Genomic DNA, 288,358 nt, shown 5'->3' on the forward strand with positions numbered 1-288,358 from the left:
TTTTTTTAGTTTCTGAAGCATGTCGTAAGGGGGGGTGGTTATCTCTTTCGCCAAAAATCAGGAGTTTTCGCTTGAACAATAAAGGCCTACAAATATTACTTAATTCACTTCCCGTGGAGGAGAAACACTTTTTAAGGCCTCAGAATGAGTAAATTGGCCATTTTCATTCACTTTTACCCATTCCTAAAATCTTGTGTTTAAGGCCCCTGGAAGCATGAAAATCACTTTAAACATCTCATTTTATCTTTAAAAGTGATTTTCCACGTACAAATGTGAATTGTAGTTCAAAGAGGCAACATTTGAAAACGGACCATTTTTTTAGTTTCTGAAGCATGTCGTAAGGGGGGGGTGGTTATCTCTTTCATCAAAAACTGGGACGTTTTTGATTGAACAATAAAGGCCTACAAATGTTATTTAATTCACTTGCTGGGGTGGAGAAAAACTTTTTAAGGCCTCAGAGTGCATAAATTGGCCATTTTCATTCACATTTACCCATTCCTCAAATCTTGTGTTTACGGCCCCTGGAAGCTTGAAAATCACTTTAAACATCTAATTTTATCTCTAAAAGTGATTATCCACGTACAAATGTGAATTGTAGTTCAAAGACGCAACATTTGAAAATGAACCATTTTTTTCGTTTCTGAAGCATGTCGTAAGGGGGGGGTGGTTATCTCTTTCACCAAAAAACTGGTGTTTTTGATTGAACAATAAAGGCCTCCAAATGTTATTTTATTCACTTCCCGTGGAGGAGAAACACTTTTTAAGGCCTCAGAGTGAGTAAATTGGCCATTTTCATTCACTTTTACCCATTTCTCAAATCTTGTGTTTAGGGCCCCTGGAAGCTTGAAAATCACTTTAAACGTCTAATTTTATCTCTAAAAGTGATTATCCACGTACAAATGTGAATTGTCGTTCAAAGACGCAACATTTGAAAATGGACCATTTTTTTCGTTTCTGAAGCATGTCGTAAGGGGGGGTGGTTATCTCTTTCACCAAAAAACAGGCGTTTTTGATTGAACTATAAATGCCTCCAAATGGTATTTTATTCACTTCCCGTGGAGGAGAAACACTTTTTAAGGCCGCAGAGTGAGTAAATTGGCCATTTTCATTCACTTTTACCCATTCCTCAAATCTCGTGTTTAAGGCCCCTGGAAGCATGAAAATCACTTTAAACATCTCATTTTATCTTTAAACGTGATTTTCCACGTACAAATGTGAATTGTCGTTCAAAGATGCAACATTTGAAAATGGACCATTTTTTTCATTTCTGAAGCATGTCGTAAGGGGCGGTGGTTATCTCTTTCACCAAAAAAACAGGTGTTTTTGATTGAACTATAAATGCCTCCAAATGGTATTTTATTCACTTCCCGTGGAGGAGAAACACTTTTTAAGGCCGCAGAGTGAGTAAATTGGCCATTTTCATTCACTTTTACCCATTCCTCAAATCTCGTGTTTAAGGCCCCTGGAAGCATGAAAATCACTTTAAACATCTCATTTTATCTTTAAAAGTGATTTTCCACGTACAAATGTGAATTGTAGTTCAAAGAGGCAACATTTGAAAACGGACCATTTTTTTAGTTTCTGAAGCATGTCGTAAGGGGGGGTGGTTATCTCTTTCGCCAAAAATCAGGAGTTTTCGCTTGAACAATAAAGGCCTACAAATATTACTTAATTCACTTCCCGTGGAGGAGAAACACTTTTTAAGGTCGCAGAGTGAGTAAATTGGCCATTTTCATTCACTTTTACCCATTCCTCAAATCTCGTGTTTAAGGCCCCTGGAAGCATGAAAATCACTTTAAACATCTCATTTTATCTTTAAACGTGATTTTCCACGTACAAATGTGAATTGTCGTTCAAAGACGCAACATTTGAAAATGGACATTTTTTTCATTTCTCAAGCATGTCGTAAGGGGGGGTGGTTATCTCTTTCACTAAAAAACAGGCGTTTTTGATTGAACTATAAATGCCTCCAAACGGTATTTTATTCACTTCCTGTGGAGGAGAAACACTTTTTAAGGCCGCAGAGTGAGTAAATTGGCCATTTTCATTCACTTTTACCCATTCCTCAAATCTCGTGTTTAAGGCCCCTGGAAGCATGAAAATCACTTTAAACATCTCATTTTATCTTTAAAAGTGATTTTCCACGTACAATTGTGAATTGTAGTTCAAAGAGGCAACATTTGAAAACGGACCATTTTTTTAGTTTCTGAAGCATGTCGTAAGGGGGGGTGGTTATCTCTTTCGCCAAAAATCAGGAGTTTTCGCTTGAACAATAAAGGCCTACAAATATTACTTAATTCACTTCCCGTGGAGGAGAAACACTTTTTAAGGCCTCAGAATGAGTAAATTGGCCATTTTCATTCACTTTTATCCATTCCTCAAATCTTGTGTTTAAGGCCCCTGGAAGCATGAAAATCACTTTAAACATCTCATTTTATCTTTAAAAGTGATTTTCCACGTACAAATGTGAATTGTAGTTCAAAGAGGCAACATTTGAAAACGGACCATTTTTTTAGTTTCTGAAGCATGTCGTAAGGGGGGGTGGTTATCTCTTTCATCAAAAACTGGGACGTTTTTGATTGAACAATAAAGGCCTACAAATGTTATTTAATTCACTTGCTGGGGTGGAGAAAAACTTTTTAAGGCCTCAGAGTGCATAAATTGGCCATTTTCATTCACATTTACCCATTCCTCAAATCTTGTGTTTACGGCCCCTGGAAGCTTGAAAATCACTTTAAACATCTAATTTTATCTCTAAAAGTGATTATCCACGTACAAATGTGAATTGTCGTTCAAAGACGCAACATTTGAAAATGGACCATTTTTTTCGTTTCTGAAGCATGTGGTTATCTTTTTCACCAAAAAACAGGCGTTTTTGATTCAACAATAAAGGCCTCCAAATGTTATTTTATTCACTTCCCGTGGAGGAGAAACACTTTTTAAGGCCTCAGAGTGAGTAAATTGGCCATTTTCATTCACTTTTACCCATTTCTCAAATCTTGTGTTTAGGGCCCCTGGAAGCTTGAAAATCACTTTAAACATCTCATTTTATCTTTAAACGTGATTTTCCACGTACAAATGTGAATTGTCGTTCAAAGACGCAACATTTGAAAATGGACCATTTTTTTCATTTCTGAAGCCTGTCGTAAGGGGGGGGTGGTTATCTCTTTCACCAAAAAAACAGGCGTTTTTGATTGAACTATAAATGCCTCCAAATGGTATTTTATTCACTTCCCGTGGAGGAGAAACACTTTTTAAGGCCGCAGAGTGAGTAAATTGGCCATTTTCATTCACTTTTACCCATTCCTCAAATCTCGTGTTTAAGGCCCCTGGAAGCATGAAAATCACTTTAAACATCTCATTTTATCTTTAAAAGTGATTTTCAACGTACAAATGTGAATTGTAGTTCAAAGAGGCAACATTTGAAAACGGACCATTTTTTTAGTTTCTGAAGCATGTCGTAAGGGGGGGTGTTTATCTCTTTCGTCAAAAATCGGGCGTTTTTGCTTTAACAATAAAGGCCTACAAATGTTATTTAATTCACTTCCCGTGGAGGAGAAACACTTTTTAAGGCCTCAGAATGAGTAAATTGGCCATTTTCATTCACTTTTACCCATTCCTCAAATCTTGTGTTTAAGGCCCCTGGAAGCATGAAAATCACTTTAAACATCTCATTTTATCTTTAAAAGTGATTTTCCACGTACAAATGTGAATTGTACTTCAAAGAGGCAACATTTGAAAACGGACCATTTTTTTAGTTTCTGAAGCATGTCGTAAGGGGGGGTGGTTATCTCTTTCGTCAAAAATCGGGCGTTTTCGCTTGAACAATAAAGGCCTCCAAATGTTATTTAATTCACTTCCTGTGGAGGAGAAACACTTTTTAAGGCAGCAGAGTGAGTAAATTGGCCATTTTCATTCACTTTTACACATTTCTCAAATCTTGTGTTTAAGGCCCCTGGAAGCATGAAAATCACTTTAAACATCTCATTTCATCTTTAAAAGTGATTTTCCACGTACAAATGTGAATTGTAGTTCAAAGAGGCAACATTTGAAAACGGACCATTTTTAAGTTTTTTAGTTTCTGAAGCATAACGTAAGGTGGGTGCTTATCTCTTTCGTCAAAAATCGGGCGTTTTCGCTTGAACAATAAAGGCCTACAAATGTTATTTAATTCACTTCCCGTGGAGGAGAAACACTTTTTAAGGCCTCAGAATGAGTAAATTGGCCATTTTCATTCACTTTTACCCATTCCTCAAATCTTGTGTTTAAGGCCCCTGGAAGCATGAAAATCACTTTAAACATCTCATTTTATCTATAAAAGTGATTTTCCACTTACAAATGTGAATTGTAGTTCAAAGAGGCAACATTTGAAAACGGACCATTTTTTTAGTCTCTGAAGCATGTCATAAGGGGGGGGTGGTTATCTCTTTCGTCAAAAATCGGGTGTTGTTGCTTGAACAATAAAGGCCTACAAATGTTATTTAATTCACTTCCCGTGGAGGAGAAACACTTTTTAAGGCCGCAGAGTGAGTAAATTGGCCATTTTCATTCACTTTTACCCATTCCTCAAAGCTCGTGTTTAAGGCCCCTGGAAGCATGAAAATCACTTTAAACATCTCATTTTATCTTTAAAAGTGATTTTCCACGTACAAATGTGAATTGTAGTTCAAAGAGGCAACATTTGAAAACGGACCATTTTTTTAGTTTCTGAAGCATGTCGTAAGGGGGGGTGGTTATCTCTTTCGTCAAAAATCGAGCGTTTTCGCTTGAACAATAAAGGCCTACAAATATTACTTAATTCACTTCCCGTGGAGGAGAAACACTTTTTAAGGCCTCAGAATGAGTAAATTGGCCATTTTCATTCACTTTTACCCATTCCTCAAATCTTGTGTTTAAGGCCCCTGGAAGCATGAAAATCACTTTAAACATCTCATTTTATCTTTAAAAGTGATTTTCCACGTACAAATGTGAATTGTATTTCAAAGAGGCAACATTTGAAAACGGACCATTTTTTTAGTTTCTGAAGCATTTCGTAAGGGGGGGTGGTTATCTCTTTCATCAAAAACTCGGGCGTTTTTGATTGACCAATAAAGGCCTACAAATGTTATTTAATTCACTTTCTGGGGTGGAGAAAAACTTTTTAAGGCATCAGAGTGAATAAATTGGCCATTTTCATTCACATTTACCCATTCCTCAATTCTTGTATTTAGGGCCCCTGGAAGCTTGAAAATCACTTTAAACATCTAATTTTATCTCTAAAAGTGATTATCCACATACAAATGTGAATTGTAGTTCAAAGACGCATCATTTAAAAATGGACCATTTTTTTCGTTTCTGAAGCATGTCGTAAGGGGGGGTTATCTCTTTCACCAAAAAACGGGCGTTTTTGATTGAACAATAAAGGCCTCCAAATGTTATTTTATTCACTTCCCATGGAGGAGAAACACTTTTTAAGGCCGCAGAGTGAGTAAATTGGCCATTTTCATTCACGTTTACCCATTCCTCAAATCTTGTGTTTAAGGCCCCTGGAAGCATGAAAATCACTTTAAACATCTCATTTTATCTTTAAAAGTGATTTTCCATGTACAAATGTGAATTGTAGTTCAAAGAGGCAACATTTGAAAACGGACCATTTTTTTAGTTTCTGAAGCATGTCGTAAGGAGGGGTGGTTATCTCTTTCATCAAAAATCGGGCGTTTTTGATTGAACAATAAAGGCCTACAAATGTTATTTAATTCACTTCCCGTGGAGGAGAAACACTTTTTAAGGCTGCAGAGTGAGTAAATTGGCCATTTTCATTCACTTTTACAAATTTATCAAATCTTGTGTTTAAGGCCCCTGGAAGCATGAAAATCACTTTAAACATCTCATTTCATCTTTAAAAGTGATTTTCCACGCACAAATGTGAATTGTAGTTCAAAGAGGCAACATTTGAAAACGGACCATTTTTAAGTTTTTTAGTTTCTGAAGTATGTCGTAAGGTGGGGTGCTTATCTCTTTCGTCAAAAATCGGGCGTTTTCGCTTGAACAATAAAGGCCTACAAATGTTATTTAACTGACTTGCTGGGGTGGAGAAAAACTTTTTAAGGGCTCGGAGTGAATAAATTGGCAATTTTCATTCACATTTACCCATTCCTCAAATCTCGTGTTTAAGGCCCCTGGAAGCATGAAAATCACTTTAAACATCTCATTTTATCTTTAAAAGTGATTTTCCACGTACAAATGTGAATTGTAGTTCAAAGAGGCAACATTTGAAAACGGACCATTTTTTTAGTTTCTGAAGCATGTCGTAAGGGGGGGTGGTTATCTCTTTCGTCAAAAATCGGGCGTTTTCGCTTGAACAATAAAGGCCTCCAAATGTTATTTAATTCACTTCCCGTGGAGAAGAAACACTTTTTAAGGCAGCAGAGTGAGTAAATTGGCCATTTTCATTCACTTTTACACATTTCTCAAATCTTGTGTTTAAGGCCCCTGGAAGCATGAAAATCACTTTAAACATCTCATTTCATCTTTAAAAGTGATTTTCCACGTACAAATGTGAATTGTAGTTCAAAGAGGCAACATTTGAAAACGGACCATTTTTAAGTTTTTTAGTTTCTGAAGCATAACGTAAGGAGGGGTGCTTATCTCTTTCGTCAAAAATCGGCCGTTTTCGCTTGAACAATAAAGGCCTACAAATGTTATTTAAATCACTTCCCGTGGAGGAGAAACACTTTTTAAGGCCTCAGAATGAGTAAATTGGCCATTTTCATTCACTTTTACCCATTCCTCAAATCTTGTGTTTAAGGCCCCTGGAAGCATGAAAATCACTTTAAACATCTCATTTTATCTATAAAAGTGATTTTCCACTTACAAATGTGAATTGTCGTTCAAAGAGGCAACATTTGAAAACGGACCATTTTTTTAGTCTCTGAAGCATGTCGTAAGGGGGGGTGGTTATCTCTTTCGTCAAAAATCGGGTGTTGTTGCTTGAACAATAAAGGCCTACAAATGTTATTTAATTCACTTCCCGTGGAGGAGAAACACTTTTTAAGGCCGCAGAGTGAGTAAATTGGCCATTTTCATTCACTTTTACCCATTCCTCAAAGCTCGTGTTTAAGGCCCCTGGAAGCATGAAAATCACTTTAAACATCTCATTTTATCTTTAAAAGTGATTTTCCACGTACAAATGTGAATTGTCGTTCAAAGACGCAACATTTGAAAATGGACCATTTTTTTCATTTCTGAAGCATGTCGTAAGGGGGGAGTGGTTATCTCTTTCACCAAAAAAACAGGCGTTTTTGATTGAACTATAAATGCCTCCAAATGGTATTTTATTCACTTCCCGTGGAGGAGAAACACTTTTTAAGGCCGCAGAGTGAGTAAATTGGCCATTTTCATTCACTTTTACCCATTCCTCAAATCTCGTGTTTAAGGCCCCTGGAAGCATGAAAATCACTTTAAACATCTCATTTTATCTTTAAAAGTGATTTTCCACGTACAAATGTGAATTGTACTTCAAAGAGGCAACATTTGAAAACGGACCATTTTGTTAGTTTCTGAAGCATGTCGTAAGGGAGGGTGGTTATCTCTTTCGTCAAAAATCGGGCGGTTTCGCTTGAACAATAAAGGCCTCCAAATGTTATTTAATTCACTTCCCGTGGAGGAGAAACACTTTTTAAGGCCGCAGAGTGAGTAAATTGGCCATTTTCATTCACTTTTACAAATTTATCAAATCTTGTGTTTAAGGCCCCTGGAAGCATGAAAATCACTTTAAACATCTCATTTCATCTTTAAAAGTGATTTTCCACGCACAAATGTGAATTGTAGTTCAAAGAGGCAACATTTGAAAACGGACCATTTTTAAGTTTTTTAGTTTCTGAAGTATGTCGTAAGGTGGGGTGCTTATCTCTTTCGTCAAAAATCGGGCGTTTTCGCTTGAACAATAAAGGCCTACAAATGTTATTTAACTGACTTGCTGGGGTGGAGAAAAACTTTTTAAGGGCTCAGAGTGAATAAATTGGCCATTTTCATTCACATTTACCCATTCCTCAAATCTCGTGTTTAAGGCCCCTGGAAGCATGAAAATCACTTTAAACATCTCATTTTATCTTTAAAAGTGATTTTCCACGTACAAATGTGAATTGTAGTTCAAAGAGGCAACATTTGAAAACGGACCATTTTTTTAGTTTCTGAAGCATGTCGTAAGGGGGGGTGGTTATCTCTTTCGTCAAAAATCGGGCGTTTTCGCTTGAACAATAAAGGCCTCCAAATGTTATTTAATTCACTTCCCGTGGAGAAGAAACACTTTTTAAGGCAGCAGAGTGAGTAAATTGGCCATTTTCATTCACTTTTACACATTTCTCAAATCTTGTGTTTAAGGCCCCTGGAAGCATGAAAATCACTTTAAACATCTCATTTCATCTTTAAAAGTGATTTTTCACGTACAAATGTGAATTGTAGTTCAAAGAGGCAACATTTGAAAACGGACCATTTTTAAGTTTTTTAGTTTCTGAAGCATAACGTAAGGTGGGGTGCTTATCTCTTTCGTCAAAAATCGGCCGTTTTCGCTTGAACAATAAAGGCCTACAAATGTTATTTAAATCACTTCCCGTGGAGGAGAAACACTTTTTAAGGCCTCAGAATGAGTAAATTGGCCATTTTCATTCACTTTTACCCATTCCTCAAATCTTGTGTTTAAGGCCCCTGGAAGCATGAAAATCACTTTAAACATCTCATTTTATCTATAAAAGTGATTTTCCACTTCCAAATTTGAATTGTCGTTCAAAGAGGCAACATTTGAAAACGGACCATTTTTTTAGTCTCTGAAGCATGTCGTAAGGGGGGGGTGGTTATCTCCTTCGTCAAAAATCGGGTGTTGTTGCTTGAACAATAAAGGCCTACAAATGTTATTTAATTCACTTCCCGTGGAGGAGAAACACTTTTTAAGGCCGCAGAGTGAGTAAATTGGCCATTTTCATTCACTTTTACCCATTCCTCAAAGCTCGTGTTTAAGGCCCCTGGAAGCATGAAAATCACTTTAAACATCTCATTTTATCTTTAAACGTGATTTTCCACGTACAAATGTGAATTGTCGTTCAAAGACGCAACATTTGAAAATGGACCATTTTTTTCATTTCTGAAGCATGTCGTAAGGGGGGGTGGTTATCTCTTTCACCAAAAAAACAGGCGTTTTTGATTGAACTATAAATGCCTCCAAATGGTATTTTATTCACTTCCCGTGGAGGAGAAACACTTTTTAAGGCCGCAGAGTGAGTAAATTGGCCATTTTCATTCACTTTTACCCATTCCTCAAATCTCGTGTTTAAGGCCCCTGGAAGCATGAAAATCACTTTAAACATCTCATTTTATCTTTAAAAGTGATTTTCCACGTACAAATGTGAATTGTAGTTCAAAGAGGCAACATTTGAAAACTGACCATTTTTTTAGTTTTTGAAGCATGTCGTAAGGGGGGGTGGTTATCTCTTTCGTCAAAAATCGGGCGTTTTCGCTTGAACAATAAAGGCCTACAAATATTACTTAATTCACTTCCCGTGGAGGAGAAACACTTTTTAAGGCCTCAGAATGAGTAAATTGGCCATTTTCATTCACTTTTACCCATTCCTCAAATCTTGTGTTTAAGGCCCCTGGAAGCATGAAAATCACTTTAAACATCTCATTTTATCTTTAAAAGTGATTTTCCACGTACAAATGTGAATTGTAGGTCAAAGAGGCAACTTTTGAAAACGGACCATTTTTTTAGTTTCTGAAGCATGTCGTAAGGGGGGGTGGTTATCTCTTTCATCAAAAACTCGGGCGTTTTTGATTGAACAATAAAGGCCTACAAATGTTATTTAATTCACTTGCTGGGGTGGAGAAAAACTTTTTAAGGCCGCAGAGTGCGTAAATTGGCCATTTTCATTCACATTTACCCATTCCTCAAATCTTGTGTTTACGGCCCCTGGAAGCTTGAAAATCACTTTAAACATCTAATTTTATCTCTAAAAGTGATTATCCACGTACAAATGTGAATTGTCGTTCAAAGACTCAACATTTGAAAATGGACCATTTTTTTTGTTTCTGAAGCATGTCGTAAGGGGGGGTGGTTATCTCTTTCACCAAAAAACAGGCGTTTTTGAATGAACTATAAATGCCTCCAAATGGTATTTAATTCATTTCCCGTGGAGGAGAAACACTTTTTAAGGCCGCAGAGTGAGTAAATTGGCCATTTTCATTCACTTTTACCCATTCCTCAAATCTCGTGTTTAAGGCCCCTGGAAGCATGAAAATCACTTTAAACATCTCATTTTATCTTTAAACATGATTTTCCACGTACAAATGTGAATTGTCGTTCAAAGACGCAACATTTGAAAATGGACATTTTTTTCATTTCTGAAGCATGTCGTAAGGGGGGTTGGTTATCTCTTTCACTAAAAAACAGGCGTTTTTGAATGAACTATAAATGCCTCCAAATGGTATTTTATTCACTTCCTGTGGAGGAGAAACACTTTTAAGGCCGCAGAGTGAGTAAATTGGCCATTTTCATTCACTTTTACCCATTCCTCAAATCTCGTGTTTAAGGCCCCTGGAAGCATGAAAATCACTTTAAACATCTCATTTTATCTTTAAAAGTGATTTTCCACGTACAATTGTGAATTGTAGTTCAAAGAGGCAACATTTGAAAACGGACCATTTTTTTAGTTTCTGAAGCATGTCGTAAGGGGGGGTGGTTATCTCTTTCGCCAAAAATCAGGAGTTTTCGCTTGAACAATAAAGGCCTACAAATATTACTTAATTCACTTCCCGTGGAGGAGAAACACTTTTTAAGGCCTCAGAATGAGTAAATTGGCCATTTTCATTCACTTTTACCCATTCCTAAAATCTTGTGTTTAAGGCCCCTGGAAGCATGAAAATCACTTTAAACATCTCATTTTATCTTTAAAAGTGATTTTCCACGTACAAATGTGAATTGTAGTTCAAAGAGGCAACATTTGAAAACGGACCATTTTTTTAGTTTCTGAAGCATGTCGTAAGGGGGGGTGGTTATCTCTTTCATCAAAAACTGGGACGTTTTTGATTGAACAATAAAGGCCTACAAATGTTATTTAATTCACTTGCTGGGGTGGAGAAAAACTTTTTAAGGCCTCAGAGTGCATAAATTGGCCATTTTCATTCACATTTACCCATTCCTCAAATCTTGTGTTTACGGCCCCTGGAAGCTTGAAAATCACTTTAAACATCTAATTTTATCTCTAAAAGTGATTATCCACGCACAAATCTGAATTGTAGTTCAAAGACGCAACATTTGAAAATGAACCATTTTTTTCGTTTCTGAAGCATGTCGTAAGGGGGGGTGGTTATCTCTTTCACCAAAAAACTGGTGTTTTTGATTGAACAATAAAGGCCTCCAAATGTTATTTTATTCACTTCCCGTGGAGGAGAAACACTTTTTAAGGCCTCAGAGTGAGTAAATTGGCCATTTTCATTCACTTTTACCCATTCCTCAAATCTCGTGTTTAAGGCCCCTGGAAGCATGAAAATCACTTTAAACATCTCATTTTATCTTTAAACGTGATTTTCCACGTACAAATGTGAATTGTCGTTCAAAGACGCAACATTTGAAAATGGACCATTTTTTTCATTTCTGAAGCATGTCGTAAGGGGGGGTGGTTATCTCTTTCACCAAAAAAACAGGCGTTTTTGATTGAACTATAAATGCCTCCAAATGGTATTTTATTCACTTCCCGTGGAGGAGAAACACTTTTTAAGGCCGCAGAGTGAGTAAATTGGCCATTTTCATTCACTTTTACCCATTCCTCAAATCTCGTGTTTAAGGCCCCTGGAAGCATGAAAATCACTTTAAACATCTCATTTTATCTTTAAAAGTGATTTTCCACGTACAAATGTGAATTGTAGTTCAAAGAGGCAACATTTGAAAACGGACCATTTTTTTAGTTTTTGAAGCATGTCGTAAGGGGGGGTGGTTATCTCTTTCGTCAAAAATCGGGCGTTTTCGCTTGAACAATAAAGGCCTACAAATATTACTTAATTCACTTCCCGTGGAGGAGAAACACTTTTTAAGGCCTCAGAATGAGTAAATTGGCCATTTTCATTCACTTTTACCCATTCCTCAAATCTTGTGTTTAAGGCCCCTGGAAGCATGAAAATCACTTTAAACATCTCATTTTATCTTTAAAAGTGATTTTCCACGTACAAATGTGAATTGTAGGTCAAAGAGGCAACTTTTGAAAACGGACCATTTTTTTAGTTTCTGAAGCATGTCGTATGGGGGGGTGGTTATCTCTTTCATCAAAAACTCGGGCGTTTTTGATTGAACAATAAAGGCCTACAAATGTTATTTAATTCACTTGCTGGGGTGGAGAAAAACTTTTTAAGGCCGCAGAGTGCGTAAATTGGCCATTTTCATTCACATTTACCCATTCCTCAAATCTTGTGTTTACGGCCCCTGGAAGCTTGAAAATCACTTTAAACATCTAATTTTATCTCTAAAAGTGATTATCCACGTACAAATGTGAATTGTCGTTCAAAGACTCAACATTTGAAAATGGACCATTTTTTTTGTTTCTGAAGCATGTCGTAAGGGGGGGTGGTTATCTCTTTCACCAAAAAACAGGCGTTTTTGATTGAACTATAAATGCCTCCAAATGGTATTTTATTCACTTCCCATGGAGGAGAAACACTTTTTAAGGCCGCAGAGTGAGTAAATTGGCCATTTTCATTCACTTTTACCCATTCCTCAAATCTCGTGTTTAAGGCCCCTGGAAGCATGAAAATCACTTTAAACATCTCATTTTATCTTTAAAAGTGATTTTCCACGTACAATTGTGAATTGTAGTTCAAAGAGGCAACATTTGAAAATGGACCATTTTTTTAGTTTCTGAAGCATGTCGTAAGGGGGGGTGGTTATCTCTTTCGCCAAAAATCAGGAGTTTTCGCTTGAACAATAAAGGCCTACAAATATTACTTAATTCACTTCCCGTGGAGGAGAAACACTTTTTAAGGCCTCAGAATGAGTAAATTGGCCATTTTCATTCACTTTTATCCATTCCTCAAATCTTGTGTTTAAGGCCCCTGGAAGCATGAAAATCACTTTAAACATCTCATTTTATCTTTAAAAGTGATTTTCCACGTACAAATGTGAATTGTAGTTCAAAGAGGCAACATTTGAAAACGGACCATTTTTTTAGTTTCTGAAGCATGTCGTAAGGGGGGGTGGTTATCTCTTTCATCAAAAACTCAGACGTTTTTGATTGAACAATAAAGGCCTACAAATGTTATTTAATTCACTTGCTGGGGTGGAGAAAAACTTTTTAAGGCCTCAGAGTGCATAAATTGGCCATTTTCATTCACATTTACCCATTCCTCAAATCTTGTGTTTACGGCCCCTGGAAGCTTGAAAATCACTTTAAACATCTAATTTTATCTCTAAAAGTGATTATCCACGTACAAATGTGAATTGTCGTTCAAAGACGCAACATTTGAAAATGGACCATTTTTTTCGTTTCTGAAGCATGTCGTAAGGGGGGGTGGTTATCTTTTTCACCAAAAAACAGGCGTTTTTGATTGAACAATAAAGGCCTCCAAATGTTATTTTATTCACTTCCCGTGGAGGAGAAACACTTTTTAAGGCCTCAGAGTGAGTAAATTGGCCATTTTCATTCACTTTTACCCATTTCTCAAATCTTGTGTTTAGGGCCCCTGGAAGCTTGAAAATCACTTTAAACATCTCATTTTATCTTTAAACGTGATTTTCCACGTACAAATGTGAATTGTCGTTCAAAGACGCAACATTTGAAAATGGACCATTTTTTTCATTTCTGAAGCCTGTCGTAAGGGGGGGGTGGTTATCTCTTTCACCAAAAAAACAGGCGTTTTTGATTGAAATATAAATGCCTCCAAATGGTATTTTATTCACTTCCCGTGGAGGAGAAACACTTTTTAAGGCCGCAGAGTGAGTAAATTGGCCATTTTCATTCACTTTTACCCATTCCTCAAATCTCGTGTTTAAGGCCCCTGGAAGCATGAAAATCACTTTAAACATCTCATTTTATCTTTAAAAGTGATTTTCAACGTACAAATGTGAATTGTAGTCCAAAGAGGCAACATTTGAAAACGGACCATTTTTTTAGTTTCTGAAGCATGTCGTAAGGGGGGGTGGTTATCTCTTTCGTCAAAAATCGGGCGTTTTTGCTTTAACAATAAAGGCCTACAAATGTTATTTAATTCACTTCCCGTGGAGGAGAAACACTTTTTAAGGCCGCAGAGTGAGTAAATTTGCCATTTTCATTCACTTTTACCCATTCCTCAAATCTCGTGTTTAAGGCCCCTGGAAGCATGAAAATCACTTTAAACATCTCATTTTATCTTTAAACGTGATTTTCCACGTACAAATGTGAATTGTCGTTCAAAGACGCAACATTTGAAAATGGACTTTTTTTTCATTTCTGAAGCATGTCGTAAGGGGGGGTGGTTATCTCTTTCACTAAAAAACAGGCGTTTTTGATTGAACTATAAATGCCTCCAAATGGTATTTTATTCACTTCCCGTGGAGGAGAAACACTTTTTAAGGCCGCAGAGTGAGTAAATTGGCCATTTTCATTCACTTTTACCCATTCCTCAAATCTCGTGTTTAAGGCCCCTGGAAGCATGAAAATCACTTTAAACATCTCATTTTATCTTTAAAAGTGATTTTCAACGTACAAATGTGAATTGTAGTTCAAAGAGGCAACATTTGAAAACGGACCATTTTTTTAGTTTCTGAAGCATGTCGTAAGGGGGGGTGGTTATCTCTTTCGTCAAAAATCGGGCGTTTTTGCTTTAACAATAAAGGCCTACAAATGTTATTTAATTCACTTCCCGTGGAGGAGAAACACTTTTTAAGGCCGCAGAGTGAGTAAATTGGCCATTTTCATTCACTTTTACCCATTCCTCAAATCTCGTGTTTAAGGCCCCTGGAAGCATGAAAATCACTTTAAACATCTCATTTTATCTTTAAACGTGATTTTCCACGTACAAATGTGAATTGTCGTTCAAAGACGCAACATTTGAAAATGGACATTTTTTTCATTTCTGAAGCATGTCGTAAGGGGGGGTGGTTATCTCTTTCACTAAAAAACAGGCGTTTTTGATTGAACTATAAATGCCTCCAAATGGTATTTTATTCACTTCCCGTGGAGGAGAAACACTTTTTAAGGCCGCAGAGTGAGTAACTTGGCCATTTTCATTCACTTTTACCCATTCCTCAAATCTCGTGTTTAAGGCCCCTGGAAGCATGAAAATCACTTTAAACATCTCATTTTATCTTTAAAAGTGATTTTCCACGTACAATTGTGAATTGTAGTTCAAAGAGGCAACATTTGAAAACGGACCATTTTTTTAGTTTCTGAAGCATGTCGTAAGGGGGGGTGGTTATCTCTTTCGCCAAAAATCAGGAGTTTTCGCTTGAACAATAAAGGCCTACAAATATTACTTAATTCACTTCCCGTGGAGGAGAAACACTTTTTAAGGCCTCAGAATGAGTAAATTGGCCATTTTCATTCACTTTTACCCATTCCTAAAATCTTGTGTTTAAGGCCCCTGGAAGCATGAAAATCACTTTAAACATCTCATTTTATCTTTAAAAGTGATTTTCCACGTACAAATGTGAATTGTAGTTCAAAGAGGCAACATTTGAAAACGGACCATTTTTTTAGTTTCTGAAGCATGTCGTAAGGGGGGGGTGGTTATCTCTTTCATCAAAAACTGGGATGTTTTTGATTGAACAATAAAGGCCTACAAATGTTATTTAATTCACTTGCTGGGGTGGAGAAAAACTTTTTAAGGCCTCAGAGTGCATAAATTGGCCATTTTCATTCACATTTACCCATTCCTCAAATCTTGTGTTTACGGCCCCTGGAAGCTTGAAAATCACTTTAAACATCTAATTTTATCTCTAAAAGTGATTATCCACGTACAAATGTGAATTGTAGTTCAAAGACGCAACATTTGAAAATGAACCATTTTTTTCGTTTCTGAAGCATGTCGTAAGGGGGGGTGGTTATCTCTTTCACCAAAAAACTGGTGTTTTTGATTGAACAATAAAGGCCTCCAAATGTTATTTTATTCACTTCCCGCGGAGGAGAAACACTTTTTAAGGCCTCAGAGTGAGTAAATTGGCCATTTTCATTCACTTTTACCCATTTCTCAAATCTTGTGTTTAGGGCCCCTGGAAGCTTGAAAATCACTTTAAACGTCTAATTTTATCTCTAAAAGTGATTATCCACGTACAAATGTGAATTGTCGTTCAAAGACGCAACATTTGAAAATGGACCATTTTTTTCGTTTCTGAAGCATGTCGTAAGGGGGGGTGGTTATCTCTTTCACCAAAAAACAGGCGTTTTTGATTGAACTATAAATGCCTCCAAATGGTATTTTATTCACTTCCCGTGGAGGAGAAACACTTTTTAAGGCCGCAGAGTGAGTAAATTGGCCATTTTCATTCACTTTTACCCATTCCTCAAATCTCGTGTTTAAGGCCCCTGGAAGCATGAAAATCACTTTAAACATCTCATTTTATCTTTAAACGTGATTTTCCACGTACAAATGTGAATTGTCGTTCAAAGACGCAACATTTGAAAATGGACCATTTTTTTCATTTCTGAAGCATGTCGTAAGGGGCGGTGGTTATCTCTTTCACCAAAAAAACAGGTGTTTTTGATTGAACTATAAATGCCTCCAAATGGTATTTTATTCACTTCCCGTGGAGGAGAAACACTTTTTAAGGCCGCAGAGTGAGTAAATTGGCCATTTTCATTCACTTTTACCCATTCCTCAAATCTCGTGTTTAAGGCCCCTGGAAGCATGAAAATCACTTTAAACATCTCATTTTATCTTTAAAAGTGATTTTCCACGTACAAATGTGAATTGTAGTTCAAAGAGGCAACATTTGAAAACGGACCATTTTTTTAGTTTCTGAAGCATGTCGTAAGGGGGGGTGGTTATCTCTTTCGCCAAAAATCAGGAGTTTTCGCTTGAACAATAAAGGCCTACAAATATTACTTAATTCACTTCCCGTGGAGGAGAAACACTTTTTAAGGTCGCAGAGTGAGTAAATTGGCCATTTTCATTCACTTTTACCCATTCCTCAAATCTCGTGTTTAAGGCCCCTGGAAGCATGAAAATCACTTTAAACATCTCATTTTATCTTTAAACGTGATTTTCCACGTACAAATGTGAATTGTCGTTCAAAGACGCAACATTTAAAAATGGACATTTTTTTCATTTCACAAGCATGTCGTAAGGGGGGGTGGTTATCTCTTTCACTAAAAAACAGGCGTTTTTGATTGAACTATAAATGCCTCCAAACGGTATTTTATTCACTTCCTGTGGAGGAGAAACACTTTTTAAGGCCGCAGAGTGAGTAAATTGGCCATTTTCATTCACTTTTACCCATTCCTCAAATCTCGTGTTTAAGGCCCCTGGAAGCATGAAAATCACTTTAAACATCTCATTTTATCTTTAAAAGTGATTTTCCACGTACAATTGTGAATTGTAGTTCAAAGAGGCAACATTTGAAAACGGACCATTTTTTTAGTTTCTGAAGCATGTCGTAAGGGGGGGTGGTTATCTCTTTCGCCAAAAATCAGGAGTTTTCGCTTGAACAATAAAGGCCTACAAATATTACCTAATTCACTTCCCGTGGAGGAGAAACACTTTTTAAGGCCTCAGAATGAGTAAATTGGCCATTTTCATTCACTTTTATCCATTCCTCAAATCTTGTGTTTAAGGCCCCTGGAAGCATGAAAATCACTTTAAACATCTCATTTTATCTTTAAAAGTGATTTTCCACGTACAAATGTGAATTGTAGTTCAAAGAGGCAACATTTGAAAACGGACCATTTTTTTAGTTTCTGAAGCATGTCGTAAGGGGGGGTGGTTATCTCTTTCATCAAAAACTGGGACGTTTTTGATTGAACAATAAAGGCCTACAAATGTTATTTAATTCACTTGCTGGGGTGGAGAAAAACTTTTTAAGGCCTCAGAGTGCATAAATTGGCCATTTTCGTTCACATTTACCCATTCCTCAAATCTTGTGTTTACGGCCCCTGGAAGCTTGAAAATCACTTTAAACATCTAATTTTATCTCTAAAAGTGATTATCCACGTACAAATGTGAATTGTCGTTCAAAGACGCAACATTTGAAAATGGACCATTTTTTTCGTTTCTGAAGCATGTGGTTATCTTTTTCACCAAAAAACAGGCGTTTTTGATTGAACAATAAAGGCCTCCAAATGTTATTTTATTCACTTCCCGTGGAGGAGAAACACTTTTTAAGGCCTCAGAGTGAGTAAATTGGCCATTTTCATTCACTTTTACCCATTTCTCAAATCTTGTGTTTAGGGCCCCTGGAAGCTTGAAAATCACTTTAAACATCTCATTTTATCTTTAAACGTGATTTTCCACGTACAAATGTGAATTGTCGTTCAAAGACGCAACATTTGAAAATGGACCATTTTTTTCATTTCTGAAGCCTGTCGTAAGGGGGGGGTGGTTATCTCTTTCACCAAAAAAACAGGCGTTTTTGATTGAACTATAAATGCCTCCAAATGGTATTTTATTCACTTCCCGTGGAGGAGAAACACTTTTTAAGGCCGCAGAGTGAGTAAATTGGCCATTTTCATTCACTTTTACCCATTCCTCAAATCTCGTGTTTAAGGCCCCTGGAAGCATGAAAATCACTTTAAACATCTCATTTTATCTTTAAAAGTGATTTTCAACGTACAAATGTGAATTGTAGTTCAAAGAGGCAACATTTGAAAACGGACCATTTTTTTAGTTTCTGAAGCATGTCGTAAGGGGGGGTGGTTATCTCTTTCGTCAAAAATCGGGCGTTTTTGCTTTAACAATAAAGGCCTACAAATGTTATTTAATTCACTTCCCGTGGAGGAGAAACACTTTTTAAGGCCGCAGAGTGAGTAAATTGGCCATTTTCATTCACTTTTACCCATTCCTCAAATCTCGTGTTTAAGGCCCCTGGAAGCATGAAAATCACTTTAAACATCTCATTTTATCTTTAAACGTGATTTTCCACGTACAAATGTGAATTGTCGTTCAAAGACGCAACATTTGAAAATGGACATTTTTTTCATTTCTGAAGCATGTCGTAAGGGGGGGGTGGTTATCTCTTTCGTCAAAAATCGGGTGTTGTTGCTTGAACAATAAAGGCCTACAAATGTTATTTAATTCACTTCCCGTGGAGGAGAAACACTTTTTAAGGCCGCAGAGTGAGTAAATTGGCCATTTTCATTCACTTTTACCCATTCCTCAAAGCTCGTGTTTAAGGCCCCTGGAAGCATGAAAATCACTTTAAACATCTCATTTTATCTTTAAACGTGATTTTCCACGTACAAATGTGAATTGTCGTTCAAAGACGCAACATTTGAAAATGGACCATTTTTTTCATTTCTGAAGCATGTCGTAAGGGGGGGTGGTTATCTCTTTCACCAAAAAAACAGGCGTTTTTGATTGAACTATAAATGCCTCCAAATGGTATTTTATTCACTTCCCGTGGAGGAGAAACACTTTTTAAGGCCGCAGAGTGAGTAAATTGGCCATTTTCATTCACTTTTACCCATTCCTCAAATCTCGTGTTTAAGGCCCCTGGAAGCATGAAAATCACTTTAAACATCTCATTTTATCTTTAAAAGTGATTTTCCACGTACAAATGTGAATTGTAGTTCAAAGAGGCAACATTTGAAAACGGACCATTTTTTTAGTTTTTGAAGCATGTCGTAAGGGGGGGTGGTTATCTCTTTCGTCAAAAATCGGGCGTTTTCGCTTGAACAATAAAGGCCTACAAATATTACTTAATTCACTTCCCGTGGAGGAGAAACACTTTTTAAGGCCTCAGAATGAGTAAATTGGCCATTTTCATTCACTTTTACCCATTCCTCAAATCTTGTGTTTAAGGCCCCTGGAAGCATGAAAATCACTTTAAACATCTCATTTTATCTTTAAAAGTGATTTTCCACGTACAAATGTGAATTGTAGTTCAAAGAGGCAACATTTGAAAACGGACCATTTTTTTAGTTTCTGAAGCATGTCGTAAGGGGGGGTGGTTATCTCTTTCATCAAAAACTCGGGCGTTTTTGATTGAACAATAAAGGCCTACAAATGTTATTTAATTCACTTGCTGGGGTGGAGAAAAACTTTTTAAGGCCGCAGAGTGCGTAAATTGGCCATTTTCATTCACATTTACCCATTCCTCAAATCTTGTGTTTACGGCCCCTGGAAGCTTGAAAATCACTTTAAACATCTAATTTTATCTCTAAAAGTGATTATCCACGTACAAATGTGAATTGTCGTTCAAAGACTCAACATTTGAAAATGGACCATTTTTTTTGTTTCTGAAGCATGTCGTAAGGGGGGGTGGTTATCTCTTTCACCAAAAAACAGGCGTTTTTGAATGAACTATAAATGCCTCCAAATGGTATTTAATTCATTTCCCGTGGAGGAGAAACACTTTTTAAGGCCGCAGAGTGAGTAAATTGGCCATTTTCATTCACTTTTACCCATTCCTCAAATCTCGTGTTTAAGGCCCCTGGAAGCATGAAAATCACTTTAAACATCTCATTTTATCTTTAAACATGATTTTCCACGTACAAATGTGAATTGTCGTTCAAAGACGCAACATTTGAAAATGGACATTTTTTTCATTTCTGAAGCATGTCGTAAGGGGGGTTGGTTATCTCTTTCACTAAAAAACAGGCGTTTTTGAATGAACTATAAATGCCTCCAAATGGTATTTTATTCACTTCCTGTGGAGGAGAAACACTTTTAAGGCCGCAGAGTGAGTAAATTGGCCATTTTCATTCACTTTTACCCATTCCTCAAATCTCGTGTTTAAGGCCCCTGGAAGCATGAAAATCACTTTAAACATCTCATTTTATCTTTAAAAGTGATTTTCCACGTACAATTGTGAATTGTAGTTCAAAGAGGCAACATTTGAAAACGGACCATTTTTTTAGTTTCTGAAGCATGTCGTAAGGGGGGGTGGTTATCTCTTTCGCCAAAAATCTGGAGTTTTCGCTTGAACAATAAAGGCCTACAAATATTACTTAATTCACTTCCCGTGGAGGAGAAACACTTTTTAAGGCCTCAGAATGAGTAAATTGGCCATTTTCATTCACTTTTACCCATTCCTAAAATCTTGTGTTTAAGGCCCCTGGAAGCATGAAAATCACTTTAAACATCTCATTTTATCTTTAAAAGTGATTTTCCACGTACAAATGTGAATTGTAGGTCAAAGAGGCAACTTTTGAAAACGGACCATTTTTTTAGTTTCTGAAGCATGTCGTAAGGGGGGGTGGTTATCTCTTTCATCAAAAACTCGGGCGTTTTTGATTGAACAATAAAGGCCTACAAATGTTATTTAATTCACTTGCTGGGGTGGAGAAAAACTTTTTAAGGCCGCAGAGTGCGTAAATTGGCCATTTTCATTCACATTTACCCATTCCTCAAATCTTGTGTTTACGGCCCCTGGAAGCTTGAAAATCACTTTAAACATCTAATTTTATCGCTAAAAGTGATTATCCACGTACAAATGTGAATTGTCGTTCAAAGACTCAACATTTGAAAATGGACCATTTTTTTTGTTTCTGAAGCATGTCGTAAGGGGGGGTGGTTATCTCTTTCACCAAAAAACAGGCGTTTTTGATTGAACTATAAATGCCTCCAAATGGTATTTTATTCACTTCCCGTGGAGGAGAAACACTTTTTAAGGCCGCAGAGTGAGTAAATTGGCCATTTTCATTCACTTTTACCCATTCCTCAAATCTCGTGTTTAAGGCCCCTGGAAGCATGAAAATCACTTTAAACATCTCATTTTATCTTTAAAAGTGATTTTCCACGTACAATTGTGAATTGTAGTTCAAAGAGGCAACATTTGAAAATGGACCATTTTTTTAGTTTCTGAAGCATGTCGTAAGGGGGGGTGGTTATCTCTTTCGCCAAAAATCAGGAGTTTTCGCTTGAACAATAAAGGCCTACAAATATTACTTAATTCACTTCCCGTGGAGGAGAAACACTTTTTAAGGCCTCAGAATGAGTAAATTGGCCATTTTCATTCACTTTTATCCATTCCTCAAATCTTGTGTTTAAGGCCCCTGGAAGCATGAAAATCACTTTAAACATCTCATTTTATCTTTAAAAGTGATTTTCCACGTACAAATGTGAATTGTAGTTCAAAGAGGCAACATTTGAAAACGGACCATTTTTTTAGTTTCTGAAGCATGTCGTAAGGGGGGGTGGTTATCTCTTTCATCAAAAACTCAGACGTTTTTGATTGAACAATAAAGGCCTACAAATGTTATTTAATTCACTTGCTGGGGTGGAGAAAAACTTTTTAAGGCCTCAGAGTGCATAAATTGGCCATTTTCATTCACATTTACCCATTCCTCAAATCTTGTGTTTACGGCCCCTGGAAGCTTGAAAATCACTTTAAACATCTAATTTTATCTCTAAAAGTGATTATCCACGTACAAATGTGAATTGTCGTTCAAAGACGCAACATTTGAAAATGGACCATTTTTTTCGTTTCTGAAGCATGTCGTAAGGGGGGGTTATCTTTTTCACCAAAAAACAGGCGTTTTTGATTGAACAATAAAGGCCTCCAAATGTTATTTTATTCACTTCCCGTGGAGGAGAAACACTTTTTAAGGCCTCAGAGTGAGTAAATTGGCCATTTTCATTCACTTTTACCCATTTCTCAAATCTTGTGTTTAGGGCCCCTGGAAGCTTGAAAATCACTTTAAACATCTCATTTTATCTTTAAACGTGATTTTCCACGTACAATTGTGAATTGTCGTTCAAAGACGCAACATTTGAAAATGGACCATTTTTTTCATTTCTGAAGCCTGTCGTAAGGGGGGGGTGGTTATCTCTTTCACCAAAAAAACAGGCGTTTTTGATTGAAATATAAATGCCTCCAAATGGTATTTTATTCACTTCCCGTGGAGGAGAAACACTTTTTAAGGCCGCAGAGTGAGTAAATTGGCCATTTTCATTCACTTTTACCCATTCCTCAAATCTCGTGTTTAAGGCCCCTGGAAGCATGAAAATCACTTTAAACATCTCATTTTATCTTTAAAAGTGATTTTCAACGTACAAATGTGAATTGTAGTCCAAAGAGGCAACATTTGAAAACGGACCATTTTTTTAGTTTCTGAAGCATGTCGTAAGGGGGGGTGGTTATCTCTTTCGTCAAAAATCGGGCGTTTTTGCTTTAACAATAAAGGCCTACAAATGTTATTTAATTCACTTCCCGTGGAGGAGAAACACTTTTTAAGGCCGCAGAGTGAGTAAATTGGCCATTTTCATTCACTTTTACCCATTCCTCAAATCTCGTGTTTAAGGCCCCTGGAAGCATGAAAATCACTTTAAACATCTCATTTTATCTTTAAACGTGATTTTCCACGTACAAATGTGAATTGTCGTTCAAAGACGCAACATTTGAAAATGGTCTTTTTTTTCATTTCTGAAGCATGTCGTAAGGGGGGGTGGTTATCTCTTTCACTAAAAAACAGGCGTTTTTGATTGAACTATAAATGCCTCCAAATGGTATTTTATTCACTTCCCGTGGAGGAGAAACACTTTTTAAGGCCGCAGAGTGAGTAAATTGGCCATTTTCATTCACTTTTACCCATTCCTCAAATCTCGTGTTTAAGGCCCCTGGAAGCATGAAAATCACTTTAAACATCTCATTTTATCTTTAAAAGTGATTTTCAACGTACAAATGTGAATTGTAGTTCAAAGAGGCAACATTTGAAAACGGACCATTTTTTTAGTTTCTGAAGCATGTCGTAAGGGGGGGTGGTTATCTCTTTCATCAAAAATCGGGCGTTTTTGCTTTAACAATAAAGGCCTACAAATGTTATTTAATTCACTTCCCGTGGAGGAGAAACACTTTTTAAGGCCGCAGAGTGAGTAAATTGGCCATTTTCATTCACTTTTACCCATTCCTCAAATCTCGTGTTTAAGGCCCCTGGAAGCATGAAAATCACTTTAAACATCTCATTTTATCTTTAAACGTGATTTTCCACGTACAAATGTGAATTGTCGTTCAAAGACGCAACATTTGAAAATGGACATTTTTTTCATTTCTGAAGCATGTCGTAAGGGGGGGTGGTTATCTCTTTCACTAAAAAACAGGCGTTTTTGATTGAACTATAAATGCCTCCAAATGGTATTTTATTCACTTCCCGTGGAGGAGAAACACTTTTTAAGGCCGCAGAGTGAGTAACTTGGCCATTTTCATTCACTTTTACCCATTCCTCAAATCTCGTGTTTAAGGCCCCTGGAAGCATGAAAATCACTTTAAACATCTCATTTTATCTTTAAAAGTGATTTTCCACGTACAATTGTGAATTGTAGTTCAAAGAGGCAACATTTGAAAACGGACCATTTTTTTAGTTTCTGAAGCATGTCGTAAGGGGGGTGGTTATCTCTTTCGCCAAAAATCAGGAGTTTTCGCTTGAACAATAAAGGCCTACAAATATTACTTAATTCACTTCCCGTGGAGGAGAAACACTTTTTAAGGCCTCAGAATGAGTAAATTGGCCATTTTCATTCACTTTTACCCATTCCTAAAATCTTGTGTTTAAGGCCCCTGGAAGCATGAAAATCACTTTAAACATCTCATTTTATCTTTAAAAGTGATTTTCCACGTACAAATGTGAATTGTAGTTCAAAGAGGCAACATTTGAAAACGGACCATTTTTTTAGTTTCTGAAGCATGTCGTAAGGGGGGGGTGGTTATCTCTTTCATCAAAAACTGGGACGTTTTTGATTGAACAATAAAGGCCTACAAATGTTATTTAATTCACTTGCTGGGGTGGAGAAAAACTTTTTAAGGCCTCAGAGTGCATAAATTGGCCATTTTCATTCACATTTACCCATTCCTCAAATCTTGTGTTTACGGCCCCTGGAAGCTTGAAAATCACTTTAAACATCTAATTTTATCTCTAAAAGTGATTATCCACGTACAAATGTGAATTGTAGTTCAAAGACGCAACATTTGAAAATGAACCATTTTTTTCGTTTCTGAAGCATGTCGTAAGGGGGGGTGGTTATCTCTTTCACCAAAAAACTGGTGTTTTTGATTGAACAATAAAGGCCTCCAAATGTTATTTTATTCACTTCCCGCGGAGGAGAAACACTTTTTAAGGCCTCAGAGTGAGTAAATTGGCCATTTTCATTCACTTTTACCCATTTCTCAAATCTTGTGTTTAGGGCCCCTGGAAGCTTGAAAATCACTTTAAACGTCTAATTTTATCTCTAAAAGTGATTATCCACGTACAAATGTGAATTGTCGTTCAAAGACGCAACATTTGAAAATGGACCATTTTTTTCGTTTCTGAAGCATGTCGTAAGGGGGGGTGGTTATCTCTTTCACCAAAAAACAGGCGTTTTTGATTGAACTATAAATGCCTCCAAATGGTATTTTATTCACTTCCCGTGGAGGAGAAACACTTTTTAAGGCCGCAGAGTGAGTAAATTGGCCATTTTCATTCACTTTTACCCATTCCTCAAATCTCGTGTTTAAGGCCCCTGGAAGCATGAAAATCACTTTAAACATCTCATTTTATCTTTAAACGTGATTTTCCACGTACAAATGTGAATTGTCGTTCAAAGACGCAACATTTGAAAATAGACCATTTTTTTCATTTCTGAAGCATGTCGTAAGGGGCGGTGGTTATCTCTTTCACCAAAAAAACAGGTGTTTTTGATTGAACTATAAATGCCTCCAAATGGTATTTTATTCACTTCCCGTGGAGGAGAAACACTTTTTAAGGCCGCAGAGTGAGTAAATTGGCCATTTTCATTCACTTTTACCCATTCCTCAAATCTCGTGTTTAAGGCCCCTGGAAGCATGAAAATCACTTTAAACATCTCATTTTATCTTTAAAAGTGATTTTCCACGTACAAATGTGAATTGTAGTTCAAAGAGGCAACATTTGAAAACGGACCATTTTTTTAGTTTCTGAAGCATGTCGTAAGGGGGGGTGGTTATCTCTTTCGCCAAAAATCAGGAGTTTTCGCTTGAACAATAAAGGCCTACAAATATTACTTAATTCACTTCCCGTGGAGGAGAAACACTTTTTAAGGTCGCAGAGTGAGTAAATTGGCCATTTTCATTCACTTTTACCCATTCCTCAAATCTCGTGTTTAAGGCCCCTGGAAGCATGAAAATCACTTTAAACATCTCATTTTATCTTTAAACGTGATTTTCCACGTACAAATGTGAATTGTCGTTCAAAGACGCAACATTTGAAAATGGACATTTTTTTCATTTCTCAAGCATGTCGTAAGGGGGGGTGGTTATCTCTTTCACTAAAAAACAGGCGTTTTTGATTGAACTATAAATGCCTCCAAACGGTATTTTATTCACTTCCTGTGGAGGAGAAACACTTTTTAAGGCCGCAGAGTGAGTAAATTGGCCATTTTCATTCACTTTTACCCATTCCTCAAATCTCGTGTTTAAGGCCCCTGGAAGCATGAAAATCACTTTAAACATCTCATTTTATCTTTAAAAGTGATTTTCCACGTACAAATGTGAATTGTAGTTCAAAGAGGCAACATTTGAAAACGGACCATTTTTTTAGTTTTTGAAGCATGTCGTAAGGGGGGGTGGTTATCTCTTTCGTCAAAAATCGGGCGTTTTCGCTTGAACAATAAAGGCCTACAAATATTACTTAATTCACTTCCCGTGGAGGAGAAACACTTTTTAAGGCCTCAGAATGAGTAAATTGGCCATTTTCATTCACTTTTACCCATTCCTCAAATCTTGTGTTTAAGGCCCCTGGAAGCATGAAAATCACTTTAAACATCTCATTTTATCTTTAAAAGTGATTTTCCACGTACAAATGTGAATTGTAGGTCAAAGAGGCAACTTTTGAAAACGGACCATTTTTTTAGTTTCTGAAGCATGTCGTAAGGGGGGGTGGTTATCTCTTTCATCAAAAACTCGGGCGTTTTTGATTGAACAATAAAGGCCTACAAATGTTATTTAATTCACTTGCTGGGGTGGAGAAAAACTTTTTAAGGCCGCAGAGTGCGTAAATTGGCCATTTTCATTCACATTTACCCATTCCTCAAATCTTGTGTTTACGGCCCCTGGAAGCTTGAAAATCACTTTAAACATCTAATTTTATCTCTAAAAGTGATTATCCACGTACAAATGTGAATTGTCGTTCAAAGACTCAACATTTGAAAATGGACCATTTTTTTTGTTTCTGAAGCATGTCGTAAGGGGGGGTGGTTATCTCTTTCACCAAAAAACAGGCGTTTTTGATTGAACTATAAATGCCTCCAAATGGTATTTTATTCACTTCCCGTGGAGGAGAAACACTTTTTAAGGCCGCAGAGTGAGTAAATTGGCCATTTTCATTCACTTTTACCCATTCCTCAAATCTCGTGTTTAAGGCCCCTGGAAGCATGAAAATCACTTTAAACATCTCATTTTATCTTTAAAAGTGATTTTCCACGTACAATTGTGAATTGTAGTTCAAAGAGGCAACATTTGAAAATGGACCATTTTTTTAGTTTCTGAAGCATGTCGTAAGGGGGGGTGGTTATCTCTTTCGCCAAAAATCAGGAGTTTTCGCTTGAACAATAAAGGCCTACAAATATTACTTAATTCACTTCCCGTGGAGGAGAAACACTTTTTAAGGCCTCAGAATGAGTAAATTGGCCATTTTCATTCACTTTTATCCATTCCTCAAATCTTGTGTTTAAGGCCCCTGGAAGCATGAAAATCACTTTAAACATCTCATTTTATCTTTAAAAGTGATTTTCCACGTACAAATGTGAATTGTAGTTCAAAGAGGCAACATTTGAAAACGGACCATTTTTTTAGTTTCTGAAGCATGTCGTAAGGGGGGGTGGTTATCTCTTTCATCAAAAACTCAGACGTTTTTGATTGAACAATAAAGGCCTACAAATGTTATTTAATTCACTTGCTGGGGTGGAGAAAAACTTTTTAAGGCCTCAGAGTGCATAAATTGGCCATTTTCATTCACATTTACCCATTCCTCAAATCTTGTGTTTACGGCCCCTGGAAGCTTGAAAATCACTTTAAACATCTAATTTTATCTCTAAAAGTGATTATCCACGTACAAATGTGAATTGTCGTTCAAAGACGCAACATTTGAAAATTGACCATTTTTTTCGTTTCTGAAGCATGTCGTAAGGGGGGGTGGTTATCTTTTTCACCAAAAAACAGGCGTTTTTGATTGAACAATAAAGGCCTCCAAATGTTATTTTATTCACTTCCCGTGGAGGAGAAACACTTTTTAAGGCCTCAGAGTGAGTAAATTGGCCATTTTCATTCACTTTTACCCATTTCTCAAATCTTGTGTTTAGGGCCCCTGGAAGCTTGAAAATCACTTTAAACATCTCATTTTATCTTTAAACGTGATTTTCCACGTACAAATGTGAATTGTCGTTCAAAGACGCAACATTTGAAAATGGACCATTTTTTTCATTTCTGAAGCCTGTCGTAAGGGGGGGGTGGTTATCTCTTTCACCAAAAAAACAGGCGTTTTTGATTGAAATATAAATGCCTCCAAATGGTATTTTATTCACTTCCCGTGGAGGAGAAACACTTTTTAAGGCCGCAGAGTGAGTAAATTGGCCATTTTCATTCACTTTTACCCATTCCTCAAATCTCGTGTTTAAGGCCCCTGGAAGCATGAAAATCACTTTAAACATCTCATTTTATCTTTAAAAGTGATTTTCAACGTACAAATGTGAATTGTAGTCCAAAGAGGCAACATTTGAAAACGGACCATTTTTTTAGTTTCTGAAGCATGTCGTAAGGGGGGGTGGTTATCTCTTTCGTCAAAAATCGGGCGTTTTTGCTTTAACAATAAAGGCCTACAAATGTTATTTAATTCACTTCCCGTGGAGGAGAAACACTTTTTAAGGCCGCAGAGTGAGTAAATTGGCCATTTTCATTCACTTTTACCCATTCCTCAAATCTCGTGTTTAAGGCCCCTGGAAGCATGAAAATCACTTTAAACATCTCATTTTATCTTTAAACGTGATTTTCCACGTACAAATGTGAATTGTCGTTCAAAGACGCAACATTTGAAAATGGACTTTTTTTTCATTTCTGAAGCATGTCGTAAGGGGGGGTGGTTATCTCTTTCACTAAAAAACAGGCGTTTTTGATTGAACTATAAATGCCTCCAAATGGTATTTTATTCACTTCCCGTGGAGGAGAAACACTTTTTAAGGCCGCAGAGTGAGTAAATTGGCCATTTTCATTCACTTTTACCCATTCCTCAAATCTCGTGTTTAAGGCCCCTGGAAGCATGAAAATCACTTTAAACATCTCATTTTATCTTTAAAAGTGATTTTCAACGTACAAATGTGAATTGTAGTTCAAAGAGGCAACATTTGAAAACGGACCATTTTTTTAGTTTCTGAAGCATGTCGTAAGGGGGGGTGGTTATCTCTTTCGTCAAAAATCGGGCGTTTTTGCTTTAACAATAAAGGCCTACAAATGTTATTTAATTCACTTCCCGTGGAGGAGAAACACTTTTTAAGGCCGCAGAGTGAGTAAATTGGCCATTTTCATTCACTTTTACCCATTCCTCAAATCTCGTGTTTAAGGCCCCTGGAAGCATGAAAATCACTTTAAACATCTCATTTTATCTTTAAACGTGATTTTCCACGTACAAATGTGAATTGTCGTTCAAAGACGCAACATTTGAAAATGGACATTTTTTTCATTTCTGAAGCATGTCGTAAGGGGGGGTGGTTATCTCTTTCACTAAAAAACAGGCGTTTTTGATTGAACTATAAATGCCTCCAAATGGTATTTTATTCACTTCCCGTGGAGGAGAAACACTTTTTAAGGCCGCAGAGTGAGTAACTTGGCCATTTTCATTCACTTTTACCCATTCCTCAAATCTCGTGTTTAAGGCCCCTGGAAGCATGAAAATCACTTTAAACATCTCATTTTATCTTTAAAAGTGATTTTCCACGTACAATTGTGAATTGTAGTTCAAAGAGGCAACATTTGAAAACGGACCATTTTTTTAGTTTCTGAAGCATGTCGTAAGGGGGGTGGTTATCTCTTTCGCCAAAAATCAGGAGTTTTCGCTTGAACAATAAAGGCCTACAAATATTACTTAATTCACTTCCCGTGGAGGAGAAACACTTTTTAAGGCCTCAGAGTGAGTAAATTGGCCATTTTCATTCACTTTTACCCATTCCTCAAATCTCGTGTTTAAGGCCCCTGGAAGCATGAAAATCACTTTAAACATCTCATTTTATCTTTAAAAGTGATTTTCCACGTACAATTGTGAATTGTAGTTCAAAGAGGCAACATTTGAAAATGGACCATTTTTTTAGTTTCTGAAGCATGTCGTAAGGGGGGGTGGTTATCTCTTTCGCCAAAAATCAGGAGTTTTCGCTTGAACAATAAAGGCCTACAAATATTACTTAATTCACTTCCCGTGGAGGAGAAACACTTTTTAAGGCCTCAGAATGAGTAAATTGGCCATTTTCATTCACTTTTATCCATTCCTCAAATCTTGTGTTTAAGGCCCCTGGAAGCATGAAAATCACTTTAAACATCTCATTTTATCTTTAAAAGTGATTTTCCACGTACAAATGTGAATTGTAGTTCAAAGAGGCAACATTTGAAAACGGACCATTTTTTTAGTTTCTGAAGCATGTCGTAAGGGGGGGTGGTTATCTCTTTCATCAAAAACTCAGACGTTTTTGATTGAACAATAAAGGCCTACAAATGTTATTTAATTCACTTGCTGGGGTGGAGAAAAACTTTTTAAGGCCTCAGAGTGCATAAATTGGCCATTTTCATTCACATTTACCCATTCCTCAAATCTTGTGTTTACGGCCCCTGGAAGCTTGAAAATCACTTTAAACATCTAATTTTATCTCTAAAAGTGATTATCCACGTACAAATGTGAATTGTCGTTCAAAGACGCAACATTTGAAAATTGACCATTTTTTTCGTTTCTGAAGCATGTCGTAAGGGGGGGTGGTTATCTTTTTCACCAAAAAACAGGCGTTTTTGATTGAACAATAAAGGCCTCCAAATGTTATTTTATTCACTTCCCGTGGAGGAGAAACACTTTTTAAGGCCTCAGAGTGAGTAAATTGGCCATTTTCATTCACTTTTACCCATTTCTCAAATCTTGTGTTTAGGGCCCCTGGAAGCTTGAAAATCACTTTAAACATCTCATTTTATCTTTAAACGTGATTTTCCACGTACAAATGTGAATTGTCGTTCAAAGACGCAACATTTGAAAATGGACCATTTTTTTCATTTCTGAAGCCTGTCGTAAGGGGGGGGTGGTTATCTCTTTCACCAAAAAAACAGGCGTTTTTGATTGAAATATAAATGCCTCCAAATGGTATTTTATTCACTTCCCGTGGAGGAGAAACACTTTTTAAGGCCGCAGAGTGAGTAAATTGGCCATTTTCATTCACTTTTACCCATTCCTCAAATCTCGTGTTTAAGGCCCCTGGAAGCATGAAAATCACTTTAAACATCTCATTTTATCTTTAAAAGTGATTTTCAACGTACAAATGTGAATTGTAGTCCAAAGAGGCAACATTTGAAAACGGACCATTTTTTTAGTTTCTGAAGCATGTCGTAAGGGGGGGTGGTTATCTCTTTCGTCAAAAATCGGGCGTTTTTGCTTTAACAATAAAGGCCTACAAATGTTATTTAATTCACTTCCCGTGGAGGAGAAACACTTTTTAAGGCCGCAGAGTGAGTAAATTGGCCATTTTCATTCACTTTTACCCATTCCTCAAATCTCGTGTTTAAGGCCCCTGGAAGCATGAAAATCACTTTAAACATCTCATTTTATCTTTAAACGTGATTTTCCACGTACAAATGTGAATTGTCGTTCAAAGACGCAACATTTGAAAATGGACTTTTTTTTCATTTCTGAAGCATGTCGTAAGGGGGGGTGGTTATCTCTTTCACTAAAAAACAGGCGTTTTTGATTGAACTATAAATGCCTCCAAATGGTATTTTATTCACTTCCCGTGGAGGAGAAACACTTTTTAAGGCCGCAGAGTGAGTAAATTGGCCATTTTCATTCACTTTTACCCATTCCTCAAATCTCGTGTTTAAGGCCCCTGGAAGCATGAAAATCACTTTAAACATCTCATTTTATCTTTAAAAGTGATTTTCAACGTACAAATGTGAATTGTAGTTCAAAGAGGCAACATTTGAAAACGGACCATTTTTTTAGTTTCTGAAGCATGTCGTAAGGGGGGGTGGTTATCTCTTTCGTCAAAAATCGGGCGTTTTTGCTTTAACAATAAAGGCCTACAAATGTTATTTAATTCACTTCCCGTGGAGGAGAAACACTTTTTAAGGCCGCAGAGTGAGTAAATTGGCCATTTTCATTCACTTTTACCCATTCCTCAAATCTCGTGTTTAAGGCCCCTGGAAGCATGAAAATCACTTTAAACATCTCATTTTATCTTTAAACGTGATTTTCCACGTACAAATGTGAATTGTCGTTCAAAGACGCAACATTTGAAAATGGACATTTTTTTCATTTCTGAAGCATGTCGTAAGGGGGGGTGGTTATCTCTTTCACTAAAAAACAGGCGTTTTTGATTGAACTATAAATGCCTCCAAATGGTATTTTATTCACTTCCCGTGGAGGAGAAACACTTTTTAAGGCCGCAGAGTGAGTAACTTGGCCATTTTCATTCACTTTTACCCATTCCTCAAATCTCGTGTTTAAGGCCCCTGGAAGCATGAAAATCACTTTAAACATCTCATTTTATCTTTAAAAGTGATTTTCCACGTACAATTGTGAATTGTAGTTCAAAGAGGCAACATTTGAAAACGGACCATTTTTTTAGTTTCTGAAGCATGTCGTAAGGGGGGTGGTTATCTCTTTCGCCAAAAATCAGGAGTTTTCGCTTGAACAATAAAGGCCTACAAATATTACTTAATTCACTTCCCGTGGAGGAGAAACACTTTTTAAGGCCTCAGAATGAGTAAATTGGCCATTTTCATTCACTTTTACCCATTCCTAAAATCTTGTGTTTAAGGCCCCTGGAAGCATGAAAATCACTTTAAACATCTCATTTTATCTTTAAAAGTGATTTTCCACGTACAAATGTGAATTGTAGTTCAAAGAGGCAACATTTGAAAACGGACCATTTTTTTAGTTTCTGAAGCATGTCGTAAGGGGGGGGTGGTTATCTCTTTCATCAAAAACTGGGACGTTTTTGATTGAACAATAAAGGCCTACAAATGTTATTTAATTCACTTGCTGGGGTGGAGAAAAACTTTTTAAGGCCTCAGAGTGCATAAATTGGCCATTTTCATTCACATTTACCCATTCCTCAAATCTTGTGTTTACGGCCCCTGGAAGCTTGAAAATCACTTTAAACATCTAATTTTATCTCTAAAAGTGATTATCCACGTACAAATGTGAATTGTAGTTCAAAGACGCAACATTTGAAAATGAACCATTTTTTTCGTTTCTGAAGCATGTCGTAAGGGGGGGTGGTTATCTCTTTCACCAAAAAACTGGTGTTTTTGATTGAACAATAAAGGCCTCCAAATGTTATTTTATTCACTTCCCGCGGAGGAGAAACACTTTTTAAGGCCTCAGAGTGAGTAAATTGGCCATTTTCATTCACTTTTACCCATTTCTCAAATCTTGTGTTTAGGGCCCCTGGAAGCTTGAAAATCACTTTAAACGTCTAATTTTATCTCTAAAAGTGATTATCCACGTACAAATGTGAATTGTCGTTCAAAGACGCAACATTTGAAAATGGACCATTTTTTTCGTTTCTGAAGCATGTCGTAAGGGGGGGTGGTTATCTCTTTCACCAAAAAACAGGCGTTTTTGATTGAACTATAAATGCCTCCAAATGGTATTTTATTCACTTCCCGTGGAGGAGAAACACTTTTTAAGGCCGCAGAGTGAGTAAATTGGCCATTTTCATTCACTTTTACCCATTCCTCAAATCTCGTGTTTAAGGCCCCTGGAAGCATGAAAATCACTTTAAACATCTCATTTTATCTTTAAACGTGATTTTCCACGTACAAATGTGAATTGTCGTTCAAAGACGCAACATTTGAAAATGGACCATTTTTTTCATTTCTGAAGCATGTCGTAAGGGGCGGTGGTTATCTCTTTCACCAAAAAAACAGGTGTTTTTGATTGAACTATAAATGCCTCCAAATGGTATTTTATTCACTTCCCGTGGAGGAGAAACACTTTTTAAGGCCGCAGAGTGAGTAAATTGGCCATTTTCATTCACTTTTACCCATTCCTCAAATCTCGTGTTTAAGGCCCCTGGAAGCATGAAAATCACTTTAAACATCTCATTTTATCTTTAAAAGTGATTTTCCACGTACAAATGTGAATTGTAGTTCAAAGAGGCAACATTTGAAAACGGACCATTTTTTTAGTTTCTGAAGCATGTCGTAAGGGGGGGTGGTTATCTCTTTCGCCAAAAATCAGGAGTTTTCGCTTGAACAATAAAGGCCTACAAATATTACTTAATTCACTTCCCGTGGAGGAGAAACACTTTTTAAGGTCGCAGAGTGAGTAAATTGGCCATTTTCATTCACTTTTACCCATTCCTCAAATCTCGTGTTTAAGGCCCCTGGAAGCATGAAAATCACTTTAAACATCTCATTTTATCTTTAAACGTGATTTTCCACGTACAAATGTGAATTGTCGTTCAAAGACGCAACATTTGAAAATGGACATTTTTTTCATTTCTCAAGCATGTCGTAAGGGGGGGTGGTTATCTCTTTCACTAAAAAACAGGCGTTTTTGATTGAACTATAAATGCCTCCAAACGGTATTTTATTCACTTCCTGTGGAGGAGAAACACTTTTTAAGGCCGCAGAGTGAGTAAATTGGCCATTTTCATTCACTTTTACCCATTCCTCAAATCTCGTGTTTAAGGCCCCTGGAAGCATGAAAATCACTTTAAACATCTCATTTTATCTTTAAAAGTGATTTTCCACGTACAATTGTGAATTGTAGTTCAAAGAGGCAACATTTGAAAACGGACCATTTTTTTAGTTTCTGAAGCATGTCGTAAGGGGGGGTGGTTATCTCTTTCGCCAAAAATCAGGAGTTTTCGCTTGAACAATAAAGGCCTACAAATATTACTTAATTCACTTCCCGTGGAGGAGAAACACTTTTTAAGGCCTCAGAATGAGTAAATTGGCCATTTTCATTCACTTTTATCCATTCCTCAAATCTTGTGTTTAAGGCCCCTGGAAGCATGAAAATCACTTTAAACATCTCATTTTATCTTTAAAAGTGATTTTCCACGTACAAATGTGAATTGTAGTTCAAAGAGGCAACATTTGAAAACGGACCATTTTTTTAGTTTCTGAAGCATGTCGTAAGGGGGGGTGGTTATCTCTTTCATCAAAAACTGGGACGTTTTTGATTGAACAATAAAGGCCTACAAATGTTATTTAATTCACTTGCTGGGGTGGAGAAAAACTTTTTAAGGCCTCAGAGTGCATAAATTGGCCATTTTCATTCACATTTACCCATTCCTCAAATCTTGTGTTTACGGCCCCTGGAAGCTTGAAAATCATTTTAAACATCTAATTTTATCTCTAAAAGTGATTATCCACGTACAAATGTGAATTGTCGTTCAAAGACGCAACATTTGAAAATGGACCATTTTTTTCGTTTCTGAAGCATGTGGTTATCTTTTTCACCAAAAAACAGGCGTTTTTGATTGAACAATAAAGGCCTCCAAATGTTATTTTATTCACTTCCCGTGGAGGAGAAACACTTTTTAAGGCCTCAGAGTGAGTAAATTGGCCATTTTCATTCACTTTTACCCATTTCTCAAATCTTGTGTTTAGGGCCCCTGGAAGCTTGAAAATCACTTTAAACATCTCATTTTATCTTTAAACGTGATTTTCCACGTACAAATGTGAATTGTCGTTCAAAGACGCAACATTTGAAAATGGACCATTTTTTTCATTTCTGAAGCCTGTCGTAAGGGGGGGTGGTTATCTCTTTCACCAAAAAAACAGGCGTTTTTGATTGAACTATAAATGCCTCCAAATGGTATTTTATTCACTTCCCGTGGAGGAGAAACACTTTTTAAGGCCGCAGAGTGAGTAAATTGGCCATTTTCATTCACTTTTACCCATTCCTCAAATCTCGTGTTTAAGGCCCCTGGAAGCATGAAAATCACATTAAACATCTCATTTTATCTTTAAAAGTGATTTTCAACGTACAAATGTGAATTGTAGTTCAAAGAGGCAACATTTGAAAACGGACCATTTTTTTAGTTTCTGAAGCATGTCGTAAGGGGGGGTGGTTATCTCTTTCGTCAAAAATCGGGCGTTTTTGCTTTAACAATAAAGGCCTACAAATGTTATTTAATTCACTTCCCGTGGAGGAGAAACACTTTTTAAGGCCGCAGAGTGAGTAAATTGGCCATTTTCATTCACTTTTACCCATTCCTCAAATCTCGTGTTTAAGGCCCCTGGAAGCATGAAAATCACTTTAAACATCTCATTTTATCTTTAAACGTGATTTTCCACGTACAAATGTGAATTGTCGTTCAAAGACGCAACATTTGAAAATGGACATTTTTTTCATTTCTGAAGCATGTCGTAAGGGGGGGTGGTTATCTCTTTCACTAAAAAACAGGCATTTTTGATTGAACTATAAATGCCTCCAAATGGTATTTTATTCACTTCCCGTGGAGGAGAAACACTTTTTAAGGCCGCAGAGTGAGTAACTTGGCCATTTTCATTCACTTTTACCCATTCCTCAAATCTCGTGTTTAAGGCCCCTGGAAGCATGAAAATCACTTTAAACATCTCATTTTATCATTAAAAGTGATTTTCCACGTAAAAATGTGAATTGTAGTGCAAAGAGGCAACATTTGAAAACGGACCATTTTTTTAGTTTCTGAAGCATGTCGTAAGGGGGGGTGGTTATCTCTTTCGTCAAAAATCGGGCGTTTTCGCTTGAACAATAAAGGCCTACAAATATTACTTAATTCACTTCCCGTGGAGGAGAAACACTTTTTAAGGCCTCAGAATGAGTAAATTGGCCATTTTCATTCACTTTTACCCATTCCTCAAATCTTGTGTTTAAGGCCCCTGGAAGCATGAAAATCACTTTAAACATCTCATTTTATCTTTAAAAGTGATTTTCCACGTACAAATGTGAATTGTACTTCAAAGAGGCAACATTTGAAAACGGACCATTTTTTTAGTTTCTGAAGCATGTCGTAAGGGGGGGTGGTTATCTCTTTCGTCAAAAATCGGGCGTTTTCGCTTGAACAATAAAGGCCTCCAAATGTTATTTAATTCCCTTCCTGTGGAGGAGAAACACTTTTTAAGGCAGCAGAGTGAGTAAATTGGCCATTTTCATTCACTTTTACACATTTCTCAAATCTTGTGTTTAAGGCCCCTGGAAGCATGAAAATCACTTTAAACATCTCATTTCATCTTTAAAAGTGATTTTCCACGTACAAATGTGAATTGTAGTTCAAAGAGGCAACATTTGAAAACGGACCATTTTTAAGTTTTTTAGTTTCTGAAGCATAAAGTAAGGTGGGGTGCTTATCTCTTTCGTCAAAAATCGGGCGTTTTCGCTTGAACAATAAAGGCCTACAAATGTTATTTAATTCACTTCCCGTGGAGGAGAAACACTTTTTAAGGCCTCAGAATGAGTAAATTGGCCATTTTCATTCACTTTTACCCATTCCTCAAATCTTGTGTTTAAGGCCCCTGGAAGCATGAAAATCACTTTAAACATCTCATTTTATCTATAAAAGTGATTTTCCACTTACAAATGTGAATTGTAGTTCAAAGAGGCAACATTTGAAAACGGACCATTTTTTTAGTCTCTGAAGCATGTCATAAGGGGGGGGTGGTTATCTCTTTCGTCAAAAATCGGGTGTTGTTGCTTGAACAATAAAGGCCTACAAATGTTATTTAATTCACTTCCCGTGGAGTAGAAACACTTTTTAAGGCCGCAGAGTGAGTAAATTGGCCATTTTCATTCACTTTTACCCATTCCTCAAAGCTCGTGTTTAAGGCCCCTGGAAGCATGAAAATCACTTTAAACATCTCATTTTATCTTTAAAAGTGATTTTCCACGTACAAATGTGAATTGTAGTTCAAAGAGGCAACATTTGAAAACGGACCATTTTTTTAGTTTCTGAAGCATGTCGTAAGGGGGGGTGGTTATCTCTTTCGTCAAAAATCGAGCGTTTTCGCTTGAACAATAAAGGCCTACAAATATTACTTAATTCACTTCCCGTGGAGGAGAAACACTTTTTAAGGCCTCAGAATGAGTAAATTGGCCATTTTCATTCACTTTTACCCATTCCTCAAATCTTGTGTTTAAGGCCCCTGGAAGCATGAAAATCACTTTAAACATCTCATTTTATCTTTAAAAGTGATTTTCCACGTACAAATGTGAATTGTATTTAAAAGAGGCATCATTTGAAAACGGACCATTTTTTTAGTTTCTGAAGCATTTCGTAAGGGGGGGTGGTTATCTCTTTCATCAAAAACTCGGGCGTTTTTGATTGACCAATAAAGGCCTACAAATGTTATTTAATTCACTTTCTGGGGTGGAGAAAAACTTTTTAAGGCCTCAGAGTGAATAAATTGGCCATTTTCATTCACATTTACCCATTCCTCAATTCTTGTATTTAGGGCCCCTGGAAGCTTGAAAATCACTTTAAACATCTAATTTTATCTCTAAAAGTGATTATCCACATACAAATGTGAATTGTAGTTCAAAGACGCATCATTTAAAAATGGACCATTTTTTTCGTTTCTGAAGCATGTCTAAGGGGGGGTTATCTCTTTCACCAAAAAACGGGCGTTTTTGATTGAACAATAAAGGCCTCCAAATGTTATTTTATTCACTTCCCATGGAGGAGAAACACTTTTTAAGGCCGCAGAGTGAGTAAATTGGCCATTTTCATTCACGTTTACCCATTCCTCAAATCTTGTGTTTAAGGCCCCTGGAAGCATGAAAATCACTTTAAACATCTCATTTTATCTTTAAAAGTGATTTTCCATGTACAAATGTGAATTGTAGTTCAAAGAGGCAACATTTGAAAACGGACCATTTTTTTAGTTTCTGAAGCATGTCGTAAGGAGGGGTGGTTATCTCTTTCATCAAAAATCGGGCGTTTTTGATTGAACAATAAAGGCCTACAAATGTTATTTAATTCACTTCCCGTGGAGGAGAAACACTTTTTAAGGCTGCAGAGTGATTAAATTGGCCATTTTCATTAACTTTTACCCATTCCTCAAATCTTGTGTTTAAGGCCCCTGGAAGCATGAAAATCACTTTAAACATCTCATTTTATCTTTAAAAGTGATTTTCCACATACAAATGTGAATTGTACTTCAAAGAGGCAACATTTGAAAACGGACCATTTTGTTAGTTTCTGAAGCATGTCGTAAGGGAGGGTGGTTATCTCTTTCGTCAAAAATCGGGCGGTTTCGCTTGAACAATAAAGGCCTCCAAATGTTATTTAATTCACTTCCCGTGGAGGAGAAACACTTTTTAAGGCCGCAGAGTGAGTAAATTGGCCATTTTCATTCACTTTTACAAATTTATCAAATCTTGTGTTTAAGGCCCCTGGAAGCATGAAAATCACTTTAAACATCTCATTTCATCTTTAAAAGTGATTTTCCATGCACAAATGTGAATTGTAGTTCAAAGAGGCAACATTTGAAAACGGACCATTTTTAAGTTTTTTAGTTTCTGAAGTATGTCGTAAGGTGGGGTGCTTATCTCTTTCATCAAAAACTCGGGCGTTTTTGATTGAACAAAAAAGGCCTACAAATGTTATTTAATTCACTTGCTGGGGTGGAGAAAAACTTTTTAAGGCCGCAGAGTGCGTAAATTGGCCATTTTCATTCACATTTACCCATTCCTCAAATCTTGTGTTTACGGCCCCTGGAAGCTTGAAAATCACTTTAAACATCTAATTTTATCTCTAAAAGTGATTATCCACGTACAAATGTGAATTGTCGTTCAAAGACTCAACATTTGAAAATGGACCATTTTTTTTGTTTCTGAAGCATGTCGTAAGGGGGGGTGGTTATCTCTTTCACCAAAAAACAGGCGTTTTTGATTGAACTATAAATGCCTCCAAATGGTATTTTATTCACTTCCCGTGGGGGAGAAACACTTTTTAAGGCCGCAGAGTGAGTAAATTGGCCATTTTCATTCACTTTTACCCATTCCTCAAATCTCGTGTTTAAGGCCCCTGGAAGCATGAAAATCACTTTAAACATCTCATTTTATCTTTAAAAGTGATTTTCCACGTACAATTGTGAATTGTAGTTCAAAGAGGCAACATTTGAAAATGGACCATTTTTTTAGTTTCTGAAGCATGTCGTAAGGGGGGGTGGTTATCTCTTTCGCCAAAAATCAGGAGTTTTCGCTTGAACAATAAAGGCCTACAAATATTACTTAATTCACTTCCCGTGGAGGAGAAACACTTTTTAAGGCCTCAGAATGAGTAAATTGGCCATTTTCATTCACTTTTATCCATTCCTCAAATCTTGTGTTTAAGGCCCCTGGAAGCATGAAAATCACTTTAAACATCTCATTTTATCTTTAAAAGTGATTTTCCACGTACAAATGTGAATTGTAGTTCAAAGAGGCAACATTTGAAAACGGACCATTTTTTTAGTTTCTGAAGCATGTCGTAAGGGGGGGTGGTTATCTCTTTCATCAAAAACTCAGACGTTTTTGATTGAACAATAAAGGCCTACAAATGTTATTTAATTCACTTGCTGGGGTGGAGAAAAACTTTTTAAGGCCTCAGAGTGCATAAATTGGCCATTTTCATTCACATTTACCCATTACTCAAATCTTGTGTTTACGGCCCCTGGAAGCTTGAAAATCACTTTAAACATCTAATTTTATCTCTAAAAGTGATTATCCACGTACAAATGTGAATTGTCGTTCAAAGACGCAACATTTGAAAATGGACCATTTTTTTCGTTTCTGAAGCATGTCGTAAGGGGGGGTGGTTATCTTTTTCACCAAAAAACAGGCGTTTTTGATTGAACAATAAAGGCCTCCAAATGTTATTTTATTCACTTCCCGTGGAGGAGAAACACTTTTTAAGGCCGCAGAGTGAGTAAATTGGCCATTTTCATTCACTTTTACCCATTCCTCAAATCTCGTGTTTAAGGCCCCTGGAAGCATGAAAATCACTTTAAACATCTCATTTTATCTTTAAAAGTGATTTTCAACGTACAAATGTGAATTGTAGTTCAAAGAGGCAACATTTGAAAACGGACCATTTTTTTAGTTTCTGAAGCATGTCGTAAGGGGGGGTGGTTATCTCTTTCGTCAAAAATCGGGCGTTTTTGCTTTAACAATAAAGGCCTACAAATGTTATTTAATTCACTTCCCGTGGAGGAGAAACACTTTTTAAGGCCGCAGAGTGAGTAAATTGGCCATTTTCATTCACTTTTACCCATTCCTCAAATCTCGTGTTTAAGGCCCCTGGAAGCATGAAAATCACTTTAAACATCTCATTTTATCTTTAAACGTGATTTTCCACGTACAAATGTGAATTGTCGTTCAAAGACGCAACATTTGAAAATGGACATTTTTTTCATTTCTGAAGCATGTCGTAAGGGGGGGTGGTTATCTCTTTCACTAAAAAACAGGCGTTTTTGATTGAACTATAAATGCCTCCAAATGGTATTTTATTCACTTCCCGTGGAGGAGAAACACTTTTTAAGGCCGCAGAGTGAGTAACTTGGCCATTTTCATTCACTTTTACCCATTCCTCAAATCTCGTGTTTAAGGCCCCTGGAAGCATGAAAATCACTTTAAACATCTCATTTTATCTTTAAAAGTGATTTTCCACGTACAATTGTGAATTGTAGTTCAAAGAGGCAACATTTGAAAACGGACCATTTTTTTAGTTTCTGAAGCATGTCGTAAGGGGGGGTGGTTATCTCTTTCGCCAAAAATCAGGAGTTTTCGCTTGAACAATAAAGGCCTACAAATATTACTTAATTCACTTCCCGTGGAGGAGAAACACTTTTTAAGGCCTCAGAATGAGTAAATTGGCCATTTTCATTCACTTTTACCCATTCCTAAAATCTTGTGTTTAAGGCCCCTGGAAGCATGAAAATCACTTTAAACATCTCATTTTATCTTTAAAAGTGATTTTCCACGTACAAATGTGAATTGTAGTTCAAAGAGGCAACATTTGAAAACGGACCATTTTTTTAGTTTCTGAAGCATGTCGTAAGGGGGGGTGGTTATCTCTTTCATCAAAAACTGGGACGTTTTTGATTGAACAATAAAGGCCTACAAATGTTATTTAATTCACTTGCTGGGGTGGAGAAAAACTTTTTAAGGCCTCAGAGTGCATAAATTGGCCATTTTCATTCACATTTACCCATTCCTCAAATCTTGTGTTTAGGGCCCCTGGAAGCTTGAAAATCACTTTAAACATCTAATTTTATCTCTAAAAGTGATTATCCACGTACAAATGTGAATTGTCGTTCAAAGACGCAACATTTGAAAATGGACCATTTTTTTCGTTTCTGAAGCATGTCGTAAGGGGGGGTGGTTATCTCTTTCACCAAAAAACAGGCGTTTTTGATTGAACTATAAATGCCTCCAAATGGTATTTTATTCACTTCCCGTGGAGGAGAAACACTTTTTAAGGCCGCAGAGTGAGTAAATTGGCCATTTTCATTCACTTTTACCCATTCCTCAAATCTCGTGTTTAAGGCCCCTGGAAGCATGAAAATCACTTTAAACATCTCATTTTATCTTTAAACGTGATTTTCCACGTACAAATGTGAATTGTCGTTCAAAGACGCAACATTTGAAAATGGACCATTTTTTTCATTTCTGAAGCATGTCGTAAGGGGCGGTGGTTATCTCTTTCACCAAAAAAACAGGTGTTTTTGATTGAACTATAAATGCCTCCAAATGGTATTTTATTCACTTCCCGTGGAGGAGAAACACTTTTTAAGGCCGCAGAGTGAGTAAATTGGCCATTTTCATTCACTTTTACCCATTCCTCAAATCTCGTGTTTAAGGCCCCTGGAAGCATGAAAATCACTTTAAACATCTCATTTTATCTTTAAAAGTGATTTTCCACGTACAAATGTGAATTGTAGTTCAAAGAGGCAACATTTGAAAACGGACCATTTTTTTAGTTTCTGAAGCATGTCGTAAGGGGGGGTGGTTATCTCTTTCGCCAAAAATCAGGAGTTTTCGCTTGAACAATAAAGGCCTACAAATATTACTTAATTCACTTCCCGTGGAGGAGAAACACTTTTTAAGGTCGCAGAGTGAGTAAATTGGCCATTTTCATTCACTTTTACCCATTCCTCAAATCTCGTGTTTAAGGCCCCTGGAAGCATGAAAATCACTTTAAACATCTCATTTTATCTTTAAACGTGATTTTCCACGTACAAATGTGAATTGTCGTTCAAAGACGCAACATTTGAAAATGGACATTTTTTTCATTTCTCAAGCATGTCGTAAGGGGGGGTGGTTATCTCTTTCACTAAAAAACAGGCGTTTTTGATTGAACTATAAATGCCTCCAAACGGTATTTTATTCACTTCCTGTGGAGGAGAAACACTTTTTAAGGCCGCAGAGTGAGTAAATTGGCCATTTTCATTCACTTTTACCCATTCCTCAAATCTCGTGTTTAAGGCCCCTGGAAGCATGAAAATCACTTTAAACATCTCATTTTATCTTTAAAAGTGATTTTCCACGTACAATTGTGAATTGTAGTTCAAAGAGGCAACATTTGAAAACGGACCATTTTTTTAGTTTCTGAAGCATGTCGTAAGGGGGGGTGGTTATCTCTTTCGCCAAAAATCAGGAGTTTTCGCTTGAACAATAAAGGCCTACAAATATTACTTAATTCACTTCCCGTGGAGGAGAAACACTTTTTAAGGCCTCAGAATGAGTAAATTGGCCATTTTCATTCACTTTTATCCATTCCTCAAATCTTGTGTTTAAGGCCCCTGGAAGCATGAAAATCACTTTAAACATCTCATTTTATCTTTAAAAGTGATTTTCCACGTACAAATGTGAATTGTAGTTCAAAGAGGCAACATTTGAAAACGGACCATTTTTTTAGTTTCTGAAGCATGTCGTAAGGGGGGGTGGTTATCTCTTTCATCAAAAACTGGGACGTTTTTGATTGAACAATAAAGGCCTACAAATGTTATTTAATTCACTTGCTGGGGTGGAGAAAAACTTTTTAAGGCCTCAGAGTGCATAAATTGGCCATTTTCATTCACATTTACCCATTCCTCAAATCTTGTGTTTACGGCCCCTGGAAGCTTGAAAATCACTTTAAACATCTAATTTTATCTCTAAAAGTAATTATCCACGTACAAATGTGAATTGTCGTTCAAAGACGCAACATTTGAAAATGGACCATTTTTTTCGTTTCTGAAGCATGTGGTTATCTTTTTCACCAAAAAACAGGCGTTTTTGATTGAACAATAAAGGCCTCCAAATGTTATTTTATTCACTTCCCGTGGAGGAGAAACACTTTTTAAGGCCTCAGAGTGAGTAAATTGGCCATTTTCATTCACTTTTACCCATTTCTCAAATCTTGTGTTTAGGGCCCCTGGAAGCTTGAAAATCACTTTAAACATCTCATTTTATCTTTAAACGTGATTTTCCACGTACAAATGTGAATTGTCGTTCAAAGACGCAACATTTGAAAATGGACCATTTTTTTCATTTCTGAAGCCTGTCGTAAGGGGGGGGGTGGTTATCTCTTTCACCAAAAAAACAGGCGTTTTTGATTGAACTATAAATGCCTCCAAATGGTATTTTATTCACTTCCCGTGGAGGAGAAACACTTTTTAAGGCCGCAGAGTGAGTAAATTGGCCATTTTCATTCACTTTTACCCATTCCTCAAATCTCGTGTTTAAGGCCCCTGGAAGCATGAAAATCACTTTAAACATCTCATTTTATCTTTAAAAGTGAATTTCAACGTACAAATGTGAATTGTAGTTCAAAGAGGCAACATTTGAAAACGGACCATTTTTTTAGTTTCTGAAGCATGTCGTAAGGGGGGGTGGTTATCTCTTTCGTCAAAAATCGGGCGTTTTTGCTTTAACAATAAAGGCCTACAAATGTTATTTAATTCACTTCCCGTGGAGGAGAAACACTTTTTAAGGCCTCAGAATGAGTAAATTGGCCATTTTCATTCACTTTTACCCATTCCTCAAATCTTGTGTTTAAGGCCCCTGGAAGCATGAAAATCACTTTAAACATCTCATTTTATCTTTAAAAGTGATTTTCCACGTACAAATGTGAATTGTACTTCAAAGAGGCAACATTTGAAAACGGACCATTTTTTTAGTTTCTGAAGCATGTCGTAAGGGGGGGTGGTTATCTCTTTCGTCAAAAATCGGGCGTTTTCGCTTGAACAATAAAGGCCTCCAAATGTTATTTAATTCACTTCCTGTGGAGGAGAAACACTTTTTAAGGCAGCAGAGTGAGTAAATTGGCCATTTTCATTCACTTTTACACATTTCTCAAATCTTGTGTTTAAGGCCCCTGGAAACATGAAAATCACTTTAAACATCTCATTTCATCTTTAAAAGTGATTTTCCACGTACAAATGTGAATTGTAGTTCAAAGAGGCAACATTTGAAAACGGACCATTTTTAAGTTTTTTAGTTTCTGAAGCATAACGTAAGGTGGGTGCTTATCTCTTTCGTCAAAAATCGGGCGTTTTCGCTTGAACAATAAAGGCCTACAAATGTTATTTAATTCACTTCCCGTGGAGGAGAAACACTTTTTAAGGCCTCAGAATGAGTAAATTGGCCATTTTCATTCACTTTTACCCATTCCTCAAATCTTGTGTTTAAGGCCCCTGGAAGCATGAAAATCACTTTAAACATCTCATTTTATCTATAAAAGTGATTTTCCACTTACAAATGTGAATTGTAGTTCAAAGAGGCAACATTTGAAAATGGACCATTTTTTTAGTCTCTGAAGCATGTCATAAGGGGGGGTGGTTATCTCTTTCGTCAAAAATCGGGTGTTGTTGCTTGAACAATAAAGGCCTACAAATGTTATTTAATTCACTTCCCGTGGAGGAGAAACACTTTTTAAGGCCGCAGAGTGAGTAAATTGGCCATTTTCATTCACTTTTACCCATTCCTCAAAGCTCGTGTTTAAGGCCCCTGGAAGCATGAAAATCACTTTAAACATCTCATTTTATCTTTAAAAGTGATTTTCCACGTACAAATGTGAATTGTAGTTCAAAGAGGCAACATTTGAAAATGGACCATTTTTTTAGTTTCTGAAGCATGTCGTAAGGGGGGGTGGTTATCTCTTTCGTCAAAAATCGAGCGTTTTCGCTTGAACAATAAAGGCCTACAAATATTACTTAATTCACTTCCCGTGGAGGAGAAACACTTTTTAAGGCCTCAGAATGAGTAAATTGGCCATTTTCATTCACTTTTACCCATTCCTCAAATCTTGTGTTTAAGGCCCCTGGAAGCATGAAAATCACTTTAAACATCTCATTTTATCTTTAAAAGTGATTTTCCACGTACAAATGTGAATTGTATTTCAAAGAGGCAACATTTGAAAACGGACCATTTTTTTAGTTTCTGAAGCATTTCGTAAGGGGGGGTGGTTATCTCTTTCATCAAAAACTCGGGCGTTTTTGATTGACCAATAAAGGCCTACAAATGTTATTTAATTCACTTTCTGGGGTGGAGAAAAACTTTTTAAGGCCTCAGAGTGAATAAATTGGCCATTTTCATTCACATTTACCCATTCCTCAATTCTTGTATTTAGGGCCCCTGGAAGCTTGAAAATCACTTTAAACATCTAATTTTATCTCTAAAAGTGATTATCCACATACAAATGTGAATTGTAGTTCAAAGACGCATCATTTAAAAATGGACCATTTTTTTCGTTTCTGAAGCATGTCGTAAGGGGGGGTTATCTCTTTCACCAAAAAACGGGCGTTTTTGATTGAACAATAAAGGCCTCCAAATGTTATTTTATTCACTTCCCATGGAGGAGAAACACTTTTTAAGGCCGCAGAGTGAGTAAATTGGCCATTTTCATTCACTTTTACCCATTCCTCAAAGCTCGTGTTTAAGGCCCCTGGAAGCATGAAAATCACTTTAAACATCTCATTTTATCTTTAAAAGTGATTTTCCACGTACAAATGTGAATTGTAGTTCAAAGAGGCAACATTTGAAAACGGACCATTTTTTTAGTTTCTGAAGCATGTCGTAAGGAGGGGTGGTTATCTCTTTCATCAAAAATCGGGCGTTTTTGATTGAACAATAAAGGCCTACAAATGTTATTTAATTCACTTCCCGTGGAGGAGAAACACTTTTTAAGGCTGCAGAGTGATTAAATTGGCCATTTTCATTAACTTTTACCCATTCCTCAAATCTTGTGTTTAAGGCCCCTGGAAGCATGAAAATCACTTTAAACATCTCATTTTATCTTTAAAAGTGATTTTCCACGTACAAATGTGAATTGTACTTCAAAGAGGCAACATTTGAAAACGGACCATTTTGTTAGTTTCTGAAGCATGTCGTAAGGGAGGGTGGTTATCTCTTTCGTCAAAAATCGGGCGGTTTCGATTGAACAATAAAGGCCTCAAAATGTTATTTAATTCACTTCCCGTGGAGGAGAAACACTTTTTAAGGCCGCAGAGTGAGTAAATTGGCCATTTTCATTCACATTTACCCATTCCTCAAATCTCGTGTTTAAGGCCCCTGGAAGCATGAAAATCACTTTAAACATCTCATTTTATCTTTAAAAGTGATTTTCCACGTACAAATGTGAATTGTAGTTCAAAGAGGCAACATTTGAAAACGGACCATTTTTTTAGTTTCTGAAGCATGTCGTAAGGGGGGGTGGTTATCTCTTTCGTCAAAAATCGGGCGTTTTCGCTTGAACAATAAAGGCCTCCAAATGTTATTTAATTCACTTCCCGTGGAGAAGAAACACTTTTTAAGGCAGCAGAGTGAGTAAATTGGCCATTTTCATTCACTTTTACACATTTCTCAAATCTTGTGTTTAAGGCCCCTGGAAGCATGAAAATCACTTTAAACATCTCATTTCATCTTTAAAAGTGATTTTCCACGTACAAATGTGAATTGTAGTTCAAAGAGGCAACATTTGAAAACGGACCATTTTTAAGTTTTTTAGTTTCTGAAGCATAACGTAAGGTGGGGTGCTTATCTCTTTCGTCAAAAATCGGCCGTTTTCGCTTGAACAATAAAGGCCTACAAATGTTATTTAAATCACTTCCCGTGGAGGAGAAACACTTTTTAAGGCCTCAGAATGAGTAAATTGGCCATTTTCATTCACTTTTACCCATTCCTCAAATCTTGTGTTTAAGGCCCCTGGAAGCATGAAAATCACTTTAAACATCTCATTTTATCTATAAAAGTGATTTTCCACTTACAAATGTGAATTGTCGTTCAAAGAGGCAACATTTGAAAACGGACCATTTTTTTAGTCTCTGAAGCATGTCGTAAGGGGGGGGTGGTTATCTCTTTCGTCAAAAATCGGGTGTTGTTGCTTGAACAATAAAGGCCTACAAATGTTATTTAATTCACTTCCCGTGGAGGAGAAACACTTTTTAAGGCCGCAGAGTGAGTAAATTGGCCATTTTCATTCACTTTTACCCATTCCTCAAAGCTCGTGTTTAAGGCCCCTGGAAGCATGAAAATCACTTTAAACATCTCATTTTATCTTTAAAAGTGATTTTCCACGTACAAATGTGAATTGTCGTTCAAAGACGCAACATTTGAAAATGGACCATTTTTTTCATTTCTGAAGCATGTCGTAAGGGGGGAGTGGTTATCTCTTTCACCAAAAAAACAGGCGTTTTTGATTGAACTATAAATGCCTCCAAATGGTATTTTATTCACTTCCCGTGGAGGAGAAACACTTTTTAAGGCCGCAGAGTGAGTAAATTGGCCAATTTCATTCACTTTTACCCATTCCTCAAATCTCGTGATTAAGGCCCCTGGAAGCATGAAAATCACTTTAAACATCTCATTTCATCTTTAAAAGTGATTTTCCACGTACAAATGTGAATTGTAGTTCAAAGAGGCAACATTTGAAAACGGACCATTTTTAAGTTTTTTAGTTTCTGAAGCATAACGTAAGGTGGGGTGCTTATCTCTTTCGTAAAAAATCGGCCGTTTTCGCTTGAACAATAAAGGCCTACAAATGTTATTTAAATCACTTCCCGTGGAGGAGAAACACTTTTTAAGGCCTCAGAATGAGTAAATTGGCCATTTTCATTCACTTTTACCCATTCCTCAAATCTTGTGTTTAAGGCCCCTGGAAGCATGAAAATCACTTTAAACATCTCATTTTATCTATAAAAGTGATTTTCCACTTACAAATGTGAATTGTCGTTCAAAGAGGCAACATTTGAAAACGGACCATTTTTTTAGTCTCTGAAGCATGTCGTAAGGGGGGGTGGTTATCTCTTTCGTCAAAAATCGGGTGTTGTTGCTTGAACAATAAAGGCCTACAAATGTTATTTAATTCACTTCCCGTGGAGGAGAAACACTTTTTAAGGCCGCAGAGTGAGTAAATTGGCCATTTTCATTCACTTTTACCCATTCCTCAAAGCTCGTGTTTAAGGCCCCTGGAAGCATGAAAATCACTTTAAACATCTCATTTTATCTTTAAAAGTGATTTTCCACGTACAAATGTGAATTGTCGTTCAAAGACGCAACATTTGAAAATGGACCATTTTTTTCATTTCTGAAGCATGTCGTAAGGGGGGAGTGGTTATCTCTTTCACCAAAAAACAGGCGTTTTTGATTGAACTATAAATGCCTCCAAATGGTATTTTATTCACTTCCTGTGGAGGAGAAACACTTTTTAAGGCCGCAGAGTGAGTAAATTGGCCAATTTCATTCACTTTTACCCATTCCTCAAATCTCGTGTTTAAGGCCCCTGGAAGCATGAAAATCACTTTAAACATCTCATTTTATCTTTAAAAGTGATTTTCCACGTACAAATGTGAATTGTACTTCAAAGAGGCAACATTTGAAAACGGACCATTTTGTTAGTTTCTGAAGCATGTCGTAAGGGAGGGTGGTTATCTCTTTCGTCAAAAATCGGGCGGTTTCGCTTGAACAATAAAGGCCTCCAAATGTTATTTAATTCACTTCCCGTTGAGGAGAAACACTTTTTAAGGCCGCAGAGTGAGTAAATTGGCCATTTTCATTCACTTTTACAAATTTATCAAATCTTGTGTTTAAGGCCCCTGGAAGCATGAAAATCACTTTAAACATCTCATTTCATCTTTAAAAGTGATTTTCCACGCACAAATGTGAATTGTAGTTCAAAGAGGCAACATTTGAAAACGGACCATTTTTAAGTTTTTTAGTTTCTGAAGTATGTCGTAAGGTGGGGTGCTTATCTCTTTCGTCAAAAATCGGGCGTTTTCGCTTGAACAATAAAGGCCTACAAATATTATTTAACTGACTTGCTGGGGTGGAGAAAAACTTTTTAAGGGCTCAGAGTGAATAAATTGGCCATTTTCATTCACATTTACCCATTCCTCAAATCTCGTGTTTAAGGCCCCTGGAAGCATGAAAATTACTTTAAACATCTCATTTTATCTTTAAAAGTGATTTTCCACGTACAAATGTGAATTGTAGTTCAAAGAGGCAACATTTGAAAACGGACCATTTTTTTAGTTTCTGAAGCATGTCGTAAGGGGGGGTGGTTATCTCTTTCGTCAAAAATCGGGCGTTTTCGCTTGAACAATAAAGGCCTCCAAATGTTATTTAATTCACTTCCCGTGGAGAAGAAACACTTTTTAAGGCAGCAGAGTGAGTAAATTGGCCATTTTCATTCACTTTTACACATTTCTCAAATCTTGTGTTTAAGGCCCCTGGAAGCATGAAAATCACTTTAAACATCTCATTTCATCTTTAAAAGTGATTTTCCACGTACAAATGTGAATTGTAGTTCAAAGAGGCAACATTTGAAAACGGACCATTTTTAAGTTTTTTAGTTTCTGAAGCATAACGTAAGGTGGGGTGCTTATCTCTTTCGTCAAAAATCGGCCGTTTTCGCTTGAACAATAAAGGCCTACAAATGTTATTTAAATCACTTCCCGTGGAGGAGAAACACTTTTTAAGGCCTCAGAATGAGTAAATTGGCCATTTTCATTCACTTTTACCCATTCCTCAAATCTTGTGTTTAAGGCCCCTGGAAGCATGAAAATCACTTTAAACATCTCATTTTATCTATAAAAGTGATTTTCCACTTACAAATGTGAATTGTCGTTCAAAGAGGCAACATTTGAAAACGGACCATTTTTTTAGTCTCTGAAGCATGTCGTAAGGGGGGGGTGGTTATCTCTTTCGTCAAAAATCGGGTGTTGTTGCTTGAACAATAAAGGCCTACAAATGTTATTTAATTCACTTCCCATGGAGGAGAAACACTTTTTAAGGCCGCAGAGTGAGTAAATTGGCCATTTTCATTCACTTTTACCCATTCCTCAAAGCTCGTGTTTAAGGCCCCTGGAAGCATGAAAATCACTTTAAACATCTCATTTTATCTTTAAAAGTGATTTTCCACGTACAAATGTGAATGGTCGTTCAAAGACGCAACATTTGAAAATGGACCATTTTTTTCATTTCTGAAGCATGTCGTAAGGGGGGAGTGGTTATCTCTTTCACCAAAAAAACAGGCGTTTTTGATTGAACTATAAATGCCTCCAAATGGTATTTTATTCACTTCCCGTGGAGGAGAAACACTTTTTAAGGCCGCAGAGTGAGTAAATTGGCCATTTTCATTCACTTTTACCCATTCCTCAAATCTCGTGTTTAAGGCCCCTGGAAGCATGAAAATCACTTTAAACATCTCATTTTATCTTTAAAAGTGATTTTCAACGTACAAATGTGAATTGTAGTTCAAAGAGGCAACATTTGAAAACGGACCATTTTTTTAGTTTCTGAAGCATGTCGTAAGGGGGGGTGGTTATCTCTTTCATCAAAAACTCGGACGTTTTTGATTGAACAATAAAGGCCTACAAATGTTATTTAATTCACATCCCGTGGAGGAGAAACACTTTTTAAGGCCTCAGAGTGAGTAAATTGGCCATTTTCATTCACTTTTACCCATTTCTCAAATCTTGTGTTTAGGGCCCCTGGAAGCTTGAAAATCACTTTAAACATCTAATTTTATCTCTAAAAGTGATTATCCACGTACAAATGTGAATTGTCATTCAAAGACGCAACATTTGAAAATGGACCATTTTTTTCGTTTCTGAAGCATGTCGTAAGGGGGGGTGGTTATCTCTTTCACCAAAAAACAGGCGTTTTTGATTGAACTATAAATGCCTCCAAATGGTATTTTATTCACTTCCCGTGGAGGAGAAACACTTTTTAAGGCCGCAGAGTGAGTAAATTGGCCATTTTCATTCACTTTTACCCATTCCTCAAATCTCGTGTTTAAGGCCCCTGGAAGCATGAAAATCACTTTAAACATCTCATTTTATCTTTAAAAGTGATTTTCCACGTACAAATGTGAATTGTAGTTCAAAGAGGCAACATTTGAAAACGGACCATTTTTTTAGTTTCTGAAGCATGTCGTAAGGGGGGGTGGTTATCTCTTTCGTCAAAAATCGGGCGTTTTTGCTTTAACAATAAAGGCCTACAAATGTTATTTAATTCATTTCCCGTGGAGGAGAAACACTTTTTAAGGCCGCAGAGTGAGTAAATTGGCCATTTTCATTCACTTTTACCCATTCCTCAAATCTCGTGTTTAAGGCCCCTGGAAGCATGAAAATCACTTTAAACATCTCATTTTATCTTTAAACATGATTTTCCACGTACAAATGTGAATTGTCGTTCAAAGACGCAACATTTGAAAATGGACATTTTTTTCATTTCTGAAGCATGTCGTAAGGGGGGTTGGTTATCTCTTTCACTAAAAAACAGGCGTTTTTGAATGAACTATAAATGCCTCCAAATGGTATTTTATTCACTTCCTGTGGAGGAGAAACACTTTTAAGGCCGCAGAGTGAGTAAATTGGCCATTTTCATTCACTTTTACCCATTCCTCAAATCTCGTGTTTAAGGCCCCTGGAAGCATGAAAATCACTTTAAACATCTCATTTTATCTTTAAAAGTGATTTTCCACGTACAATTGTGAATTGTAGTTCAAAGAGGCAACATTTGAAAACAGACCATTTTTTTAGTTTCTGAAGCATGTCGTAAGGGGGGGTGGTTATCTCTTTCGCCAAAAATCAGGAGTTTTCGCTTGAACAATAAAGGCCTACAAATATTACTTAATTCACTTCCCGTGGAGGAGAAACACTTTTTAAGGCCTCAGAATGAGTAAATTGGCCATTTTCATTCACTTTTACCCATTCCTAAAATCTTGTGTTTAAGGCCCCTGGAAGCATGAAAATCACTTTAAACATCTCATTTTATCTTTAAAAGTGATTTTCCACGTACAAATGTGAATTGTAGTTCAAAGAGGCAACATTTGAAAACGGACCATTTTTTTAGTTTCTGAAGCATGTCGTAAGGGGGGGTGGTTATCTCTTTCATCAAAAACTGGGACGTTTTTGATTGAACAATAAAGGCCTACAAATGTTATTTAATTCACTTGCTGGGGTGGAGAAAAACTTTTTAAGGCCTCAGAGTGCATAAATTGGCCATTTTCATTCACATTTACCCATTCCTCAAATCTTGTGTTTACGGCCCCTGGAAGCTTGAAAATCACTTTAAACATCTAATTTTATCTCTAAAAGTGATTATCCACGCACAAATCTGAATTGTAGTTCAAAGACGCAACATTTGAAAATGAACCATTTTTTTCGTTTCTGAAGCATGTCGTAAGGGGGGGTGGTTATCTCTTTCACCAAAAAACTGGTGTTTTTGATTGAACAATAAAGGCCTCCAAATGTTATTTTATTCACTTCCCGTGGAGGAGAAACACTTTTTAAGGCCTCAGAGTGAGTAAATTGGCCATTTTCATTCACTTTTACCCATTCCTCAAATCTCGTGTTTAAGGCCCCTGGAAGCATGAAAATCACTTTAAACATCTCATTTTATCTTTAAACGTGATTTTCCACGTACAAATGTGAATTGTCGTTCAAAGACGCAACATTTGAAAATGGACCATTTTTTTCATTTCTGAAGCATGTCGTAAGGGGGGGTGGTTATCTCTTTCACCAAAAAAACAGGCGTTTTTGATTGAACTATAAATGCCTCCAAATGGTATTTTATTCACTTCCCGTGGAGGAGAAACACTTTTTAAGGCCGCAGAGTGAGTAAATTGGCCATTTTCATTCACTTTTACCCATTCCTCAAATCTCGTGTTTAAGGCCCCTGGAAGCATGAAAATCACTTTAAACATCTCATTTTATCTTTAAAAGTGATTTTCCACGTACAAATGTGAATTGTAGTTCAAAGAGGCAACATTTGAAAACGGACCATTTTTTTAGTTTTTGAAGCATGTCGTAAGGGGGGGTGGTTATCTCTTTCGTCAAAAATCGGGCGTTTTCGCTTGAACAATAAAGGCCTACAAATATTACTTAATTCACTTCCCGTGGAGGAGAAACACTTTTTAAGGCCTCAGAATGAGTAAATTGGCCATTTTCATTCACTTTTACCCATTCCTCAAATCTTGTGTTTAAGGCCCCTGGAAGCATGAAAATCACTTTAAACATCTCATTTTATCTTTAAAAGTGATTTTCCACGTACAAATGTGAATTGTAGGTCAAAGAGGCAACTTTTGAAAACGGACCATTTTTTTAGTTTCTGAAGCATGTCGTAAGGGGGGGTGGTTATCTCTTTCATCAAAAACTCGGGCGTTTTTGATTGAACAATAAAGGCCTACAAATGTTATTTAATTCACTTGCTGGGGTGGAGAAAAACTTTTTAAGGCCGCAGAGTGCGTAAATTGGCCATTTTCATTCACATTTACCCATTCCTCAAATCTTGTGTTTACGGCCCCTGGAAGCTTGAAAATCACTTTAAACATCTAATTTTATCTCTAAAAGTGATTATCCACGTACAAATGTGAATTGTCGTTCAAAGACTCAACATTTGAAAATGGACCATTTTTTTTGTTTCTGAAGCATGTCGTAAGGGGGGGTGGTTATCTCTTTCACTAAAAAACAGGCGTTTTTGATTGAACTATAAATGCCTCCAAATGGTATTTTATTCACTTCCCGTGGAGGAGAAACACTTTTTAAGGCCGCAGAGTGAGTAAATTGGCCATTTTCATTCACTTTTACCCATTCCTCAAATCTCGTGTTTAAGGCCCCTGGAAGCATGAAAATCACTTTAAACATCTCATTTTATCTTTAAAAGTGATTTTCCACGTACAATTGTGAATTGTAGTTCAAAGAGGCAACATTTGAAAATGGACCATTTTTTAAGTTTCTGAAGCATGTCGTAAGGGGGGGTGGTTATCTCTTTCGCCAAAAATCAGGAGTTTTCGCTTGAACAATAAAGGCCTACAAATATTACTTAATTCACTTCCCGTGGAGGAGAAACACTTTTTAAGGCCTCAGAATGAGTAAATTGGCCATTTTCATTCACTTTTACCCATTTCTCAAATCTTGTGTTTAGGGCCCCTGGAAGCTTGAAAATCACTTTAAACATCTCATTTTATCTTTAAACGTGATTTTCCACGTACAAATGTGAATTGTCGTTCAAAGACGCAACATTTGAAAATGGACCATTTTTTTCATTTCTGAAGCCTGTCGTAAGGGGGGGGGGGTGGTTATCTCTTTCACCAAAAAAACAGGCGTTTTTGATTGAAATATAAATGCCTCCAAATGGTATTTTATTCACTTCCCGTGGAGGAGAAACACTTTTTAAGGCCACAGAGTGAGTAAATTGGCCATTTTCATTCACTTTTACCCATTCCTCAAATCTCGTGTTTAAGGCCCCTGGAAGCATGAAAATCACTTTAAACATCTCATTTTATCTTTAAAAGTGATTTTCAACGTACAAATGTGAATTGTAGATCAAAGAGGCAACATTTGACAACAGACCATTTTTTTAGTTTCTGAAGCATGTCGTAAGGGGGGGTGGTTATCTCTTTCGTCAAAAATCGGGCGTTTTTGCTTTAACAATAAAGGCCTACAAATGTTATTTAATTCACTTCCCGTGGAGGAGAAACACTTTTTAAGGCCGCAGAGTGAGTAAATTGGCCATTTTCATTCACTTTTACCCATTCCTCAAATCTCGTGTTGAAGGCCCCTGGAAGCATGAAAATCACTTTAAACATCTCATTTTATCTTTAAACGTGATTTTCCACGTACAAATGTGAATTGTCGTTCAAAGACGCAACATTTGAAAATGGACATTTTTTTCATTTCTGAAGCATGTCGTAAGGGGGGGTGGTTATCTCTTTCACTAAAAAACAGGCGTTTTTGATTGAGCTATAAATGCCTCCAAATGGTATTTTATTCACTTCCTGTGGAGGAGAAACACTTTTTAAGGCCGCAGAGTGAGTAAATTGGCCATTTTCATTCACTTTTACCCATTCCTCAAATCTCGTGTTTAAGGCCCCTGGAAGCATGAAAATCACTTTAAACATCTCATTTTATCTTTAAAAGTGATTTTCCACGTACAATTGTGAATTGTAGTTCAAAGACGCAACATTTGAAAACGGACCATTTTTTTAGTTTCTGAAGCATGTCGTAAGGGGGGGTGGTTATCTCTTTCGCCAAAAATCAGGAGTTTTCGCTTGAACAATAAAGGCCTACAAATATTACTTAATTCACTTCCCGTGGAGGAGAAACACTTTTTAAGGCCTCAGAATGAGTAAATTGGCCATTTTCATTCACTTTTACCCATTCCTCAAATCTTGTGTTTAAGGCCCCTGGAAGCATGAAAATCACTTTAAACATCTCATTTTATCTTTAAAAGTGATTTTCCACGTACAAATGTGAATTGTAGTTCAAAGAGGCAACATTTGAAAACGGACCATTTTTTTAGTTTCTGAAGCATGTCGTAAGGGGGGGTGGTTATCTCTTTCATCAAAAACTCGGACGTTTTTGATTGAACAATAAAGGCCTACAAATGTTATTTAATTCACTTGCTGGGGTGGAGAAAAACTTTTTAAGGCCTCAGAGTGCATAAATTGGCCATTTTCATTCACATTTACCCATTCCTCAAATCTTGTGTTTACGGCCCCTGGAAGCTTGAAAATCACTTTAAACATCTAATTTTATCTCTAAAAGTGATTATCCACGTACAAATGTGAATTGTCGTTCAAAGACGCAACATTTGAAAATGGACCATTTTTTTCGTTTCTGAAGCATGTCGTAAGGGGGGTGGTTATCTCTTTCACCAAAAAACAGGCGTTTTTGATTGAACTATAAATGCCTCCAAATGGTATTTTATTCACTTCCCGTGGAGGAGAAACACTTTTTAAGGCCGCAGAGTGAGTAAATTGGCCATTTTCATTCACTTTTACCCATTCCTCAAATCTCATGTTTAAGGCCCCTGGAAGCATGAAAATCACTTTAAACATCTCATTTTATCTTTAAACGTGATTTTCCACGTACAAATATGAATTGTCGTTCAAAGACGCAACATTTGAAAATGGACCATTTTTTTCATTTCTGAAGCATGTCGTAAGGGGGGGTGGTTATCTCTTTCACCAAAAAAACAGGCGTTTTTGATTGAACTATAAATGCCTCCAAATGGTATTTTATTCACTTCCCGTGGAGGAGAAACACTTTTTAAGGCCGCAGAGTGAGTAAATTGGCCATTTTCATTCACTTTTACCCATTCCTCAAATCTCGTGTTTAAGGCCCCTGGAAGCATGAAAATCACTTTAAACATCTCATTTTATCTTTAAAAGTGATTTTCCACGTACAAATGTGAATTGTAGTTCAAAGAGGCAACATTTGAAAACGGACCATTTTTTTAGTTTTTGAAGCATGTCGTAAGGGGGGGTGGTTATCTCTTTCGTCAAAAATCGGGCGTTTTCGCTTGAACAATAAAGGCCTACAAATATTACTTAATTCACTTCCCGTGGAGGAGAAACACTTTTTAAGGCCTCAGAATGAGTAAATTGGCCATTTTCATTCACTTTTATCCATTCCTCAAATCTTGTGTTTAAGGCCCCTGGAAGCATGAAAATCACTTTAAACATCTCATTTTATCTTTAAAAGTGATTTTCCACGTACAAATGTGAATTGTAGTTCAAAGAGGCAACATTTGAAAACGGACCATTTTTTTAGTTTCTGAAGCATGTCGTAAGGGGGGGTGGTTATCTCTTTCATCAAAAACTCAGACGTTTTTGATTGAACAATAAAGGCCTACAAATGTTATTTAATTCACTTGCTGGGGTGGAGAAAAACTTTTTAAGGCCTCAGAGTGCATAAATTGGCCATTTTCATTCACATTTACCCATTCCTCAAATCTTGTGTTTACGGCCCCTGGAAGCTTGAAAATCACTTTAAACATCTAATTTTATCTCTAAAAGTGATTATCCACGTACAAATGTGAATTGTCGTTCAAAGACGCAACATTTGAAAATGGACCATTTTTTTCGTTTCTGAAGCATGTCGTAAGGGGGGGTGGTTATCTTTTTCAGCAAAAAACAGGCGTTTTTGATTGAACAATAAAGGCCTCCAAATGTTATTTTATTCACTTCCCGTGGAGGAGAAACACTTTTTAAGGCCTCAGAGTGAGTAAATTGGCCATTTTCATTCACTTTTACCCATTTCTCAAATCTTGTGTTTAGGGCCCCTGGAAGCTTGAAAATCACTTTAAACATCTCATTTTATCTTTAAACGTGATTTTCCACGTACAAATGTGAATTGTCGTTCAAAGACGCAACATTTGAAAATGGACCATTTTTTTCATTTCTGAAGCCTGTCGTAAGGGGGGGGGTGGTTATCTCTTTCACCAAAAAAACAGGCGTTTTTGATTGAACTATAAATGCCTCCAAATTGTATTTTATTCACTTCCCGTGGAGAGAAACACTTTTTAAGGCCGCAGAGTGAGTAAATTGGCCATTTTCATTCACTTTTACCCATTCCTCAAATCTCGTGTTTAAGGCCCCTGGAAGCATGAAAATCACTTTAAACATATCATTTTATCTTTAAAAGTGATTTTCAACGTACAAATGTGAATTGTAGTCCAAAGAGGCAACATTTGAAAACGGACCATTTTTTTAGTTTCTGAAGCATGTCGTAAGGGGGGGTGGTTATCTCTTTCGTCAAAAATCGGGCGTTTTTGCTTTAACAATAAAGGCCTACAAATGTTATTTAATTCACTTCCCGTGGAGGAGAAACACTTTTTAAGGCCGCAGAGTGAGTAAATTGGCCATTTTCATTCACTTTTACCCATTCCTCAAATCTCGTGTTTAAGGCCCCTGGAAGCATGAAAATCACTTTAAACATCTCATTTTATCTTTAAACGTGATTTTCCACGTACAAATGTGAATTGTCGTTCAAAGACGCAACATTTGAAAATTGACTTTTTTTTCATTTCTGAAGCATGTCGTAAGGGGGGGTGGTTATCTCTTTCACTAAAAAACAGGCGTTTTTGATTGAGCTATAAATGCCTCCAAATGGTATTTTATTCACTTCCTGTGGAGGAGAAACACTTTTTAAGGCCGCAGAGTGAGTAAATTGGCCATTTTCATTCACTTTTACCCATTCCTCAAATCTCGTGTTTAAGGCCCCTGGAAGCATGAAAATCACTTTAAACATCTCATTTTATCTTTAAAAGTGATTTTCCACGTACAAATGTGAATTGTAGTTCAAAGAGGCAACATTTGAAAACGGACCATTTTTTTAGTTTCTGAAGCATGTCGTAAGGGGGGGTGGTTATCTCTTTCGCCAAAAATCAGGAGTTTTCGCTTGAACAATAAAGGCCTACAAATATTACTTAATTCACTTCCCGTGGAGGAGAAACACTTTTTAAGGCCTCAGAATGAGTAAATTGGCCATTTTCATTCACTTTTACCCATTCCTCAAATCTTGTGTTTAAGGCCCCTGGAAGCATGAAAATCACTTTAAACATCTCATTTTATCTTTAAAAGTGATTTTCCACATACAAATGTGAATTGTAGTTCAAAGAGGCAACATTTGAAAACGGACCATTTTTTTAGTTTCTGAAGCATGTCGTAAGGGGGGGTGGTTATCTCTTTCATCAAAAACTCGGACGTTTTTGATTGAACAATAAAGGCCTACAAATGTTATTTAATTCACTTGCTGGGGTGGAGAAAAACTTTTTAAGGCCTCAGAGTGCATAAATTGGCCATTTTCATTCACATTTACCCATTCCTCAAATCTTGTGTTTACGGCCCCTGGAAGCTTGAAAATCACTTTAAACATCTAATTTTATCTCTAAAAGTGATTATCCACGTACAAATGTGAATTGTAGTTCAAAGACGCAACATTTGAAAATGAACCATTTTTTTCGTTTCTGAAGCATGTCGTAAGGGGGGGTGGTTATCTCTTTCACCAAAAAACTGGTGTTTTTGATTGAACAATAAAGGCCTCCAAATGTTATTTTATTCACTTCCCGTGGAGGAGAAACACTTTTTAAGGCCTCAGAGTGAGTAAATTGGCCATTTTCATTCACTTTTACCCATTTCTCAAATCTTGTGTTTAGGGCCCCTGGAAGCTTGAAAATCACTTTAAACATCTAATTTTATCTCTAAAAGTGATTATCCACGTACAAATGTGAATTGTCGTTCAAAGACGCAACATTTGAAAATGGACCATTTTTTTCGTTTCTGAAGCATGTTGTAAGGGGGGGTGGTTATCTCTTTCACCAAAAAACAGGCGTTTTTGATTGAACTATAAATGCCTCCAAATGGTATTTTATTCACTTCCCGTGGAGGAGAAACACTTTTTAAGGCCGCAGAGTGAGTAAATTGGCCATTTTCATTCACTTTTACCCATTCCTCAAATCTCGTGTTTAAGGCCCCTGGAAGCATGAAAATCACTTTAAACATCTCATTTTATCTTTAAACGTGATTTTCCACGTACAAATGTGAATTGTCGTTCAAAGACGCAACATTTGAAAATGGACCATTTTTTTCATTTCTGAAGCATGTCGTAAGGGGGGGTGGTTATCTCTTTCACCAAAAAAACAGGCGTTTTTGATTGAACTATAAATGCCTCCAAATGGTATTTTATTCACTTCCCGTGGAGGAGAAACACTTTTTAAGGCCGCAGAGTGAGTAAATTGGCCATTTTCATTCACTTTTACCCATTCCTCAAATCTCGTGTTTAAGGCCCCTGGAAGCATGAAAATCACTTTAAACATCTCATTTTATCTTTAAAAGTGATTTTCCACGTACAAATGTGAATTGTAGTTCAAAGAGGCAACATTTGAAAACAGACCATTTTTTTAGTTTTTGAAGCATGTCGTAAGGGGGGGTGGTTATCTCTTTCGTCAAAAATCGGGCGTTTTCGCTTGAACAATAAAGGCCTACAAATATTACTTAATTCACTTCCCGTGGAGGAGAAACACTTTTTAACCCCTTCCATGCTCATGACGGAACGGTTCCGTCATGAGCCACGGTTGAGCTGTGCTCATGACGGAACCGTTCCGTCATGAGCCCGCCCGCGCTCGAACCCTTCAGCACCGCGGCGGAATTCGCCCAGCGCTGAAGGGGTTAAGGCCTCAGAATGAGTAAATTGGCCATTTTCATTCACTTTTACCCATTCCTCAAATCTCGTGTTTAAGGCCCCTGGAAGCATGAAAATCACTTTAAACATCTCATTTTATCTTTAAAAGTGATTTTCCACGTACAATTGTGAATTGTAGTTCAAAGAGGCAACATTTGAAAATGGACCATTTTTTTAATTTCTGAAGCATGTCGTAAGGGGGGTGGTTATCTCTTTCGCCAAAAATCAGGAGTTTTCGCTTGAACAGTAAAGGCCTACAAATATTACTTAATTCACTTCCCGTGGAGGAGAAACACTTTTTAAGGCCGCAGAGTGAGTAAATTGGCCATTTTCATTCACTTTTACCCATTCCTCAAATCTCGTGTTTAAGGCCCCTGGAAGCATGAAAATCACTTTAAACATCTCATTTTATCTTTAAACGTGATTTTCCACGTACAAATGTGAATTGTCGTTCAAAGACGCAACATTTGAAAATGGACATTTTTTTCATTTCTGAAGCATGTCGTAAGGGGGGGTGGTTATCTCTTTCACTAAAAAACAGGCGTTTTTGATTGAACTATAAATGCCTCCAAACGGTATTTTATTCACTTCCTGTGGAGGAGAAACACTTTTTAAGGCCGCAGAGTGAGTAAATTGGCCATTTTCATTCACTTTTACCCATTCCTCAAATCTCGTGTTTAAGGCCCCTGGAAGCATGAAAATCACTTTAAACATCTCATTTTATCTTTAAAAGTGATTTTCCACGTACAATTGTGAATTGTAGTTCAAAGAGGCAACATTTGAAAACGGACCATTTTTTTAGTTTCTGAAGCATGTCGTAAGGGGGGGTGGTTATCTCTTTCGCCAAAAATCAGGAGTTTTCGCTTGAACAATAAAGGCCTACAAATATTACTTAATTCACTTCCCGTGGAGGAGAAACACTTTTTAAGGCCTCAGAATGAGTAAATTGGCCATTTTCATTCACTTTTATCCATTCCTCAAATCTTGTGTTTAAGGCCCCTGGAAGCATGAAAATCACTTTAAACATCTCATTTTATCTTTAAAAGTGATTTTCCACGTACAAATGTGAGTTGTAGTTCAAAGAGGCAACATTTGAAAACGGACCATTTTTTTAGTTTCTGAAGCATGTCGTAAGGGGGGGGTTATCTCTTTCATCAAAAACTCAGACGTTTTTGATTGAACAATAAAGGCCTACAAATGTTATTTAATTCACTTGCTGGGGTGGAGAAAAACGTTTTAAGGCCTCAGAGTGCATAAATTGGCCATTTTCATTCACATTTACCCATTCCTCAAATCTTGTGTTTACGGCCCCTGGAAGCTTGAAAATCACTTTAAACATCTAATTTTATCTCTAAAAGCGATTATCCACGTACAAATGTGAATTGTCGTTCAAAGACGCAACATTTGAAAATGGACCATTTTTTTCGTTTCTGAAGCATGTCGTAAGGGGGGGTGGTTATCTTTTTCAGCAAAAAACAGGCGTTTTTGATTGAACAATAAAGGCCTCCAAATGTTATTTTATTCACTTCCCGTGGAGGAGAAACACTTTTTAAGGCCGCAGAGTGAGTAAATTGGCCATTTTCATTCACTTTTACCCATTCCTCAAATCTCGTGTTTAAGGCCCCTGGAAGCATGAAAATCACTTTAAACATCTCATTTTATCTTTAAAAGTGATTTTCCACGTACAAATGTGAATTGTAGTTCAAAGAGGCAACATTTGAAAACGGACCATTTTTTTAGTTTTTGAAGCATGTCGTAAGGGGGGGTGGTTATCTCTTTCGTCAAAAATCGGGCGTTTTCGCTTGAACAATAAAGGCCTACAAATATTACTTAATTCACTTCCCGTGGAGGAGAAACACTTTTTAAGGCCTCAGAATGAGTAAATTGGCCATTTTCATTCACTTTTACCCATTCCTCAAATCTTGTGTTTAAGGCCCCTGGAAGCATGAAAATCACTTTAAACATCTCATTTTATCTTTAAAAGTGATTTTCCACGTACAAATGTGAATTGTAGGTCAAAGAGGCAACTTTTGAAAACGGACCATTTTTTTAGTTTCTGAAGCATGTCGTAAGGGGGGGTGGTTATCTCTTTCATCAAAAACTCGGGCGTTTTTGATTGAACAATAAAGGCCTACAAATGTTATTTAATTCACTTGCTGGGGTGGAGAAAAACTTTTTAAGGCCGCAGAGTGCGTAAATTGGCCATTTTCATTCACATTTACCCATTCCTCAAATCTTGTGTTTACGGCCCCTGGAAGCTTGAAAATCACTTTAAACATCTAATTTTATCTCTAAAAGTGATTATCCACGTACAAACGTGAATTGTCGTTCAAAGACGCAACATTTGAAAATGGAACATTTTTTTCGGTTCTGAAGCATGTCGTAAGGGGGGGTGGTTATCTCTTTCACCAAAAAACAGGCGTTTTTGATTGAACTATAAATGCCTCCAAATTGTATTTTATTCACTTCCCGTGGAGGAGAAACACTTTTTAAGGCCGCAGAGTGAGTAAATTGGCCATTTTCATTCACTTTTACCCATTCCTCAAATCTCGTGTTTAAGGCCCCTGGAAGCATGAAAATCACTTTAAACATCTCATTTTATCTTTAAAAGTGATTTTCCACGTACAATTGTGAATTGTAGTTCAAAGAGGCAACATTTGAAAAGGGACCATTTTTTTAATTTCTGAAGCATGTCGTAAGGGGGGGTGGTTATCTCTTTCGCCAAAAATCAGGAGTTTTCGCTTGAACAATAAAGGCCTACAAATATTACTTAATTCACTTCCCGTGGAGGAGAAACACTTTTTAAGGCCGCAGAGTGAGTAAATTGGCCATTTTCATTCACTTTTACCCATTCCTCAAATCTCGTGTTTAAGGCCCCTGGAAGCATGAAAATCACTTTAAACATCTCATTTTATCTTTAAACGTGATTTTCCACGTACAAATGCGAATTGTCGTTCAAAGACGCAACATTTGAAAATGGACCATTTTTTTCGTTTCTGAAGCATGTCGTAAGGGGGGGTGGTTATCTTTTTCAGCAAAAAACAGGCGTTTTTGATTGAACAATAAAGGCCTCCAAATGTTATTTTATTCACTTCCCGTGGAGGAGAAACACTTTTTAAGGCCGCAGAGTGAGTAAATTGGCCATTTTCATTCACTTTTACCCATTCCTCAAATCTCATGTTTAAGGGCCCTGGAAGCATGAAAATCACTTTAAACATCTCATTTTATCTTTAAAAGTGATTTTCAACGTACAAATGTGAATTGTAGTTCAAAGAGGCAACATTTGAAAACGGACCATTTTTTTAGTTTCTGAAGCATGTCGTAAGGGGGGGTGGTTATCTCTTTCGTCAAAAATCGGGCGTTTTTGATTTAACAATAAAGGCCTACAAATGTTATTTAATTCACTTCCCGTGGAGGAGAAACACTTTTTAAGGCCGCAGAGTGAGTAAATTGGCCATTTTCATTCACTTTTACCCATTCCTCAAATCTCGTGTTTAAGGCCCCTGGAAGCATGAAAATCACTTTAAACATCTCATTTTATCTTTAAACGTGATTTTCCACATACAAATGTGAATTGTCGTTCAAAGACGCAACATTTGAAAATTGACTTTTTTTTCATTTCTGAAGCATGTCGTAAGGGGGGGTGGTTATCTCTTTCACTAAAAAACAGGCGTTTTTGATTGAGCTATAAATGCCTCCAAATGGTATTTTATTCACTTCCTGTGGAGGAGAAACACTTTTTAAGGCCGCAGAGTGAGTAAATTGGCCATTTTCATTCACTTTTACCCATTCCTCAAATCTCGTGTTTAAGGCCCCTGGAAGCATGAAAATCACTTTAAACATCTCATTTTATCTTTAAAAGTGATTTTCCACGTACAATTGTGAATTGTAGTTCAAAGAGGCAACATTTGAAAATGGACCATTTTTTTAATTTCTGAAGCATGTCGTAAGGGGGGGTGGTTATCTCTTTCGCCAAAAATCAGGAGTTTTCGCTTGAACAATAAAGGCCTACAAATATTACTTAATTCACTTCCCGTGGAGGAGAAACACTTTTTAAGGCCGCAGAGTGAGTAAATTGGCCATTTTCATTCACTTTTACCCATTCCTCAAATCTCGTGTTTAAGGCCCCTGGAAGCATGAAAATCACTTTAAACATCTCATTTTATCTTTAAACGTGATTTTCCACGTACAAATGTGAATTGTCGTTCAAAGACGCAACATTTGAAAATGGACATTTTTTTCATTTCTGAAGCATGTCGTAAGGGGGGGTGGTTATCTCTTTCACTAAAAAACAGGCGTTTTTGATTGAACTATAAATGCCTCCAAACGGTATTTTATTCACTTCCTGTGGAGGAGAAACACTTTTTAAGGCCGCAGAGTGAGTAAATTGGCCATTTTCATTCACTTTTACCCATTCCTCAAATCTCGTGTTTAAGGCCCCTGGAAGCATGAAAATCACTTTAAACATCTCATTTTATCTTTAAAAGTGATTTTCCACGTACAATTGTGAATTGTAGTTCAAAGAGGCAACATTTGAAAACGGACCATTTTTTTAGTTTCTGAAGCATGTCGTAAGGGGGGGTGGTTATCTCTTTCGCCAAAAATCAGGAGTTTTCGCTTGAACAATAAAGGCCTACAAATATTACTTAATTCACTTCCCGTGGAGGAGAAACACTTTTTAAGGCCTCAGAATGAGTAAATTGGCCATTTTCATTCACTTTTATCCATTCCTCAAATCTTGTGTTTAAGGCCCCTGGAAGCATGAAAATCACTTTAAACATCTCATTTTATCTTTAAAAGTGATTTTCCACGTACAAATGTGAGTTGTAGTTCAAAGAGGCAACATTTGAAAACGGACCATTTTTTTAGTTTCTGAAGCATGTCGTAATGGGGGTGGTTATCTCTTTCATCAAAAACTCAGACGTTTTTGATTGAACAATAAAGGCCTACAAATGTTATTTAATTCACTTGCTGGGGTGGAGAAAAACTTTTTAAGGCCTCAGAGTGCATAAATTGGCCATTTTCATTCACATTTACCCATTCCTCAAATCTTGTGTTTACGGCCCCTGGAAGCTTGAAAATCACTTTAAACATCTAATTTTATCTCTAAAAGTGATTATCCACGTACAAATGTGAATTGTCGTTCAAAGACGCAACATTTGAAAATGGACCATTTTTTTCGTTTCTGAAGCATGTCGTAAGGGGGGGTGGTTATCTTTTTCAGCAAAAAACAGGCGTTTTTGATTGAACAATAAAGGCCTCCAAATGTTATTTTATTCACTTCCCGTGGAGGAGAAACACTTTTTAAGGCCGCAGAGTGAGTAAATTGGCCATTTTCATTCACTTTTACCCATTCCTCAAATCTCGTGTTTAAGGCCCCTGGAAGCATGAAAATCACTTTAAACATCTCATTTTATCTTTAAAAGTGATTTTCAACGTACAAATGTGAATTGTAGTTCAAAGAGGCAACATTTGAAAACGGACCATTTTTTTAGTTTCTGAAGCATGTCGTAAGGGGGGGTGGTTATCTCTTTCGTCAAAAATCGGGCGTTTTTGCTTTAACAATAAAGGCCTACAAATGTTATTTAATTCACTTCCCGTGGAGGAGAAACACTTTTTAAGGCCGCAGAGTGAGTAAATTGGCCATTTTCATTCACTTTTACCCATTCCTCAAATCTCGTGTTTAAGGCCCCTGGAAGCATGAAAATCACTTTAAACATCTCATTTTATCTTTAAACGTGATTTTCCACGTACAAATGTGAATTGTCGTTCAAAGACGCAACATTTGAAAATTGACTTTTTTTTCATTTCTGAAGCATGTCGTAAGGGGGGGTGGTTATCTCTTTCACTAAAAAACAGGCGTTTTTGATTGAGCTATAAATGCCTCCAAATGGTATTTTATTCACTTCCTGTGGAGGAGAAACACTTTTTAAGGCTGCAGAGTGAGTAAATTGGCCATTTTCATTCACTTTTACCCATTCCTCAAATCTCGTGTTTAAGGCCCCTGGAAGCATGAAAATCCCTTTAAACATCTCATTTTATCTTTAAAAGTGATTTTCCACGTACAATTGTGAATTGTAGTTCAAAGAGGCAACATTTGAAAACGGACCATTTTTTTAGTTTCTGAAGCATGTCGTAAGGGGGGGGTGGTTATCTCTTTCGCCAAAAATCAGGAGTTTTCACTTGAACAATAAAGGCCTACAAATATTACTTAATTCACTTCCCGTGGAGGAGAAACACTTTTTAAGGCCTCAGAATGAGTAAATTGGCCATTTTCATTCACTTTTACCCATTCCTCAAATCTTGTGTTTAAGGCCCCTGGAAGCATGAAAATCACTTTAAACATCTCATTTTATCTTGAAAAGTGATTTTCCACGTACAAATGTGAATTGTAGTTCAAAGAGGCAACATTTGAAAACGGACCATTTTTTTAGTTTCTGAAGCATGTCGTATGGGGGGGTGGTTATCTCTTTCATCAAAAACTCGGACGTTTTTGATTGAACAATAAAGGCCTACAAATGTTATTTAATTCACTTGCTGGGGTGGAGAAAAACTTTTTAAGGCCTCAGAGTGCATAAATTGGCCATTTTCATTCACATTTACCCATTCCTCAAATCTTGTGTTTACGGCCCCTGGAAGCTTGAAAATCACTTTAAACATCTAATTTTATCTCTAAAAGTGATTATCCACGTACAAATGTGAATTGTAGTTCAAAGACGCAACATTTGAAAATGAACCATTTTTTTCGTTTCTGAAGCATGTCGTAAGGGGGGGTGGTTATCTCTTTCACCAAAAAACTGGTGTTTTTGATTGAAAAATAAAGGCCTCCAAATGTTATTTTATTCACTTCCCGTGGAGGAGAAACACTTTTTAAGGCCTCAGAGTGAGTAAATTGGCCATTTTCATTCACTTTTACCCATTTCTCAAATCTTGTGTTTAGGGCCCCTGGAAGCTTGAAAATCACTTTAAACATCTAATTTTATCTCTAAAAGTGATTATCCACGTACAAATGTGAATTGTCATTCAAAGACGCAACATTTGAAAATGGACCATTTTTTTCGTTTCTGAAGCATGTCGTAAGGGGGGGTGTTTATCTCTTTCACCAAAAAACAGGCGTTTTTGATTGAACTATAAATGCCTCCAAATGGTATTTTATTCACTTCCCGTGGAGGAGAAACACTTTTTAAGGCCGCAGAGTGAGTAAATTGGCCATTTTCATTCACTTTTACCCATTCCTCAAATCTCGTGTTTAAGGCCCCTGGAAGCATGAAAATCACTTTAAACATCTCATTTTATCTTTAAAAGTGATTTTCCACGTACAATTGTGAATTGTAGTTCAAAGAGGCAACATTTGAAAATGGACCATTTTTTAAATTTCTGAAGCATGTCGTAAGGGGGGGTGGTTATCTCTTTCGCCAAAAATCAGGAGTTTTCGCTTGAACAATAAAGGCCTACAAATATTACTTAATTCACTTCCCGTGGAGGAGAAACACTTTTTAAGGCCGCAGAGTGAGTAAATTGGCCATTTTCATTCACTTTTACCCATTCCTCAAATCTCGTGTTTAAGGCCCCTGGAAGCATGAAAATCACTTTAAACATCTCATTTTATCTTTAAACGTGATTTTCCACGTACAAATGTGAATTGTCGTTCAAAGACGCAACATTTGAAAATGGACATTTTTTTCATTTCTGAAGCATGTCGTAAGGGGGGGTGGTTATCTCTTTCACTAAAAAACAGGCGTTTTTGATTGAACTATAAATGCCTCCAAACGGTATTTTATTCACTTCCTGTTGAGGAGAAACACTTTTTAAGGCCGCAGAGTGAGTAAATTGGCCATTTTCATTCACTTTTACCCATTCCTCAAATCTCGTGTTTAAGGCCCCTGGAAGCATGAAAATCACTTTAAACATCTCATTTTATCTTTAAAAGTGATTTTCCACGTACAATTGTGAATTGTAGTTCAAAGAGGCAACATTTGAAAACGGACCATTTTTTTAGTTTCTGAAGCATGTCGTAAGGGGGGGTGGTTATCTCTTTCGCCAAAAATCAGGAGTTTTCGCTTGAACAATAAAGGCCTACAAATATTACTTAATTCACTTCCCGTGGAGGAGAAACACTTTTTAAGGCCTCAGAATGAGTAAATTGGCCATTTTCATTCACTTTTATCCATTCCTCAAATCTTGTGTTTAAGGCCCCTGGAAGCATGAAAATCACTTTAAACATCTCATTTTATCTTTAAAAGTGATTTTCCACGTACAAATGTGAGTTGTAGTTCAAAGAGGCAACATTTGAAAACGGACCATTTTTTTAGTTTCTGAAGCATGTCGTAATGGGGGTGGTTATCTCTTTCATCAAAAACTCAGACGTTTTTGATTGAACAATAAAGGCCTACAAATGTTATTTAATTCACTTGCTGGGGTGGAGAAAAACTTTTTAAGGCCTCAGAGTGCATAAATTGGCCATTTTCATTCACATTTACCCATTCCTCAAATCTTGTGTTTACGGCCCCTGGAAGCATGAAAATCACTTTAAACATCTCATTTTATCTTTAAAAGTGATTTTCCACGTACAAATGTGAATTGTAGTTCAAAGAGGCAACATTTGAAAACGGACCATTTTTTTAGTTTCTGAAGCATGTCGTAAGGGGGGGTTGTTATCTCTTTCATCAGAAACTCGGACGTTTTTGATTGAACAATAAAGGCCTACAAATGTTATTTAATTCACTTGCTGGGGTGGAGAAAAACTTTTTAAGGCCTCAGAGTGCATAAATTGGCCATTTTCATTCACATTTACCCATTCCTCAAATCTTGTGTTTACGGCCCCTGGAAGCTTGAAAATCACTTTAAACATCTAATTTTATCTCTAAAAGTGATTATCCACGTACAAATGTGAATTGTAGTTCAAAGACGCAACATTTGAAAATGAACCATTTTTTTCGTTTCTGAAGCATGTCGTAAGGGGGGGTGGTTATCTCTTTCACCAAAAAACTGGTGTTTTTGATTGAAAAATAAAGGCCTCCAAATGTTATTTTATTCACTTCCCGTGGAGGAGAAACACTTTTTAAGGCCTCAGAGTGAGTAAATTGGCCATTTTCATTCACTTTTACCCATTTCTCAAATCTTGTGTTTAGGGCCCCTGGAAGCTTGAAAATCACTTTAAACATCTAATTTTATCTCTAAAAGTGATTATCCACGTACAAATGTGAATTGTCATTCAAAGACGCAACATTTGAAAATGGACCATTTTTTTCGTTTCTGAAGCATGTCGTAAGGGGGGGTGGTTATCTCTTTCACCAAAAAACAGGCGTTTTTGATTGAACTATAAATGCCTCCAAATGGTATTTTATTCACTTCCCGTGGAGGAGAAACACTTTTTAAGGCCGCAGAGTGAGTAAATTGGCCATTTTCATTCACTTTTACCCATTCCTCAAATCTCGTGTTTAAGGCCCCTGGAAGCATGAAAATCACTTTAAACATCTCATTTTATCTTTAAACGTGATTTTCCACGTACAAATGTGAATTGTCGTTCAAAGACGCAACATTTGAAAATGGACCATTTTTTTCATTTCTGAAGCATGTCGTAAGGGGGGGTGGTTATCTCTTTCGTCAAAAATCGGGCGTTTTCGCTTGAACAATAAAGGCCTACAAATATTACTTAATTCACTTCCCGTGGAGGAGAAACACTTTTTAAGGCCTCAGAATGAGTAAATTGGCCATTTTCATTCACTTTTACCCATTCCTCAAATCTTGTGTTTAAGGCCCCTGGAAGCATGAAAATCTTTAAAAGTGATTTTCCACGTACAAATGTGAATTGTACTTCAAAGAGGCAACATTTGAAAACGGACCATTTTTTTAGTTTCTGAAGCATGTCGTAAGGGGGGGTGGTTATCTCTTTCGTCAAAAATCGGTCGTTTTCGCTTGAACAATAAAGGCCTCCAAATGTTATTTAATTCACTTCCCGTGGAGGAGAAACACTTTTTAAGGCAGCAGAGTGAGTAAATTGGCCATTTTCATTCACTTTTACACATTTCTCAAATCTTGTGTTTAATGCCCCTGGAAGCATGAAAATCACTTTAAACATCTCATTTCATCTTTAAAAGTGATTTTCCACGTACAAATGTGAATTGTAGTTCAAAGAGGCAACATTTGAAAACGGACCATTTTTAAGTTTTTTAGTTTCTGAAGCATAACGTAAGGTGGGGTGCTTATCTCTTTCGTCAAAAATCGGGCGTTTTCGCTTGAACAATAAAGGCCTACAAATGTTATTTAATTCACTTCCCGTGGAGGAGAAACACTTTTTAAGGCCTCAGAATGAGTAAATTGGCCATTTTCATTCACTTTTACCCATTCCTCAAATCTTGTGTTTAACCCCTTCAGTGCCCATGACGAGCTGGACTCGTCATGGGCCGCGGTGGCGCTGTGCCCATGACGAGTCCAGCTCGTCATAGAGACCGCCCGCTAATGCAACGGCCGGCACTGGGCGGGGAAAGGGGCGGGCACTGAAGGGGTTAAGGCCCCTGGAAGCATGAAAATCACTTTAAACATCTCATTTTATCTTTAAAAGTGATTTTCCACGTACAAATGTGAATTGTAGTTCAAAGAGGCAACATTTGAAAACGGACCATTTTTTTAGTTTCTGAAGCATTTCGTAAGGCGGGGTGGTTATCTCTTTCATCAAAAACTCGGGCGTTTTTGATTGAACAATAAAGGCCTACAAATGTTATTTAATTCACTTTCTGGGGTGGAGAAAAACTTTTTAAGGCCTCAGAGTGAATAAATTGGCCATTTTCATTCACATTTACCCATTCCTCAATTCTTGTATTTAGGGCCCCTGGAAGCTTGAAAATCACTTTAAACATCTAATTTTATCTCTAAAAGTGATTATCCACATACAAATGTGAATTGTAGTTCAAAGACGCAACATTTGAAAATGGACCATTTTTTTCGTTTCTGAAGCATGTCGTAAGGGGTGGTTATCTCTTTCACCAAAAAACAGGCATTTTTGATGGACAATAAAGGCCTCCAAAAGTTATTTTATTCACTTCCCATGGAGGAGAAACACTTTTTAAGGCCGCAGAGTGAGTAAATTGGCCATTTTCATTCACGTTTACCCATTCCTCAAATCTTGGGTTTAAGGCCCCTGGAAGCATGAAAATCACTATAAACAGCTCATTTTATCTTTAAAAGTGATTTTCCATGTACAAATGTGAATTGTAGTTCAAAGAGGCAACATTTGAAAACGGACCATTTTTTTAGTTTCTGAAGCATGTCGTAAGGAGGGGTGGTTATCTCTTTCATCAAAAATCGGGCGTTTTTGATTGAACAATAAAGGCCTACAAATGTTATTTAATTCACTTCCCGTGGAGGAGAAACACTTTTTAAGGCAGCAGAGTGAGTAAATTGGCTATTTTCATTCACTTTTACACATTTCTCAAATCTTGTGTTTAAGGCCCCTGGAAGCATGAAAATCACTTTAAACATCTCATTTCATCTTTAAAAGTGATTTTCCACGTACAAATGTGAATTGTAGTTCAAAGAGGCAACATTTGAAAACGGACCATTTTTAAGTTTTTTAGTTTCTGAAGCATAACGTAAGGTGGGGTGCTTATCTCTTTCGTCAAAAATCGGGGGTTTTCGCTTGAACAATAAAGGCCTACAAATGTTATTTAATTCACTTCCCGTGGAGGAGAAACAGTTTTTAAGGCCTCAGAATGAGTAAATTGGCCATTTTCATTCACTTTTACCCATTCCTCAAAGCTCGTGTTTAAGGCCCCTGGAAGCATGAAAATCACTTTAAACATCTCATTTTATCTTTAAAAGTGATTTTCCACGTACAAATGTGAATTGTAGTTCAAAGAGGCAACATTTGAAAACGGACCATTTTTTTAGTTTCTTAAGCATGTCGTAAGGGGGGGTGGTTATCTCTTTCGTCAAAAATCGAGCGTTTTCGCTTGAACAATAAAGGCCTACAAATATTACTTAATTCACTTCCCGTGGAGGAGAAACACTTTTTAAGGCCTCAGAATGAGTAAATTGGCCATTTTCATTCACTTTTACCCATTCCTCAAATCTTGTGTTTAAGGCCCCTGGAAGCATGAAAATCACTTTAAACATCTCATTTTATCTTTAAAAGTGATTTTCCACGTACAAATGTGAATTGTATTTCAAAGAGGCAACATTTGAAAACGGACCATTTTTTTAGTTTCTGAAGCATTTCGTAAGGGGGGGTGGTTATCTCTTTCATCAAAAACTCGGGCGTTTTTGATTGACCAATAAAGGCCGACAAATGTTATTTAATTCACTTTCTGGGGTGGAGAAAAACTTTTTAAGGCCTCAGAGTGAATAAATTGGCCATTTTAATTCACATTTACCCATTCCTCAATTCTTGTATTTAGGGCCCCTGGAAGCTTGAAAATCACTTTAAACATCTAATTTTATCTCTAAAAGTGATTATCCACATACAAATGTGAATTGTAGTTCAAAGACGCAACATTTGAAAATGGACCATTTTTTTCGTTTCTGAAGCATGTCGTAAGGGGGGGTTATCTCTTTCACCAAAAAACGGGCGTTTTTGATTGAACAATAAAGGCCTCCAAATGTTATTTTATTCACTTCCCATGGAGGAGAAACACTTTTTAAGGCCGCAGAGTGAGTAAATTGGCCATTTTCATTCACGTTTACCCATTCCTCAAATCTTGTGTTTAAGGCCCCTGGAAGCATGAAAATCACTATAAACATCTCATTTTATCTTTAAAAGTGATTTTCCATGTACAAATGTGAATTGTAGTTCAAAGAGGCAACATTTGAAAACGGACCATTTTTTTAGTTTCTGAAGCATGTCGTAAGGAGGGGTGGTTATCTCTTTCATCAAAAATCGGGCGTTTTTGATTGAACAATAAAGGCCTCCAAATGTTATTTAATTCACTTCCCGTGGAGGAGAAACACTTTTTAAGGCCGCAGAGTGAGTAAATTGGCCATTTTCATTCACTTTTACAAATTTATCAAATCTTGTGTTTAAGGCCCCTGGAAGCATGAAAATCACTTTAAACATCTCATTTCATCTTTAAAAGTGATTTTCCACGCACAAATGTGAATTGTAGTTCAAAGAGGCAACATTTGAAAACGGACCATTTTTAAGTTTTTTAGTTTCTGAAGTATGTCGTAAGGTGGGGTGCTTATCTCTTTCGTCAAAAATTGGGCGTTTTCGCTTGAACAATAAAGGCCTACAAATGTTATTTAACTGACTTGCTCGGGTGGAGAAAAACTTTTTAAGGGCTCAGAGTGAATAAATTGGCCATTTTCATTCACATTTACCCATTCCTCAAATCTCGTGTTTAAGGCCCCTGGAAGCATGAAAATCACTTTAAACATCTCATTTTATCTTTAAAAGTGATTTTCCACGTACAAATGTGAATTGTAGTTCAAAGAGGCAACATTTGTAAACGGACCATTTTTAAGTTTTTAATTTCTGAAGCATGTCGTAAGGTGGGGTGCTTATCTCTTTCGTCAAAAATCGGGCGTTTTCGCTTGAACAATAAAGGCCTACAAATGTTATTTAATTCACTTCCCGTGGAGGAGAAACACTTTTTAAGGCCTCAGAATGAGTATATTGGCCATTTTCATTCACTTTTACCCATTCCTCAAATCTTGTGTTTAAGGCCCCTGGAAGCATGAAAATCACTTTAAACATCTCATTTTATCTTTAAAAGTGATTTTCCACGTACAAATGTGAATTGTAGTTCAAAGAGGCAACATTTGAAAACGGACCATTTTTTTAGTTTCTGAAGCATGTCGTAAGGGGGGGTGGTTATCTCTTTCGTCAAAAATCGGGCGTTTTCGCTTGAACAATAAAGGCCTCCAAATGTTATTTAATTCACTTCCCGTGGAGAAGAAACACTTTTTAAGGCAGCAGAGTGAGTAAATTGGCCATTTTCATTCACTTTTACACATTTCTCAAATCTTGTGTTTAAGGCCCCTGGAAGCATGAAAATCACTTTAAACATCTCATTTCATCTTTAAAAGTGATTTTCCACGTACAAATGTGAATTGTAGTTCAAAGAGGCAACATTTGAAAATGGACCATTTTTAAGTTTTTTAGTTTCTGAAGCATAACGTAAGGTGGGGTGCTTATCTCTTTCGTCAAAAATCGGCCGTTTTCGCTTGAACAATAAAGGCCTACAAATGTTATTTAATTCACTTCCCGTGGAGGAGAAACACTTTTTAAGGCCTCAGAATGAGTAAATTGGCCATTTTCATTCACTTTTACCCATTCCTCAAATCTTGTGTTTAAGGCCCCTGGAAGCATGAAAATCACTTTAAACATCTCATTTTATCTATAAAAGTGATTTTCCACTTACAAATGTGAATTGTCGTTCAAAGAGGCAACATTTGAAAACGGACCATTTTTTTAGTCTCTAAAGCATGTCGTAAGGGGGGGGTGGTTATCTCTTTCGTCAAAAATCGGGTGTTGTTGCTTGAACAATAAAGGCCTACAAATGTTATTTAATTCACTTCCCGTGGAGGAGAAACACTTTTTAAGGCCGCAGAGTGAGTAAATTGGCCATTTTCATTCACTTTTACCCATTCCTCAAAGCTCGTGTTTAAGGCCCCTGGAAGCATGAAAATCACTTTAAACATCTCATTTTATCTTTAAAAGTGATTTTCCACGTACAAATGTGAATTGTAGTTCAAAGAGGCAACATTTAAAAACGGACCATTTTTTTAGTTTCTGAAGCATTTCGTAAGGGGGGGTGGTTATCTCTTTCATCAAAAACTCGGGCGTTTTTGATTGAACAATAAAGGCCTACAAATGTTATTTAATTCACTTTCTGGGTCGGAGAAAATTTTTTAAGGCCTCAGAGTGAATAAATTGGCCATTTTCATTCACATTTACCCATTCCTCAATTCTTGTGTTTAGGGCCCCTGGAAGCTTGAAAATCACTTTAAACATCTAATTTTATCTCTAAAAGTGATTATCCACATACAAATGTGAATTGTAGTTCAAAGACGCAACATTTGAAAATGGACCATTTTTTTCATTTCTGAAGCATGTCGTAAGGGGGGGTTATCTCTTTCACCAAAAAACGGGCGTTTTTGATTGAACAATAAAGGCCTCCAAATGTTATTTTATTCACTTCCCATGGAGGAGAAACACTTTTTAAGGCCGCAGAGTAAGTAAATTGGCCATTTTCATTCACGTTTACCCATTCCTCAAATCTTGTGTTTAAGGCCCCTGAAAGCATGAAAATCACTATAAACATCTCATTTTATCTTTAAAAGTGATTTTCCATGTACAAATGTGAATTGTAGTTCACAGAGGCAACATTTGAAAACGGACCATTTTTTTAGTTTCTGAAGCATGTCGTAAGGAGGGGTGGTTATCTCTTTCATCAAAAATCGGGCGTTTTTGATTGAACAATAAAGGCCTACAAATGTTATTTAATTCACTTCCCGTGGAGGAGAAACACTTTTTAAGGCCGCAGAGTGATTAAATTGGCCCTTTTCGTTAACTTTTACCCATTCCTCAAATCTTGTGTTTAAGGCCCCTGGAAGCATGAAAATCACTTTAAACATCTCATTTTATCTTTAAAAGTGATTTTCCACGTACAAATGTGAATTGTACTTCAAAGAGGCAACATTTGAAAACGGACCATTTTTTTAGTTTCTGAAGCATGTCGTAAGGGAGGGTGGTTATCTCTTTCGTCAAAAATCGGGCGTTTTCGCTTGAACAATAGAGGCCTCCAAATGTTATTTCATTCACTTCCCGTGGAGGAGAAACACTTTTTAAGGCCGCAGAGTGAGTAAATTGGCCATTTTCATTCACTTTTACACATTTCTCAAATCTTGTGTTTAAGGCCCCTGGAAGCATGAAAATCACTTTAAACATCTCATTTCATCTTTAAAAGTGATTTTCCACGTACAAATGTGAATTGTAGTTCAAAGAGGCAACATTTGAAAACGGACCATTTTTAAGTTTTTTAGTTTCTGAAGTATGTCGTAGGGTGGGGTGCTTATCTCTTTCGTCAAAAATCGGGCGTTTTCGCTTGAACAATAAAGGCCTACAAATGTTATTTAATTCACTTGCTGGGGTGGAGAAAAACTTTTTAAGGGCTCAGAGTGAATAAATTGGCCATTTTCATTCACATTTACCCATTCCTCAAATCTCGTGTTTAAGGCCCCTGGAAGCATGAAAATCACTTTAAACATCTCATTTTATCTTTAAAAGTGATTTTCCACGTACAAATGTGAATTGTAGTTCAAAGAGGCAACATTTGAAAACGGACCATTTTTAAGTTTTTAATTTCTGAAGCATGTCGTAAGGTGGGGTGCTTATCTCTTTCGTCAAAAATCGGGCGTTTTCGCTTGAACAATAAATGCCTACAAATGTTATTTAATTCACTTCCCGTGGAGGAGAAACACTTTTTAAGGCCTCAGAATGAGTATATTGGCCATTTTCATTCACTTTTACCCATTCCTCAAATCTTGTGTTTAAGGCCCCTGGAAGCATGAAAATCACTTTAAACATCTCATTTTATCTATAAAAGTGATTTTCCACTTACAAATGTGAATTGTAGTTCAAAGAGGCAACATTTGAAAACGGACCATTTTTTTCATTTCTGAAGCATGTCGTAAGGAGGGGTGGTTATCTCTTTCATCAAATATCGGGCGTTTTTGATTGAACAATAAAGGCCTACAAATGTTATTTAATTCACTTCCCGTGGAGGAGAAACACTTTTTAAGGCCGCAGAGTGATTAAATTGGCCATTTTCATTAACTTTTACCCATTCCTCAAATCTTGTGTTTAAGGCCCCTGGAAGCATGAAAATCACTTTAAACATCTCATTTCATCTTTAAAAGTGATTTTCCACGTACAAATGTGAATTGTAGTTCAAAGAGGCAACATTTGAAAACGGACCATTTTTAAGTTTTTTAGTTTCTGAAGTATGTCGTAAGGTGGGGTGCTTATCTCTTTCGTCAAAAATCAGGCGTTTTCGCTTGAACAATAAAGGCCTACAAATGTTATTTAATTGACTTGCTGGGGTGGAGAAAAACTTTTTAAGGGCTCAGAGTGAATAAATTGGCCATTTTCATTCACATTTACCCATTCCTCAAATCTCGTGTTTAAGGCCCCTGGAAGCATGAAAATCACTTTAAACATCTCATTTTATCTATAAAAGTGATTTTCCACTTACAAATGTGAATTGTAGTTCAAAGAGGCAACATTTGAAAACGGACCATTTTTTTCATTTCTGAAGCATGTCGTAAGGGAGGGGTGGTTATCTCTTTCACCAAAAAACAGGCGTTTTTGATTGAACTATAAATGCCTCCAAATGGTATTTTATTCACTTCCCGTGGAGGAGAAACACTTTTTAAGGCCGCAGAGTGAGTAAATTGGCCATTTTCATTCACTTTTACCCATTCCTCAAATCTCGTGTTTAAGGCCCCTGGAAGCATGAAAATCACTTTAAACATCTCATTTTATCTTTAAAAGTGATTTTCCACGTACAAATGTGAATTGTAGTTCAAAGAGGCAACATTTGAAAACGGATCATTTTTTAAGTTTCTGAAGCATGTCGTAAGGGGGGTGGTTATCTCTTTCGTCAAAAATCGGGCGGTTTCGCTTGAACAATAAAGGCCTACAAATGTTATTTAATTCACTTCCCATGGAGGAGAAACACTTTTTAAGTCCTCAGAATGAGTAAATTGGCCATTTTCATTCACTTTTACCCATTCCTCAAATCTTGTGTTTAAGGCCCCTGGAAGCATGAAAATCACTTTAAACATCTCATTTTATCTATAAAAGTGATTTTCCACGTACAAATGTGAATTGCAGTTCAAAGAGGCAACATTTGAAAACAGACCATTTTTTTAGTCTCTGAAGCATGTCGTAAGGGGGGGTGGTTATCTCTTTTGTCAAAAATCGGGCGTTTTTGCTTTAACAATAAAGGCCTACAAATGTTATTTAATTCACTTCCCGTGGAGGAGAAACACTTTTTAAGGCCGCAGAGTGAGTAAATTGGCCATTTTCATTCACTTTTACCCATTCCTCAAATCTCGTGTTTAAGGCCCCTGGAAGCATGAAAATCACTTTAAACATCTCATTTTGGGCCTCATGTAGGTAGCCAAATACCGGTCGGTAACGGCCGATTTTCGGTAAATATGCCGTTACCGACCGGTATTCAGACAAGTGAGATGTAGGAGTCCAAAAACGACTTTTCGGTAAATATGAGGCGGTAAATACCGAATCATATTCACCGAATTCTAAAATACCGAATCAGATTTACCGAATACATACTTAACGAATCGGTAAATATGAAGTGGTAAATATGAAGTGGTAAAAATTAAAATGACATGTAGGAGCACTCGGTAATTAAGAAATCCAAGAAAATCGGTAAATAAGAGTCGGTAATTAACACGGATTGAAAGCAGGTGGTAACCATCAACAGTGCATATAAGCAATCCCAAAATGCAACAGCGTGGACAACATGGCCGCTATGTATGTCATTGCAAGGCGCCTACGTCTACAGGCAGCAGGACTGAGGGTTTGGCGACGGGAGGAACGCATCTACAGACAGCGCATCACACTATTCCACCTGACTGATGCAGAGATACATGAGAGGTACAGGCTACACCCCGAAACCATCATGGACTTAATCAGGGACCTTCACCCACTCCTGGACCAGCCAATAAGAAGGGCGCATGCCATACCCCCACATGTGCAGGTGCTCTGCAGCCTACATCTGCTGGCATCCGGCAGTTATCAGGTGGTGATAGCTGCGGTGGGTGGTGTATCCCAGAGTTGCCTGTCACGTTTCTTCAGGAAGTTCCTGGATGCCATGATGCAGAGAATGCACCACTACATCAGCTTCCCCAACACACAGGCTGCACTGCAGAAAACAAAAACAGACTTTTATCACATGGCACAGTTCCCCCATGTCATCGGCTGTATTGATGGTACACACATCCCAATCTGTCCACCAGCTGACACAGAGCACATCTACAGGAACAGGAAGTCCACCCACTCCATCAATGTGCAGGTGATCTGTGATGCAGGGAACATCATCACAGATATTGTTGCAAAGTTTCCTGGGAGCACCCACGACTCGTACATCTTCCAGAATAGTGGGATCTACACACGACTGAGTGCCGGAGAATTTGGAGAGGGATACCTGCTAGGTGAGTAACAGTGACGCCCCTTGCAACCTGCAAATCATAGTGTAAAGAGGCATGTGACTGATGTTTCCCTTTAACTCATCTAGGCGACAGTGCATATGCATGCCGGTCATTCATCCTCACTCCCTACCTACACCCAGCAACCCAGAGTGAGAGACGATACAACGTGGCACACAAAACAACATGCAATGTGGTGGAGCGCACGTTTGGACTACTGAAGAGCAGGTTCCGCTGCCTCCACAAGAGCGGAGGCGCACGCCAGTACACACCCATCACCTGCTGCAAGATTATTGCCACTTGTGCAATGCTGCACAACCTTGCCACGAAAAAAGGTACAGATGTGGAACTAACATATTTTGAGGACAACGAGGATGAGTCAGGCCAGCCACAGGGCAACGCAGCTAGAGTGCCAACTGCAATCGATGGGAGAGAGAGACGGACAGAGATCACATGCAACTATTTCTGAGTAAGTAAGGGGACACAGCCAGTTGTGATTAGTCGTGACGTAGTTTTAATGTGGCACCACGCCATGAACACATGAACAAGCCAATCTGGCAATATACCATCTATACAAGGAGTATGTCCAGGGTTACGTCACCCATTGGGAAGTGGCTAAGCAGGGCCACATCAATGTTTGCGCATACGCGCTGCAGTGGTGGATGGCACGGCCTGTGCATCCTCACTAGAGCCAACCCCAAGCCGCCTGCTGCTCCTGCGTCCTTCTGGGACGGGGGGTGTGATGCTGCTCCTGCTGCTGGTGTCGATGCTCTCCGCAGCATCCCCTGCAGCAGTTGTCGACGCCTGACTAGTAAATAGCACCCCTAGTGCACTTGTCACCTGCACCATCCCCCGAGACAGGTCGCTGCAGCAGTGTGTTAGGCCCTCCTGCATCGTCACAGAGCGCCGGCACAGTAGAGAAGTCGCAGTTGCCAGACGGTTGAGTGCCCTGTTGGTAGTGTCCCTTCTCTGCCGTTCCCGGCGCCGTGCCTCGATGTCAGCATCTAATTTGCTGCACAACTGCTGGATTGACTGGGACATGTCCCGAATGCCCGCAGCCATGCCGCTGATGTTATTGTCCATGTTGACTAATGTAGTTTTCATCACCCGCATGTGCCTCTGGACTGTCATGACTGCCTTTGTTTGCAGGCGCTGTGGTTTCAACATTTGGCCCTCGAGACCCAAGAAGACACCATGGCCGTCAATGGGTGCTGGTGGACTCTGGACACGCGACCTGCGGCGCCCTCTTGCTCCCGTCTGTGCTGCCTGTGAGGTGTGGGGCACAGTGGCATGGCTCCCTTCCTGGGGCCTGGTGAGTTCTTCAGGGCCCATGCTGTCGTCTGACGAGGTGTCTAAGGCTCGTAGCCTGGCTGCTGGACGCCTCCTCATTCCCACACCTGCAAGCGGAGATGTGGCCGGTGATTCAAACATGAGTGGCGATGCTGGCTCTGGGTGAGGTGATGCTGGCTCTGGGTGAGGTGATGCTGGCTCTGGGTGAGGTGATGCTGGCTCTGGCTGCGGCGAGGCTGCCTGTGTTGGTGGTGCGGCTGCCAGTGGGCCTGCTCCCTGGTCTGAACTTGTGCTGGCTAGAGGTGATATTTGTGGCCGGTGTGCCGTCTCTCCTGCAGCATGCCCTGTCCTGCATGATGTCACATCTGTGGACAGAAAAACAACATTGGCTCAGTGTCCCCGAAGGGCTGCATTGAAAGCGTCACAATAAATTATTTCACATTCCAAAATGTCCTCTGTCTCCTTGTGCCTCGAGTGCGTGACATGCCTTGTTGCCCTGTAACATTTACGTCATGGTTGGTGTTTCCCTGACTACATCTCCCGGACTGCATTGCCTGTCTGCACTGACACGTGTGGACTGCAGTGTGATTCTCGTTTCACAATGGGGGATGTGGGATAGGGATAGGGGGTGCTACATTGCTGTGCTTTCGTCTTACCTTGTTGTGTGGCGGCTCTGGCAGAGCTGTCGGCGTCCCCAAGACCCACGACGCTCTCTTGCTCGATTGTGGCCCCCACCAGCTCCTCCAGTTCGGTGAGGGCAGGTGCCCTGTTGGTTCCACCACCAGTCTGGCTGGCCTCCTTCTGGATGTCGCCCATCTTCCTCTTGGTTACAATCCTCAGGTCATACCAGCGCTTCTTTAGGACCTCTATGTCCCTGTGGGTCACTCCCACAGCATTCACATGGGCCTGGATGGCCAGCCATATATTGCGCTTTTCAGCCTCAGGCACTTGCAGGGATTGCCTTCCAAACAGCTTCTGGTGCTGCTTCACCACCTCCTCCACCAGCACCTGGAGTTCCTTGGGGCTAAATTTCAGCTTCCTCCTCCTTTCCCCTCCGTCTCTCTGTGTTCTCTGGCTGGACATGATGTTCGTTTTCCCGCTCGCACAGGCACCGGCTCCCTGCCTCTCCTCTGCACTCCAAGCCTCTCCAGGGTCAACTAATTATGTACACCTGCCTGGGTGTGGCCACTTCCTGGTTGGGTGGGCTGTGGTTGCACAGGATTAGCTGTTTCGTCAAGTCATGTGATTTTATTTACCGATTCCGTACATACCGATTCGGTATTTTCCGATTCGGTAAATACCACCTCGGTATTTTCCGATTCGGTAAATACCACCTCGGTATTTTCCGATTCGGTAAATACCACCTCGGTATTTACCGATTCGGTGAATTCCGATTCGTGATTACCGAATGTTACCGAATCGGTAACTGTTACCGAATTGTTACCTACATATAACTTACCGATTCTAATTTACCGATTCGGTACGGCTCGGTATTTAAGAAACGGTAAAATTTATTTACCTACATGAGGCCCTTTATCTTTAAAAGTGATTTTCCACGTACAAATGTGAATTGTAGTTCAAGGAGGCAACATTTGAAAACGGATCATTTTTTAAGTTTCTGAAGCATGTCGTAAGGGGGGGTGGTTATCTCTTTCGTCAAAAATCGGGCGGTTTCGCTTGAACAATAAAGGCCTACAAATGTTATTTAATTCACTTCCCGTGGAGGAGAAACACTTTTTAAGTCCTCAGAATGAGTAAATTGGCCATTTTCATTCACTTTTACCCATTCCTCAAATCTTGTGTTTAAGGCCCCTGGAAGCATGAAAATCACTTTAAACATCTCATTTTATCTATAAAAGTGATTTTCCACGTACTAATGTGAATTGTAGTTCAAAGAGGCAACATTTGAAAACAGACCATTTTTTTAGTCTCTGAAGCATGTCGTAAGGGGGGGTGGTTATCTCTTTCGTCAAAAATCGGGCGTTTTTGCTTTAACAATAAAGGCCTACAAATGTTATTTAATTCACTTCCCGTGGAGGAGAAACACTTTTTAAGGCCGCAGAGTGAGTAAATTGGCCATTTTCATTCAATTTTACCCATTCCTCAAATCTCGTGTTTAAGGCCCCTGGAAGCATGAAAATCACTTTAAACATCTCATTTTATCTTTAAACGTGATTTTCCACGTACAAATGTGAATTGTCGTTCAAAGACGCAACATTTGAAAATGGACATTTTTTTCATTTCTGAAGCATGTCGTAAGGGGGGGTGGTTATCTCTTTCACTAAAAAAACAGGCGTTTTTGATTGAACTATAAATGCCTCCAAATGGTATTTTATTCAACTTCCTGTGGAGGAGAAACACTTTTTAAGGCCGCAGAGTGAGTAAATTGGCCATTTTCATTCACTTTTACCCATTCCTCAAATCTCGTGTTTAAGGCCCCTGGAAGCATGAAAATCACTTTAAACATCTCATTTTACCTTTAAAAGTGATTTTTCACGTACAATTGTGAATTGTAGTTCAAAGAGGCAACATTTGAAAACGGACCATTTTTTTTGTTTCTGAAGCATGTCGTAAGGGGGGGTGGTTATCTCTTTCGCCAAAAATCAGGAGATTTCGCTTGAACAATAAAGGTCTACAAATATTACTTAATTCACTTCCCGTGGAGGAGAAACACTTTTTAAGGCCTCAGAATGAGTAAATTTGCCATTTTCATTCACTTTTACCCATTCCTCAAATCTCGTGTTTAAGGCCCCTGGAAGCATGAAAATCACTTTAAACATCTAATTTGATCTTTAAACGTGATTTTCCACGTACAAATGTGAATTGTCGTTCAAAGACGCAACATTTGAAAATGGACATTTTTTTCATTTCTGAAGCATGTCGTAAGGGGGGGTGGTTATCTCTATCACTAAAAAACAGGCGTTTTTGATCGAACTATAAATGCCTCCAAATGGTATTTTATTCACTTCCTGTGGAGGAGAAACACTTTTTAAGGCCGCAGAGTGAGTAAATTGGCCATTTTCATTCACTTTTACCCATTCCTCAAATCTCGTGTTTAAGGCCCCTGGAAGCATGAAAATCACTTTAAACATCTCATTTTATCTTTAAAAGTGATTTTCCACGTACAATTGTGAATTGTAGTTCAAAGAGGCAACATTTGAAAACGGACCATTTTTTTAGTTTCTGAAGCATGTCGTAAGGGGGGGTGGTTATCTCTTTCGCCAAAAATCAGGAGTTTTCGCTTGAACAATAAAGGCCTACAAATATTACTTAATTCACTTCCCGTGGAGGAGAAACACTTTTTAAGGCCTCAGAATGAGTAAATTGGCCATTTTCATTCACTTTTATCCATTCCTCAAATCTTGTGTTTAAGGCCCCTGGAAGCATGAAAATCGCTTTAAACATCTCATTTTATCTTTAAAAGTGATTTTCCACGTACAAATATGAATTGTAGTTCAAAGAGGCAACATTTGAAAATGGACCATTTTTTTAGTTTCTGAAGCATGTCGTAAGGGGGGGTGGTTATCTCTTTCATCAAAAACTCGGACGTTTTTGATTGAACAATAAAGGCCTACAAATGGTATTTAATTCACTTGCTGGGGTGGAGAAAAACTTTTTAAGGCCTCAGAGTGCATAAATTGGCCATTTTCATTCACATTTACCCATTCCTCAAATCTTGTTTTTACGGCCCCTGGAAGCTTGAAAATCACTTTAAACATCTAATTTTATCTCTAAAAGTGATTATCCACGTACAAATGTGAATTGTCGTTCAAAGACGCAACATTTGAAAATGGACCATTTTTTTCGTTTCTGAAGCATGTCGTAAGGGGGGGTGGTTATCTCTTTCACCAAAAAACAGGCGTTTTTGATTGAACTATAAATGCCTCCAAATGGTATTTTATTCACTTCCCGTGGAGGAGAAACACTTTTTAAGGCCGCAGAGTGAGTAAATTGGCCATTTTCATTCACTTTTACCCATTCCTCAAATCTCGTGTTTAAGGCCCCTGGAAGCATGAAAATCACTTTAAATATCTCATTTTATCTTTAAACGTGATTTTCCACGTACAAATGTGAATTGTCGTTCAAAGACGCAACATTTGAAAATGGACATTTTTTTCATTTCTGAAGCATGTCGTAAGGGGGGGTGGTTATCTCTTTCACTAAAAATCAGGAGTTTTCGCTTGAACAATAAAGGCCTACAAATATTACTTAATTCACTTCCCGTGGAGGAGAAACACTTTTTAAGGCCTCAGAATGAGTAAATTGGCCATTTTCATTCACTTTTACCCATTCCTCAAATCTTGTGTTTAAGGCCCCTGGAAGCATGAAAATCACTTTAAACATCTCATTTTATCTTTTAAAGTGATTTTCCACGTACAAATGTGAATTGTAGTTCAAAGAGGCAACATTTGAAAACGGACCATTTTTTTAGTTTCTGAAGCATGTCGTAAGGAGGGGTGGTTATCTCTTTCGTCAAAAATCGGGCGTTTTTGATTGAACAATAAAGGCCTACAAATGTTATTTAATTCACTTCCCGTGGAGGAGAAACACTTTTTAAGGCCGCAGAGTGAGTAAATTGGCCATTTTCATTCACTTTTACCCATTCCTCAAATCTCGTGTTTAAGGCCCCTGGAAGCATGAAAATCACTTTAAACATCTCATTTTATCTTTAAAAGTGATTTTCCACGTACAATTGTGAATTGTAGTTCAAAGAGGCAACATTTGAAAACGGACCATTTTTTTAGTTTCTGAAGCATGTCGTAAGGGGGGGTGGTTATCTCTTTCGCCAAAAATAAGGAGTTTTCGCTTGAACAATAAAGGCCTACAAATATTACTTAATTCACTTCCTGTGGAGGAGAAACACTTTTTAAGGCCTCAGAATGAGTAAATTGGCCATTTTCATTCACTTTTACCCATTCCTCAAATCTTGTGTTTAAGGCCCCTGGAAGCATGAAAATCACTTTAAACATCTCATTTTATCTATAAAAGTGATTTTCCACGTACAAATGTGAATTGTAGTTCAAAGAGGCAACATTTGAAAACAGACCATTTTTTTAGTCTCTGAAGCATGTCGTAAGGGGGGGTGGTTATCTCTTTCGTCAAAAATCGGGCGTTTTTGCTTTAACAATAAAGGCCTACAAATGTTATTTAATTCACTTCCCGTGGAGGAGAAACACTTTTTAAGGCCGCAGAGTGAGTAAATTGGCCATTTTCATTCACTTTTACCCATTCCTCAAATCTCGTGTTTAAGGCCCCTGGAAGCATGAAAATCACTTTAAACATCTCATTTTATCTTTAAACGTGATTTTCCACGTACAAATGTGAATTGTCGTTCAAAGACGCAACATTTGAAAATGGACATTTTTTTCATTTCTGAAGCATGTCGTAAGGGGGGGTGGTTATCTCTTTCACTAAAAAACAGGCGTTTTTGATTGAACTATAAATGCCTCCAAATGGTATTTTATTCACTTCCTGTGGAGGAGAAACACTTTTTAAGGCCGCAGAGTGAGTAAATTGGCCATTTTCATTCACTTTTACCCATTCCTCAAATCTCGTGTTTAAGGCCCCTGGAAGCATGAAAATCACTTTAAACATCTCATTTTATCTTTAAAAGTGATTTTCCACGTACAATTGTGAATTGTAGTTCAAAGAGGCAACATTTGAAAACGGACCATTTTTTTAGTTTCTGAAGCATGTCGTAAGGGGGGGTGGTTATCTCCTTCGCCAAAAATCAGGAGTTTTCGCTTGAACAATAAAGGCCTACAAATATTACTTAATTCACTTCCCGTGGAGGAGAAACACTTTTTAAGGCCTCAGAATGAGTAAATTGGCCATTTTCATTCACTTTTATCCATTCCTCAAATCTTGTGTTTAAGGCCCCTGGAAGCATGAAAATCACTTTAAACATCTCATTTTATCTTTAAAAGTGATTTTCCACGTACAAATGTGAATTGTAGTTCAAAGAGGCAACATTTGAAAACGGACCATTTTTTTAGTTTCTGAAGCATGTCGTAAGGGGGGGTGGTTATCTCTTTCATCAAAAACTCGGACGTTTTTGATTGAACAATAAAGGCCTACAAATGTTATTTAATTCACTTGCTGGGGTGGAGAAAAACTTTTTAAGGCCTCAGAGTGCATAAATTGGCCATTTTCATTCACATTTACCCATTCCTCAAATCTTGTGTTTACGGCCCCTGGAAGCTTGAAAATCACTTTAAACATCTAATTTTATCTCTAAAAGTGATTATCCACGTACAAATGTGAATTGTCGTTCAAAGACCCAACATTTGAAAATGGACCATTTTTTTCGTTTCTGAAGCATGTCGTAAGGGGGGTGGTTATCTCTTTCACCAAACAACAGGCGTTTTTGATTGAACAATAAAGGCCTCCAAATGTTATTTTATTCACTTCCCGTGGAGGAGAAACACTTTTTAAGGCCTCAGAGTGAGTAAATTGGCCATTTTCATTCACTTTTACCCATTTCTCAAATCTTGTGTTTAGGGCCCCTGGAAGCTTGAAAATCACTTTAAACATCTAATTTTATCTCTAAAAGTGATTATCCACGTACAAATGTGAATTGTCGTTCAAAGACGCAACATTTGAAAATGGACCATTTTTTTCGTTTCTGAAGCATGTCGTAAGGGGGGGTGGTTATCTCTTTCACCAAAAAAACAGGCGTTTTTGATTGAACTATAAATGCCTCCAAATGGTATTTTATTCACTTCCCGTGGAGGAGAAACACTTTTTAAGGCCGCAGAGTGAGTAAATTGGCCATTTTCATTCACTTTTACCCATTCCTCAAATCTCGTGTTTAAGGCCCCTGGAAGCATGAAAATCACTTTAAACATCTCATTTTATCTTTAAAAGTGATTTTCAACGTACAAATGTGAATTGTAGTTCAAAGAGGCAACATTTGAAAACGGACCATTTTTTTAGTTTCTGAAGCATGTCGTAAGGGGGGGTGGTTATCTCTTTCGTCAAAAATCGGGCGTTTTTGCTTTAACAATAAAGGCCTACAAATGTTATTTCATTCACTTCCCGTGGAGGAGAAACACTTTTTAAGGCCGCAGAGTGAGTAAATTGGCCATTTTCATTCAATTTTACCCATTCCTCAAATCTCGAGTTTAAGGCCCCTGGAAGCATGAAAATCACTTTAAACATCTCATTTTATCTTTAAACGTGATTTTCCACGTACAAATGTGAATTGTCGTTCAAAGACGCAACATTTGAAAATGGACATTTTTTTCATTTCTGAAGCATGTCGTAAGGGGGGGTGGTTATCTCTTTCACTAAAAAAACAGGCGTTTTTGATTGAACTATAAATGCCTCCAAATGGTATTTTATTCAACTTCCTGTGGAGGAGAAACACTTTTTAAGGCCGCAGAGTGAGTAAATTGGCCATTTTCATTCACTTTTACCCATTCCTCAAATCTCGTGTTTAAGGCCCCTGGAAGCATGAAAATCACTTTAAACATCTCATTTTACCTTTAAAAGTGATTTTTCACGTACAATTGTGAATTGTAGTTCAAAGAGGCAACATTTGAAAACGGACCATTTTTTTAGTTTCTGAAGCATGTCGTAAGGGGGGGTGGTTATCTCTTTCGCCAAAAATCAGGAGATTTCGCTTGAACAATAAAGGTCTACAAATATTACTTAATTCACTTCCCGTGGAGGAGAAACACTTTTTAAGGCCGCAGAGTGAGTAAATTGGCCATTTTCATTCACTTTTACCCATTCCTCAAATCTCGTGTTTAAGGCCCCTGGAAGCATGAAAATCACTTTAAACATCTAATTTGATCTTTAAACGTGATTTTCCACGTACAAATGTGAATTGTCGTTCAAAGACGCAACATTTGAAAATGGACATTTTTTTCATTTCTGAAGCATGTCGTAAGGGGGGGTGGTTATCTCTTTCACTAAAAAACAGGCGTTTTTGATCGAACTATAAATGCCTCCAAATGGTATTTTATTCACTTCCTGTGGAGGAGAAACACTTTTTAAGGCCGCAGAGTGAGTAAATTGGCCATTTTCATTCACTTTTACCCATTCCTCAAATCTCGTGTTTAAGGCCCCTGGAAGCATGAAAATCACTTTAAACATCTCATTTTATCTTTAAAAGTGATTTTCCACGTACAAATATGAATTGTAGTTCAAAGAGGCAACATTTGAAAATGGACCATTTTTTTAGTTTCTGAAGCATGTCGTAAGGGGGGGTGGTTATCTCTTTCATCAAAAACTCGGACGTTTTTGATTGAACAATAAAGGCCTACAAATGGTATTTAATTCACTTGCTGGGGTGGAGAAAAACTTTTTAAGGCCTCAGAGTGCATAAATTGGCCATTTTCATTCACATTTACCCATTCCTCAAATCTTGTGTTTACGGCCCCTGGAAGCTTGAAAATCACTTTAAACATCTAATTTTATCTCTAAAAGTGATTATCCACGTACAAATGTGAATTGTCGTTCAAAGACGCAACATTTGAAAATGGACCATTTTTTTCGTTTCTGAAGCATGTCGTAAGGGGGGGTGGTTATCTCTTTCACCAAACAACAGGCGTTTTTGATTGAACAATAAAGGCCTCCAAATGTTATTTTATTCACTTCCCGTGGAGGAGAAACACTTTTTAAGGCCTCAGAGTGAGTAAATTGGCCATTTTCATTCACTTTTACCCATTTCTCAAATCTTGTGTTTAGGGCCCCTGGAAGCTTGAAAATCACTTTAAACATCTAATTTTATCTCTAAAAGTGATTATCCACGTACAAATGTGAATTGTCGTTCAAAGACGCAACATTTGAAAATGGACCATTTTTTTCGTTTCTGAAGCATGTCGTAAGGGGGGGTGGTTATCTCTTTCACCAAAAAACAGGCGTTTTTGATTGAACTATAAATGCCTCCAAATGGTATTTTATTCACTTCCCGTGGAGGAGAAACACTTTTTAAGGCCGCAGAGTGAGTAAATTGGCCATTTTCATTCACTTTTACCCATTCCTCAAATCTCGTGTTTAAGGCCCCTGGAAGCATGAAAATCACTTTAAACATCTCATTTTATCTTTAAACGTGATTTTCCACGTACAAATGTGAATTGTCGTTCAAAGACGCAACATTTGAAAATGGACATTTTTTTCATTTCTGAAGCATGTCGTAAGGGGGGGTGGTTATCTCTTTCCCTAAAAATCAGGAGTTTTCGCTTGAACAATAAAGGCCTACAAATATTACTTAATTCACTTCCCGTGGAGGAGAAACACTTTTTAAGGCCTCAGAATGAGTAAATTGGCCATTTTCATTCACTTTTACCCATTCCTCAAATCTTGTGTTTAAGGCCCCTGGAAGCACGAAAATCACTTTAAACATCTCATTTTATCTTTTAAAGTGATTTTCCACGTACAAATGTGAATTGTAGTTCAAAGAGGCAACATTTGAAAACGGACCATTTTTTTAGTTTCTGAAGCATGTCGTAAGGAGGGGTGGTTATCTCTTTCGTCAAAAATCGGGCGTTTTTGATTGAACAATAAAGGCCTACAAATGTTATTTAATTCACTTCCCGTGGAGGAGAAACACTTTTTAAGGCCGCAGAGTGAGTAAATTGGCCATTTTCATTCACTTTTACCCATTCCTCAAATCTCGTGTTTAAGGCCCCTGGAAGCATGAAAATCACTTTAAACATCTCATTTTATCTTTAAAAGTGATTTTCCACGTACAATTGTGAATTGTAGTTCAAAGAGGCAACATTTGAAAACGGACCATTTTTTTAGTTTCTGAAGCATGTCGTAAGGGGGGGTGGTTATCTCTTTCGCCAAAAATAAGGAGTTTTCGCTTGAACAATAAAGGCCTACAAATATTACTTAATTCACTTCCTGTGGAGGAGAAACACTTTTTAAGGCCTCAGAATGAGTAAATTGGCCATTTTCATTCACTTTTACCCATTCCTCAAATCTTGTGTTTAAGGCCCCTGGAAGCATGAAAATCACTTTAAACATCTCATTTTATCTATAAAAGTGATTTTCCACGTACAAATGTGAATTGTAGTTCAAAGAGGCAACATTTGAAAACAGACCATTTTTTTAGTCTCTGAAGCATGTCGTAAGGGGGGGTGGTTATCTCTTTCGTCAAAAATCGGGCGTTTTTGCTTTAACAATAAAGGCCTACAAATGTTATTTAATTCACTTCCCGTGGAGGAGAAACACTTTTTAAGGCCGCAGAGTGAGTAAATTGGCCATTTTCATTCACTTTTACCCATTCCTCAAATCTCGTGTTTAAGGCCCCTGGAAGCATGAAAATCACTTTAAACATCTCATTTTATCTTTAAACGTGATTTTCCACGTACAAATGTGAATTGTCGTTCAAAGACGCAACATTTGAAAATGGACATTTTTTTCATTTCTGAAGCATGTCGTAAGGGGAGGTGGTTATCTCTTTCACTAAAAAACAGGCGTTTTTGATTGAACTATAAATGCCTCCAAATGGTATTTTATTCACTTCCTGTGGAGGAGAAACACTTTTTAAGGCCGCAGAGTGAGTAAATTGGCCATTTTCATTCACTTTTACCCATTCCTCAAATCTCGTGTTTAAGGCCCCTGGAAGCATGAAAATCACTTTAAACATCTCATTTTATCTTTAAAAGTGATTTTCCACGTACAATTGTGAATTGTAGTTCAAAGAGGCAACATTTGAAAACGGACCATTTTTTTAGTTTCTGAAGCATGTCGTAAGGGGGGGTGGTTATCTCCTTCGCCAAAAATCAGGAGTTTTCGCTTGAACAATAAAGGCCTACAAATATTACTTAATTCACTTCCCGTGGAGGAGAAACACTTTTTAAGGCCTCAGAATGAGTAAATTGGCCATTTTCATTCACTTTTATCCATTCCTCAAATCTTGTGTTTAAGGCCCCTGGAAGCATGAAAATCACTTTAAACATCTCATTTTATCTTTAAAAGTGATTTTCCACGTACAAATGTGAATTGTAGTTCAAAGAGGCAACATTTGAAAACGGACCATTTTTTTAGTTTCTGAAGCATGTCGTAAGGGGGGGTGGTTATCTCTTTCATCAAAAACTCGGACGTTTTTGATTGAACAATAAAGGCCTACAAATGTTATTTAATTCACTTGCTGGGGTGGAGAAAAACTTTTTAAGGCCTCAGAGTGCATAAATTGGCCATTTTCATTCACATTTACCCATTCCTCAAATCTTGTGTTTACGGCCCCTGGAAGCTTGAAAATCACTTTAAACATCTAATTTTATCTCTAAAAGTGATTATCCACGTACAAATGTGAATTGTCGTTCAAAGACGCAACATTTGAAAATGGACCATTTTTTTCGTTTCTGAAGCATGTCGTAAGGGGGGGTGGTTATCTCTTTCACCAAAAAAACAGGCGTTTTTGATTGAACTATAAATGCCTCCAAATGGTATTTTATTCACTTCCCGTGGAGGAGAAACACTTTTTAAGGCCGCAGAGTGAGTAAATTGGCCATTTTCATTCACTTTTACCCATTCCTCAAATCTCGTGTTTAAGGCCCCTGGAAGCATGAAAATCACTTTAAACATCTCATTTTATCTTTAAAAGTGATTTTCAACGTACAAATGTGAATTGTAGTTCAAAGAGGCAACATTTGAAAACGGACCATTTTTTTAGTTTCTGAAGCATGTCGTAAGGGGGGGTGGTTATCTCTTTCGTCAAAAATCGGGCGTTTTTGCTTTAACAATAAAGGCCTACAAATGTTATTTCATTCACTTCCCGTGGAGGAGAAACACTTTTTAAGGCCGCAGAGTGAGTAAATTGGCCATTTTCATTCACTTTTACCCATTCCTCAAATCTCGTGTTTAAGGCCCCTGGAAGCATGAAAATCACTTTAAACATCTCATTTTATCTTTAAACTTGATTTTCCACGTACAAATGTGAATTGTCGTTCAAAGACGCAACATTTGAAAATGGACATTTTTTTCATTTCTGAAGCATGTCGTAAGGGGGCGTGGTTATCTCTTTCACTAAAAAACAGGCGTTTTTGATTGAACTATAAATGCCTCCAAATGGTATTTTATTCACTTCCTGTGGAGGAGAAACACTTTTTAAGGCCACAGAGTGAGTAAATTGGCCATTTTCATTCACTTTTACCCATTCCTCAAATCTCGTGTTTAAGGCCCCTGGAAGCATGAAAATCACTTTAAACATCTCATTTTATCTTTAAAAGTGATTTTCCACGTACAATTGTGAATTGTAGTTCAAAGAGGCAACATTTGAAAACGGACCATTTTTTTAGTTTCTGAAGCATGTCGTAAGGGGGGGTGGTTATCTCTTTCGCCAAAAATCAGGAGTTTTCGCTTGAACAATAAAGGCCTACAAATATTACTTAATTCACTTCCCGTGGAGGAGAAACACTTTTTAAGGCCTCAGAATGAGTAAATTGGCCATTTTCATTCACTTTTACCCATTCCTCAAATCTTGTGTTTAAGGCCCCTGGAAGCATGAAAATCACTTTAAACATCTCATTTTATCTTTAAAAGTGATTTTCCACGTACAAATGTGAATTGTAGTTCAAAGAGGCAACATTTGAAAACGGACCATTTTTTTAGTTTCTGAAGCATGTCGTAAGGGGGGGTGGTTATCTCTTTCATCAAAAACTCGGACGTTTTTGATTGAACAATAAAGGCCTACAAATGTTATTTAATTCACTTCCCGTGGAGGAGAAACACTTTTTAAGGCCTCAGAGTGAGTAAATTGGCCATTTTCATTCACTTTTACCCATTTCTCAAATCTTGTGTTTAGGGCCCCTGGAAGCTTGAAAATCACTTTAAACATCTAATTTTATCTCTAAAAGTGATTATCCACGTACAAATGTGAATTGTCATTCAAAGACGCAACATTTGAAAATGGACCATTTTTTTCGTTTCTGAAGCATGTCGTAAGGGGGGGTGGTTATCTCTTTCACCAAAAAACAGGCGTTTTTGATTGAACTATAAATGCCTCCAAATGGTATTTTATTCACTTCCCGTGGAGGAGAAACACTTTTTAAGGCCGCAGAGTGAGTAAATTGGCCATTTTCATTCACTTTTACCCATTCCTCAAATCTCGTGTTTAAGGCCCCTGGAAGCATGAAAATCACTTTAAACATCTCATTTTATCTTTAAACGTGATTTTCCACGTACAAATGTGAATTGGCGTTCAAAGACGCAACATTTGAAAATGGACCAATTTTTTCATTTCTGAAGCATGTCGTAAGGGGGGGGGTGGTTATCTCTTTCACCAAAAAAACAGGCGTTTTTGATTGAACTATAAATGCCTCCAAATGGTATTTTATTCACTTCCCGTGGAGGAGAAACACTTTTTAAGGCCGCAGAGTGAGTAAATTGGCCATTTTCATTCACTTTTACCCATTCCTCAAATCTCGTGTTTAAGGCCCCTGGAAGCATGAAAATCACTTTAAACATCTCATTTTATCATTAAAAGTGATTTTCCACGTAAAAATGTGAATTGTAGTGCAAAGAGGCAACATTTGAAAACGGACCATTTTTTTAGTTTCTGAAGCATGTCGTCTCTCTTTCGTCAAAAATCGGGCGTTTTCGCTTGAACAATAAAGGCCTACAAATATTACTTAATTCACTTCCCGTGGAGGAGAAACACTTTTTAAGGCCTCAGAATGAGTAAATTGGCCATTTTCATTCACTTTTACCCATTCCTCAAATCTCGTGTTTAAGGCCCCTGGAAGCATGAAAATCACTTTAAACATCTCATTTTATCTTTAAAAGTGATTTTCCACGTACAAATGTGAATTGTAGTTCAAAGAGGCAACTTTTGAAAACGGACCATTTTTTTAGTTTCTGAAGCATGTCGTAAGGGGGGGTGGTTATCTCTTTCGTCAAAAATCGGGCGTTTTTGATTGAACAATAAAGGCCTACAAATGTTATTTAATTCACTTCCCGTGGAGGAGAAACACTTTTTAAGGCCGCAGAGTGAGTAAATTGGCCATTTTCATTCACTTTTACCCATTCCTCAAATCTCGTGTTTAAGGCCCCTGGAAGCATGAAAATCACTTTAAACATCTCATTTTATCTTTAAACGTGATTTTCCACGTACAAATGTGAATTGTCGTTCAAAGACGCAACATTTGAAAATGGACATTTTTTTCATTTCTGAAGCATGTCGTAAGGGGGGGTGGTTATCTCTTTCACTAAAAAACAGGCGTTTTTGATTGAACTATAAATGCCTCCAAATGGTATTTTATTCACTTCCTGTGGAGGAGAAACACTTTTTAAGGCCGCAGAGTGAGTAAATTGGCCATTTTCATTCACTTTTACCCATTCCTCAAATCTCGTGTTTAAGGCCCCTGGAAGCATGAAAATCACTTTAAACATCTCATTTTATCTTTAAAAGTGATTTTCCACGTACAATTGTGAATTGTAGTTCAAAGAGGCAACATTTGAAAACGGACCATTTTTTTAGTTTCTGAAGCATGTCGTAAGGGGGGGTGGTTATCTCCTTCGCCAAAAATCAGGAGTTTTCGCTTGAACAATAAAGGCCTACAAATATTACTTAATTCACTTCCCGTGGAGGAGAAACACTTTTTAAGGCCTCAGAATGAGTAAATTGGCCATTTTCATTCACTTTTATCCATTCCTCAAATCTTGTGTTTAAGGCCCCTGGAAGCATGAAAATCACTTTAAACATCTCATTTTATCTTTAAAAGTGATTTTCCACGTACAAATGTGAATTGTAGTTCAAAGACGCAACATTTGAAAACGGACCATTTTTTTTGTTTCTGAAGCATGTCGTAAGGGGGGGTGGTTATCTCTTTCATCAAAAACTCGGACGTTTTTGATTGAACAATAAAGGCCTACAAATGTTATTTAATTCACTTGCTGGGGTGGAGAAAAACTTTTTAAGGCCTCAGAGTGCATAAATTGGCCATTTTCATTCACATTTACCCATTCCTCAAATCTTGTGTTTACGGCCCCTGGAAGCTTGAAAATCACTTTAAACATCTAATTTTATCTCTAAAAGTGATTATCCACGTACAAATGTGAATTGTCGTTCAAAGACGCAACATTTGAAAATGGACCATTTTTTTCGTTTCTGAAGCATGTCGTAAGGGGGGGTGGTTATCTCTTTCACCAAACAACAGGCGTTTTTGATTGAACAATAAAGGCCTCCAAATGTTATTTTATTCACTTCCCGTGGAGGAGAAACACTTTTTAAGGCCTCAGAGTGAGTAAATTGGCCATTTTCATTCACTTTTACCCATTTCTCAAATCTTGTGTTTAGGGCCCCTGGAAGCTTGAAAATCACTTTAAACATCTAATTTTATCTCTAAAAGTGATGATCCACGTACAAATGTGAATTGTCGTTCAAAGACGCAACATTTGAAAATGGACCATTTTTTTCGTTTCTGAAGCATGTCGTAAGGGGGGTGGTTATCTCTTTCACCAAAAAAACAGGCGTTTTTGATTGAACTATAAATGCCTCCAAATGGTATTTTATTCACTTCCCGTGGAGGAGAAACACTTTTTAAGGCCGCAGAGTGAGTAAATTGGCCATTTTCATTCACTTTTACCCATTCCTCAAATCTCGTGTTTAAGGCCCCTGGAAGCATGAAAATCACTTTAAACATCTCATTTTATCTTTAAAAGTGATTTTCAACGTACAAATGTGAATTGTAGTTCAAAGAGGCAACATTTGAAAACGGACCATTTTTTTAGTTTCTGAAGCATGTCGTAAGGGGGGGTGGTTATCTCTTTCGTCAAAAATCGGGCGTTTTTGCTTTAACAATAAAGGCCTACAAATGTTATTTCATTCACTTCCCGTGGAGGAGAAACACTTTTTAAGGCCGCAGAGTGAGTAAATTGGCCATTTTCATTCACTTTTACCCATTCCTCAAATCTCGTGTTTAAGGCCCCTGGAAGCATGAAAATCACTTTAAAGATCTCATTTTATCTTTAAACTTGATTTTCCACGTACAAATGTGAATTGTCGTTCAAAGACGCAACATTTGAAAATGGACATTTTTTTCATTTCTGAAGCATGTCGTAAGGGGGCGTGGTTATCTCTTTCACTAAAAAACAGGCGTTTTTGATTGAACTATAAATGCCTCCAAATGGTATTTTATTCACTTCCTGTGGAGGAGAAACACTTTTTAAGGCCACAGAGTGAGTAAATTGGCCATTTTCATTCACTTTTACCCATTCCTCAAATCTCGTGTTTAAGGCCCCTGGAAGCATGAAAATCACTTTAAACATCTCATTTTATCTTTAAAAGTGATTTTCCACGTACAATTGTGAATTGTAGTTCAAAGAGGCAACATTTGAAAACGGACCATTTTTTTAGTTTCTGAAGCATGTCGTAAGGGGGGGTGGTTATCTCTTTCGCCAAAAATCAGGAGTTTTCGCTTGAACAATAAAGGCCTACAAATATTACTTAATTCACTTCCCGTGGAGGAGAAACACTTTTTAAGGCCTCAGAATGAGTAAATTGGCCATTTTCATTCACTTTTACCCATTCCTCAAATCTTGTGTTTAAGGCCCCTAGAAGCATGAAAATCACTTTAAACATCTCATTTTATCTTTAAAAGTGATTTTCCACGTACAAATGTGAATTGTAGTTCAAAGAGGCAACATTTGAAAACTGACCATTTTTTTAGTTTCTGAAGCATGTCGTAAGGGGGGGTGGTTATCTCTTTCATCAAAAACTCGGACGTTTTTGATTGAACAATAAAGGCCTACAAATGTTATTTAATTCACTTCCCGTGGAGGAGAAACACTTTTTAAGGCCTCAGAGTGAGTAAATTGGCCATTTTCATTCACTTTTACCCATTTCTCAAATCTTGTGTTTAGGGCCCCTGGAAGCTTGAAAATCACTTTAAACATCTAATTTTATCTCTAAAAGTGATTATCCACGTACAAATGTGAATTGTCATTCAAAGACGCAACATTTGAAAATGGACCATTTTTTTCGTTTCTGAAGCATGTCGTAAGGGGGGGTGGTTATCTCTTTCACCAAAAAACAGGCGTTTTTGATTGAACTATAAATGCCTCCAAATGGTATTTTATTCACTTCCCGTGGAGGAGAAACACTTTTTAAGGCCGCAGAGTGAGTAAATTGGCCATTTTCATTCACTTTTACCCATTCCTCAAATCTCGTGTTTAAGGCCCCTGGAAGCATGAAAATCACTTTAAACATCTCATTTTATCTTTAAACGTGATTTTCCACGTACAAATGTGAATTGTCGTTCAAAGACGCAACATTTGAAAATGGACCAATTTTTTCATTTCTGAAGCATGTCGTAAGGGGGGGGGTGGTTATCTCTTTCACCAAAAAAACAGGCGTTTTTGATTGAACTATAAATGCCTCCAAATGGTATTTTATTCACTTCCCGTGGAGGAGAAACACTTTTTAAGGCCGCAGAGTGAGTAAATTGGCCATTTTCATTCACTTTTACCCATTCCTCAAATCTCGTGTTTAAGGCCCCTGGAAGCATGAAAATCACTTTAAACATCTCATTTTATCATTAAAAGTGATTTTCCACGTAAAAATGTGAATTGTAGTGCAAAGAGGCAACATTTGAAAACGGACCATTTTTTTAGTTTCTGAAGCATGTCGTCTCTCTTTCGTCAAAAATCGGGCGTTTTCGCTTGAACAATAAAGGCCTACAAATATTACTTAATTCACTTCCCGTGGAGGAGAAACACTTTTTAAGGCCTCAGAATGAGTAAATTGGCCATTTTCATTCACTTTTACCCATTCCTCAAATCTCGTGTTTAAGGCCCCTGGAAGCATGAAAATCACTTTAAACATCTCATTTTATCTTTAAAAGTGATTTTCCACGTACAAATGTGAATTGTAGTTCAAAGAGGCAACTTTTGAAAACGGACCATTTTTTTAGTTTCTGAAGCATGTCGTAAGGGGGGGTGGTTATCTCTTTCATCAAAAACTCGGGCGTTTTTGATTGAACAATAAAGGCCTACAAATGTTATTTAATTCACTTGCTGGGGTGGAGAAAAACTTTTTAAGGCCTCAGAGTGCATAAATTGGCCATTTTCATTCACATTTACCCATTCCTCAAATCTTGTGTTTACGGCCCCTGGAAGCTTGAAAATCACTTTAAACATCTAATTTTATCTCTAAAAGTGATTATCCACGGACAAATCTGAATTGTAGTTCAAAGAGGCAACATTTGAAAACGGACCATTTTTTTAGTTTCTGAAGCATGTCGTAAGGGGGGGTGGTTATCTCTTTCGCCAAAAATCAGGAGTTTTCGCTTGAACAATAAAGGCCTACAAATATTACTTAATTCACTTCCCGTGGAGGAGAAACACTTTTTAAGGCCTCAGAATGAGTAAATTGGCCATTTTCATTCACTTTTACCCATTCCTCAAATCTTGTGTTTAAGGCCCCTAGAAGCATGAAAATCACTTTAAACATCTCATTTTATCTTTAAAAGTGATTTTCCACGTACAAATGTGAATTGTAGTTCAAAGAGGCAACATTTGAAAACTGACCATTTTTTTAGTTTCTGAAGCATGTCGTAAGGGGGGGTGGTTATCTCTTTCATCAAAAACTCGGACGTTTTTGATTGAACAATAAAGGCCTACAAATGTTATTTAATTCACTTCCCGTGGAGGAGAAACACTTTTTAAGGCCTCAGAGTGAGTAAATTGGCCATTTTCATTCACTTTTACCCATTTCTCAAATCTTGTGTTTAGGGCCCCTGGAAGCTTGAAAATCACTTTAAACATCTAATTTTATCTCTAAAAGTGATTATCCACGTACAAATGTGAATTGTCATTCAAAGACGCAACATTTGAAAATGGACCATTTTTTTCGTTTCTGAAGCATGTCGTAAGGGGGGGTGGTTATCTCTTTCACCAAAAAACAGGCGTTTTTGATTGAACTATAAATGCCTCCAAATGGTATTTTATTCACTTCCCGTGGAGGAGAAACACTTTTTAAGGCCGCAGAGTGAGTAAATTGGCCATTTTCATTCACTTTTACCCATTCCTCAAATCTCGTGTTTAAGGCCCCTGGAAGCATGAAAATCACTTTAAACATCTCATTTTATCTTTAAACGTGATTTTCCACGTACAAATGTGAATTGTCGTTCAAAGACGCAACATTTGAAAATGGACCAATTTTTTCATTTCTGAAGCATGTCGTAAGGGGGGGGGTGGTTATCTCTTTCACCAAAAAAACAGGCGTTTTTGATTGAACTATAAATGCCTCCAAATGGTATTTTATTCACTTCCCGTGGAGGAGAAACACTTTTTAAGGCCGCAGAGTGAGTAAATTGGCCATTTTCATTCACTTTTACCCATTCCTCAAATCTCGTGTTTAAGGCCCCTGGAAGCATGAAAATCACTTTAAACATCTCATTTTATCATTAAAAGTGATTTTCCACGTAAAAATGTGAATTGTAGTGCAAAGAGGCAACATTTGAAAACGGACCATTTTTTTAGTTTCTGAAGCATGTCGTCTCTCTTTCGTCAAAAATCGGGCGTTTTCGCTTGAACAATAAAGGCCTACAAATATTACTTAATTCACTTCCCGTGGAGGAGAAACACTTTTTAAGGCCTCAGAATGAGTAAATTGGCCATTTTCATTCACTTTTACCCATTCCTCAAATCTCGTGTTTAAGGCCCCTGGAAGCATGAAAATCACTTTAAACATCTCATTTTATCTTTAAAAGTGATTTTCCACGTACAAATGTGAATTGTAGTTCAAAGAGGCAACTTTTGAAAACGGACCATTTTTTTAGTTTCTGAAGCATGTCGTAAGGGGGGGTGGTTATCTCTTTCATCAAAAACTTGGGCGTTTTTGATTGAACAATAAAGGCCTACAAATGTTATTTAATTCACTTGCTGGGGTGGAGAAAAACTTTTTAAGGCCTCAGAGTGCATAAATTGGCCATTTTCATTCACATTTACCCATTCCTCAAATCTTGTGTTTACGGCCCCTGGAAGCTTGAAAATCACTTTAAACATCTAATTTTATCTCTAAAAGTGATTATCCACGGACAAATCTGAATTGTAGTTCAAAGACGCAACATTTGAAAATGAACCATTTTTTTCGTTTCTGAAGCATGTCGTAAGGGGGGGTGGTTAACTCTTGCACCAAAAAACTGGCGTTTTTGATTGAACAATAAAGGCCTCCAAATGTTATTTTATTCACTTCCCGTGGAGGAGAAACACATTTTAACCCCTTCGATGCTCATGACGGAACGGTTCCGTCATGAGCATCGGTTGGGCTGTGCTCATGACGGAACCGTTCTGTCATGAGGACAGCCCCCGGGGGAAGCGCTGGCGCTCCCCCCCTTGTGCCTCGATCTTGCCCCCCTTTACGGGGGTGGCAGCGGAAGAGCTTCCGCTGCCACCCCCGACCCCCCCCGAGCCCCCCCACGCTTTCTGATGACGTCAGCGCGCACAGCGCACGCCGGCGTCATCAGGAAGCGTTGGACGCGCTGGAATCCATTTCTTCCAGCGCGTCCAAGGGGAGCAGAGGTAGGTGTTTGTCGTCTGGTGGGGGCCGCGGCGGTGAAATCTGTAGTATTGAGGCATCGGGGGAGAGGAAAGAGTATTTCCTCTCCCCCGATGTCTCAATACAGGGCATTCCTGCTCCACGATCGCGCACAGCGTCGCGATCGTGGAGTAGGGATGCCCCACTAGACACCAGGGATTTTGTATTTTGAGTTTGGGAAGCGACCCCTTGGGCAAGGGTCGCTTCCTTGGGGATGAAAATTTGGCAAAGTCTTTTCTGCCCCCCCTGGGGGCAGATCGGTCCGCTTTCTGCGCGTTTCTGCCCCCAGGGGGGGCAGAAAAGCCCACTAGACACCAGGGATGTCGTTTTTACTATGTAGGAAGCGACCCCTTGGGCAAGGGTCGCTTCCTTGGGGGCAAAATTTGTGGAAGTCTTTTCTGCCCCCCTGGGGGCAGATCGGTCCGCTTTCTGCGCGTTTCTGCCCCCAGGGGGGGCAGAAAAGCCCACTAGACACCAGGGATGTCGTTTTTACTATGTAAGAAGCGACCCCTTGGGCAAGGGTCGCTTCCTTGGGGATGAAAATTTGGCAAAGTCTTTTCTGCCCCCCCTGGGGGCAGATTGGTCGTCTTTCTGTCCGTTTCTGCTCCTTGGGGGGGGGCAGAAAAGCCCACTAGACACCAGGGATATAAATATTATTGTAGGAAGCGACCCCTTGGGCAAGGGTCGCTTCCTTGGGCCCCTAAATGTTTTGAAGACTTTTCTTGCCCCTCTGTGGGCAGATCGGTTTTATTTTTTTGCCGTTTCTGCTCCCATTGGAGGCAGAAAAGCCCACTAGACACCAGGGAATTAGTTCAATTAGAAATAGAAGTGACCCCTCGCTTCCAGGGTGCAATTTGTTATATGTATTTGGCTCACCTGCCCCGGGACTGAATAGCCTTTTTTTTCCTGCTGTTTTCTGCCTGACCTGGCACACAAACCGATTGACCATTTGGGTAGTGACATGGCATGTTATAATGTTTATTGTTATATTTTTTGTGATTTCCAATTGTAATGTTTTTTTTGTTTACTTTTTTGTTCTAGGTGAAGGCTTTTCTTCTGTTCACGGTGACGTTTTGGTTCTGGTGGTTTTGCTGTTTGTGTAGTTTGGTAAGAGACTGTTTTTTTGTACAATGCAAATGTGTTTGATTTCTCTGCCTGTTTTTTTTTGCAAATGGTGTAATAATAGCAGTATGTTTGGTTTTTGAGTTTCAAAAACTTTTTGCATTGGTGCACGATGTGTATTTTGTTGTCTTGTGAGTAATTTGTTTTTTTTTCTTCTTTCTAGTTTGATATCGTTGGTCTTTGCTGTGTCACTGCAGAGTTTGTTTCTGGTGAGTGTAGCTGTCTCTTTTGATTTTGGATTGTATAGTTTTTGAGTACATTGATCTTATTGATATAAGGTACACATTTCTTTACTTACTTGGTGTGAGAAGTTGGCCTGGTATATGCTGTTCACTAGTTCTAGTGACCACCTTGTACCATGCCAAGCAACCCTTATGGTGTGGTTGTAAGTCAACCTTTTTGGACTAGCTGCCCTAGTGGTAGCGTAGGCTAAGCAGTCTTTGAGGCTAAACTCGTGATGCGTGTTAAGCAAGCTGTTTTACCAATAGTAACCCCCTTTTATACCAATGAAAGGACACCACACAGATATATATTCAAAATATATATGTATTTATTTCTCAAAGTAACCCCTAGTCTCTTTATGAGCACAGGAGCACAAATCGTCAAACAAGATTATCACAGAATACACAGAAGTTGCACTTTATATGGATAGGCCCTGGTGGCCACTCAAACCATATACTAAAATAGTGGTATAAGTACCACGAACAGAAAAGGGAAAAGGCCTAGGGCCTCTAGAATCGCTGGGCCTACAAGGAGCTAACGTCAGTTAGTGACCAGGAGGTCCACGGGTGGCGTGTGCAGAGCAAATAGTCACTCATAGGTTTCAATGGGTGCGTAAAAAGTACAAAGTTACTGCAAAAGGAATCTTCCGGATGACCTAGGAACTTAAGATTTGGAACACAGGCACTAGAGATGTAATACTACACTTGGGCACAGGAGTGCCAGCTTTACCTCACCCACAGGAAGCGGGTGCATAGGCCTCGAAGTGCGTCGGGTTTCTTCTATCGGTTCCGTGGGGCCTGTAGACAAAAGTGCTGCAGGCGATCGGTCGGGAAGAGATGCAGTGGATCCAAGAGTGGATCAGAGATGTTGAAGACCTGTAAGCAGAGGGGACAGTGTTCACAGTCACTAGCCAGTGACCAGCGTGGCACCAGGTGGGTACCAGGCGATGTCGGGTGCAAACAGGAAGGAAGGTGTAGTTTGACTCTGCAGCCACGTGGTCCCTGAAGGTCGACGACATCCAGGTGTCCAGTCACGAGCTGTCCCACGCCGGCTCTCGCTGTCGGCGGTGTCGGCGACTTGATCGAAGCAAACAAGCCTTGGCAAAAGCAATTGTTGTGGGCAAGGAGTTTAAGCTGATGGTTCTGACCAGCAAGGTCAGAGGAACTGCTCCTTTGGAGGGGAGCAAGGGCCAGTCTGGAGCAACCAGACCAGCGGTGTTTGTCGTAGATTTCGTCGCCAAGATAGCCACTAGCCAGCGGGCCAGCAACCGGTTAGGCGCATCGAGTGGCAAAATGCAGAAGGGCCCCACACAGATCGTGGAGATGCTGGAGGGCTCACCTTTGGTGCAGATGCTGCTCGAGGGTTGGGCTTCTCAGGACCCAAAGCACAACTTGGAGGGAGCCTCGGTTGTTGCACTGGTCAGCTTGTCGTAGTCGTTTCAAGATGGCTGGCTCCACGTGTCTCGGTGCCTCCACGGGTCTCCTCTTTGCAGGGACTGTGGATCGGGCGGTGAGAGGTCTGGAGGTCCAGGTCTTGTCAGTCTCTGGGCTCGGGCTCCGGCGGGAGGCGGCGGCAAAGCAGACGTTGATTCGCTGGATGGTGCTTGCGTTAGCAAGGTGGTCACTCCCTGACCACAGGGGAGATTGGCTTCAGTCCTCTGTGCAGCAGAGCGTCGAAGTTCCCGTCTTCTTCTTAGTTTTAAGTTGATTCCAGGATGTCTGAAGTCTTAGGACACAGCTCCTACCTTTAAGCGGATTCTAGGGGCCGGACTACCTGCTAGGTCCCTCCCTATGGGTGGGACCAGGAAGGGGGGTGGTTACACCCCCAATCCTTTGTCCAGCTCGCCCCAGGCCCGGGACTGGTGTGCCCCAGGACCGGTTTGAACTGGCATATGCACCGAGGCTCCTTGTGAGCCACAGGCATGTCTGGTTTCTTTCAAGCCCTACCTGACCAATACACAAAATCCTGTCTGGGGTGGTGCATGCACCTCCCCTGGCAGGAAACCCTTTGTCCACACCTCCCAAGCTGGAAGGACTCCCAGCAGCAGGAGGGCAGACTTGTGTCTGTGGTGGCAGCATCCATTTTGTGGAGCTGAGGCTATGTCTGATTTTACCCGGGTTTCAGGTACTGTACATGTCGTGTCCCTCTAGAAGGGTGGAATGCTAACCCCGTCGCCAGAATTGGCGAGGGGTTAGTATTCCAATTCGTATGACACCTTACTCGACATGTTTTGATAAAGCCAAACCAAAGATAGCATTTAACCGCGAGGTTCATAATGCACTTAAGAGTATATGGTATGACGATATCTGGAAACAGTAGAAGGAAGTTGTTCCGACCACTGCAGACAGGCTCAGCTCATGCCAGAGCACCATCTCACATGGAACCAAGCACTCTGCCTTCAGGATTGTTAAGGCCTGCCATAGGAGTGACTTATAGGTTACCAGGTGTCCCATTTAAGGTTAGGTATAGGTATACTACACCTAAGTAAGAGGTGATTACACCAACTTACCCCAGCTGAGTGATCAGCCAGTTGTGTCAAATTGTTAGGCCAAGCCTGGGGTGGCATAATACATGCTGCAGCCCTTGGCAGGCCTTGGGTACACCAATGCCCTGGGTACCTAGTGTACACTGGTACAGGGGCTGACAGGGTGATCCAATCAATTGGGTATGTACCTAGGGTACATGGAGTCCATTTTAAAGAGAGAGCAGATGGGCTGAGGTCCTGAATGGCAGGATCTCAGGCCAACTAAGTCGAAAAACCAGCTAGACACTAGGCAAAAATTTGGGGGTAACCATAGTCAGATATCCACCTTCCTACACAACCCCCCCCCAAACGAAGGGAGATAGGGCTGACCTTGACCAGGTAAGCCTATATTGCCCAAGTGGCCATATAAGGAGGAACCAGCACTGGCATGGTTACCCCCTGTCTCATGGTCCACTAAGCAATCCCTCACCCTAAGGGTATCAGAGGGTCTCCACCATAGGGAATCTCTACCTTTGGTGTGTCTTGGCAAAGTAAAAGGCTGGTGTTGAGATGGAGTACTGAAGTGAGTGTCCTCAAAGTGAGGCCTCAGCTTCCTCCAATCATCCTTCACCATGGATGCCTTTCTTTCCTTAACTGAGTTGCACTGTGCTCTCAGGGTCAGCCTCTGGCTACCTAAAGCTGGAGGCTGGGTCCCTTTTGTGGGCTTACTGGAGGGACAGGTCAGGTTTGGGGCCCTAAGGTCCCAGGTTTGCCTGTGCCCAACAGAATCCCTCTGGGGGAGGTCCCTAACTACCTGTAAAGGAGATCCCTCAGGAATGTTTTTACCCACCACCTGACTAGGGCTACTAGCCAGGCAATCCTCATTCTTTTGACGGGGGGGTTCTTGTGGACAGGGGCCCTCTGGGGGTCCACTGGCCTCCCTGACCTCTGCAGCCCTGGGCTGACTGAGGCAGGGTAGAGAGAGGCAGGCTACCTGCACCAGACTGGATCCCACCTTGGAAGGGGCCACTGACATCAGAGGCTCTGCCAGGCCAGGCCTGGCTACCTCTGGGGCAGTTCCTTCACAAGGGGTGAGGTCAGATCCCTGAGGAGGCTGACCTTTTCCTAATGTCTGGGGAGAGGGAGACTTTTCTTCCTCCCCACTACTCTCAGTTTGCGTGGAGTGATCCATTGTTTCAGGCTTCACTACACCTAAGTCAGTCTGAGTATGGGCTGAGACCATTACAGCCTTGCCAACCTTTTCAGGGGGGCACTCAGTTTGTGTTTGAGCTGTGACTGTCACAGCTCTGCCAGTCTCTACAGGGAAGTCTGTCTGTGCCTGGGCTGTGGCTACCACTGCCCTTCCAACCTTTTCAGGGAGGAAATCTATTTGGACAGGGGTTGTGAATGGCACAACCCCCCTACCCTTTTGTGACAGGCCTACCATTTTAGAATGGGTGTCTTGTTCAACTCCAGCCCAAGCTGAGAGTTCTAAGTCATTCCCCAGTAAGCAGTCTACAGGCAAGGTTGGGGACACTGCTACCCTTTTAGGGCCAGTGACCCCTCCCCAGCTGAGACATACCTCTGCCATGGGATGACTGTTCTGTTTGCCATCAATGTTAGTCACCTGGTAGGAGAAACCAGGCAAAAGCTGCTCAGAGGGAACTAGCCAATGGGCCACCATTGTGATGCTAGCTCCAGTGTCTCTGTAGGCCTCAGCTTTTGTACCATTGATGCAGGGCTCCTGTCTGTACCTACCCAAAGTGTTGGGACAGGCAGTGAAGTTGGCAAACCCCATGCCACCATCACAGACAAGAGGGGTTGCTGTAGGGGAATTGGCTAAGCCAGGGTCCCCCTGTGTTCCCCAAGTAAACCCACCCAGATTTCTGGGGGCACTCCCACCACCTGGGGGATTGCTGCTGACAGTAATAGGTGGTGTGACAGGAGTAATTGGAGGAACAGTTTTGTTTTTAGCCCTTGGGCAACCGCTGTCAGTTTTCCAATGCCCAGGAGTTTTACACTCATGGCAGTAGGGCTTTTTAGCTGTGGTAGAGGAGGGAGCTTGGGACCCACCACCCTGTGTGGAGTTTTGGGGCCCTGAGGAAGGTTTCTCTTTTTCTTTATCCCCACCCTTCTCTTGAGGCTTGGTGGTATCTTTCTTTTGGTCACCACCCTGGTTTTTAGGCCTGATCCTGGTCCTGACCCATTTATCTGCCCTCTTTCCCAATTCTTGGGGAGAGGTCAAATCTGAGTCTACCAGGTGTTGATGGAGAAGCTGGTTTTGACAATTACTTAAAATCTGCTCTCTCATCATCAAATTGTACAATCCTGTATAATCAGACACCTTACTTCCCAGCAACCAACCCTCCAAAGCCTTAGTGGCACATTCCACATATTCAGACCAGTCCTGAGTCTGTGTCTTCTGGGTGTCTCTGAACATTAACCTGTACTGTTCAGTGGTTAAGCCTAACCCATCAACTAGGACACTCTTCAGGACTCTGTAATTTCTGACATCCTCTTCTCTAACAGTGAGGAGTCTATCTCTGCCTCTCCCCTCAAAGGAGAGCCATAAGATTGCTGCCCACTGGTCTTCAGGAACCTGCTGCACTTTGCAGGCTCTCTCAAGAGCAGTCATCCATTTGTGGATGTCATCCCCACTTTTGTAGGGGGGCACAATCTTGGACAGGTTCCTATTGTCAAAGACCCTATCTTTGTCCCTAGGGACATTGCTGCCACCAGTGGGTATAGACCCACTCTCTCTATGCTGCCTAGCCTTGCTCAGTTTCTCTTCCATCAGGGCTACTTCTAGCTCCTGCTTCCTGATCCTCAGCTGGGCTTCTTGCATTCTGGCCTCATGTTCCCTCCTCTGAGGGGTGGTCATCCTTCTCCTGGAGTGACCTTGAGAGCCTCTAGAGCCATGGGAAGCATTGGAGTCACCTGAGCGATTCCTTTGCCTTCCAAGCCCTGTGTTAAGTCCACTGGGGAGATCCAGTGGGGTGAACCCACTGTCAGTCCCCAATAGCCTTGGTTTAGCTGGGCCAAGTATAACACTTGGCACTGGGCTAGTTCTCCCTTCATCCTCACCACTGTCTGTATCCCCCTCACTTTCCTCCTCTGTAGTATGGTTTTCATCTAAGGGATGGCTATTGGAAAGGGGTACCTCAGTGGCATCTTCAGAAGGGGGGCCTCCTGTTCCTGTCCCTAAGGGGGCTAACTGGGAAGCTCTCTTGAGCTCTCTTTGATTCTCATCATCTTGCAAGAGTGCTCTGAGCACAGCAGAGGTAGGGTTCTTGGGCTGTTTAAGGCCTCTAAGAGTTGCCAACTGCCTGAGCTCATTCTGATTAAGGGTAGCAAAGATGGATGGTGCCCTCGGGGGGTCACTCTCAACAGAGATGGGTACAGTGGACCCCTCTGCCCCAGCCATTGCTCTTAAGTGTGGGTGAATGTGTTACAATCTACCTACACTTGGGTTTACCTACTAAACCTATCTAGTAGTTGTAGTCAGGGTGTGCTACTCCCTTTGCTCTACAACAACTAAGTTCAGTAGAACTTAAGTATATCTAATCTTGTTTTATATGTACCTACAGGTACCTATGTGATCTTTCAATTGGTAACCAAGAGATTACAATGGTAAAACACAGCAAGCTCAAATCCCACCGCTGCCACCAATGTGAGAAGTTGGCCTGGTATATGCTGTTCACTAGTTCTAGTGACCACCTTGTACCATGCCAAGCAACCCTTATGGTGTGGTTGTAAGTCAACCTTTTTGGACTAGCTGCCCTAGTGGTAGCGTAGGCTAAGCAGTCTTTGAGGCTAAACTCGTGATGCGTGTTAAGCAAGCTGTTTTACCAATAGTAACCCCCTTTTATACCAATGAAAGGACACCACACAGATATATATTCAAAATATATATGTATTTATTTCTCAAAGTAACCCCTAGTCTCTTTATGAGCACAGGAGCACAAATCGTCAAACAAGATTATCACAGAATACACAGAAGTTGCACTTTATATGGATAGGCCCTGGTGGCCACTCAAACCATATACTAAAATAGTGGTATAAGTACCACGAACAGAAAAGGGAAAAGGCCTAGGGCCTCTAGAATCGCTGGGCCTACAAGGAGCTAACGTCAGTAAGTGACCAGGAGGTCCACGGGTGGCGTGTGCAGAGCAAATAGTCACACGCGTGCTCCCATAGGTTTCAATGGGTGCGTAAAAAGTACAAAGTTACTGCAAAAGGAATCTTCCGGATGACCTAGGAACTTAAGATTTGGAACACAGGCACTAGAGATGTAATACTACACGTGGGCACAGGAGTGCCAGCTTTACCTCACCCACAGGAAGCGGGTGCATAGGCCTCGAAGTGCGTCGGGTTTCTTCTATCGGTTCCGTGGGGCCTGTAGACAAAAGTGCTGCAGGCGATCGGTCGGGAAGAGATGCAGTGGATCCAAGAGTGGATCGGAGATGTTGAAGACCTGTAAGCAGAGGGGACAGTGTTCACAGTCACTAGCCAGTGACCAGCGTGGCACCAGGTGGGTACCAGGCGATGTCGGGTGCAAACAGGAAGGAAGGTGTAGCTTGACTCTGCAGCCACGTGGTCCCTGAAGGTCGACGACGTCCAGGAGTCGAGTCACAAGCTGTACCACGCCGGTTCTCGCTGTCGGCGGTGTCGGCGACTTGATCGAAGCAAACAAGCCTTGGCAAAAGCAATTGTTGTGGGCAAGGAGTTTAAGCTGATGGTTCTGACCAGCAAGGTCAGAGGAACTGCTCCTTTGGAGGGGAGCAAGGGCCAGTCTGGAGCAACCAGACCAGCGGTGTTTGTCGTAGATTTCGTCGCCAAGATGGCCACTAGCCAGCGGGCCAGCAACCGGTTAGGCGCGTCGAGTGGCAAAATGCAGAAGGGCCCCACGCAGATCGTGGAGATGCTGGAGGGCTCACCTTTGGTGCAGATGCTGCTCGAGGGTTGGGCTTCTCAGGACCCAAAGCACAACTTGGAGGAAGCCTCGGTTGTTGCACTGGTCAGCTTGTCGTAGTCGTTTCAAGATGGCTGGCTCCACGTGTCTCGGTGCCTCCACGGGTCTCCTCTTTGCAGGGACTGTGGATCGGGCGGTGAGAGGTCTGGAGGTCCAGGTCTTGTCAGTCTCTGGGCTCGGGCTCCGGCGGGAGGCAGCGGCAAAGCAGACGTTGATTCGCTGGATGGTGCTTGCGTTAGCAAGGTGGTCACTCCCTGACCACAGGGGAGATTGGCTTCAGTCCTCTGTGCAGCAGAGCGTCGAAGTTCCCGTCTTCTTCTTAGTTTTAAGTTGATTCCAGGATGTCTGAAGTCTTAGGACACAGCTCCTACCTTTAAGCGGATTCTAGGGGCCGGACTACCTGCTAGGTCCCTCCCTATGGGTGGGACCAGGAAGGGGGGTGGTTACACCCCCAATCCTTTGTCCAGCTCGCCCCAGGCCCGGGACTGGTGTGCCCCAGGACCGGTTTGAACTGGCATATGCACCGAGGCTCCTTGTGAGCCACAGGCATGTCTGGTTTCTTTCAAGCCCTACCTGACCAATACACAAAATCCTGTCTGGGGTGGTGCATGCACCTCCCCTGGCAGGAAACCCTTTGTCCACACCTCCCAAGCTGGAAGGACTCCCAGCAGCAGGAGGGCAGACTTGTGTCTGTGGTGGCAGCATCCATTTTGTGGAGCTGAGGCTATGTCTGATTTTACCCGGGTTTCAGGTACTGTACATGTCGTGTCCCTCTAGAAGGGTGGAATGCTAACCCCGTCGCCAGAATTGGCGAGGGGTTAGTATTCCAATTCTTATGACACCTTACTCGACATGTTTTGATAAAGCCAAACCAAAGATAGCATTTAACCGCGAGGTTCATAATGCACTTAAGAGTATATGGTATGACGATATCTGGAAACAGTAGAAGGAAGTTGTTCCGACCACTGCAGACAGGCTCAGCTCATGCCAGAGCACCATCTCACATGGAACCAAGCACTCTGCCTTCAGGATTGTTAAGGCCTGCCATAGGAGTGACTTATAGGTTACCAGGTGTCCCATTTAAGGTTAGGTATAGGTATACTACACCTAAGTAAGAGGTGATTACACCAACTTACCCCAGCTGAGTGATCAGCCAGTTGTGTCAAATTGTTAGGCCAAGCCTGGGGTGGCATAATACATGCTGCAGCCCTTGGCAGGCCTTGGGTACACCAATGCCCTGGGTACCTAGTGTACACTGGTACAGGGGCTGACAGGGTGATCCAATCAATTGGGTATGTACCTAGGGTACATGGAGTCCATTTTAAAGAGAGAGCAGATGGGCTGAGGTCCTGAATGGCAGGATCTCAGGCCAACTAAGTCGAAAAACCAGCTAGACACTAGGCAAAAATTTGGGGGTAACCATAGTCAGATATCCACCTTCCTACACTTGGTTTGCACATTGTTGGTTGTTGTTGACTTGTTTGTGCAGTCTTCCATCTTAGTAGGTATAATGGCTAGCCGCAGGATGACTGCTCAGCAGGTTGTTGGTTTGCTGTTTGAGTCTTCCTCTGATATTGGGTCAGAGACTGACTCTGCTTCTGAGGGAGAGGGGGCAGGGGACGATTCTGGCAGTGAGTTTTCTCTCCGTATGGGGTCATCGGATGATGAAGATACTCTTAGTGCGGATGAAGTGCCTGTGTTAGAGGAGGAGACTGATGTGCCGATAGTGCGGCAAGAGGCATCTGGGCTGCAGCCTGCGGCTGCAAGGCTTCCCGTTGGTGTAGTGCGGCAAGAGACATCTGGGCTGCAGGCTGGGACTGCAAGGCTTCCCGTTGGTGTAGTGCGGCAAGAGGCATCTGGGCTGCAGGCTGGGGCTGCAAGCCTTTCCGTTGGTGTAGTGCGGCAAGAGACATCTGGGCTGCAGGCTGGGGCTGCAAGTCTTCCCGTTGAAAGTGATGATCTCTGGGTTGCCCCTGGCATGGTGCAGCCGGATTTTCCTGAGTTTACTGGTGTTCCAGGGTCTAGAGTGAATACCGAGAACTTTTTGCCTGTAAATTTTTTTCAGTTGTTTATGGACGATGTGTTTTTGGCAGAGATTGTTGAGCAGACTAATTTGTATGCCGAACAGTTTTTGAGGGACAACAGTGCCAGTCTTAAGCCACACTCTAGAGCTACCCGGTGGACTCCCACAAATGTTGAAGAGATGAAGAAGTTCTTGGGTTTAACTTTTTTGATGGGCTTGCTAAGGAAGCCATCATTGGCTTCATATTGGTCTAGCAGTCCCTTGATGGCAACGTCTATTTTTCCGGCAGTCATGAGTCGTGACAGGTATTTGCTTCTGCTTCGGATGATGCACTTTGTAGATAATGGTTTAGCGTTGCCACGAGATCACCCTGATTGTGACCGTCTTTTTAAGATTAGGCCTGTCCTTGATCACTTTGTTGATCGATTTTCTGAGATTTATGCCCCTGGTAGAGAAATTGCAGTGGATGAGTCTTTGGTGTTGTTCAAGGGCCGCTTGGTTTTTAGGCAATACATTCCTAGTAAGAGGGCACGCTATGGAATAAAGCTGTATATGCTGTGTGACAGTAGGACTGGATATGTCTCTAATTTCAGGGTGTACACCGGTAAGGAATCTAGGTTTAACCTCCCTGGTTGTCCGTCCACTTTTGGAGTGACTGAGAAAATTGTTTGGGAACTTGGAAGAGGATTTTTTAACAAAGGCCACCATTTATATGTAGATAACTTCTACACTGGTGTACGGTTGTTCAGGGAATTGGCCAAAGTGGACACTTTTGCTTGTGGCACAGTCCGCTGTAACCGTAAAGGTTTTCCGAAAGAACTTGTTTGTCAAAAGCTTGTGCGGGGACAGTGCAGTGCGTTGCGTTGCCAGGAGCTTCTTGCTGTGAAGTTTACAGACAGGAGAGATGTCTACATGCTGACTTCCATCCATGATGAAAGCACTGCACCTGTGACTGTTTGGGGTCAGGTCGCTGAAGCGCGCAAACCTGTATGTGTTTTAGACTATAATAGGTACATGGGTGGTGTTGACAGAGTAGATCAGAGGTTGGAACCTTACACTGCTCTTCGTAAGGCTTACATTTGGTACAAGAAGTTGGCTATCCATCTTTTCCACTTGGCAATGTTTAATGCTTTTGTTGTGTTCCAGGATTCTTGCCCTGAGTCAAAGATGACTTTTGCTAAGTTTCAGGAGTCTGTAATAGGCAGCCTTGTTGTAGTGGAACAGGCAAGTGTTCCTAGAGTTGGACTGGTGGAGGATGTTGCTAGATTGAAAGAACGCCACTTTCCAGATCACATTCCTCCCACACCCGCAAAAGATTTTCCCAGTAGGAGATGTAGAGTCTGTTGGCGAAGAGGTTTGCGGAAGGAGAGTCGTATGTACTGTCCCGATTGTCCCTCTCATCCTGCACTGTGTCTCTCTGCTTGTTTTAGAGCGTACCACACGCGAAAGAATTTTTGGGAGGATTCTTGAGTGGTAAAGTGAACTGCCTGGTCTGTCTTCTTTGGATAATTTGATTCTGTTTCAATGTTGGTGTTAGTGCAATGTATTTAGTTGCTGATTTTCTGTTAGAAGATTTGTATCTATTTGCAATTTGTTTGTGTTTTTATTTTTTTCTAAAAAAATCCAAAATGTGATGGCGGTGTGTGTAGGCTTGCGCTTGGCTGTTGGTGTGTGTGGACTGGCACTTGGTTGGTGGTGTGCGTGGAATGGTGCTTGGCTGACGGTGTGCGTGGACTGGCGGTGTGCATGGACTGGCGGTGTGCGTGGACTGGTGCGTGGCTGGTGGTGTGCGTGGAATGGTGCTTGGCTGGCGGTGTGCGTGGACTGGTGCGTGGCTGGTGGTGTGCGTGGAATGGTGCTTGGCTGGCGGTGTGCGTGGAATGGTGCTTGGCTGGTGGTGTGCGTGGAATGGTGCTTGGCTGGCGGTGTGCGTGGACTGGTGCGTGGCTGGTGGTGTGCGTGGAATGGTGCTTGGCTGGCGGTGTGCGTGGAATGGTGCTTGGCTGGTGGTGTGCGTGGAATGGTGCTTGGCTGGCGCTGTGCGTGGACTGGTACTTGGCTGGCAGTGTGTGTGGACTGGTGGTGTGTGCGGACTGGTGTTTGGCTGGTGGTGTCCGTGGACTGGAGCTTGGCTGGTGGTGTCCGTGGACTGGAGCTTGTCTGGTGGTGTGTGTGGACTGGAGCTTGGCTGGCGGTGTGCGTGGAATGGTGCTTGTCTGGTGGTGTCCGTGGACTGGAGCTTGGCTGGCGGTGTAGGTGGATTGGCGATTGGCTGCCGGTGTGCTGGACTGGCGATTGGATGGCGGTGTGCCTGGACTGGCACTTGGCTAGCGGTGTGCGTGGACTGGCGTTTGGCTAGCGGTGTGTGTCGACTGGTGCTTGGCTGGCTGTGTGTGAGTAGTGACTTTCTGCTGGTCACTACACACACTGCTAGCTGAGTGCCACTCCACGCAATCCTTCAGCCTGTGTAGTTGCTGTGTCTGGATTGTGGGCGTGTGAAAGTGATGGGCCCTTGAATGGCGCTGTGTGCTGGTGTGAGTTTTGTTATGTGATGGGCCCGCGGCTGGCGGTGTGAATGGTTTTGTATGTCTCACACGTATGAAAGGTGTATGAATGGCCTGTAAAGAGGTTGGTGCCTTGTCGTGGCTTTACAGCTCACGAGCTGTGAGTCAATGGTTCAGTTTCTTGCCCTTTCAATTATTACCAGTGCATTTCATGTTTTGTGAAATCACTTGGTAATACAATTTTATCTACTGAACCATCACTCACCCTCGTGCCAAATCCAACCAGTATGTGTGTGTGCTTGCGGGTTAGATGACTGTGCAGTAATATTTGTCTTTCTGAAGCAGGGTGTACCTTGTCCCTTTTTGGTGATTTTTGTACTGTGTTGCTTTTGTACCTGGTGGTGCGAATGGTCTTGTTTGTATCACGTATGAAAGGTGTGTGAATGGCCTGTAAAGCGGTTGGTGCCTTGACGTGGCTTTACAGCTCACGAGCTGCAAGTCATTGGTTTGGTTTTTTGTGAATTTAATTATTGACAGTGCATTTCATTTTTGTGAAATCTCTTGTTAATAAAATTTAATACACTGAACCATGACTTGCCCTCGTGCCAAATCCAACCAGTATGTGTGTGTGTTTGAGGAATAGATGGTTGTGCAGGAAACTTTGTTTTTTGTTTCTCTGCCAAGGTACACTTTCCATGTAAGAATAACCCACCAACTGTAGATATTGTCGAAAACCTTTGGGAGTTCATGGTGATGTCTCTCTAGTGATTTGAAAAATATTTTTTATCCCCATTGTCCTGTAAACCTCAAATTGTCTGCCACATTTTCTTTGCAGTATTATTCCTAAATTCTCAGCTGTAGTAACAATAGGTAATCTGGTTTTGCAAGGGGGGTTACTTTGGTTTTTTGCCCAGGGCTCGGCGGCCATCTAGGGAAACCTTTCCAACCCACGCATTTCTGAAAACTAGACACCCGGCGGCTTCCAGGGAGGTATGGCTTGCGTGGATCCCCCAACGTTTCCTTACCTAGAATCCCCTGCAAACCTCAATTTTTGCCCAAAAAATCACTTTTTTCACACATTTTGGGGTGGGAAAGTAGTGGCATCACCGGGCTCACACAAATTTACCACCACCCAGCGTTCCCCCAGGTCTCCCGGTAAAAATGGTGCCTCACTTGTGTGGGAGGCCCAAGTACCCGCGGCAGGCAAGGGCCCCAAACGTAGTGAGGCGACCTCAAGATGGCCTATCGCCAAACCACCTGGTTTTGCAAGGGGGTCACTTTGGTTTTTGGCCCGGTGCGCGGCGGCCATCTAGGGAAACCTACCAAACCCAGGCATTTTTGAAAACTAGACACCCGGCGGCTTCCAGGGAGGTATGGCTTGCGTGGATCCCCCAACGTTTCCTTACCCAGAATCCCCTGCAAACCTCAATTTTTGCTCAAAAAATCACTTTTTTCACACATTTTGGGGTGGGAAAGTAGTGGCATCACCGGGCTCACACAAATTTACCACCACCCAGCGTTCCCCCAGGTCTCCCGGTAAAAATGGTGCCTCACTTGTGTGGGAGGCCCAAGTACCCGCGGCAGGCAAGGGCCCCAAACGTAGTGAGGCGACCTCAAGATGGCCTATCGCCAAACCACCTGGTTTTGCAAGGGGGGTCACTTTGGTTTTTGGCCCGGTGCACGGCGGCCATCTAGGGAAACCTACCAAACCCAGGCATTTTTGAAAACTAGACACCCGGCGGCTTCCAGGGAGGTATGGCTTGCGTGGATCCCCCAACGTTTCCTTACCCAGAATCCCCTGCAAACCTCAATTTTTGCTCAAAAAATCACTTTTTTTACACATTTTGGGGTGGGAAAGTAGTGGCATCACCGGGCTCACACAAATTTACCACCACCCAGCGTTCCCCCAGGTCTCCCGGTAAAAATGGTGCCTCACTTGTGTGGGAGGCCCAAGTACCCGCGGCAGGCAAGGGCCCCAAACGTAGTGAGGCGACCTCAAGATGGCCTATCGCCAAACCACCTGGTTTTGCAAGGGGGGTCACTTTGGTTTTTGGCCCGGTGCGCGGCGGCCATCTAGGGAAACCTACCAAACCCAGGCATTTTTGAAAACTAGACACCCGGCGGCTTCCAGGGAGGTATGGTTTGCGTGGATCCCCCAACGTTTCCTTACCCAGAATCCCCTGCAAACCTCAAATCTTGCCCAAAAAATCACTTTTTTCACACATTTTGGGGTGGGAAAGTAGTGGCATCACCGGGCTCACACAAATTTACCACCACCCAGCGTTCCCCCAGGTCTCCCGGTAAAAATGGTGCCTCACTTGTGTGGGAGGCCCAAGTACCCGCGGCAGGCAAGGGCCCCAAACGTAGTGAGGCGACATCAAGATGGCCTATCGCCAAACCACCTGGTTTTGCAAGGGGGGTCACTTTGGTTTTTGGCCCGGTGCACGGCGGCCATCTAGGGAAACCTACCAAACCCAGGCATTTTTGAAAACTAGACACCCGGCGGCTTCCAGGGAGGTATGGCTTGCGTGGATCCCCCAACGTTTCCTTACCCAGAATCCCCTGCAAACCTCAATTTTTGCTCAAAAAATCACTTTTTTCACACATTTTGGGGTGGGAAAGTAGTGGCATCACCGGGCTCACACAAATTTACCACCACCCAGCGTTCCCCCAGGTCTCCCGGTAAAAATGGTGCCTCACTTGTGTGGGAGGCCCAAGTACCCGCGGCAGGCAAGGGCCCCAAACGTAGTGAGGCGACCTCAAGATGGCCTATCGCCAAACCACCTGGTTTTGCAAGGGGGGTCACTTTGGTTTTTGGCCCGGTGCGCGGCGGCCATCTAGGGAAACTTTCCAAACCCAGGCATTTTTGAAAACTAGACACCCGGCGGCTTCCAGGGAGGTATGGCTTGCGTGGATCCCCCAACGTTTCCTTACCCAGAATCCCCTGCAAACCTCAAATTTTGCCCAAAAAATCACTTTTTTCACACATTTTGGGGTGGGAAAGTAGTGGCATCACCGGGCTCACACAAATTTACCACCACCCAGCGTTCCCCCAGGTCTCCCGGTAAAAATGGTGCCTCACTTGTGTGGGAGGCCCAAGTACCCGCGGCAGGCAAGGGCCCCAAACGTAGTGAGGCGACATCAAGATGGCCTATCGCCAAACCACCTGGTTTTGCAAGGGGGGTCACTTTGGTTTTTGGCCCGGTGCACGGCGGCCATCTAGGGAAACCTACCAAACCCAGGCATTTTTGAAAACTAGACACCCGGCGGCTTCCAGGGAGGTATGGCTTGCGTGGATCCCCCAACGTTTCCTTACCCAGAATCCCCTGCAAACCTCAAATTTTGCTCAAAAAATCACTTTTTTCACACATTTTGGGGTGGGAAAGTAGTGGCATCACCGGGCTCACACAAATTTACCACCACCCAGCGTTCCCCCAGGTCTCCCGGTAAAAATGGTGCCTCACTTGTGTGGGAGGCCCAAGTACCCGCGGCAGGCAAGGGCCCCAAACGTAGTGAGGCGACATCAAGATGGCCTATCGCCAAACCACCTGGTTTTGCAAGGGGGGTCACTTTGGTTTTTGGCCCGGTGCACGGCGGCCATCTAGGGAAACCTACCAAACCCAGGCATTTTTGAAAACTAGACACCCGGCGGCTTCCAGGGAGGTATGGCTTGCGTGGATCCCCCAACGTTTCCTTACCCAGAATCCCCTGCAAACCTCAATTTTTGCTCAAAAAATCACTTTTTTCACACATTTTGGGGTGGGAAAGTAGTGGCATCACCGGGCTCACACAAATTTACCACCACCCAGCGTTCCCCCAGGTCTCCCGGTAAAAATGGTGCCTCACTTGTGTGGGAGGCCCAAGTACCCGCGGCAGGCAAGGACAACAAACGTAGTGAGGCAACATCAACATTGCCTATCCCAAATGTCGCCTCACTACGTTTGTTGTCCTTGCCTGCCGCGGGTACTTGGGCCTCCCACACAAGTGAGGCACCATTTTTACCGGGAGACCTGGGGGAACGCTGGGTGGTGGTAAATTTGTGTGAGCCCGGTGATGCCACTACTTTCCCACCCCAAAATGTGTGAAAAAAGTGATTTTTTGAGCAAAAATTGAGGTTTGCAGGGGATTCTGGGTAAGGAAACGTTGGGGGATCCACGCAAGCCATACCTCCCTGGAAGCCGCCGGGTGTCTAGTTTTCCAAAATGCCTGGGTTTGGTAGGTTTCCCTAGATGGCCGCCGTGCACCGGGCCAAAAACCAAAGTGACCCCCCTTGCAAAACCAGGTGGTTTGGCGATAGGCCATCTTGATGTCGCCTCACTACGTTTGGGGCCCTTGCCTGCCGCGGGTACTTGGGCCTCCCACACAAGTGAGGCACCATTTTTACCGGGAGACCTGGGGGAACGCTGGGTGGTGGTAAATTTGTGTGAGCCCGGTGATGCCACTACTTTCCCACCCCAAAATGTGTGAAAAAAGTGATTTTTTGGACAAAATTTGAGGTTTGCAGGGGATTCTGGGTAAGGAAACGTTGGGGGATCCACGCAAGCCATACCTCCCTGGAAGCCGCCGGGTGTCTAGTTTTCAAAAATGCCTGGGTTTGGTAGGTTTCCCTAGATGGCCGCCGCGCACCGGGCCAAAAACCAAAGTGACCCCCCTTGCAAAACCAGGTGGTTTGGCGATAGGCCATCTTGAGGTCGCCTCACTACGTTTGGGGCCCTTGCCTGCCGCGGGTACTTGGGCCTCCCACACAAGTGAGGCACCATTTTTACGGGGAGACCTGGGGGAACGCTGGGTGGTGGTAAATTTGTGTGAGCCCGGTGATGCCACTACTTTCCCACCCCAAAATGTGTGAAAAAAGTGATTTTTTGAGCAAAAATTGAGGTTTGCAGGGGATTCTGGGTAAGGAAACGTTGGGGGATCCACGCAAGCCATACCTCCCTGGAAGCCGCCGGGTGTCTAGTTTTCAAAAATGCCTGGGTTTGGTAGGTTTCCCTAGATGGCCGCCGCGCACCGGGCCAAAAACCAAAGTGACCCCCCTTGCAAAACCAGGTGGTTTGGCGATAGGCCATCTTGAGGTCGCCTCACTACGTTTGGGGCCCTTGCCTGCCGCAGGTACTTGGGCCTCCCACACAAGTGAGGCACCATTTTTACCGGGAGACCTGGGGGAACGCTGGGTGGTGGTAAATTTGTGTGAGCCCGGTGATGCCACTACTTTCCCACCCCAAAATGTGTGAAAAAGGTGATTTTTTTGAGCAAAAATTGAGGTTTGCAGGGGATTCTGGGTAAGGAAACGTTGGGGGATCCACGCAAGCCATACCTCCCTGGAAGCCGCCGGGTGTCTAGTTTTCAAAAATGCCTGGGTTTGGTAGGTTTCCCTAGATGGCCGCCGTGCACCGGGCCAAAAACCAAAGTGACCCCCCTTGCAAAACCAGGTGGTTTGGCGATAGGCCATCTTGATGTCGCCTCACTACGTTTGGGGCCCTTGCCTGCCGCGGGTACTTGGGCCTCCCACACAAGTGAGGCACCATTTTTACCGGGAGACCTGGGGGAACGCTGGGTGGTGGTAAATTTGTGTGAGCCCGGTGATGCCACTACTTTCCCACCCCAAAATGTGTGAAAAAAGTGATTTTTTGGGCAAAATTTGAGGTTTGCAGGGGATTCTGGGTAAGGAAACGTTGGGGGATCCACGCAAGCCATACCTCCCTGGAAGCCGCCGGGTGTCTAGTTTTCAAAAATGCCTGGGTTTGGTAGGTTTCCCTAGATGGCCGCCGCACACCGGGCCAAAAACCAAAGTGACCCCCCTTGCAAAACCAGGTGGTTTGGCGATAGGCCATCTTGAGGTCGCCTCACTACGTTTGGGGCCCTTGCCTGCCGCGGGTACTTGGGCCTCCCACACAAGTGAGGCACCATTTTTACCGGGAGACCTGGGGGAACGCTGGGTGGTGGTAAATTTGTGTGAGCCCGGTGATGCCACTACTTTCATACCCCAAAATGTGTGAAAAAAGTGATTTTTTGAGCAAAAATTGAGGTTTGCAGGGGATTCTGGGTAAGGAAACGTTGGGGGATCCACGCACGCCATACCTCCCTGGAAGCCGCTGGGTGTCTAGTTTTCAAAAATGCCTGGGTTTGGTAGGTTTCCCTAGATGGCCGCCGCGCACCGGGCCAAAAACCAAAGTGACCCCCCTTGCAAAACCAGGTGGTTTGGCGATAGGCCATCTTGAGGTCGCCTCACTACGTTTGGGGCCCTTGCCTGCCGCGGGTACTTGGGCCTCCCACACAAGTGAGGCACCATTTTTACCGGGAGACCTGGGGGAACGCTGGGTGGTGGTAAATTTGTGTGAGCCCAGTGATGCCACTACTTTCCCACCCCAAAATGTGTGAAAAAAGTGATTTTTTGGGCAAATATTGAGGTTTGCAGGGGATTCTGTGTAAGGAAACGTTGGGGGATCCACGCAAGCCATACCTCCCTGGAAACCGCCGGGTGTCTAATTTTCAGAAATGTATAGGTTTGCTAGGTTTCCCTAGGTGCCGGCAGGGCTAGGGTACAAAATCTACAGCTAGTCACTTTGCCAAAAAAAGGGTCATTTATCACTCCAAAACCACTTTGCGTTTTGCGCCATTTCCTGTCGCGGGCACTAGGCCGACCCGCACAAGTGAGGTACCATTTTTCTCATAGGACTTTGGGGAACGCGGGGTGGGTGGAAATTTGTGGATCCACGCAGATTCCAGAACTTTCCATCACAGAAATGTGGGGAAAATGTGTTTTTTTTGTCAATTTTTTACGTTTGCTAGGGATTCTGGGTAACAGACCATGGTGGGAGGCAGTCAAGTCACCCCATCCTGGATTCCCCTGGGTGTCTAGTTTTCAGAAATGTATAGGTTTGCTAGGTTTCCCTAGGTGCCGGCAGGGCTAGGGTACAAAATCTACAGCTAGTCACTTTGCCAAAAAAAGGGTCATTTTTCACTCCAAAACCACGTTGCGTTTTGCGCCGTTTCCTGTCGCGGGCACTAGGCTGACCCGCACAAGTGAGGTACCATTTTTCTCGTAGGACTTTGGGGAACGCGGGGTGGGTGGAAATTTGTGGATCCACGCAGATTCCAGAACTTTCCATCACAGAAATGTGGGGAAAATGTGTTTTTTTTGTCAATTATTTACGTTTGCAAGGGATTCTGGGTAACAGACCATGGTGGGAGGCAGTCAAGTCACCCCATCCTGGATTCCCCTGGGTGTCTAGTTTTCAAAAATGTATAGGTTTGCTAGGTTTCCCTAAGTGCCGGCAGGGCTAGGGTACAAAATCTACAGCTAGTCACTTTGCCAAAAAAAGGGTCATTTTTCACTCCAAAACCACGTTGCGTTTTGCGCCGTTTCCTGTCGCGGGCACTAGGCCGACCCGCACAAGTGAGGTACCATTTTTCTCGTAGGACTTTGGGGAACGCGGGGTGGGTGGAAATTTGTGGATCCACGCAGATTCCAGAACTTTCCATCACAGAAATGTGGGGAAAATGGGTTTTTTTTGTCAATTTTTTACGTTTGCAAGGGATTCTGGGTAACAGACCATGGTGGGAGGCAGTCAAGTCACCCCATCCTGGATTCCCCTGGGTCTCTAGTTTTCAGAAATGTATAGGTTTGCTAGGTTTCCCTAGGTGCCGGCAGGGCTAGGGTACAAAATCTACAGCTAGTCACTTTGCCAAAAAAAGGGTCATTTTTCACTCCAAAACCACGTTGCGTTTTGCGCCGTTTCCTGTCGCGGGCACTAGGCCGACCCGCACAAGTGAGGTACCATTTTTCTCGTAGGACTTTGGGGAACGCGGGGTGGGTGGAAATTTGTGGATCCACGCAGATTCCTGAACTTTCCATCACAGAAATGTGGGGAAAATGTGTTTTTTTTGTCAATTTTTTACGTTTGCAAGGGATTCTGGGTAACAGACCATGGTGGGAGGCAGTCAAGTCACCCCATCCTGGATTCCCCTGGGTGTCTAGTTTTCAAAAATGTATAGGTTTGCTAGGTTTCCCTAGGTGCCGGCAGGGCTAGGGTACAAAATCTACAGCTAGTCACTTTGCCAAAAAAAGGGTCATTTTTCACTCCAAAACCACGTTGCGTTTTGCGCCATTTCCTGTCGCGGGCACTAGGCCAACCCGCACAAGTGAGGTACCATTTTTCTCGTAGGACTTTGGGGAACGCGGGCTGGGTGGAAATTTGTGGATCCACGCAGATTCCAGAACTTTCCATCACAGAAATGTGGGGAAAATGTGTTTTTTTTGTCAATTTTTTACGTTTGCAAGGGATTCTGAGTAACAGACCATGGTGGGAGGCAGTCAAGTCACCCCATCCTGGATTCCCCTGGGTGTCTAGTTTTCAGAAATGTATAGGTTTGCTAGGTTTCCCTAGCTGCTGGCAGGGCTAGGGTACAAAATCTACAGCTAGTCACTTTGCCAAAAAAAGGGTCATTTTTCACTCCAAAACCACGTTGCGTTTTGCGCCGTTTCCTGTCGCGGGCACTAGGCCGACCCGCACAAGTGAGGTACCATTTTTCTCGTAGGACTTTGGGGAACGCGGGGTGGGTGGAAATTTGTGGATCCACGCAGATTCCAGAACTTTCCATCACAGAAATGTGGGGAAAATGTGTTTTTTTTGTCAATTTTTTACGTTTGCAAGGGATTCTGGGTAACAGACCATGGTGGGAGGCAGTCAAGTCACCCCATCCTGGATTCCCCTGGGTGTCTAGTTTTCAAAAATGTATAGGTTTGCTAGGTTTCCCTAGGTGCCGGCAGGGCTAGGGTACAAAATCTACAGCTAGTCATTTTGCCAAAAAAAGGGTCATTTTTCACTCCAAAACCACGTTGCGTTTTGCGCCGTTTCCTGTCGCGGGCACTAGGCCGACCCGCACAAGTGAGGTACCATTTTTCTCGTAGGACTTTGGGGAATGCGGGGTGGGTGGAAATTTGTGGATCCACGCAGATTCCAGAACTTTCCATCACAGAAATGTGGGGAAAATGTGTTTTTTTTGTCAATTTTTTACGTTTGCTAGGGATTCTGGGTAACAGACCATGGTGGGAGGCAGTCAAGTCACCCCATCCTGGATTCCCCTGGGTGTCTAGTTTTCAGAAATGTATAGGTTTGCTAGGTTTCCCTAGGTGCCGGCAGGGCTAGGGTACAAAATCTACAGCTAGTCACTTTGCCAAAAAAAGGGTCATTTTTCACTCCAAAACCACGTTGCGTTTTGCGCCATTTCCTGTCGCGGGCACTAGGCCAACCCGCACAAGTGAGGTACCATTTTTCTCGTAGGACTTTGGGGAACGCGGGGTGGGTGGAAATTTGTGGATCCACGCAGATTCCAGAACTTTCCATCACAGAAATGTGGGGAAAATGTGTTTTTTTTGTCAATTTTTTACGTTTGCAAGGGATTCTGAGTAACAGACCATGGTGGGAGGCAGTCAAGTCACCCCATCCTGGATTCCCCTGGGTGTCTAGTTTTCAGAAATGTATAGGTTTGCTAGGTTTCCCTAGCTGCTGGCAGGGCTAGGGTACAAAATCTACAGCTAGTCACTTTGCCAAAAAAAGGGTCATTTTTCACTCCAAAACCACGTTGCGTTTTGCGCCGTTTCCTGTCGCGGGCACTAGGCCGACCCGCACAAGTGAGGTACCATTTTTCTCGTAGGACTTTGGGGAACGCGGGGTGGGTGGAAATTTGTGGATCCACGCAGATTCCAGAACTTTCCATCACAGAAATGTGGGGAAAATGTGTTTTTTTTGTCAATTTTTTACGTTTGCAAGGGATTCTGGGTAACAGACCATGGTGGGAGGCAGTCAAGTCACCCCATCCTGGATTCCCCTGGCTGTCTAGTTTTCAAAAATGTATAGGTTTGCTAGGTTTCCCTAGTTGCCGGCAGGGCTAGGGTACAAAATCTACAGCTAGTCACTTTGCCAAAAAAAGGGTCATTTTTCACTCCAAAACCACGTTGCGTTTTGCGCCGTTTCCTGTCGCGGGCACTAGGCCGACCCGCACAAGTGAGGTACCATTTTTCTCGTAGGACTTTGGGGAACGTGGGGTGGGTGGAAATTTGTGGATCCCCGCAGATTCCAGAACTTTCCATCACAGAAATGTGGGGAAAATGTGTTTTTTTTGTAAATTTTTTACGTTTGCAAGGGATTCTGGGTAACAGACCATGGTGGGAGGCAGTCAAGTCACCCCATCCTGGATTCCCCTGGGTGTCTAGTTTTCAGAAATGTATAGGTTTGCTAGGTTTCCCTAGGTGCCGGCAGGGCTAGGGTACAAAATCTACAGCTAGTCATTTTGCCAAAAAAAGGGTAATTTTTCACTCCAAAACCACGTTGCGTTTTGCGCCGTTTCCTGTCGCGGGCACTAGGCCGACCCGCACAAGTGAGGTACCATTTTTCTCGTAGGACTTTGGGGAACGCGGGGTGGGTGGAAATTTGTGGATCCACGCAGATTCCAGAACTTTCCATCACAGAAATGTGGGGAAAATGTGTTTTTTTTGTCAATTTTTTACGTTTGCAAGGGATTCTGGGTAACAGACCATGGTGGGAGGCAGTCAAGTCACACCATCCTGGATTCCCCTGGGTGTCTAGTTTTCAGAAATGTATAGGTTTGCTAGGTTTCCCTAGGTGCCGGCAGGGCTAGGGTACAAAATCTACAGCTAGTCACTTTGCCAAAAAAAGGGTCATTTTTCACTCCAAAACCACGTTGCGTTTTGCGCCATTTCCTGTCGCGGGCACTAGGCCGACCCGCACAAGTGAGGTACCATTTTTCTCGTAGGACTTTGGGGAACGCGGGGTGGGTGGAAATTTGTGGATCCACGCAGATTCCAGAACTTTCCATCACAGAAATGTGGGGAAAATGTGTTTTTTTTGTCAATTTTTTATGTTTGCAAGGGATTCTGGGTAACAGACCATGGTGGGAGGCAGTCAAGTCACCCCATCCTGGATTCCCCTGGGTGTCTAGTTTTCAGAAATGTATAGGTTTGCTAGGTTTCCCTAGGTGCCGGCAGGGCTAGGGTACAAAATCTACAGCTAGTCACTTTGCCAAAAAAAGGGTCATTTTTCACTGCAAAACCACGTTGCGTTTTGCGCCGTTTCCTGCCGCGGGCACTAGGCCGACCCGCACAAGTGAGGTACCATTTTTCTCGTAGGACTTTGGGGAACGCGGGGTGGGTGGAAATTTGTGGATCCACGCAGATTCCAGAACTTTCCATCACAGAAATGTGGGGAAAATGTGTTTTTTTTGTCAATTTTTTATGTTTGCAAGGGATTCTGGGTAACAGACCATGGTGGGAGGCAGTCAAGTCACCCCATCCTGGATTCCCCTGGGTGTCTAGTTTTCAAAAATGTATAGGTTTGCTAGGTTTCCCTAGGTGCCGGCAGGGCTAGGGTTCAAAAACTACAGCTAGACTCTTTGCAAAAAAAGTGTAAATTTTCAGTGTGAAAATGTGGTGTGTTCACCTTAGGTTTTGAGCCACTTCCTGTCGTGGGCACTATGCCTACCCACACAAGTGAGGTACCATTTTTCTCGGGAGACTTAGGGTAGTTCAAATTTGTAAAGCAACTGTTATTACCTATTGATTTTTGATGCATTTCTCCCTTCCAAATGAAAGACATTGTGTAAAAAAAAAGTCATTTTGAAAAATGACCAATAATTGTCATGCAAATATGAGTATTCCCAATTTCGAAAATGTGCAAATATGCACTGTTTCTGAACTCTGTAATTTGTTCCCATTTCAGAAATACATAGGTGACTTTCATACCGATTTTTCCAAGTACACATTTTCCCACAATAATTGCTATATACCCGGACCAAAAAAAAAAAACATTACAAAATGCTGCTCATTTTTCTACTCTGGGTTCGTTGGGCTCTTGATGAACCTACAAGTCCTATATGTCCCCACAACCAGGAAGGTCTACCGGATGTAACGGTACATTGCTTTCAAAGAGATGTCATAATTCGAAGAAGTTACAGGTAAAAACGTTGACTCAAGAGGCTGCTTTTTTCAACAAATTTTTAATTTTTCCTATATTTGCCTGTAAATTTCTATAAAGAAACCTTGATGGATCTACGCAAATGACCCCTTGCTGAATTCAGAATTTTGTCTACTTTTCAAAAATGTATAGCTTTCCAGGATCCATTATTGTTTTGTTACCCTTTTCTACCGTTAACTGGAAGGAGGTTGAAAGCACAAAAAATAGCAAAAATAGGGTATGTCCCAGAAAAATGCCAAAACTGTGTAAAAAATGTTGGTTTTCTAACAAAAGTCCGTCATTCCCTAAAAGCTGGAGAAATTGTGATTTCAGCCCCACAAACCCTTTTTTGATACCATTTGCAGAGAAAAACCCAGAAGCTTTCATTTGCAGCCCGTTTTTCACATTTTTCACAAAAAAAAAAAAAATTGCTGTATTTTGACTAATTTCTGGGAACCCTCTAGGAGAATCCACAAACCCTGGGTACCTTTAGAATCCCCAAGATGTTGGAAGAAAAGGACGCAAATTTGGCGTGGATACCTAATGTGGTCAAAAAGTTACAGGGGCCTAAGCGCGCACTACCTCAAATAGCCCAAAAAGGGCTTAGCACAGGAGGGGAAAAGGCCTAGCAGCGAAGGGGTTAAGGCCTCAGAGTGAGTAAATTGGCCATTTTCATTCACTTTTACCCATTTCTCAAATCTTGTGTTTAGGGCCCCTGGAAGCTTGAAAATCACTTTAAACATCTAATTTTATCTCTAAAAGTGATTATCCACGTACAAATGTGAATTGTCGTTCAAAGACGCAACATTTGAAAATGGACCATTTTTTTCGTTTCTGAAGCATGTCGTAAGGGGGGGGTGGTTATCTCTTTCGTCAAAAATCGGGCGTTTTTGCTTTAACAATAAAGGCCTACAAATGTTATTTAATTCATTTCCCGTGGAGGAGAAACACTTTTTAAGGCCGCAGAGTGAGTAAATTGGCTATTTTCATTCACTTTTACCCATTCCTCGAATCTTGTGTTTAAGGCCCCTGGAAGCATGAAAATCACTTTAAACATCTCATTTTATCTATAAAAGTGATTTTCCACTTACAAATGTGAATTGTCGTTCAAAGAAGCAACATTTGAAAATGGACATTTTTTTCATTTCTGAAGCATGTCGTAAGGGGGGGTGGTTATCTCTTTCACTAAAAAACAGGCGTTTTTGATTGAACTATAAATGCCTCCAAATGGTATTTTATTCACTTCCTGTGGAGGAGAAACACTTTTTAAGGCCGCAGAGTGAGTAAATTGGCCATTTTCATTCACTTTTACCTATTCCTCAAATCTCGTGTTTAAGGCCCCTGGAAGCATGAAAATCACTTTAAACATCTCATTTTATCTTTAAAAGTGATTTTCCACGTACAATTGTGAATTGTAGTTCAAAGAGGCAACATTTGAAAATGGACCATTTTTTTAGTTTCTGAAGCATGTCGTAAGGGGGGGTGGTTATCTCTTTCGTCAAAAATCAGGAGTTTTCGCTTGAACAATAAAGGCCTACAAATATTACTTAATTCACTTCCCGTGGAGGAGAAACACTTTTTAAGGCCTCAGAATGAGTAAATTGGCCATTTTCATTCACTTTTATCCATTCCTCAAATCTTGTGTTTAAGGCCCCTGGAAGCATGAAAATCACTTTAAACATCTCATTTTATCTTTAAAAGTGATTTTCCACGTACAAATGTGAATTGTAGTTCAAAGAGGCAACATTTGAAAACGGACCATTTTTTTAGTTTCTGAAGCATGTCGTAAGGGGGGGTGGTTATCTCTTTCATCAAAAACTCGGACGTTTTTGATTGAACAATAAAGGCCTACAAATGTTATTTAATTCACTTGCTGGGGTGGAGAAAAACTTTTTAAGGCCTCAGAGTGCATAAATTGGCCATTTTCATTCACATTTACCCATTCCTCAAATCTTGTGTTTACGGCCCCTGGAAGCTTGAAAATCACTTTAAACATCTAATTTTATCTCTAAAAGTGATTATCCACGTACAAATGTGAATTGTCGTTCAAAGACGCAACATTTGAAAATGGATCATTTTTTTCGTTTCTGAAGCATGTCGTAAGGGGGGGTGATTATCTCTTTCACCAAAAAACAGGCGTTTTTGATTGAACTATAAATGCCTCCAAATGGTATTTTATTCACTTCCCGTGGAGGAGAAACACTTTTTAAGGCCGCAGAGTGAGTAAATTGGCCATTTTCATTCACTTTTACCCATTCCTCAAATCTCGTGTTTAAGGCCCCTGGAAGCATGAAAATCACTTTAAACATCTCATTTTATCTTTAAACGTGATTTTCCACGTACAAATGTGAATTGTCGTTCAAAGACGCAACATTTGAAAATGGACCATTTTTTTCATTTCTGAAGCATGTCGTAAGGGGGGGTGGTTATCTCTTTCACCAAAAAACTGGTGTTTTTGATTGAACAATAAAGGCCTCCAAATGTTATTTTATTCACTTCCCGTGGAGGAGAAACACTTTTTAAGGCCTCAGAGTGAGTAAATTGGCCATTTTCATTCACTTTTACCCATTTCTCAAATCTTGTGTTTAGGGCCCCTGGAAGCTTGAAAATCACTTTAAACGTCTAATTTTATCTCTAAAAGTGATTATCCACGTACAAATGTGAATTGTCGTTCAAAGAGGCAACATTTGAAAATGGACCATTTTTTTCGTTTCTGAAGCATGTCGTAAGGGGGGGTGGTTATCTCTTTCGTCAAAAATCGGGCGTTTTTGCTTTAACAATAAAGGCCTACAAATGTTATTTCATTCACTTCCCGTAGAGGAGAAACACTTTTTAAGGCCGCAGAGTGAGTAAATTGGCCATTTTCATTCACTTTTACCCATTCCTCAAATCTCGTGTTTAAGGCCCCTGGAAGCATGAAAATCACTTTAAACATCTCATTTTATCTTTAAAAGTGATTTTCCACGTACAATTGTGAATTGTAGTTCAAAGAGGCAACATTTGAAAACGGACCATTTTTTTAGTTTCTGAAGCATGTCGTAAGGGGGGGTGGTTATCTCTTTCGCCAAAAATCAGGAGTTTTCGCTTGAACAATAAAGGCCTACAAATATTACTTAATTCACTTCCCGTGGAGGAGAAACACTTTTTAAGGCCTCAGAATGAGTAAATTGGCCATTTTCATTCACTTTTACCCATTCCTCAAATCTTGTGTTTAAGGCCCCTGGAAGCATGAAAATCACTTTAAACATCTCATTTTATCTTTAAAAGTGATTTTCCACGTACAAATGTGAATTGTAGTTCAAAGAGGCAACATTTGAAAACTGACCATTTTTTTAGTTTCTGAAGCATGTCGTAAGGGGGGGTGGTTATCTCTTTCATCAAAAACTCAGACGTTTTTGATTGAACAATAAAGGCCTACAAATGTTATTTAATTCACTTCCCGTGGAGGAGAAACACTTTTTAAGGCCTCAGAGTGAGTAAATTGGCCATTTTCATTCACTTTTACCCATTTCTCAAATCTTGTGTTTAGGGCCCCTGGAAGCTTGAAAATCACTTTAAACATCTAATTTTATCTCTAAAAGTGATTATCCACGTACAAATGTGAATTGTCCTTCAAAGACGCAACATTTGAAAATGGACCATTTTTTTCGTTTCTGAAGCATGTCGTAAGGGGGGGTGGTTATCTCTTTCACCAAAAAACAGGCGTTTTTGATTGAACTATAAATGCCTCCAAATGGTATTTTATTCACTTCCCGTGGAGGAGAAACACTTTTTAAGGCCGCAGAGTGAGTAAATTGGCCATTTTCATTCACTTTTACCCATTCCTCAAATCTCGTGTTTAAGGCCCCTGGAAGCATGAAAATCACTTTAAACATCTCATTTTATCTTTAAACGTGATTTTCCACGTACAAATGTGAATTGTCGTTCAAAGACGCAACATTTGAAAATGGACCAATTTTTTCATTTCTGAAGCATGTCGTAAGGGGGGGTGGTTATCTCTTTCACCAAAAAAACAGGCGTTTTTGATTGAACTATAAATGCCTCCAAATGGTATTTTATTCACTTCCCGTGGAGGAGAAACACTTTTTAAGGCCGCAGAGTGAGTAAATTGGCCATTTTCATTCACTTTTACCCATTCCTCAAATCTCGTGTTTAAGGCCCCTGGAAGCATGAAAATCACTTTAAACATCTCATTTTATCATTAAAAGTGATTTTCCACGTAAAAATGTGAATTGTAGTGCAAAGAGGCAACATTTGAAAACGGACCATATTTTTAGTTTCTGAAGCATGTCGTCTCTCTTTCGTCAAAAATCGGGCGTTTTCGCTTGAACAATAAAGGCCTACAAATATTACTTAATTCACTTCCCGTGGAGGAGAAACACTTTTTAAGGCCTCAGAATGAGTAAATTGGCCATTTTCATTCACTTTTACCCATTCCTCAAATCTTCTGTTTAAGGCCCCTGGAAGCATGAAAATCACTTTAAACATCTCATTTTATCTTTAAAAGTGATTTTCCACGTACAAATGTGAATTGTAGTTCAAAGAGGCAACTTTTGAAAACGGACCATTTTTTTAGTTTCTGAAGCATGTCGTAAGGGGGGGTGGTTATCTCTTTCATCAAAAACTCGGGCGTTTTTGATTGAACAATAAAGGCCTACAAATGTTATTTAATTCACTTGCTGGGGTGGAGAAAAACTTTTTAAGGCCTCAGAGTGCATAAATTGGCCATTTTCATTCACATTTACCCACTCCTCAAATCTTGTGTTTACGGGCCCTGGAAGCTTGAAAATCACTTTAAACATCTAATTTTATCTCTAAAAGTGATTATCCACGTACAAATCTGAATTGTAGTTCAAAGACGCAACATCTGAAAATGAACCATTTTTTTCGTTTCTGAAGCATGTCCTAAGGGGGGGTGGTTAACTCTTTCACCAAAAAACTGGCGTTTTTGATTGAACAATAAAGGCCTCCAAATGTTATTTTATTCACTTCCCGTGGAGGAGAAACACATTTTAAGGCCTCAGAGTGAGTAAATTGGCCATTTTCATTCACTTTTACCCATTTCTCAAATCTTGTGTTTGGGCCCCTGGAAGCTTGAAAATCACTTTAAACATCAAATTTTATCTCTAAAAGTGATTATCCACGTACAAATGTGAATTGTCGTTCAAAGATGCAACATTTGAAAATGGACCATTTTTTTCGTTTCTGAAGCATGTCGTAAGGGGGGGGTGGTTATCTCTTTCGTCAAAAATCGGGCGTTTTTGCTTTAACAATAAAGGCCTACAAATGTTATTTAATTCATTTCCCGTGGAGGAGAAACACTTTTTAAGGCCGCAGAGTGAGTAAATTGGCCATTTTCATTCACTTTTACCCATTCCTCAAATCTCGTGTTTAAGGTCCCTGGAAGCATGAAAATCACTTTAAACATCTCATTTTATCTTTAAACGTGATTTTCCACGTACAAATGTGAATTGTCGTTCAAAGACGCAACATTTGAAAATGGACATTTTTTTCATTTCTGAAGCATGTCGTAAGGGGGGTTGGTTATCTCTTTCACTAAAAAACAGGCGTTTTTGAATGAACTATAAATGCCTCCAAATGGTATTTTATTCACTTCCTGTGGAGGAGAAACACTTTTTAAGGCCGCAGAGTGAGTAAATTGGCCATTTTCATTCACTTTTACCCATTCCTCAAATCTCGTGTTTAAGGCCCCTGGAAGCATGAAAATCACTTTAAACATCTCATTTTATCTTTAAAAGTGATTTTCCACGTACAAATGTGAATTGTAGTTCAAAGAGGCAACATTTGAAAACGGACCATTTTTTTAGTTTCTGAAGCATGTCGTAAGGGGGGGTGGTTATCTCTTTCATCAAAAACTGGGACATTTTTGATTGAACAATAAAGGCCTACAAATGGTATTTTATTCACTTCCCGTGGAGGAGAAACACTTTTTAAGGCCGCAGAGTGAGTAAATTGGCCATTTTCATTCACTTTTACCCATTCCTCAAATCTCGTGTTTAAGGCCCCTGGAAGCATGAAAATCACTTTAAACGTCTAATTTTATCTCTAAAAGTGATTATCCACGTACAAATGTGAATTGTCGTTCAAAGACGCAACATTTGAAAATGAACCATTTTTTTTGTTTCTGAAGCATGTCGTAAGGGGGGGTGGTTATCTCTTTCACCAAAAAACAGGCGTTTTTGATTGAACTATAAATGCCTCCAAATGGTATTTTATTCACTTCCCGTGGAGGAGAAACACTTTTTAAGGCCGCAGAGTGAGTAAATTGGCCCTTTTCATTCACTTTTACCCATTCCTCAAATCTCGTGTTTAAGGCCCCTGGAAGCATGAAAATCACTTTAAACATCTCATTTTATCTTTAAAAGTGATTTTCCACGTACAAATGTGAATTGTAGTTCAAAGAGGCAACATTTGAAAACGGACCATTTTGTTAGTTTCTGAAGCATGTCGTAAGGGGGGTGGTTATCTCTTTCGCCAAAAATCAGGAGTTTTCGCTTGAACAATAAAGGCCTACAAATATTACTTAATTCACTTCCCGTGGAGGAGAAACACTTTTTAAGGCCTCAGAGTGAGTAAATTGGCCATTTTCATTCACTTTTACCCATTTCTCAAATCTTGTGTTTAGGGCCCCTGGAAGCTTGAAAATCACTTTAAACATCTAATTTTATCTCTAAAAGTGATTTTCCACGTACAAATGTGAATTGTAGTTCAAAGAGGCAACATTTGAAAACGGACCATTTTTTTAGTTTCTGAAGCATGTCGTAAGGGGGGTGGTTATCTCTTTCGTCAAAAATCGGGCGTTTTTGCTTTAACAATAAAGGCCTACAAATGTTATTTAATTCACTTTCCGTGGAGGAGAAACACTTTTTAAGGCCGCAGAATGAGTAAATTGGCCATTTTCATTCACTTTTACCCATTCCTCAAATCTCGTGTTTAAGGCCCCTGGAAGCATGAAAATCACTTTAAACATCTCATTTTATCTTTAAACGTGATTTTCCACGTACAAATGTGAATTGTCGTTCAAAGACGCAACATTTGAAAATGGACATTTTTTTCATTTCTGAAGCATGTCGTAAGGGGGGGTGGTTATCTCTTTCACTAAAAAACAGGCGTTTTTGATTGAACTATAAATGCCTCCAAATGGTATTTTATTCACTTCCTGTGGAGGAGAAACACTTTTTAAGGCCGCAGAGTGAGTAAATTGGCCATTTTCATTCACTTTTACCCATTCCTCAAATCTCGTGTTTAAGGCCCCTGGAAGCATGAAAATCACTTTAAACATCTCATTTTATCTTTAAAAGTGATTTTCCACGTACAATTGTGAATTGTAGTTCAAAGAGGCCACATTTGAAAACTGACCATTTTTTTAGTTTCTGAAGCATGTCGTAAGGGGGGGTGGTTATCTCTTTCGCCAAAAATCAGGAGTTTTCGCTTGAACAATAAAGGCCTACAAATATTACTTAATTCACTTCCCGTGGAGGAGAAACACTTTTTAAGGCCTCAGAATGAGTAAATTGGCCATTTTCATTCACTTTTACCCATTCCTCAAATCTCGTGTTTAAGGCCCCTGGAAGCATGAAAATCACTTTAAACATCTCATTTTATCTTTAAAAGTGATTTTCCACGTACAAATGTGAATTGTAGTTCAAAGAGGCAACATTTGAAAACGGACCATTTTTTTAGTTTCTGAAGCATGTCGTAAGGGGGGGTGGTTATCTCTTTCGTCAAAAATCGGGCGTTTTTGCTTTAATAATAAAGGCCTACAAATATTACTTAATTCACTTCCCGTGGAGGAGAAACACTTTTTAAGGCCTCAGAATGAGTAAATTGGCCATTTTCCGTCACTTTTACCCATTCCTCAAATCTTGTGTTTAAGGCCCCTGGAAGCATGAAAATCACTTTAAACATCTCATTTTATCTTTAAAAGTGATTTTCCACGTACAAATGTGAATTGTAGTTCAAAGAGGCAACTTTTGAAAACGGACCATTTTTTTAGTTTCTGAAGCATGTCGTAAGGGGGGGTGGTTATCTCTTTCATCAAAAACTCGGGCGTTTTTGATTGAACAATAAAGGCCTACAAATGTTATTTAATTCACTTGCTGGGGTGGAGAAACACTTTTTAAGGCCTCAGAGTGAGTAAATTGGCCATTTTCATTCACTTTTACCCATTTCTCAAATCTTGTGTTTAGGGCCCCTGGAAGCTTGAAAATCACTTTAAACATCTAATTTTATCTCTAAAAGTGATTATCCACGTACAAATGTGAATTGTCGTTCAAAGACGCAACATTTGAAAATGGACCATTTTTTTCGTTTCTGAAGCATGTCGTAAGGGGGGGTGGTTATCTCTTTCACCAAAAAACAGGCGTTTTTGATTGAACTATAAATGCCCCCAAATGGTATTTTATTCACTTCCCGTGGAGGAGAAACACTTTTTAAGGCCGCAGAGTGAGTAAATTGGCCATTTTCATTCACTTTTACCCATTCCTCAAATCTCGTGTTTAAGGCCCCTGGAAGCATGAAAATCACTTTAAACATCTCATTTTATCTTTAAAAGTGATTTTCCACGTACAAATGTGAATTGTAGTTCAAAGAGGCAACATTTGAAAACGGACCATTTTTTTAGTTTCTGAAGCATGTCGTAAGGGGGGGTGGTTATCTCTTTCGTCAAAAATCGGGTGTTTTCGCTTGAACAATAAAGGCCTGCATATATTACTGAATTCACTTCCCGTGGAGGAGAAACACTTTTTAAGGCCTCAGAATAAGTAAATTGGCCATTTTCATTCACTTTTACCCATTCCTCAAATCTTGTGTTTAAGGCCCCTGGAAGCATGAAAATCACTTTAAACATCTCATTTTATCTTTCAAAGTGATTTTCCACGTACAAATGTGAATTGTAGTTCAAAGAGGCAACTTTTGAAAACGGACCATTTTTTTAGTTTCTGAAGCATGTCGTAAGGGGGGGTGGTTATCTCTTTCATCAAAAACTCGGGCGTTTTTGATTGAACAATAAAGGCCTACAAATGTTATTTAATTCACTTGCTGGGGTGGAGAAAAACTTTTTAAGGCCTCAGAGTGCATAAATTGGCCATTTTCATTCACATTTACCCATTCCTCAAATATTGTGTTTACGGCCCCTGGAAGCTTGAAAATCACTTTAAACATCTAATTTTATCTCTAAAAGTGATTATCCACGTACAAATCTGAATTGTAGTTCAAAGACGCAACATTTGAAAATGAACCATTTTTTTCGTTTCTGAAGCATGTCGTAAGGGGGGGTGGTTAACTCTTTCACCAAAAAACTGGCGTTTTTGATTGAACAATAAAGGCCTCCAAATGTTATTTTATTCACTTCCCGTGGAGGAGAAACACATTTTAAGGCCTCAGAGTGAGTAAATTGGCCATTTTCATTCACTTTTACCCATTCCTCAAATCTTGTGATTACGGCCCCTGGAAGCTTGAAAATCACTTTAAACATCTAATTTTATCTCTAAAAGTGATTATCCACGTACAAATCTGAATTGTCGTTCAAAGACGCAACATTTGAAAATGGACCATTTTTTTCGTTTCTGAAGCATGTCGTGAGGGGGGGTGGTTATCTCTTTCACCAAAAAACAGGCGTTTTTGATTGAACTATAAATGCCTCCAAATGGTATTTTATTCACTTCCCGTGGAGGAGAAACACTTTTTAAGGCCGCAGAGTGATTAAATTGGCCATTTTCATTAACTTTTACCCATTCCTCAAATCTTGTGTTTAAGGCCCCTGGAAGCATGAAAATCACTTTAAACATCTCATTTTATCTTTAAACGTGATTTTCCACGTACAAATGTGAATTGTCGTTCAAAGACGCAACATTTGAAAATGGACCATTTTTTTCATTTCTGAAGCATGTCGTAAGGGGGGGTGGTTATCTCTTTCACCAAAAAAACAGGCGTTTTTGATTGAACTATAAATGCCTCCAAATGGTATTTTATTCACTTCCCGTGGAGGAGAAACACTTTTTAAGGCCGCAGAGTGAGTAAATAGGCCATTTTCATTCACTTTTACCCATTCCTCAAATCTCGTGTTTAAGGCCCCTGGAAGCATGAAAATCACTTTAAACATCTCATTTTATCTTTAAAAGTGATTTTCCACGTACAAATGTGAATTGTAGTTCAAAGAGGCAACATTTGAAAACGGACCATTTTTTTAGTTTCTGAAGCATGTCGTAAGGGGGGGTGGTTATCTCTTTCGTCAAAAATCGGGCGTTTTCGCTTGAACAATAAAGGCCTACAAATATTACTTAATTCACTTCCCGTGGAGGAGAAACACTTTTTAAGGCCTCAGAGTGAGTAAATTGGCCATTTTCATTCACTTTTACCCATTTCTCAAATCTTGTGTTTAGGGCCCCTGGAAGCTTGAAAATCACTTTAAACATCTAATTTTATCTCTAAAAGTGATTTTCCACGTACAAATGTGAATTGTAGTTCAAAGAGGCAACATTTGAAAACAGACCATTTTTTTAGTTTCTGAAGCATGTCGTAAGGGGGGTGGTTATCTCTTTCGTCAAAAATCGGGCGTTTTTGCTTTAACAATAAAGGCCTACAAATGTTATTTAATTCACTTCCCGTGGAGGAGAAACACTTTTTAAGGCCGCAGAATGAGTAAATTGGCCATTTTCATTCACTTTTACCCATTCCTCAAATCTCGTGTTTAAGGCCCCTGGAAGCATGAAAATCACTTTAAACATCTCATTTTATCTTTAAACGTGATTTTCCACGTACAAATGTGAATTGTCGTTCAAAGACGCAACATTTAAAAAAGGACATTTTTTTCATTTCTGAAGCATGTCGTAAGGGGGGGTGGTTATCTCTTTCACTAAAAAACAGGCGTTTTTGATTGAACTATAAATGCCTCCAAATGGTATTTTATTCACTTCCCGTGGAGGAGAAACACTTTTTAAGGCCTCAGAATGAGTAAATTGGCCATTTTCCGTCACTTTTACCCATTCCTCAAATCTTGTGTTTAAGGCCCCTGGAAGCATGAAAATCACTTTAAACATCTCATTTTATCTTTAAAAGTGATTTTCCACGTACAAATGTGAATTGTAGTTCAAAGAGGCAACTTTTGAAAACGGACCATTTTTTTAGTTTCTGAAGCATGTCGTAAGGGGGGGTGGTTATCTCTTTCATCAAAAACTCGGGCGTTTTTGATTGAACAATAAAGGCCTACAAATGTTATTTAATTCACTTGCTGGGGTGGAGAAAAACTTTTTAAGGCCTCAGAGTGCATAAATTGGCCATTTTCATTCACATTTACCCATTCCTCATATCTTGTGTTTACGGCCCCTGGAAGCTTAAAAATCACTTTAAAAATCTAATTTTATCTCTAAAAGTGATTATCCACGTACAAATGTGAATTGTAGTTCAAAGACGCAACATTTGAAAATGAACCATTTTTTTTGTTTCTGAAGCATGTCGTAAGGGGGGGTGGTTATCTCTTTCACCAAAAAACTGGTGTTTTTGATTGAACAATAAAGGCCTCCAAATGTTATTTTATTCACTTCCCGTGGAGGAGAAACACTTTTTAAGGCCTCAGAGTGAGTAAATTGGCCATTTTCATTCACTTTTACCCATTTCTCAAATCTTGTGTTTAGGGCCCCTGGAAGCTTGAAAATCACTTTAAACATCTAATTTTATCTCTAAAAGTGATTATCCACGTACAAATGTGAATTGTCGTTCAAAGACGCAACATTTGAAAATGGACCATTTTTTTCGTTTCTGAAGCATGTCGTGAGGGGGGGTGGTTATCTCTTTCACCAAAAAACAGGCGTTTTTGATTGAACTATAAATGCCTCCAAATGGTATTTTATTCACTTCCCGTGGAGGAGAAACACTTTTTAAGGCCGCAGAGTGAGTAAATTTGCCATTTTCATTCACTTTTACCCATTCCTCAAATCTCGTGTTTAAGGCCCCTGGAAGCATGAAAATCACTTTAAACATCTAATTTTATCTCTAAAAGTGATTTTCCACGTACAAATGTGAATTGTCGTTCAAAGACGCAACATTTGAAAATGGACCATTTTTTTCGTTTCTGAAGCATGTCGTGAGGGGGGGTGGTTATCTCTTTCACCAAAAAACAGGCGTTTTTGATTGAACTATAAATGCCTCCAAATGGTATTTTATTCACTTCCCGTGGAGGAGAAACACTTTTTAAGGCCGCAGAGTGAGTAAATTGGCCATTTTCATTCACTTTTACCCATTCCTCAAATCTCGTGTTTAAGGCCCCTGGAAGCATGAAAATCACTTTAAACATCTCATTTTATCTTTAAACGTGATTTTCCACGTACAAATGTGAATTGTCGTTCAAAGACGCAACATTTGAAAATGGACCATTTTTTTCATTTCTGAAGCATGTCGTAAGGGGGGGTGGTTATCTCTTTCACCAAAAAAACAGGCGTTTTTGATTGAACTATAAATGCCTCCAAATGGTATTTTATTCACTTCCCGTGGAGGAGAAACACTTTTTAAGGCCGCAGAGTGAGTAAATTTGCCATTTTCATTCACTTTTACCCATTCCTCAAATCTCGTGTTTAAGGCCCCAGGAAGCATGAAAATCACTTTAAACAGCTCATTTTATCTTTAAAAGTGATTTTCCACGTACAATTGTGAATTGTAGTTCAAAGAGGCAACATTTGAAAACGGACCATTTTTTTAGTTTCTGAAGCATGTCGTAAGGGGGGGTGGTTATCTCTTTCACCAAAAATCAGGAGTTTTCGCTTGAACAATAAAGGCCTACAAATATTACTTAATTCACTTCCCGTGGAGGAGAAACACTTTTTAAGGCCTCAGAATGAGTAAATTGGCCATTTTCATTCACTTTTACCCATTCCTAAAATCTTGTGTTTAAGGCCCCTGGAAGCATGAAAATCACTTTAAACATCTCATTTTATCTTTAAAAGTGATTTTCCACGTACAAATGTGAATTGTAGTTCAAAGAGGCAACATTTGAAAACGGACCATTTTTTTAGTTTCTGAAGCATGTCGTAAGGGGGGGTGGTTATCTCTTTCATCAAAAACTGGGACGTTTTTGATTGAACAATAAAGGCCTACAAATGTTATTTAATTCACTTGCTGGGGTGGAGAAAAACTTTTTAAGGCCTCAGAGTGCATAAATTGGCCATTTTCATTCACATTTACCCATTCCTCAAATCTTGTGTTTACGGCCCCTGAAAGCTTGAAAATCACTTTAAACATCTAATTTTATCTCTAAAAGTGATTATCCACGTACAAATGTGAATTGTAGTTCAAAGATGCAACATTTGAAAATGAACCATTTTTTTCGTTTCTGAAGCATGTCGTAAGGGGGGGTGGTTATCTCTTTCACCAAAAAACTGGTGTTTTTGATTGAACAATAAAGGCCTCCAAATGGTATTTTATTCACTTCCCGTGGAGGAGAAACACTTTTTAAGGCCGCAGAGTGAGTAAATTGGCCATTTTCATTCACTTTTACCCATTCCTCAAATCTCGTGTTTAAGGCCCCTGGAAGCATGAAAATCACTTTAAACATCTAATTTTATCTCTAAAAGTGATTATCCACGTACAAATGTGAATTGTCGTTCAAAGACGCAACATTTGAAAATGGACCATTTTTTTCGTTTCTGAAGCATGTCGTGAGGGGGGGTGGTTATCTCTTTCACCAAAAAACAGGCGTTTTTGATTGAACTATAAATGCCTCCAAATGGTATTTTATTCACTTCCCGTGGAGGAGAAACACTTTTTAAGGCCGCAGAGTGAGTAAATTGGCCATTTTCATTCACTTTTACCCATTCCTCAAATCTCGTGTTTAAGGCCCCTGGAAGCATGAAAATCACTTTAAACATCTCATTTTATCTTTAAACGTGATTTTCCACGTACAAATGTGAATTGTCGTTCAAAGACGCAACATTTGAAAATGGACCATTTTTTTCATTTCTGAAGCATGTCGTAAGGGGGGGTGGTTATCTCTTTCACCAAAAAAACAGGCGTTTTTGATTGAACTATAAATGCCTCCAAATGGTATTTTATTCACTTCCCGTGGAGTAGAAACACTTTTTAAGGCCGCAGAGTGAGTAAATAGGCCATTTTCATTCACTTTTACCCATTCCTCAAATCTCGTGTTTAAGGCCCCTGGAAGCATGAAAATCACTTTAAACATCTCATTTTATCTTTAAAAGTGATTTTCCACGTACAAATGTGAATTGTAGTTCAAAGAGGCAACATTTGAAAACGGACCATTTTTTTAGTTTCTGAAGCATGTCGTAAGGGGGGGTGGTTATCTCTTTCGTCAAAAATCGGGCGTTTTCGCTTGAACAATAAAGGCCTACAAATATTACTTAATTCACTTCCCGTGGAGGAGAAACACTTTTTAAGGCCTCAGAGTGAGTAAATTGGCCATTTTCATTCACTTTTACCCATTTCTCAAATCTTGTGTTTAGGGCCCCTGGAAGCTTGAAAATCACTTTAAACATCTAATTTTATCTCTAAAAGTGATTTTCCACGTACAAATGTGAATTGTAGTTCAAAGAGGCAACATTTGAAAACGGACCATTTTTTTAGTTTCTGAAGCATGTCGTAAGGGGGGTGGTTATCTCTTTCGTCAAAAATCAGGCGTTTTTGCTTTAACAATAAAGGCCTACAAATGTTATTTAATTCACTTCCCGTGGAGGAGAAACACTTTTTAAGGCCGCAGAATGAGTAAATTGGCCATTTTCATTCACTTTTACCCATTCCTCAAATCTCGTGTTTAAGGCCCCTGGAAGCATGAAAATCACTTTAAACATCTCATTTTATCTTTAAACGTGATTTTCCACGTACAAATGTGAATTGTCGTTCAAAGACGCAACATTTAAAAAAGGACATTTTTTTCATTTCTGAAGCATGTCGTAAGGGGGGGTGGTTATCTCTTTCACTAAAAAACAGGCGTTTTTGATTGAACTATAAATGCCTCCAAATGGTATTTTATTCACTTCCTGTGGAGGAGAAACACTTTTTAAGGCCGCAGAGTGAGTAAATTGGCCATTTTCATTCACTTTTACCCATTCCTCAAATCTCGTGTTTAAGGCCCCTGGAAGCATGAAAATCACTTTAAACATCTCATTTTATCTTTAAAAGTGATTTTCCACGTACAATTGTGAATTGTAGTTCAAAGAGGCCACATTTGAAAACTGACCATTTTTTTAGTTTCTGAAGCATGTCGTAAGGGGGGGTGGTTATCTCTTTCGCCAAAAATCAGGAGTTTTTGCTTGAACAATAAAGGCCTACAAATATTACTTAATTCACTTCCCGTGGAGGAGAAACACTTTTTAAGGCCTCAGAATGAGTAAATTGGCCATTTTCATTCACTTTTACCCATTCCTAAAATCTTGTGTTTAAGGCCCCTGGAAGCATGAAAATCACTTTAAACATCTCATTTTATCTTTAAAAGTGATTTTCCACGTACAAATGTGAATTGTAGTTCAAAGAGGCAACATTTGAAAACGGACCATTTTTTTAGTTTCTGAAGCATGTCGTAAGGGGGGGTGGTTATCTCTTTCATCAAAAACTGGGACGTTTTTGATTGAACAATAAAGGCCTACAAATGTTATTTAATTCACTTGCTGGGGTGGAGAAAAACTTTTTAAGGCCTCAGAGTGCATAAATTGGCCATTTTCATTCACATTTACCCATTCCTCAAATCTTGTGTTTACGGCCCCTGAAAGCTTGAAAATCACTTTAAACATCTAATTTTATCTCTAAAAGTGATTATCCACGTACAAATGTGAATTGTCGTTCAAAGACGCAACATTTGAAAATGGACCATTTTTTTCGTTTCTGAAGCATGTCGTGAGGGGGGGTGGTTATCTCTTTCACCAAAAAACAGGCGTTTTTGATTGAACTATAAATGCCTCCAAATGGTATTTTATTCACTTCCCGTGGAGGAGAAACACTTTTTAAGGCCGCAGAGTGAGTAAATTGGCCATTTTCATTCACTTTTACCCATTCCTCAAATCTCGTGTTTAAGGCCCCTGGAAGCATGAAAATCACTTTAAACATCTCATTTTATCTTTAAACGTGATTTTCCACGTACAAATGTGAATTGTCGTTCAAAGACGCAACATTTGAAAATGGACCATTTTTTTCATTTCTGAAGCATGTCGTAAGGGGGGGTGGTTATCTCTTTCACCAAAAAAACAGGCGTTTTTGATTGAACTATAAATGCCTCCAAATGGTATTTTATTCACTTCCCGTGGAGGAGAAACACTTTTTAAGGCCGCAGAGTGAGTAAATAGGCCATTTTCATTCACTTTTACCCATTCCTCAAATCTCGTGTTTAAGGCCCCTGGAAGCATGAAAATCACTTTAAACATCTCATTTTATCTTTAAAAGTTATTTTCCACGTACAAATGTGAATTGTAGTTCAAAGAGGCAACATTTGAAAACGGACCATTTTTTTAGTTTCTGAAGCATGTCGTAAGGGGGGGTGGTTATCTCTTTCGTCAAAAATCGGGCGTTTTCGCTTGAACAATAAAGGCCTACAAATATTACTTAATTCACTTCCCGTGGAGGAGAAACACTTTTTAAGGCCTCAGAGTGAGTAAATTGGCCATTTTCATTCACTTTTACCCATTTCTCAAATCTTGTGTTTAGGGCCCCTGGAAGCTTGAAAATCACTTTAAACATCTAATTTTATCTCTAAAAGTGATTTTCCACGTACAAATGTGAATTGTAGTTCAAAGAGGCAACATTTGAAAACGGACCATTTTTTTAGTTTCTGAAGCATGTCGTAAGGGGGGTGGTTATCTCTTTCGTCAAAAATCGGGCGTTTTTGCTTTAACAATAAAGGCCTACAAATGTTATTTAATTCACTTCCCGTGGAGGAGAAACACTTTTTAAGGCCGCAGAATGAGTAAATTGGCCATTTTCATTCACTTTTACCCATTCCTCAAATCTCGTGTTTAAGGCCCCTGGAAGCATGAAAATCACTTTAAACATCTCATTTTATCTTTAAACGTGATTTTCCACGTACAAATGTGAATTGTCGTTCAAAGACGCAACATTTAAAAAAGGACATTTTTTTCATTTCTGAAGCATGTCGTAAGGGGGGGTGGTTATCTCTTTCACTAAAAAACAGGCGTTTTTGATTGAACTATAAATGCCTCCAAATGGTATTTTATTCACTTCCTGTGGAGGAGAAACACTTTTTAAGGCCGCAGAGTGAGTAAATTGGCCATTTTCATTCACTTTTACCCATTCCTCAAATCTCGTGTTTAAGGCCCCTGGAAGCATGAAAATCACTTTAAACATCTCATTTTATCTTTAAAAGTGATTTTCCACGTACAATTGTGAATTGTAGTTCAAAGAGGCCACATTTGAAAACTGACCATTTTTTTAGTTTCTGAAGCATGTCGTAAGGGGGGGTGGTTATCTCTTTCGCCAAAAATCAGGAGTTTTTGCTTGAACAATAAAGGCCTACAAATATTACTTAATTCACTTCCCGTGGAGGAGAAACACTTTTTAAGGCCTCAGAATGAGTAAATTGGCCATTTTCATTCACTTTTACCCATTCCTCAAATCTCGTGTTTAAGGCCCCTGGAAGCATGAAAATCACTTTAAACATCTCATTTTATCTTTAAAAGTGATTTTCCACGTACAAATGTGAATTGTAGTTCAAAGAGGCAACATTTGAAAACGGACCATTTTTTTAGTTTCTGAAGCATGTCGTAAGGGGGGGTGGTTATCTCTTTCGTCAAAAATCGGGCGTTTTCGCTTGAACAATAAAGGCCTACAAATATTACTTAATTCACTTCCCGTGGAGGAGAAACACTTTTTAAGGCCTCAGAATGAGTAAATTGGCCATTTTCCGTCACTTTTACCCATTCCTCAAATCTTGTGTTTAAGGCCCCTGGAAGCATGAAAATCACTTTAAACATCTCATTTTATCTTTAAAAGTGATTTTCCACGTACAAATGTGAATTGTAGTTCAAAGAGGCAACTTTTGAAAACGGACCATTTTTTTAGTTTCTGAAGCATGTCGTAAGGGGGGGTGGTTATCTCTTTCATCAAAAACTCGGGCGTTTTTGATTGAACAATAAAGGCCTACAAATGTTATTTAATTCACTTGCTGGGGTGGAGAAAAACTTTTTAAGGCCTCAGAGTGCATAAATTGGCCATTTTCATTCACATTTACCCATTCCTCATATCTTGTGTTTACGGCCCCTGGAAGCTTGAAAATCACTTTAAAAATCTAATTTTATCTCTAAAAGTGATTATCCACGTACAAATGTGAATTGTAGTTCAAAGACGCAACATTTGAAAATGAACCATTTTTTTTGTTTCTGAAGCATGTCGTAAGGGGGGGGTGGTTATCTCTTTCACCAAAAAACTGGTGTTTTTGATTGAACAATAAAGGCCTCCAAATGTTATTTTATTCACTTCCCGTGGAGGAGAAACACTTTTTAAGGCCTCAGAGTGAGTAAATTGGCCATTTTCATTCACTTTTACCCATTTCTCAAATCTTGTGTTTAGGGCCCCTGGAAGCTTGAAAATCACTTTAAACATCTAATTTTATCTCTAAAAGTGATTATCCACGTACAAATGTGAATTGTCGTTCAAAGACGCAACATTTGAAAATGGACCATTTTTTTTGTTTCTGAAGCATGTCGTGAGGGGGGGTGGTTATCTCTTTCACCAAAAAACAGGCGTTTTTGATTGAACTATAAATGCCTCCAAATGGTATTTTATTCACTTCCCGTGGAGGAGAAACACTTTTTAAGGCCGCAGAGTGAGTAAATTGGCCATTTTCATTCACTTTTACCCATTCCTCAAATCTCGTGTTTAAGGCCCCTGGAAGCATGAAAATCACTTTAAACATCTCATTTTATCTCTAAAAGTGATTATCCACGTACAAATGTGAATTGTCGTTCAAAGACGCAACATTTGAAAATGGACCATTTTTTTCGTTTCTGAAGCATGTCGTGAGGGGGGGTGGTTATCTCTTTCACCAAAAAACAGGCGTTTTTGATTGAACTATAAATGCCTCCAAATGGTATTTTATTCACTTCCCGTGGAGGAGAAACACTTTTTAAGGCCGCAGAGTGAGTAAATTGGCCATTTTCATTCACTTTTACCCATTCCTCAAATCTCGTGTTTAAGGCCCCTGGAAGCATGAAAATCACTTTAAACATCTCATTTTATCTTTAAACGTGATTTTCCACGTACAAATGTGAATTGTCGTTCAAAGACGCAACATTTGAAAATGGACCATTTTTTTCATTTCTGAAGCATGTCGTAAGGGGGGGTGGTTATCTCTTTCACCAAAAAAACAGGCGTTTTTGATTGAACTATAAATGCCTCCAAATGGTATTTTATTCACTTCCCGTGGAGGAGAAACACTTTTTAAGGCCGCAGAGTGAGTAAATAGGCCATTTTCATTCACTTTTACCCATTCCTCAAATCTCGTGTTTAAGGCCCCTGGAAGCATGAAAATCACTTTAAACATCTCATTTTATCTTTAAAAGTGATTTTCCACGTACAAATGTGAATTGTAGTTCAAAGAGGCAACATTTGAAAACGGACCATTTTTTTAGTTTCTGAAGCATGTCGTAAGGGGGGGTGGTTATCTCTTTCGTCAAAAATCGGGCGTTTTCGCTTGAACAATAAAGGCCTACAAATATTACTTAATTCACTTCCCGTGGAGGAGAAACACTTTTTAAGGCCTCAGAGTGAGTAAATTGGCCATTTTCATTCACTTTTACCCATTTCTCAAATCTTGTGTTTAGGGCCCCTGGAAGCTTGAAAATCACTTTAAACATCTAATTTTATCTCTAAAAGTGATTTTCCACGTACAAATGTGAATTGTAGTTCAAAGAGGCAACATTTGAAAACGGACCATTTTTTTAGTTTCTGAAGCATGTCGTAAGGGGGGTGGTTATCTCTTTCGTCAAAAATCGGGCGTTTTTGCTTTAACAATAAAGGCCTACAAATGTTATTTAATTCACTTCCCGTGGAGGAGAAACACTTTTTAAGGCCGCAGAATGAGTAAATTGGCCATTTTCATTCACTTTTACCCATTCCTCAAATCTCGTGTTTAAGGCCCCTGGAAGCATGAAAATCACTTTAAACATCTCATTTTATCTTTAAACGTGATTTTCCACGTACAAATGTGAATTGTCGTTCAAAGACGCAACATTTAAAAAAGGACATTTTTTTCATTTCTGAAGCATGTCGTAAGGGGGGGTGGTTATCTCTTTCACTAAAAAACAGGCGTTTTTGATTGAACTATAAATGCCTCCAAATGGTATTTTATTCACTTCCTGTGGAGGAGAAACACTTTTTAAGGCCGCAGAGTGAGTAAATTGGCCATTTTCATTCACTTTTACCCATTCCTCAAATCTCGTGTTTAAGGCCCCTGGAAGCATGAAAATCACTTTAAACATCTCATTTTATCTTTAAAAGTGATTTTCCACGTACAATTGTGAATTGTAGTTCAAAGAGGCCACATTTGAAAACTGACCATTTTTTTAGTTTCTGAAGCATGTCGTAAGGGGGGGTGGTTATCTCTTTCGCCAAAAATCAGGAGTTTTTGCTTGAACAATAAAGGCCTACAAATATTACTTAATTCACTTCCCGTGGAGGAGAAACACTTTTTAAGGCCTCAGAATGAGTAAATTGGCCATTTTCATTCACTTTTACCCATTCCTAAAATCTTGTGTTTAAGGCCCCTGGAAGCATGAAAATCACTTTAAACATCTCATTTTATCTTTAAAAGTGATTTTCCACGTACAAATGTGAATTGTAGTTCAAAGAGGCAACATTTGAAAACGGACCATTTTTTTAGTTTCTGAAGCATGTCGTAAGGGGGGGTGGTTATCTCTTTCATCAAAAACTGGGACGTTTTTGATTGAACAATAAAGGCCTACAAATGTTATTTAATTCACTTGCTGGGGTGGAGAAAAACTTTTTAAGGCCTCAGAGTGCATAAATTGGCCATTTTCATTCACATTTACCCATTCCTCAAATCTTGTGTTTACGGCCCCTGAAAGCTTGAAAATCACTTTAAACATCTAATTTTATCTCTAAAAGTGATTATCCACGTACAAATGTGAATTGTAGTTCAAAGATGCAACATTTGAAAATGAACCATTTTTTTCGTTTCTGAAGCATGTCGTAAGGGGGGGTGGTTATCTCTTTCACCAAAAAACTGGTGTTTTTGATTGAACAATAAAGGCCTCCAAATGGTATTTTATTCACTTCCCGTGGAGGAGAAACACTTTTTAAGGCCGCAGAGTGAGTAAATTGGCCATTTTCATTCACTTTTACCCATTCCTCAAATCTCGTGTTTAAGGCCCCTGGAAGCATGAAAATCACTTTAAACATCTAATTTTATCTCTAAAAGTGATTATCCACGTACAAATGTGAATTGTCGTTCAAAGACGCAACATTTGAAAATGGACCATTTTTTTCGTTTCTGAAGCATGTCGTGAGGGGGGGTGGTTATCTCTTTCACCAAAAAACAGGCGTTTTTGATTGAACTATAAATGCCTCCAAATGGTATTTTATTCACTTCCCGTGGAGGAGAAACACTTTTTAAGGCCGCAGAGTGAGTAAATTGGCCATTTTCATTCACTTTTACCCATTCCTCAAATCTCGTGTTTAAGGCCCCTGGAAGCATGAAAATCACTTTAAACATCTCATTTTATCTTTAAACGTGATTTTCCACGTACAAATGTGAATTGTCGTTCAAAGACGCAACATTTGAAAATGGACCATTTTTTTCATTTCTGAAGCATGTCGTAAGGGGGGGTGGTTATCTCTTTCACCAAAAAAACAGGCGTTTTTGATTGAACTATAAATGCCTCCAAATGGTATTTTATTCACTTCCCGTGGAGGAGAAACACTTTTTAAGGCCGCAGAGTGAGTAAATAGGCCATTTTCATTCACTTTTACCCATTCCTCAAATCTCGTGTTTAAGGCCCCTGGAAGCATGAAAATCACTTTAAACATCTCATTTTATCTTTAAAAGTTATTTTCCACGTACAAATGTGAATTGTAGTTCAAAGAGGCAACATTTGAAAACGGACCATTTTTTTAGTTTCTGAAGCATGTCGTAAGGGGGGGTGGTTATCTCTTTCGTCAAAAATCGGGCGTTTTCGCTTGAACAATAAAGGCCTACAAATATTACTTAATTCACTTCCCGTGGAGGAGAAACACTTTTTAAGGCCTCAGAGTGAGTAAATTGGCCATTTTCATTCACTTTTACCCATTTCTCAAATCTTGTGTTTAGGGCCCCTGGAAGCTTGAAAATCACTTTAAACATCTAATTTTATCTCTAAAAGTGATTTTCCACGTACAAATGTGAATTGTAGTTCAAAGAGGCAACATTTGAAAACGGACCATTTTTTTAGTTTCTGAAGCATGTCGTAAGGGGGGTGGTTATCTCTTTCGTCAAAAATCGGGCGTTTTTGCTTTAACAATAAAGGCCTACAAATGTTATTTAATTCACTTCCCGTGGAGGAGAAACACTTTTTAAGGCCGCAGAATGAGTAAATTGGCCATTTTCATTCACTTTTACCCATTCCTCAAATCTCGTGTTTAAGGCCCCTGGAAGCATGAAAATCACTTTAAACATCTCATTTTATCTTTAAACGTGATTTTCCACGTACAAATGTGAATTGTCGTTCAAAGACGCAACATTTAAAAAAGGACATTTTTTTCATTTCTGAAGCATGTCGTAAGGGGGGGTGGTTATCTCTTTCACTAAAAAACAGGCGTTTTTGATTGAACTATAAATGCCTCCAAATGGTATTTTATTCACTTCCTGTGGAGGAGAAACACTTTTTAAGGCCGCAGAGTGAGTAAATTGGCCATTTTCATTCACTTTTACCCATTCCTCAAATCTCGTGTTTAAGGCCCCTGGAAGCATGAAAATCACTTTAAACATCTCATTTTATCTTTAAAAGTGATTTTCCACGTACAATTGTGAATTGTAGTTCAAAGAGGCCACATTTGAAAACTGACCATTTTTTTAGTTTCTGAAGCATGTCGTAAGGGGGGGTGGTTATCTCTTTCGCCAAAAATCAGGAGTTTTTGCTTGAACAATAAAGGCCTACAAATATTACTTAATTCACTTCCCGTGGAGGAGAAACACTTTTTAAGGCCTCAGAATGAGTAAATTGGCCATTTTCATTCACTTTTACCCATTCCTCAAATCTCGTGTTTAAGGCCCCTGGAAGCATGAAAATCACTTTAAACATCTCATTTTATCTTTAAAAGTGATTTTCCACGTACAAATGTGAATTGTAGTTCAAAGAGGCAACATTTGAAAACGGACCATTTTTTTAGTTTCTGAAGCATGTCGTAAGGGGGGGTGGTTATCTCTTTCGTCAAAAATCGGGCGTTTTCGCTTGAACAATAAAGGCCTACAAATATTACTTAATTCACTTCCCGTGGAGGAGAAACACTTTTTAAGGCCTCAGAATGAGTAAATTGGCCATTTTCCGTCACTTTTACCCATTCCTCAAATCTTGTGTTTAAGGCCCCTGGAAGCATGAAAATCACTTTAAACATCTCATTTTATCTTTAAAAGTGATTTTCCACGTACAAATGTGAATTGTAGTTCAAAGAGGCAACTTTTGAAAACGGACCATTTTTTTAGTTTCTGAAGCATGTCGTAAGGGGGGGTGGTTATCTCTTTCATCAAAAACTCGGGCGTTTTTGATTGAACAATAAAGGCCTACAAATGTTATTTAATTCACTTGCTGGGGTGGAGAAAAACTTTTTAAGGCCTCAGAGTGCATAAATTGGCCATTTTCATTCACATTTACCCATTCCTCATATCTTGTGTTTACGGCCCCTGGAAGCTTGAAAATCACTTTAAAAATCTAATTTTATCTCTAAAAGTGATTATCCACGTACAAATGTGAATTGTAGTTCAAAGACGCAACATTTGAAAATGAACCATTTTTTTTGTTTCTGAAGCATGTCGTAAGGGGGGGGTGGTTATCTCTTTCACCAAAAAACTGGTGTTTTTGATTGAACAATAAAGGCCTCCAAATGTTATTTTATTCACTTCCCGTGGAGGAGAAACACTTTTTAAGGCCTCAGAGTGAGTAAATTGGCCATTTTCATTCACTTTTACCCATTTCTCAAATCTTGTGTTTAGGGCCCCTGGAAGCTTGAAAATCACTTTAAACATCTAATTTTATCTCTAAAAGTGATTATCCACGTACAAATGTGAATTGTCGTTCAAAGACGCAACATTTGAAAATGGACCATTTTTTTTGTTTCTGAAGCATGTCGTGAGGGGGGGTGGTTATCTCTTTCACCAAAAAACAGGCGTTTTTGATTGAACTATAAATGCCTCCAAATGGTATTTTATTCACTTCCCGTGGAGGAGAAACACTTTTTAAGGCCGCAGAGTGAGTAAATTGGCCATTTTCATTCACTTTTACCCATTCCTCAAATCTCGTGTTTAAGGCCCCTGGAAGCATGAAAATCACTTTAAACATCTCATTTTATCTTTAAACGTGATTTTCCACGTACAAATGTGAATTGTCGTTCAAAGACGCAACATTTGAAAATGGACCATTTTTTTCATTTCTGAAGCATGTCGTAAGGGGGGGTGGTTATCTCTTTCACCAAAAAAACAGGCGTTTTTGATTGAACTATAAATGCCTCCAAATGGTATTTTATTCACTTCCCGTGGAGGAGAAACACTTTTTAAGGCCGCAGAGTGAGTAAATTTGCCATTTTCATTCACTTTTACCCATTCCTCAAATCTCGTGTTTAAGGCCCCTGGAAGCATGAAAATCACTTTAAACATCTCATTTTATCTCTAAAAGTGATTATCCACGTACAAATGTGAATTGTCGTTCAAAGACGCAACATTTGAAAATGGACCATTTTTTTCGTTTCTGAAGCATGTCGTGAGGGGGGGTGGTTATCTCTTTCACCAAAAAACAGGCGTTTTTGATTGAACTATAAATGCCTCCAAATGGTATTTTATTCACTTCCCGTGGAGGAGAAACACTTTTTAAGGCCGCAGAGTGAGTAAATTGGCCATTTTCATTCACTTTTACCCATTCCTCAAATCTCGTGTTTAAGGCCCCTGGAAGCATGAAAATCACTTTAAACATCTCATTTTATCTTTAAACGTGATTTTCCACGTACAAATGTGAATTGTCGTTCAAAGACGCAACATTTGAAAATGGACCATTTTTTTCATTTCTGAAGCATGTCGTAAGGGGGGGTGGTTATCTCTTTCACCAAAAAAACAGGCGTTTTTGATTGAACTATAAATGCCTCCAAATGGTATTTTATTCACTTCCCGTGGAGGAGAAACACTTTTTAAGGCCGCAGAGTGAGTAAATAGGCCATTTTCATTCACTTTTACCCATTCCTCAAATCTCGTGTTTAAGGCCCCTGGAAGCATGAAAATCACTTTAAACATCTCATTTTATCTTTAAAAGTGATTTTCCACGTACAAATGTGAATTGTAGTTCAAAGAGGCAACATTTGAAAACGGACCATTTTTTTAGTTTCTGAAGCATGTCGTACGGGGGGGTGGTTATCTCTTTCGTCAAAAATCGGGCGTTTTCGCTTGAACAATAAAGGCCTACAAATATTACTTAATTCACTTCCCGTGGAGGAGAAACACTTTTTAAGGCCTCAGAGTGAGTAAATTGGCCATTTTCATTCACTTTTACCCATTTCTCAAATCTTGTGTTTAGGGCCCCTGGAAGCTTGAAAATCACTTTAAACATCTAATTTTATCTCTAAAAGTGATTTTCCACGTACAAATGTGAATTGTAGTTCAAAGAGGCAACATTTGAAAACGGACCATTTTTTTAGTTTCTGAAGCATGTCGTAAGGGGGGTGGTTATCTCTTTCGTCAAAAATCGGGCGTTTTTGCTTTAACAATAAAGGCCTACAAATGTTATTTAATTCACTTCCCGTGGAGGAGAAACACTTTTTAAGGCCGCAGAATGAGTAAATTGGCCATTTTCATTCACTTTTACCCATTCCTCAAATCTCGTGTTTAAGGCCCCTGGAAGCATGAAAATCACTTTAAACATCTCATTTTATCTTTAAACGTGATTTTCCACGTACAAATGTGAATTGTCGTTCAAAGACGCAACATTTAAAAAAGGACATTTTTTTCATTTCTGAAGCATGTCGTAAGGGGGGGTGGTTATCTCTTTCACTAAAAAACAGGCGTTTTTGATTGAACTATAAATGCCTCCAAATGGTATTTTATTCACTTCCTGTGGAGGAGAAACACTTTTTAAGGCCGCAGAGTGAGTAAATTGGCCATTTTCATTCACTTTTACCCATTCCTCAAATCTCGTGTTTAAGGCCCCTGGAAGCATGAAAATCACTTTAAACATCTCATTTTATCTTTAAAAGTGATTTTCCACGTACAATTGTGAATTGTAGTTCAAAGAGGCCACATTTGAAAACTGACCATTTTTTTAGTTTCTGAAGCATGTCGTAAGGGGGGGTGGTTATCTCTTTCGCCAAAAATCAGGAGTTTTTGCTTGAACAATAAAGGCCTACAAATATTACTTAATTCACTTCCCGTGGAGGAGAAACACTTTTTAAGGCCTCAGAATGAGTAAATTGGCCATTTTCATTCACTTTTACCCATTCCTAAAATCTTGTGTTTAAGGCCCCTGGAAGCATGAAAATCACTTTAAACATCTCATTTTATCTTTAAAAGTGATTTTCCACGTACAAATGTGAATTGTAGTTCAAAGAGGCAACATTTGAAAACGGACCATTTTTTTAGTTTCTGAAGCATGTCGTAAGGGGGGGTGGTTATCTCTTTCATCAAAAACTGGGACGTTTTTGATTGAACAATAAAGGCCTACAAATGTTATTTAATTCACTTGCTGGGGTGGAGAAAAACTTTTTAAGGCCTCAGAGTGCATAAATTGGCCATTTTCATTCACATTTACCCATTCCTCAAATCTTGTGTTTACGGCCCCTGAAAGCTTGAAAATCACTTTAAACATCTAATTTTATCTCTAAAAGTGATTATCCACGTACAAATGTGAATTGTAGTTCAAAGATGCAACATTTGAAAATGAACCATTTTTTTCGTTTCTGAAGCATGTCGTAAGGGGGGGTGGTTATCTCTTTCACCAAAAAACTGGTGTTTTTGATTGAACAATAAAGGCCTCTAAATGGTATTTTATTCACTTCCCGTGGAGGAGAAACACTTTTTAAGGCCGCAGAGTGAGTAAATTGGCCATTTTCATTCACTTTTACCCATTCCTCAAATCTCGTGTTTAAGGCCCCTGGAAGCATGAAAATCACTTTAAACATCTAATTTTATCTCTAAAAGTGATTATCCACGTACAAATGTGAATTGTCGTTCAAAGACGCAACATTTGAAAATGGACCATTTTTTTCGTTTCTGAAGCATGTCGTGAGGGGGGGTGGTTATCTCTTTCACCAAAAAACAGGCGTTTTTGATTGAACTATAAATGCCTCCAAATGGTATTTTATTCACTTCCCGTGGAGGAGAAACACTTTTTAAGGCCGCAGAGTGAGTAAATTGGCCATTTTCATTCACTTTTACCCATTCCTCAAATCTCGTGTTTAAGGCCCCTGGAAGCATGAAAATCACTTTAAACATCTCATTTTATCTTTAAACGTGATTTTCCACGTACAAATGTGAATTGTCGTTCAAAGACGCAACATTTGAAAATGGACCATTTTTTTCATTTCTGAAGCATGTCGTAAGGGGGGGTGGTTATCTCTTTCACCAAAAAAACAGGCGTTTTTGATTGAACTATAAATGCCTCCAAATGGTATTTTATTCACTTCCCGTGGAGGAGAAACACTTTTTAAGGCCGCAGAGTGAGTAAATAGGCCATTTTCATTCACTTTTACCCATTCCTCAAATCTCGTGTTTAAGGCCCCTGGAAGCATGAAAATCACTTTAAACATCTCATTTTATCTTTAAAAGTGATTTTCCACGTACAAATGTGAATTGTAGTTCAAAGAGGCAACATTTGAAAACGGACCATTTTTTTAGTTTCTGAAGCATGTCGTAAGGGGGGGTGGTTATCTCTTTCGTCAAAAATCGGGCGTTTTCGCTTGAACAATAAAGGCCTACAAATATTACTTAATTCACTTCCCGTGGAGGAGAAACACTTTTTAAGGCCTCAGAGTGAGTAAATTGGCCATTTTCATTCACTTTTACCCATTTCTCAAATCTTGTGTTTAGGGCCCCTGGAAGCTTGAAAATCACTTTAAACATCTAATTTTATCTCTAAAAGTGATTTTCCACGTACAAATGTGAATTGTAGTTCAAAGAGGCAACATTTGAAAACGGACCATTTTTTTAGTTTCTGAAGCATGTCGTAAGGGGGGTGGTTATCTCTTTCGTCAAAAATCGGGCGTTTTTGCTTTAACAATAAAGGCCTACAAATGTTATTTAATTCACTTCCCGTGGAGGAGAAACACTTTTTAAGGCCGCAGAATGAGTAAATTGGCCATTTTCATTCACTTTTACCCATTCCTCAAATCTCGTGTTTAAGGCCCCTGGAAGCATGAAAATCACTTTAAACATCTCATTTTATCTTTAAACGTGATTTTCCACGTACAAATGTGAATTGTCGTTCAAAGACGCAACATTTAAAAAAGGACATTTTTTTCATTTCTGAAGCATGTCGTAAGGGGGGGTGGTTATCTCTTTCACTAAAAAACAGGCGTTTTTGATTGAACTATAAATGCCTCCAAATGGTATTTTATTCACTTCCTGTGGAGGAGAAACACTTTTTAAGGCCGCAGAGTGAGTAAATTGGCCATTTTCATTCACTTTTACCTATTCCTCAAATCTCGTGTTTAAGGCCCCTGGAAGCATGAAAATCACTTTAAACATCTCATTTTATCTTTAAAAGTGATTTTCCACGTACAATTGTGAATTGTAGTTCAAAGAGGCAACATTTGAAAACGGACCATTTTTTTAGTTTCTGAAGCATGTCGTAAGGGGGGGTGGTTATCTCTTTCGTCAAAAATCAGGAGTTTTCGCTTGAACAATAAAGGCCTACAAATATTACTTAATTCACTTCCCGTGGAGGAGAAACACTTTTTAAGGCCTCAGAATGAGTAAATTGGCCATTTTCATTCACTTTTATCCATTCCTCAAATCTTGTGTTTAAGGCCCCTGGAAGCATGAAAATCACTTTAAACATCTCATTTTATCTTTAAAAGTGATTTTCCACGTACAAATGTGAATTGTAGTTCAAAGAGGCAACATTTGAAAACGGACCATTTTTTTAGTTTCTGAAGCATGTCGTAAGGGGGGGTGGTTATCTCTTTCATCAAAAACTCGGACGTTTTTGATTGAACAATAAAGGCCTACAAATGTTATTTAATTCACTTGCTGGGGTGGAGAAAAACTTTTTAAGGCCTCAGAGTGCATAAATTGGCCATTTTCATTCACATTTACCCATTCCTCAAATCTTGTGTTTACGGCCCCTGGAAGCTTGAAAATCACTTTAAACATCTAATTTTATCTCTAAAAGTGATTATCCACGTACAAATGTGAATTGTCGTTCAAAGACGCAACATTTGAAAATGGACCATTTTTTTCGTTTCTGAAGCATGTCGTAAGGGGGGGTGGTTATCTCTTTCACCAAAAAACAGGCGTTTTTGATTGAACTATAAATGCCTCCAAATGGTATTTTATTCACTTCCCGTGGAGGAGAAACACTTTTTAAGGCCGCAGAGTGAGTAAATTGGCCATTTTCATTCACTTTTACCCATTCCTCAAATCTCGTGTTTAAGGCCCCTGGAAGCATGAAAATCACTTTAAACATCTCATTTTATCTTTAAACGTGATTTTCCACGTACAAATGTGAATTGTCGTTCAAAGACGCAACATTTGAAAATGGACCATTTTTTTCATTTCTGAAGCATGTCGTAAGGGGGGGTGGTTATCTCTTTCACCAAAAAAACAGGCGTTTTTGATTGAACTATAAATGCCTCCAAATGGTATTTTATTCACTTCCCGTGGAGGAGAAACACTTTTTAAGGCCGCAGAGTGAGTAAATTGGCCATTTTCATTCACTTTTACCCATTCCTCAAATCTCGTGTTTAAGGCCCCTGGAAGCATGAAAATCACTTTAAACATCTCATTTTATCTTTAAAAGTGATTTTCAACGTACAAATGTGAATTGTAGTTCAAAGAGGCAACATTTGAAAACGGACCATTTTTTTAGTTTCTGAAGCATGTCGTAAGGGGGGGTGGTTATCTCTTTCGTCAAAAATCGGGCGTTTTTGCTTTAACAATAAAGGCCTACAAATGTTATTTCATTCACTTCCCGTAGAGGAGAAACACTTTTTAAGGCCGCAGAGTGAGTAAATTGGCCATTTTCATTCACTTTTACCCATTCCTCAAATCTCGTGTTTAAGGCCCCTGGAAGCATGAAAATCACTTTAAACATCTCATTTTATCTTTAAACGTGATTTTCCACGTACAAATGTGAATTGTCGTTCAAAGACGCAACATTTGAAAATGGACATTTTTTTCATTTCTGAAGCATGTCGTAAGGGGGGGTGGTTATCTCTTTCACTAAAAAACAGGCGTTTTTGATTGAACTATAAATGCCTCCAAATGGTATTTTATTCACTTCCTGTGGAGGAGAAACACTTTTTAAGGCCGCAGAGTGAGTAAATTGGCCATTTTCATTCACTTTTACCCATTCCTCAAATCTCGTGTTTAAGGCCCCTGGAAGCATGAAAATCACTTTAAACATCTCATTTTATCTTTAAAAGTGATTTTCCACGTACAATTGTGAATTGTAGTTCAAAGAGGCAACATTTGAAAACGGACCATTTTTTTAGTTTCTGAAGCATGTCGTAAGGGGGGGTGGTTATCTCTTTCGCCAAAAATCAGGAGTTTTCGCTTGAACAATAAAGGCCTACAAATATTACTTAATTCACTTCCCGTGGAGGAGAAACACTTTTTAAGGCCTCAGAATGAGTAAATTGGCCATTTTCATTCACTTTTACCCATTCCTCAAATCTTGTGTTTAAGGCCCCTGGAAGCATGAAAATCACTTTAAACATCTCATTTTATCTTTAAAAGTGATTTTCCACGTACAAATGTGAATTGTAGTTCAAAGAGGCAACATTTGAAAACGGACCATTTTTTTAGTTTCTGAAGCATGTCGTAAGGGGGGGTGGTTATCTCTTTCATCAAAAACTCAGACGTTTTTGATTGAACAATAAAGGCCTACAAATGTTATTTAATTCACTTCCCGTGGAGGAGAAACACTTTTTAAGGCCTCAGAGTGAGTAAATTGGCCATTTTCATTCACTTTTACCCATTTCTCAAATCTTGTGTTTAGGGCCCCTGGAAGTTTGAAAATCACTTTAAACATCTAATTTTATCTCTAAAAGTGATTATCCACGTACAAATGTGAATTGTCCTTCAAAGACGCAACATTTGAAAATGGACCATTTTTTTCGTTTCTGAAGCATGTCGTAAGGGGGGGTGGTTATCTCTTTCACCAAAAAACAGGCGTTTTTGATTGAACTATAAATGCCTCCAAATGGTATTTTATTCACTTCCCGTGGAGGAGAAACACTTTTTAAGGCCGCAGAGTGAGTAAATTGGCCATTTTCATTCACTTTTACCCATTCCTCAAATCTCGTGTTTAAGGCCCCTGGAAGCATGAAAATCACTTTAAACATCTCATTTTATCTTTAAACGTGATTTTCCACGTACAAATGTGAATTGTCGTTCAAAGACGCAACATTTGAAAATGGACCAATTTTTTCATTTCTGAAGCATGTCGTAAGGGGGGGGTGGTTATCTCTTTCACCAAAAAAACAGGCGTTTTTGATTGAACTATAAATGCCTCCAAATGGTATTTTATTCACTTCCCGTGGAGGAGAAACACTTTTTAAGGCCGCAGAGTGAGTAAATTGGCCATTTTCATTCACTTTTACCCATTCCTCAAATCTCGTGTTTAAGGCCCCTGGAAGCATGAAAATCACTTTAAACATCTCATTTTATCATTAAAAGTGATTTTCCACGTAAAAATGTGAATTGTAGTGCAAAGAGGCAACATTTGAAAACGGACCATATTTTTAGTTTCTGAAGCATGTCGTCTCTCTTTCGTCAAAAATCGGGCGTTTTCGCTTGAACAATAAAGGCCTACAAATATTACTTAATTCACTTCCCGTGGAGGAGAAACACTTTTTAAGGCCTCAGAATGAGTAAATTGGCCATTTTCATTCACTTTTACCCATTCCTCAAATCTTCTGTTTAAGGCCCCTGGAAGCATGAAAATCACTTTAAACATCTCATTTTATCTTTAAAAGTGATTTTCCACGTACAAATGTGAATTGTAGTTCAAAGAGGCAACTTTTGAAAACGGACCATTTTTTTAGTTTCTGAAGCATGTCGTAAGGGGGGGTGGTTATCTCTTTCATCAAAAACTCGGGCGTTTTTGATTGAACAATAAAGGCCTACAAATGTTATTTAATTCACTTGCTGGGGTGGAGAAAAACTTTTTAAGGCCTCAGAGTGCATAAATTGGCCATTTTCATTCACATTTACCCATTCCTCATATCTTGTGTTTACGGCCCCTGGAAGCTTGAAAATCACTTTAAAAATCTAATTTTATCTCTAAAAGTGATTATCCACGTACAAATGTGAATTGTAGTTCAAAGACGCAACATTTGAAAATGAACCATTTTTTTTGTTTCTGAAGCATGTCGTAAGGGGGGGTGGTTATCTCTTTCACCAAAAAACTGGTGTTTTTGATTGAACAATAAAGGCCTCCAAATGTTATTTTATTCACTTCCCGTGGAGGAGAAACACTTTTTAAGGCCTCAGAGTGAGTAAATTGGCCATTTTCATTCACTTTTACCCATTTCTCAAATCTTGTGTTTAGGGCCCCTGGAAGCTTGAAAATCACTTTAAACATCTAATTTTATCTCTAAAAGTGATTATCCACGTACAAATGTGAATTGTCGTTCAAAGACGCAACATTTGAAAATGGACCATTTTTTTCGTTTCTGAAGCATGTCGTGAGGGGGGGTGGTTATCTCTTTCACCAAAAAACAGGCGTTTTTGATTGAACTATAAATGCCTCCAAATGGTATTTTATTCACTTCCCGTGGAGGAGAAACACTTTTTAAGGCCGCAGAGTGAGTAAATTTGCCATTTTCATTCACTTTTACCCATTCCTCAAATCTCGTGTTTAAGGCCCCTGGAAGCATGAAAATCACTTTAAACATCTAATTTTATCTCTAAAAGTGATTTTCCACGTACAAATGTGAATTGTCGTTCAAAGACGCAACATTTGAAAATGGACCATTTTTTTCGTTTCTGAAGCATGTCGTGAGGGGGGGTGGTTATCTCTTTCACCAAAAAACAGGCGTTTTTGATTGAACTATAAATGCCTCCAAATGGTATTTTATTCACTTCCCGTGGAGGAGAAACACTTTTTAAGGCCGCAGAGTGAGTAAATTGGCCATTTTCATTCACTTTTACCCATTCCTCAAATCTCGTGTTTAAGGCCCCTGGAAGCATGAAAATCACTTTAAACATCTCATTTTATCTTTAAACGTGATTTTCCACGTACAAATGTGAATTGTCGTTCAAAGACGCAACATTTGAAAATGGACCATTTTTTTCATTTCTGAAGCATGTCATAAGGGGGGGTGGTTATCTCTTTCACCAAAAAAACAGGCGTTTTTGATTGAACTATAAATGCCTCCAAATGGTATTTTATTCACTTCCCGTGGAGGAGAAACACTTTTTAAGGCCGCAGAGTGAGTAAATTTGCCATTTTCATTCACTTTTACCCATTCCTCAAATCTCGTGTTTAAGGCCCCAGGAAGCATGAAAATCACTTTAAACAGCTCATTTTATCTTTAAAAGTGATTTTCCACGTACAATTGTGAATTGTAGTTCAAAGAGGCAACATTTGAAAACGGACCATTTTTTTAGTTTCTGAAGCATGTCGTAAGGGGGGGTGGTTATCTCTTTCACCAAAAATCAGGAGTTTTCGCTTGAACAATAAAGGCCTACAAATATTACTTAATTCACTTCCCGTGGAGGAGAAACACTTTTTAAGGCCTCAGAATGAGTAAATTGGCCATTTTCATTCACTTTTACCCATTCCTAAAATCTTGTGTTTAAGGCCCCTGGAAGCATGAAAATCACTTTAAACATCTCATTTTATCTTTAAAAGTGATTTTCCACGTACAAATGTGAATTGTAGTTCAAAGAGGCAACATTTGAAAACGGACCATTTTTTTAGTTTCTGAAGCATGTCGTAAGGGGGGGTGGTTATCTCTTTCATCAAAAACTGGGACGTTTTTGATTGAACAATAAAGGCCTACAAATGTTATTTAATTCACTTGCTGGGGTGGAGAAAAACTTTTTAAGGCCTCAGAGTGCATAAATTGGCCATTTTCATTCACATTTACCCATTCCTCAAATCTTGTGTTTACGGCCCCTGAAAGCTTGAAAATCACTTTAAACATCTAATTTTATCTCTAAAAGTGATTATCCACGTACAAATGTGAATTGTAGTTCAAAGATGCAACATTTGAAAATGAACCATTTTTTTCGTTTCTGAAGCATGTCGTAAGGGGGGGTGGTTATCTCTTTCACCAAAAAACTGGTGTTTTTGATTGAACAATAAAGGCCTCCAAATGGTATTTTATTCACTTCCCGTGGAGGAGAAACACTTTTTAAGGCCGCAGAGTGAGTAAATTGGCCATTTTCATTCACTTTTACCCATTCCTCAAATCTCGTGTTTAAGGCCCCTGGAAGCATGAAAATCACTTTAAACATCTAATTTTATCTCTAAAAGTGATTATCCACGTACAAATGTGAATTGTCGTTCAAAGACGCAACATTTGAAAATGGACCATTTTTTTCGTTTCTGAAGCATGTCGTGAGGGGGGGTGGTTATCTCTTTCACCAAAAAACAGGCGTTTTTGATTGAACTATAAATGCCTCCAAATGGTATTTTATTCACTTCCCGTGGAGGAGAAACACTTTTTAAGGCCGCAGAGTGAGTAAATTGGCCATTTTCATTCACTTTTACCCATTCCTCAAATCTCGTGTTTAAGGCCCCTGGAAGCATGAAAATCACTTTAAACATCTCATTTTATCTTTAAACGTGATTTTCCACGTACAAATGTGAATTGTCGTTCAAAGACGCAACATTTGAAAATGGACCATTTTTTTCATTTCTGAAGCATGTCGTAAGGGGGGGTGGTTATCTCTTTCACCAAAAAAACAGGCGTTTTTGATTGAACTATAAATGCCTCCAAATGGTATTTTATTCACTTCCCGTGGAGGAGAAACACTTTTTAAGGCCGCAGAGTGAGTAAATAGGCCATTTTCATTCACTTTTACCCATTCCTCAAATCTCGTGTTTAAGGCCCCTGGAAGCATGAAAATCACTTTAAACATCTCATTTTATCTTTAAAAGTGATTTTCCACGTACAAATGTGAATTGTAGTTCAAAGAGGCAACATTTGAAAACGGACCATTTTTTTAGTTTCTGAAGCATGTCGTAAGGGGGGGTGGTTATCTCTTTCGTCAAAAATCGGGCGTTTTCGCTTGAACAATAAAGGCCTACAAATATTACTTAATTCACTTCCCGTGGAGGAGAAACACTTTTTAAGGCCTCAGAGTGAGTAAATTGGCCATTTTCATTCACTTTTACCCATTTCTCAAATCTTGTGTTTAGGGCCCCTGGAAGCTTGAAAATCACTTTAAACATCTAATTTTATCTCTAAAAGTGATTTTCCACGTACAAATGTGAATTGTAGTTCAAAGAGGCAACATTTGAAAACGGACCATTTTTTTAGTTTCTGAAGCATGTCGTAAGGGGGGTGGTTATCTCTTTCGTCAAAAATCGGGCGTTTTTGCTTTAACAATAAAGGCCTACAAATGTTATTTAATTCACTTCCCGTGGAGGAGAAACACTTTTTAAGGCCGCAGAATGAGTAAATTGGCCATTTTCATTCACTTTTACCCATTCCTCAAATCTCGTGTTTAAGGCCCCTGGAAGCATGAAAATCACTTTAAACATCTCATTTTATCTTTAAACGTGATTTTCCACGTACAAATGTGAATTGTCGTTCAAAGACGCAACATTTAAAAAAGGACATTTTTTTCATTTCTGAAGCATGTCGTAAGGGGGGGTGGTTATCTCTTTCACTAAAAAACAGGCGTTTTTGATTGAACTATAAATGCCTCCAAATGGTATTTTATTCACTTCCTGTGGAGGAGAAACACTTTTTAAGGCCGCAGAGTGAGTAAATTGGCCATTTTCATTCACTTTTACCCATTCCTCAAATCTCGTGTTTAAGGCCCCTGGAAGCATGAAAATCACTTTAAACATCTCATTTTATCTTTAAAAGTGATTTTCCACGTACAATTGTGAATTGTAGTTCAAAGAGGCCACATTTGAAAACTGACCATTTTTTTAGTTTCTGAAGCATGTCGTAAGGGGGGGTGGTTATCTCTTTCGCCAAAAATCAGGAGTTTTTGCTTGAACAATAAAGGCCTACAAATATTACTTAATTCACTTCCCGTGGAGGAGAAACACTTTTTAAGGCCTCAGAATGAGTAAATTGGCCATTTTCATTCACTTTTACCCATTCCTAAAATCTTGTGTTTAAGGCCCCTGGAAGCATGAAAATCACTTTAAACATCTCATTTTATCTTTAAAAGTGATTTTCCACGTACAAATGTGAATTGTAGTTCAAAGAGGCAACATTTGAAAACGGACCATTTTTTTAGTTTCTGAAGCATGTCGTAAGGGGGGGTGGTTATCTCTTTCATCAAAAACTGGGACATTTTTGATTGAACAATAAAGGCCTACAAATGTTATTTAATTCACTTGCTGGGGTGGAGAAAAACTTTTTAAGGCCTCAGAGTGCATAAATTGGCCATTTTCATTCACATTTACCCATTCCTCAAATCTTGTGTTTACGGCCCCTGAAAGCTTGAAAATCACTTTAAACATCTAATTTTATCTCTAAAAGTGATTATCCACGTACAAATGTGAATTGTAGTTCAAAGATGCAACATTTGAAAATGAACAATTTTTTTCGTTTCTGAAGCATGTCGTAAGGGGGGGTGGTTATCTCTTTCACCAAAAAACTGGTGTTTTTGATTGAACAATAAAGGCCTCCAAATGGTATTTTATTCACTTCCCGTGGAGGAGAAACACTTTTTAAGGCCGCAGAGTGAGTAAATTGGCCATTTTCATTCACTTTTACCCATTCCTCAAATCTCGTGTTTAAGGCCCCTGGAAGCATGAAAATCACTTTAAACATCTAATTTTATCTCTAAAAGTGATTATCCACGTACAAATGTGAATTGTCGTTCAAAGACGCAACATTTGAAAATGGACCATTTTTTTCGTTTCTGAAGCATGTCGTGAGGGGGGGTGGTTATCTCTTTCACCAAAAAACAGGCGTTTTTGATTGAACTATAAATGCCTCCAAATGGTATTTTATTCACTTCCCGTGGAGGAGAAACACTTTTTAAGGCCGCAGAGTGAGTAAATTGGCCATTTTCATTCACTTTTACCCATTCCTCAAATCTCGTGTTTAAGGCCCCTGGAAGCATGAAAATCACTTTAAACATCTCATTTTATCTTTAAACGTGATTTTCCACGTACAAATGTGAATTGTCGTTCAAAGACGCAACATTTGAAAATGGACCATTTTTTTCATTTCTGAAGCATGTCGTAAGGGGGGGTGGTTATCTCTTTCACCAAAAAAACAGGCGTTTTTGATTGAACTATAAATGCCTCCAAATGGTATTTTATTCACTGCCCGTGGAGGAGAAACACTTTTTAAGGCCGCAGAGTGAGTAAATAGGCCATTTTCATTCACTTTTACCCATTCCTCAAATCTCGTGTTTAAGGCCCCTGGAAGCATGAAAATCACTTTAAACATCTCATTTTATCTTTAAAAGTTATTTTCCACGTACAAATGTGAATTGTAGTTCAAAGAGGCAACATTTGAAAACGGACCATTTTTTTAGTTTCTGAAGCATGTCGTAAGGGGGGGTGGTTATCTCTTTCGTCAAAAATCGGGCGTTTTCGCTTGAACAATAAAGGCCTACAAATATTACTTAATTCACTTCCCGTGGAGGAGAAACACTTTTTAAGGCCTCAGAGTGAGTAAATTGGCCATTTTCATTCACTTTTACCCATTTCTCAAATCTTGTGTTTAGGGCCCCTGGAAGCTTGAAAATCACTTTAAACATCTAATTTTATCTCTAAAAGTGATTTTCCACGTACAAATGTGAATTGTAGTTCAAAGAGGCAACATTTGAAAACGGACCATTTTTTTAGTTTCTGAAGCATGTCGTAAGGGGGGTGGTTATCTCTTTCGTCAAAAATCGGGCGTTTTTGCTTTAACAATAAAGGCCTACAAATGTTATTTAATTCACTTCCCGTGGAGGAGAAACACTTTTTAAGGCCGCAGAATGAGTAAATTGGCCATTTTCATTCACTTTTACCCATTCCTCAAATCTCGTGTTTAAGGCCCCTGGAAGCATGAAAATCACTTTAAACATCTCATTTTATCTTTAAACGTGATTTTCCACGTACAAATGTGAATTGTCGTTCAAAGACGCAACATTTAAAAAAGGACATTTTTTTCATTTCTGAAGCATGTCGTAAGGGGGGGTGGTTATCTCTTTCACTAAAAAACAGGCGTTTTTGATTGAACTATAAATGCCTCCAAATGGTATTTTATTCACTTCCTGTGGAGGAGAAACACTTTTTAAGGCCGCAGAGTGAGTAAATTGGCCATTTTCATTCACTTTTACCCATTCCTCAAATCTCGTGTTTAAGGCCCCTGGAAGCATGAAAATCACTTTAAACATCTCATTTTATCTTTAAAAGTGATTTTCCACCTACAAATGTGAATTGTAGTTCAAAGAGGCAACATTTGAAAACGGACCATTTTTTTAGTTTCTGAAGCATGTCGTAAGGGGGGGTGGTTATCTCTTTCGTCAAAAATCGGGCGTTTTCGCTTGAACAATAAAGGCCTACAAATATTACTTAATTCACTTCCCGTGGAGGAGAAACACTTTTTAAGGCCTCAGAATGAGTAAATTGGCCATTTTCATTCACTTTTACCCATTCCTCAAATCTCGTGTTTAAGGCCCCTGGAAGCATGAAAATCACTTTAAACATCTCATTTTATCTTTAAAAGTGATTTTCCACCTACAAATGTGAATTGTAGTTCAAAGAGGCAACATTTGAAAACGGACCATTTTTTTAGTTTCTGAAGCATGTCGTAAGGGGGGGTGGTTATCTCTTTCGTCAAAAATCGGGCGTTTTCGCTTGAACAATAAAGGCCTACAAATATTACTTAATTCACTTCCCGTGGAGGAGAAACACTTTTTAAGGCCTCAGAATGAGTAAATTGGCCATTTTCCGTCACTTTTACCCATTCCTCAAATCTTGTGTTTAAGGCCCCTGGAAGCATGAAAATCACTTTAAACATCTCATTTTATCTTTAAAAGTGATTTTCCACGTACAAATGTGAATTGTAGTTCAAAGAGGCAACTTTTGAAAACGGACCATTTTTTTAGTTTCTGAAGCATGTCGTAAGGGGGGGTGGTTATCTCTTTCATCAAAAACTCGGGCGTTTTTGATTGAACAATAAAGGCCTACAAATGTTATTTAATTCACTTGCTGGGGTGGAGAAAAACTTTTTAAGGCCTCAGAGTGCATAAATTGGCCATTTTCATTCACATTTACCCATTCCTCATATCTTGTGTTTACGGCCCCTGGAAGCTTGAAAATCACTTTAAAAATCTAATTTTATCTCTAAAAGTGATTATCCACGTACAAATGTGAATTGTAGTTCAAAGACGCAACATTTGAAAATGAACCATTTTTTTTGTTTCTGAAGCATGTCGTAAGGGGGGGGTGGTTATCTCTTTCACCAAAAAACTGGTGTTTTTGATTGAACAATAAAGGCCTCCAAATGTTATTTTATTCACTTCCCGTGGAGGAGAAACACTTTTTAAGGCCTCAGAGTGAGTAAATTGGCCATTTTCATTCACTTTTACCCATTTCTCAAATCTTGTGTTTAGGGCCCCTGGAAGCTTGAAAATCACTTTAAACATCTAATTTTATCTCTAAAAGTGATTATCCACGTACAAATGTGAATTGTCGTTCAAAGACGCAACATTTGAAAATGGACCATTTTTTTCGTTTCTGAAGCATGTCGTGAGGGGGGGTGGTTATCTCTTTCACCAAAAAACAGGCGTTTTTGATTGAACTATAAATGCCTCCAAATGGTATTTTATTCACTTCCCGTGGAGGAGAAACACTTTTTAAGGCCGCAGAGTGAGTAAATTGGCCATTTTCATTCACTTTTACCCATTCCTCAAATCTCGTGTTTAAGGCCCCTGGAAGCATGAAAATCACTTTAAACATCTCATTTTATCTTTAAACGTGATTTTCCACGTACAAATGTGAATTGTCGTTCAAAGACGCAACATTTGAAAATGGACCATTTTTTTCATTTCTGAAGCATGTCGTAAGGGGGGGTGGTTATCTCTTTCACCAAAAAAACAGGCGTTTTTGATTGAACTATAAATGCCTCCAAATGGTATTTTATTCACTTCCCGTGGAGGAGAAACACTTTTTAAGGCCGCAGAGTGAGTAAATTTGCCATTTTCATTCACTTTTACCCATTCCTCAAATCTCGTGTTTAAGGCCCCTGGAAGCATGAAAATCACTTTAAACATCTCATTTTATCTCTAAAAGTGATTATCCACGTACAAATGTGAATTGTCGTTCAAAGACGCAACATTTGAAAATGGACCATTTTTTTCGTTTCTGAAGCATGTCGTGAGGGGGGGTGGTTATCTCTTTCACCAAAAAACAGGCGTTTTTGATTGAACTATAAATGCCTCCAAATGGTATTTTATTCACTTCCCGTGGAGGAGAAACACTTTTTAAGGCCGCAGAGTGAGTAAATTGGCCATTTTCATTCACTTTTACCCATTCCTCAAATCTCGTGTTTAAGGCCCCTGGAAGCATGAAAATCACTTTAAACATCTCATTTTATCTTTAAACGTGATTTTCCACGTACAAATGTGAATTGTCGTTCAAAGACGCAACATTTGAAAATGGACCATTTTTTTCATTTCTGAAGCATGTCGTAAGGGGGGGTGGTTATCTCTTTCACCAAAAAAACAGGCGTTTTTGATTGAACTATAAATGCCTCCAAATGGTATTTTATTCACTTCCCGTGGAGGAGAAACACTTTTTAAGGCCGCAGAGTGAGTAAATAGGCCATTTTCATTCACTTTTACCCATTCCTCAAATCTCGTGTTTAAGGCCCCTGGAAGCATGAAAATCACTTTAAACATCTCATTTTATCTTTAAAAGTGATTTTCCACGTACAAATGTGAATTGTAGTTCAAAGAGGCAACATTTGAAAACGGACCATTTTTTTAGTTTCTGAAGCATGTCGTAAGGGGGGGTGGTTATCTCTTTCGTCAAAAATCGGGCGTTTTCGCTTGAACAATAAAGGCCTACAAATATTACTTAATTCACTTCCCGTGGAGGAGAAACACTTTTTAAGGCCTCAGAGTGAGTAAATTGGCCATTTTCATTCACTTTTACCCATTTCTCAAATCTTGTGTTTAGGGCCCCTGGAAGCTTGAAAATCACTTTAAACATCTAATTTTATCTCTAAAAGTGATTTTCCACGTACAAATGTGAATTGTAGTTCAAAGAGGCAACATTTGAAAACGGACCATTTTTTTAGTTTCTGAAGCATGTCGTAAGGGGGGTGGTTATCTCTTTCGTCAAAAATCGGGCGTTTTTGCTTTAACAATAAAGGCCTACAAATGTTATTTAATTCACTTCCCGTGGAGGAGAAACACTTTTTAAGGCCGCAGAATGAGTAAATTGGCCATTTTCATTCACTTTTACCCATTCCTCAAATCTCGTGTTTAAGGCCCCTGGAAGCATGAAAATCACTTTAAACATCTCATTTTATCTTTAAACGTGATTTTCCACGTACAAATGTGAATTGTCGTTCAAAGACGCAACATTTAAAAAAGGACATTTTTTTCATTTCTGAAGCATGTCGTAAGGGGGGGTGGTTATCTCTTTCACTAAAAAACAGGCGTTTTTGATTGAACTATAAATGCCTCCAAATGGTATTTTATTCACTTCCTGTGGAGGAGAAACACTTTTTAAGGCCGCAGAGTGAGTAAATTGGCCATTTTCATTCACTTTTACCCATTCCTCAAATCTCGTGTTTAAGGCCCCTGGAAGCATGAAAATCACTTTAAACATCTCATTTTATCTTTAAAAGTGATTTTCCACGTACAATTGTGAATTGTAGTTCAAAGAGGCCACATTTGAAAACTGACCATTTTTTTAGTTTCTGAAGCATGTCGTAAGGGGGGGTGGTTATCTCTTTCGCCAAAAATCAGGAGTTTTTGCTTGAACAATAAAGGCCTACAAATATTACTTAATTCACTTCCCGTGGAGGAGAAACACTTTTTAAGGCCTCAGAATGAGTAAATTGGCCATTTTCATTCACTTTTACCCATTCCTAAAATCTTGTGTTTAAGGCCCCTGGAAGCATGAAAATCACTTTAAACATCTCATTTTATCTTTAAAAGTGATTTTCCACGTACAAATGTGAATTGTAGTTCAAAGAGGCAACATTTGAAAACGGACCATTTTTTTAGTTTCTGAAGCATGTCGTAAGGGGGGGTGGTTATCTCTTTCATCAAAAACTGGGACGTTTTTGATTGAACAATAAAGGCCTACAAATGTTATTTAATTCACTTGCTGGGGTGGAGAAAAACTTTTTAAGGCCTCAGAGTGCATAAATTGGCCATTTTCATTCACATTTACCCATTCCTCAAATCTTGTGTTTACGGCCCCTGAAAGCTTGAAAATCACTTTAAACATCTAATTTTATCTCTAAAAGTGATTATCCACGTACAAATGTGAATTGTAGTTCAAAGATGCAACATTTGAAAATGAACCATTTTTTTCGTTTCTGAAGCATGTCGTAAGGGGGGGTGGTTATCTCTTTCACCAAAAAACTGGTGTTTTTGATTGAACAATAAAGGCCTCTAAATGGTATTTTATTCACTTCCCGTGGAGGAGAAACACTTTTTAAGGCCGCAGAGTGAGTAAATTGGCCATTTTCATTCACTTTTACCCATTCCTCAAATCTCGTGTTTAAGGCCCCTGGAAGCATGAAAATCACTTTAAACATCTAATTTTATCTCTAAAAGTGATTATCCACGTACAAATGTGAATTGTCGTTCAAAGACGCAACATTTGAAAATGGACCATTTTTTTCGTTTCTGAAGCATGTCGTGAGGGGGGGTGGTTATCTCTTTCACCAAAAAACAGGCGTTTTTGATTGAACTATAAATGCCTCCAAATGGTATTTTATTCACTTCCCGTGGAGGAGAAACACTTTTTAAGGCCGCAGAGTGAGTAAATTGGCCATTTTCATTCACTTTTACCCATTCCTCAAATCTCGTGTTTAAGGCCCCTGGAAGCATGAAAATCACTTTAAACATCTCATTTTATCTTTAAACGTGATTTTCCACGTACAAATGTGAATTGTCGTTCAAAGACGCAACATTTGAAAATGGACCATTTTTTTCATTTCTGAAGCATGTCGTAAGGGGGGGTGGTTATCTCTTTCACCAAAAAAACAGGCGTTTTTGATTGAACTATAAATGCCTCCAAATGGTATTTTATTCACTTCCCGTGGAGGAGAAACACTTTTTAAGGCCGCAGAGTGAGTAAATAGGCCATTTTCATTCACTTTTACCCATTCCTCAAATCTCGTGTTTAAGGCCCCTGGAAGCATGAAAATCACTTTAAACATCTCATTTTATCTTTAAAAGTGATTTTCCACGTACAAATGTGAATTGTAGTTCAAAGAGGCAACATTTGAAAACGGACCATTTTTTTAGTTTCTGAAGCATGTCGTAAGGGGGGGTGGTTATCTCTTTCGTCAAAAATCGGGCGTTTTCGCTTGAACAATAAAGGCCTACAAATATTACTTAATTCACTTCCCGTGGAGGAGAAACACTTTTTAAGGCCTCAGAGTGAGTAAATTGGCCATTTTCATTCACTTTTACCCATTTCTCAAATCTTGTGTTTAGGGCCCCTGGAAGCTTGAAAATCACTTTAAACATCTAATTTTATCTCTAAAAGTGATTTTCCACGTACAAATGTGAATTGTAGTTCAAAGAGGCAACATTTGAAAACGGACCATTTTTTTAGTTTCTGAAGCATGTCGTAAGGGGGGTGGTTATCTCTTTCGTCAAAAATCGGGCGTTTTTGCTTTAACAATAAAGGCCTACAAATGTTATTTAATTCACTTCCCGTGGAGGAGAAACACTTTTTAAGGCCGCAGAATGAGTAAATTGGCCATTTTCATTCACTTTTACCCATTCCTCAAATCTCGTGTTTAAGGCCCCTGGAAGCATGAAAATCACTTTAAACATCTCATTTTATCTTTAAACGTGATTTTCCACGTACAAATGTGAATTGTCGTTCAAAGACGCAACATTTAAAAAAGGAAATTTTTTTCATTTCTGAAGCATGTCGTAAGGGGGGGTGGTTATCTCTTTCACTAAAAAACAGGCGTTTTTGATTGAACTATAAATGCCTCCAAATGGTATTTTATTCACTTCCTGTGGAGGAGAAACACTTTTTAAGGCCGCAGAGTGAGTAAATTGGCCATTTTCATTCACTTTTACCTATTCCTCAAATCTCGTGTTTAAGGCCCCTGGAAGCATGAAAATCACTTTAAACATCTCATTTTATCTTTAAAAGTGATTTTCCACGTACAATTGTGAATTGTAGTTCAAAGAGGCAACATTTGAAAACGGACCATTTTTTTAGTTTCTGAAGCATGTCGTAAGGGGGGGTGGTTATCTCTTTCGTCAAAAATCAGGAGTTTTCGCTTGAACAATAAAGGCCTACAAATATTACTTAATTCACTTCCCGTGGAGGAGAAACACTTTTTAAGGCCTCAGAATGAGTAAATTGGCCATTTTCATTCACTTTTATCCATTCCTCAAATCTTGTGTTTAAGGCCCCTGGAAGCATGAAAATCACTTTAAACATCTCATTTTATCTTTAAAAGTGATTTTCCACGTACAAATGTGAATTGTAGTTCAAAGAGGCAACATTTGAAAACGGACCATTTTTTTAGTTTCTGAAGCATGTCGTAAGGGGGGGTGGTTATCTCTTTCATCAAAAACTCGGACGTTTTTGATTGAACAATAAAGGCCTACAAATGTTATTTAATTCACTTGCTGGGGTGGAGAAAAACTTTTTAAGGCCTCAGAGTGCATAAATTGGCCATTTTCATTCACATTTACCCATTCCTCAAATCTTGTGTTTACGGCCCCTGGAAGCTTGAAAATCACTTTAAACATCTAATTTTATCTCTAAAAGTGATTATCCACGTACAAATGTGAATTGTCGTTCAAAGACGCAACATTTGAAAATGGACCATTTTTTTCGTTTCTGAAGCATGTCGTAAGGGGGGGTGGTTATCTCTTTCACCAAAAAACAGGCGTTTTTGATTGAACTATAAATGCCTCCAAATGGTATTTTATTCACTTCCCGTGGAGGAGAAACACTTTTTAAGGCCGCAGAGTGAGTAAATTGGCCATTTTCATTCACTTTTACCCATTCCTCAAATCTCGTGTTTAAGGCCCCTGGAAGCATGAAAATCACTTTAAACATCTCATTTTATCTTTAAACGTGATTTTCCACGTACAAATGTGAATTGTCGTTCAAAGACGCAACATTTGAAAATGGACCATTTTTTTCATTTCTGAAGCATGTCGTAAGGGGGGGTGGTTATCTCTTTCACCAAAAAAACAGGCGTTTTTGATTGAACTATAAATGCCTCCAAATGGTATTTTATTCACTTCCCGTGGAGGAGAAACACTTTTTAAGGCCGCAGAGTGAGTAAATTGGCCATTTTCATTCACTTTTACCCATTCCTCAAATCTCGTGTTTAAGGCCCCTGGAAGCATGAAAATCACTTTAAACATCTCATTTTATCTTTAAAAGTGATTTTCAACGTACAAATGTGAATTGTAGTTCAAAGAGGCAACATTTGAAAACGGACCATTTTTTTAGTTTCTGAAGCATGTCGTAAGGGGGGGTGGTTATCTCTTTCGTCAAAAATCGGGCGTTTTTGCTTTAACAATAAAGGCCTACAAATGTTATTTCATTCACTTCCCGTAGAGGAGAAACACTTTTTAAGGCCGCAGAGTGAGTAAATTGGCCATTTTCATTCACTTTTACCCATTCCTCAAATCTCGTGTTTAAGGCCCCTGGAAGCATGAAAATCACTTTAAACATCTCATTTTATCTTTAAACGTGATTTTCCACGTACAAATGTGAATTGTCGTTCAAAGACGCAACATTTGAAAATGGACATTTTTTTCATTTCTGAAGCATGTCGTAAGGGGGGGTGGTTATCTCTTTCACTAAAAAACAGGCGTTTTTGATTGAACTATAAATGCCTCCAAATGGTATTTTATTCACTTCCTGTGGAGGAGAAACACTTTTTAAGGCCGCAGAGTGAGTAAATTGGCCATTTTCATTCACTTTTACCCATTCCTCAAATCTCGTGTTTAAGGCCCCTGGAAGCATGAAAATCACTTTAAACATCTCATTTTATCTTTAAAAGTGATTTTCCACGTACAATTGTGAATTGTAGTTCAAAGAGGCAACATTTGAAAACGGACCATTTTTTTAGTTTCTGAAGCATGTCGTAAGGGGGGGTGGTTATCTCTTTCGCCAAAAATCAGGAGTTTTCGCTTGAACAATAAAGGCCTACAAATATTACTTAATTCACTTCCCGTGGAGGAGAAACACTTTTTAAGGCCTCAGAATGAGTAAATTGGCCATTTTCATTCACTTTTACCCATTCCTCAAATCTTGTGTTTAAGGCCCCTGGAAGCATGAAAATCACTTTAAACATCTCATTTTATCTTTAAAAGTGATTTTCCACGTACAAATGTGAATTGTAGTTCAAAGAGGCAACATTTGAAAACGGACCATTTTTTTAGTTTCTGAAGCATGTCGTAAGGGGGGGTGGTTATCTCTTTCATCAAAAACTCAGACGTTTTTGATTGAACAATAAAGGCCTACAAATGTTATTTAATTCACTTCCCGTGGAGGAGAAACACTTTTTAAGGCCTCAGAGTGAGTAAATTGGCCATTTTCATTCACTTTTACCCATTTCTCAAATCTTGTGTTTAGGGCCCCTGGAAGCTTGAAAATCACTTTAAACATCTAATTTTATCTCTAAAAGTGATTATCCACGTACAAATGTGAATTGTCCTTCAAAGACGCAACATTTGAAAATGGACCATTTTTTTCGTTTCTGAAGCATGTCGTAAGGGGGGGTGGTTATCTCTTTCACCAAAAAACAGGCGTTTTTGATTGAACTATAAATGCCTCCAAATGGTATTTTATTCACTTCCCGTGGAGGAGAAACACTTTTTAAGGCCGCAGAGTGAGTAAATTGGCCATTTTCATTCACTTTTACCCATTCCTCAAATCTCGTGTTTAAGGCCCCTGGAAGCATGAAAATCACTTTAAACATCTCATTTTATCTTTAAACGTGATTTTCCACGTACAAATGTGAATTGTCGTTCAAAGACGCAACATTTGAAAATGGACCAATTTTTTCATTTCTGAAGCATGTCGTAAGGGGGGGGTGGTTATCTCTTTCACCAAAAAAACAGGCGTTTTTGATTGAACTATAAATGCCTCCAAATGGTATTTTATTCACTTCCCGTGGAGGAGAAACACTTTTTAAGGCCGCAGAGTGAGTAAATTGGCCGTTTTCATTCACTTTTACCCATTCCTCAAATCTCGTGTTTAAGGCCCCTGGAAGCATGAAAATCACTTTAAACATCTCATTTTATCATTAAAAGTGATTTTCCACGTAAAAATGTGAATTGTAGTGCAAAGAGGCAACATTTGAAAACGGACCATATTTTTAGTTTCTGAAGCATGTCGTCTCTCTTTCGTCAAAAATCGGGCGTTTTCGCTTGAACAATAAAGGCCTACAAATATTACTTAATTCACTTCCCGTGGAGGAGAAACACTTTTTAAGGCCTCAGAATGAGTAAATTGGCCATTTTCATTCACTTTTACCCATTCCTCAAATCTTCTGTTTAAGGCCCCTGGAAGCATGAAAATCACTTTAAACATCTCATTTTATCTTTAAAAGTGATTTTCCACGTACAAATGTGAATTGTAGTTCAAAGAGGCAACTTTTGAAAACGGACCATTTTTTTAGTTTCTGAAGCATGTCGTAAGGGGGGGTGGTTATCTCTTTCATCAAAAACTCGGGCGTTTTTGATTGAACAATAAAGGCCTACAAATGTTATTTAATTCACTTGCTGGGGTGGAGAAAAACTTTTTAAGGCCTCAGAGTGCATAAATTGGCCATTTTCATTCACATTTACCCATTCCTCATATCTTGTGTTTACGGCCCCTGGAAGCTTGAAAATCACTTTAAAAATCTAATTTTATCTCTAAAAGTGATTATCCACGTACAAATGTGAATTGTAGTTCAAAGACGCAACATTTGAAAATGAACCATTTTTTTTGTTTCTGAAGCATGTCGTAAGGGGGGGTGGTTATCTCTTTCACCAAAAAACTGGTGTTTTTGATTGAACAATAAAGGCCTCCAAATGTTATTTTATTCACTTCCCGTGGAGGAGAAACACTTTTTAAGGCCTCAGAGTGAGTAAATTGGCCATTTTCATTCACTTTTACCCATTTCTCAAATCTTGTGTTTAGGGCCCCTGGAAGCTTGAAAATCACTTTAAACATCTAATTTTATCTCTAAAAGTGATTATCCACGTACAAATGTGAATTGTCGTTCAAAGACGCAACATTTGAAAATGGACCATTTTTTTCGTTTCTGAAGCATGTCGTGAGGGGGGGTGGTTATCTCTTTCACCAAAAAACAGGCGTTTTTGATTGAACTATAAATGCCTCCAAATGGTATTTTATTCACTTCCCGTGGAGGAGAAACACTTTTTAAGGCCGCAGAGTGAGTAAATTTGCCATTTTCATTCACTTTTACCCATTCCTCAAATCTCGTGTTTAAGGCCCCTGGAAGCATGAAAATCACTTTAAACATCTAATTTTATCTCTAAAAGTGATTATCCACGTACAAATGTGAATTGTCGTTCAAAGACGCAACATTTGAAAATGGACCATTTTTTTCGTTTCTGAAGCATGTCGTGAGGGGGGGTGGTTATCTCTTTCACCAAAAAACAGGCGTTTTTGATTGAACTATAAATGCCTCCAAATGGTATTTTATTCACTTCCCGTGGAGGAGAAACACTTTTTAAGGCCGCAGAGTGAGTAAATTGGCCATTTTCATTCACTTTTACCCATTCCTCAAATCTCGTGTTTAAGGCCCCTGGAAGCATGAAAATCACTTTAAACATCTCATTTTATCTTTAAACGTGATTTTCCACGTACAAATGTGAATTGTCGTTCAAAGACGCAACATTTGAAAATGGACCATTTTTTTCATTTCTGAAGCATGTCGTAAGGGGGGGTGGTTATCTCTTTCACCAAAAAAACAGGCGTTTTTGATTGAACTATAAATGCCTCCAAATGGTATTTTATTCACTTCCCGTGGAGGAGAAACACTTTTTAAGGCCGCAGAGTGAGTAAATAGGCCATTTTCATTCACTTTTACCCATTCCTCAAATCTCGTGTTTAAGGCCCCTGGAAGCATGAAAATCACTTTAAACATCTCATTTTATCTTTAAAAGTGATTTTCCACGTACAAATGTGAATTGTAGTTCAAAGAGGCAACATTTGAAAACGGACCATTTTTTTAGTTTCTGAAGCATGTCGTAAGGGGGGGTGGTTATCTCTTTCGTCAAAAATCGGGCGTTTTCGCTTGAACAATAAAGGCCTACAAATATTACTTAATTCACTTCCCGTGGAGGAGAAACACTTTTTAAGGCCTCAGAGTGAGTAAATTGGCCATTTTCATTCACTTTTACCCATTTCTCAAATCTTGTGTTTAGGGCCCCTGGAAGCTTGAAAATCACTTTAAACATCTAATTTTATCTCTAAAAGTGATTTTCCACGTACAAATGTGAATTGTAGTTCAAAGAGGCAACATTTGAAAACGGACCATTTTTTTAGTTTCTGAAGCATGTCGTAAGGGGGGTGGTTATCTCTTTCGTCAAAAATCGGGCGTTTTTGCTTTAACAATAAAGGCCTACAAATGTTATTTAATTCACTTCCCGTGGAGGAGAAACACTTTTTAAGGCCGCAGAATGAGTAAATTGGCCATTTTCATTCACTTTTACCCATTCCTCAAATCTCGTGTTTAAGGCCCCTGGAAGCATGAAAATCACTTTAAACATCTCATTTTATCTTTAAACGTGATTTTCCACGTACAAATGTGAATTGTCGTTCAAAGACGCAACATTTAAAAAAGGACATTTTTTTCATTTCTGAAGCATGTCGTAAGGGGGGGTGGTTATCTCTTTCACTAAAAAACAGGCGTTTTTGATTGAACTATAAATGCCTCCAAATGGTATTTTATTCACTTCCTGTGGAGGAGAAACACTTTTTAAGGCCGCAGAGTGAGTAAATTGGCCATTTTCATTCACTTTTACCCATTCCTCAAATCTCGTGTTTAAGGCCCCTGGAAGCATGAAAATCACTTTAAACATCTCATTTTATCTTTAAAAGTGATTTTCCACGTACAATTGTGAATTGTAGTTCAAAGAGGCCACATTTGAAAACTGACCATTTTTTTAGTTTCTGAAGCATGTCGTAAGGGGGGGTGGTTATCTCTTTCGCCAAAAATCAGGAGTTTTTGCTTGAACAATAAAGGCCTACAAATATTACTTAATTCACTTCCCGTGGAGGAGAAACACTTTTTAAGGCCTCAGAATGAGTAAATTGGCCATTTTCATTCACTTTTACCCATTCCTAAAATCTTGTGTTTAAGGCCCCTGGAAGCATGAAAATCACTTTAAACATCTCATTTTATCTTTAAAAGTGATTTTCCACGTACAAATGTGAATTGTAGTTCAAAGAGGCAACATTTGAAAACGGACCATTTTTTTAGTTTCTGAAGCATGTCGTAAGGGGGGGTGGTTATCTCTTTCATCAAAAACTGGGACATTTTTGATTGAACAATAAAGGCCTACAAATGTTATTTAATTCACTTGCTGGGGTGGAGAAAAACTTTTTAAGGCCTCAGAGTGCATAAATTGGCCATTTTCATTCACATTTACCCATTCCTCAAATCTTGTGTTTACGGCCCCTGAAAGCTTGAAAATCACTTTAAACATCTAATTTTATCTCTAAAAGTGATTATCCACGTACAAATGTGAATTGTAGTTCAAAGATGCAACATTTGAAAATGAACAATTTTTTTCGTTTCTGAAGCATGTCGTAAGGGGGGGTGGTTATCTCTTTCACCAAAAAACTGGTGTTTTTGATTGAACAATAAAGGCCTCCAAATGGTATTTTATTCACTTCCCGTGGAGGAGAAACACTTTTTAAGGCCGCAGAGTGAGTAAATTGGCCATTTTCATTCACTTTTACCCATTCCTCAAATCTCGTGTTTAAGGCCCCTGGAAGCATGAAAATCACTTTAAACATCTAATTTTATCTCTAAAAGTGATTATCCACGTACAAATGTGAATTGTCGTTCAAAGACGCAACATTTGAAAATGGACCATTTTTTTCGTTTCTGAAGCATGTCGTGAGGGGGGGTGGTTATCTCTTTCACCAAAAAACAGGCGTTTTTGATTGAACTATAAATGCCTCCAAATGGTATTTTATTCACTTCCCGTGGAGGAGAAACACTTTTTAAGGCCGCAGAGTGAGTAAATTGGCCATTTTCATTCACTTTTACCCATTCCTCAAATCTCGTGTTTAAGGCCCCTGGAAGCATGAAAATCACTTTAAACATCTCATTTTATCTTTAAACGTGATTTTCCACGTACAAATGTGAATTGTCGTTCAAAGACGCAACATTTGAAAATGGACCATTTTTTTCATTTCTGAAGCATGTCGTAAGGGGGGGTGGTTATCTCTTTCACCAAAAAAACAGGCGTTTTTGATTGAACTATAAATGCCTCCAAATGGTATTTTATTCACTTCCCGTGGAGGAGAAACACTTTTTAAGGCCGCAGAGTGAGTAAATAGGCCATTTTCATTCACTTTTACCCATTCCTCAAATCTCGTGTTTAAGGCCCCTGGAAGCATGAAAATCACTTTAAACATCTCATTTTATCTTTAAAAGTTATTTTCCACGTACAAATGTGAATTGTAGTTCAAAGAGGCAACATTTGAAAACGGACCATTTTTTTAGTTTCTGAAGCATGTCGTAAGGGGGGGTGGTTATCTCTTTCGTCAAAAATCGGGCGTTTTCGCTTGAACAATAAAGGCCTACAAATATTACTTAATTCACTTCCCGTGGAGGAGAAACACTTTTTAAGGCCTCAGAGTGAGTAAATTGGCCATTTTCATTCACTTTTACCCATTTCTCAAATCTTGTGTTTAGGGCCCCTGGAAGCTTGAAAATCACTTTAAACATCTAATTTTATCTCTAAAAGTGATTTTCCACGTACAAATGTGAATTGTAGTTCAAAGAGGCAACATTTGAAAACGGACCATTTTTTTAGTTTCTGAAGCATGTCGTAAGGGGGGTGGTTATCTCTTTCGTCAAAAATCGGGCGTTTTTGCTTTAACAATAAAGGCCTACAAATGTTATTTAATTCACTTCCCGTGGAGGAGAAACACTTTTTAAGGCCGCAGAATGAGTAAATTGGCCATTTTCATTCACTTTTACCCATTCCTCAAATCTCGTGTTTAAGGCCCCTGGAAGCATGAAAATCACTTTAAACATCTCATTTTATCTTTAAACGTGATTTTCCACGTACAAATGTGAATTGTCGTTCAAAGACGCAACATTTAAAAAAGGACATTTTTTTCATTTCTGAAGCATGTCGTAAGGGGGGGTGGTTATCTCTTTCACTAAAAAACAGGCGTTTTTGATTGAACTATAAATGCCTCCAAATGGTATTTTATTCACTTCCTGTGGAGGAGAAACACTTTTTAAGGCCGCAGAGTGAGTAAATTGGCCATTTTCATTCACTTTTACCCATTCCTCAAATCTCGTGTTTAAGGCCCCTGGAAGCATGAAAATCACTTTAAACATCTCATTTTATCTTTAAAAGTGATTTTCCACGTACAATTGTGAATTGTAGTTCAAAGAGGCCACATTTGAAAACTGACCATTTTTTTAGTTTCTGAAGCATGTCGTAAGGGGGGGTGGTTATCTCTTTCGCCAAAAATCAGGAGTTTTTGCTTGAACAATAAAGGCCTACAAATATTACTTAATTCACTTCCCGTGGAGGAGAAACACTTTTTAAGGCCTCAGAATGAGTAAATTGGCCATTTTCATTCACTTTTACCCATTCCTCAAATCTCGTGTTTAAGGCCCCTGGAAGCATGAAAATCACTTTAAACATCTCATTTTATCTTTAAAAGTGATTTTCCACCTACAAATGTGAATTGTAGTTCAAAGAGGCAACATTTGAAAACGGACCATTTTTTTAGTTTCTGAAGCATGTCGTAAGGGGGGGTGGTTATCTCTTTCGTCAAAAATCGGGCGTTTTCGCTTGAACAATAAAGGCCTACAAATATTACTTAATTCACTTCCCGTGGAGGAGAAACACTTTTTAAGGCCTCAGAATGAGTAAATTGGCCATTTTCCGTCACTTTTACCCATTCCTCAAATCTTGTGTTTAAGGCCCCTGGAAGCATGAAAATCACTTTAAACATCTCATTTTATCTTTAAAAGTGATTTTCCACGTACAAATGTGAATTGTAGTTCAAAGAGGCAACTTTTGAAAACGGACCATTTTTTTAGTTTCTGAAGCATGTCGTAAGGGGGGGTGGTTATCTCTTTCATCAAAAACTCGGGCGTTTTTGATTGAACAATAAAGGCCTACAAATGTTATTTAATTCACTTGCTGGGGTGGAGAAAAACTTTTTAAGGCCTCAGAGTGCATAAATTGGCCATTTTCATTCACATTTACCCATTCCTCATATCTTGTGTTTACGGCCCCTGGAAGCTTGAAAATCACTTTAAAAATCTAATTTTATCTCTAAAAGTGATTATCCACGTACAAATGTGAATTGTAGTTCAAAGACGCAACATTTGAAAATGAACCATTTTTTTTGTTTCTGAAGCATGTCGTAAGGGGGGGGTGGTTATCTCTTTCACCAAAAAACTGGTGTTTTTGATTGAACAATAAAGGCCTCCAAATGTTATTTTATTCACTTCCCGTGGAGGAGAAACACTTTTTAAGGCCTCAGAGTGAGTAAATTGGCCATTTTCATTCACTTTTACCCATTTCTCAAATCTTGTGTTTAGGGCCCCTGGAAGCTTGAAAATCACTTTAAACATCTAATTTTATCTCTAAAAGTGATTATCCACGTACAAATGTGAATTGTCGTTCAAAGACGCAACATTTGAAAATGGACCATTTTTTTCGTTTCTGAAGCATGTCGTGAGGGGGGGTGGTTATCTCTTTCACCAAAAAACAGGCGTTTTTGATTGAACTATAAATGCCTCCAAATGGTATTTTATTCACTTCCCGTGGAGGAGAAACACTTTTTAAGGCCGCAGAGTGAGTAAATTGGCCATTTTCATTCACTTTTACCCATTCCTCAAATCTCGTGTTTAAGGCCCCTGGAAGCATGAAAATCACTTTAAACATCTCATTTTATCTTTAAACGTGATTTTCCACGTACAAATGTGAATTGTCGTTCAAAGACGCAACATTTGAAAATGGACCATTTTTTTCATTTCTGAAGCATGTCGTAAGGGGGGGTGGTTATCTCTTTCACCAAAAAAACAGGCGTTTTTGATTGAACTATAAATGCCTCCAAATGGTATTTTATTCACTTCCCGTGGAGGAGAAACACTTTTTAAGGCCGCAGAGTGAGTAAATTTGCCATTTTCATTCACTTTTACCCATTCCTCAAATCTCGTGTTTAAGGCCCCTGGAAGCATGAAAATCACTTTAAACATCTCATTTTATCTCTAAAAGTGATTATCCACGTACAAATGTGAATTGTCGTTCAAAGACGCAACATTTGAAAATGGACCATTTTTTTCGTTTCTGAAGCATGTCGTGAGGGGGGGTGGTTATCTCTTTCACCAAAAAACAGGCGTTTTTGATTGAACTATAAATGCCTCCAAATGGTATTTTATTCACTTCCCGTGGAGGAGAAACACTTTTTAAGGCCGCAGAGTGAGTAAATTGGCCATTTTCATTCACTTTTACCCATTCCTCAAATCTCGTGTTTAAGGCCCCTGGAAGCATGAAAATCACTTTAAACATCTCATTTTATCTTTAAACGTGATTTTCCACGTACAAATGTGAATTGTCGTTCAAAGACGCAACATTTGAAAATGGACCATTTTTTTCATTTCTGAAGCATGTCGTAAGGGGGGGTGGTTATCTCTTTCACCAAAAAAACAGGCGTTTTTGATTGAACTATAAATGCCTCCAAATGGTATTTTATTCACTTCCCGTGGAGGAGAAACACTTTTTAAGGCCGCAGAGTGAGTAAATAGGCCATTTTCATTCACTTTTACCCATTCCTCAAATCTCGTGTTTAAGGCCCCTGGAAGCATGAAAATCACTTTAAACATCTCATTTTATCTTTAAAAGTGATTTTCCACGTACAAATGTGAATTGTAGTTCAAAGAGGCAACATTTGAAAACGGACCATTTTTTTAGTTTCTGAAGCATGTCGTAAGGGGGGGTGGTTATCTCTTTCGTCAAAAATCGGGCGTTTTCGCTTGAACAATAAAGGCCTACAAATATTACTTAATTCACTTCCCGTGGAGGAGAAACACTTTTTAAGGCCTCAGAGTGAGTAAATTGGCCATTTTCATTCACTTTTACCCATTTCTCAAATCTTGTGTTTAGGGCCCCTGGAAGCTTGAAAATCACTTTAAACATCTAATTTTATCTCTAAAAGTGATTTTCCACGTACAAATGTGAATTGTAGTTCAAAGAGGCAACATTTGAAAACGGACCATTTTTTTAGTTTCTGAAGCATGTCGTAAGGGGGGTGGTTATCTCTTTCGTCAAAAATCGGGCGTTTTTGCTTTAACAATAAAGGCCTACAAATGTTATTTAATTCACTTCCCGTGGAGGAGAAACACTTTTTAAGGCCGCAGAATGAGTAAATTGGCCATTTTCATTCACTTTTACCCATTCCTCAAATCTCGTGTTTAAGGCCCCTGGAAGCATGAAAATCACTTTAAACATCTCATTTTATCTTTAAACGTGATTTTCCACGTACAAATGTGAATTGTCGTTCAAAGACGCAACATTTAAAAAAGGACATTTTTTTCATTTCTGAAGCATGTCGTAAGGGGGGGTGGTTATCTCTTTCACTAAAAAACAGGCGTTTTTGATTGAACTATAAATGCCTCCAAATGGTATTTTATTCACTTCCTGTGGAGGAGAAACACTTTTTAAGGCCGCAGAGTGAGTAAATTGGCCATTTTCATTCACTTTTACCCATTCCTCAAATCTCGTGTTTAAGGCCCCTGGAAGCATGAAAATCACTTTAAACATCTCATTTTATCTTTAAAAGTGATTTTCCACGTACAATTGTGAATTGTAGTTCAAAGAGGCCACATTTGAAAACTGACCATTTTTTTAGTTTCTGAAGCATGTCGTAAGGGGGGGTGGTTATCTCTTTCGCCAAAAATCAGGAGTTTTTGCTTGAACAATAAAGGCCTACAAATATTACTTAATTCACTTCCCGTGGAGGAGAAACACTTTTTAAGGCCTCAGAATGAGTAAATTGGCCATTTTCATTCACTTTTACCCATTCCTAAAATCTTGTGTTTAAGGCCCCTGGAAGCATGAAAATCACTTTAAACATCTCATTTTATCTTTAAAAGTGATTTTCCACGTACAAATGTGAATTGTAGTTCAAAGAGGCAACATTTGAAAACGGACCATTTTTTTAGTTTCTGAAGCATGTCGTAAGGGGGGGTGGTTATCTCTTTCATCAAAAACTGGGACGTTTTTGATTGAACAATAAAGGCCTACAAATGTTATTTAATTCACTTGCTGGGGTGGAGAAAAACTTTTTAAGGCCTCAGAGTGCATAAATTGGCCATTTTCATTCACATTTACCCATTCCTCAAATCTTGTGTTTACGGCCCCTGAAAGCTTGAAAATCACTTTAAACATCTAATTTTATCTCTAAAAGTGATTATCCACGTACAAATGTGAATTGTAGTTCAAAGATGCAACATTTGAAAATGAACCATTTTTTTCGTTTCTGAAGCATGTCGTAAGGGGGGGTGGTTATCTCTTTCACCAAAAAACTGGTGTTTTTGATTGAACAATAAAGGCCTCTAAATGGTATTTTATTCACTTCCCGTGGAGGAGAAACACTTTTTAAGGCCGCAGAGTGAGTAAATTGGCCATTTTCATTCACTTTTACCCATTCCTCAAATCTCGTGTTTAAGGCCCCTGGAAGCATGAAAATCACTTTAAACATCTAATTTTATCTCTAAAAGTGATTATCCACGTACAAATGTGAATTGTCGTTCAAAGACGCAACATTTGAAAATGGACCATTTTTTTCGTTTCTGAAGCATGTCGTGAGGGGGGGTGGTTATCTCTTTCACCAAAAAACAGGCGTTTTTGATTGAACTATAAATGCCTCCAAATGGTATTTTATTCACTTCCCGTGGAGGAGAAACACTTTTTAAGGCCGCAGAGTGAGTAAATTGGCCATTTTCATTCACTTTTACCCATTCCTCAAATCTCGTGTTTAAGGCCCCTGGAAGCATGAAAATCACTTTAAACATCTCATTTTATCTTTAAACGTGATTTTCCACGTACAAATGTGAATTGTCGTTCAAAGACGCAACATTTGAAAATGGACCATTTTTTTCATTTCTGAAGCATGTCGTAAGGGGGGGTGGTTATCTCTTTCACCAAAAAAACAGGCGTTTTTGATTGAACTATAAATGCCTCCAAATGGTATTTTATTCACTTCCCGTGGAGGAGAAACACTTTTTAAGGCCGCAGAGTGAGTAAATAGGCCATTTTCATTCACTTTTACCCATTCCTCAAATCTCGTGTTTAAGGCCCCTGGAAGCATGAAAATCACTTTAAACATCTCATTTTATCTTTAAAAGTGATTTTCCACGTACAAATGTGAATTGTAGTTCAAAGAGGCAACATTTGAAAACGGACCATTTTTTTAGTTTCTGAAGCATGTCGTAAGGGGGGGTGGTTATCTCTTTCGTCAAAAATCGGGCGTTTTCGCTTGAACAATAAAGGCCTACAAATATTACTTAATTCACTTCCCGTGGAGGAGAAACACTTTTTAAGGCCTCAGAGTGAGTAAATTGGCCATTTTCATTCACTTTTACCCATTTCTCAAATCTTGTGTTTAGGGCCCCTGGAAGCTTGAAAATCACTTTAAACATCTAATTTTATCTCTAAAAGTGATTTTCCACGTACAAATGTGAATTGTAGTTCAAAGAGGCAACATTTGAAAACGGACCATTTTTTTAGTTTCTGAAGCATGTCGTAAGGGGGGTGGTTATCTCTTTCGTCAAAAATCGGGCGTTTTTGCTTTAACAATAAAGGCCTACAAATGTTATTTAATTCACTTCCCGTGGAGGAGAAACACTTTTTAAGGCCGCAGAATGAGTAAATTGGCCATTTTCATTCACTTTTACCCATTCCTCAAATCTCGTGTTTAAGGCCCCTGGAAGCATGAAAATCACTTTAAACATCTCATTTTATCTTTAAACGTGATTTTCCACGTACAAATGTGAATTGTCGTTCAAAGACGCAACATTTAAAAAAGGACATTTTTTTCATTTCTGAAGCATGTCGTAAGGGGGGGTGGTTATCTCTTTCACTAAAAAACAGGCGTTTTTGATTGAACTATAAATGCCTCCAAATGGTATTTTATTCACTTCCTGTGGAGGAGAAACACTTTTTAAGGCCGCAGAGTGAGTAAATTGGCCATTTTCATTCACTTTTACCTATTCCTCAAATCTCGTGTTTAAGGCCCCTGGAAGCATGAAAATCACTTTAAACATCTCATTTTATCTTTAAAAGTGATTTTCCACGTACAATTGTGAATTGTAGTTCAAAGAGGCAACATTTGAAAACGGACCATTTTTTTAGTTTCTGAAGCATGTCGTAAGGGGGGGTGGTTATCTCTTTCGTCAAAAATCAGGAGTTTTCGCTTGAACAATAAAGGCCTACAAATATTACTTAATTCACTTCCCGTGGAGGAGAAACACTTTTTAAGGCCTCAGAATGAGTAAATTGGCCATTTTCATTCACTTTTATCCATTCCTCAAATCTTGTGTTTAAGGCCCCTGGAAGCATGAAAATCACTTTAAACATCTCATTTTATCTTTAAAAGTGATTTTCCACGTACAAATGTGAATTGTAGTTCAAAGAGGCAACATTTGAAAACGGACCATTTTTTTAGTTTCTGAAGCATGTCGTAAGGGGGGGTGGTTATCTCTTTCATCAAAAACTCGGACGTTTTTGATTGAACAATAAAGGCCTACAAATGTTATTTAATTCACTTGCTGGGGTGGAGAAAAACTTTTTAAGGCCTCAGAGTGCATAAATTGGCCATTTTCATTCACATTTACCCATTCCTCAAATCTTGTGTTTACGGCCCCTGGAAGCTTGAAAATCACTTTAAACATCTAATTTTATCTCTAAAAGTGATTATCCACGTACAAATGTGAATTGTCGTTCAAAGACGCAACATTTGAAAATGGACCATTTTTTTCGTTTCTGAAGCATGTCGTAAGGGGGGGTGGTTATCTCTTTCACCAAAAAACAGGCGTTTTTGATTGAACTATAAATGCCTCCAAATGGTATTTTATTCACTTCCCGTGGAGGAGAAACACTTTTTAAGGCCGCAGAGTGAGTAAATTGGCCATTTTCATTCACTTTTACCCATTCCTCAAATCTCGTGTTTAAGGCCCCTGGAAGCATGAAAATCACTTTAAACATCTCATTTTATCTTTAAACGTGATTTTCCACGTACAAATGTGAATTGTCGTTCAAAGACGCAACATTTGAAAATGGACCATTTTTTTCATTTCTGAAGCATGTCGTAAGGGGGGGTGGTTATCTCTTTCACCAAAAAAACAGGCGTTTTTGATTGAACTATAAATGCCTCCAAATGGTATTTTATTCACTTCCCGTGGAGGAGAAACACTTTTTAAGGCCGCAGAGTGAGTAAATTGGCCATTTTCATTCACTTTTACCCATTCCTCAAATCTCGTGTTTAAGGCCCCTGGAAGCATGAAAATCACTTTAAACATCTCATTTTATCTTTAAAAGTGATTTTCCACGTACAATTGTGAATTGTAGTTCAAAGAGGCAACATTTGAAAACGGACCATTTTTTTAGTTTCTGAAGCATGTCGTAAGGGGGGGTGGTTATCTCTTTCGCCAAAAATCAGGAGTTTTCGCTTGAACAATAAAGGCCTACAAATATTACTTAATTCACTTCCCGTGGAGGAGAAACACTTTTTAAGGCCTCAGAATGAGTAAATTGGCCATTTTCATTCACTTTTACCCATTCCTCAAATCTTGTGTTTAAGGCCCCTGGAAGCATGAAAATCACTTTAAACATCTCATTTTATCTTTAAAAGTGATTTTCCACGTACAAATGTGAATTGTAGTTCAAAGAGGCAACATTTGAAAACGGACCATTTTTTTAGTTTCTGAAGCATGTCGTAAGGGGGGGTGGTTATCTCTTTCATCAAAAACTCAGACGTTTTTGATTGAACAATAAAGGCCTACAAATGTTATTTAATTCACTTCCCGTGGAGGAGAAACACTTTTTAAGGCCTCAGAGTGAGTAAATTGGCCATTTTCATTCACTTTTACCCATTTCTCAAATCTTGTGTTTAGGGCCCCTGGAAGCTTGAAAATCACTTTAAACATCTAATTTTATCTCTAAAAGTGATTATCCACGTACAAATGTGAATTGTCCTTCAAAGACGCAACATTTGAAAATGGACCATTTTTTTCGTTTCTGAAGCATGTCGTAAGGGGGGGTGGTTATCTCTTTCACCAAAAAACAGGCGTTTTTGATTGAACTATAAATGCCTCCAAATGGTATTTTATTCACTTCCCGTGGAGGAGAAACACTTTTTAAGGCCGCAGAGTGAGTAAATTGGCCATTTTCATTCACTTTTACCCATTCCTCAAATCTCGTGTTTAAGGCCCCTGGAAGCATGAAAATCACTTTAAACATCTCATTTTATCTTTAAACGTGATTTTCCACGTACAAATGTGAATTGTCGTTCAAAGACGCAACATTTGAAAATGGACCAATTTTTTCATTTCTGAAGCATGTCGTAAGGGGGGGGTGGTTATCTCTTTCACCAAAAAAACAGGCGTTTTTGATTGAACTATAAATGCCTCCAAATGGTATTTTATTCACTTCCCGTGGAGGAGAAACACTTTTTAAGGCCGCAGAGTGAGTAAATTGGCCATTTTCATTCACTTTTACCCATTCCTCAAATCTCGTGTTTAAGGCCCCTGGAAGCATGAAAATCACTTTAAACATCTCATTTTATCATTAAAAGTGATTTTCCACGTAAAAATGTGAATTGTAGTGCAAAGAGGCAACATTTGAAAACGGACCATATTTTTAGTTTCTGAAGCATGTCGTCTCTCTTTCGTCAAAAATCGGGCGTTTTCGCTTTAACAATAAAGGCCTACAAATATTACTTAATTCACTTCCCGTGGAGGAGAAACACTTTTTAAGGCCTCAGAATGAGTAAATTGGCCATTTTCATTCACTTTTACCCATTCCTCAAATCTTCTGTTTAAGGCCCCTGGAAGCATGAAAATCACTTTAAACATCTCATTTTATCTTTAAAAGTGATTTTCCACGTACAAATGTGAATTGTAGTTCAAAGAGGCAACTTTTGAAAACGGACCATTTTTTTAGTTTCTGAAGCATGTCGTAAGGGGGGGTGGTTATCTCTTTCATCAAAAACTCGGGCGTTTTTGATTGAACAATAAAGGCCTACAAATGTTATTTAATTCACTTGCTGGGGTGGAGAAAAACTTTTTAAGGCCTCAGAGTGCATAAATTGGCCATTTTCATTCACATTTACCCATTCCTCATATCTTGTGTTTACGGCCCCTGGAAGCTTGAAAATCACTTTAAAAATCTAATTTTATCTCTAAAAGTGATTATCCACGTACAAATGTGAATTGTAGTTCAAAGACGCAACATTTGAAAATGAACCATTTTTTTTGTTTCTGAAGCATGTCGTAAGGGGGGGTGGTTATCTCTTTCACCAAAAAACTGGTGTTTTTGATTGAACAATAAAGGCCTCCAAATGTTATTTTATTCACTTCCCGTGGAGGAGAAACACTTTTTAAGGCCTCAGAGTGAGTAAATTGGCCATTTTCATTCACTTTTACCCATTTCTCAAATCTTGTGTTTAGGGCCCCTGGAAGCTTGAAAATCACTTTAAACATCTAATTTTATCTCTAAAAGTGATTATCCACGTACAAATGTGAATTGTCGTTCAAAGACGCAACATTTGAAAATGGACCATTTTTTTCGTTTCTGAAGCATGTCGTGAGGGGGGGTGGTTATCTCTTTCACCAAAAAACAGGCGTTTTTGATTGAACTATAAATGCCTCCAAATGGTATTTTATTCACTTCCCGTGGAGGAGAAACACTTTTTAAGGCCGCAGAGTGAGTAAATTTGCCATTTTCATTCACTTTTACCCATTCCTCAAATCTCGTGTTTAAGGCCCCTGGAAGCATGAAAATCACTTTAAACATCTAATTTTATCTCTAAAAGTGATTTTCCACGTACAAATGTGAATTGTCGTTCAAAGACGCAACATTTGAAAATGGACCATTTTTTTCGTTTCTGAAGCATGTCGTGAGGGGGGGTGGTTATCTCTTTCACCAAAAAACAGGCGTTTTTGATTGAACTATAAATGCCTCCAAATGGTATTTTATTCACTTCCCGTGGAGGAGAAACACTTTTTAAGGCCGCAGAGTGAGTAAATTGGCCATTTTCATTCACTTTTACCCATTCCTCAAATCTCGTGTTTAAGGCCCCTGGAAGCATGAAAATCACTTTAAACATCTCATTTTATCTTTAAACGTGATTTTCCACGTACAAATGTGAATTGTCGTTCAAAGACGCAACATTTGAAAATGGACCATTTTTTTCATTTCTGAAGCATGTCGTAAGGGGGGGTGGTTATCTCTTTCACCAAAAAAACAGGCGTTTTTGATTGAACTATAAATGCCTCCAAATGGTATTTTATTCACTTCCCGTGGAGGAGAAACACTTTTTAAGGCCGCAGAGTGAGTAAATTTGCCATTTTCATTCACTTTTACCCATTCCTCAAATCTCGTGTTTAAGGCCCCAGGAAGCATGAAAATCACTTTAAACAGCTCATTTTATCTTTAAAAGTGATTTTCCACGTACAATTGTGAATTGTAGTTCAAAGAGGCAACATTTGAAAACGGACCATTTTTTTAGTTTCTGAAGCATGTCGTAAGGGGGGGTGGTTATCTCTTTCACCAAAAATCAGGAGTTTTCGCTTGAACAATAAAGGCCTACAAATATTACTTAATTCACTTCCCGTGGAGGAGAAACACTTTTTAAGGCCTCAGAATGAGTAAATTGGCCATTTTCATTCACTTTTACCCATTCCTAAAATCTTGTGTTTAAGGCCCCTGGAAGCATGAAAATCACTTTAAACATCTCATTTTATCTTTAAAAGTGATTTTCCACGTACAAATGTGAATTGTAGTTCAAAGAGGCAACATTTGAAAACGGACCATTTTTTTAGTTTCTGAAGCATGTCGTAAGGGGGGGTGGTTATCTCTTTCATCAAAAACTGGGACGTTTTTGATTGAACAATAAAGGCCTACAAATGTTATTTAATTCACTTGCTGGGGTGGAGAAAAACTTTTTAAGGCCTCAGAGTGCATAAATTGGCCATTTTCATTCACATTTACCCATTCCTCAAATCTTGTGTTTACGGCCCCTGAAAGCTTGAAAATCACTTTAAACATCTAATTTTATCTCTAAAAGTGATTATCCACGTACAAATGTGAATTGTAGTTCAAAGATGCAACATTTGAAAATGAACCATTTTTTTCGTTTCTGAAGCATGTCGTAAGGGGGGGTGGTTATCTCTTTCACCAAAAAACTGGTGTTTTTGATTGAACAATAAAGGCCTCCAAATGGTATTTTATTCACTTCCCGTGGAGGAGAAACACTTTTTAAGGCCGCAGAGTGAGTAAATTGGCCATTTTCATTCACTTTTACCCATTCCTCAAATCTCGTGTTTAAGGCCCCTGGAAGCATGAAAATCACTTTAAACATCTAATTTTATCTCTAAAAGTGATTATCCACGTACAAATGTGAATTGTCGTTCAAAGACGCAACATTTGAAAATGGACCATTTTTTTCGTTTCTGAAGCATGTCGTGAGGGGGGGTGGTTATCTCTTTCACCAAAAAACAGGCGTTTTTGATTGAACTATAAATGCCTCCAAATGGTATTTTATTCACTTCCCGTGGAGGAGAAACACTTTTTAAGGCCGCAGAGTGAGTAAATTGGCCATTTTCATTCACTTTTACCCATTCCTCAAATCTCGTGTTTAAGGCCCCTGGAAGCATGAAAATCACTTTAAACATCTCATTTTATCTTTAAACGTGATTTTCCACGTACAAATGTGAATTGTCGTTCAAAGACGCAACATTTGAAAATGGACCATTTTTTTCATTTCTGAAGCATGTCGTAAGGGGGGGTGGTTATCTCTTTCACCAAAAAAACAGGCGTTTTTGATTGAACTATAAATGCCTCCAAATGGTATTTTATTCACTTCCCGTGGAGGAGAAACACTTTTTAAGGCCGCAGAGTGAGTAAATAGGCCATTTTCATTCACTTTTACCCATTCCTCAAATCTCGTGTTTAAGGCCCCTGGAAGCATGAAAATCACTTTAAACATCTCATTTTATCTTTAAAAGTGATTTTCCACGTACAAATGTGAATTGTAGTTCAAAGAGGCAACATTTGAAAACGGACCATTTTTTTAGTTTCTGAAGCATGTCGTAAGGGGGGGTGGTTATCTCTTTCGTCAAAAATCGGGCGTTTTCGCTTGAACAATAAAGGCCTACAAATATTACTTAATTCACTTCCCGTGGAGGAGAAACACTTTTTAAGGCCTCAGAGTGAGTAAATTGGCCATTTTCATTCACTTTTACCCATTTCTCAAATCTTGTGTTTAGGGCCCCTGGAAGCTTGAAAATCACTTTAAACATCTAATTTTATCTCTAAAAGTGATTTTCCACGTACAAATGTGAATTGTAGTTCAAAGAGGCAACATTTGAAAACGGACCATTTTTTTAGTTTCTGAAGCATGTCGTAAGGGGGGTGGTTATCTCTTTCGTCAAAAATCGGGCGTTTTTGCTTTAACAATAAAGGCCTACAAATGTTATTTAATTCACTTCCCGTGGAGGAGAAACACTTTTTAAGGCCGCAGAATGAGTAAATTGGCCATTTTCATTCACTTTTACCCATTCCTCAAATCTCGTGTTTAAGGCCCCTGGAAGCATGAAAATCACTTTAAACATCTCATTTTATCTTTAAACGTGATTTTCCACGTACAAATGTGAATTGTCGTTCAAAGACGCAACATTTAAAAAAGGACATTTTTTTCATTTCTGAAGCATGTCGTAAGGGGGGGTGGTTATCTCTTTCACTAAAAAACAGGCGTTTTTGATTGAACTATAAATGCCTCCAAATGGTATTTTATTCACTTCCTGTGGAGGAGAAACACTTTTTAAGGCCGCAGAGTGAGTAAATTGGCCATTTTCATTCACTTTTACCCATTCCTCAAATCTCGTGTTTAAGGCCCCTGGAAGCATGAAAATCACTTTAAACATCTCATTTTATCTTTAAAAGTGATTTTCCACGTACAATTGTGAATTGTAGTTCAAAGAGGCCACATTTGAAAACTGACCATTTTTTTAGTTTCTGAAGCATGTCGTAAGGGGGGGTGGTTATCTCTTTCGCCAAAAATCAGGAGTTTTTGCTTGAACAATAAAGGCCTACAAATATTACTTAATTCACTTCCCGTGGAGGAGAAACACTTTTTAAGGCCTCAGAATGAGTAAATTGGCCATTTTCATTCACTTTTACCCATTCCTAAAATCTTGTGTTTAAGGCCCCTGGAAGCATGAAAATCACTTTAAACATCTCATTTTATCTTTAAAAGTGATTTTCCACGTACAAATGTGAATTGTAGTTCAAAGAGGCAACATTTGAAAACGGACCATTTTTTTAGTTTCTGAAGCATGTCGTAAGGGGGGGTGGTTATCTCTTTCATCAAAAACTGGGACGTTTTTGATTGAACAATAAAGGCCTACAAATGTTATTTAATTCACTTGCTGGGGTGGAGAAAAACTTTTTAAGGCCTCAGAGTGCATAAATTGGCCATTTTCATTCACATTTACCCATTCCTCAAATCTTGTGTTTACGGCCCCTGAAAGCTTGAAAATCACTTTAAACATCTAATTTTATCTCTAAAAGTGATTATCCACGTACAAATGTGAATTGTAGTTCAAAGATGCAACATTTGAAAATGAACCATTTTTTTCGTTTCTGAAGCATGTCGTAAGGGGGGGTGGTTATCTCTTTCACCAAAAAACTGGTGTTTTTGATTGAACAATAAAGGCCTCCAAATGGTATTTTATTCACTTCCCGTGGAGGAGAAACACTTTTTAAGGCCGCAGAGTGAGTAAATTGGCCATTTTCATTCACTTTTACCCATTCCTCAAATCTCGTGTTTAAGGCCCCTGGAAGCATGAAAATCACTTTAAACATCTAATTTTATCTCTAAAAGTGATTATCCACGTACAAATGTGAATTGTCGTTCAAAGACGCAACATTTGAAAATGGACCATTTTTTTCGTTTCTGAAGCATGTCGTGAGGGGGGGTGGTTATCTCTTTCACCAAAAAACAGGCGTTTTTGATTGAACTATAAATGCCTCCAAATGGTATTTTATTCACTTCCCGTGGAGGAGAAACACTTTTTAAGGCCGCAGAGTGAGTAAATTGGCCATTTTCATTCACTTTTACCCATTCCTCAAATCTCGTGTTTAAGGCCCCTGGAAGCATGAAAATCACTTTAAACATCTCATTTTATCTTTAAACGTGATTTTCCACGTACAAATGTGAATTGTCGTTCAAAGACGCAACATTTGAAAATGGACCATTTTTTTCATTTCTGAAGCATGTCGTAAGGGGGGGTGGTTATCTCTTTCACCAAAAAAACAGGCGTTTTTGATTGAACTATAAATGCCTCCAAATGGTATTTTATTCACTTCCCATGGAGGAGAAACACTTTTTAAGGCCGCAGAGTGAGTAAATTGGCCATTTTCATTCACTTTTACCCATTCCTCAATTCTCGTGTTTAAGGCCCCTGGAAGCATGAAAATCACTTTAAACATCTCATTTCATCTTTAAAAGTGATTTTCCACGTACAAATGTGAATTGTAGTTCAAAGAGGCAACATTTGAAAACGGACCATTTTTTTAGTTTATGAAGCATGTCGTAAGGGGGGGTGGTTATCTCTTTCGCCAAAAATCAGGAGTTTTCGCTTGAACAATAAAGGCCTACAAATATTACTTAATTCACTTCCCGTGGAGGAGAAACACTTTTTAAGGCCTCAGAATGAGTAAATTGGCCATTTTCATTCACTTTTACCCATTCCTCAAATCTTGTGTTTAAGGCCCCTGGAAGCATGAAAATCACTTTAAACATCTCATTTTATCTTTAAAAGTGATTTTCCACGTACAAATGTGAATTGTAGTTCAAAGAGGCAACATTTGAAAACGGACCATTTTTTTAGTTTCTGAAGCATGTCGTAAGGGGGGGTGGTTATCTCTTTCATCAAAAACTCAGACGTTTTTGATTGAACAATAAAGGCCTACAAATGTTATTTAATTCACTTCCCGTGGAGGAGAAACACTTTTTAAGGCCTCAGAGTGAGTAAATTGGCCATTTTCATTCACTTTTACCCATTTCTCAAATCTTGTGTTTAGGGCCCCTGGAAGCTTGAAAATCACTTTAAACATCTAATTTTATCTCTAAAAGTGATTATCCACGTACAAATGTGAATTGTCCTTCAAAGACGCAACATTTGAAAATGGACCATTTTTTTCGTTTCTGAAGCATGTCGTAAGGGGGGGTGGTTATCTCTTTCACCAAAAAACAGGCGTTTTTGATTGAACTATAAATGCCTCCAAATGGTATTTTATTCACTTCCCGTGGAGGAGAAACACTTTTTAAGGCCGCAGAGTGAGTAAATTGGCCATTTTCATTCACTTTTACCCATTCCTCAAATCTCGTGTTTAAGGCCCCTGGAAGCATGAAAATCACTTTAAACATCTCATTTTATCTTTAAACGTGATTTTCCACGTACAAATGTGAATTGTCGTTCAAAGACGCAACATTTGAAAATGGACCAATTTTTTCATTTCTGAAGCATGTCGTAAGGGGGGGGTGGTTATCTCTTTCACCAAAAAAACAGGCGTTTTTGATTGAACTATAAATGCCTCCAAATGGTATTTTATTCACTTCCCGTGGAGGAGAAACACTTTTTAAGGCCGCAGAGTGAGTAAATTGGCCATTTTCATTCACTTTTACCCATTCCTCAAATCTCGTGTTTAAGGCCCCTGGAAGCATGAAAATCACTTTAAACATCTCATTTTATCATTAAAAGTGATTTTCCACGTAAAAATGTGAATTGTAGTGCAAAGAGGCAACATTTGAAAACGGACCATATTTTTAGTTTCTGAAGCATGTCGTCTCTCTTTCGTCAAAAATCGGGCGTTTTCGCTTGAACAATAAAGGCCTACAAATATTACTTAATTCACTTCCCGTGGAGGAGAAACACTTTTTAAGGCCTCAGAATGAGTAAATTGGCCATTTTCATTCACTTTTACCCATTCCTCAAATCTTCTGTTTAAGGCCCCTGGAAGCATGAAAATCACTTTAAACATCTCATTTTATCTTTAAAAGTGATTTTCCACGTACAAATGTGAATTGTAGTTCAAAGAGGCAACTTTTGAAAACGGACCATTTTTTTAGTTTCTGAAGCATGTCGTAAGGGGGGGTGGTTATCTCTTTCATCAAAAACTCGGGCGTTTTTGATTGAACAATAAAGGCCTACAAATGTTATTTAATTCACTTGCTGGGGTGGAGAAAAACTTTTTAAGGCCTCAGAGTGCATAAATTGGCCATTTTCATTCACATTTACCCATTCCTCATATCTTGTGTTTACGGCCCCTGGAAGCTTGAAAATCACTTTAAAAATCTAATTTTATCTCTAAAAGTGATTATCCACGTACAAATGTGAATTGTAGTTCAAAGACGCAACATTTGAAAATGAACCATTTTTTTTGTTTCTGAAGCATGTCGTAAGGGGGGGTGGTTATCTCTTTCACCAAAAAACTGGTGTTTTTGATTGAACAATAAAGGCCTCCAAATGTTATTTTATTCACTTCCCGTGGAGGAGAAACACTTTTTAAGGCCTCAGAGTGAGTAAATTGGCCATTTTCATTCACTTTTACCCATTTCTCAAATCTTGTGTTTAGGGCCCCTGGAAGCTTGAAAATCACTTTAAACATCTAATTTTATCTCTAAAAGTGATTATCCACGTACAAATGTGAATTGTCGTTCAAAGACGCAACATTTGAAAATGGACCATTTTTTTCGTTTCTGAAGCATGTCGTGAGGGGGGGTGGTTATCTCTTTCACCAAAAAACAGGCGTTTTTGATTGAACTATAAATGCCTCCAAATGGTATTTTATTCACTTCCCGTGGAGGAGAAACACTTTTTAAGGCCGCAGAGTGAGTAAATTTGCCATTTTCATTCACTTTTACCCATTCCTCAAATCTCGTGTTTAAGGCCCCTGGAAGCATGAAAATCACTTTAAACATCTAATTTTATCTCTAAAAGTGATTTTCCACGTACAAATGTGAATTGTCGTTCAAAGACGCAACATTTGAAAATGGACCATTTTTTTCGTTTCTGAAGCATGTCGTGAGGGGGGGTGGTTATCTCTTTCACCAAAAAACAGGCGTTTTTGATTGAACTATAAATGCCTCCAAATGGTATTTTATTCACTTCCCGTGGAGGAGAAACACTTTTTAAGGCCGCAGAGTGAGTAAATTGGCCATTTTCATTCACTTTTACCCATTCCTCAAATCTCGTGTTTAAGGCCCCTGGAAGCATGAAAATCACTTTAAACATCTCATTTTATCTTTAAACGTGATTTTCCACGTACAAATGTGAATTGTCGTTCAAAGACGCAACATTTGAAAATGGACCATTTTTTTCATTTCTGAAGCATGTCGTAAGGGGGGGTGGTTATCTCTTTCACCAAAAAAACAGGCGTTTTTGATTGAACTATAAATGCCTCCAAATGGTATTTTATTCACTTCCCGTGGAGGAGAAACACTTTTTAAGGCCGCAGAGTGAGTAAATTTGCCATTTTCATTCACTTTTACCCATTCCTCAAATCTCGTGTTTAAGGCCCCAGGAAGCATGAAAATCACTTTAAACAGCTCATTTTATCTTTAAAAGTGATTTTCCACGTACAATTGTGAATTGTAGTTCAAAGAGGCAACATTTGAAAACGGACCATTTTTTTAGTTTCTGAAGCATGTCGTAAGGGGGGGTGGTTATCTCTTTCACCAAAAATCAGGAGTTTTCGCTTGAACAATAAAGGCCTACAAATATTACTTAATTCACTTCCCGTGGAGGAGAAACACTTTTTAAGGCCTCAGAATGAGTAAATTGGCCATTTTCATTCACTTTTACCCATTCCTAAAATCTTGTGTTTAAGGCCCCTGGAAGCATGAAAATCACTTTAAACATCTCATTTTATCTTTAAAAGTGATTTTCCACGTACAAATGTGAATTGTAGTTCAAAGAGGCAACATTTGAAAACGGACCATTTTTTTAGTTTCTGAAGCATGTCGTAAGGGGGGGTGGTTATCTCTTTCATCAAAAACTGGGACGTTTTTGATTGAACAATAAAGGCCTACAAATGTTATTTAATTCACTTGCTGGGGTGGAGAAAAACTTTTTAAGGCCTCAGAGTGCATAAATTGGCCATTTTCATTCACATTTACCCATTCCTCAAATCTTGTGTTTACGGCCCCTGAAAGCTTGAAAATCACTTTAAACATCTAATTTTATCTCTAAAAGTGATTATCCACGTACAAATGTGAATTGTAGTTCAAAGATGCAACATTTGAAAATGAACCATTTTTTTCGTTTCTGAAGCATGTCGTAAGGGGGGGTGGTTATCTCTTTCACCAAAAAACTGGTGTTTTTGATTGAACAATAAAGGCCTCCAAATGGTATTTTATTCACTTCCCGTGGAGGAGAAACACTTTTTAAGGCCGCAGAGTGAGTAAATTGGCCATTTTCATTCACTTTTACCCATTCCTCAAATCTCGTGTTTAAGGCCCCTGGAAGCATGAAAATCACTTTAAACATCTAATTTTATCTCTAAAAGTGATTATCCACGTACAAATGTGAATTGTCGTTCAAAGACGCAACATTTGAAAATGGACCATTTTTTTCGTTTCTGAAGCATGTCGTGAGGGGGGGTGGTTATCTCTTTCACCAAAAAACAGGCGTTTTTGATTGAACTATAAATGCCTCCAAATGGTATTTTATTCACTTCCCGTGGAGGAGAAACACTTTTTAAGGCCGCAGAGTGAGTAAATTGGCCATTTTCATTCACTTTTACCCATTCCTCAAATCTCGTGTTTAAGGCCCCTGGAAGCATGAAAATCACTTTAAACATCTCATTTTATCTTTAAACGTGATTTTCCACGTACAAATGTGAATTGTCGTTCAAAGACGCAACATTTGAAAATGGACCATTTTTTTCATTTCTGAAGCATGTCGTAAGGGGGGGTGGTTATCTCTTTCACCAAAAAAACAGGCGTTTTTGATTGAACTATAAATGCCTCCAAATGGTATTTTATTCACTTCCCGTGGAGGAGAAACACTTTTTAAGGCCGCAGAGTGAGTAAATAGGCCATTTTCATTCACTTTTACCCATTCCTCAAATCTCGTGTTTAAGGCCCCTGGAAGCATGAAAATCACTTTAAACATCTCATTTTATCTTTAAAAGTGATTTTCCACGTACAAATGTGAATTGTAGTTCAAAGAGGCAACATTTGAAAACGGACCATTTTTTTAGTTTCTGAAGCATGTCGTAAGGGGGGGTGGTTATCTCTTTCGTCAAAAATCGGGCGTTTTCGCTTGAACAATAAAGGCCTACAAATATTACTTAATTCACTTCCCGTGGAGGAGAAACACTTTTTAAGGCCTCAGAGTGAGTAAATTGGCCATTTTCATTCACTTTTACCCATTTCTCAAATCTTGTGTTTAGGGCCCCTGGAAGCTTGAAAATCACTTTAAACATCTAATTTTATCTCTAAAAGTGATTTTCCACGTACAAATGTGAATTGTAGTTCAAAGAGGCAACATTTGAAAACGGACCATTTTTTTAGTTTCTGAAGCATGTCGTAAGGGGGGTGGTTATCTCTTTCGTCAAAAATCGGGCGTTTTTGCTTTAACAATAAAGGCCTACAAATGTTATTTAATTCACTTCCCGTGGAGGAGAAACACTTTTTAAGGCCGCAGAATGAGTAAATTGGCCATTTTCATTCACTTTTACCCATTCCTCAAATCTCGTGTTTAAGGCCCCTGGAAGCATGAAAATCACTTTAAACATCTCATTTTATCTTTAAACGTGATTTTCCACGTACAAATGTGAATTGTCGTTCAAAGACGCAACATTTAAAAAAGGACATTTTTTTCATTTCTGAAGCATGTCGTAAGGGGGGGTGGTTATCTCTTTCACTAAAAAACAGGCGTTTTTGATTGAACTATAAATGCCTCCAAATGGTATTTTATTCACTTCCTGTGGAGGAGAAACACTTTTTAAGGCCGCAGAGTGAGTAAATTGGCCATTTTCATTCACTTTTACCCATTCCTCAAATCTCGTGTTTAAGGCCCCTGGAAGCATGAAAATCACTTTAAACATCTCATTTTATCTTTAAAAGTGATTTTCCACGTACAATTGTGAATTGTAGTTCAAAGAGGCCACATTTGAAAACTGACCATTTTTTTAGTTTCTGAAGCATGTCGTAAGGGGGGGTGGTTATCTCTTTCGCCAAAAATCAGGAGTTTTTGCTTGAACAATAAAGGCCTACAAATATTACTTAATTCACTTCCCGTGGAGGAGAAACACTTTTTAAGGCCTCAGAATGAGTAAATTGGCCATTTTCATTCACTTTTACCCATTCCTAAAATCTTGTGTTTAAGGCCCCTGGAAGCATGAAAATCACTTTAAACATCTCATTTTATCTTTAAAAGTGATTTTCCACGTACAAATGTGAATTGTAGTTCAAAGAGGCAACATTTGAAAACGGACCATTTTTTTAGTTTCTGAAGCATGTCGTAAGGGGGGGTGGTTATCTCTTTCATCAAAAACTGGGACGTTTTTGATTGAACAATAAAGGCCTACAAATGTTATTTAATTCACTTGCTGGGGTGGAGAAAAACTTTTTAAGGCCTCAGAGTGCATAAATTGGCCATTTTCATTCACATTTACCCATTCCTCAAATCTTGTGTTTACGGCCCCTGAAAGCTTGAAAATCACTTTAAACATCTAATTTTATCTCTAAAAGTGATTATCCACGTACAAATGTGAATTGTAGTTCAAAGATGCAACATTTGAAAATGAACCATTTTTTTCGTTTCTGAAGCATGTCGTAAGGGGGGGTGGTTATCTCTTTCACCAAAAAACTGGTGTTTTTGATTGAACAATAAAGGCCTCCAAATGGTATTTTATTCACTTCCCGTGGAGGAGAAACACTTTTTAAGGCCGCAGAGTGAGTAAATTGGCCATTTTCATTCACTTTTACCCATTCCTCAAATCTCGTGTTTAAGGCCCCTGGAAGCATGAAAATCACTTTAAACATCTAATTTTATCTCTAAAAGTGATTATCCACGTACAAATGTGAATTGTCGTTCAAAGACGCAACATTTGAAAATGGACCATTTTTTTCGTTTCTGAAGCATGTCGTGAGGGGGGGTGGTTATCTCTTTCACCAAAAAACAGGCGTTTTTGATTGAACTATAAATGCCTCCAAATGGTATTTTATTCACTTCCCGTGGAGGAGAAACACTTTTTAAGGCCGCAGAGTGAGTAAATTGGCCATTTTCATTCACTTTTACCCATTCCTCAAATCTCGTGTTTAAGGCCCCTGGAAGCATGAAAATCACTTTAAACATCTCATTTTATCTTTAAACGTGATTTTCCACGTACAAATGTGAATTGTCGTTCAAAGACGCAACATTTGAAAATGGACCATTTTTTTCATTTCTGAAGCATGTCGTAAGGGGGGGTGGTTATCTCTTTCACCAAAAAAACAGGCGTTTTTGATTGAACTATAAATGCCTCCAAATGGTATTTTATTCACTTCCCATGGAGGAGAAACACTTTTTAAGGCCGCAGAGTGAGTAAATTGGCCATTTTCATTCACTTTTACCCATTCCTCAATTCTCGTGTTTAAGGCCCCTGGAAGCATGAAAATCACTTTAAACATCTCATTTCATCTTTAAAAGTGATTTTCCACGTACAAATGTGAATTGTAGTTCAAAGAGGCAACATTTGAAAACGGACCATTTTTTTAGTTTATGAAGCATGTCGTAAGGGGGGGTGGTTATCTCTTTCGTCAAAAATCGGGCGTTTTCGCTTGAACAATAAAGGCCTACAAATATTACTTAATTCACTTCCCGTGGAGGAGAAACACTTTTTAAGGCCTCAGAATGAGTAAATTGGCCATTTTCATTCACTTTTACCCATTCCTCAAATCTTGTGTTTAAGGCCCCTGGAAGCATGAAAATCACTTTAAACATCTAATTTTATCTCTAAAAGTGATTTTCCACGTACAAATGTGAATTGTAGTTCAAAGAGGCAACATTTGAAAACGGACCATTTTTTTAGTTTCTGAAGCATGTCGTAAGGGGGGGTGGTTATCTCTTTCGTCAAAAATCGGGCGTTTTTGCTTTAACAATAAAGGCCTACAAATGTTATTTAATTCACTTCCCGTGGAGGAGAAACACTTTTTAAGGCCGCAGAGTGAGTAAATAGGCCATTTTCATTCACTTTTACCCATTCCTCAAATCTCGTGTTTAAGGCCCCTGGAAGCATGAAAATCACTTTAAACATCTCATTTTATCTTTAAAAGTGATTTTCCACGTACAAATGTGAATTGTAGTTCAAAGAGGCAACATTTGAAAACGGACCATTTTTTTAGTTTCTGAAGCATGTCGTAAGGGGGGGTGGTTATCTCTTTCGTCAAAAATCGGGCGTTTTCGCTTGAACAATAAAGGCCTACAAATATTACTTAATTCACTTCCCGTGGAGGAGAAACACTTTTTAAGGCCTCAGAGTGAGTAAATTGGCCATTTTCATTCACTTTTACCCATTTCTCAAATCTTGTGTTTAGGGCCCCTGGAAGCTTGAAAATCACTTTAAACATCTAATTTTATCTCTAAAAGTGATTTTCCACGTACAAATGTGAATTGTAGTTCAAAGAGGCAACATTTGAAAACGGACCATTTTTTTAGTTTCTGAAGCATGTCGTAAGGGGGGTGGTTATCTCTTTCGTCAAAAATCGGGCGTTTTTGCTTTAACAATAAAGGCCTACAAATGTTATTTAATTCACTTCCCGTGGAGGAGAAACACTTTTTAAGGCCGCAGAATGAGTAAATTGGCCATTTTCATTCACTTTTACCCATTCCTCAAATCTCGTGTTTAAGGCCCCTGGAAGCATGAAAATCACTTTAAACATCTCATTTTATCTTTAAACGTGATTTTCCACGTACAAATGTGAATTGTCGTTCAAAGACGCAACATTTAAAAAAGGACATTTTTTTCATTTCTGAAGCATGTCGTAAGGGGGGGTGGTTATCTCTTTCACTAAAAAACAGGCGTTTTTGATTGAACTATAAATGCCTCCAAATGGTATTTTATTCACTTCCTGTGGAGGAGAAACACTTTTTAAGGCCGCAGAGTGAGTAAATTGGCCATTTTCATTCACTTTTACCCATTCCTCAAATCTCGTGTTTAAGGCCCCTGGAAGCATGAAAATCACTTTAAACATCTCATTTTATCTTTAAAAGTGATTTTCCACGTACAATTGTGAATTGTAGTTCAAAGAGGCCACATTTGAAAACTGACCATTTTTTTAGTTTCTGAAGCATGTCGTAAGGGGGGGTGGTTATCTCTTTCGCCAAAAATCAGGAGTTTTTGCTTGAACAATAAAGGCCTACAAATATTACTTAATTCACTTCCCGTGGAGGAGAAACACTTTTTAAGGCCTCAGAATGAGTAAATTGGCCATTTTCATTCACTTTTACCCATTCCTCAAATCTCGTGTTTAAGGCCCCTGGAAGCATGAAAATCACTTTAAACATCTCATTTTATCTTTAAAAGTGATTTTCCACGTACAAATGTGAATTGTAGTTCAAAGAGGCAACATTTGAAAACGGACCATTTTTTTAGTTTCTGAAGCATGTCGTAAGGGGGGGTGGTTATCTCTTTCGTCAAAAATCGGGCGTTTTCGCTTGAACAATAAAGGCCTACAAATATTACTTAATTCACTTCCCGTGGAGGAGAAACACTTTTTAAGGCCTCAGAATGAGTAAATTGGCCATTTTCCGTCACTTTTACCCATTCCTCAAATCTTGTGTTTAAGGCCCCTGGAAGCATGAAAATCACTTTAAACATCTCATTTTATCTTTAAAAGTGATTTTCCACGTACAAATGTGAATTGTAGTTCAAAGAGGCAACTTTTGAAAACGGACCATTTTTTTAGTTTCTGAAGCATGTCGTAAGGGGGGGTGGTTATCTCTTTCATCAAAAACTCGGGCGTTTTTGATTGAACAATAAAGGCCTACAAATGTTATTTAATTCACTTGCTGGGGTGGAGAAAAACTTTTTAAGGCCTCAGAGTGCATAAATTGGCCATTTTCATTCACATTTACCCATTCCTCATATCTTGTGTTTACGGCCCCTGGAAGCTTGAAAATCACTTTAAAAATCTAATTTTATCTCTAAAAGTGATTATCCACGTACAAATGTGAATTGTAGTTCAAAGACGCAACATTTGAAAATGAACCATTTTTTTTGTTTCTGAAGCATGTCGTAAGGGGGGGGTGGTTATCTCTTTCACCAAAAAACTGGTGTTTTTGATTGAACAATAAAGGCCTCCAAATGTTATTTTATTCACTTCCCGTGGAGGAGAAACACTTTTTAAGGCCTCAGAGTGAGTAAATTGGCCATTTTCATTCACTTTTACCCATTTCTCAAATCTTGTGTTTAGGGCCCCTGGAAGCTTGAAAATCACTTTAAACATCTAATTTTATCTCTAAAAGTGATTATCCACGTACAAATGTGAATTGTCGTTCAAAGACGCAACATTTGAAAATGGACCATTTTTTTCGTTTCTGAAGCATGTCGTGAGGGGGGGTGGTTATCTCTTTCACCAAAAAACAGGCGTTTTTGATTGAACTATAAATGCCTCCAAATGGTATTTTATTCACTTCCCGTGGAGGAGAAACACTTTTTAAGGCCGCAGAGTGAGTAAATTGGCCATTTTCATTCACTTTTACCCATTCCTCAAATCTCGTGTTTAAGGCCCCTGGAAGCATGAAAATCACTTTAAACATCTCATTTTATCTTTAAACGTGATTTTCCACGTACAAATGTGAATTGTCGTTCAAAGACGCAACATTTGAAAATGGACCATTTTTTTCATTTCTGAAGCATGTCGTAAGGGGGGGTGGTTATCTCTTTCACCAAAAAAACAGGCCTTTTTGATTGAACTATAAATGCCTCCAAATGGTATTTTATTCACTTCCCGTGGAGGAGAAACACTTTTTAAGGCCGCAGAGTGAGTAAATTTGCCATTTTCATTCACTTTTACCCATTCCTCAAATCTCGTGTTTAAGGCCCCTGGAAGCATGAAAATCACTTTAAACATCTCATTTTATCTCTAAAAGTGATTATCCACGTACAAATGTGAATTGTCGTTCAAAGACGCAACATTTGAAAATGGACCATTTTTTTCGTTTCTGAAGCATGTCGTGAGGGGGGGTGGTTATCTCTTTCACCAAAAAACAGGCGTTTTTGATTGAACTATAAATGCCTCCAAATGGTATTTTATTCACTTCCCGTGGAGGAGAAACACTTTTTAAGGCCGCAGAGTGAGTAAATTGGCCATTTTCATTCACTTTTACCCATTCCTCAAATCTCGTGTTTAAGGCCCCTGGAAGCATGAAAATCACTTTAAACATCTCATTTTATCTTTAAACGTGATTTTCCACGTACAAATGTGAATTGTCGTTCAAAGACGCAACATTTGAAAATGGACCATTTTTTTCATTTCTGAAGCATGTCGTAAGGGGGGGTGGTTATCTCTTTCACCAAAAAAACAGGCGTTTTTGATTGAACTATAAATGCCTCCAAATGGTATTTTATTCACTTCCCGTGGAGGAGAAACACTTTTTAAGGCCGCAGAGTGAGTAAATAGGCCATTTTCATTCACTTTTACCCATTCCTCAAATCTCGTGTTTAAGGCCCCTGGAAGCATGAAAATCACTTTAAACATCTCATTTTATCTTTAAAAGTGATTTTCCACGTACAAATGTGAATTGTAGTTCAAAGAGGCAACATTTGAAAACGGACCATTTTTTTAGTTTCTGAAGCATGTTGTAAGGGGGGGTGGTTATCTCTTTCGTCAAAAATCGGGCGTTTTCGCTTGAACAATAAAGGCCTACAAATATTACTTAATTCACTTCCCGTGGAGGAGAAACACTTTTTAAGGCCTCAGAGTGAGTAAATTGGCCATTTTCATTCACTTTTACCCATTTCTCAAATCTTGTGTTTAGGGCCCCTGGAAGCTTGAAAATCACTTTAAACATCTAATTTTATCTCTAAAAGTGATTTTCCACGTACAAATGTGAATTGTAGTTCAAAGAGGCAACATTTGAAAACGGACCATTTTTTTAGTTTCTGAAGCATGTCGTAAGGGGGGTGGTTATCTCTTTCGTCAAAAATCGGGCGTTTTTGCTTTAACAATAAAGGCCTACAAATGTTATTTAATTCACTTCCCGTGGAGGAGAAACACTTTTTAAGGCCGCAGAATGAGTAAATTGGCCATTTTCATTCACTTTTACCCATTCCTCAAATCTCGTGTTTAAGGCCCCTGGAAGCATGAAAATCACTTTAAACATCTCATTTTATCTTTAAACGTGATTTTCCACGTACAAATGTGAATTGTCGTTCAAAGACGCAACATTTAAAAAAGGACATTTTTTTCATTTCTGAAGCATGTCGTAAGGGGGGGTGGTTATCTCTTTCACTAAAAAACAGGCGTTTTTGATTGAACTATAAATGCCTCCAAATGGTATTTTATTCACTTCCTGTGGAGGAGAAACACTTTTTAAGGCCGCAGAGTGAGTAAATTGGCCATTTTCATTCACTTTTACCCATTCCTCAAATCTCGTGTTTAAGGCCCCTGGAAGCATGAAAATCACTTTAAACATCTCATTTTATCTTTAAAAGTGATTTTCCACGTACAATTGTGAATTGTAGTTCAAAGAGGCCACATTTGAAAACTGACCATTTTTTTAGTTTCTGAAGCATGTCGTAAGGGGGGGTGGTTATCTCTTTCGCCAAAAATCAGGAGTTTTTGCTTGAACAATAAAGGCCTACAAATATTACTTAATTCACTTCCCGTGGAGGAGAAACACTTTTTAAGGCCTCAGAATGAGTAAATTGGCCATTTTCATTCACTTTTACCCATTCCTAAAATCTTGTGTTTAAGGCCCCTGGAAGCATGAAAATCACTTTAAACATCTCATTTTATCTTTAAAAGTGATTTTCCACGTACAAATGTGAATTGTAGTTCAAAGAGGCAACATTTGAAAACGGACCATTTTTTTAGTTTCTGAAGCATGTCGTAAGGGGGGGTGGTTATCTCTTTCATCAAAAACTGGGACGTTTTTGATTGAACAATAAAGGCCTACAAATGTTATTTAATTCACTTGCTGGGGTGGAGAAAAACTTTTTAAGGCCTCAGAGTGCATAAATTGGCCATTTTCATTCACATTTACCCATTCCTCAAATCTTGTGTTTACGGCCCCTGAAAGCTTGAAAATCACTTTAAACATCTAATTTTATCTCTAAAAGTGATTATCCACGTACAAATGTGAATTGTAGTTCAAAGATGCAACATTTGAAAATGAACCATTTTTTTCGTTTCTGAAGCATGTCGTAAGGGGGGGTGGTTATCTCTTTCACCAAAAAACTGGTGTTTTTGATTGAACAATAAAGGCCTCCAAATGGTATTTTATTCACTTCCCGTGGAGGAGAAACACTTTTTAAGGCCGCAGAGTGAGTAAATTGGCCATTTTCATTCACTTTTACCCATTCCTCAAATCTCGTGTTTAAGGCCCCTGGAAGCATGAAAATCACTTTAAACATCTAATTTTATCTCTAAAAGTGATTATCCACGTACAAATGTGAATTGTCGTTCAAAGACGCAACATTTGAAAATGGACCATTTTTTTCGTTTCTGAAGCATGTCGTGAGGGGGGGTGGTTATCTCTTTCACCAAAAAACAGGCGTTTTTGATTGAACTATAAATGCCTCCAAATGGTATTTTATTCACTTCCCGTGGAGGAGAAACACTTTTTAAGGCCGCAGAGTGAGTAAATTGGCCATTTTCATTCACTTTTACCCATTCCTCAAATCTCGTGTTTAAGGCCCCTGGAAGCATGAAAATCACTTTAAACATCTCATTTTATCTTTAAACGTGATTTTCCACGTACAAATGTGAATTGTCGTTCAAAGACGCAACATTTGAAAATGGACCATTTTTTTCATTTCTGAAGCATGTCGTAAGGGGGGGTGGTTATCTCTTTCACCAAAAAAACAGGCGTTTTTGATTGAACTATAAATGCCTCCAAATGGTATTTTATTCACTTCCCGTGGAGGAGAAACACTTTTTAAGGCCGCAGAGTGAGTAAATAGGCCATTTTCATTCACTTTTACCCATTCCTCAAATCTCGTGTTTAAGGCCCCTGGAAGCATGAAAATCACTTTAAACATCTCATTTTATCTTTAAAAGTGATTTTCCACGTACAAATGTGAATTGTAGTTCAAAGAGGCAACATTTGAAAACGGACCATTTTTTTAGTTTCTGAAGCATGTCGTAAGGGGGGGTGGTTATCTCTTTCGTCAAAAATCGGGCGTTTTCGCTTGAACAATAAAGGCCTACAAATATTACTTAATTCACTTCCCGTGGAGGAGAAACACTTTTTAAGGCCTCAGAGTGAGTAAATTGGCCATTTTCATTCACTTTTACCCATTTCTCAAATCTTGTGTTTAGGGCCCCTGGAAGCTTGAAAATCACTTTAAACATCTAATTTTATCTCTAAAAGTGATTTTCCACGTACAAATGTGAATTGTAGTTCAAAGAGGCAACATTTGAAAACGGACCATTTTTTTAGTTTCTGAAGCATGTCGTAAGGGGGGTGGTTATCTCTTTCGTCAAAAATCGGGCGTTTTTGCTTTAACAATAAAGGCCTACAAATGTTATTTAATTCACTTCCCGTGGAGGAGAAACACTTTTTAAGGCCGCAGAATGAGTAAATTGGCCATTTTCATTCACTTTTACCCATTCCTCAAATCTCGTGTTTAAGGCCCCTGGAAGCATGAAAATCACTTTAAACATCTCATTTTATCTTTAAACGTGATTTTCCACGTACAAATGTGAATTGTCGTTCAAAGACGCAACATTTAAAAAAGGACATTTTTTTCATTTCTGAAGCATGTCGTAAGGGGGGGTGGTTATCTCTTTCACTAAAAAACAGGCGTTTTTGATTGAACTATAAATGCCTCCAAATGGTATTTTATTCACTTCCTGTGGAGGAGAAACACTTTTTAAGGCCGCAGAGTGAGTAAATTGGCCATTTTCATTCACTTTTACCCATTCCTCAAATCTCGTGTTTAAGGCCCCTGGAAGCATGAAAATCACTTTAAACATCTCATTTTATCTTTAAAAGTGATTTTCCACGTACAATTGTGAATTGTAGTTCAAAGAGGCCACATTTGAAAACTGACCATTTTTTTAGTTTCTGAAGCATGTCGTAAGGGGGGGTGGTTATCTCTTTCGCCAAAAATCAGGAGTTTTTGCTTGAACAATAAAGGCCTACAAATATTACTTAATTCACTTCCCGTGGAGGAGAAACACTTTTTAAGGCCTCAGAATGAGTAAATTGGCCATTTTCATTCACTTTTACCCATTCCTCAAATCTCGTGTTTAAGGCCCCTGGAAGCATGAAAATCACTTTAAACATCTCATTTTATCTTTAAAAGTGATTTTCCACGTACAAATGTGAATTGTAGTTCAAAGAGGCAACATTTGAAAACGGACCATTTTTTTAGTTTCTGAAGCATGTCGTAAGGGGGGGTGGTTATCTCTTTCGTCAAAAATCGGGCGTTTTCGCTTGAACAATAAAGGCCTACAAATATTACTTAATTCACTTCCCGTGGAGGAGAAACACTTTTTAAGGCCTCAGAATGAGTAAATTGGCCATTTTCCGTCACTTTTACCCATTCCTCAAATCTTGTGTTTAAGGCCCCTGGAAGCATGAAAATCACTTTAAACATCTCATTTTATCTTTAAAAGTGATTTTCCACGTACAAATGTGAATTGTAGTTCAAAGAGGCAACTTTTGAAAACGGACCATTTTTTTAGTTTCTGAAGCATGTCGTAAGGGGGGGTGGTTATCTCTTTCATCAAAAACTCGGGCGTTTTTGATTGAACAATAAAGGCCTACAAATGTTATTTAATTCACTTGCTGGGGTGGAGAAAAACTTTTTAAGGCCTCAGAGTGCATAAATTGGCCATTTTCATTCACATTTACCCATTCCTCATATCTTGTGTTTACGGCCCCTGGAAGCTTGAAAATCACTTTAAACATCTAATTTTATCTCTAAAAGTGATTATCCACGTACAAATGTGAATTGTCGTTCAAAGACGCAACATTTGAAAATGGACCATTTTTTTCGTTTCTGAAGCATGTCGTGAGGGGGGGTGGTTATCTCTTTCACCAAAAAACAGGCGTTTTTGATTGAACTATAAATGCCTCCAAATGGTATTTTATTCACTTCCCGTGGAGGAGAAACACTTTTTAAGGCCGCAGAGTGAGTAAATTGGCCATTTTCATTCACTTTTACCCATTCCTCAAATCTCGTGTTTAAGGCCCCTGGAAGCATGAAAATCACTTTAAACATCTCATTTTATCTTTAAACGTGATTTTCCACGTACAAATGTGAATTGTCGTTCAAAGACGCAACATTTGAAAATGGACCATTTTTTTCATTTCTGAAGCATGTCGTAAGGGGGGGTGGTTATCTCTTTCACCAAAAAAACAGGCGTTTTTGATTGAACTATAAATGCCTCCAAATGGTATTTTATTCACTTCCCGTGGAGGAGAAACACTTTTTAAGGCCGCAGAGTGAGTAAATTTGCCATTTTCATTCACTTTTACCCATTCCTCAAATCTCGTGTTTAAGGCCCCTGGAAGCATGAAAATCACTTTAAACATCTCATTTTATCTTTAAAAGTGATTTTCCACGTACAAATGTGAATTGTAGTTCAAAGAGGCAACATTTGAAAACGGACCATTTTTTTAGTTTCTGAAGCATGTCGTAAGGGGGGGTGGTTATCTCTTTTGTCAAAAATCGGGCGTTTTCGCTTGAACAATAAAGGCCTACAAATATTACTTAATTCACTTCCCGTGGAGGAGAAACACTTTTTAAGGCCGCAGAATGAGTAAATTGGCCATTTTCATTCACTTTTACCCATTCCTCAAATCTCGTGTTTAAGGCCCCTGGAAGCATGAAAATCACTTTAAACATCTCATTTTATCTTTAAACGTGATTTTCCACGTACAAATGTGAATTTTCGTTCAAAGACGCAACATTTAAAAATGGACATTTTTTTCATTTCTGAAGCATGTCGTAAGGGGGGGTGGTTATCTCTTTCACTAAAAAACAGGCGTTTTTGATTGAACTATAAATGCCTCCAAATGGTATTTTATTCACTTCCTGTGGAGGAGAAACACTTTTTATGGCCGCAGAGTGAGTAAATTGGCCATTTTTATTCACTTTTACCCATTCCTCAAATCTCGTGTTTGAGGCCCCTGGAAGCATGAAAATCACTTTAAACATCTCATTTTATCTTTAAAAGTGATTTTCCACGTACAATTGTGAATTGTAGTTCAAAGAGGCCACATTTGAAAACTGACCATTTTTTTAGTTTCTGAAGCATGTCGTAAGGGGGGGGGGTTATCTCTTTCGCCAAAAATCAGGAGTTTTCGCTTGAACAATAAAGGCCTACAAATATTACTTAATTCACTTCCCGTGGAGGAGAAACACTTTTTAAGGCCTCAGAATGAGTAAATTGGCCATTTTCCGTCACTTTTACCCATTCCTCAAATCTTGTGTTTAAGGCCCCTGGAAGCATGAAAATCACTTTAAACATCTCATTTTATCTTTAAAAGTGATTTTCCACGTACAAATGTGAATTGTAGTTCAAAGAGGCAACTTTTGAAAACGGACCATTTTTTTAGTTTCTGAAGCATGTCGTAAGGGGGGGTGGTTATCTCTTTCATCAAAAACTCAGGCGTTTTTGATTGAACAATAAAGGCCTACAAATGTTATTTAATTCACTTGCTGGGGTGGAGAAAAGCTTTTTAAGGCCTCAGAGTGCATAAATTGGCCATTTTCATTCACATTTACCCATTCCTCATATCTTGTGTTTACGGCCCCTGGAAGCTTGAAAATCACTTTAAAAATCAAATTTTATCTCTAAAAGTGATTATCCACGTACAAATGTGAATTGTAGTTCAAAGACGCAACATTTGAAAATGAACCATTTTTTTTGTTTCTGAAGCATGTCGTAAGGGGGGGTGGTTATCTCTTTCACCAAAAAACTGGTGTTTTTGATTGAACAATAAAGGCCTCCAAATGTTATTTTATTCACTTCCCGTGGAGGAGAAACACTTTTTAAGGCCTCAGAGTGAGTAAATTGGCCATTTTCATTCACTTTTACCCATTTCCCAAATCTTGTGTTTAGGGCCCCTGGAAGCTTGAAAATCACTTTAAACATCTAATTTTATCTCTAAAAGTGATTATCCACGTACAAATGTGAATTGTCGTTCAAAGACGCAACATTTGAAAATGGACCATTTTTTTCGTTTCTGAAGCATGTCGTAAGGGATGGTTATCTCTTTCACCAAAAAACAGGCGTTTTTGATTGAACTATAAATGCCCCCAAATGGTATTTTATTCACTTCCCGTGGAGGAGAAACACTTTTTAAGGCCGCAGAGTGAGTAAATTGGCCATTTTCATTCACTTTTACCCATTCCTCAAATCTCGTGTTTAAGGCCCCTGGAAGCATGAAAATCACTTTAAACATCTCATTTTATCTTTAAAAGTGATTTTCCACGTACAAATGTGAATTGTAGTTCAAAGAGGCAACATTTGAAAACGGACCATTTTTTTAGTTTCTGAAGCATGTCGTAAGGGGGGGTGGTTATCTCTTTCGTCAAAAATCGGGCGTTTTCGCTTGAACAATAAAGGCCTGCAAATATTACTGAATTCACTTCCCGTGGAGGAGAAACACTTTTTAAGGCCTCAGAATAAGTAAATTGGCCATTTTCATTCACTTTTACCCATTCCTCAAATCTTGTGTTTAAGGCCCCTGGAAGCATGAAAATCACTTTAAACATCTCATTTTATCTTTCAAAGTGATTTTCCACGTACAAATGTGAATTGTAGTTCAAAGAGGCAACTTTTGAAAACGGACCATTTTTTTAGTTTCTGAAGCATGTCGTAAGGGGGGGTGGTTATCTCTTTCATCAAAAACTCGGGCGTTTTTGATTGAACAATAAAGGCCTACAAATGTTATTTAATTCACTTGCTGGGGTGGAGAAAAACTTTTTAAGGCCTCAGAGTGCATAAATTGGCCATTTTCATTCACATTTACCCATTCCTCAAATATTGTGTTTACGGCCCCTGGAAGCTTGAAAATCACTTTAAACATCTAATTTTATCTCTAAAAGTGATTATCCACGTACAAATCTGAATTGTAGTTCAAAGACGCAACATTTGAAAATGAACCATTTTTTTCGTTTCTGAAGCATGTCGTAAGGGGGGGTGGTTAACTCTTTCACCAAAAAACTGGCGTTTTTGATTGAACAATAAAGGCCTCCAAATGGTATTTTATTCACTTCCCGTGGAGGAGAAACACTTTTTAAGGCCGCAGAGTGAGTAAATTGGCCATTTTCATTCACTTTTACCCATTCCTCAAATCTCGTGTTTAAGGCCCCTGGAAGCATGAAAATCACTTTAAACATCTAATTTTATCTCTAAAAGTGATTATCCACGTACAAATGTGAATTGTCGTTCAAAGACGCAACATTTGAAAATGGACCATTTTTTTCGTTTCTGAAGCATGTCGTGAGGGGGGGTGGTTATCTCTTTCACCAAAAAACAGGCGTTTTTGATTGAACTATAAATGCCTCCAAATGGTATTTTATTCACTTCCCGTGGAGGAGAAACACTTTTTAAGGCCGCAGAGTGAGTAAATTGGCCATTTTCATTCACTTTTACCCATTCCTCAAATCTCGTGTTTAAGGCCCCTGGAAGCATGAAAATCACTTTAAACATCTCATTTTATCTTTAAACGTGATTTTCCACGTACAAATGTGAATTGTCGTTCAAAGACGCAACATTTGAAAATGGACCATTTTTTTCATTTCTGAAGCATGTCGTAAGGGGGGGTGGTTATCTCTTTCACCAAAAAAACAGGCGTTTTTGATTGAACTATAAATGCCTCCAAATGGTATTTTATTCACTTCCCGTGGAGGAGAAACACTTTTTAAGGCCGCAGAGTGAGTAAATAGGCCATTTTCATTCACTTTTACCCATTCCTCAAATCTCGTGTTTAAGGCCCCTGGAAGCATGAAAATCACTTTAAACATCTCATTTTATCTTTAAAAGTGATTTTCCACGTACAAATGTGAATTGTAGTTCAAAGAGGCAACATTTGAAAACGGACCATTTTTTTAGTTTCTGAAGCATGTCGTAAGGGGGGGTGGTTATCTCTTTCGTCAAAAATCGGGCGTTTTCGCTTGAACAATAAAGGCCTACAAATATTACTTAATTCACTTCCCGTGGAGGAGAAACACTTTTTAAGGCCTCAGAGTGAGTAAATTGGCCATTTTCATTCACTTTTACCCATTTCTCAAATCTTGTGTTTAGGGCCCCTGGAAGCTTGAAAATCATTTTAAACATCTAATTTTATCTCTAAAAGTGATTTTCCACGTACAAATGTGAATTGTAGTTCAAAGAGGCAACATTTGAAAACGGACCATTTTTTTAGTTTCTGAAGCATGTCGTAAGGGGGGTGGTTATCTCTTTCGTCAAAAATCGGGCGTTTTTGCTTTAACAATAAAGGCCTACAAATGTTATTTAATTCACTTCCCGTGGAGGAGAAACACTTTTTAAGGCCGCAGAATGAGTAAATTGGCCATTTTCATTCACTTTTACCCATTCCTCAAATCTCGTGTTTAAGGCCCCTGGAAGCATGAAAATCACTTTAAACATCTCATTTTATCTTTAAACGTGATTTTCCACGTACAAATGTGAATTGTCGTTCAAAGACGCAACATTTAAAAAAGGACATTTTTTTCATTTCTGAAGCATGTCGTAAGGGGGGGTGGTTATCTCTTTCACTAAAAAACAGGCGTTTTTGATTGAACTATAAATGCCTCCAAATGGTATTTTATTCACTTCCTGTGGAGGAGAAACACTTTTTAAGGCCGCAGAGTGAGTAAATTGGCCATTTTCATTCACTTTTACCCATTCCTCAAATCTCGTGTTTAAGGCCCCTGGAAGCATGAAAATCACTTTAAACATCTCATTTTATCTTTAAAAGTGATTTTCCACGTACAATTGTGAATTGTAGTTCAAAGAGGCCACATTTGAAAACTGACCATTTTTTTAGTTTCTGAAGCATGTCGTAAGGGGGGGTGGTTATCTCTTTCGCCAAAAATCAGGAGTTTTTGCTTGAACAATAAAGGCCTACAAATATTACTTAATTCACTTCCCGTGGAGGAGAAACACTTTTTAAGGCCTCAGAATGAGTAAATTGGCCATTTTCATTCACTTTTACCCATTCCTCAAATCTCGTGTTTAAGGCCCCTGGAAGCATGAAAATCACTTTAAACATCTCATTTTATCTTTAAAAGTGATTTTCCACGTACAAATGTGAATTGTAGTTCAAAGAGGCAACATTTGAAAACGGACCATTTTTTTAGTTTCTGAAGCATGTCGTAAGGGGGGGTGGTTATCTCTTTCGTCAAAAATCGGGCGTTTTCGCTTGAACAATAAAGGCCTACAAATATTACTTAATTCACTTCCCGTGGAGGAGAAACACTTTTTAAGGCCTCAGAATGAGTAAATTGGCCATTTTCCGTCACTTTTACCCATTCCTCAAATCTTGTGTTTAAGGCCCCTGGAAGCATGAAAATCACTTTAAACATCTCATTTTATCTTTAAAAGTGATTTTCCACGTACAAATGTGAATTGTAGTTCAAAGAGGCAACTTTTGAAAACGGACCATTTTTTTAGTTTCTGAAGCATGTCGTAAGGGGGGTGGTTATCTCTTTCATCAAAAACTCGGGCGTTTTTGATTGAACAATAAAGGCCTACAAATGTTATTTAATTCACTTGCTGGGGTGGAGAAAAACTTTTTAAGGCCTCAGAGTGCATAAATTGGCCATTTTCATTCACATTTACCCATTCCTCATATCTTGTGTTTACGGCCCCTGGAAGCTTGAAAATCACTTTAAAAATCTAATTTTATCTCTAAAAGTGATTATCCACGTACAAATGTGAATTGTAGTTCAAAGACGCAACATTTGAAAATGGACCATTTTTTTCGTTTCTGAAGCATGTCGTGAGGGGGGGTGGTTATCTCTTTCACCAAAAAACAGGCGTTTTTGATTGAACTATAAATGCCTCCAAATGGTATTTTATTCACTTCCCGTGGAGGAGAAACACTTTTTAAGGCCGCAGAGTGAGTAAATTTGCCATTTTCATTCACTTTTACCCATTCCTCAAATCTCGTGTTTAAGGCCCCTGGAAGCATGAAAATCACTTTAAACATCTAATTTTATCTCTAAAAGTGATTTTCCACGTACAAATGTGAATTGTCGTTCAAAGACGCAACATTTGAAAATGGACCATTTTTTTCGTTTCTGAAGCATGTCGTGAGGGGGGGTGGTTATCTCTTTCACCAAAAAACAGGCGTTTTTGATTGAACTATAAATGCCTCCAAATGGTATTTTATTCACTTCCCGTGGAGGAGAAACACTTTTTAAGGCCGCAGAGTGAGTAAATTGGCCATTTTCATTCACTTTTACCCATTCCTCAAATCTCGTGTTTAAGGCCCCTGGAAGCATGAAAATCACTTTAAACATCTCATTTTATCTTTAAACGTGATTTTCCACGTACAAATGTGAATTGTCGTTCAAAGACGCAACATTTGAAAATGGACCATTTTTTTCATTTCTGAAGCATGTCGTAAGGGGGGGTGGTTATCTCTTTCACCAAAAAAACAGGCGTGTTTGATTGAACTATAAATGCCTCCAAATGGTATTTTATTCACTTCCCGTGGAGGAGAAACACTTTTTAAGGCCGCAGAGTGAGTAAATTTGCCATTTTCATTCACTTTTACCCATTCCTCAAATCTCGTGTTTAAGGCCCCTGGAAGCATGAAAATCACTTTAAACATCTCATTTTATCTTTAAAAGTGATTTTCCACGTACAAATGTGAATTGTAGTTCAAAGAGGCAACATTTGAAAACGGACCATTTTTTTAGTTTCTGAAGCATGTCGTAAGGGGGGGTGGTTATCTCTTTCGTCAAAAATCGGGCGTTTTCGCTTGAACAATAAAGGCCTACAAATATTACTTAATTCACTTCCCGTGGAGGAGAAACACTTTTTAAGGCCGCAGAATGAGTAAATTGGCCATTTTCATTCACTTTTACCCATTCCTCAAATCTCGTGTTTAAGGCCCCTGGAAGCATGAAAATCACTTTAAACATCTCATTTTATCTTTAAACGTGATTTTCCATGTACAAATGTGAATTGTCGTTCAAAGACGCAACATTTGAAAATGGACATTTTTTTCATTTCTGAAGCATGTCGTAAGGGGGGTTGGTTATCTCTTTCACTAAAAAACAGGCGTTTTTCAATGAACTATAAATGCCTCCAAATGGTATTTTATTCACTTCCTGTGGAGGAGAAACACTTTTTAAGGCCGCAGAGTGAGTAAATTGGCCATTTTCATTCACTTTTACCCATTCCTCAAATCTCGTGTTTAAGGCCCCTGGAAGCATGAAAATCACTTTAAACAGCTCATTTTATCTTTAAAAGTGATTTTCCACGTACAATTGTGAATTGTAGTTCAAAGAGGCAACATTTGAAAACGGACCATTTTTTTAGTTTCTGAAGCATGTCGTAAGGGGGGGTGGTTATCTCTTTCACCAAAAATCAGGAGTTTTCGCTTGAACAATAAAGGCCTACAAATATTACTTAATTCACTTCCCGTGGAGGAGAAACACTTTTTAAGGCCTCAGAATGAGTAAATTGGCCATTTTCATTCACTTTTACCCATTCCTAAAATCTTGTGTTTAAGGCCCCTGGAAGCATGAAAATCACTTTAAACATCTCATTTTATCTTTAAAAGTGATTTTCCACGTACAAATGTGAATTGTAGTTCAAAGAGGCAACATTTGAAAACGGACCATTTTTTTAGTTTCTGAAGCATGTCGTAAGGGGGGGTGGTTATCTCTTTCATCAAAAACTGGGACGTTTTTGATTGAACAATAAAGGCCTACAAATGTTATTTAATTCACTTGCTGGGGTGGAGAAAAACTTTTTAAGGCCTCAGAGTGCATAAATTGGCCATTTTCATTCACATTTACCCATTCCTCAAATCTTGTGTTTACGGCCCCTGGAAGCTTGAAAATCACTTTAAACATCTAATTTTATCTCTAAAAGTGATTATCCACGTACAAATGTGAATTGTAGTTCAAAGATGCAACATTTGAAAATGAACCATTTTTTTCGTTTCTGAAGCATGTCGTAAGGGGGGGTGGTTATCTCTTTCACCAAAAAACTGGTGTTTTTGATTGAACAATAAAGGCCTCCAAATGGTATTTTATTCACTTCCCGTGGAGGAGAAACACTTTTTAAGGCCTCAGAATGAGTAAATTGGCCATTTTCATTCACTTTTACCCATTCCTCAAATCTCGTGTTTAAGGCCCCTGGAAGCATGAAAATCACTTTAAACATCTCATTTTATCTTTAAAAGTGATTTTCCACGTACAAATGTGAATTGTAGTTCAAAGAGGCAACATTTGAAAACGGACCATTTTTTTAGTTTCTGAAGCATGTCGTAAGGGGGGGTGGTTATCTCTTTCGTCAAAAATCGGGCGTTTTCGCTTGAACAATAAAGGCCTACAAATATTACTTAATTCACTTCCCGTGGAGGAGAAACACTTTTTAAGGCCTCAGAATGAGTAAATTGGCCATTTTCCGTCACTTTTACCCATTCCTCAAATCTTGTGTTTAAGGCCCCTGGAAGCATGAAAATCACTTTAAACATCTCATTTTATCTTTAAAAGTGATTTTCCACGTACAAATGTGAATTGTAGTTCAAAGAGGCAACTTTTGAAAACGGACCATTTTTTTAGTTTCTGAAGCATGTCGTAAGGGGGGGTGGTTATCTCTTTCATCAAAAACTCGGGCGGTTTTGATTGAACAATAAAGGCCTACAAATGTTATTTAATTCACTTGCTGGGGTGGAGAAAAACTTTTTAAGGCCTCAGAGTGCATAAATTGGCCATTTTCATTCACATTTACCCATTCCTCATATCTTGTGTTTACGGCCCCTGGAAGCTTGAAAATCACTTTAAAAATCTAATTTTATCTCTAAAAGTGATTATCCACGTACAAATGTGAATTGTCGTTCAAAGACGCAACATTTGAAAATGGACCATTTTTTTCGTTTCTGAAGCATGTCGTGAGGGGGGGTGGTTATCTCTTTCACCAAAAAACAGGCGTTTTTGATTGAACTATAAATGCCTCCAAATGGTATTTTATTCACTTCCCGTGGAGGAGAAACACTTTTTAAGGCCGCAGAGTGAGTAAATTTGCCATTTTCATTCACTTTTACCCATTCCTCAAATCTCGTGTTTAAGGCCCCTGGAAGCATGAAAATCACTTTAAACATCTAATTTTATCTCTAAAAGTGATTTTCCACGTACAAATGTGAATTGTCGTTCAAAGACGCAACATTTGAAAATGGACCATTTTTTTCGTTTCTGAAGCATGTCGTGAGGGGGGGTGGTTATCTCTTTCACCAAAAAACAGGCGTTTTTGATTGAACTATAAATGCCTCCAAATGGTATTTTATTCACTTCCCGTGGAGGAGAAACACTTTTTAAGGCCGCAGAGTGAGTAAATTGGCCATTTTCATTCACTTTTACCCATTCCTCAAATCTCGTGTTTAAGGCCCCTGGAAGCATGAAAATCACTTTAAACATCTCATTTTATCTTTAAACGTGATTTTCCACGTACAAATGTGAATTGTCGTTCAAAGACGCAACATTTGAAAATGGACCATTTTTTTCATTTCTGAAGCATGTCGTAAGGGGGGGTGGTTATCTCTTTCACCAAAAAAACAGGCGTTTTTGATTGAACTATAAATGCCTCCAAATGGTATTTTATTCACTTCCCGTGGAGGAGAAACACTTTTTAAGGCCGCAGAGTGAGTAAATTTGCCATTTTCATTCACTTTTACCCATTCCTCAAATCTCGTGTTTAAGGCCCCTGGAAGCATGAAAATCACTTTAAACATCTCATTTTATCTTTAAAAGTGATTTTCCACGTACAAATGTGAATTGTAGTTCAAAGAGGCAACATTTGAAAACGGACCATTTTTTTAGTTTCTGAAGCATGTCGTAAGGGGGGGTGGTTATCTCTTTCGTCAAAAATTGGGCGTTTTCGCTTGAACAATAAAGGCCTACAAATATTACTTAATTCACTTCCCGTGGAGGAGAAACACTTTTTAAGGCCGCAGAATGAGTAAATTGGCCATTTTCATTCACTTTTACCCATTCCTCAAATCTCGTGTTTAAGGCCCCTGGAAGCATGAAAATCACTTTAAACATCTCATTTTATCTTTAAACGTGATTTTCCATGTACAAATGTGAATTGTCGTTCAAAGACGCAACATTTGAAAATGGACATTTTTTTCATTTCTGAAGCATGTCGTAAGGGGGGTTGGTTATCTCTTTCACTAAAAAACAGGCGTTTTTCAATGAACTATAAATGCCTCCAAATGGTATTTTATTCACTTCCTGTGGAGGAGAAACACTTTTTAAGGCCGCAGAGTGAGTAAATTGGCCATTTTCATTCACTTTTACCCATTCCTCAAATCTCGTGTTTAAGGCCCCTGGAAGCATGAAAATCACTTTAAACAGCTCATTTTATCTTTAAAAGTGATTTTCCACGTACAATTGTGAATTGTAGTTCAAAGAGGCAACATTTGAAAACGGACCATTTTTTTAGTTTCTGAAGCATGTCGTAAGGGGGGGTGGTTATCTCTTTCACCAAAAATCAGGAGTTTTCGCTTGAACAATAAAGGCCTACAAATATTACTTAATTCACTTCCCGTGGAGGAGAAACACTTTTTAAGGCCTCAGAATGAGTAAATTGGCCATTTTCATTCACTTTTACCCATTCCTAAAATCTTGTGTTTAAGGCCCCTGGAAGCATGAAAATCACTTTAAACATCTCATTTTATCTTTAAAAGTGATTTTCCACGTACAAATGTGAATTGTAGTTCAAAGAGGCAACATTTGAAAACGGACCATTTTTTTAGTTTCTGAAGCATGTCGTAAGGGGGGGTGGTTATCTCTTTCATCAAAAACTGGGACGTTTTTGATTGAACAATAAAGGCCTACAAATGTTATTTAATTCACTTGCTGGGGTGGAGAAAAACTTTTTAAGGCCTCAGAGTGCATAAATTGGCCATTTTCATTCACATTTACCCATTCCTCAAATCTTGTGTTTACGGCCCCTGGAAGCTTGAAAATCACTTTAAACATCTAATTTTATCTCTAAAAGTGATTATCCACGTACAAATGTGAATTGTAGTTCAAAGATGCAACATTTGAAAATGAACCATTTTTTTCGTTTCTGAAGCATGTCGTAAGGGGGGGTGGTTATCTCTTTCACCAAAAAACTGGTGTTTTTGATTGAACAATAAAGGCCTCCAAATGGTATTTTATTCACTTCCCGTGGAGGAGAAACACTTTTTAAGGCCGCAGAGTGAGTAAATTGGCCATTTTCATTCACTTTTACCCATTCCTCAAATCTCGTGTTTAAGGCCCCTGGAAGCATGAAAATCACTTTAAACATCTAATTTTATCTCTAAAAGTGATTATCCACGTACAAATGTGAATTGTCGTTCAAAGACGCAACATTTGAAAATGGACCATTTTTTTCGTTTCTGAAGCATGTCGTGAGGGGGGGTGGTTATCTCTTTCACCAAAAAACAGGCGTTTTTGATTGAACTATAAATGCCTCCAAATGGTATTTTATTCACTTCCCGTGGAGGAGAAACACTTTTTAAGGCCGCAGAGTGAGTAAATTGGCCATTTTCATTCACTTTTACCCATTCCTCAAATCTCGTGTTTAAGGCCCCTGGAAGCATGAAAATCACTTTAAACATCTAATTTTATCTCTAAAAGTGATTTTCCACGTACAAATGTGAATTGTCGTTCAAAGACGCAACATTTGAAAATGGACCATTTTTTTCGTTTCTGAAGCATGTCGTGAGGGGGGGTGGTTATCTCTTTCACCAAAAAACAGGCGTTTTTGATTGAACTATAAATGCCTCCAAATGGTATTTTATTCACTTCCCGTGGAGGAGAAACACTTTTTAAGGCCGCAGAGTGAGTAAATTGGCCATTTTCATTCACTTTTACCCATTCCTCAAATCTCGTGTTTAAGGCCCCTGGAAGCATGAAAATCACTTTAAACATCTCATTTTATCTTTAAACGTGATTTTCCACGTACAAATGTGAATTGTCGTTCAAAGACGCAACATTTGAAAATGGACCATTTTTTTCATTTCTGAAGCATGTCGTAAGGGGGGGTGGTTATCTCTTTCACCAAAAAAACAGGCGTGTTTGATTGAACTATAAATGCCTCCAAATGGTATTTTATTCACTTCCCGTGGAGGAGAAACACTTTTTAAGGCCGCAGAGTGAGTAAATTTGCCATTTTCATTCACTTTTACCCATTCCTCAAATCTCGTGTTTAAGGCCCCTGGAAGCATGAAAATCACTTTAAACATCTCATTTTATCTTTAAAAGTGATTTTCCACGTACAAATGTGAATTGTAGTTCAAAGAGGCAACATTTGAAAACGGACCATTTTTTTAGTTTCTGAAGCATGTCGTAAGGGGGGGTGGTTATCTCTTTCGTCAAAAATCGGGCGTTTTCGCTTGAACAATAAAGGCCTACAAATATTACTTAATTCACTTCCCGTGGAGGAGAAACACTTTTTAAGGCCGCAGAATGAGTAAATTGGCCATTTTCATTCACTTTTACCCATTCCTCAAATCTCGTGTTTAAGGCCCCTGGAAGCATGAAAATCACTTTAAACATCTCATTTTATCTTTAAACGTGATTTTCCATGTACAAATGTGAATTGTCGTTCAAAGACGCAACATTTGAAAATGGACATTTTTTTCATTTCTGAAGCATGTCGTAAGGGGGGTTGGTTATCTCTTTCACTAAAAAACAGGCGTTTTTCAATGAACTATAAATGCCTCCAAATGGTATTTTATTCACTTCCTGTGGAGGAGAAACACTTTTTAAGGCCGCAGAGTGAGTAAATTGGCCATTTTCATTCACTTTTACCCATTCCTCAAATCTCGTGTTTAAGGCCCCTGGAAGCATGAAAATCACTTTAAACAGCTCATTTTATCTTTAAAAGTGATTTTCCACGTACAATTGTGAATTGTAGTTCAAAGAGGCAACATTTGAAAACGGACCATTTTTTTAGTTTCTGAAGCATGTCGTAAGGGGGGGTGGTTATCTCTTTCACCAAAAATCAGGAGTTTTCGCTTGAACAATAAAGGCCTACAAATATTACTTAATTCACTTCCCGTGGAGGAGAAACACTTTTTAAGGCCTCAGAATGAGTAAATTGGCCATTTTCATTCACTTTTACCCATTCCTAAAATCTTGTGTTTAAGGCCCCTGGAAGCATGAAAATCACTTTAAACATCTCATTTTATCTTTAAAAGTGATTTTCCACGTACAAATGTGAATTGTAGTTCAAAGAGGCAACATTTGAAAACGGACCATTTTTTTAGTTTCTGAAGCATGTCGTAAGGGGGGGTGGTTATCTCTTTCATCAAAAACTGGGACGTTTTTGATTGAACAATAAAGGCCTACAAATGTTATTTAATTCACTTGCTGGGGTGGAGAAAAACTTTTTAAGGCCTCAGAGTGCATAAATTGGCCATTTTCATTCACATTTACCCATTCCTCAAATCTTGTGTTTACGGCCCCTGGAAGCTTGAAAATCACTTTAAACATCTAATTTTATCTCTAAAAGTGATTATCCACGTACAAATGTGAATTGTAGTTCAAAGATGCAACATTTGAAAATGAACCATTTTTTTCGTTTCTGAAGCATGTCGTAAGGGGGGGTGGTTATCTCTTTCACCAAAAAACTGGTGTTTTTGATTGAACAATAAAGGCCTCCAAATGGTATTTTATTCACTTCCCGTGGAGGAGAAACACTTTTTAAGGCCTCAGAATGAGTAAATTGGCCATTTTCATTCACTTTTACCCATTCCTCAAATCTCGTGTTTAAGGCCCCTGGAAGCATGAAAATCACTTTAAACATCTCATTTTATCTTTAAAAGTGATTTTCCACGTACAAATGTGAATTGTAGTTCAAAGAGGCAACATTTGAAAACGGACCATTTTTTTAGTTTCTGAAGCATGTCGTAAGGGGGGGTGGTTATCTCTTTCGTCAAAAATCGGGCGTTTTCGCTTGAACAATAAAGGCCTACAAATATTACTTAATTCACTTCCCGTGGAGGAGAAACACTTTTTAAGGCCTCAGAATGAGTAAATTGGCCATTTTCCGTCACTTTTACCCATTCCTCAAATCTTGTGTTTAAGGCCCCTGGAAGCATGAAAATCACTTTAAACATCTCATTTTATCTTTAAAAGTGATTTTCCACGTACAAATGTGAATTGTAGTTCAAAGAGGCAACTTTTGAAAACGGACCATTTTTTTAGTTTCTGAAGCATGTCGTAAGGGGGGGTGGTTATCTCTTTCATCAAAAACTCGGGCGGTTTTGATTGAACAATAAAGGCCTACAAATGTTATTTAATTCACTTGCTGGGGTGGAGAAAAACTTTTTAAGGCCTCAGAGTGCATAAATTGGCCATTTTCATTCACATTTACCCATTCCTCATATCTTGTGTTTACGGCCCCTGGAAGCTTGAAAATCACTTTAAAAATCTAATTTTATCTCTAAAAGTGATTATCCACGTACAAATGTGAATTGTCGTTCAAAGACGCAACATTTGAAAATGGACCATTTTTTTCGTTTCTGAAGCATGTCGTGAGGGGGGGTGGTTATCTCTTTCACCAAAAAACAGGCGTTTTTGATTGAACTATAAATGCCTCCAAATGGTATTTTATTCACTTCCCGTGGAGGAGAAACACTTTTTAAGGCCGCAGAGTGAGTAAATTTGCCATTTTCATTCACTTTTACCCATTCCTCAAATCTCGTGTTTAAGGCCCCTGGAAGCATGAAAATCACTTTAAACATCTAATTTTATCTCTAAAAGTGATTTTCCACGTACAAATGTGAATTGTCGTTCAAAGACGCAACATTTGAAAATGGACCATTTTTTTCGTTTCTGAAGCATGTCGTGAGGGGGGGTGGTTATCTCTTTCACCAAAAAACAGGCGTTTTTGATTGAACTATAAATGCCTCCAAATGGTATTTTATTCACTTCCCGTGGAGGAGAAACACTTTTTAAGGCCGCAGAGTGAGTAAATTGGCCATTTTCATTCACTTTTACCCATTCCTCAAATCTCGTGTTTAAGGCCCCTGGAAGCATGAAAATCACTTTAAACATCTCATTTTATCTTTAAACGTGATTTTCCACGTACAAATGTGAATTGTCGTTCAAAGACGCAACATTTGAAAATGGACCATTTTTTTCATTTCTGAAGCATGTCGTAAGGGGGGGTGGTTATCTCTTTCACCAAAAAAACAGGCGTTTTTGATTGAACTATAAATGCCTCCAAATGGTATTTTATTCACTTCCCGTGGAGGAGAAACACTTTTTAAGGCCGCAGAGTGAGTAAATTTGCCATTTTCATTCACTTTTACCCATTCCTCAAATCTCGTGTTTAAGGCCCCTGGAAGCATGAAAATCACTTTAAACATCTCATTTTATCTTTAAAAGTGATTTTCCACGTACAAATGTGAATTGTAGTTCAAAGAGGCAACATTTGAAAACGGACCATTTTTTTAGTTTCTGAAGCATGTCGTAAGGGGGGGTGGTTATCTCTTTCGTCAAAAATTGGGCGTTTTCGCTTGAACAATAAAGGCCTACAAATATTACTTAATTCACTTCCCGTGGAGGAGAAACACTTTTTAAGGCCGCAGAATGAGTAAATTGGCCATTTTCATTCACTTTTACCCATTCCTCAAATCTCGTGTTTAAGGCCCCTGGAAGCATGAAAATCACTTTAAACATCTCATTTTATCTTTAAACGTGATTTTCCATGTACAAATGTGAATTGTCGTTCAAAGACGCAACATTTGAAAATGGACATTTTTTTCATTTCTGAAGCATGTCGTAAGGGGGGTTGGTTATCTCTTTCACTAAAAAACAGGCGTTTTTCAATGAACTATAAATGCCTCCAAATGGTATTTTATTCACTTCCTGTGGAGGAGAAACACTTTTTAAGGCCGCAGAGTGAGTAAATTGGCCATTTTCATTCACTTTTACCCATTCCTCAAATCTCGTGTTTAAGGCCCCTGGAAGCATGAAAATCACTTTAAACAGCTCATTTTATCTTTAAAAGTGATTTTCCACGTACAATTGTGAATTGTAGTTCAAAGAGGCAACATTTGAAAACGGACCATTTTTTTAGTTTCTGAAGCATGTCGTAAGGGGGGGTGGTTATCTCTTTCACCAAAAATCAGGAGTTTTCGCTTGAACAATAAAGGCCTACAAATATTACTTAATTCACTTCCCGTGGAGGAGAAACACTTTTTAAGGCCTCAGAATGAGTAAATTGGCCATTTTCATTCACTTTTACCCATTCCTAAAATCTTGTGTTTAAGGCCCCTGGAAGCATGAAAATCACTTTAAACATCTCATTTTATCTTTAAAAGTGATTTTCCACGTACAAATGTGAATTGTAGTTCAAAGAGGCAACATTTGAAAACGGACCATTTTTTTAGTTTCTGAAGCATGTCGTAAGGGGGGGTGGTTATCTCTTTCATCAAAAACTGGGACGTTTTTGATTGAACAATAAAGGCCTACAAATGTTATTTAATTCACTTGCTGGGGTGGAGAAAAACTTTTTAAGGCCTCAGAGTGCATAAATTGGCCATTTTCATTCACATTTACCCATTCCTCAAATCTTGTGTTTACGGCCCCTGGAAGCTTGAAAATCACTTTAAACATCTAATTTTATCTCTAAAAGTGATTATCCACGTACAAATGTGAATTGTAGTTCAAAGATGCAACATTTGAAAATGAACCATTTTTTTCGTTTCTGAAGCATGTCGTAAGGGGGGGTGGTTATCTCTTTCACCAAAAAACTGGTGTTTTTGATTGAACAATAAAGGCCTCCAAATGGTATTTTATTCACTTCCCGTGGAGGAGAAACACTTTTTAAGGCCGCAGAGTGAGTAAATTGGCCATTTTCATTCACTTTTACCCATTCCTCAAATCTCGTGTTTAAGGCCCCTGGAAGCATGAAAATCACTTTAAACATCTAATTTTATCTCTAAAAGTGATTATCCACGTACAAATGTGAATTGTCGTTCAAAGACGCAACATTTGAAAATGGACCATTTTTTTCGTTTCTGAAGCATGTCGTGAGGGGGGGTGGTTATCTCTTTCACCAAAAAACAGGCGTTTTTGATTGAACTATAAATGCCTCCAAATGGTATTTTATTCACTTCCCGTGGAGGAGAAACACTTTTTAAGGCCGCAGAGTGAGTAAATTGGCCATTTTCATTCACTTTTACCCATTCCTCAAATCTCGTGTTTAAGGCCCCTGGAAGCATGAAAATCACTTTAAACATCTCATTTTATCTTTAAACGTGATTTTCCACGTACAAATGTGAATTGTCGTTCAAAGACGCAACATTTGAAAATGGACCATTTTTTTCATTTCTGAAGCATGTCGTAAGGGGGGGTGGTTATCTCTTTCACCAAAAAAACAGGCGTTTTTGATTGAACTATAAATGCCTCCAAATGGTATTTTATTCACTTCCCGTGGAGGAGAAACACTTTTTAAGGCCGCAGAGTGAGTAAATAGGCCATTTTCATTCACTTTTACCCATTCCTCAAATCTCGTGTTTAAGGCCCCTGGAAGCATGAAAATCACTTTAAACATCTCATTTTATCTTTAAAAGTGATTTTCCACGTACAAATGTGAATTGTAGTTCAAAGAGGCAACATTTGAAAACGGACCATTTTTTTAGTTTCTGAAGCATGTCGTAAGGGGGGGTGGTTATCTCTTTCGTCAAAAATCGGGCGTTTTCGCTTGAACAATAAAGGCCTACAAATATTACTTAATTCACTTCCCGTGGAGGAGAAACACTTTTTAAGGCCTCAGAGTGAGTAAATTGGCCATTTTCATTCACTTTTACCCATTTCTCAAATCTTGTGTTTAGGGCCCCTGGAAGCTTGAAAATCACTTTAAACATCTAATTTTATCTCTAAAAGTGATTTTCCACGTACAAATGTGAATTGTAGTTCAAAGAGGCAACATTTGAAAACGGACCATTTTTTTAGTTTCTGAAGCATGTCGTAAGGGGGGTGGTTATCTCTTTCGTCAAAAATCGGGCGTTTTTGCTTTAACAATAAAGGCCTACAAATGTTATTTAATTCACTTCCCGTGGAGGAGAAACACTTTTTAAGGCCGCAGAATGAGTAAATTGGCCATTTTCATTCACTTTTACCCATTCCTCAAATCTCGTGTTTAAGGCCCCTGGAAGCATGAAAATCACTTTAAACATCTCATTTTATCTTTAAACGTGATTTTCCACGTACAAATGTGAATTGTCGTTCAAAGACGCAACATTTAAAAAAGGACATTTTTTTCATTTCTGAAGCATGTCGTAAGGGGGGGTGGTTATCTCTTTCACTAAAAAACAGGCGTTTTTGATTGAACTATAAATGCCTCCAAATGGTATTTTATTCACTTCCTGTGGAGGAGAAACACTTTTTAAGGCCGCAGAGTGAGTAAATTGGCCATTTTCATTCACTTTTACCCATTCCTCAAATCTCGTGTTTAAGGCCCCTGGAAGCATGAAAATCACTTTAAACATCTCATTTTATCTTTAAAAGTGATTTTCCACGTACAATTGTGAATTGTAGTTCAAAGAGGCCACATTTGAAAACTGACCATTTTTTTAGTTTCTGAAGCATGTCGTAAGGGGGGGTGGTTATCTCTTTTGCCAAAAATCAGGAGTTTTTGCTTGAACAATAAAGGCCTACAAATATTACTTAATTCACTTCCCGTGGAGGAGAAACACTTTTTAAGGCCTCAGAATGAGTAAATTGGCCATTTTCATTCACTTTTACCCATTCCTCAAATCTCGTGTTTAAGGCCCCTGGAAGCATGAAAATCACTTTAAACATCTCATTTTATCTTTAAAAGTGATTTTCCACGTACAAATGTGAATTGTAGTTCAAAGAGGCAACATTTGAAAACGGACCATTTTTTTAGTTTCTGAAGCATGTCGTAAGGGGGGGTGGTTATCTCTTTCGTCAAAAATCGGGCGTTTTCGCTTGAACAATAAAGGCCTACAAATATTACTTAATTCACTTCCCGTGGAGGAGAAACACTTTTTAAGGCCTCAGAGTGCATAAATTGGCCATTTTCATTCACATTTATCCATTCCTCATATCTTGTGTTTACGGCCCCTGGAAGCTTGAAAATCACTTTAAAAATCTAATTTTATCTCTAAAAGTGATTATCCACGTACAAATGTGAATTGTAGTTCAAAGACGCAACATTTGAAAATGAACCATTTTTTTTGTTTCTGAAGCATGTCGTAAGGGGGGGTGGTTATCTCTTTCACCAAAAAACTGGTGTTTTTGATTGAACAATAAAGGCCTCCAAATGTTATTTTATTCACTTCCCGTGGAGGAGAAACACTTTTTAAGGCCTCAGAGTGAGTAAATTGGCCATTTTCATTCACTTTTACCCATTTCTCAAATCTTGTGTTTAGGGCCCCTGGAAGCTTGAAAATCACTTTAAACATCTAATTTTATCTCTAAAAGTGATTATCCACGTACAAATGTGAATTGTCGTTCAAAGACGCAACATTTGAAAATGGACCATTTTTTTCGTTTCTGAAGCATGTCGTGAGGGGGGGTGGTTATCTCTTTCACCAAAAAACAGGCGTTTTTGATTGAACTATAAATGCCTCCAAATGGTATTTTATTCACTTCCCGTGGAGGAGAAACACTTTTTAAGGCCGCAGAGTGAGTAAATTTGCCATTTTCATTCACTTTTACCCATTCCTCAAATCTCGTGTTTAAGGCCCCTGGAAGCATGAAAATCACTTTAAACATCTAATTTTATCTCTAAAAGTGATTTTCCACGTACAAATGTGAATTGTCGTTCAAAGACGCAACATTTGAAAATGGACCATTTTTTTCGTTTCTGAAGCATGTCGTGAGGGGGGGTGGTTATCTCTTTCACCAAAAAACAGGCGTTTTTGATTGAACTATAAATGCCTCCAAATGGTATTTTATTCACTTCCCGTGGAGGAGAAACACTTTTTAAGGCCGCAGAGTGAGTAAATTGGCCATTTTCATTCACTTTTACCCATTCCTCAAATCTCGTGTTTAAGGCCCCTGGAAGCATGAAAATCACTTTAAACATCTCATTTTATCTTTAAACGTGATTTTCCACGTACAAATGTGAATTGTCGTTCAAAGACGCAACATTTGAAAATGGACCATTTTTTTCATTTCTGAAGCATGTCGTAAGGGGGGGTGGTTATCTCTTTCACCAAAAAAACAGGCGTTTTTGGTTGAACTATAAATGCCTCCAAATGGTATTTTATTCACTTCCGGTGGAGGAGAAACACTTTTTAAGGCCGCAGAGTGAGTAAATTTGCCATTTTCATTCACTTTTACCCATTCCTCAAATCTCGTGTTTAAGGCCCCTGGAAGCATGAAAATCACTTTAAACATCTCATTTTATCTTTAAAAGTGATTTTCCACGTACAAATGTGAATTGTAGTTCAAAGAGGCAACATTTGAAAACGGACCATTTTTTTAGTTTCTGAAGCATGTCGTAAGGGGGGGTGGTTATCTCTTTCGTCAAAAATCGGGCGTTTTCGCTTGAACAATAAAGGCCTACAAATATTACTTAATTCACTTCCCGTGGAGGAGAAACACTTTTTAAGGCCGCAGAATGAGTAAATTGGCCATTTTCATTCACTTTTACCCATTCCTCAAATCTCGTGTTTAAGGCCCCTGGAAGCATGAAAATCACTTTAAACATCTCATTTTATCTTTAAACGTGATTTTCCACGTACAAATGTGAATTTTCGTTCAAAGACGCAACATTTAAAAATGGACATTTTTTTCATTTCTGAAGCATGTCGTAAGGGGGGGTGGTTATCTCTTTCACTAAAAAACAGGCGTTTTTGATTGAACTATAAATGCCTCCAAATGGTATTTTATTCACTTCCTGTGGAGGAGAAACACTTTTTATGGCCGCAGAGTGAGTAAATTGGCCATTTTCATTCACTTTTACCCATTCCTCAAATCTCGTGTTTAAGGCCCCTGGAAGCATGAAAATCACTTTAAACATCTCATTTTATCTTTAAAAGTGATTTTCCACGTACAATTGTGAATTGTAGTTCAAAGAGGCCACATTTGAAAACTGACCATTTTTTTCATTTCTGAAGCATGTCGTAAGGGGGGGTGGTTATCTCTTTCGCCAAAAATCAGGAGTTTTCGCTTGAACAATAAAGGCCTACAAATATTACTTAATTCACTTCCCGTGGAGGAGAAACACTTTTTAAGGCCTCAGAATGAGTAAATTGGCCATTTTCATTCACTTTTACCCATTCCTCAAATCTCGTGTTTAAGGCCCCTGGAAGCATGAAAATCACTTTAAACATCTCATTTTATCTTTAAAAGTGATTTTCCACGTACAAATGTGAATTGTAGTTCAAAGAGGCAACATTTGAAAACGGACCATTTTTTTAGTTTCTGAAGCATGTCGTAAGGGGGGGTGGTTATCTCTTTCGTCAAAAATCGGGCGTTTTCGCTTGAACAATAAAGGCCTACAAATATTACTTAATTCACTTCCCGTGGAGGAGAAACACTTTTTAAGGCCTCAGAATGAGTAAATTGGCCATTTTCCGTCACTTTTACCCATTCCTCAAATCTTGTGTTTAAGGCCCCTGGAAGCATGAAAATCACTTTAAACATCTCATTTTATCTTTAAAAGTGATTTTCCACGTACAAATGTGAATTGTAGTTCAAAGAGGCAACTTTTGAAAACGGACCATTTTTTTAGTTTCTGAAGCATGTCGTAAGGGGGGGTGGTTATCTCTTTCATCAAAAACTCAGGCGTTTTTGATTGAACAATAAAGGCCTACAAATGTTATTTAATTCACTTGCTGGGGTGGAGAAAAACTTTTTAAGGCCTCAGAGTGCATAAATTGGCCATTTTCATTCACATTTACCCATTCCTCATATCTTGTGTTTACGGCCCCTGGAAGCTTGAAAATCACTTTAAAAATCTAATTTTATCTCTAAAAGTGATTATCCACGTACAAATGTGAATTGTAGTTCAAAGACGCAACATTTGAAAATGAACCATTTTTTTTGTTTCTGAAGCATGTCATAAGGGGGGGTGGTTATCTCTTTCACCAAAAAACAGGCGTTTTTGATTGAACTATAAATGCCCCCAAATGGTATTTTATTCACTTCCCGTGGAGGAGAAACACTTTTTAAGGCCGCAGAGTGAGTAAATTGGCCATTTTCATTCACTTTTACCCATTCCTCAAATCTCGTGTTTAAGGCCCCTGGAAGCATGAAAATCACTTTAAACATCTCATTTTATCTTTAAAAGTGATTTTCCACGTACAAATGTGAATTGTAGTTCAAAGAGGCAACATTTGAAAACGGACCATTTTTTTAGTTTCTGAAGCATGTCGTAAGGGGGGGTGGTTATCTCTTTCGTCAAAAATCGGGCGTTTTCGCTTGAACAATAAAGGCCTGCAAATATTACTGAATTCACTTCCCGTGGAGGAGAAACACTTTTTAAGGCCTCAGAATAAGTAAATTGGCCATTTTCATTCACTTTTACCCATTCCTCAAATCTTGTGTTTAAGGCCCCTGGAAGCATGAAAATCACTTTAAACATCTCATTTTATCTTTCAAAGTGATTTTCCACGTACAAATGTGAATTGTAGTTCAAAGAGGCAACTTTTGAAAACGGACCATTTTTTTAGTTTCTGAAGCATGTCGTAAGGGGGGGTGGTTATCTCTTTCATCAAAAACTCGGGCGTTTTTGATTGAACAATAAAGGCCTACAAATGTTATTTAATTCACTTGCTGGGGTGGAGAAAAACTTTTTAAGGCCTCAGAGTGCATAAATTGGCCATTTTCATTCACATTTACCCATTCCTCAAATATTGTGTTTACGGCCCCTGGAAGCTTGAAAATCACTTTAAACATCTAATTTTATCTCTAAAAGTGATTATCCACGTACAAATCTGAATTGTAGTTCAAAGACGCAACATTTGATAATGAACCATTTTTTTCGTTTCTGAAGCATGTCGTAAGGGGGGGTGGTTAACTCTTTTACCAAAAAACTGGCGTTTTTGATTGAACAATAAAGGCCTCCAAATGTTATTTTATTCACTTCCCGTGGAGGAGAAACACATTTTAAGGCCTCAGAGTGAGTAAATTGGCCATTTTCATTCACTTTTACCCATTTCTCAAATCTTGTGTTTAGGGCCCCTGGAAGCTTGAAAATCACTTTAAACATCTAATTTTATCTCTAAAAGTGATTATCCACGTACAAATGTGAATTGTCGTTCAAAGACGCAACATTTGAAAATGGACCATTTTTTTCGTTTCTGAAGCATGTCGTAAGGGGGGGTGGTTATCTCTTTCACCAAAAAACAGGCGTTTTTGATTGAACTATAAATGCCTCCAAATGGTATTTTCTTCACTTCCCGTGGAGGAGAAACACTTTTTAAGGCCGCAGAGTGAGGAAATTGGCCATTTTCATTCACTTTTACCCATTCCTCAAATCTCGTGTTTAAGGCCCCTGGAAGCATGAAAATCACTTTAAACATCTCATTTTATCTTTAAACGTGATTTTCCACGTACAAATGTGAATTGTCGTTCAAAGACGCAACATTTGAAAATGGACATTTTTTTCATTTCTGAAGCATGTCGTAAGGGGGGGTGGTTATCTCTTTCACTAAAAAACAGGCGTTTTTGATTGAACTATAAATGCCTCCAAATGGTATTTTATTCACTTCCTGTGGAGGAGAAACACTTTTTTAAGGCCGCAGAGTGAGTAAATTGGCCATTTTCATTCACTTTTACCCATTTCTCAAATCTTGTGTTTAGGGCCCCTGGAAGCTTGAAAATCACTTTAAACATCTAATTTTATCTCTAAAAGTGATTTTCCACGTACAAATGTGAATTGTAGTTCAAAGAGGCAACTTTTGAAAATGGACCATTTTTTTAGTTTCTGAAGCATGTCCTAAGGGGGGGTGGTTATCTCTTTCATCAAAAACTCGGGCGTTTTTGATTGAACAATAAAGGCCTACAAATGTTATTTAATTCACTTGCTGGGGTGGAGAAAAACTTTTTAAGGCCTCAGAGTGCATAAATTGGCCATTTTCATTCACATTTACCCATTCCTCAAATCTTGTGTTTACGGCCCCTGGAAGCTTGAAAATCACTTTAAACATCTAATTTTATCTCTAAAAGTGATTATCCACGTACAAATGTGAATTGTAGTTCAAAGACGCAACATTTGAAAATGAACCATTTTTTTTGTTTCTGAAGCATGTCGTAAGGGGGGGTGGTTATCTCTTTCACCAAAAAACTGGTGTTTTTGATTGAACAATAAAGGCCTCCAAATGTTATTTTATTCACTTCCCGTGGAGGAGAAACACATTTTAAGGCCTCAGAGTGAGTAAATTGGCCATTTTCATTCACTTTTACCCATTTCTCAAATCTTGTGTTTAGGGCCCCTGGAAGCTTGAAAATCACTTTAAACATCTAATTTTATCTCTAAAAGTGATTATCCACGTACAAATGTGAATTGTCGTTCAAAGACGCAACATTTGAAAATGGACCATTTTTTTCGTTTCTGAAGCATGTCGTAAGGGGGGGTGGTTATCTCTTTCACCAAAAAACAGGCGTTTTTGATTGAACTATAAATGCCTCCAAATGGTATTTTATTCACTTCCCGTGGAGGAGAAACACTTTTTAAGGCCGCAGAGTGAGTAAATTGGCCATTTTCATTCACTTTTACCCATTCCTCAAATCTCGTGTTTAAGGCCCCTGGAAGCATGAAAATCACTTTAAACATCTCATTTTATCTTTAAACGTGATTTTCCACGTACAAATGTGAATTGTCGTTCAAAGACGCAACATTTGAAAATGGACCATTTTTTTCATTTCTGAAGCATGTCGTAAGGGGGGGTGGTTATCTCTTTCACCAAAAAAACAGGCATTTTTGATTGAACTATAAATGCCTCCAAATGGTATTTTATTCACTTCCCGTGGAGGAGAAACACTTTTTAAGGCCGCAGAGTGAGTAAATTGGCCATTTTCATTCACTTTTACCCATTCCTCAATTCTCGTGTTTAAGGCCCCTGGAAGCATGAAAATCACTTTAAACATCTCATTTTATCTTTAAACGTGATTTTCCACGTACAAATGTGAATTGTCGTTCAAAGACGCAACATTTAAAAATGGACATTTTTTTCATTTCTGAAGCATGTCGTAAGGGGGGTGGTTATCTCTTTCACTAAAAAACAGGCGTTTTTGATTGAACTATAAATGCCTCCAAATGGTATTTTATTCACTTCCTGTGGAGGAGAAACACTTTTTAAGGCCGCAGAGTGAGTAAATTGGCCATTTTCATTCACTTTTACCCATTCCTCAAATCTCGTGTTTAAGGCCCCTGGAAGCATGAAAATCACTTTAAACATCTCATTTTATCTTTAAAAGTGATTTTCCACGTATAATTGTGAATTGTAGTTCAAAGAGGCCACATTTGAAAACTGACCATTTTTTTAGTTTCTGAAGCATGTCGTAAGGGGGGGGTGGTTATCTCTTTCGCCAAAAATCAGGAGTTTTCGCTTGAACAATAAAGGCCTACAAATATTACTTAATTCACTTCCCGTGGAGGAGAAACACTTTTTAAGGCCTCGGAATGAGTAAATTGGCCATTTTCATTCACTTTTACCCATTCCTCAAATCTTGTATTTAAGGCCCCTGGAAGCATGAAAATCACTTTAAACATCTCATTTTATCTTTCAAAGTGATTTTCCACGTACAAATGTGAATTGTAGTTCAAAGAGGCAACTTTTGAAAACGGACCATTTTTTTAGTTTCTGAAGCATGTCCTAAGGGGGGGTGGTTATCTCTTTCATCAAAAACTCGGGCGTTTTTGATTGAACAATAAAGGCCTACAAATGTTATTTAATTCACTTTCTGGGGTGGAGAAAATTTTTTTAAGGCCTCAGAGTGAATAAATTGGCCATTTTCATTCACATTTACCCATTCCTCAATTCTTGTATTTAGGGCCCCTGGAAGCTTGAAAATCACTTTAAACATCTAATTTTATCTCTAAAAGTGATTATCCACATACAAATGTGAATTGTAGTTCAAAGACGCAACATTTGAAAATGGACCATTTTTTTCGTTTCTGAAGCATGTCGTAAGGGGGGGTTATCTCTTTCACCAAAAAACGGGCATTTTTGATTGAACAATAAAGGCCTCCAAATGGTATTTTATTTGCTTCCCATGGAGGAGAAACACTTTTTAAGGCCGCAGAGTGAGTAAATAGGTCATTTTCATTCACGTTTACCCATTCCTCAAATCTTGTGTTTAAGGCCCCTGGAAGCATGAAAATCACTATAAACATCTCATTTTATCTTTAAAAGTGATTTTCCATGTACAAATGTGAATTGTAGTTCAAAGAGGCAACATTTGAAAACGGACCATTTTTTTAGTTTCTGAAGCATGTCGTAAGGAGGGGTGGTTATCTCTTTCATCAAAAATCGGGCGTTTTTGATTGAACAATAAAGGCCTACAAATGTTATTTAATTCACTTCCCGTGGAGGAGAAACACTTTTTAAGGCCGCAGAGTGACTAAATTGGCCATTTTCATTCACTTTTACACATTTCTCAAATCTTGTGTTTAAGGCCCCTGGAAGCATGAAAATCACTTTAAACATCTCATTTCATCTTTAAAAGTGATTTTCCACGTACAAATGTGAATTGTAGTTCAAAGAGGCAACATTTGAAAACGGACCATTTTTAAGTTTTTTAGTTTCTGAAGTATGTCGTAAGGTGGGGTGCTTATCTCTTTCGTCAAAAATCGGGCGTTTTCGCTTGAACAATAAAGGCCTACAAATGTTATTTAATTCACTTGCTGGGGTGGAGAAAATTTTTTTAAGGGCTCAGAGTGAATAAATTGGCCATTTTCATTCACATTTACCCATTCCTCAAATCTCGTGTTTAAGGCCCCTGGAAGCATGAAAATCACTTTAAACATCTCATTTTATCTTTAAAAGTGATTTTCCACGTACAAATGTGAATTGTAGTTCAAAGAGGCAACATTTGAAAACGGACCATTTTTAAGTTTTTAATTTCTGAAGCATGTCGTAAGGTGGGGTGCTTATCTCTTTCGTCAAAAATCGGGCGTTTTCGCTTGAACAATAAAGGCCTACAAATGTTATTTAATTCACTTCCCGTGGAGGAGAAACACTTTTTAAGGCCTCAGAATGAGTATATTGGCCATTTTCATTCACTTTTACCCATTCCTCAAATCTTGTGTTTAAGGCCCCTGGAAGCATGAAAATCACTTTAAACATCTCATTTTATCTTTAAAAGTGATTTTCCACGTACAAATGTGAATTGTAGTTCAAAGAGGCAACATTTGAAAACGGATCATTTTTTAAGTTTCTGAAGCATGTCGTAAGGGGGGGGTGGTTATCTCTTTCGTCAAAAATCGGGCGGTTTCGCTTGAACAATAAAGGCCTACAAATGTTATTTAATTCACTTCCCGTGGAGGAGAAACACTTTTTAAGGCCGCAGAGTGAGTAAATTGGCCATTTTCATTCACTTTTACCCATTCCTCAAATCTCGTGTTTAAGGCCCCTGGAAGCATGAAAATCACTTTAAACATCTCATTTTATCTTTAAACGTGATTTTCCACGTACAAATGTGAATTGTCGTTCAAAGACGCAACATTTGAAAATGGACATTTTTTTCATTTCTGAAGCATGTCGTAAGGGGGGGTGGTTATCTCTTTCACTAAAAAACAGGCGTTTTTGATTGAACTATAAATGCCTCCAAATGGTATTTTATTCACTTCCTGTGGAGGAGAAACACTTTTTAAGGCCGCAGAGTGAGTAAATTGGCCATTTTCATTCACTTTTACCCATTCCTCAAATCTCGTGTTTAAGGCCCCTGGAAGCATGAAAATCACTTTAAACATCTCATTTTATCTTTAAAAGTGATTTTCCACGTACAATTGTGAATTGTAGTTCAAAGAGGCAACATTTGAAAACGGACCATTTTTTTAGTTTCTGAAGCATGTCGTAAGGGGGGGTGGTTATCTCTTTCGCCAAAAATCAGGAGTTTTCGCTTGAACGATAAAGGCCTACAAATATTACTTAATTCACTTCCCGTGGAGGAGAAACACTTTTTAAGGCCTCAGAATGAGTAAATTGGCCATTTTCATTCACTTTTATCCATTCCTCAAATCTTGTGTTTAAGGCCCCTGGAAGCATGAAAATCACTTCAAACATCTCATTTTATCTTTAAAAGTGATTTTCCACGTACAAATGTGAATTGTAGTTCAAAGAGGCAACATTTGAAAACGGACCATTTTTTTAGTTTCTGAAGCATGTCGTAAGGGGGGGTGGTTATCTCTTTCATCAAAAACTCGGACGTTTTTGATTGAACAATAAAGGCCTACAAATGTTATTTAATTCACTTGCTGGGGTGGAGAAAAACTTTTTAAGGCCTCAGAGTGCATAAATTGGCCATTTTCATTCACATTTACCCATTCCTCAAATCTTGTGTTTACGGCCCCTGGAAGCTTGAAAATCACTTTAAACATCTAATTTTATCTCTAAAAGTGATTATCCACGTACAAATGTGAATTGTCGTTCAAAGACGCAACATTTGAAAATGGACCATTTTTTTCGTTTCTGAAGCATGTCGTAAGGGGGGGTGGTTATCTCTTTCACCAAACAACAGGCGTTTTTGATTGAACAATAAAGGCCTCCAAATGTTATTTTATTCACTTCCCGTGGAGGAGAAACACTTTTTAAGGCCTCAGAGTGAGTAAATTGGCCATTTTCATTCACTTTTACCCATTTCTCAAATCTTGTGTTTAGGGCCCCTGGAAGCTTGAAAATCACTTTAAACATCTAATTTTATCTCTAAAAGTGATTATCCACGTACAAATGTGAATTGTCGTTCAAAGACGCAACATTTGAAAATGGACCATTTTTTTCGTTTCTGAAGCATGTCGTAAGGGGGGGTGGTTATCTCTTTCACCAAAAAACAGGCGTTTTTGATTGAACTATAAATGCCTCCAAATGGTATTTTATTCACTTACCGTGGAGGAGAAACACTTTTTAAGGCCGCAGAGTGAGTAAATTGGCCATTTTCATTCACTTTTACCCATTCCTCAAATCTCGTGTTTAAGGCCCCTGGAAGCATGAAAATCACTTTAAACATCTCATTTTATCTTTAAACATGATTTTCCACGTACAAATGTGAATTGTCGTTCAAAGACGCAACATTTGAAAATGGACCATTTTTTTCATTTCTGAAGCATGTCGTAAGGGGGGGGTGGTTATCTCTTTCACCAAAAAAACAGGCGTTTTTGATTGAACTATAAATGCCTCCAAATGGTATTTTATTCACTTCCCGTGGAGGAGAAACACTTTTTAAGGCCGCAGAGTGAGTAAATTGGCCATTTTCATTCACTTTTACCCATTCCTCAAATCTCGTGTTTAAGGCCCCTGGAAGCATGAAAATCACTTTAAACATCTCATTTTATCTTTAAAAGTGATTTTCAACGTACAAATGTGAATTGTAGTGCAAAGAGGCAACATTTGAAAACGGACCATTTTTTTAGTTTCTGAAGCATGTCGTAAGGGGGGGTGGTTATCTCTTTCGTCAAAAATCGGGCGTTTTTGCTTTAACAATAAAGGCCTACAAATGTTATTTAATTCACTTCCCGTGGAGGACAAACACTTTTTAAGGCCGCAGAGTGAGTAAATTGGCCATTTTCATTCACTTTTACCCATTCCTCAAATCTCGTGTTTAAGGCCCCTGGAAGCATGAAAATCACTTTAAACATCTCATTTTATCTTTAAACGTGATTTTCCACGTACAAATGTGAATTGTCGTTCAAAGACGCAACATTTGAAAATGGACATTTTTTTCATTTCTGAAGCATGTCGTAAGGGGGGGTGGTTATCTCTTTCACTAAAAAACAGGCGTTTTTGATTGAACTATAAATGCCTCCAAATGGTATTTTATTCACTTCCTGTGGAGGAGAAACACTTTTTAAGGCCGCAGAGTGAGTAAATTGTCCATTTTCATTCACTTTTACCCATTCCTCAAATCTCGTGTTTAAGGCCCCTGGAAGCATGAAAATCACTTTAAACATCTCATTTTATCTTTAAAAGTGATTTTCCACGTACAATTGTGAATTGTAGTTCAAAGAGGCAACATTTGAAAACGGACCATTTTTTTAGTTTCTGAAGCATGTCGTAAGGGGGGGTGGTTATCTCTTTCGCCAAAAATCAGGAGTTTTCGCTTGAACAATAAAGGCGTACAAATATTACTTAATTCACTTCCCGTGGAGGAGAAACACTTTTTAAGGCCTCAGAATGAGTAAATTGGCCATTTTCATTCACTTTTACCCATTCCTCAAATCTTGTGTTTAAGGCCCCTGGAAGCATGAAAATCACTTTAAACATCTCATTTTATCTTTAAAGGTGATTTTCCACGTACAAATGTGAATTGTAGTTCAAAGAGGCAACATTTGAAAACGGACCATTTTTTTAGTTTCTGAAGCATGTCGTAAGGGGGGGTGGTTATCTCTTTCATCAAAAACTCGGGCGTTTTTGATTGAACAATAAAGGCCTACAAATGTTATTTAATTCACTTCCCGTGGAGGAGAAACACTTTTTAAGGCCTCAGAGTGAGTAAATTGGCCATTTTCATTCACTTTTACCCATTTCTCAAATCTTGTGTTTAGGGCCCCTGGAAGCTTGAAAATCACTTTAAACATCTCATTTTATCTTTAAAAGTGATTTTCCACGTACAAATGTGAATTGTAGTTCAAAGAGGCAACTTTTGAAAACGGACAATTTTTTTAGTTTCTGAAGCATGTCGTAAGGGGGGGTGGTTATCTCTTTCATCAAAAACTCGGGCGTTTTTGATTGAACAATAAAGGCCTACAAATGTTATTTAATTCACTTGCTGGGGTGGAGAAAAACTTTTTAAGGCCTCAGAGTGCATAAATTGGCCATTTTCATTCACATTTACCCATTCCTCAAATCTTGTGTTTACGACCCCTGGAAGCTTGAAAATCACTTTAAACATCTAATTTTATCTCTAAAAGTGATTATCCACGTACAAATCTGAATTGTAGTTCAAAGACGCAACATTTGAAAATGAACCATTTTTTTCGTTTCTGAAGCATGTCGTAAGGGGGGGTGGTTAACTCTTTCACCAAAAAACTGGCGTTTTTGATTGAACAATAAAGGCCTGCAAATGTTATTTTATTCACTTCCCGTGGAGGAGAAACACATTTTAAGGCCTCAGAGTGAGTAAATTGGCCAGTTTCATTCACTTTTACCCATTCCTCAAATCTTGTGTTTAAGGCCCCTGGAAGCATGAAAATCACTTTAAACATCTCATTTTATCTTTAAAAGTGATTTTCCACGTACAAATGTGAATTGTAGTTCAAAGAGGCAACATTTGAAAACGGACCATTTTTAAGTTTTTAATTTCTGAAGCATGTCGTAAGGTGGGGTGCTTATCTCTTTCGTCAAAAATCGGGCGTTTTCGCTTGAACAATAAAGGCCTACAAATGTTATTTAATTCACTTGCTGGGGTGGAGAAAAACTTTTTAAGGGCTCAGAGTGAATAAATTGGCCATTTTCATTCACATTTACCCATTCCTCAAATCTCGTGTTTAAGGCCCCTGGAAGCATGAAAATCACTTTAAACATCTCATTTTATCTTTAAAAGTGATTTTCCACGTACAAATGTGAATTGTAGTTCAAAGAGGCAACATTTGAAAACGGACCATTTTTAAGTTTTTAATTTCTGAAGCATGTCGTAAGGTGGGGTGCTTATCTCTTTCGTCAAAAATCGGGCGTTTTCGCTTGAACAATAAAGGCCTACAAATGTTATTTAATTCACTTCCCGTGGAGGAGAAACACTTTTTGAGGCCTCAGAATGAGTATATTGGCCATTTTCATTCACTTTTACCCATTCCTCAAATCTTGTGTTTAAGGCCCCTGGAAGCATGAAAATCACTTTAAACATCTCATTTTATCTATAAAAGTGATTTTCCACTTACAAGTGTGAATTGTAGTTCAAAGAGGCAACATTTGAAAACGGACCATTTTTTTCATTTCTGAAGCATGTCGTAAGGGAGGGGAGGTTATCTCTTTCACCAAAAAACAGGCGTTTTTGATTGAACTATAAATGCCTCCAAATGGTATTTTATTTACTTCCCGTGGAGGAGAAACACTTTTTAAGGCCGCAGAGTGAGTAAATTGGCCATTTTCATTCACTTTTACCCATTCCTCAAATCTCGTGTTTAAGGCCCCTGGAAGCATGAAAATCACTTTAAACATCTCATTTTATCTTTAAAAGTGATTTTCCACGTACAAATGTGAATTGTAGTTCAAAGAGGCAACATTTGAAAACGGATCATTTTTTAAGTTTCTGAAGCATGTCGTAAGGGGGGGTGGTTATCTCTTTCATCAAAAATCAGGCGGTTTCGCTTGAACAATAAAGGCCTACAAATGTTATTTAATTCACTTCCCGTGGAGGAGAAACACTTTTTAAGGCCGCAGAGTGAGTAAATTGGCCATTTTCATTCACTTTTACCCATTCCTCAAATCTCGTGTTTAAGGCCCCTGGAAGCATGAAAATCACTTTAAACATCTCATTTTATCTTTAAAAGTGATTTTCCACGTACAATTGTGAATTGTAGTTCAAAGAGGCAACATTTGAAAACGGACCATTTTTTTAGTGTCTGAAGCATGTCGTAAGGGGGGGTGGTTATCTCTTTCGCCAAAAATCAGGAGTTTTCGCTTGAACAATAAAGGCCTACAAATATTACTTAATTCACTTCCCGTGGAGGAGAAACACTTTTTAAGGCCTCAGAATGAGTAAATTGGCCATTTTCATTCACTTCCATTCCTCAAATCTTGTGTTTAAGGCCCCTGGAAGCATGAAAATCACTTTAAACATCTCATTTTATCTTTAAAAGTGATTTTCCACGTACAAATGTGAATTGTAGTTCAAAGAGGCAACATTTGAAAACGGACCATTTTTTTAGTTTCTGAAGCATGTCGTAAGGGGGGGTGGTTATCTCTTTCATCAAAAACAAGGACGTTTTTGATTGAACAATAAAGGCCTACAAATGTTATTTAATTCACTTGCTGGGGTGGAGAAAAACTTTTTAAGGCCTCAGAGTGCATAAATTGGCCATTTTCATTCACATTTACCCATTCCTCAAATCTTGTGTTTACTGCCCCTGGAAGCTTGAAAATCACTTTAAACATCTAATTTTATCTCTAAAAGTGATTATCCACGTACAAATGTGAATTGTCGTTCAAAGACGCAACATTTGAAAATGGACCATTTTTTTCATTTCTGAAGCATGTCGTAAGGGGGGGTGGTTATCTCTTTCGTCAAAAATCGGGCGTTTTCGCTTGAACAATAAAGGCCTACAAATATTACTTAATTCACTTCCCGTGGAGGAGAAACACTTTTTAAGGCCTCAGAGTGCATAAATTGGCCATTTTCATTCACATTTATCCATTCCTCATATCTTGTGTTTACGGCCCCTGGAAGCTTGAAAATCACTTTAAAAATCTAATTTTATCTCTAAAAGTGATTATCCACGTACAAATGTGAATTGTAGTTCAAAGACGCAACATTTGAAAATGAACCATTTTTTTTGTTTCTGAAGCATGTCGTAAGGGGGGGTGGTTATCTCTTTCACCAAAAAACTGGTGTTTTTGATTGAACAATAAAGGCCTCCAAATGTTATTTTATTCACTTCCCGTGGAGGAGAAACACTTTTTAAGGCCTCAGAGTGAGTAAATTGGCCATTTTCATTCACTTTTACCCATTTCTCAAATCTTGTGTTTAGGGCCCCTGGAAGCTTGAAAATCACTTTAAACATCTAATTTTATCTCTAAAAGTGATTATCCACGTACAAATGTGAATTGTCGTTCAAAGACGCAACATTTGAAAATGGACCATTTTTTTCGTTTCTGAAGCATGTCGTGAGGGGGGGTGGTTATCTCTTTCACCAAAAAACAGGCGTTTTTGATTGAACTATAAATGCCTCCAAATGGTATTTTATTCACTTCCCGTGGAGGAGAAACACTTTTTAAGGCCGCAGAGTGAGTAAATTTGCCATTTTCATTCACTTTTACCCATTCCTCAAATCTCGTGTTTAAGGCCCCTGGAAGCATGAAAATCACTTTAAACATCTAATTTTATCTCTAAAAGTGATTTTCCACGTACAAATGTGAATTGTCGTTCAAAGACGCAACATTTGAAAATGGACCATTTTTTTCGTTTCTGAAGCATGTCGTGAGGGGGGGTGGTTATCTCTTTCACCAAAAAACAGGCGTTTTTGATTGAACTATAAATGCCTCCAAATGGTATTTTATTCACTTCCCGTGGAGGAGAAACACTTTTTAAGGCCGCAGAGTGAGTAAATTGGCCATTTTCATTCACTTTTACCCATTCCTCAAATCTCGTGTTTAAGGCCCCTGGAAGCATGAAAATCACTTTAAACATCTCATTTTATCTTTAAACGTGATTTTCCACGTACAAATGTGAATTGTCGTTCAAAGACGCAACATTTGAAAATGGACCATTTTTTTCATTTCTGAAGCATGTCGTAAGGGGGGGTGGTTATCTCTTTCACCAAAAAAACAGGCGTTTTTGATTGAACTATAAATGCCTCCAAATGGTATTTTATTCACTTCCGGTGGAGGAGAAACACTTTTTAAGGCCGCAGAGTGAGTAAATTTGCCATTTTCATTCACTTTTACCCATTCCTCAAATCTCGTGTTTAAGGCCCCTGGAAGCATGAAAATCACTTTAAACATCTCATTTTATCTTTAAAAGTGATTTTCCACGTACAAATGTGAATTGTAGTTCAAAGAGGCAACATTTGAAAACGGACCATTTTTTTAGTTTCTGAAGCATGTCGTAAGGGGGGGTGGTTATCTCTTTCGTCAAAAATCGGGCGTTTTCGCTTGAACAATAAAGGCCTACAAATATTACTTAATTCACTTCCCGTGGAGGAGAAACACTTTTTAAGGCCGCAGAATGAGTAAATTGGCCATTTTCATTCACTTTTACCCATTCCTCAAATCTCGTGTTTAAGGCCCCTGGAAGCATGAAAATCACTTTAAACATCTCATTTTATCTTTAAACGTGATTTTCCACGTACAAATGTGAATTTTCGTTCAAAGACGCAACATTTAAAAATGGACATTTTTTTCATTTCTGAAGCATGTCGTAAGGGGGGGTGGTTATCTCTTTCACTAAAAAACAGGCGTTTTTGATTGAACTATAAATGCCTCCAAATGGTATTTTATTCACTTCCTGTGGAGGAGAAACACTTTTTATGGCCGCAGAGTGAGTAAATTGGCCATTTTCATTCACTTTTACCCATTCCTCAAATCTCGTGTTTAAGGCCCCTGGAAGCATGAAAATCACTTTAAACATCTCATTTTATCTTTAAAAGTGATTTTCCACGTACAATTGTGAATTGTAGTTCAAAGAGGCCACATTTGAAAACTGACCATTTTTTTCATTTCTGAAGCATGTCGTAAGGGGGGGTGGTTATCTCTTTCGCCAAAAATCAGGAGTTTTCGCTTGAACAATAAAGGCCTACAAATATTACTTAATTCACTTCCCGTGGAGGAGAAACACTTTTTAAGGCCTCAGAATGAGTAAATTGGCCATTTTCATTCACTTTTACCCATTCCTCAAATCTCGTGTTTAAGGCCCCTGGAAGCATGAAAATCACTTTAAACATCTCATTTTATCTTTAAAAGTGATTTTCCACGTACAAATGTGAATTGTAGTTCAAAGAGGCAACATTTGAAAACGGACCATTTTTTTAGTTTCTGAAGCATGTCGTAAGGGGGGGTGGTTATCTCTTTCGTCAAAAATCGGGCGTTTTCGCTTGAACAATAAAGGCCTACAAATATTACTTAATTCACTTCCCGTGGAGGAGAAACACTTTTTAAGGCCTCAGAATGAGTAAATTGGCCATTTTCCGTCACTTTTACCCATTCCTCAAATCTTGTGTTTAAGGCCCCTGGAAGCATGAAAATCACTTTAAACATCTCATTTTATCTTTAAAAGTGATTTTCCACGTACAAATGTGAATTGTAGTTCAAAGAGGCAACTTTTGAAAACGGACCATTTTTTTAGTTTCTGAAGCATGTCGTAAGGGGGGGTGGTTATCTCTTTCATCAAAAACTCAGGAGTTTTTGATTGAACAATAAAGGCCTACAAATGTTATTTAATTCACTTGCTGGGGTGGAGAAAAACTTTTTAAGGCCTCAGAGTGCATAAATTGGCCATTTTCATTCACATTTACCCATTCCTCATATCTTGTGTTTACGGCCCCTGGAAGCTTGAAAATCACTTTAAAAATCTAATTTTATCTCTAAAAGTGATTATCCACGTACAAATGTGAATTGTAGTTCAAAGACGCAACATTTGAAAATGAACCATTTTTTTTGTTTCTGAAGCATGTCATAAGGGGGGGTGGTTATCTCTTTCACCAAAAAACAGGCGTTTTTGATTGAACTATAAATGCCCCCAAATGGTATTTTATTCACTTCCCGTGGAGGAGAAACACTTTTTAAGGCCGCAGAGTGAGTAAATTGGCCATTTTCATTCACTTTTACCCATTCCTCAAATCTCGTGTTTAAGGCCCCTGGAAGCATGAAAATCACTTTAAACATCTCATTTTATCTTTAAAAGTGATTTTCCACGTACAAATGTGAATTGTAGTTCAAAGAGGCAACATTTGAAAACGGACCATTTTTTTAGTTTCTGAAGCATGTCGTAAGGGGGGGTGGTTATCTCTTTCGTCAAAAATCGGGCGTTTTCGCTTGAACAATAAAGGCCTGCAAATATTACTGAATTCACTTCCCGTGGAGGAGAAACACTTTTTAAGGCCTCAGAATAAGTAAATTGGCCATTTTCATTCACTTTTACCCATTCCTCAAATCTTGTGTTTAAGGCCCCTGGAAGCATGAAAATCACTTTAAACATCTCATTTTATCTTTCAAAGTGATTTTCCACGTACAAATGTGAATTGTAGTTCAAAGAGGCAACTTTTGAAAACGGACCATTTTTTTAGTTTCTGAAGCATGTCGTAAGGGGGGGTGGTTATCTCTTTCATCAAAAACTCGGGCGTTTTTGATTGAACAATAAAGGCCTACAAATGTTATTTAATTCACTTGCTGGGGTGGAGAAAAACTTTTTAAGGCCTCAGAGTGCATAAATTGGCCATTTTCATTCACATTTACCCATTCCTCAAATATTGTGTTTACGGCCCCTGGAAGCTTGAAAATCACTTTAAACATCTAATTTTATCTCTAAAAGTGATTATCCACGTACAAATCTGAATTGTAGTTCAAAGACGCAACATTTGATAATGAACCATTTTTTTCGTTTCTGAAGCATGTCGTAAGGGGGGGTGGTTAACTCTTTTACCAAAAAACTGGCGTTTTTGATTGAACAATAAAGGCCTCCAAATGTTATTTTATTCACTTCCCGTGGAGGAGAAACACATTTTAAGGCCTCAGAGTGAGTAAATTGGCCATTTTCATTCACTTTTACCCATTTCTCAAATCTTGTGTTTAGGGCCCCTGGAAGCTTGAAAATCACTTTAAACATCTAATTTTATCTCTAAAAGTGATTATCCACGTACAAATGTGAATTGTCGTTCAAAGACGCAACATTTGAAAATGGACCATTTTTTTCGTTTCTGAAGCATGTCGTAAGGGGGGGTGGTTATCTCTTTCACCAAAAAACAGGCGTTTTTGATTGAACTATAAATGCCTCCAAATGGTATTTTCTTCACTTCCCGTGGAGGAGAAACACTTTTTAAGGCCGCAGAGTGAGGAAATTGGCCATTTTCATTCACTTTTACCCATTCCTCAAATCTCGTGTTTAAGGCCCCTGGAAGCATGAAAATCACTTTAAACATCTCATTTTATCTTTAAACGTGATTTTCCACGTACAAATGTGAATTGTCGTTCAAAGACGCAACATTTGAAAATGGACATTTTTTTCATTTCTGAAGCATGTCGTAAGGGGGGGTGGTTATCTCTTTCACTAAAAAACAGGCGTTTTTGATTGAACTATAAATGCCTCCAAATGGTATTTTATTCACTTCCTGTGGAGGAGAAACACTTTTTTAAGGCCGCAGAGTGAGTAAATTGGCCATTTTCATTCACTTTTACCCATTTCTCAAATCTTGTGTTTAGGGCCCCTGGAAGCTTGAAAATCACTTTAAACATCTAATTTTATCTCTAAAAGTGATTTTCCACGTACAAATGTGAATTGTAGTTCAAAGAGGCAACTTTTGAAAATGGACCATTTTTTTAGTTTCTGAAGCATGTCCTAAGGGGGGGTGGTTATCTCTTTCATCAAAAACTCGGGCGTTTTTGATTGAACAATAAAGGCCTACAAATGTTATTTAATTCACTTGCTGGGGTGGAGAAAAACTTTTTAAGGCCTCAGAGTGCATAAATTGGCCATTTTCATTCACATTTACCCATTCCTCAAATCTTGTGTTTACGGCCCCTGGAAGCTTGAAAATCACTTTAAACATCTAATTTTATCTCTAAAAGTGATTATCCACGTACAAATGTGAATTGTAGTTCAAAGACGCAACATTTGAAAATGAACCATTTTTTTTGTTTCTGAAGCATGTCGTAAGGGGGGGTGGTTATCTCTTTCACCAAAAAACTGGTGTTTTTGATTGAACAATAAAGGCCTCCAAATGTTATTTTATTCACTTCCCGTGGAGGAGAAACACATTTTAAGGCCTCAGAGTGAGTAAATTGGCCATTTTCATTCACTTTTACCCATTTCTCAAATCTTGTGTTTAGGGCCCCTGGAAGCTTGAAAATCACTTTAAACATCTAATTTTATCTCTAAAAGTGATTATCCACGTACAAATGTGAATTGTCGTTCAAAGACGCAACATTTGAAAATGGACCATTTTTTTCGTTTCTGAAGCATGTCGTAAGGGGGGGTGGTTATCTCTTTCACCAAAAAACAGGCGTTTTTGATTGAACTATAAATGCCTCCAAATGGTATTTTATTCACTTCCCGTGGAGGAGAAACACTTTTTAAGGCCGCAGAGTGAGTAAATTGGCCATTTTCATTCACTTTTACCCATTCCTCAAATCTCGTGTTTAAGGCCCCTGGAAGCATGAAAATCACTTTAAACATCTCATTTTATCTTTAAACGTGATTTTCCACGTACAAATGTGAATTGTCGTTCAAAGACGCAACATTTGAAAATGGACCATTTTTTTCATTTCTGAAGCATGTCGTAAGGGGGGGTGGTTATCTCTTTCACCAAAAAAACAGGCATTTTTGATTGAACTATAAATGCCTCCAAATGGTATTTTATTCACTTCCCGTGGAGGAGAAACACTTTTTAAGGCCGCAGAGTGAGTAAATTGGCCATTTTCATTCACTTTTACCCATTCCTCAATTCTCGTGTTTAAGGCCCCTGGAAGCATGAAAATCACTTTAAACATCTCATTTTATCTTTAAACGTGATTTTCCACGTACAAATGTGAATTGTCGTTCAAAGACGCAACATTTAAAAATGGACATTTTTTTCATTTCTGAAGCATGTCGTAAGGGGGGTGGTTATCTCTTTCACTAAAAAACAGGCGTTTTTGATTGAACTATAAATGCCTCCAAATGGTATTTTATTCACTTCCTGTGGAGGAGAAACACTTTTTAAGGCCGCAGAGTGAGTAAATTGGCCATTTTCATTCACTTTTACCCATTCCTCAAATCTCGTGTTTAAGGCCCCTGGAAGCATGAAAATCACTTTAAACATCTCATTTTATCTTTAAAAGTGATTTTCCACGTATAATTGTGAATTGTAGTTCAAAGAGGCCACATTTGAAAACTGACCATTTTTTTAGTTTCTGAAGCATGTCGTAAGGGGGGGGTGGTTATCTCTTTCGCCAAAAATCAGGAGTTTTCGCTTGAACAATAAAGGCCTACAAATATTACTTAATTCACTTCCCGTGGAGGAGAAACACTTTTTAAGGCCTCGGAATGAGTAAATTGGCCATTTTCATTCACTTTTACCCATTCCTCAAATCTTGTATTTAAGGCCCCTGGAAGCATGAAAATCACTTTAAACATCTCATTTTATCTTTCAAAGTGATTTTCCACGTACAAATGTGAATTGTAGTTCAAAGAGGCAACTTTTGAAAACGGACCATTTTTTTAGTTTCTGAAGCATGTCGTAAGGGGGGGTGGTTATCTCTTTCATCAAAAACAAGGACGTTTTTGATTGAACAATAAAGGCCTACAAATGTTATTTAATTCACTTTCTGGGGTGGAGAAATTTTTTTTAAGGCCTCAGAGTGAATAAATTGGCCATTTTCATTCACATTTACCCATTCCTCAATTCTTGTATTTAGGGCCCCTGGAAGCTTGAAAATCACTTTAAACATCTAATTTTATCTCTAAAAGTGATTATCCACATACAAATGTGAATTGTAGTTCAAAGACGCAACATTTGAAAATGGACCATTTTTTTCGTTTCTGAAGCATGTCGTAAGGGGGGGTTATCTCTTTCACCAAAAAACGGGCATTTTTGATTGAACAATAAAGGCCTCCAAATGGTATTTTATTTGCTTCCCATGGAGGAGAAACACTTTTTAAGGCCGCAGAGTGAGTAAATAGGCCATTTTCATTCACGTTTACCCATTCCTCAAATCTTGTGTTTAAGGCCCCTGGAAGCATGAAAATCACTATAAACATCTCATTTTATCTTTAAAAGTGATTTTCCATGTACAAATGTGAATTGTAGTTCAAAGAGGCAACATTTGAAAACGGACCATTTTTTTAGTTTCTGAAGCATGTCGTAAGGAGGGGTGGTTATCTCTTTCATCAAAAATCGGGCGTTTTTGATTGAACAATAAAGGCCTACAAATGTTATTTAATTCACTTCCCGTGGAGGAGAAACACTTTTTAAGGCCGCAGAGTGACTAAATTGGCCATTTTCATTCACTTTTACACATTTCTCAAATCTTGTGTTTAAGGCCCCTGGAAGCATGAAAATCACTTTAAACATCTCATTTCATCTTTAAAAGTGATTTTCCACGTACAAATGTGAATTGTAGTTCAAAGAGGCAACATTTGAAAACGGACCATTTTTAAGTTTTTTAGTTTCTGAAGTATGTCGTAAGGTGGGGTGCTTATCTCTTTCGTCAAAAATCGGGCGTTTTCGCTTGAACAATAAAGGCCTACAAATGTTATTTAATTCACTTGCTGGGGTGGAGAAAATTTTTTTAAGGGCTCAGAGTGAATAAATTGGCCATTTTCATTCACATTTACCCATTCCTCAAATCTCGTGTTTAAGGCCCCTGGAAGCATGAAAATCACTTTAAACATCTCATTTTATCTTTAAAAGTGATTTTCCACGTACAAATGTGAATTGTAGTTCAAAGAGGCAACATTTGAAAACGGACCATTTTTAAGTTTTTAATTTCTGAAGCATGTCGTAAGGTGGGGTGCTTATCTCTTTCGTCAAAAATCGGGCGTTTTCGCTTGAACAATAAAGGCCTACAAATGTTATTTAATTCACTTCCCGTGGAGGAGAAACACTTTTTAAGGCCTCAGAATGAGTATATTGGCCATTTTCATTCACTTTTACCCATTCCTCAAATCTTGTGTTTAAGGCCCCTGGAAGCATGAAAATCACTTTAAACATCTCATTTTATCTTTAAAAGTGATTTTCCACGTACAAATGTGAATTGTAGTTCAAAGAGGCAACATTTGAAAACGGATCATTTTTTAAGTTTCTGAAGCATGTCGTAAGGGGGGGTGGTTATCTCTTTCGTCAAAAATCGGGCGGTTTCGCTTGAACAATAAAGGCCTACAAATGTTATTTAATTCACTTCCCGTGGAGGAGAAACACTTTTTAAGGCCGCAGAGTGAGTAAATTGGCCATTTTCATTCACTTTTACCCATTCCTCAAATCTCGTGTTTAAGGCCCCTGGAAGCATGAAAATCACTTTAAACATCTCATTTTATCTTTAAACGTGATTTTCCACGTACAAATGTGAATTGTCGTTCAAAGACGCAACATTTGAAAATGGACATTTTTTTCATTTCTGAAGCATGTCGTAAGGGGGGGTGGTTATCTCTTTCACTAAAAAACAGGCGTTTTTGATTGAACTATAAATGCCTCCAAATGGTATTTTATTCACTTCCTGTGGAGGAGAAACACTTTTTAAGGCCGCAGAGTGAGTAAATTGGCCATTTTCATTCACTTTTACCCATTCCTCAAATCTCGTGTTTAAGGCCCCTGGAAGCATGAAAATCACTTTAAACATCTCATTTTATCTTTAAAAGTGATTTTCCACGTACAATTGTGAATTGTAGTTCAAAGAGGCAACATTTGAAAACGGACCATTTTTTTAGTTTCTGAAGCATGTCGTAAGGGGGGGTGGTTATCTCTTTCGCCAAAAATCAGGAGTTTTCGCTTGAACGATAAAGGCCTACAAATATTACTTAATTCACTTCCCGTGGAGGAGAAACACTTTTTAAGGCCTCAGAATGAGTAAATTGGCCATTTTCATTCACTTTTATCCATTCCTCAAATCTTGTGTTTAAGGCCCCTGGAAGCATGAAAATCACTTCAAACATCTCATTTTATCTTTAAAAGTGATTTTCCACGTACAAATGTGAATTGTAGTTCAAAGAGGCAACATTTGAAAACGGACCATTTTTTTAGTTTCTGAAGCATGTCGTAAGGGGGGGTGGTTATCTCTTTCATCAAAAACTCGGACGTTTTTGATTGAACAATAAAGGCCTACAAATGTTATTTAATTCACTTGCTGGGGTGGAGAAAAACTTTTTAAGGCCTCAGAGTGCATAAATTGGCCATTTTCATTCACATTTACCCATTCCTCAAATCTTGTGTTTACGGCCCCTGGAAGCTTGAAAATCACTTTAAACATCTAATTTTATCTCTAAAAGTGATTATCCACGTACAAATGTGAATTGTCGTTCAAAGACGCAACATTTGAAAATGGACCATTTTTTTCGTTTCTGAAGCATGTCGTAAGGGGGGGTGGTTATCTCTTTCACCAAACAACAGGCGTTTTTGATTGAACAATAAAGGCCTCCAAATGTTATTTTATTCACTTCCCGTGGAGGAGAAACACTTTTTAAGGCCTCAGAGTGAGTAAATTGGCCATTTTCATTCACTTTTACCCATTTCTCAAATCTTGTGTTTAGGGCCCCTGGAAGCTTGAAAATCACTTTAAACATCTAATTTTATCTCTAAAAGTGATTATCCACGTACAAATGTGAATTGTCGTTCAAAGACGCAACATTTGAAAATGGACCATTTTTTTCGTTTCTGAAGCATGTCGTAAGGGGGGGTGGTTATCTCTTTCACCAAAAAACAGGCGTTTTTGATTGAACTATAAATGCCTCCAAATGGTATTTTATTCACTTACCGTGGAGGAGAAACACTTTTTAAGGCCGCAGAGTGAGTAAATTGGCCATTTTCATTCACTTTTACCCATTCCTCAAATCTCGTGTTTAAGGCCCCTGGAAGCATGAAAATCACTTTAAACATCTCATTTTATCTTTAAACATGATTTTCCACGTACAAATGTGAATTGTCGTTCAAAGACGCAACATTTGAAAATGGACCATTTTTTTCATTTCTGAAGCATGTCGTAAGGGGGGGGTGGTTATCTCTTTCACCAAAAAAACAGGCGTTTTTGATTGAACTATAAATGCCTCCAAATGGTATTTTATTCACTTCCCGTGGAGGAGAAACACTTTTTAAGGCCGCAGAGTGAGTAAATTGGCCATTTTCATTCACTTTTACCCATTCCTCAAATCTCGTGTTTAAGGCCCCTGGAAGCATGAAAATCACTTTAAACATCTCATTTTATCTTTAAAAGTGATTTTCAACGTACAAATGTGAATTGTAGTGCAAAGAGGCAACATTTGAAAACGGACCATTTTTTTAGTTTCTGAAGCATGTCGTAAGGGGGGGTGGTTATCTCTTTCGTCAAAAATCGGGCGTTTTTGCTTTAACAATAAAGGCCTACAAATGTTATTTAATTCACTTCCCGTGGAGGACAAACACTTTTTAAGGCCGCAGAGTGAGTAAATTGGCCATTTTCATTCACTTTTACCCATTCCTCAAATCTCGTGTTTAAGGCCCCTGGAAGCATGAAAATCACTTTAAACATCTCATTTTATCTTTAAACGTGATTTTCCACGTACAAATGTGAATTGTCGTTCAAAGACGCAACATTTGAAAATGGACATTTTTTTCATTTCTGAAGCATGTCGTAAGGGGGGGTGGTTATCTCTTTCACTAAAAAACAGGCGTTTTTGATTGAACTATAAATGCCTCCAAATGGTATTTTATTCACTTCCTGTGGAGGAGAAACACTTTTTAAGGCCGCAGAGTGAGTAAATTGTCCATTTTCATTCACTTTTACCCATTCCTCAAATCTCGTGTTTAAGGCCCCTGGAAGCATGAAAATCACTTTAAACATCTCATTTTATCTTTAAAAGTGATTTTCCACGTACAATTGTGAATTGTAGTTCAAAGAGGCAACATTTGAAAACGGACCATTTTTTTAGTTTCTGAAGCATGTCGTAAGGGGGGGTGGTTATCTCTTTCGCCAAAAATCAGGAGTTTTCGCTTGAACAATAAAGGCGTACAAATATTACTTAATTCACTTCCCGTGGAGGAGAAACACTTTTTAAGGCCTCAGAATGAGTAAATTGGCCATTTTCATTCACTTTTACCCATTCCTCAAATCTTGTGTTTAAGGCCCCTGGAAGCATGAAAATCACTTTAAACATCTCATTTTATCTTTAAAGGTGATTTTCCACGTACAAATGTGAATTGTAGTTCAAAGAGGCAACATTTGAAAACGGACCATTTTTTTAGTTTCTGAAGCATGTCGTAAGGGGGGGTGGTTATCTCTTTCATCAAAAACTCGGGCGTTTTTGATTGAACAATAAAGGCCTACAAATGTTATTTAATTCACTTCCCGTGGAGGAGAAACACTTTTTAAGGCCTCAGAGTGAGTAAATTGGCCATTTTCATTCACTTTTACCCATTTCTCAAATCTTGTGTTTAGGGCCCCTGGAAGCTTGAAAATCACTTTAAACATCTCATTTTATCTTTAAAAGTGATTTTCCACGTACAAATGTGAATTGTAGTTCAAAGAGGCAACTTTTGAAAACGGACAATTTTTTTAGTTTCTGAAGCATGTCGTAAGGGGGGGTGGTTATCTCTTTCATCAAAAACTCGGGCGTTTTTGATTGAACAATAAAGGCCTACAAATGTTATTTAATTCACTTGCTGGGGTGGAGAAAAACTTTTTAAGGCCTCAGAGTGCATAAATTGGCCATTTTCATTCACATTTACCCATTCCTCAAATCTTGTGTTTACGACCCCTGGAAGCTTGAAAATCACTTTAAACATCTAATTTTATCTCTAAAAGTGATTATCCACGTACAAATCTGAATTGTAGTTCAAAGACGCAACATTTGAAAATGAACCATTTTTTTCGTTTCTGAAGCATGTCGTAAGGGGGGGTGGTTAACTCTTTCACCAAAAAACTGGCGTTTTTGATTGAACAATAAAGGCCTGCAAATGTTATTTTATTCACTTCCCGTGGAGGAGAAACACATTTTAAGGCCTCAGAGTGAGTAAATTGGCCAGTTTCATTCACTTTTACCCATTCCTCAAATCTTGTGTTTAAGGCCCCTGGAAGCATGAAAATCACTTTAAACATCTCATTTTATCTTTAAAAGTGATTTTCCACGTACAAATGTGAATTGTAGTTCAAAGAGGCAACATTTGAAAACGGACCATTTTTAAGTTTTTAATTTCTGAAGCATGTCGTAAGGTGGGGTGCTTATCTCTTTCGTCAAAAATCGGGCGTTTTCGCTTGAACAATAAAGGCCTACAAATGTTATTTAATTCACTTGCTGGGGTGGAGAAAAACTTTTTAAGGGCTCAGAGTGAATAAATTGGCCATTTTCATTCACATTTACCCATTCCTCAAATCTCGTGTTTAAGGCCCCTGGAAGCATGAAAATCACTTTAAACATCTCATTTTATCTTTAAAAGTGATTTTCCACGTACAAATGTGAATTGTAGTTCAAAGAGGCAACATTTGAAAACGGACCATTTTTAAGTTTTTAATTTCTGAAGCATGTCGTAAGGTGGGGTGCTTATCTCTTTCGTCAAAAATCGGGCGTTTTCGCTTGAACAATAAAGGCCTACAAATGTTATTTAATTCACTTCCCGTGGAGGAGAAACACTTTTTGAGGCCTCAGAATGAGTATATTGGCCATTTTCATTCACTTTTACCCATTCCTCAAATCTTGTGTTTAAGGCCCCTGGAAGCATGAAAATCACTTTAAACATCTCATTTTATCTATAAAAGTGATTTTCCACTTACAAGTGTGAATTGTAGTTCAAAGAGGCAACATTTGAAAACGGACCATTTTTTTCATTTCTGAAGCATGTCGTAAGGGAGGGGAGGTTATCTCTTTCACCAAAAAACAGGCGTTTTTGATTGAACTATAAATGCCTCCAAATGGTATTTTATTTACTTCCCGTGGAGGAGAAACACTTTTTAAGGCCGCAGAGTGAGTAAATTGGCCATTTTCATTCACTTTTACCCATTCCTCAAATCTCGTGTTTAAGGCCCCTGGAAGCATGAAAATCACTTTAAACATCTCATTTTATCTTTAAAAGTGATTTTCCACGTACAAATGTGAATTGTAGTTCAAAGAGGCAACATTTGAAAACGGATCATTTTTTAAGTTTCTGAAGCATGTCGTAAGGGGGGGTGGTTATCTCTTTCATCAAAAATCAGGCGGTTTCGCTTGAACAATAAAGGCCTACAAATGTTATTTAATTCACTTCCCGTGGAGGAGAAACACTTTTTAAGGCCGCAGAGTGAGTAAATTGGCCATTTTCATTCACTTTTACCCATTCCTCAAATCTCGTGTTTAAGGCCCCTGGAAGCATGAAAATCACTTTAAACATCTCATTTTATCTTTAAAAGTGATTTTCCACGTACAATTGTGAATTGTAGTTCAAAGAGGCAACATTTGAAAACGGACCATTTTTTTAGTGTCTGAAGCATGTCGTAAGGGGGGGTGGTTATCTCTTTCGCCAAAAATCAGGAGTTTTCGCTTGAACAATAAAGGCCTACAAATATTACTTAATTCACTTCCCGTGGAGGAGAAACACTTTTTAAGGCCTCAGAATGAGTAAATTGGCCATTTTCATTCACTTCCATTCCTCAAATCTTGTGTTTAAGGCCCCTGGAAGCATGAAAATCACTTTAAACATCTCATTTTATCTTTAAAAGTGATTTTCCACGTACAAATGTGAATTGTAGTTCAAAGAGGCAACATTTGAAAACGGACCATTTTTTTAGTTTCTGAAGCATGTCGTAAGGGGGGGTGGTTATCTCTTTCATCAAAAACAAGGACGTTTTTGATTGAACAATAAAGGCCTACAAATGTTATTTAATTCACTTGCTGGGGTGGAGAAAAACTTTTTAAGGCCTCAGAGTGCATAAATTGGCCATTTTCATTCACATTTACCCATTCCTCAAATCTTGTGTTTACTGCCCCTGGAAGCTTGAAAATCACTTTAAACATCTAATTTTATCTCTAAAAGTGATTATCCACGTACAAATGTGAATTGTCGTTCAAAGACGCAACATTTGAAAATGGACCATTTTTTTCGTTTCTGAAGCATGTCGTAAGGGGGGGTGGTTATCTCTTTCGTCAAAAATCGGGCGTTTTCGCTTGAACAATAAAGGCCTACAAATATTACTTAATTCACTTCCCGTGGAGGAGAAACACTTTTTAAGGCCTCAGAGTGCATAAATTGGCCATTTTCATTCACATTTATCCATTCCTCATATCTTGTGTTTACGGCCCCTGGAAGCTTGAAAATCACTTTAAAAATCTAATTTTATCTCTAAAAGTGATTATCCACGTACAAATGTGAATTGTAGTTCAAAGACGCAACATTTGAAAATGAACCATTTTTTTTGTTTCTGAAGCATGTCGTAAGGGGGGGTGGTTATCTCTTTCACCAAAAAACTGGTGTTTTTGATTGAACAATAAAGGCCTCCAAATGTTATTTTATTCACTTCCCGTGGAGGAGAAACACTTTTTAAGGCCTCAGAGTGAGTAAATTGGCCATTTTCATTCACTTTTACCCATTTCTCAAATCTTGTGTTTAGGGCCCCTGGAAGCTTGAAAATCACTTTAAACATCTAATTTTATCTCTAAAAGTGATTATCCACGTACAAATGTGAATTGTCGTTCAAAGACGCAACATTTGAAAATGGACCATTTTTTTCGTTTCTGAAGCATGTCGTGGGGGGGGGTGGTTATCTCTTTCACCAAAAAACAGGCGTTTTTGATTGAACTATAAATGCCTCCAAATGGTATTTTATTCACTTCCCGTGGAGGAGAAACACTTTTTAAGGCCGCAGAGTGAGTAAATTTGCCATTTTCATTCACTTTTACCCATTCCTCAAATCTCGTGTTTAAGGCCCCTGGAAGCATGAAAATCACTTTAAACATCTAATTTTATCTCTAAAAGTGATTTTCCACGTACAAATGTGAATTGTCGTTCAAAGACGCAACATTTGAAAATGGACCATTTTTTTCGTTTCTGAAGCATGTCGTGAGGGGGGGTGGTTATCTCTTTCACCAAAAAACAGGCGTTTTTGATTGAACTATAAATGCCTCCAAATGGTATTTTATTCACTTCCCGTGGAGGAGAAACACTTTTTAAGGCCGCAGAGTGAGTAAATTGGCCATTTTCATTCACTTTTACCCATTCCTCAAATCTCGTGTTTAAGGCCCCTGGAAGCATGAAAATCACTTTAAACATCTCATTTTATCTTTAAACGTGATTTTCCACGTACAAATGTGAATTGTCGTTCAAAGACGCAACATTTGAAAATGGACCATTTTTTTCATTTCTGAAGCATGTCGTAAGGGGGGGTGGTTATCTCTTTCACCAAAAAAACAGGCGTTTTTGATTGAACTATAAATGCCTCCAAATGGTATTTTATTCACTTCCGGTGGAGGAGAAACACTTTTTAAGGCCGCAGAGTGAGTAAATTTGCCATTTTCATTCACTTTTACCCATTCCTCAAATCTCGTGTTTAAGGCCCCTGGAAGCATGAAAATCACTTTAAACATCTCATTTTATCTTTAAAAGTGATTTTCCACGTACAAATGTGAATTGTAGTTCAAAGAGGCAACATTTGAAAACGGACCATTTTTTTAGTTTCTGAAGCATGTCGTAAGGGGGGGTGGTTATCTCTTTCGTCAAAAATCGGGCGTTTTCGCTTGAACAATAAAGGCCTACAAATATTACTTAATTCACTTCCCGTGGAGGAGAAACACTTTTTAAGGCCGCAGAATGAGTAAATTGGCCATTTTCATTCACTTTTACCCATTCCTCAAATCTCGTGTTTAAGGCCCCTGGAAGCATGAAAATCACTTTAAACATCTCATTTTATCTTTAAACGTGATTTTCCACGTACAAATGTGAATTTTCGTTCAAAGACGCAACATTTAAAAATGGACATTTTTTTCATTTCTGAAGCATGTCGTAAGGGGGGGTGGTTATCTCTTTCACTAAAAAACAGGCGTTTTTGATTGAACTATAAATGCCTCCAAATGGTATTTTATTCACTTCCTGTGGAGGAGAAACACTTTTTATGGCCGCAGAGTGAGTAAATTGGCCATTTTCATTCACTTTTACCCATTCCTCAAATCTCGTGTTTAAGGCCCCTGGAAGCATGAAAATCACTTTAAACATCTCATTTTATCTTTAAAAGTGATTTTCCACGTACAATTGTGAATTGTAGTTCAAAGAGGCCACATTTGAAAACTGACCATTTTTTTCATTTCTGAAGCATGTCGTAAGGGGGGGTGGTTATCTCTTTCGCCAAAAATCAGGAGTTTTCGCTTGAACAATAAAGGCCTACAAATATTACTTAATTCACTTCCCGTGGAGGAGAAACACTTTTTAAGGCCTCAGAATGAGTAAATTGGCCATTTTCATTCACTTTTACCCATTCCTCAAATCTCGTGTTTAAGGCCCCTGGAAGCATGAAAATCACTTTAAACATCTCATTTTATCTTTAAAAGTGATTTTCCACGTACAAATGTGAATTGTAGTTCAAAGAGGCAACATTTGAAAACGGACCATTTTTTTAGTTTCTGAAGCATGTCGTAAGGGGGGGTGGTTATCTCTTTCGTCAAAAATCGGGCGTTTTCGCTTGAACAATAAAGGCCTACAAATATTACTTAATTCACTTCCCGTGGAGGAGAAACACTTTTTAAGGCCTCAGAATGAGTAAATTGGCCATTTTCCGTCACTTTTACCCATTCCTCAAATCTTGTGTTTAAGGCCCCTGGAAGCATGAAAATCACTTTAAACATCTCATTTTATCTTTAAAAGTGATTTTCCACGTACAAATGTGAATTGTAGTTCAAAGAGGCAACTTTTGAAAACGGACCATTTTTTTAGTTTCTGAAGCATGTCGTAAGGGGGGGTGGTTATCTCTTTCATCAAAAACTCAGGCGTTTTTGATTGAACAATAAAGGCCTACAAATGTTATTTAATTCACTTGCTGGGGTGGAGAAAAACTTTTTAAGGCCTCAGAGTGCATAAATTGGCCATTTTCATTCACATTTACCCATTCCTCATATCTTGTGTTTACGGCCCCTGGAAGCTTGAAAATCACTTTAAAAATCTAATTTTATCTCTAAAAGTGATTATCCACGTACAAATGTGAATTGTAGTTCAAAGACGCAACATTTGAAAATGAACCATTTTTTTTGTTTCTGAAGCATGTCATAAGGGGGGGTGGTTATCTCTTTCACCAAAAAACAGGCGTTTTTGATTGAAATATAAATGCCCCCAAATGGTATTTTATTCACTTCCCGTGGAGGAGAAACACTTTTTAAGGCCGCAGAGTGAGTAAATTGGCCATTTTCATTCACTTTTACCCATTCCTCAAATCTCGTGTTTAAGGCCCCTGGAAGCATGAAAATCACTTTAAACATCTCATTTTATCTTTAAAAGTGATTTTCCACGTACAAATGTGAATTGTAGTTCAAAGAGGCAACATTTGAAAACGGACCATTTTTTTAGTTTCTGAAGCATGTCGTAAGGGGGGGTGGTTATCTCTTTCGTCAAAAATCGGGCGTTTTCGCTTGAACAATAAAGGCCTGCAAATATTACTGAATTCACTTCCCGTGGAGGAGAAACACTTTTTAAGGCCTCAGAATAAGTAAATTGGCCATTTTCATTCACTTTTACCCATTCCTCAAATCTTGTGTTTAAGGCCCCTGGAAGCATGAAAATCACTTTAAACATCTCATTTTATCTTTCAAAGTGATTTTCCACGTACAAATGTGAATTGTAGTTCAAAGAGGCAACTTTTGAAAACGGACCATTTTTTTAGTTTCTGAAGCATGTCGTAAGGGGGGGTGGTTATCTCTTTCATCAAAAACTCGGGCGTTTTTGATTGAACAATAAAGGCCTACAAATGTTATTTAATTCACTTGCTGGGGTGGAGAAAAACTTTTTAAGGCCTCAGAGTGCATAAATTGGCCATTTTCATTCACATTTACCCATTCCTCAAATATTGTGTTTACGGCCCCTGGAAGCTTGAAAATCACTTTAAACATCTAATTTTATCTCTAAAAGTGATTATCCACGTACAAATCTGAATTGTAGTTCAAAGACGCAACATTTGATAATGAACCATTTTTTTCGTTTCTGAAGCATGTCGTAAGGGGGGGTGGTTAACTCTTTTACCAAAAAACTGGCGTTTTTGATTGAACAATAAAGGCCTCCAAATGTTATTTTATTCACTTCCCGTGGAGGAGAAACACATTTTAAGGCCTCAGAGTGAGTAAATTGGCCATTTTCATTCACTTTTACCCATTTCTCAAATCTTGTGTTTAGGGCCCCTGGAAGCTTGAAAATCACTTTAAACATCTAATTTTATCTCTAAAAGTGATTATCCACGTACAAATGTGAATTGTCGTTCAAAGACGCAACATTTGAAAATGGACCATTTTTTTCGTTTCTGAAGCATGTCGTAAGGGGGGGTGGTTATCTCTTTCACCAAAAAACAGGCGTTTTTGATTGAACTATAAATGCCTCCAAATGGTATTTTCTTCACTTCCCGTGGAGGAGAAACACTTTTTAAGGCCGCAGAGTGAGGAAATTGGCCATTTTCATTCACTTTTACCCATTCCTCAAATCTCGTGTTTAAGGCCCCTGGAAGCATGAAAATCACTTTAAACATCTCATTTTATCTTTAAACGTGATTTTCCACGTACAAATGTGAATTGTCGTTCAAAGACGCAACATTTGAAAATGGACATTTTTTTCATTTCTGAAGCATGTCGTAAGGGGGGGTGGTTATCTCTTTCACTAAAAAACAGGCGTTTTTGATTGAACTATAAATGCCTCCAAATGGTATTTTATTCACTTCCTGTGGAGGAGAAACACTTTTTTAAGGCCGCAGAGTGAGTAAATTGGCCATTTTCATTCACTTTTACCCATTTCTCAAATCTTGTGTTTAGGGCCCCTGGAAGCTTGAAAATCACTTTAAACATCTAATTTTATCTCTAAAAGTGATTTTCCACGTACAAATGTGAATTGTAGTTCAAAGAGGCAACTTTTGAAAATGGACCATTTTTTTAGTTTCTGAAGCATGTCCTAAGGGGGGGTGGTTATCTCTTTCATCAAAAACTCGGGCGTTTTTGATTGAACAATAAAGGCCTACAAATGTTATTTAATTCACTTGCTGGGGTGGAGAAAAACTTTTTAAGGCCTCAGAGTGCATAAATTGGCCATTTTCATTCACATTTACCCATTCCTCAAATCTTGTGTTTACGGCCCCTGGAAGCTTGAAAATCACTTTAAACATCTAATTTTATCTCTAAAAGTGATTATCCACGTACAAATGTGAATTGTAGTTCAAAGACGCAACATTTGAAAATGAACCATTTTTTTTGTTTCTGAAGCATGTCGTAAGGGGGGGTGGTTATCTCTTTCACCAAAAAACTGGTGTTTTTGATTGAACAATAAAGGCCTCCAAATGTTATTTTATTCACTTCCCGTGGAGGAGAAACACATTTTAAGGCCTCAGAGTGAGTAAATTGGCCATTTTCATTCACTTTTACCCATTTCTCAAATCTTGTGTTTAGGGCCCCTGGAAGCTTGAAAATCACTTTAAACATCTAATTTTATCTCTAAAAGTGATTATCCACGTACAAATGTGAATTGTCGTTCAAAGACGCAACATTTGAAAATGGACCATTTTTTTCGTTTCTGAAGCATGTCGTAAGGGGGGGTGGTTATCTCTTTCACCAAAAAAACAGGCATTTTTGATTGAACTATAAATGCCTCCAAATGGTATTTTATTCACTTCCCGTGGAGGAGAAACACTTTTTAAGGCCGCAGAGTGAGTAAATTGGCCATTTTCATTCACTTTTACCCATTCCTCAATTCTCGTGTTTAAGGCCCCTGGAAGCATGAAAATCACTTTAAACATCTCATTTTATCTTTAAACGTGATTTTCCACGTACAAATGTGAATTGTCGTTCAAAGACGCAACATTTAAAAATGGACATTTTTTTCATTTCTGAAGCATGTCGTAAGGGGGGTGGTTATCTCTTTCACTAAAAAACAGGCGTTTTTGATTGAACTATAAATGCCTCCAAATGGTATTTTATTCACTTCCTGTGGAGGAGAAACACTTTTTAAGGCCGCAGAGTGAGTAAATTGGCCATTTTCATTCACTTTTACCCATTCCTCAAATCTCGTGTTTAAGGCCCCTGGAAGCATGAAAATCACTTTAAACATCTCATTTTATCTTTAAAAGTGATTTTCCACGTATAATTGTGAATTGTAGTTCAAAGAGGCCACATTTGAAAACTGACCATTTTTTTAGTTTCTGAAGCATGTCGTAAGGGGGGGGTGGTTATCTCTTTCGCCAAAAATCAGGAGTTTTCGCTTGAACAATAAAGGCCTACAAATATTACTTAATTCACTTCCCGTGGAGGAGAAACACTTTTTAAGGCCTCGGAATGAGTAAATTGGCCATTTTCATTCACTTTTACCCATTCCTCAAATCTTGTATTTAAGGCCCCTGGAAGCATGAAAATCACTTTAAACATCTCATTTTATCTTTCAAAGTGATTTTCCACGTACAAATGTGAATTGTAGTTCAAAGAGGCAACTTTTGAAAACGGACCATTTTTTTAGTTTCTGAAGCATGTCCTAAGGGGGGGTGGTTATCTCTTTCATCAAAAACTCGGGCGTTTTTGATTGAACAATAAAGGCCTACAAATGTTATTTAATTCACTTTCTGGGGTGGAGAAAATTTTTTTAAGGCCTCAGAGTGAATAAATTGGCCATTTTCATTCACATTTACCCATTCCTCAATTCTTGTATTTAGGGCCCCTGGAAGCTTGAAAATCACTTTAAACATCTAATTTTATCTCTAAAAGTGATTATCCACATACAAATGTGAATTGTAGTTCAAAGACGCAACATTTGAAAATGGACCATTTTTTTCGTTTCTGAAGCATGTCGTAAGGGGGGGTTATCTCTTTCACCAAAAAACGGGCATTTTTGATTGAACAATAAAGGCCTCCAAATGGTATTTTATTTGCTTCCCATGGAGGAGAAACACTTTTTAAGGCCGCAGAGTGAGTAAATAGGCCATTTTCATTCACGTTTACCCATTCCTCAAATCTTGTGTTTAAGGCCCCTGGAAGCATGAAAATCACTATAAACATCTCATTTTATCTTTAAAAGTGATTTTCCATGTACAAATGTGAATTGTAGTTCAAAGAGGCAACATTTGAAAACGGACCATTTTTTTAGTTTCTGAAGCATGTCGTAAGGAGGGGTGGTTATCTCTTTCATCAAAAATCGGGCGTTTTTGATTGAACAATAAAGGCCTACAAATGTTATTTAATTCACTTCCCGTGGAGGAGAAACACTTTTTAAGGCCGCAGAGTGACTAAATTGGCCATTTTCATTCACTTTTACACATTTCTCAAATCTTGTGTTTAAGGCCCCTGGAAGCATGAAAATCACTTTAAACATCTCATTTCATCTTTAAAAGTGATTTTCCACGTACAAATGTGAATTGTAGTTCAAAGAGGCAACATTTGAAAACGGACCATTTTTAAGTTTTTTAGTTTCTGAAGTATGTCGTAAGGTGGGGTGCTTATCTCTTTCGTCAAAAATCGGGCGTTTTCGCTTGAACAATAAAGGCCTACAAATGTTATTTAATTCACTTGCTGGGGTGGAGAAAATTTTTTTAAGGGCTCAGAGTGAATAAATTGGCCATTTTCATTCACATTTACCCATTCCTCAAATCTCGTGTTTAAGGCCCCTGGAAGCATGAAAATCACTTTAAACATCTCATTTTATCTTTAAAAGTGATTTTCCACGTACAAATGTGAATTGTAGTTCAAAGAGGCAACATTTGAAAACGGACCATTTTTAAGTTTTTAATTTCTGAAGCATGTCGTAAGGTGGGGTGCTTATCTCTTTCGTCAAAAATCGGGCGTTTTCGCTTGAACAATAAAGGCCTACAAATGTTATTTAATTCACTTCCCGTGGAGGAGAAACACTTTTTAAGGCCTCAGAATGAGTATATTGGCCATTTTCATTCACTTTTACCCATTCCTCAAATCTTGTGTTTAAGGCCCCTGGAAGCATGAAAATCACTTTAAACATCTCATTTTATCTATAAAAGTGATTTTCCACTTACAAATGTGAATTGTAGTTCAAAGAGGCAACATTTGAAAACGGACCATTTTTTTCATTTCTGAAGCATGTCGTAAGGGAGGGGTGGTTATCTCTTTCACGAAAAAACAGGCGTTTTTGATTGAACTATAAATGCCTCCAAATGGTATTTTATTCACTTCCTGTGGAGGAGAAACACTTTTTAAGGCCGCAGAGTGAGAAAATTGGCCATTTTCATTCACTTCTACCCATTCCTCAAATCTCGTGTTTAAGGCCCCTGGAAGCATGAAAATCACTTTAAACATCTCATTTTATCTTTAAAAGTGATTTTCCACGTACAAATGTGAATTGTAGTTCAAAGAGGCAACATTTGAAAACGGATCATTTTTTAAGTTTCTGAAGCATGTCGTAAGGGGGGGTGGTTATCTCTTTCGTCAAAAATCGGGCGGTTTCGCTTGAACAATAAAGGCCTACAAATGTTATTTAATTCACTTCCCGTGGAGGAGAAACACTTTTTAAGGCCGCAGAGTGAGTAAATTGGCCATTTTCATTCACTTTTACCCATTCCTCAAATCTCGTGTTTAAGGCCCCTGGAAGCATGAAAATCACTTTAAACATCTCATTTTATCTTTAAAAGTGATTTTCCACGTACAAATGTGAATTGTCGTTCAAAGACGCAACATTTGAAAATGGACATTTTTTTCATTTCTGAAGCATGTCGTAAGGGGGGGTGGTTATCTCTTTCACTAAAAAACAGGCGTTTTTGATTGAACTATAAATGCCTCCAAATGGTATTTTATTCACTTCCTGTGGAGGAGAAACACTTTTTAAGGCCGCAGAGTGAGTAAATTGGCCATTTTCATTCACTTTTACCCATTCCTCAAATCTCGTGTTTAAGGCCCCTGGAAGCATGAAAATCACTTTAAACATCTCATTTTATCTTTAAAAGTGATTTTCCACGTACAATTGTGAATTGTAGTTCAAAGAGGCAACATTTGAAAACGGACCATTTTTTTAGTTTCTGAAGCATGTCGTAAGGGGGGGTGGTTATCTCTTTCGCCAAAAATCAGGAGTTTTCGCTTGAACAATAAAGGCCTACAAATATTACTTAATTCACTTCCCGTGGAGGAGAAACACTTTTTAAGGCCTCAGAATGAGTAAATTGGCCATTTTCATTCACTTTTATCCATTCCTCAAATCTTGTGTTTAAGGCCCCTGGAAGCATGAAAATCACTTCAAACATCTCATATTATCTTTAAAAGTGATTTTCCACGTACAAATGTGAATTGTAGTTCAAAGAGGCAACATTTGAAAACGGACCATTTTTTTAGTTTCTGAAGCATGTCGTAAGGGGGGGTGGTTATCTCTTTCATCAAAAACTCGGACGTTTTTGATTGAACAATAAAGGCCTACAAATGTTATTTAATTCACTTGCTGGGGTGGAGAAAAACTTTTTAAGGCCTCAGAGTGCATAAATTGGCCATTTTCATTCACATTTACCCATTCCTCAAATCTTGTGTTTACGGCCCCTGGAAGCTTGAAAATCACTTTAAACATCTAATTTTATCTCTAAAAGTGATTATCCACGTACAAATGTGAATTGTCGTTCAAAGACGCAACATTTGAAAATGGACCATTTTTTTCGTTTCTGAAGCATGTCGTAAGGGGGGGTGGTTATCTCTTTCACCAAACAACAGGCGTTTTTGATTGAACAATAAAGGCCTCCAAATGTTATTTTATTCACTTCCCGTGGAGGAGAAACACTTTTTAAGGCCTCAGAGTGAGTAAATTGGCCATTTTCATTCACTTTTACCCATTTCTCAAATCTTGTGTTTAGGGCCCCTGGAAGCTTGAAAATCACTTTAAACATCTAATTTTATCTCTAAAAGTGATTATCCACGTACAAATGTGAATTGTCGTTCAAAGACGCAACATTTGAAAATGGACCATTTTTTTCGTTTCTGAAGCATGTCGTAAGGGGGGGTGGTTATCTCTTTCACCAAAAAACAGGCGTTTTTGATTGAACTATAAATGCCTCCAAATGGTATTTTATTCACTTACCGTGGAGGAGAAACACTTTTTAAGGCCGCAGAGTGAGTAAATTGGCCATTTTCATTCACTTTTACCCATTCCTCAAATCTCGTGTTTAAGGCCCCTGGAAGCATGAAAATCACTTTAAACATCTCATTTTATCTTTAAACGTGATTTTCCACGTACAAATGTGAATTGTCGTTCAAAGACGCAACATTTGAAAATGGACATTTTTTTCATTTCTGAAGCATGTCGTAAGGGGGGGTGGTTATCTCTTTCACTAAAAAACAGGCGTTTTTGATTGAACTATAAATGCCTCCAAATGGTATTTTATTCACTTCCTGTGGAGGAGAAACACTTTTTAAGGCCGCAGAGTGAGTAAATTGTCCATTTTCATTCACTTTTACCCATTCCTCAAATCTCGTGTTTAAGGCCCCTGGAAGCATGAAAATCACTTTAAACATCTCATTTTATCTTTAAAAGTGATTTTCCACGTACAATTGTGAATTGTAGTTCAAAGAGGCAACATTTGAAAACGGACCATTTTTTTAGTTTCTGAAGCATGTCGTAAGGGGGGGTGGTTATCTCTTTCGCCAAAAATCAGGAGTTTTCGCTTGAACAATAAAGGCGTACAAATATTACTTAATTCACTTCCCGTGGAGGAGAAACACTTTTTAAGGCCTCAGAATGAGTAAATTGGCCATTTTCATTCACTTTTACCCATTCCTCAAATCTTGTGTTTAAGGCCCCTGGAAGCATGAAAATCACTTTAAACATCTCATTTTATCTTTAAAGGTGATTTTCCACGTACAAATGTGAATTGTAGTTCAAAGAGGCAACATTTGAAAACGGACCATTTTTAAGTTTTTAATTTCTGAAGCATGTCGTAAGGTGGGGTGCTTATCTCTTTCGTCAAAAATCGGGCGTTTTTGCTTGAACAATAAAGGCCTACAAATGTTATTTAATTCACTTCCCGTGGAGGAGAAACACTTTTTAAGGCCTCAGAATGAGTATATTGGCCATTTTCATTCACTTTTACCCATTCCTCAAATCTTGTGTTTAAGGCCCCTGGAAGCATGAAAATCACTTTAAACATCTCATTTTATCTATAAAAGTGATTTTCCACTTACAAATGTGAATTGTAGTTCAAAGAGGCAACATTTGAAAACGGACCATTTTTTTCATTTCTGAAGCATGTCGTAAGGGAGGGGTGGTTATCTCTTTCACGAAAAAACAGGCGTTTTTGATTGAACTATAAATGCCTCCAAATGGTATTTTATTCACTTCCTGTGGAGGAGAAACACTTTTTAAGGCCGCAGAGTGAGAAAATTGGCCATTTTCATTCACTTCTACCCATTCCTCAAATCTCGTGTTTAAGGCCCCTGGAAGCATGAAAATCACTTTAAACATCTCATTTTATCTTTAAAAGTGATTTTCCACGTACAAATGTGAATTGTAGTTCAAAGAGGCAACATTTGAAAACGGATCATTTTTTAAGTTTCTGAAGCATGTCGTAAGGGGGGGTGGTTATCTCTTTCGTCAAAAATCGGGCGGTTTCGCTTGAACAATAAAGGCCTACAAATGTTATTTAATTCACTTCCCGTGGAGGAGAAACACTTTTTAAGGCCGCAGAGTGAGTAAATTGGCCATTTTCATTCACTTTTACCCATTCCTCAAATCTCGTGTTTAAGGCCCCTGGAAGCATGAAAATCACTTTAAACATCTCATTTTATCTTTAAACGTGATTTTCCACGTACAAATGTGAATTGTCGTTCAAAGACGCAACATTTGAAAATGGACATTTTTTTCATTTCTGAAGCATGTCGTAAGGGGGGGTGGTTATCTCTTTCACTAAAAAACAGGCGTTTTTGATTGAACTATAAATGCCTCCAAATGGTATTTTATTCACTTCCTGTGGAGGAGAAACACTTTTTAAGGCCGCAGAGTGAGTAAATTGGCCATTTTCATTCACTTTTACCCATTCCTCAAATCTCGTGTTTAAGGCCCCTGGAAGCATGAAAATCACTTTAAACATCTCATTTTATCTTTAAAAGTGATTTTCCACGTACAATTGTGAATTGTAGTTCAAAGAGGCAACATTTGAAAACGGACCATTTTTTTAGTTTCTGAAGCATGTCGTAAGGGGGGGTGGTTATCTCTTTCGCCAAAAATCAGGAGTTTTCGCTTGAACGATAAAGGCCTACAAATATTACTTAATTCACTTCCCGTGGAGGAGAAACACTTTTTAAGGCCTCAGAATGAGTAAATTGGCCATTTTCATTCACTTTTATCCATTCCTCAAATCTTGTGTTTAAGGCCCCTGGAAGCATGAAAATCACTTCAAACATCTCATTTTATCTTTAAAAGTGATTTTCCACGTACAAATGTGAATTGTAGTTCAAAGAGGCAACATTTGAAAACGGACCATTTTTTTAGTTTCTGAAGCATGTCGTAAGGGGGGGTGGTTATCTCTTTCATCAAAAACTCGGACGTTTTTGATTGAACAATAAAGGCCTACAAATGTTATTTAATTCACTTGCTGGGGTGGAGAAAAACTTTTTAAGGCCTCAGAGTGCATAAATTGGCCATTTTCATTCACATTTACCCATTCCTCAAATCTTGTGTTTACGGCCCCTGGAAGCTTGAAAATCACTTTAAACATCTAATTTTATCTCTGAAAGTGATTATCCACGTACAAATGTGAATTGTCGTTCAAAGACGCAACATTTGAAAATGGACCATTTTTTTCGTTTCTGAAGCATGTCGTAAGGGGGGGTGGTTATCTCTTTCACCAAACAACAGGCGTTTTTGATTGAACAATAAAGGCCTCCAAATGTTATTTTATTCACTTCCCGTGGAGGAGAAACACTTTTTAAGGCCTCAGAGTGAGTAAATTGGCCATTTTCATTCACTTTTACCCATTTCTCAAATCTTGTGTTTAGGGCCCCTGGAAGCTTGAAAATCACTTTAAACATCTAATTTTATCTCTAAAAGTGATTATCCACGTACAAATGTGAATTGTCGTTCAAAGACGCAACATTTGAAAATGGACCATTTTTTTCGTTTCTGAAGCATGTCGTAAGGGGGGGTGGTTATCTCTTTCACCAAAAAACAGGCGTTTTTGATTGAACTATAAATGCCTCCAAATGGTATTTTATTCACTTACCGTGGAGGAGAAACACTTTTTAAGGCCGCAGAGTGAGTAAATTGGCCATTTTCATTCACTTTTACCCATTCCTCAAATCTCGTGTTTAAGGCCCCTGGAAGCATGAAAATCACTTTAAACATCTCATTTTATCTTTAAACATGATTTTCCACGTACAAATGTGAATTGTCGTTCAAAGACGCAACATTTGAAAATGGACCATTTTTTTCATTTCTGAAGCATGTCGTAAGGGGGGGGTGGTTATCTCTTTCACCAAAAAAACAGGCGTTTTTGATTGAACTATAAATGCCTCCAAATGGTATTTTATTCACTTCCCGTGGAGGAGAAACACTTTTTAAGGCCGCAGAGTGAGTAAATTGGCCATTTTCATTCACTTTTACCCATTCCTCAAATCTCGTGTTTAAGGCCCCTGGAAGCATGAAAATCACTTTAAACATCTCATTTTATCTTTAAAAGTGATTTTCAACGTACAAATGTGAATTGTAGTGCAAAGAGGCAACATTTGAAAACGGACCATTTTTTTAGTTTCTGAAGCATGTCGTAAGGGGGGGTGGTTATCTCTTTCGTCAAAAATCGGGCGTTTTTGCTTTAACAATAAAGGCCTACAAATGTTATTTAATTCACTTCCCGTGGAGGACAAACACTTTTTAAGGCCGCAGAGTGAGTAAATTGGCCATTTTCATTCACTTTTACCCATTCCTCAAATCTCGTGTTTAAGGCCCCTGGAAGCATGAAAATCACTTTAAACATCTCATTTTATCTTTAAACGTGATTTTCCACGTACAAATGTGAATTGTCGTTCAAAGACGCAACATTTGAAAATGGACATTTTTTTCATTTCTGAAGCATGTCGTAAGGGGGGGTGGTTATCTCTTTCACTAAAAAACAGGCGTTTTTGATTGAACTATAAATGCCTCCAAATGGTATTTTATTCACTTCCTGTGGAGGAGAAACACTTTTTAAGGCCGCAGAGTGAGTAAATTGTCCATTTTCATTCACTTTTACCCATTCCTCAAATCTCGTGTTTAAGGCCCCTGGAAGCATGAAAATCACTTTAAACATCTCATTTTATCTTTAAAAGTGATTTTCCACGTACAATTGTGAATTGTAGTTCAAAGAGGCAACATTTGAAAACGGACCATTTTTTTAGTTTCTGAAGCATGTCGTAAGGGGGGGTGGTTATCTCTTTCGCCAAAAATCAGGAGTTTTCGCTTGAACAATAAAGGCGTACAAATATTACTTAATTCACTTCCCGTGGAGGAGAAACACTTTTTAAGGCCTCAGAATGAGTAAATTGGCCATTTTCATTCACTTTTACCCATTCCTCAAATCTTGTGTTTAAGGCCCCTGGAAGCATGAAAATCACTTTAAACATCTCATTTTATCTTTAAAGGTGATTTTCCACGTACAAATGTGAATTGTAGTTCAAAGAGGCAACATTTGAAAACGGACCATTTTTTTAGTTTCTGAAGCATGTCGTAAGGGGGGGTGGTTATCTCTTTCATCAAAAACTCGGGCGTTTTTGATTGAACAATAAAGGCCTACAAATGTTATTTAATTCACTTCCCGTGGAGGAGAAACACTTTTTAAGGCCTCAGAGTGAGTAAATTGGCCATTTTCATTCACTTTTACCCATTTCTCAAATCTTGTGTTTAGGGCCCCTGGAAGCTTGAAAATCACTTTAAACATCTCATTTTATCTTTAAAAGTGATTTTCCACGTACAAATGTGAATTGTAGTTCAAAGAGGCAACTTTTGAAAACGGACAATTTTTTTAGTTTCTGAAGCATGTCGTAAGGGGGGGTGGTTATCTCTTTCATCAAAAACTCGGGCGTTTTTGATTGAACAATAAAGGCCTACAAATGTTATTTAATTCACTTGCTGGGGTGGAGAAAAACTTTTTAAGGCCTCAGAGTGCATAAATTGGCCATTTTCATTCACATTTACCCATTCCTCAAATCTTGTGTTTACGACCCCTGGAAGCTTGAAAATCACTTTAAACATCTAATTTTATCTCTAAAAGTGATTATCCACGTACAAATCTGAATTGTAGTTCAAAGACGCAACATTTGAAAATGAACCATTTTTTTCGTTTCTGAAGCATGTCGTAAGGGGGGGTGGTTAACTCTTTCACCAAAAAACTGGCGTTTTTGATTGAACAATAAAGGCCTGCAAATGTTATTTTATTCACTTCCCGTGGAGGAGAAACACATTTTAAGGCCTCAGAGTGAGTAAATTGGCCAGTTTCATTCACTTTTACCCATTCCTCAAATCTTGTGTTTAAGGCCCCTGGAAGCATGAAAATCACTTTAAACATCTCATTTTATCTTTAAAAGTGATTTTCCACGTACAAATGTGAATTGTAGTTCAAAGAGGCAACATTTGAAAACGGACCATTTTTAAGTTTTTAATTTCTGAAGCATGTCGTAAGGTGGGGTGCTTATCTCTTTCGTCAAAAATCGGGCGTTTTCGCTTGAACAATAAAGGCCTACAAATGTTATTTAATTCACTTGCTGGGGTGGAGAAAAACTTTTTAAGGGCTCAGAGTGAATAAATTGGCCATTTTCATTCACATTTACCCATTCCTCAAATCTCGTGTTTAAGGCCCCTGGAAGCATGAAAATCACTTTAAACATCTCATTTTATCTTTAAAAGTGATTTTCCACGTACAAATGTGAATTGTAGTTCAAAGAGGCAACATTTGAAAACGGACCATTTTTAAGTTTTTAATTTCTGAAGCATGTCGTAAGGTGGGGTGCTTATCTCTTTCGTCAAAAATCGGGCGTTTTCGCTTGAACAATAAAGGCCTACAAATGTTATTTAATTCACTTCCCGTGGAGGAGAAACACTTTTTGAGGCCTCAGAATGAGTATATTGGCCATTTTCATTCACTTTTACCCATTCCTCAAATCTTGTGTTTAAGGCCCCTGGAAGCATGAAAATCACTTTAAACATCTCATTTTATCTATAAAAGTGATTTTCCACTTACAAGTGTGAATTGTAGTTCAAAGAGGCAACATTTGAAAACGGACCATTTTTTTCATTTCTGAAGCATGTCGTAAGGGAGGGGAGGTTATCTCTTTCACCAAAAAACAGGCGTTTTTGATTGAACTATAAATGCCTCCAAATGGTATTTTATTTACTTCCCGTGGAGGAGAAACACTTTTTAAGGCCGCAGAGTGAGTAAATTGGCCATTTTCATTCACTTTTACCCATTCCTCAAATCTCGTGTTTAAGGCCCCTGGAAGCATGAAAATCACTTTAAACATCTCATTTTATCTTTAAAAGTGATTTTCCACGTACAAATGTGAATTGTAGTTCAAAGAGGCAACATTTGAAAACGGATCATTTTTTAAGTTTCTGAAGCATGTCGTAAGGGGGGGTGGTTATCTCTTTCATCAAAAATCAGGCGGTTTCGCTTGAACAATAAAGGCCTACAAATGTTATTTAATTCACTTCCCGTGGAGGAGAAACACTTTTTAAGGCCGCAGAGTGAGTAAATTGGCCATTTTCATTCACTTTTACCCATTCCTCAAATCTCGTGTTTAAGGCCCCTGGAAGCATGAAAATCACTTTAAACATCTCATTTTATCTTTAAAAGTGATTTTCCACGTACAATTGTGAATTGTAGTTCAAAGAGGCAACATTTGAAAACGGACCATTTTTTTAGTGTCTGAAGCATGTCGTAAGGGGGGGTGGTTATCTCTTTCGCCAAAAATCAGGAGTTTTCGCTTGAACAATAAAGGCCTACAAATATTACTTAATTCACTTCCCGTGGAGGAGAAACACTTTTTAAGGCCTCAGAATGAGTAAATTGGCCATTTTCATTCACTTCCATTCCTCAAATCTTGTGTTTAAGGCCCCTGGAAGCATGAAAATCACTTTAAACATCTCATTTTATCTTTAAAAGTGATTTTCCACGTACAAATGTGAATTGTAGTTCAAAGAGGCAACATTTGAAAACGGACCATTTTTTTAGTTTCTGAAGCATGTCGTAAGGGGGGGTGGTTATCTCTTTCATCAAAAACAAGGACGTTTTTGATTGAACAATAAAGGCCTACAAATGTTATTTAATTCACTTGCTGGGGTGGAGAAAAACTTTTTAAGGCCTCAGAGTGCATAAATTGGCCATTTTCATTCACATTTACCCATTCCTCAAATCTTGTGTTTACTGCCCCTGGAAGCTTGAAAATCACTTTAAACATCTAATTTTATCTCTAAAAGTGATTATCCACGTACAAATGTGAATTGTCGTTCAAAGACGCAACATTTGAAAATGGACCATTTTTTTCGTTTCTGAAGCATGTCGTAAGGGGGGGTGGTTATCTCTTTCACCAAAAAACAGGCGTTTTTGATTTAACAATAAAGGCCTCCAAATGTTATTTTATTCACTTCCCGTGGAGGAGAAACACGTTTTAAGGCCTCAGAGTGAGTAAATTGGCCATTTTCATTCACTTTTACCCATTTCTCAAATCTTGTGTTTAGGGCCCCTGGAAGCTTGAAAATCACTTTAAACATCTAATTTTATCTCTAAAAGTTATTATCCACGTACAAATGTGAATTGTCATTCAAAGACGCAACATTTAAAAATGGACCATATTTTTCGTTTCTGAAGCATGTCGTAAGGGGGATGGTTATCTCTTTCACCAAAAAACAGGCGTTTTTGATTGAACTATAAATGCCTCCAAATGGTATTTTATTCACTTCCCGTGGAGGAGAAACACTTTTTAAGGCCGCAGAGTGAGTAAATTGGCCATTTTCATTCACTTTTACCCATTCCTCAAATCTCGTGTTTAAGGCCCCTGGAAGCATGAAAATCACTTTAAACATCTCATTTTATCTTTAAACGTGATTTTCCACGTACAAATGTGAATTGTCGTTCAAAGACGCAACATTTAAAAATGGACCATTTTTTTCATTTCTGAAGCATGTCGTAAGGGGGGGTGGATATCTCTTTCACCAAAAAAACAGGCGTTTTTGATTGAACTATAAATGCCTCCAAATGGTATTTTATTCACTTCCCGTGGAGGAGAAACACTTTTTAAGGCCGCAGAGTGAGTAAATTGGCCATTTTCATTCACTTTTACCCATTCCTCAAATCTCGTGTCTAAGGCCCCTGGAAGCATGAAAATCACTTTAAACATCTCATTTTATCTTTAAAAGTGATTTTCAACGTACAAATGTGAATTGTAGTTCAAAGAGGCAACATTTGAAAACGGACCATTTTTTTAGTTTCTGAAGCCTGTCGTAAGGGGGGGTGGTTATCTCTTTCGTCAAAAATCGGGCGTTTTTGCTTTAACAATAAAGGCCTACAAATGTTATTTAATTCACTTCCCGTGGAGGGGAAACACTTTTTAAGGCCGCAGAGTGAGTAAATTGGCCATTTTCATTCACTTTTACCCATTCCTCAAATCTCGTGTTTAAGGCCCCTGGAAGCATGAAAATCACTTTAAACCTCTCATTTTATCTTTAAACGTGATTTTCCACGTACAAATGTGAATTGTCGTTCAAAGACGCAACATTTGAAAATGGACATTTTTTTCATTTCTGAAGCATGTCGTAAGGGGGGGTGGTTATCTCTTTCACTAAAAAACAGGTGTTTTTGATTGAACTATAAATGCCTCCAAATGGTATTTTATTCACTTCCTGTGGAGGAGAAACACTTTTTAAGGCCGCAGAGTGAGTAAATTGTCCATTTTCATTCACTTTTACCCATTCCTCAAATCTCGTGTTTAAGGCCCCTGGAAGCATGAAAATCACTTTAAACATCTCATTTTATCTTTAAAAGTGATTTTCCACGTACAATTGTGAATTGTAGTTCAAAGAGGCAACATTTGAAAACGGACCATTTTTTTAGTTTCTGAAGCATGTCGTAAGGGGGGGTGGTTATCTCTTTCGCCAAAAATCAGGAGTTTTCGCTTGAACAATAAAGGCCTACAAATATTACTTAATTCACTTCCCGTGGAGGAGAAACACTTTTTAAGGCCTCAGAATGAGTAAATTGGCCATTTTCATTCACTTTTACCCATTCCTCAAATCTTGTGTTTAAGGCCCCTGGAAGCATGAAAATCACTTTAAACATCTCATTTTATCTTTAAAAGTGATTTTCCACGTACAAATGTGAATTGTAGTTCAAAGAGGCAGCATTTGAAAACGGACCATTTTTTTAGTTTCTGAAGCATGTCGTAAGGGGGGGTGGTTATCTCTTTCGTCAAAAATCGGGCGTTTTCGCTTGAACAATAAAGGCCTACAAATATTACTTAATTCACTTCCCGTTGAGGAGAAACACTTTTTAAGGCCTCAGAATGAGTAAATTGGCCATTTTCATTCACTTTTACCCATTCCTCAAATCTTGTGTTTAAGGCCCCTGGAGGCATGAAAATCACTTTAAACATCTCATTTTATCTTTAAAAGTGATTTTCCACGTACAAATGTGAATTGTAGTTCAAAGAGGCAACTTTTGAAAACGGACCATTTTTTTAGTTTCTGAAGCATGTCGTAAGGGGGGGTGGTTATCTCTTTCATCAAAAACTCGGGTGTTTTTGATTGAACAATAAAGGCCTACAAATGTTATTTAATTCACTTGCTGGGGTGGAGAAAAACTTTTTAAGGCCTCAGAGTGCATAAATTGGCCATTTTCATTCACATTTACCCATTCCTCAAATCTTGTGTTTACGGCCCCTGGAAGCTTGAAAATCACTTTAAACATCTAATTTTATCTCTAAAAGTGATTATCCACGTACAAATGTGAATTGTCGTTCAAAGACGCAACATTTGAAAATGGACCATTTTTTTCGTTTCTGAAGCATGTCGTAAGGGGGGGTGGTTATCTCTTTCACCAAACAACAGGCGTTTTTGATTGAACAATAAAGGCCTCCAAATGTTATTTTATTCACTTCCCGTGGAGGAGAAACACTTTTTAAGGCCTCAGAGTGAGTAAATTGGCCATTTTCATTCACTTTTACCCATTTCTCAAATCTTGTGTTTAGGGCCCCTGGAAGCTTGAAAATCACTTTAAACATCTAATTTTATCTCTAAAAGTGATTATCCACGTACAAATGTGAATTGTCGTTCAAAGACGCAACATTTGAAAATGGACCATTTTTTTCGTTTCTGAAGCATGTCGTAAGGGGGGGTGGTTATCTCTTTCACCAAAAAACAGGCGTTTTTGATTGAACTATAAATGCCTCCAAATGGTATTTTATTCACTTACCGTGGAGGAGAAACACTTTTTAAGGCCGCAGAGTGAGTAAATTGGCCATTTTCATTCACTTTTACCCATTCCTCAAATCTCGTGTTTAAGGCCCCTGGAAGCATGAAAATCACTTTAAACATCTCATTTTATCTTTAAACGTGATTTTCCACGTACAAATGTGAATTGTCGTTCAAAGACGCAACATTTGAAAATGGACCATTTTTTTCATTTCTGAAGCATGTCGTAAGGGGGGGGTGGTTATCTCTTTCACCAAAAAAACAGGCGTTTTTGATTGAACTATAAATGCCTCCAAATGGTATTTTATTCACTTCCCGTGGAGGAGAAACACTTTTTAAGGCCGCAGAGTGAGTAAATTGGCCATTTTCATTCACTTTTACCCATTCCTCAAATCTCGTGTTTAAGGCCCCTGGAAGCATGAAAATCACTTTAAACATCTCATTTTATCTTTAAAAGTGATTTTCAACGTACAAATGTGAATTGTAGTGCAAAGAGGCAACATTTGAAAACGGACCATTTTTTTAGTTTCTGAAGCATGTCGTAAGGGGGGGTGGTTATCTCTTTCGTCAAAAATCGGGCGTTTTTGCTTTAACAATAAAGGCCTACAAATGGTATTTAATTCACTTCCCGTGGAGGACAAACACTTTTTAAGGCCGCAGAGTGAGTAAATTGGCCATTTTCATTCACTTTTACCCATTCCTCAAATCTCGTGTTTAAGACCCCTGGAAGCATGAAAATCACTTTAAACATCTCATTTTATCTTTAAACGTGATTTTCCACGTACAAATGTGAATTGTCGTTCAAAGACGCAACATTTGAAAATGGACATTTTTTTCATTTCTGAAGCATGTCGTAAGGGGGGGTGGTTATCTCTTTCACTAAAAAACAGGCGTTTTTGATTGAACTATAAATGCCTCCAAATGGTATTTTATTCACTTCCTGTGGAGGAGAAACACTTTTTAAGGCCGCAGAGTGAGTAAATTGTCCATTTTCATTCACTTTTACCCATTCCTCAAATCTCGTGTTTAAGGCCCCTGGAAGCATGAAAATCACTTTAAACATCTCATTTTATCTTTAAAAGTGATTTTCCACGTACAATTGTGAATTGTAGTTCAAAGAGGCAACATTTGAAAACGGACCATTTTTTTAGTTTCTGAAGCATGTCGTAAGGGGGGGTGGTTATCTCTTTCGCCAAAAATCAGGAGTTTTCGCTTGAACAATAAAGGCGTACAAATATTACTTAATTCACTTCCCGTGGAGGAGAAACACTTTTTAAGGCCTCAGAATGAGTAAATTGGCCATTTTCATTCACTTTTACCCATTCCTCAAATCTTGTGTTTAAGGCCCCTGGAAGCATGAAAATCACTTTAAACATCTCATTTTATCTTTAAAGGTGATTTTGCACGTACAAATGTGAATTGTAGTTCAAAGAGGCAACATTTGAAAACGGACCATTTTTTTAGTTTCTGAAGCATGTCGTAAGGGGGGGTGGTTATCTCTTTCATCAAAAACTCGGGCGTTTTTGATTGAACAATAAAGGCCTACAAATGTTATTTAATTCACTTCCCGTGGAGGAGAAACACTTTTTAAGGCCTCAGAGTGAGTAAATTGGCCATTTTCATTCACTTTTACCCATTTCTCAAATCTTGTGTTTAGGGCCCCTGGAAGCTTGAAAATCACTTTAAACATCTCATTTTATCTTTAAAAGTGATTTTCCACGTACAAATGTGAATTGTAGTTCAAAGAGGCAACTTTTGAAAACGGACAATTTTTTTAGTTTCTGAAGCATGTCGTAAGGGGGGGTGGTTATCTCTTTCATCAAAAACTCGGGCGTTTTTGATTGAACAATAAAGGCCTACAAATGTTATTTAATTCACTTGCTGGGGTGGAGAAAAACTTTTTAAGGCCTCAGAGTGCATAAATTGGCCATTTTCATTCACATTTACCCATTCCTCAAATCTTGTGTTTACGGCCCCTGGAAGCTTGAAAATCACTTTAAACATCTAATTTTATCTCTAAAAGTGATTATCCACGTACAAATCTGAATTGTAGTTCAAAGACGCAACATTTGAAAATGAACCATTTTTTTCGTTTCTGAAGCATGTCGTAAGGGGGGGTGGTTAACTCTTTCACCAAAAAACTGGCGTTTTTGATTGAACAATAAAGGCCTGCAAATGTTATTTTATTCACTTCCCGTGGAGGAGAAACACATTTTAAGGCCTCAGAGTGAGTAAATTGGCCAGTTTCATTCACTTTTACCCATTCCTCAAATCTTGTGTTTAAGGCCCCTGGAAGCATGAAAATCACTTTAAACATCTCATTTTATCTTTAAAAGTGATTTTCCACGTACAAATGTGAATTGTAGTTCAAAGAGGCAACATTTGAAAACGGACCATTTTTAAGTTTTTAATTTCTGAAGCATGTCGTAAGGTGGGGTGCTTATCTCTTTCGTCAAAAATCGGGCGTTTTCGCTTGAACAATAAAGGCCTACAAATGTTATTTAATTCACTTGCTGGGGTGGAGAAAAACTTTTTAAGGGCTCAGAGTGAATAAATTGGCCATTTTCATTCACATTTACCCATTCCTCAAATCTCGTGTTTAAGGCCCCTGGAAGCATGAAAATCACTTTAAACATCTCATTTTATCTTTAAAAGTGATTTTCCACGTACAAATGTGAATTGTAGTTCAAAGAGGCAACATTTGAAAACGGACCATTTTTAAGTTTTTAATTTCTGAAGCATGTCGTAAGGTGGGGTGCTTATCTCTTTCGTCAAAAATCGGGCGTTTTCGCTTGAACAATAAAGGCCTACAAATGTTATTTAATTCACTTCCCGTGGAGGAGAAACACTTTTTGAGGCCTCAGAATGAGTATATTGGCCATTTTCATTCACTTTTACCCATTCCTCAAATCTTGTGTTTAAGGCCCCTGGAAGCATGAAAATCACTTTAAACATCTCATTTTATCTATAAAAGTGATTTTCCACTTACAAGTGTGAATTGTAGTTCAAAGAGGCAACATTTGAAAACGGACCATTTTTTTCATTTCTGAAGCATGTCGTAAGGGAGGGGAGGTTATCTCTTTCACCAAAAAACAGGCGTTTTTGATTGAACTATAAATGCCTCCAAATGGTATTTTATTTACTTCCCGTGGAGGAGAAACACTTTTTAAGGCCGCAGAGTGAGTAAATTGGCCATTTTCATTCACTTTTACCCATTCCTCAAATCTCGTGTTTAAGGCCCCTGGAAGCATGAAAATCACTTTAAACATCTCATTTTATCTTTAAAAGTGATTTTCCACGTACAAATGTGAATTGTAGTTCAAAGAGGCAACATTTGAAAACGGATCATTTTTTAAGTTTCTGAAGCATGTCGTAAGGGGGGGTGGTTATCTCTTTCATCAAAAATCAGGCGGTTTCGCTTGAACAATAAAGGCCTACAAATGTTATTTAATTCGCTTCCCGTGTAGGAGAAACACTTTTTAAGGCCGCAGAGTGAGTAAATTGGCCATTTTCATTCACTTTTACCCATTCCTCAAATCTCGTGTTTAAGGCCCCTGGAAGCATGAAAATCACTTTAAACATCTCATTTTATCTTTAAAAGTGATTTTCCACGTACAAATGTGAATTGTAGTTCAAAGAGGCAACATTTGAAAACGGACCATTTTTTTAGTTTCTGAAGCATGTCGTAAGGGGGGGTGGTTATCTCTTTCGCCAAAAATCAGGAGTTTTCGCTTGAACAATAAAGGCCTACAAATATTACTTAATTCACTTCCCGTGGAGGAGAAACACTTTTTAAGGCCTCAGAATGAGTAAATTGGCCATTTTCATTCACTTCCATTCCTCAAATCTTGTGTTTAAGGCCCCTGGAAGCATGAAAATAACTTTAAACATCTCATTTTATCTTTAAAAGTGATTTTCCACGTACAAATGTGAATTGTAGTTCAAAGAGGCAACATTTGAAAACGGACCATTTTTTTAGTTTCTGAAGCATGTCGTAAGGGGGGGTGGTTATCTCTTTCACCAAAAAACAGGCGTTTTTGATTGAACAATAAAGGCCTCCAAATGTTATTTAATTCACTTGCTGGGGTGGAGAAAAACTTTTTAAGGCCTCAGAGTGCATAAATTGGCCATTTTCATTCACATTTACCCATTCCTCAAATCTTGTGTTTACTGCCCCTGGAAGCTTGAAAATCACTTTAAACATCTAATTTTATCTCTAAAAGTGATTATCCACGTACAAATGTGAATTGTCGTTCAAAGACGCAACATTTGAAAATGGACCATTTTTTTCGTTTCTGAAGCATGTCGTAAGGGGGGGTGGTTATCTCTTTCACCAAAAAACAGGCGTTTTTGATTGAACAATAAAGGCCTCCAAATGTTATTTTATTCACTTCCCGTGGAGGAGAAACACTTTTTAAGGCCTCAGAGTGAGTAAATTGGCCATTTTCATTCACTTTTACCCATTTCTCAAATCTTGTGTTTAGGGCCCCTGGAAGCTTGAAAATCACTTTAAACATCTAATTTTATCTCTAAAAGTTATTATCCACGTACAAATGTGAATTGTCATTCAAAGACGCAACATTTAAAAATGGACCATATTTTTCGTTTCTGAAGCATGTCGTAAGGGGGATGGTTATCTCTTTCACCAAAAAACAGGCGTTTTTGATTGAACTATAAATGCCTCCAAATGGTATTTTATTCACTTCCCGTGGAGGAGAAACACTTTTTAAGGCCGCAGAGTGAGTAAATTGGCCATTTTCATTCACTTTTACCCATTCCTCAAATCTCGTGTTTAAGGCCCCTGGAAGCATGAAAATCACTTTAAACATCTCATTTTATCTTTAAACGTGATTTTCCACGTACAAATGTGAATTGTCGTTCAAAGACGCAACATTTAAAAATGGACCATTTTTTTCATTTCTGAAGCATGTCGTAAGGGGGGGTGGATATCTCTTTCACCAAAAAAACAGGCGTTTTTGATTGAACTATAAATGCCTCCAAATGGTATTTTATTCACTTCCCGTGGAGGAGAAACACTTTTTAAGGCCGCAGAGTGAGTAAATTGGCCATTTTCATTCACTTTTACCCATTCCTCAAATCTCGTGTCTAAGGCCCCTGGAAGCATGAAAATCACTTTAAACATCTCATTTTATCTTTAAAAGTGATTTTCAACGTACAAATGTGAATTGTAGTTCAAAGAGGCAACATTTGAAAACGGACCATTTTTTTAGTTTCTGAAGCCTGTCGTAAGGGGGGGTGGTTATCTCTTTCGTCAAAAATCGGGCGTTTTTGCTTTAACAATAAAGGCCTACAAATGTTATTTAATTCACTTCCCGTGGAGGGGAAACACTTTTTAAGGCCGCAGAGTGAGTAAATTGGCCATTTTCATTCACTTTTACCCATTCCTCAAATCTCGTGTTTAAGGCCCCTGGAAGCATGAAAATCACTTTAAACATCTCATTTTATCTTTAAACGTGATTTTCCACGTACAAATGTGAATTGTCGTTCAAAGACGCAACATTTGAAAATTGACATTTTTTTCATTTCTGAAGCATGTCGTAAGGGGGGGTGGTTATCTCTTTCACTAAAAAACAGGTGTTTTTGATTGAACTATAAATGCCTCCAAATGGTATTTTATTCACTTCCTGTGGAGGAGAAACACTTTTTAAGGCCGCAGAGTGAGTAAATTGTCCATTTTCATTCACTTTTACCCATTCCTCAAATCTCGTGTTTAAGGCCCCTGGAAGCATGAAAATCACTTTAAACATCTCATTTTATCTTTAAAAGTGATTTTCCACGTACAATTGTGAATTGTAGTTCAAAGAGGCAACATTTGAAAACGGACCATTTTTTTAGTTTCTGAAGCATGTCGTAAGGGGGGGTGGTTATCTCTTTCGCCAAAAATCAGGAGTTTTCGCTTGAACAATAAAGGCCTACAAATATTACTTAATTCACTTCCCGTGGAGGAGAAACACTTTTTAAGGCCTCAGAATGAGTAAATTGGCCATTTTCATTCACTTTTACCCATTCCTCAAATCTTGTGTTTAAGGCCCCTGGAAGCATGAAAATCACTTTAAACATCTCATTTTATCTTTAAAAGTGATTTTCCACGTACAAATGTGAATTGTAGTTCAAAGAGGCAACATTTGAAAACGGACCATTTTTTTAGTTTCTGAAGCATGTCGTAAGGGGGGGTGGTTATCTCTTTCGTCAAAAATCGGGCGTTTTCGCTTGAACAATAAAGGCCTACAAATATTACTTAATTCACTTCCCGTTGAGGAGAAACACTTTTTAAGGCCTCAGAATGAGTAAATTGGCCATTTTCATTCACTTTTACCCATTCCTCAAATCTTGTGTTTAAGGCCCCTGGAGGCATGAAAATCACTTTAAACATCTCATTTTATCTTTAAAAGTGATTTTCCACGTACAAATGTGAATTGTAGTTCAAAGAGGCAACTTTTGAAAACGGACCATTTTTTTAGTTTCTGAAGCATGTCGTAAGGGGGGGTGGTTATCTCTTTCATCAAAAACTCGGGTGTTTTTGATTGAACAATAAAGGCCTACAAATGTTATTTAATTCACTTGCTGGGGTGGAGAAAAACTTTTTAAGGCCTCAGAGTGCATAAATTGGCCATTTTCATTCACATTTACCCATTCCTCAAATCTTGTGTTTACGGCCCCTGGAAGCTTGAAAATCACTTTAAACATCTAATTTTATCTCTAAAAGTGATTATCCATGTACAAATCTGAATTGTAGTTCAAAGACGCAACATTTGAAAATGAACCATTTTTTTCATTTCTGAAGCATGTCGTAAGGGGGGGTGGTTAACTCTTTCACCAAAAAACTGGCGTTTTTGATTGAACAATAAAGGCCTCCAAATGTTATTTTATTCACTTCCCGTGGAGGAGAAACACATTTTAAGGCCTCAGAGTGAGTAAATTGGCCATTTTCATTCACTTTTACCCATTCCTCAAATCTTGTGTTTACGGCCCCTGGAAGCTTGAAAATCACTTTAAACATCTAATTTTATCTCTAAAAGTGATTATCCACGTACAAATGTGAATTGTAGTTCAAAGACGCAACATTTGAAAATGGACCAATTTTTTCATTTCTGAAGCATGTCGTAAGGGGGGGTGGTTATCTCTTTCACCAAAAAAACAGGCGTTTTTGATTGAACAATAAATGCCTCCAAATGGTATTTTATTCACTTCCCGTGGAGGAGAAACACTTTTTAAGGCCGCAGAGTGAGTAAATTGGCCATTTTCATTCACTTTTACCCATTCCTCAAATCTCGTGTTTAAGGCCCCTGGAAGCATGAAAATCACTTTAAACATCTCATTTTATCTTTAAACGTGATTTTCCACGTACAAATGTGAATTGTCGTTCAAAGACGCAACATTTGAAAATTGACATTTTTTTCATTTCTGAAGCATGTCGTAAGGGGGGGTGGTTATCTCTTTCACTAAAAAACAGGCGTTTTTGATTGAACTATAAATGCCTCCAAATGGTATTTTATTCACTTCCTGTGGAGGAGAAACACTTTTTAAGGCCGCAGAGTGAGTAAATTGGCCATTTTCATTCACTTTTACCCATTTCTCAAATCTTGTGTTTAGGGCCCCTGGAAGCTTGAAAATCACTTTAAACATCTAATTTTATCTCTAAAAGTGATTTTCCACGTACAAATGTGAATTGTAGTTCAAAGAGGAAACATTTGAAAACGGACCATTTTTTTAGTTTCTGAAGCAGGTCGTAAGGGGGGGTGGTTATCTCTTTCGTCAAAAATCAGGCGTTTTTGCTTTAACAATAAAGGCCTACAAATGTTATTTAATTCACTTCCCGTGGAGGAGAAACACTTTTTAAGGCCGCAGAGTGAGTAAATTGGCCATTTTCATTCAGTTTTACCCATTCCTCAAATCTCGTGTTTAAGGCCCCTGGAAGCATGAAAATCACTTTAAACATCTCATTTTATCTTTAAACGTGATTTTCCACGTACAAATGTGAATTGTCGTTCAAAGACGCAACATTTAAAAATTGACATTTTTTTCATTTCTGAAGCATGTCGTAAGGGGGGGTGGTTATCTCTTTCACTAAAAAACAGGCGTTTTTGATTGAACTATAAATGCCTCCAAATGGTATTTTATTCACTTCCTGTGGAGGAGAAACACTTTTTAAGGCCGCAGAGTGAGTAAATTGGCCATTTTCATTCACTTTTACCCATTCCTCAAATCTCGTGTTTAAGGCCCCTGGAAGCATGAAAATCACTTTAAACATCTCATTTTATCTTTAAAAGTGATTTTCCATGTACAATTGTGAATTGTAGTTCAAAGAGGCCACATTTGAAAACTGACCATTTTTTTAGTTTCTGAAGCATGTCGTAAGGGGGGGTGGTTATCTCTTTCGCCAAAAATCAGGAGTTTTCGCTTGAACAATAAAGGCCTACAAATATTACTTAATTCACTTCCCGTGGAGGAGAAACACTTTTTGAGGCCTCAGAATGAGTAAATTGGCCATTTTCATTGACTTTTACCCATTCCTCAAATCTTGTGTTTAAGGCCCC

This window comes from Triturus cristatus, chromosome 9 (genome assembly GCF_964204655.1).
Source record: "Triturus cristatus chromosome 9, aTriCri1.1, whole genome shotgun sequence".
NCBI lineage: Eukaryota > Metazoa > Chordata > Amphibia > Caudata > Salamandridae > Triturus > Triturus cristatus.